The following is a 230,315-nucleotide window of genomic DNA, read 5'->3' on the forward strand; positions in this document are numbered from 1 at the left end:
GGACAGCTTTGCACTTGCCGGGGGGCTGGACTCACGAACCCCACGTTCCGGTGCAAACTAGGAGTCTGCCCCCGCTCCCGCTTCTGTGAGAGCAATAATTCCCACTGGCTTCTGAGGGGCAGGATCAAACCCCAAATAATCCAGTCGCTGCCTTTTTCTTAAACCCTTGTTTCAAAAGCGCTTTGCCCTGCTGCAGCTGGGCCCAGACCAGCTAAACACCCCCCCCAGCTGCCCCCTCATCTCCTAGAGAAACCTGGGCACATGCACCCCAGACACCAATTCCCTCTGTCCCTCCAGACGCCACTCCAGGGACCCCGCCTTGCCCGGGGCGGGGACTTGTGGGCTTTGTGGTTTGTTCCGAGTTGTCTCCGGGAACCTCGGTGGGAAAGGCTCGTGAATTTCCTGAGCGCGTTGTGTGCGAGGAAGTGAGCAGCAGCCGGGCTGAGGTCAGACGGGGATTTTGCTTCCCGAGCCGAGGCTCCTACAGTTGCCTCCGGTTCGGAGCGGCATCAGGACGCCGAGCTGCGTGCGTCAGGTGAGTCTCTGGATTCCTCTGGGCTTTGAGGGCAGGTGGAGCTGTTTGTTGCTCATGCGGTTGGGGTGAAGCAGCCCTGACATTCGCTGCCTTTCACGCCCTCTTCTGCGCCCGGGAGAGGGATGGGTAACTCACCCTCCTGCCATCAGAGCCGCTGTCAACCCTCGAGCGCAGTGGTGGAGTTGCCAGGGGGCGGTGACCAGTGAGAGATCCCCCCCCCACACACCCCCGCTGAATGTCTAGGTAAAGAATCTAGGTTACCAGCTGTTTGGATCTGGCACTGACCGAAAACAGCTGCGATCTCATGGCTGCGGGCTGGGTCCTCAGCTCAGTGCCAGGCAGGACAAAATTCCCCCAGCCACTTGCCCTCCTAACTGGGGTAGGAAGCTCACGGTCTAGTGGCCAGGGCATGGGACGGGGTCTTGGGAAGATCTAGGTTCAATTCCTAGCTCCACTACAGACCCCTTCTGTGTCCCTTCACTTACCCAGTGCTCGGGCCCCTGATCTGTAACCCTACCTGCTCAAATCCCTGATGGAGGGGGAGATATGTGGGTTCACCACGGGGGTAAGTGCCTTGGCAGAGCTTGGGCTGGGCGGCAGGGCTGTCCAGGAGCGAAGGGGCTGTGGAGGCTGAACAAGAGAACAGAACGGCTGGCCCGGGAGCTGCTGTCCACACGGGACCTGCGTAGCAGCAAGACAGGATTGTCCACCAGAGCCCCTAGCTCTGAATTCACTCCGCCAAACCACAGAGCTCTGGGGCCAGGGGGGAACATTAATGCTAAGCCCTAGCTCTTATCTAGCACGTCCCAGCAGTAGAGCTCAAAGCTCAGTGGTCACTGTCATCACCCCTAGTGTACAGATGGGGAAACTGAGGCACAGAGTGGGGCTGTGACTTGCCCAAGGTCAGGGTCAGAGCTAGGAATGGAACTCAGGTCTCCCCGGGCCAGTGCTCTAACCAGTAGGTCAGGCTGCCTCCAAGCATGGTTTCGCCATGAGAAGACGGTGTCAGCCAAAAAAATCCCCTTTTCTGTCCCTGCCTCGCTGGGCTGCCAGTAAAACAAGCCAACCACCCCGTGGCTGCCCTGGTGTGTCCTGAGCCTGGCCCCTAGCAGAGAGCGGCGGGGTTTTCATACGTCTGCCAAACAGCAGCATTCACGGCAGGGGCACCTCTCAGCCACAGAGCCCCAACCACTCACCCAGCCTGGGAAACCCCAGCTGAGACACCTGCCCTGCACTCCTGACTCTACCCCCAGCTTGGTTTCTACCCCCGGTAGTTTCCCCCCAGCCCAACCTGTCTCTCTTCTTTCCCAGGAGACGCTGCAGGGCCCTCGGGTGGGGGAATGCCCAGCTGGGCCGAGGGGCTTGCTGCAGGACACACCTGCTTCACCCTGGGGGAGGCCTGTTGGGGACCCACTCTGCCAGCAAAGCAGCTGTCACTGAGCATGGGGCTTGCACAAATTAAGCAGCTTCCTGTGGAGGCGCTGGGGCCTGACCCCAATGGGAGAAACAGCAGGCTGTCCTGTTTATTGCGCTCAGTGTCACACGTCTGATTACCTGCCCTGTGGGCGGGTGGCGTATGTGTGCATTTGGTGCAAGGAGCTCCTGGCCCTCAGAGACTGCGTCCGGGCTTTGGAGGCCAGGGTGGCGGAACTGCAGGAGCTAAGGGAGGCAGAGAGGTATGTTGATGAGGCTTTCCGGGTCCCTGTAGATTTGTCCCACTTCCGGTCGGACAGCCCCAGCGCTGTTCAAGAGGATGAAAGGCTCAGGGAAGGGGAGCAGTCAACGGGAGCAGAGGGAAACCTTCCCATAGTTGGGACCCTACTTCCAGTTGATGTTGGGGGTCTCCTCTCGCACTGAGGTTACCTCTCCGGGGGAGGGAACTCCAGTCATTAGGAAAAGGCAGGGGTTAGTAATGGGAGATTCAATCATTAGAAACGTAGATAGCTGGGTTTGCGATGACCGGGAGAACCGTATGGTGACTTGCCTGCCTGGTGCGAAGGTTGCGGGTCTCTCAAGGCGCCTGGATAGACTAATGTGTAGTGCTGGGGAGGAGCCGGTGGTCGTGGTACATGTAGGTACCAATGACATAGGGAAGGGTAGGAGAGATGTCCTGGAGGCCAAATTTAGGCTGCTAGGAAAGAGACTGAAATCCAGGACATCTCTGGTGGCATTCTCAGAAATGCTTCCAGTTCCACGCGCAGGACCAGGTAGGAAGGCAGAGCTTCAGAGTCTCAATGCGTGGATGAGTCGATGGTGTAGAGAAGAGGGGTTTCAATTTATTAGGAACTGGGGAAACTTTTGGGATGGGGGGAGCCTATACGGGAAGGATGGGCTCCACCTAAACCAAAGGGGATCCAGACTGCTGGCACTTAACATTAAAAAGGTCGCAGAGCAATTTTTAAACTAGGAGATGGAGGAAAGTCGATTGCTGCAGAGGAGCACGTGGATCAGTCAGAGACGTCTCTTAGAGGAGAAGGGGGGGAGGGATAGCTCAGTGGTTTGAGCATTGGCCTGTTAAACCCAGGGTTGTGAGTTCAATCCTTGAGGGAGCCATTTGGGGATTTAGTTGGGGATTGGTCCTGATTTAGTTGGGGATTGGTCCTGCTTTGAGCAGGGGGTTGGACTAGATGACCTCCAGAGGTCCCTTCCAACCCTGAGATTCTATGAGAGTCTATTGATAGATTCTCTAGGTTTTGGTCAGGAGGATGGAAGAGGATAAAGTAGGGGCCAGATCGGATGAGAAACATTCACATTAAAAAAAAAAGAATCTGACACATCGGAAAAGGGCAGACAAACAGTGACAAGTTTTTAAAGTGCTTGTACACAAATGGTAGAAGTCTAAATAATAAGATGGGTGAACTAGAGTGCCTCGTGTTAAAGGAGGATATTGGCATCACAGAAATCTGGTGGAGTGAGGACAATCAATGGGACACAATCATTCCGGGGTACAAAATATATCAGAAGGACAGAACAGGTTGTGCGGGGGCACGGGGGGGGGAGGAGAGTGGCACTATATGCGAAAGAAAATGTAGAATCAAATGAAGTAAAAATCTTAAATGAATCCACATGTTCCATAGAATCTCTATGGATAGTAATTCCATGCTCTAATAAGAATATAACAGTGAGCTCTATTATCGACCACCTGACCAGGACAGTGATAGTGACAATGAAATGCTAAGGCAAATTAGAGAGGCTATCAAAATAAAGAACTCAATAATAGTGGGGGATTTCAATTATCCCGATATCGACTGGGTATATGTGACCTCAGACAAAATGCAGAGACAAAATGTCTCGACACTTTAAATGACTGCTTCTTGGAGCAGCTGGTACAGGAACCCACAAGGGGAGAGGCATGGGAGAGTGGAGCGCAGGATCTGGTCCAAGAGGTAACTAGAACAGAACCGCTTGGAAATAATGACATTTCACATCCCTGTGGTGGGAAGAACACCTCAATAGCCCAACGCTGTGGCATTTAATTTCGGAACTATGCAAAAATGAGGGGGTTAGTTAAACAGAAATGAAAAGGGACAGTGACTAAAGTGAAATCCCTGCAAGCTGCATGGACACTTTTCAAAGACACCATAATAAAGGCCCAACTTCAATGTATACCCCATATTAAAAAACACAGTAAAAGAACTAAAAAAGAGCCACCGTGGCTTAACAACCGCGTAAAAGAAGCCGTGAGAGAGAAAAAGGCATCTTTTAAAAAGTGGAAGTCAAATCCTAGTGAGGTAAATAGAAAGGAGCATAAACACTGCCAAATTCAGTGTAAAAATGTAATAAGAAAAGCCAAAAAGGAGTTTGAAGAACGGCTAGCCAAAAACTCAAAAGGTAATAACAAAATGTTTTTTAAGTGCATCAGAAGTAGGAAGCCTGCTAAACAACCAGTGGGGCCCCTGGATGATGGAGATACAAAAGGAGCACTTAAAGACGACAAAGTCATTGCGGAGAAACTAAATGAATTCTTTGCTTCAGTCTTCACGGCTGAGGATGTTAGGGAGATTCCCAAACCTGAGCCGGCTTTTGTAGGTGACAAATCTGAGTATTTGTCACAGATGGAAGTGTCACTAGAGGAGGTTTTGGAATTAATTGATAAACTTAACAGTAACAAGTCACCAGGACCAGATGGCATTCACCCAAGAGTTCTGAAAGAACTCAAATGTGAAATTGAGGAACTACTAACTATGATTTGTCACCTGTCCTTTAAATCAGCTTCTGTACCCAATGACTGGAAGATAGCTCATGTAATGCCGATATTTAAAAAGGGCTCTAGAGGTGATCCCAGCAATTACAGACCGGTAAGTCTAACGTCAGTACCGGGGAAATTAGTTGAAATAATAGTAAAGAATAAAATTGTCAGACACATAGAAGAACATAAATTGTTGGGCAAAAGTCAACATGGTTTCTGTAAAGGGAAATCGTGTTTTATTAAACTATTAGAGTTCTTTGAAGGGATCAACAAACATGTGGACAAGGGGGATCTAGTGGACATAGTGTACTTAGATTTCCAGAAAGCCTTTGACAAGGTCCCTCACCAAAGGGAAGGAGTACTTGTGGCACCTTAGAGACTAACAAATTTATTAGAGCATAAGCTTTCGTGGACTACAGCCCACTTCTTTGGATGCATCCAGAGTGGAAGAATCCATCCGAAGAAGTGGGCTGTAGTACACGAAAGCTTATGCTCTAATAAATTTGTTAGTCTCTAAGGTGCCACAAGTACTCCTGTTCTTTTTGCGGATACAGACTAACACGGCTGCTACTCTGAAACCTCACCAAAGGCTTTTACATAAATTAAGTTGTCATGGGATAAGAGGGAAGATCCTTTCATGGACTGAGAACTGATTAAAAGACAGGGAACAAAGGGTAGGAATAAATGGTAAATTTTTCAGAATGGAGAGGGGTAACTAGTGGTGTTCCCAAGGGTCAGTCCTAGGACCAATCCTATTCAACTTATTCATAAATAATCTGGAGAAAGGGGTAAACAGTGAGGTGGCAAAGTTTGCAGACGGTACTAAACTGCTCAAAATAGTTAAGAAAAAAGCAAACTGTGAAGAACTTCAAAAAGATCTCACAAAACGAAGTGATTGGACAACAAAATGACAAATGAAATTTAATGTGGATAAATGTAAAGTAATGCATATTGAAAAAAATAACCCCAACTATACATACAATATGATGGGGGCTAATTTAGCTACAACTAATCAGGAAAGAGATCTTGGAGTCATCGTGGATAGTTCTCTGAAGACGTCCGCGCAGTGTGCAGCGGCCGTCAAAAAAGCTAACAGAATGTTAGGAATAATTAAAAAAGGGATAGAGATAAGATGGAGAATATCTTATTGCCCTTAAATATGAATCCACGGTACACTCACATCTTGAATACTGCGTACAGATGTGGTCTCCTCATCTCAAAAAAGATATACTGGCATTAGAAAAGGTTCAGAGAAATGATTAGGGGTTTGGAACAGGTCCCATATGAGGAGAGATTAAAGAGGCTAGGACTCTTCAGCTTGGAAAAGAGGAGACTAAGGGAGGATATGATAGAGGTCTATAAAATCATGAGTGGTGTGGAGAAAGTAAATAAGGAAACGTTATTTACTTGTTCCCATAATACAAGAACTAGGCGCCACCAAATGAAATTAATGGGCAGCAGGTTTAAAACAAATAAAAGGAAGTTCTTCACACAGTGCACAGTGAACTTGTGGAACTTCTTGCCTGAGGAGGTTGTGAAGGCTAGGACTATAACAGGGTTTAAAAGAGAACTGGATCAATTCATGGAGGTTAAGTCCATCAATGGTTATTAGCCAGGATGGGTAAGGAAGGGTGTCCCTAGACTCTGTTTGTCAGAGGGTGGGGATGGATGGCAGGAGAGAGATCACTTGATCATTACCTGTTAGATTCACTCCCTCTGGGGCACTGGGCACTGTTGGTAGACAGGATACTGGCCTGGATGGACCTTTGGTCTGACCCAGTACGGCCGTTCTTATGTTCTTATGGAAGCTGGGTGGGATGGCCCTGGGGATGGATTCCCTCCCCTGGAGCACAACCGCCAGCACATGCCATTTGCTCTTCCAGGCGCCAGGCGCAGGATTCGAGATGGGGCCTCAGCCCCAGCATCAGATCTGCTGCGCTTGGCTGGCAGGGTGCTTTTCCTCACCACAGGATTGTTGTTTAGCCGTACGCCGGTAGCAAGCAGAAGGCCCAACCCAGAGAGACACCCAGTGAGAGAGAGGGGCCCTGCCCCGAGGAGTTCACAGCCTAAATAGACAAAGGGGAAGGGGAAACTGAGGAATGGAAGGGGGAAGGGACTTGCCCAGTTGCTGGGCATAGAATCTGGGTCCCAGGCCCTTTATTCTAACCACTGGACAATGCTGCCTTCGTGCAGCCCGAACCTCCTCCATAAATGATATCAATCTCTTGCCCCAACCCCCCAGGATCGAGCACCTCTCGAGAAGGCGTTGCCTGTTTCCAGCCACACCCACTTTCAGACCCTGATCTTGCTCCGCTCCTGACGGCTTTTTCTCCAGGTGCCCATGCTGCCGACCGGCGCCCGCTGGGAAATGAAGTGGATGGTGATCGTCGCCTTGGTCCTGCCGGCCTGGTCCTCCCCCTGCAGCAGCACGGCTGGGCGCGATGGAGAGGAGGGTACGAGAAGGAAGGGCTGTTTCCCAGTGGCCCCAGCCCCTTGGCGGTGGGGTTTGCTCCGTGGCGCCAGGAGACGCCGAGCAGATGGTCCCTTGCACTCCGATGCGCCATCTCGCCCAGTAGCCTGACTCGGACCCCAGCCAATGATGCATGCAGCAGAGGGTGGTACTTAGGGTGACCAGACAGCAAGTGTGGAAAATCGGGACGGGGGTGGGGGGTAATAGGAGCCCATATAAGAAAAAGACCCAAAAATCGGGCCTGTCCCTATAAAATCAGGGGATCTGGTCACCCTAGTGGTACTAGATCATTGGGTGGGGGGATTTCTCCTGACCCCGGCTGGTGATCGGCTTGTGCCTGATGTGGGCGGGTGGGCAACCCCTGCAGGTTAATCCTAGCAAGGGGATAACATCCCGCGTGGAGCTGATGCTGGGCACGTTAGGTTAACAATGAGCAGGGCGGGGAGGAGGGAAGGCTGCCTCCTTCGGAGGGGTCACATTGCTTTGCAAGCTGGTGAGTCGCGGCCTCATGTAGCCAGGATTACCCCGGGCAGAACCACCTGCCTTGGGAACTTCCCCATGCTGGGAATGTCCCACTCCTGGGCCAGTCATTTCCTATGAGGTCAGTGGCAGAATCAAGAAGAGAACCCAGGAGTCCTGGCTCCCTAGTTTGGTGTCCTGGCCCCGGGGTCACGGTTTTCAAAAGCTGCTGAGGGAGTTTGGCCAGTTAACCTAGCGGCAAAAAGCAGGACAAGACCCGGTGGCTGGGAGCAGAAGCCAGCTACATTCTAATGAGAACTAGGACCCCATCTGGAACAGGGAGGGGGATTAACCAACGGGACGCGCTCCGGAGGGAAGTGGTGGATTCTGCATCTCTAGATGCCTTCAGATCAACTCTGGCGGCCTGTCTGGAACAGACGCTTTGTCCAAACAAATACCGGGCTCACGCTGGGGGTAATTGGGTTAAATTCTCCGACCTGTGATACCCAGCAGATCAGACCAGACGATCTCCTGCTCCCTTCTGAATTCCCCTAAATGGTAATGGGATTTGAGCACCTCACTAACCCCCACCCTAAAGCAGCACCCACTGCCTGCCTGAGCGCTGGGTACCATGCCGGGCACCCTGTGACAGCTCCCCGTTGCGTTGTAGGCCTCTGCCACGTCCAGCATGGTGCGCTCGGCACTGACCTGCTTCTACACTGCGACGCTCCCGGCGGGAGGGTGGAATGGAGAGTGAATGGCACCAAGGTGGCCGCTTCCGAGGCCACAGCGGGAGGAGACAAGGACCAGCTCTTGTTGCAGAACGCCAGCCCGGCCCAGGAGGGGGAATACAGCTGCCACCACCCCGGCACTGGGAAGACCCTGCGCAGGATTCGGCTGCGGGTGGGCTGTGAGTGCGTTGTTCCTTTCTGTGTGTGTGTGTGTGTGGGTGTCTCTCATTCTGCCCCTGCACCCACAGCTGCTGTGTCACAGACTGTCAGGAGTGGGGGATCGAACCTGGGACCTCAGGCTCTCAATGCAGATGCCTCTGCTGCCTGAGCTAAAAGAGCCGCTTCTGTTAGCGAAGGCTGGGGCAGGCTGATCAGTGGGGTCCCCCCAGGGACAGAGCGCCAGGCTGAGTGGGGTGGGTGACGTGTGCTGCTCCAGGGTTGCGCTGCCCTGGATGTAGTCCGGCTTCCCCTGCAATGTCTGGGTGACTGTCTGTCCCTCCCCCTCCTGCAGCGCCCCCTGAGAAGCCTGCCGTTGAGTGCTGGGCTGTCAGTTACCCCCAGACCGTCGACTGTACTTGGAAGCTGGCGTCTGAACCGCGCCTGGAGACTTATTTCATCACCACGTACAGGTAAAATCCTCCAGGGGCCAGCTGGGGACAAGGGGGAGAGGGAGGGAGAAAGGACCTGACCTCTAGGTGGTCCCCAAGTTTAGTCCCCAGGTGCAATCAGCCGACTCTTGGGGCATCACTCGTCTGCTGGGTGAGAGGCGAGCCCAGCCTCCCAGCTCGCCCTGGTAAGCCGTGGTAGCACAAAGCCCACGGGGTATGTGACCCTCTATGAGCACCAGGAGCCCATTGGACAGACAGCTGCATCCTCCCCTACCGCAGGCATGGCATGGGGGCCAAGGAGAACGAGTGTGTCCAACCGGGGGCCGGGGCCAGCAGCTGCTCCATCAGCGACATCCAGATGTTTTCCATCACCCCCTACGTGCTGAACGTGACGGCCGTGAACCCGCTGGGCGCGACGATGAACCTCTTCCCCTTCATCGTGGAGCAGATCAGTAAGAGTTCACAGCCCCTCGGGATAGGCCGCCATGGGGAGGGGAGGGCAGGGATCCCCGGGGGCTGGGGGACAGGGGCTCCAGGGTATAAGGGTGCGTGGCACCACGCTTAGAGCAGGGCACTGGGGGCAGGACTCCTGGGTTCTATTCTCAGAGCTACCAGTGATTTGCTGCACGACCTTGAGCACGTCACTTAACCTCCCTTGGTTAGAGCAGCGGGAGTGGGAGTCAGGACTCCTGGGTTCTATGCCACCTCCACGGTGGGGCTTTCCCTGCACTTGGTGACCGGGATAATGGGGCTGGGGAGGCGGGTTACCTAGTGGAGTGTGGGGCACCAGAGAAGATATTTCAGTCAATCTGACCATCGCGTTTCAGATACCAGCGGGACTGGCTGGATTGGGGATGGAGACTGGGAATCTCAAAGGAAACCTGCGGGACAGACCCATCCCCCCTTAGGCTCCATGGGGTATCCCAGCCAAAACGGGCCGGGTCCTTGCTGGGTCACGCAGCTCACCTGGGATGGAAAGTCCCCCGGGTCTGCTGGCAGCTTGGAGGCCTTTGTGCAATGAGCCGGTGGGTCTCAGCCCATTGTGCAATGGGCAGGCGCCACTTCCCAAAGCTCAGCACCGCAGGCCCATGCTGAGAAGTGTTCCCTCTAGCTCTGGGGTGAGACTCTCTAGTGGGCAGCTGTGCCTGGGAAACCGCCCCTGCCCCTGCCATACGGTGCCACGACAGAGCCAGTGCTGGATGGCTGGACCTTACCATGAGGACGTTGGGATCTCATGGGCCCCAGCAGGACCCCTGGTGGGTATCAAAGAGCACAGCCCTGGGACACTCATCGTGCTGGGCTCCCCAGCTGGCGCTGCTGAGCAAAGCAACAAGACTGCACCCGCCGCTGGTGCGGAAGGACTCGGGCTGCCAGATGGACATGGACTTGGGGTGATTGTTCTGTGTGTTTTGTTAGTCCGGCCAGATCCCCCGGAAGACCTGAAGGTCTCCCCCATCCCTGGGGAGCGCAAGAAGCTGCTCCTGGAGTGGCAGCCGCCCAGTTCCTGGCCCTTCCCGCAGTACTTCCCACTCAAGTACCTCATCCGCTACGCGAGGGAGGGAGCCAACAGCAACCGAACGGTGAGTGCCCACGATGCCCCGGCGCTCTCGGCTCCAGCAGTTCGCGCGTTGCTGTCGGTTCACTTTGCTTCGCGGACAGCGTTGAGGGCAGCCCGTGCACTCAACCCACTGGAGAAGGCCCCGTTTGCCCTCCCAGGCCCGACAGTCCAGGTGGGACCCGTCTGGGTCAAGGCCGTTATCTGCTTTGGCATAGAAATGGCGCCAATCACGTCCTGCCCGCTGCCCACACCGGGACTGCAGGGTCTGAGCGAGGGCAGAGAGTCGCTGCTTTGCTTTTCTGAGCGTGCTGAAGAGCCGCAGAGCTGATTAATGGGGAGGTGGGGGGATCCCCATCCCCTCAATTCTCTATCCCTTGGCTCTGTTCCTCCTGGGGGCAGATTCTTACACGTTCTTCTGAAGCAGCGGGCGCTGCCCACTGTCTGAGGCGGGAGGCTGGGCTAGTTGGGCCCCGGATCTGATCCACTCAGGGAATTCCTCTGGTGCTCTAAGCTGCTCCTCCTCCTCCGTCTTTCTGCGCAGCGTCTCGTACAGCGCTGAGCACGGTGCCGCCTCTTCTGTACCTTAGCTTTGCCCAAGCTCACGGGGCGAGTCCAAGGCAGAGCCTGGTATAGAAGCTCTGTTTCCTGCCTCCCAGTCTGCTAGGCAACCTCCCCTTGCGTGTGGCCCTGCAGGGTTCCCGCGGGGCATGTTCCCGGCCTAACCCCACCTCCGCCGCATGTGTTGCCCCCCAGATCGGGCCGTACGAGCAGACCTCCTTCATCCTGACTGGGATCCGCCCCAGAGCCGTTTACCACGTGCAAGTGGCAGCCAAGGACTTCACGGACTACGGCAACTACAGCACCTGGAGCCCGCTGGTATCTGGCACCCCCTGGATGCAGCCGTGAGCGGGGTTGTCTGGTGCGGCCAGAAGCTCTCGCACCTGCCTCCCAGCGGGGTCAAGATTTGACTTGCTTTCGCCTTCACCTTCCACTCAGGTGGCTGTAATTCACCTGACAGAAAATCCAGGAGCTGGGTTGGGATGGGAGAGGGTCCCTATGCTGAGATTCTCCTTTCTGCTGCTGGGCTCTCAAAACCCCTCTGTCCTTCTCCTCGCCCCCAGTCCGCCGTGGGTAACAGCGCCCACTTCTTGCCAACCTGGCTGCTGGGGCTTTGTTGTTGTTGCTGCCCCGTGTAACCCACTGCGGGATTCAACCTGCTGTGGGCCTCAGACGCTGGGGACGAGTTTCCTTGGAGCAGAGGAAGTATGTGCCCCACTGGTAAGCGTGTGGGACGAGGCCCCCTCTGGGCCGGTTCACCGAGGACATGAGTCTGGTGCAGTCCCATCTCCGGAGCAGCGTTTCTGCTTTCAGCTCGGGAGGTCCCCAAGGTGGCTGTGTGTGTCAGTGAACCCTCCCAACTCAGACCATGGTTCCCAAGAGAGACGGGGCTACATTCCAGCCCAAATCCTGCTCTTTGGACAAAGCATGGTTCAGCTACTGAGTCAAAGCCAAGCTGGCAGCAGGAGGTGCCACTCCTTCCCCGGGCCCCTCCCTCAAGGCTGGCAGTGGCCAGTTCACTTCAAACGCCCCTTTTGTCCTCTTCCTGAGCCTAGTTTCCCTCCCGCGCCGGCAGACCCTCTTCCCAGTGCCCAGTGTCTTCTGGTTTCCTGCCCCTTCTCCGGCCAGTTCCCTTCCTGTCATCCTCTCCCATGATGGATGCCCTCCTCTCCCTGTATCCCTGTCCTCGGTGCCAGACCCACCATCCTACTCCTAAAGAGGAGACAGCACGGGAGGCCCTGTGGACCAAATCATGGTGTTGTGCCACCAGCTTCTCATCTCCCATCTGTCAGTGCCTTGGAACTGTGCAAGTATTATCTGGCTTTGCAGCGAATTTATAATGAGCAGCAGCTGACCTTGTAACCGATTGACATGTGTGTGATGTCACAGGGATAGGAGTATCCCATGTCCACAGGCATAGCTTATATGTCTGGTTTTCCTATCGATAAGGCATCTTGTAATCAGGTTAAACATATTTAGAATAACCAAAATACTCAAAGAAAATATGCATTTTTTAGCCAAAGAAGTCAGAACGCTCGGGCATTCTCTCCGAGAACGTGCTCTTCAATGCAGAATGTGTACTGTAGAGAAATCAAAAAGCGAATGGATAAAAGAAATAAATGGCAATTATATTAAGCGATGGTCTGGCTGATGTACCTTTCGGCTTCGGGGATTTAGGTTTATCACATTTCTATTCATCATCTATTTTATTAGATTTTTGCCAAGAGACAGAGGCTGTTCAAACAAAGAAGAGAAAAATATCTTACTTTTAAATAGCATCTTTCGTTGCAAAGTGTCCACTCCTTAAAATGTTTTACAATCTAAGCCCCTAACCCTGCAAAGACTTACACACCTACTTAGTAAGACACCAGTGGGGCTACTCGTGCGTATAAAGGTAAGTCCATGATCCTGCCAACGCTTTTGCTACTGAGCATAGGATTGCTTAGTATCATGAATGATCCTATGAAGTACATTCGTCACATTAGACAGCGCTGTGCCTGGCAGGGAATGTCTGCAGAATCAGGCCTTAAAATACTCAACTTGAGGATTGCTGAATGCAGCCACCTCTGGGGTGGAGCCTGGTGGTTGTTTGACACAAGAGTATAGGATAGGGAGAAGTAAGACTACCATATCCATTTGAAACTACAGCTTAGTGTGAGGGCAGCGTTTTGGCCTGTTGCTCTAGTATATTTTATAAGGACTTTCTTATGTCCTAGTAAGATTAAATTTGATTTTTAAATCTAAATTGGACGTTTGCACTAACAGATGTGTGTCAGTTCAAACGGGAATTAATTCAGGGATGCCCTATTGCCTGTGTTATACGTAGGTTTGGCAGCATTCGGTTTTTATTTTGTTATGATTTGGATGGATAATATTACTGCTTATTTTTAAGCATTTTTTCCCAGTTTTTATCTATTTAAATTTTCACGGTTATGGGAAACACTAGACTTTGAGATTCAAAAAGTTAAAGCTTTATAACCATGAGGAGCACAAATTGTCAACATAACATGTAAATATACAAAGTAAATATCCTTACTATGGTTGCCAACTTTCCGATTGCAGAAAACCAAACACCCCGCCCCACCCCCTGCCCCGCCCCTTCTCCGAGGACCCACCCCTGCTCACTCCATCCCCCCTCCCTCTGTTGCTCATTCTTCTCCACCCTCGCTCATTTTCAGCAGGCTGGGCAGGGGGTTGGGGTGCAGAAGGGGGTGAGGGGTGAGGGCTCTGGTCTGGTGGCGCTCATCTCGGGCAGCTCCTGGGCAGTGGGGCTAAGGCAGGCTCCCTGCTGACCTTGGCCCTGCACCTCTCCTGGAAGCGACCAGAACATCCCTGCGGCCCCTGGGGCGGGGGGTGTGCTCCACGCTGTCCATGCCCTCAGCCACACACACCCTGTAGCTCCCATTGGCCACAGTTCCTGGTCAATGGGAGCTGCGGATTCGGTGCTGGGGGCAGCACACAGAGACCCCCTGACCTCCCCCCAGGGGCCGCAGGGCCATGCCGGCTGCTTTCAGGAGTGGCGCGGGGCCAGGGCAGGCAGGGAGCCTGCCTTAGCCCCACTGCACCACCAGACAGTTAGTGGCCTAAAATCTCCCGGTTTGGCTTCAGTAGCCTCCAGGAGAAAGAGCCCGATTCCGGGAGACTCCTGGCGAAACCGGGAGGCTTGGCAACCCTTCCCGCTAATGGCGGAGGAGCGTGTGTATGAAACTCGAGCGTTGCTGGAGCATGCTCTTTCCAGGGGCAGCGAGAGCTCTGGCGGTGTTTCTGGGCCCTCTTGCCCCTGCGGTGCCGAATGCGAGACCCGCGTGGCATTGCACTATAAACCCTGCACGTCCCCGTGCAATGGGCAAACTCAGGAGTGGGCGGCTTGCTGCCTGGTTTCTCTGTACACTACACTGGGAGAGCAACCCCTAGGCCCGGCCGATGCACTGAACCCCACAGAGCCTCTAATGCTGATCTAGCCCTGTAGCTGCCAAGGCAAGGCTCCTCCCGGAACCTTTCTCGTCTGGGCTTTACGCCTAGACGGGCCTCTTTAGCTGCAGCACCCGAGCCAGTGGGCGGGGTTTGAGCGTGATGGGCGGCAGGACGAGCCAATAGACAACAAGAGTGCTCGGCGTCACCTTATTTCAGGCCAATGGGAGGGGCGGGCGCTGGCTCCACGAAGTGCCCGTGGCGCTGCGGTGGGCGGAGAGTTAGCGCGGGGCGGACTCGGGCTGGGCACAGGCAGGGGGCAAAATGTCGGAGAGGAAGGTTTTGAATGTGAGTAGGGGGCAGCCTGCGGCGCGGCGCGGAGACGGGGGGAGGGGCCCTGGAGACGGGCCCCGTAGCGGGGGAGGGGAGGAGGGGGAGAGCTGGGGGCCCCATAGTGGGGGAGGGGACCGGGAAACCGGGAGGGGAGGAGGGAGGAGGGGGAGAGCTGGGGGCCCAGTAGCGGGGGAGGGGGAGAGCTGGGGCCCATAGTGGGGGAGGGGACCAGGGGCCCCATAGCAGGGGAGGGAAGGGGACCCGGAGACCGGTAGAGGGGGAGGGGAGGAGGGGGAGAGCTGGGGGCCCAGTAGTGGGGGAGGGGACCGGGAAACCGGTAGGGGAGGAGGGAGGAGGGAGAGAGCTGGGGGCCCCATAGTGGGGGAGGGGACCGGGGCCCCGTAGCGGGGGAGGGGAGGAGGGGGAGAGCTGGGGGCCCCATAGTGGGGGAGGGGACCGGGGCCCCGTAGCGGGGGAGGGGACAGGGGCATCGGTAGTGGGGGAGGGAGGAGGGGGAGAGCTGGGGGCCCAGTAGCGGGGGAGGGGGAGAGGTGGCAGCTATGTCTGTTCTGCTGAGAGGCCTTATAAGCTTTGGGTGTCGGTAGCCTCTGATGTGAGTGTGGGGAGCCCTGACATTGAGGCCCTGCTCCGATCCTCGGTGGATCCCAAAGTGCTGGCGCAATGGGTGATGCCCTCTTCCCTCACCCCCCATTTCACACCCTCACCCCCCAGCCTCCCTGCTGATCCCTTTCTGCTTTGTTCTTGTAGAAATACTACCCGCCGGACTTCGATCCGTCTAAAATCCCGAAGCTCAAGCTCCCAAAGGACCGGCAGTATGTTGTGCGGTTGATGGCCCCGTTCAACATGAGGTGAGAAAGGTGGTGCTGGCAGTACGTGTACCGGAGAACCTATGGGCACGCTGTTCCGTCACAAGAGTTTGGCAGGTTTCATAGGATATCCCTCCCCTTGGTTCTTTACTGTGTTTCCGTCGAGCTGACCATGGGATGGAGGGTGAATCTAGCTATTTGCTGAACGTACTGACTGGATTTTGGTAATGAGGAGTGATTGTGAGACTTGGGCTGGTTTTTTTTTTTTTTTTTTTTTTTTTTTTTGAGCAAGTTAATGTGTGCACCACAATATTTACAACGGACGTGTAGCTATGAACTAAATAGCAGAATCCTCTCTAGAATGGCTTAATCTAGACACTCCCAAACTACTATGTATGCACGTATCACCTGATGCTTAAATGCCAGGGCTGACCAAATGTTCCCCTGCTGTATTCATAAGGGGCTTTCAGGCAGGCCTGAGGACAGCATGACCAGGCTCAACTCCACCCAGTCTTTTGCTTGTGGTGGACACACCTGCTTCTTTAGATTCAGCCTCTACTGTTGCTGTGAAAACCTCATAGAAACCAGGGGGGTGGAAAGAATGGTGTAATGGCTGTGACTCTGGCGACCTGGGTTCAATTCCTGCCTTGGCTACAGACTTGTGGTGTGAGCTTGGGCAAGTTACCCAATCAACCCTATGCCTAAATGCCCTGTGTTTGTTTTTTAACTAATGGGGGACGATATCTGTCCACTAATAATTATATAATAATATCCATTAATGATGGTGAGGTCCTCGGATTCTACAGTGACGAAGGCCATATAAGTACCTAAATGTGCAGAGTGTGCAGGTGAACGCCCCACTCTGGAGCAGTATGTCAGAGGGAGGCAACTGTCAATCGGCAGAAGTGACACTGATCAAAGATTAAATGGGAAAAATAGCAATGTAGGTAATGTCTTTCTATTCTGGTCATCTTAGAGGTTGTGTATAACAATAGGTACCAAATGTTCAGATGGGAATGTGATTCTCAAATGACCATGCCCATTAAAACTAGGCTCCGCCCCTTTGTATGTCAGTTAGACTTCTGTCTTTCTCTAGGCTTTTATTACATTGTGGACCTAATTCACGTTCTCTTTGCTTCATGTAGGTGCAAGACTTGTGGTGAGTACATCTATAAAGGCAAGAAGTTTAATGCCCGCAAAGAGACTGTTCAGAATGAAATGTACCTGGGGCTTCCCATCTTTCGCTTCTACATCAAGTGCACCCGCTGCCTGGCAGAAATCACATTCAAGGTGAAGATTTTGAGAGTTCTGTAGCTGGGCTCTGTCAGCCTGGTGTAGATCAGGGCAGTGAGTGTCAGGAGATCTCCATTCCAGTCGTAGACGGTTCCCAACAAATGCTACTAGTTTAAGATAACCAGAGGTCAAATTTTGCATCCTAACTACTTCATCTGTATTCCCTTTTTAACAAACAGTAAAGTGTCTCATCTCCAGTCTGAGTAGGGCACTATTGCGGCTCAAATGTCTGAGTACCATGGGTGTTTCTAGGGCATAAATAATCATTCTTTTGGCAGGTGATGTGAATAAAACAAGGTTGAAGTGCTTTGTGTAGTTTTATGTGATGCTTTGAAAATCATACTGGCTGTTCATTACCAGCACTGAATAGATTGACAATGACTGGAGCAATAGCAGCCATTGGCATGTTCACAATAATTCCCTTGCATTGCCCCTGTCTTCCTCAGACGGATCCTGAGAACACAGACTACACCATGGAACATGGCGCCACTCGGAACTTCCAAGCTGAGAAGCTGTTGGAGGAAGAGGAGAAGAGGGTGCAGAAGGAAAGAGAGGAGGAAGAGCTGAACAATCCCATGAAGGTATTTGAATGCGCCCCCTAAGTCCTAAATATTGGACTGAGATTTGCAGGCCTCAGGCCACTTGTGCTTCAGTGCACTGAAGGAGGCTACTGCCCCAGTTCTGCAACTTTGGAACTGGCCTAGGCAGAGATGGTAACGGAGGTCCCTGCTGGTAGTAGGTTCTGTCTTTTACTGGAATGAGTAAAGAGAGTTTACCACAATCTTTAATTGTACTTCTTAAGATCTGAAAACGAGGCTCCCTGTACTCATGCTATTGCACGTCTAGTACACATGCTAAACTCTGTCACTTAGGTACTGTGGCAGCAGGCACCTTAGAATTGCCATACTAGTAATGGAAGCTAATGGGATTGTTTAGTCTGCAGAACAGAAGAATAAGGGGGGATTTGACAGCTGCTTTCAACTACCTCAAAGGGGGTTCCAAAGAGGATGGAGCTCGGCTGTTTTCAGTGGTACCAGATGACAGAACAAGGAGTATTGGACTCAAGTTGCAGTGGAGAAGGTTTGGGTTGGATATTAGGAAAAACTTTCTCACTAGGAGGGTGGTGAAGCACTGGAATGGGTTCCCTAGGGAGGTGGTGGAATCTCCTCCCTTAGAGGTTTTTAAGGTCAGGCTTGACAAAGCCCTGGCTGGGATGATTTAGTTGGGGATTGGTCCTGCTTTGAGCAGGGGGTTGGACTAGATGACCTTCTGAGGTCCCTTCCAACCTGATAATCTATAATTCTATAATACAGTTCCTGAGTTGTCGGTGTGGCTTACCCAGTACTTCAAGGGCTTTCCCGCTTTCCCCGCTAGGTTTTGGAGAACCGGACGAAGGACTCCAAGCTGGAGATGGAGGTTCTGGAGAACCTGCAAGAGCTGAAGGAGCTGAACCAGCGTCAGGCAAATGTGGACTTTGAATCCATGCTGAAGCAGTATAAGGATTATGAGGAAGAGCGGAAACGAAGGGAGCTAGAGGAGGATGAGACGGAGATGAAGTGAGTCAGCTGGAAACGTTGCACATGTTTGAGTTCTGGTCACGCCTGGATATGTGACACTTTCCAGGCTGTCCCCTGTAGGCTGGGCAGTCGTCTTAACACCCTCCACAGTATTTTAATGGGAGGGACAGTGCCAGAGATCCAAAGGAGGGTAACGCTTGCGATCTGAGGTGGTGGGATTTGTGCATGGTAGGGCTGTAGTGTGGATTGGGATGTGAGGAGATCTAGTAGGATGGCTGATGTCCGACCTATCTAGACATACAGGTAAAGGACACACATGAGGGGTGGTGGCCCTAATACTGAAAGAGGTAAGGGAAATATAAGTGACCTGTTCCTCCACGGGGAGGTGTTTGCATGCCAAAAATCACGGTCCCAGTTGGCATTTTCGGCAAAGAGATCAGAGACTGAGCTGGCCTCTGAGACTGAACTCTCCTTGAGAGGAGGCCTCTTCCAGGGTGTAGGGCTAGAGTACCTTTGTGTCAGGGTGTGGGGAGAACCCCTACCACAGTGTCTATGATATTATTCTGGGGCTAAATGAAAGACCTTTCAGCAGCACTGAACTGCACCTAAAAAGGAGACTTGGAGTGCTGCGCGGATTCCAGGCCTGCCAAGCTGTAACAGCTAACACTGGGAAGGGAAGATGCTGTCTGGCAGCATTGTGGAGCTGTTGAATTCTGGCAGAGTGCCTGTCCCAGCTCAGTTGTAACATATCAGAACTACAGTGTGTGCAGGACAACAGCTGCTCTCTGCAGGTCTCATGAAGGTGGATGGTTTTTATTGAGTCGTAGACTCCAAGGCCAAAAGTCCATGGAGATCATCTAGGGCTTGTCTTCACTACCAGGGTAAATTGACCTAAGTTATGCTACACCAGCTACGTGAATAACGCTCTCCAGTCGACTTCCCTTATGCTTCTGGAAGAGCTGGGGTCCACCGGAGAGCAGTCTTCCATCAATTTTAGTGGGTCTTCACTAGACGTGCTAAATCGACCCCTGCTGCATCGATTGCAGCAGCAATCTCCCCATAGAGAAGACCATCCCCTAGTCCAGGGGTGGGCAAACTTTTTGGCCTGAAGGCCACGTCTGGGTGGGGAAATTGCATGCAGGGCCATGGAATCTGGGGCTGGGGCAGGGGGTTGGGGTGCAGGAGGGAGTACAGTGTGCAGGAAGGGGCTCAGGGTAAGGGGTTGGGGTGCAGGAGGGGTGTTGGGTGCAGCATGGGTCTCAAGGCTGGGCTGCAGGGATGTGGTGCTAGCCACTTCCAGGAGCGGCGCGGGGCCAGGGCAGGCAGGGAGCCTGCCTTGGCCCCACTGTGCCACGATGGCAATCGCACAGGCCGGATCCAAGGTCCTGACGGGCCGTAGTTTGCTCACCTCTGTCCTAGTCTGACCTCCTGCATAATATCGGCCAGAGAACTGCCCCAGAATAGTTCCTGGAGCAGATGTTTTAGAAAAATCATCCAGTTTTGATTTAAAAGTTACCAGTGATGGAGAATCCACCACTGACCCTTGGTAAATAGTTCCAATGGTTAATTATTCTCTCAATTAAAAATTTAACACCTTACTTCCAGTCTGAATTTTAGTTTCAAGTTCCAGCCCTTAGATTGTGTTCTACCTTCGTCTGCTAGATTGAAGAGCCTATTATCAAATATTTGTTGCCCATCTGGGCAAATACAGACTGTAATCAAGTCACTCTGTTACACCTCTCTGGGGGATTCCTTTGATTTGCAGAGCTATGCTGGAACAAGCCCAGAGCAGGCGATTCCTGGAAGACTCTGACTCTGATGAGGAAGCTACCCAAGTGCCCTCAAGATCAGGACCGAAAACGAAACCTACCGACATCTTGCAGGAGGTAAATCCTGGGGGGTAGGGGCTTTTCCAGCAGCATGGCTCTCCGAGATGGGAGATTTTTCCACAAGGGGACAAACTAAAACCCAGCAAACCACACCTCCATGAGAAGTCCCCTGTTTTGGAGACTTTGAGGCACAATTGCCTCTTTTTTCATGCCTAGTTTAGAAAATGTGGCTCATTGTATATTAAACTGAAAGAAAGAAATGAGAGGTTTTGGTCGAAGTAAACTTCAGCCTGTATCAACCAACAGAGGGGCTCATCTCCATGGGGGTGAGCTGCTGCTAAGAGCCCCCACCCCTACTGTCATGCCTGATGATGGTTCAGTGGTCAGCACTTTGCTGCCGGCTTTGCTCCCTGTTCTCCATTTGTACTTGAAAGGATTGTAATGGTTTAATCCTAAATCACATCAATGCAAGTGGTGGAAGATGCCAGTTGGACAGCCCTGAAGACTGAAGCCCTGTGTTTATACACAGCAGGGCACTCCCCTGCGTGATCTCAGCCTATTGCTCTGAGGCGGAGGGAGCTCAATCCTTGGTATAATCTCCACAGAGGATCCAGCAAACAGGCCAGTTAGCGCCAATTGCAGATGTCGCTTTTTGATGTCAATCCCTGTCCACTGAGACCGTCAAACCGTGCAGGCTGCTGAAAGCTTTCAGGTGACTCCCAAGCCAGGCTGGAGTTGAACTGTGAAATGTTCCCTGTCCCAGTACTAGTCCTGAGCCATCTAGTCACTAGTGTGTCGAACCCAGTGGTTGGTCCAGCAGCCAACACGTGAGGTCACAGAAGCTGGATACTGGAAAGTCCTGGTGCACACATCTGGATCACCCCTCTGCCAACGGACAACTATGCCCGCTGACCAGTGTCTCTTCCAGGCTTGCGGTGGATGCCCCAAGCAACGGGGCATCAGCCCTTGGGGAGGCTCTTCCACAGCCTTCTCGATCGCTGTGACAGCAAGCTGTCCCTGGTACTCAGCCTGAATCTTCCTGTGCTTATTTCGTCGTTCTGCACCTAACAATGCTCTATCCCATCCTAGCCAAACCCTTTCTTCACACCCTTTAGCTATCCAGAGAGGGGCTTTCTCCTTGCTGCTCTGTGACATGATACCTCTGTGTGTGCAGCTCCAAACCACCCTTGATTTTGATGATGATGTATAGTATTTTGCATAGTCTTTCTTCCCCCGCTAGCTGCTCCAAGGACCGAGAACGTTAATATCTGTGCTCCCTTCTGTAGGATACTGAGCCCCAGAGTAAGAAGCTAAAGACTGAAAGCTGGGAGAGGAGTGTGGGCAAACTGAACAGCAAGTCCCAGCTGGCAGGCCTGGTCACTGTGAAGAAACAGACCCCGGGCTCCACCACAGCTAACGGTGTGGGGAAGCAAACTACACAACAAAGCTCAGGTAACTTTGGTTCAGTCTCACCTGCATGGCAATGTAGGATCTGATTAGCCACTTAACTCCAGGCCACCAAGGTGGTCTCTAACAGGATGGTGACATCAAGCAGTTTAATCTCGTGTGTCTGTGTTGTCTTCGATGATATGTTGCAGTGTAGTAATTCATGACCCAATAGAACTTTGTCAGAATGGCATCAAGTCTGGCGTTGGGATTTCCAGTAGGGCCAATGCCCAGTGTTTCAGAGAGGAAGCCGTCTCCTCTCTCCTGCCTCCCATATAGTGCATTATGGGGAAGTAAAATTCCTTCCTGACCACTCTGGCAAAGAGTCTGTGCCCTGAAGCATGAGAGCCGATTGCCAGTGTCTCAACTTCTATATTAATATTTTGGTGCTCGGATACAATGATGGTGCCAGTCTGTAGAAGTACCATGGTAAAAATATTGATATTATTGCTCATAAAATTATTGAGCTCCTCTGTTTGTTCTGTGTCTGTACAACGCCTAACCCAAAGGAGTCCTGGCCCATAGCTCGGGCTCCTACGCGCTACAGTAATACAGACGGTAATGCGAGACCAGGCATGGGGTTTGAATTTACTGTGCTGTTCCAAAACATTCAGTGAGGTTGGGGCCGTTGGCACAGCTGTTTGCTACAGTAACATGAACAGCCTGCAGCTGATCAGAAGCCATCTTCCGTCTTCATTTTAAGTTGGTTAAATCTGCTTTTCCTGTACAGGGAGGTTGTTGTACGCTGTGATACTTGGAAAAAGACCAGGAGTACTTGTGGCACCTTAGAGACTAACAAATTTATTTTGTGGGCTACACCCACTTCTTCGGATGCATATGATATTTGGGTTATGCTATTCTGCCTTCCCCAAACTCCCCTGCACTCTCAGTTTAACACAACATTCTTTCCTTCCTGTCCTAAACCGTTGCGTGGGATTGCTTTGTTCTGTTGAACAGCGGCTGTGTTCCATCGCAGAGGTGGCTGCATTTTGATGGCGGGCGAAATGATCCCAGCCCTCTGGGTAGTTTATGTAAGATTACGTTGGCTGCTGATCCAAACCTGGTGTTTCATGAATGGCCCAGTTGAATGATGTTTTCTCTGTGATCCACACACCAGTCCCTCCGCCCCCCTTTCTGGCTTGAGAGCTTGTACACAAAAGACAGTTTCACACACTGGAGGCCACCTCACAGACAGCATCGGTGTTAGACTGAGGCCTGGTCCCCACTAAGCCCCCACTTCGGACTAAGGTACGCAAATTCAGCTACGTTAATAACGTAGCTGAATTCGAAGTACCTTAGTCCGAACTTACCGCGGGTCCAGACACGGCAGGCAGGCTCCCCCGTCGACTCCGCGTACTCCTCTCGGCGAGCTGGAGTACCGGCGTCGATGGCGAGCACTTCTGGGATCGATTTTATTGCGTCTTAACCAGACGCGATAAATCGATCCCAGAACATCGATTGCCTGCCGCCGGACCCTCCGGTAAGTGAAGAGTACCCTAAGGGTTGACTCACCTCACCCTCTTCTAATTAGGTGGAAGCCTCCTATGCTTAAGTATCTCAGACGCTTCCATTCTCTTATGTCACCACCAGGGGGCAGGAGGCGAGCCTCCATAGAAATGCGACCGTCTCAACGTCAAACCTTTTAATCCTCATTGAGATTCAGGGAGGGTGCCAAGGAAACTGTTTTACTCCATGTCCTAATGCCTGGGGTTGCGGTGGGTGCCCAGAACATGGCAGTGCCCATCCAGGCAGCAGCAGGAGTGCTCCAACTCCTGGTTTCCTCAGGCGTCCATAAGGTGCAGCTCTCTGTTCTCCAGGCGTGGGTGTGGGGTGTGAATGATTGAACCTGCTCTGTTTGGCTTCTAGATGCTGCAAGTTGGAGCTCCTCACTACCTGCTGTGACCCAGCCCCCATCAGCAGCGCAGGGCTCTTCCCTCAGCCTGTTGGGGGCGTATTCAGACAGCGAAGACAGTACCAGTGACTGAGTCGGTGGGTCTCTGCTGAGAGCTCTCACTCCACTTCCTTACCCTGCTGGAGTAGAGCGAGGCCAGGGGTTGGCAATAGGGCAGAGTTTCCTCTCTTCACCCCACCACCAGGCAGCTGCTGTCCTAACAACCAAATCCTGCCAGAGAGCTGGCGTCCTTGTGCATAGAAGATCCCAGTGGGATTCCCAGGCCGTCTGCACACATGGCCAGTCATGTGTAATCGGAGCTGCTCTCCCTTCCTGGAAACCCTTAATGTACCGTCATGTTGCAGCATTCCTTCAAACTGGGATACAGGAGTACTGCTTCCAATGCAACCAGATTGCCTGCAGGCATCTCTTCCCATTAAACATCCATCAATCTGGGCTCCTGTCAGCCTGTCGTGAGTGATGGTGGCACCAGCAAACCAGAGCTGTCCAGGGGAAAAATCTCTATTAGATGAGACACGCTTCCTCTTTCCAGCCTCTTCGGAGAAAGGTTCCCGACCATGTGTTTGGGGAGATTGGGGAGTAGAAAGTGGCGATAGCGGGAGCAGAGCCCCAAAGCATGTCGGAAGGGGCTGAGAGCAGGTCACCTACTGCGGCTGGAATCCATCATGCTGTCTATCGAAAGCTTTGTCATCAGCAGCTAAGTGGAGGGTAATGAAGTGTGTGGTTCTATATACCAGCATCTCCCTCACCGCGCAGCAGTCTCCTGGAATTCCTGTAAAGCCCAGTCTGTCTCCAGGCCCCTCTGTTAACTCTTCCCGTGTCTGAATTCTTGGCATGGGGCTGCGATTTAACGTGTAACTTGTTTTGCTCTTTTCTTGTGTCCTCCTCAACATGGCTACATTTAGCCTGTGCTAAAGTGAGAGGCAGCGCTAATGCCTCTTGTTTTCCGTGAGGATCATGGAATTTTTAACACAGTTGTTTAACTTCAGATGTAATAAAGGATTCTGAAGAGCATTTCTCCCTTCCCCTGTCATTCTTTATAAAGGGGTCTTCAGATGGCGTTGCCTAGTGGTTAGGGTAGGAGATTGGGAGTCAGGACTCCTGGGTTCCCTTGCTGGCTCAGCCTGTGACCTTTTTAGTTGAGAAGCAGGAGTCACTAAATCACCTGCCCAAGAGGTCTACAGGAATATGTTGCGGGTGGATTAATTAATTAATAGACTCGCTGGAGTCAGGGATGGAAAAGATTTAAAGTCCTGGATCAAATCTGTGCCCACAGAATACGCAGGGCATTCAGCTGAGTTCAGCAACCGTGTGCTCGCTTCATGCTATTGTGTCCTTAGCTCATAGACTTTAAGATCATAAGGGACCATCCTGGTCATCTAGACTGATCTCCTGCCCATCACAGGCCACTGAACTTCACCCCCTCCTGCTCCTATAATAGACCCCTAATGTCTGGCTAAGTTACTGAAGTCCTCACATCACGATGTAAAGACTTCACGTTACAGAGAATCCACCATTTATACTAGTTTAAACCTGCAAGTGACCCATGCCCCCGATGCTGCAGAGGAAGGTGAACCCCCCACCCGAGTCCTAAAGCCCCTTAAGGCCTCTCAGCAAAGTCAGGGAAAAAAACCCAAACCTCCCTGTGGTCTCTGTCCCCGCTCCAAGTCCTTCTCTAGATCTGTGTAATGTACTTTCCCTGGGTTCTCCAGTTTCCCATGACATGCTGTGCTCCTTGCTTTGAGTATTAGTGGGGGGTTTCTAGACCTCTCTCCCTGCCCCATTCTGTCTCCCTGTGGCCTTCTAACTGGGCAAGTCACACAAGACCAGATCAAACAACTGGCCGATACTCAGGCAATAACTTCTTTGTCTCAAGTCATTCCAAACGCCGGCCTGGGCCCCCACACCCAGCAGGGCAGTCCTGGCTCCATCCGCTTTTTACCCGAACGCTCAGGAGCAGATAGTGGAGAGTGACCACAAGGGGCAAATGCAGCCTTGAGTGTCCCCCCTTGTCACTGGAGGGAGGGTGAAGCTGCCCAGCTCCTGCCAAGAGCGCTGGGAGGATGCAAGTGTGAGCGTCTGCCAGAGGCTTTGATTGAGGGGTGGGCCGAGCCAGAGACTGCCCTTGCGAAGGCTGGAAGCCCTGCTCCAGGGGACAGTCACAGCAGGGCCTTGTCTGATCACTGTCAGGCTTAAGGAGGGGCGAGCTGTGCACTGGAGCAGTGCTCTGAATTCCTGCCAGGCTTACAAAGGTTAAACCAACAACCGCAGGGAGAGGAATCAAGTGCTGTGCTGTCATCTAGTGCTGCTGATTGGTCTCGCTCTCCCCTGCCTCCTTTCTGGGAGTGGGGGCTGGCCGGGGAAGGGGGCTGGCCTCCTTGAAAACAGAGCCAAGCTGCTCCTGCCGTGGTGCGGTCGGGGGTGCACCCAGCCAGGCCCCAGAAAGGAGCCGGCAGCCAGGAGATGCTCACTCCACTGAGAGACATTAATGGGCTTCAGAACTCTCGTAATCAGATTAGTCTAAAAAGGGTGAGCAAATGCCCCTGGGGGAGCGGAGGAAGGTGCAGACAGCCTTGCTGCCGTAGCAGTGCAAGTCTGCGTCCGCCAGACCGGCTGGCTCCATGCGCGGAGCAGCCCTGCGGCTCTGGTTTACCCACGGCGATCAGTGGCATTACTTTCTCATTGGAATCCCGTTTCTCCTGGGCCTCGGTCGCTTTTCCTTTGTGATGACAACGGGGAGGACTGGCAGGAGGCACGTGCCACGTTGCCGCTGCTGGAGGAGCACCGTGGCCTTTGGCAGGGACGGCTTGCTGTCGGCAGAATGACACCAGCATTTCTGTGATCGGGTCCCACTCGGCGGCCGGTTAGAACTGGGCTGTGGCATTGAGCGCACGTGGCAACAGCTGCCGGGTGACACTTGGAAAAGATTGGGGTAACCTCTCATTTCCCATGTGCCAGGCTCCTCCCCCTCCCGCCCCACATCCCAGGGCTAGCCCCTGCAACTCACCTTTATTTGTATCACAACAGCACCTAGAGGCCCCAAGCCCGATCAGGGTCCCATTGTGCCTGGTGCTGTATGTACCCCTACAGCAGGGCTGTCCCTGTCCCAAAGAGTGGGGGAGAAGGCTGCTATTGCCTCTTTCACAGGTGGGAGGGTAGCCCAGGGCTCACACAACTTTCTTCCTGAGGTTACCCAGGCAGTGTGCAGCAAAAGGGGGGTTGAACCCAGTTCTCCAGAGTCCCATGGTGATACCTTCTCCGCAAGCCCATCCATCTTGCTGCCATGCACTAGAGAGAGACGGGTCCTCATTTCTTCAGCTTCTAGTGTAACCTGCATGCTCCATGTCCCTGCCTGGAGTTGAGAGACTTCAGTTCATTCCAGGTAAACAGAAGAGCCTGCTAGCCCCGTTTTCAATGGGGCACCTCGGAGCCCTCCCCTCCAATGAGCCTGCCTGTCTGCCTGCTACGGATCTTTGCCTTCAGTGAATCTTTCCCACGTGCCTTCACCGCTCCTTGCTCCGCAGGGTCATCTGCTCTGCCATGGCCACTTACACACACACCCCCCCCATCTGATCACATGATCCTAGGGGGCTTTCCATTCCCGGCCTGGTGCAGGTAGGGTGACCAGATGTCCCGATTTTATAGGGACAGTCCCCATTTTGGGGTCTTTTTCTTATATAGGCTCCTATTACCCCCCCCACCCCCTGTCCCGATTTTTCACATTTGCTGTCTGGTCACCCTAGGTCCGGGGTATGATCCATCTCTGCCTCATTGCCTCCCCAATTGTTCCATTCTTCACCCTCTGTCCTCCTTGATCGTTATCATCCTCTTCAGGCAGCGCTTGTCAAACCTTATCGGAGCTGGCTTCCGTCAGGCTTGCGTTTCCCCGGCTCTCCCAGCTGTCGGGAGAGTCTCCCAGCCGTTTGACAAGAGGGAGACAGTGGCAAAGATGGCAGGGAGTATGGCTTGTGGTAAGGTACGGGCCTGGGAGCAGGGGGTTCTATCCCTGGCTCTGCCACTGGCTGTAGGCAAGCCGCTTGCCCTCCTTGTGCCTCAATTTCCCTGTCTGTTAAAGGCCTCTCTGACCTGCCAGGCAGAGTGCTTGTGACGCTTGGCTCATGTGTGTTCGTAGAGAACGTTGGATGGAAGGTGCTAGGGAAAAGAAACAGCATTAGGTGACTGTAACAAGTGTTTATTGGAACAAATGGGAGACCCAGTGCAAGTTATTTATGGCCATCCTCAAAGGGACTGAAATCAATGGAAGGTAGGAGCCTTAAATATCTTTGAGGATCTGGACCTTTGGCCTTTTCTGCACCATGCCACGGTGCAGGCTAGAGGGGTATGAACTGTAGAGTGCTCGAACTGCCGCTGCTGCCGCGAACTAACCGGTACCTACTGCCCGTGAACATAGAGCTGTTTGAAACAGTACTGCATCCACGTGAGCGAGATCCCTTTTAGTTCGCGCCAGCAGGGTCTATGCAGGGCTCTTAGGGCGCGTGCAATACATTCGAGCGCCCCTCAGTTCACACCGCCGTAGTCTGCCATGCGGCACTGCACCGGCTAGCCCTTAAAGTTGCAATTTAGGGCTTGATTCTGCAGCGTAGTAACGTCGGTCACCCGATGCCTCCCTGTCACGCAGTCATTGGAGGGCGGTTCTGGGCAGACTGGATTTACACAACGGCAGGGCAAGGAGCGGTTAAAGGATTTTGTTCAGCCCTTGGCCAGTGCAGGGTCGGTCCAGCTCCTGTAGTCTCAGGGTTCTGGCTGGTAATGTGGAGGATGGCCCTTTAACCGGGTTCCTGGAGGTCATTGGCCCACGACTCTTGGTGCCTGCACGTTAGGCAGGGACTCACCCTACATGCTCATGATGGTCTCTTCTGGCCTTCAAATCTATGCAGTGAAATGTGGCGTTTGCCCTGCCTAGGGATCGCTTTATAGAGATACAAACCGAGCCCCCGTGGTTACTATCCACATGCACGACATGCAAGTGAGCAGCACGGAGTGTTCTCGCTGCCTGGATCTGCAAAGCGGGGTCACAACTCCCCTCTACCCCCCTCCCCAACCTGCAGAGCTGCCATTCATTGCCATGGGAGGCGGGCGTGCAGCAGGACCAGCGTTCCCACTGTTCATGAAGAGTCTCTGGCTGAGCTGATCCTGTGTCCGTGTTCGTGGCATCTCTCTTTCCCCCCGTCCCCCCGAGGCACTCTTCATTACTGCTGTGCCTGGGGGAACCTTGCTCCATCCGATTTCCTTCCCAGCCCCACTCAGCCTCCACCAGGTTAGCAGCTCCCACTGGCTTAGTGCGCCATGTAATAAACCCATCTGGAGGCTTTTGATTTTGCCAGCACAATCACATTACTCCTGTTAAAAATGGCTCGGCCTGGGGTAATAAATTGGAGGTGTCAGAGCTGTTTGCTTCTTCATCTCCTTTCATTATCCAGAGCAGCGATTGATCTCCGCTGTTGCTGTCCTCCAGCGGCACTGGGGGAAGCAAATGGGACGTGCGAGTACCGATGATGCTTTTGGGGGCAGGGGGCAGTTTGCAGGGGGGACAGTTGGGTCTGTTTGGGGGGGCAGACAGGGGAACTGTCCCACTCTTCCTCTTTGGGGGAGCATTTTCACAGCATTCTAGCAATCGGAGAGAGATGAAAGATCCCTATTAGGCTGTGTCTGATCCAGCCCTCGCTGCAGCCGGGTTCTTCCCTTGAGTGCGATCTCCGGCACTTTGTCCAGCTTAGAATGACTCAATCGATGCGGCATCCGCTGTATCCTTGGCGAGACCATTCCACCGTCTCCATTTTCCTCCCCACCCCCACGGCGGTGATGGAGTTCTATTGGGGTGTTTCACCTAATAAGGGCTGGGGGAGAATTCACCATCGTGGTGAGGTCAGTTCCAGGCCAGACTCTTTCCAGATCCTGCCCGGTACCCCAGCCGAGGGGCAGCGTGTGCCAGACTCAACCAGTTCATCCCTCAGGGAGTTCACTTCTCTTTCTTCGCGAAGGATCCCAAGGCAGATGCGGGCTGAAACACCAGTTGATTTTTCACCACTTAGGCCCTGCTTAAACGGTCCAGCGTAGGTGGCGTGTCTAGCTGGATTTCCAGGCGCTGGTCCTGGATTTTCAGCCTATTCTTGCCAGATTCTGAGTTTCAAAGCCCCGTGCTTCAGCAGCCCCGCTGCTTTCGGGGTGTGTTTGCAGCTTGTGTAGACATACCACGCTAGCTCGGGTATTGAAGCAGTGAAGCCATGACAGCACGCACTTCAACGGAGACACTACAAGCCCCCCTGGGTCGTTACAGGGTTAGCCTGGTGCCAAACAGGGGTGAGCCCCAGGTGTGCCATTAGCAGCTTTGCCTGCCTGCACCGTAGTGGGGTTTGCAGTGGTTGGCTGGCCTACGGGGGTGAGCCGAAGCTCCCTGAACTCAATGTCTGTCTGGCTAGTGACTTGCCCAGATGTGGGATCAGGCCCCCTTTTATTCCCAGTTCAAGGCACCCAGCCCTAATTAATGAGCAGGATTTCACTAATTAACCCTCATTTAAAAACGGCAAACGGGGACCTATTTCAGCATGGATTTAACGCACCCAGATTAGTTTGGGCGCGTGCGCTCGCTTGGGGGAACGAGCCAGAAGAAATGTTAACCCCCTGCATTTAAAGGAGACAAAAGGCTAAATCAGATTTTTCCTCTCGATTCTTCTGTTACTAGAACAATTACCATTCCTGGCACATGAATTATAATTAGCAGCCTCTTCAAACATTAATACTTCAGATGCAGGGTATTTATATAGGGCTCTGGTATTTATATTTGATGAGATCTGTCAACAACTGTTCTGCTAGCCAGAATATTTTTCAGCCGAGCACATTAAACAGGACAATTAACTGGCTCTTACGCTTATTCCCCCTAGAAACACATTTAGGCTACTTCTCAATTGCTGATTGGGGAGCGGCGCGGGGAGGGAGGTGGGGGAAGGATTCTTTGTTCTGAAACAGAGGAATAGATTAGTGTCCCAGGAGGTGGCAAAGAACGGTACCGTTTTTATGAATACCAAGTACAAAAAGCTACATTGAGGTCAGGACTACAATGTACCAAAGGCAGAACATTCAAAGGGAAGCAGCGGCAGAGTTCAGGGCTCAGGTTGAAAGGATGTAGTCTCTGCTTTAAAGGAAAAACAATGAGACTGTGCCCTTTTTGGCCGCTTGATGATGAATGAAGAAGACTTGAAAGATTTCATTTCCTTCTCCAAAAAAAAGAAAAAATGAGGGGCCTTTTTAACCTTAGAAAAAGCAGAAAGATTAAATCTGGTCTTCCCTGTTTTTTTGCTGGGTGTCTCCTTGAAAGACAAGAGAACTGGAAAGAGAAGGGTCTCAGCCCTTAACTGAAGAGGGGAAGAATCTTTAAAGACAGCTTTTCTCCTGAGTGTTTGTCAGACCTTTGCGTTAAATCAATGTGAACAAAAACAAACGAACCCAGATCTTTCAATAGTCTGACTAAAAAAAACCCTCCCTCCATGGCTCAAGTTTCACTTCCTTGGTTGCTATGTGGTGATGTAATCCTGCTAGTTTTCCAGTTGTCCATAAAGTCCTCCAGGAAAAACAGTAGACAAGATTTGACTGTATAGTGTTGGTAAAAAATAAATTATAATATCCTATCTCTTAGAACTGGAAGGGACCTTGAAAGGTCATTGAATTGAGTCCAGCCCCCTGCCTTCACTAGCAGGACCAAGTACTGATTTTGCCCCAAACCCTAAGTGGCCTCCTCAAGGATTGAACTCACAACCCTGGGTTTAGCAGGCCAATGCTCAAACCACTGAGCTATCCCTCTCCCCCAGTTGTTATACCTCATAAAGAAACAAAGCAACCACAGAGCACTAACAACCAGTGGGAGTTAGGCACCTAAATAACTTTGAGGAACTAGCAATAGGGCCCTGCTCCTGCTCTGGGCAGATGGACCCTTGTTTCCATACAGAGCTGTCTTGCATTGGGCAGGTACTTCAGGACCATGGCTGCAGGAGCCGTGCCTACCTGACATGCAGCACATTGAATGCTAGTAACTCTTGAGGGGTCTTGTGCGCTTGCCCTCTTAACCTCAAAGGACACCAGGTAAGGCCCCCTGCCAATCCTGCAAGTAGATCTATGTCCGTCGAAACCCACTGGTATCAGTCCGGCACGGAAGAACTCGCAGGCCTGAGCCTTAATTAGGAGCAGAGCTAATTGAGAAATGAGGTGGTGTTTCAAATGTCCAATCGTCCAGCTTTCTTCAATGTTTTCCAACCAGCTCAAAGTAAGAGCCTGTTGTTATGTTTCAGAACATACAAATAGAGAAGTGAGATGAAAACATAAAATAGTCTCGCTGGAAGGTTGCAACGTAGCACTGCTTTGTTTCGTAGAATTCAGAATGATAAAAGCAGAGAGAGACAAAACAGGCTGCTCCCAGAGGTACAACTCACCGCACCTTGTTACTCTAGGCTCCCTGGCTGCAAACTGACTGCTGTGTTCATGCTTTCCTACAGAGGCTCCTGCCTGCAGGACCAAGAAACCCCTGAGCATTTAAATTGATAGCTCTCCCATGTTAAAAGTTTTCCATACACCACACCTGTGAGCCCAGTTTTCCAGGGCTTGCAGCATACAGACACACACACATCCATGTAGCCCCAAGGATATTTTTAAAGCTATATAAGTTCTTGTGAATGTATTTTTATTACAGTAGCACCTAGGAGTCCCAGCTGAGGGTGTGTCTACACTCCAACTGAACTGCAATTGGGGGAGGGGATTGAGCTTGGGTAGGCAAACCCGCATTAGCTTTTGTCTAGCTGGCGTGGCTGAAAACAGCAGTGAGGACAGCATCAGCTGTACGAATTCCCTCCCGCTCCGGGCTATGTATGTGTTTGCATTGCGAGCCTGGCCCACCGTGCCTTCACTGCTATTCGTAGCCTTGGTAACTAGATTAAAGCTAATTTGGGTATGCCTGTGTGGCACACCTTCCATTGCAGCGTAGGCCTGCTCTGAGATCATGGCCTCATTGTGCTTGGAGCTGTACAGAGACGTAGCGAGAGACAGTCCCTGCCCAAGAGACTAACTAGCAGAAGGGTAAATGACTTGCCCAAGAACGCACAGCAGGTCAGTGGCAGGATTAGAACCCAGCATGCCTAGCTCCCCAGTGCTCCAGCCACCCAGCCTCGATTTCCCCCTGCTGCTGTGACTGAGACACATCCAGTAAGAAAATTGAAGGGGGCCCCCCGGTGAAATTTGGCTTGCAGGGTAGTTCATCTGCCCACCCAGAATAACCCTGGCCAGTCAGAGCTGCAGATGTTTGTCCCCTCCCCACCCACCCGGGAGCAAACAGCTGCCACTTTAACAGACTCCATCTAATCCGTGCAGCCAGCCTCATTGTTGTGTTTGTTTTTCCTTCATTCCTATCGGCTCAATTTCTCTCTCTCTCCACCTCCAGCTGCCCTCGCCTTTAATTCCCCCCTCCCTCCACTTTCCCTCTCTCCCCATCTCTCTCTTCTTTATTAACAGCCACCTTCTCTCCGGCGAGCAGAGCCCCTTCGCAATTTCACACCTCAGCTTGGGCTGGGCGCCGTGGAGCAGCCGGCCTGTCTAGCCGGAGACAACCAGGGGAGAGGGGCTGGAGAAGGCTAAAAAAAGGAAGAGATTTAAACCTCCCCTCTGTGCATACCCCCAACTTTCTTTTGCCTGCTCAATTTCAGCTTCTGTGACCCCTCCCTCCCTTTTCCCTGGTCAGTTTCACTAGGCTCTGGGGGGAATTGAATCGATTGATGCTTCCCAAGGCGATGCTCCCTAAGCATCAGGGATCTGGAGAAGGGGCATTTTCCCTCCTTCCCCCCTTTTCCTGTTGCAGAGGATGACACTTCTTTAGGCGCCGGGCATGAGGGGTGCTAGGTATCTGGCTAGGGTGACCAGATGTCCCGATTTTATAGGAACAGTCCCGATATTTGGGTTTTTTTCCTATATAGGCTCCTATTACCCCCCATCCCGATTTTTCACACTTGCTGTCTGGTCACCCTATATCTGGCCCTCCAGCTGCTGCCTCGTTTCTTCCTGAAGGTCTCTGTAACCTTTGCAAACTAGAGGGAGCTGTGCATGCGAAAACCTTAGGGCCAGGAGGAGGAGGCGAAAAACCCTTTGACGTATCAGGAGCAACGATTGCAAAGAGGCTTCCAGACCTTCTAGCCACCGATTTTTTTTTTTTATCTCCCGCCTTTCCCCAAATCATCCCCAACAACTGCATCCAAACTATGACGGGCTTCCTGAAGCTGCAGCTCCTTCCATCCTTCCTCCCCAAAGTAGCCCGCAGGTCCCTGAAACCAGAGAAGAACTGATGGATGCAAAAGGCTGAAAAGTCTCTTCCCACTCCCGCCCCCTTTTCTTTGTGCAGTTGCCTTGCAAAAAGCTACTGGTGGTGGTTGGAGATCACGGTTGCGGTTGTGTTGTGTTTGCAGCTGCTTTCCTGGATCCTGTACAGGAGATGAGCTCTCAAGGAAAGCATCATAACAACCCTCTCAAAATCTAACAAAGAAGAAGAAAGCTGTCACTGGACTCTTCCAAGCTAGACTTTTGCTAAAGTTTTCCAGTCCTGCTTTTGTGAATGTCTCTTAAGAGGGAGGAGGTTTGATTATTATTATTTTTTTTGTAAGATCCCTGTTTATTTGGGCTTTGGAATAAATCACTGTCTTTCCTCCCCCACCAGAAATAAAAACTGAATGATGGATGTGTGCCAATATGTACTGGAGGTGGTGTTGTTTTTCCAGGAATTGCGTGTATGAGGGTTTGACACTTCAGCAGCCTTAACTGTAAACCAAGGAAGTTTCTGGTGGTGATGGGAAATAAATATATACACAGCTTCGTATCTGACAAGAAAATGTAGCTGGAATGCGATTCCGTTCCCCGGATCTCTTAAAGGATTCTAACTGGATAGACAAAGACTTAAAAGAACCGCTGGTTATATATTTATGTATTTAAGAGGAACTTTGTAAAGGCAGTTTTTAAATGGACATTAATGTGCCTGGCTGGTGTTTGAACAGATGAGGTGTTCATTGTCTAGGGTTGTTTGGGGTTTTTTTTTTTAAATGTTTCTTTCCAGACCATAGGAAATTGTCTTTGCGGGATGCTCTATTGTTGCTTAGATCTGATCGTTCCATAATGAACTGGTAAATTTCTTCTCTCTCTTTCTTTCCCCTTTAAAAGCGCTAATGCTTTGTAAATGCTCGGTATTGCAAATCCGTTTTAGGGATTAAAACCGATCTCTTAGAAAGACACTCTGAAGCTTTCATTCGAGACAGGTTTTTGGCTGCGTGTGTCTATTTTTTGAAGCTTAGTGCAGGGGAGATGACATTTTTTTTAAAAAAGACTTTTTCTCCCCTCAATTTTCCATTGCATTTGAACTGGTAATAGATTGTGGAAACCTTCCGTGATCCAACCCCCACACACAGATCTGGTTTGATGTAAGTATTTTATTTCATAGGGTCTATAGGATCTCCAGACAGGAGTGTGTTGCTTTTCGTTTGGCGTTAAACACCTTTGAAACCCTCTTCTTTTAAAGGGAGAGAGGACATTTCATTTCCAACTCCTGGAGAAGCTCGCTCTGGGATAAGACATCAGTCTGAGACATAAACATTGGCGACCTCTCGATGCGCAGGGTCTCCTGAAAGGAAGATGAATGACGCCCAATTTGGATTATAAATCATGGGGACCCACTAAGGCTTATCTGATGGCAGCTTGAGAATTCTTCCCAACCCACTTGTTCTGCCCAGAGAGGTCGAGGTTTTGTTGTCAGGCTGGAACAAATGGCCAAGTGGCTGAAAGATTACTTGAGTTTTGGGAGCAGGAGGTCTCCTCCACAGCCCCCCACGCCCGACTACACGGAGAGTGAGATTTTAAAGGCTTACAGAGCGCAGAAGAGCATGGATTTTGAGGATCCCTATGAAGACAGCGACAATAAGCTGGAGCCGGAGCCTGGGGGGTCGGGCTCCCCAAATACAGCAGCTGCTGGTGGCTGTGCGGAAGGGAAATACACCTCCCCAAAACACAGGCTTATCAAAGTGGAGTCCAAAGCTCTGTTGGCGACGGCTGCTGAGGAACTCAAAGGCGGGCAAGAGCAGGTAAGTGCTAGGAGCAATGGGATTTACTAAGCAGGTGTCCTTCAGGGGTCTGATCACACTCAGGCCTGGCCCTCTCGGCCTGCGGTCACATCAGATCTCTCAGGCTAAGCAGGGATGGGTCAGGTTGCTGCTTGGCTGGGGATTTCCGAGGTGCTGCATGCAGTGGGATGGGTGATTCAGTAACTGGTGCTCTTTGCTCTGAGTCAGTGCTGTTCTGGCCGTGGTAGGGTGCACCGTGCAGCGGATGATGATCTTGAATGCTTAGTGTAAGAGCTGGCATATTCGGTTCGGCCCGGCAGCCTAGCTAGTGGCCCACTCTGGTGAGGACACTGGGCTTCCCTGAATTCACCCTGATGTTGCAGTTAGATTCAGCATTGTTCACTTCCCGTCCTACAGTGCTTTGCGGTGAGCTATTATGACGAAACAGCTGCTGGTTGCGCCCCAGAGGTGGCTGCATTTTGGCGGTGTGTGAAATTACTCCCCAGGGGAAAGATTGCTGAGTATTGTGGGATATACCCATGAACTGGAGAAAGGAAGGAGGGAGGGGAGGAGAGGGCCACAGCCTGGGAGCGTCTATCATGGGGCTCGATGGGCAGTGAAAGATTTCAAGCGGCGGCCACGCTTTTCGGTTTGTTTCACCTTCTGGCAAGAAACGTGCAATAAATGATCCTTCCTGACAGCATCAGGGAAAGAGCCGACTTGCTGGTTTCGTTGCTCCGGAGAGGAGGACTGGGGCCCAGGAGATCTGGAGTTGATTCCCAGCTCTGCCACCAATGCCCAGTGGGACCTTGTGCAAGTCCCTTCCCCTCTTTCAGGTCACGGTTTTCCATCTGTAACACGGGGCTAAACCGAAACGCCTTCCTTTGCCGCACCCTGGGTCTGTCTCGTCTGGTTAGACTGTACACTTTTCAGGGCTCGCTGCGCGTAGGTGCCATGAGGCCTGGTCTCATCTGGGGCGTCTCGGTCCTCCTGGAATCCCGGTCATTATTAATGCTATATAACACTTTCCCAGTGGCATTTTCTGTATTGTTCCTCTGACAGTCACTGAGCCTCATCTCTCCAGCCCAGCTCCATCCATGCTAGTCCTCCGGAGTTGCCCGTGCAGAGAGCATGCTGAGCGGCATGGGGGGACGAGGGGGGAAGTTTTGGAGCATTGCTCAGGGTATACCTGGGGTTGTCCAGCAATCACTCCTCCGTGGCCCATTCTGGGCATGTCAGTGGGGCCGGAACAGCGATAGGCTACGTCTGTAACGGGCCTGGATCATGCAGGTCGTGCCCATGCGGGGACCCCTCTGCTCCATCCACTAGACTCTGGACGCATCCTTTCCATTATCCGTTGAACTGTGGGCTCTAATGTTACATGAAGGAGATGGGGGACGCTGTGGGTACGTCTACCCTGCAGCCAGGAGGTGCGGCGGCGGGACATGTAGCGTACCCCAGTGAGCATAGCAGTGAAACCGCGGCAGCACGGGCAGAGGCCCAGGTTAGCTGGTCGAGCACATTCCGAAGGACCTGGGTGAGCTTGTACCCAGGATTCTATATTTAGCGAGCGAGTGTGGACAAAACCAGCTTGCGTATGTCTCGTGATTGCTGGGTAGACATAGGGCACAGAGCGGGGATTCCAGTGGGTGGCGCAGAGGAGTGGGGAGGCAGGACTCCTGGGTTCTCAACAGGCTGGGAGTGCTGCCAAAGGAGAGATCAGCGCTGACCCCTCTGTCCGGGTCACAGATGGCGGGGATGGATGTGCAGAGCCCTCGGCCAGTAGGATGGGCTGGGGGATTGTCAGCACATCAGTGAGCTCATGAAGGAGCGTGTGAAATCCAGACCGAAGCGCGAGGCGGTTGGCAGGCTCAGCTCCATGCGACTGTTGCTGGGATCACAGGTTCCCGCCCTCCTTAACACCCCTGCTCTCAGCCTTGTTAGCAGTGACGTGAGGCAGGCAGAGGTGCCGATGGCCCAGAGGGATTTTTCACACCTCTCTCCACATGCACCCTCTGCATTCCCACCGCCTGCGTTTGGCAGTGGCAGCGCGTTCCGGTAGCCCCATCCGAGCCTGCCCAGCGATCACTAATGAACCCCGCTGTGGGAGAGGTCAGTGCTGCTCTCCCCAGGGGGAAGTGAGGCCCAGGGAGAGGGGACGTGACAGCAGCAGAACTGGGATTAGAACCCACGCCTCCCCACTCCTTCGCTCTGCCCACTCGCCCTAATTACAGCACCTGCCATAAATTCCTAGCTTCAGCCTCAGCCTTTGATGGTTAAGTCATTGGCGACGATAAGTGGGCGACATTTAATACCGGGAGCGACTGTGCTTCGGGGGCCAAGCTCCAGCCACCCCGTGCCAGAGGCCAGAGGATTTCTGAGCGAGATCAGGTGGAGGGGTGAGCTGGGAGGTCGCTGTACCTGGCTTATGGATTCAGGCCATCAACAACAGACTACCAGCTCACCTAACCCACACCCGGATCCTCCCCGTGACCCTGTAACGCGGCTCTTCGGCAGGAGGGCTTGAGGGCCACTGCGGGTTATGTCACAAGCCGTTAGGACGGTGAGCGACTCTACGGGCAGAAATAACCTAGATCTGACCTTGACTGCATGAGATTCCAACCAGCCTGGGTAACAAGCCGCTTTATGAGCATGCGGTGCCCAGGGCAAGGGGGCCCTGATCTCGGTTGGGATCGCCAGGCGGTACTGGAATAATATGTTTACATGATAGTTCCTTGGTAAGCCTGACACCCCCTAAGGCGGGTACATCGTGGCCCCCCCACTTTGCTGATGGAGACGCGGACGCTGTCTGTGCTGCAGCTGGGGGGGGTGATTGCACCATGTGTGGACATACCTGAGCTAGATTTGATCTAGTTAGCATGTACAGCCCCCCCTGAAGCTCGCGCTGCCAGTTCCTTTGCTGTTGGTGTCTGACCTGGCTAGATCCAAGCTAGCTCTGGCCTGTCCCGGCCTGCTGTGGTCACACTCCCCGCCTGCAGTGCGGACCTACCCTGAGACTTGCCCACAAGCGGGGCCTGAGCTAGGACGAGGAGCCAGGGGTCATAAGTCCCTGTACTTTGATCACTAGACCACGTCTTCCTCTCCTTTACACCAGCATTGACTCTGGAGTGACTCTGATTACTGCTGATTTACGCCAGAGTACATGAAAGAGGACGTCAGGCCCCGTGTTCTTACCGTGATAATATCCAGCATATTTCTGCTCCTCCCCCCCCCCCAAGCTATTCCTTGACCTTGTCTATAGTGTCCTTGGGGCTGTTTGGATTCCCTTTTGAACTGGGCCACGTGTTCCTCTCTGCTACCGGTCACCTTGAGTTCAGAGACAGTCCCTGCTGGATGCTGGCCTTTGCTGGCCATACTTCTCACTGGGGGAGTTGTTTTTCTTTAACTCTATCAGTTAAGTTGTTGCATACACACACTTTACAGTCAGGCAGCACCTTCCATCCCAAAGCATGTTACATATCCAGGAAACACTCACTCAGCACTAAAATGCAGCCACCTCTGGGGTGGAACGCAGCAACTGTTTTAACAGCGCACAGCAACACTGCCCCGGGAGCACTCATCCACTGCTGAAATGCAGCCACCTCTCAGGTGAACGGTGACAGCTGTTTAACAGTGCCTCTGCATAGGGCTCACTCACCCAGCACTGAAATGCAGCCATCTCTGGGCTGGAACATGGCAGCTCTAAGAGCACACAGCAACACAGGGCAGGAGGTGAAAAAGAAACCAAACAGTCATTTCCCCATCTGGAATTTGACCAGGACACGGGGGCTAATGCCTTGCCCCTGGCAGAGAGCTCCCTAGGGTTTGTAATGAGCGCAGGTGCTCACTAGGTTTGTGTGAGCTGAAACACGGCTCCTCAGTGCCCCATGGGCAGTGCTGACCCAGTAGGAAGTGCATGCACCTGTCCTGGTACCCCTGCCTCTTTTCCCACCCAGGCCTCATGCTGCTGGTGTGAGGAGATCAGCAGGAGGTGCTGTGATCGTTCAGGCTCGTGCCCTTTCCTCACAGTAGCTGCAGGTGCCAGTTCTCCTGCATCCGAAATTCCCAGCCCAGCCGCCATTTACTCTGTCTCCCCTGATGAGCAGCGGTATCAGCTTCTGCCTGCGCCCTGCGAAGGGGCAGGTGCCCCCGTGCCAATCGGACGGCTCCCCCATCTCTGATCCCCGGCTGCCAGGCCCTGTCCCCCTGCTCGCTGCCCCCGACAGCGTGTTAGACGCGCTCAAACAGCCCGCGGAGGAAATGTTTTGAGAGCTGCAGGCAAATGAGACAGGCGCGAGGAAATTGCCTCTTGAAGCAATTACCCTATTTCTCCCCTTTTGTGTCTGTGAATTGAGCGCTAGGGAATGAGGGGGATTGACAGCGCTGCGGGCCGATGTTTTCTTTATCCACAGAACGGGTGCATTCTGGGCTGGCACAGGACAAGACATGCATGGCTACACACACACTCACTCACACACACAAATTCACACACACTCAAACACACACTCACTCTCACACGCACGCACACACACTCACGCACACACATACTCACGCGCACACACACACACATATTCACACACACAAACACACACTCATGCACGCGCACACACACTCACGCGCGCACACACACATACACATAGTCACACACACACACACTCAAACACACACTCACACATGCGCGCACACACTCACCCACACACACACACTCACCCACACACACACACGCGCACACACATTCACCCACACACACACTCAAACACACTCTCACACACACACGCACATGCGCACACACTCTCACGCACACACACACACACACTCATGCACACACTCACACGCACACTCACGCTCACACACATGCATATTCACACACACACTCACCCCACACACACATTCACACACACACACACTCAAACACACTCACACACACTCTCACGCGCACACTCACACACGCTCACACACGTGCATATTCACACACTCACATTCACACACACACACACACACACTCAAACACGCTCACTCGCACACACACTCACACACACACACACACTCACACACTCTCACACACACACTCACACACACTCTCTCTCTCTCTCTGTCCAGTCTGCATGCCCATACCCTGTGACCTGGCGGAGCGGGGAGAGCGGCTCCATCCTGCTGGGGCTGGCAGCGACGGCAGTGCTAAATGCGTTCTGCCCGCTCTGAGCTCACCCTGAGACCAAATAACGCCCTGCACTGAGCAGCCACCGGAAGGCAGCTTCTCCCAGGCCTCCCTGCCCCAGCCTGGATTCAGACCTGAACCCCAGAGGTGAAAGGCTCCAAAGCCACATGGCCACGCAGTCCCGCTGATTTCTTTGCTCTCCATCGCCTCTCCGCCCAGGGCGTAGCCCTTCCCGTCTCACACTTGAGCCCGCTTGCTGCCTCTCTGCCTTCAGAGACGGGGGATCGGCTGTGACAAAGCTTAGGCCAGATCTTCAGTGGTATTTAGGAGCCTAACTCCCAGTGGGCGGATCTGGGTCTTAGCAGGGCTGGTGCAATGCGTCGCCTAGGGTGCCAAGTGGTTGGGGGCGCCAAAAAGCGGTGCCCTGGCTCGGCAGGGAGGAGCCGCCTTCCGGAGGCACCGGAGAGCCAGAGTGTCGGCTTGCGGGGGCGGCGAGCCCCAGCCGTGGAGGAGCCGGCGCGGCGCAGGGGGGCAGCAGCCCTGCAAAGGCGGTGGTGCCGCTAGTGGGGTGCAGCCGCGCCCCCCGCCCTTCCTGCCCAGGCTGCAGCGCGGCACCCCCCCCCCGGGGGCTCCTGCAGGCTGCAGCAGATGCATGCGGGCACCGGCCCCCATGCGCCCCCCCCGGCTTCCCCGTCACCGCACTCAGGCTTCGCGGCTCCCGGGCATGTGAGCTGCCACCACCGGGGCGCGGGGCCCTGAGCCTGCTCCGGGAGGGGGAGCGGTGGCAAGGGCGGGCACTGGGCCACACCCTGAGCAGGCTTCTGTCCCCCTGCCTCGCACCGGCTCCTCCACAGCTGGGGCTCACCACCGCCACAAGCCGATGCTCTGACTCTCCGGTGCCTCCGGAAGGCGGCTCCTCCCTGCCGAGCTGCTGCGGTGGCCCAAGCCCGGCAAAGCCAGTGAGTGGACTCGGGGTGGGGGCCGCTGGGGTGGGGTGGGGAGGGCTCGCGGGGGGGGAGGGCTATGCACCCTCCAGGGGAGTTCAGGGGGCGGGGAGGGGGGAACCTGGTCTGGGGAGCAGCCCCTGGGTACGGCTGGCCCCTGGGGTCTATAAAGGCTTGTTGGGATTTACCCCTCAATGAACCGATGTGCGGGGGGGTGCGGGGGGTGCATGGTGGAAGTTTCACCCCGGGGCGCAAAATATCCTTGCACCGGCCCTGGGCCTTAGTGCCTTCCTTCTCCATCACACTCTGCAGAGATCCCCCAACAAACCCACGGGAAGCACGTGAAAGGCAGGCAGGTGTCACAAGCCCCGTGTCACCGATGGGGAAACTGAGGCAGGGGCTTGCCCGAGATCACGCAGAGAGTTGGTGTCAAAGCAGGAAGTAGGACTCAGCGCGTTCCAGGCTCACATCTCTTCTCCTTCTCTCTGCACTGTTCACCTGGCCTCTGATGAGATGAGCTTGCTGGTGGCCTCGGGTTCGGGCTGCTCCCTGGCTCTGACTGGCTTCCTAGCTTAACTCCCATGTCCATAGGGAAATCGTAGAACGGTAGGGCTGGAAGTGACCTCGGGAGGTCACCGAGTCCAGCCCCCTGCACTGAGGCAGAACCTAATAACCCTGTTCGTTAAAACCCCAAATGACGGGGAGTCTACAACCTCCCTTGGCAGCCTGGTCCAGAGCTTCACTCCCCTGAGAGTTAGAAAGTTTTCCCTAACATCTCCCTGGCTGCAGATTAAGCCCATTGCTTCTTGTCCTCCCTTCCATGGACACGGAGAACAATTGGTCACCGTAGTCTTTATAACAACCCTTCGCATACTTGGAGACTGTTCTCAGATCCCCCCCTCAGGCTTCTTTGCTCAGTTTTAACCTTTCCTCATCCGGATGGACACAGTGAAGTCTGTGTGCTGGGGGAGAGGGACTCCTGCTGGTCAGTGCCCCGGGCTGGTTCCCCCGGGCCACTCCTGCAGCTGGGGCGTTTGGGTGCCGCTGGGCCTGGCCCTGCCCTTTCTGCGCTGAGCGTAGCCTCCTGCCCGCAGGGCGATGGCGACAGCGAGTACTCCGACCCCTTCGATGCCCGCCGGGAGCAGCCAGGGGACGCCGAGGAGACGGTGCCGGAGAACAACGGCTACATGGAGCCCTACGATGCCCAACGGGTGGTGGCAGGTGAGAGACACCAGGGCACGAGCAGTCTCCAGGGGGCTCTGTGCTGCATGGTGCTGGGCACGGAGGTTCCCAGCTGCGACTGAGCCCGGGGGCTGGGGCAGGGCCTCTCGCTCTCACTGGGGGACCTGTGCCCAAGGGGCAGGACAAGGCTGTTATCAACTCCGCTGCCTGGCTAGCTAGCCCCTCGGGTGAGTGGGGGGCACCCAGTGTACCCCCATGCCCATGGGCACCAGGCACCCAATATCCCCCCATGCCTGTGGGCACCTGGCACCCAATATCCCCCCATGCCTGTGGGCACCTGGCACCCAATCTCCCCCCATGCCCATGGGCACCAGGCACCCAATCTCCCCCCATGCCTGTGGGCACCTGGCACCCAATATCCCCCCATGCCTTTAGGCACCTGGCACCCAATGTACCCCCAGGCATGTGGACACCTGGCACCCAATCTCCCCCCATGGTCATGGGCACCTGGCACCCAATCTCCCCCCAGGCATGTGGGAATATGGCACCCAACATCCCCCCATGCACATGGGCACCAGGCACCCAGTGTTCCCCCACCCCCCATGCATCTGCGGACCTGCTGCCTGGCACCCAATCCCACCATGTATATGAGCATCTACTGCCACCCTCCCTACCCCCTCGTCTGCACATGGCCTCCTGCTCTCTGCCCTCAATGCCCTGGCACACGTCTATACACGGGCTCCTTGGCCCTGCCCAACTAATCCCCTTTCGCTGGACTCCCAGATCTCCAGGGCAAAGGCGACTGGGAGGGCCGGTGGGGGAAGCAGTGCCAGCAGGGGCTGCAGCTTTACGACACCCCCTATGAAGAGCAGGAGCGAGACCCCGAGGGCGGCCCAGCCAGCCCGGCCCGCGAGAGCCGCCTGCCCCAAGACGACGAGCGGCCGGCCGACGAGTACGATCAGCCCTGGGAGTGGAAGAAAGACCACATCTCCCGGGCCTTCGCAGGTGAGCCCCGCCCCGTTCCGCTGAGCGGGCAACGCCCCAGGGAAGGGCCGATCTCTGTGGGGAGGGGAGCAGGGAGCCACGGGGCTCTGCTGGAGCCCTGAAATCCCCCCTGCTCTGCCTGAGCGTTAAACACCCCAGAGCTCTTTCCAGTAGGGTCGGGCTGCAATCCCCCTGACCCCCATGGGGCTGTGTGCCCAGCTGATCCCCCGGGTGGGTTGCGTGTCACTGGGGTTGCAGGCCCATGGTGCTTCGGGATCCTCTAGGGTGAAAGGTGCCATCGGGATGTCATTTTTAACAAGGGCCAGGCATGGGAAGCGGCCCTGATGGTGCCAGAAAAGGGAGGGAGTGCCAAGGGGACCCTGCACAACCCCCCGATCCCGGCCTGGCGCCCCGGCCTCCTGCCCTGCCCCGGCGCAGCAGCGGGAGATGGCGTCGGAGGGAAAGGATGTGGCATTACTAATGGCACCTTAAAGGCCCATCAGGCCAGGGGCTCTAGTCCAGTCCCAGACAGGCGCCGTGGGGTTACAGACTAGGGTTACCATACGTCCGGATTTTCCCGGACATGTCCGGCTTTTGGGGGCTCAAATCCCCGTCCGGGGGGAAATCCCCAAAAGCCGGGCATGTCCGGGAAAATCGGGAGGGCTGGGTGGTGCTCGGCCAGGGCCGGCGGTGCGGGGCCGGTGCGGGGCCGGGGGCATGGTGCCGGGCCGGGAACTAGGGGTGCAGTGCCAGGCGCGGGGCCGGACGGGGAGCCGGGGGCGCGGTGCCGGGCCGGGGTCCGGGCTGGGAGCCGGTCAGCCGGGCCGGCGGGGAGCCGGTCAGCCGGGCCGGCGGGGAGCCGGGCCCGCGGGGAGCCGGGCCGGCGGGGAGCAGGTCAGCCGGGCCCACGGGAGCCAGGCCGGCGGGGAGCCGGTCAGCCGGGCCCGCGGGGAGCCGGGCCGGCGGGGAGCCGGGGAGCCGGGCCCGCGGGGAGCCGGGCCCGCGGGGAGCCGGGCCGGCGGGGAGCAGGTCAGCCGGGCCCGCGGGAGCCAGGCCGGCGGGGAGCCGGTCAGCCGGGCCCGCGGGGAGCCGGGCCGGCGGGGAGCCGGGGAGCCGGGCCCGCGGGGAGCCCGGCCGGCGGGGAGCCGGGCCGGCGGGGAGCAGGTCAGCCGGGCCCGCGGGGAGCCGGGCCGGCGGGGAGCAGGTCAGCCGGGCCGGCGGGGAGCAGGTCAGCCGGGCCTGCGGGGAGCCGGGCCGGCGGGGAGCAGGTCAGCCGGGCCCGCGGGGAGCCCGGGGGTGCGCCGGGCCGCCGGGGGCCGGCAGTGCTGGGCGGGCTGGGGGTGGTCGGCCGGGGCCGGCACCCCAGGGCCCGAGCCGACCCAGGCTGGAGCCGCCGGGGGGCCAGCCTGGGCCGCGCCTCCTCCCCCCCACACCCACCTTACCTGCTTCAGGCTTCCCGCGAATCAAATGTTCGCGGGAAGCAGGGGAGGGGGCGGAGACTTTTGGGAGGGGGCGGGGTTGGGGCGGGGGTATGGGCGGGGCTGGGGCGGGGCCGTGGGCCGTGGAGTGTCCTCCATTTGGAGGCACAGAATATGGTAACCCTATTACAGACCCCTGCTGCAAAGAGGCCACAGGCCTGAGCCTCTGACGTCTTCCCATTGGCTTCAGTGACCCAGTGAGCAAAGTAATGTAACTGGGCGATGGGGTGCAGGGTTCCCCTGAGGCTGAGGGGTGCTGGGATCAGGCACAGAGAGTGGATTCAGAGCTCCGGCGTCTGACGTTGTTTGCTTGGGTTCTGAACGAGCAGGGTTCTGGGCGCTTAGCGTCCCCCAGCTCGATGGATGCGTGGGCAGACGGGCACCGGGGGACGCGGGCTGAAGCTAAGAGGAATCTGACTCAGGAAGGGTTGGGCCTGACTGAGGCTCTGCCCAGCAGGCTGGGTACGGGGCAGGGGTGGCATTTGTGGGGCAGGAGTTCACCCTCCTTTGGCCCTGGACCAATGATACTGGCTAGAGACGGGAGCAGTGTCCTCCAGGTACCCAGGTGTGGGGCCTGGCTACTGACGTCAGCGGGGGCCAAGGCTGCTGCCGGGCTGAAGAGAGCGGAGGGTGGAGCCGGCATAGGGGCCTCGGAGCTCAGCTGAGCTTGGGGCGGAGACCGCGGCCCGACCAAGAGCAGCCTGCCACCTCTCCCTCCCCGTGTAACGCATTTTTCCCCCCACCCAAGCAGTGCAGTTCGAGAACCCCGACTGGGAGCGCCCCTCCTCCCTGAACAAAGAGCGCCGTCGGCCGCCGAAGCACCTGACGGCAGGCCCCAAGCACGGCCGACCGCAGAGCCCGGAGCGCAGCCCCCCCGTGGCCGAGCGCGTGGACCCCTCGCTGCCACTGGAGAAGCAGATGTAAGTCTCAGGGATGGGCACCAGCGTCCTTTAGATCCACGGTTCCCTGCCTGCTCCGGTGCCCTGATGGCAGGCCACACAGGGCGGGAGCTGAAGGTGTACCACCCCCCAAGCCAGCCACGCTGGGTGCAACTGTGGCCAGAGCTCTGAGCCCATAATACATTCGTCCCAAGGTGCACTGGGGCAAGGCGTGTGTACGGGTCATTGGTCAGAACACAGCGCTGAGCTCGGGAGTTTTGAGTCACTAGCACCGTCACATGCCACGGAAACTGTCACAGGAGGAAGGAATTCCCGGAGGAATTCTGGGAGTTTGACCTCTCTCCTCCCAGAGGATGGTTTGCAATCGCCCCACAATGCACCACAGATCGGAGCACTGCTGGGCATTCTGGGATATGTGCCCAGAAAGCACTGCTGCTACCACACCTGAACATAGGGCCAGGGTCAGGTATTTAAGTCTTTCCAGAGGGCCCCGTGCGGACAGGCCTGGCTTGCGTGCCCTGCAACCCAGGCTCCACCGCCAGTCACTTTGTGTCTTGGGTGGTCATTCACACCAGGGCAAAGGTTGTGGTAGCGTGTTGCTCCCACTCTCCACTGGTGTAAAAGACATGAGGTCCAGGGGGATGGAGAAGAAGCTTTATGGGTGGGACGGGGACAGGGGGTCGTGCTCTTGCCAAGATAACATGGACCTTGCCTGCAGCGTGGCCAACCCCAAGCATTCAGAGTTCCTGAGTCAGGCCCCCAAAAATCATGAGATGGCCTTGAACAATCCTGGGATTAAAAACATGGAGGTTCTTTCAATTTACCTTCTTGGTTCTGAGCTTTCAGGGTGCTCTTGGGTTGCATTTTCAGGCTTTTCTCTGCAACTAGAAGAGCCAGAAGCCCACTTAATCTTTGAAAGAAAAGCTGAGATTCTCCTGCATTCACGTGACTCCGGTAGCTGGGGATTTGAGAAAAGGCAGGCAATTAAACGAAGGTTTGTGAGGAGGGAGGTTCTGGAGCAGCCTCCCAATAGGAGGAGAAGGGGAAACCAACCTAGCTAGTTTGAAGATGGAGCTTGCTAGGTTTATGGCCGGGATGATACGATGGGGTTGCCTGGGATAGCAGGGACTGGCCCCAAGACGTCTAGCCCTGTGTTCTACGTTCCTAAAAGCAGCAGGTATCGCGAGGCTGATGGTGAAATTGTGAGCACTGGCAGCTCTGTGTCTGCCGCTGTGTGACCCTCTCCCTTTCCCCCCGCCCCAGGTGGTACCACGGCTCCATCAGCAGAGCGGACGCCGAGACCCTGCTGACTCTGTGCAAAGAAGGCAGCTACCTGGTGCGGAACAGCGAAACCAGCCACCATGACTACTCCCTGTCGCTCAGGTGAGACGCCCGCTTTCTCTCTACCCCCCAGCCTCTGCGGAGAACTGCTGTGCTGGCCGGGGATTGTCTGCAGGGGGGTACTCGCGCACTGCAGCTCTATGACCCAGCCACCTGGAGTTTCCCAGGTGGGCGGTCATTAATTAAACTGGCACCCCCACCAGGGGGAGCTGTTAGCCCTGTTGCACAGATGGGGAAACCGAGATACAGAGCGGGGAAGGTCTGGTCCCCAGTGGTGAGATAGTGGCAGAGTTGGGTAGAGAACCCAGGAGGTCTGACTCCCAGGAGGGTTAGGTGCAAGTCGGTAGCTAACTCCCATAAACTCCTTTGAAAGTCCCAGGCTAGACCACACTACAAGGTCCAAGCATAGATCCCAGGAGTCCTGATTCCCACTCCCCTGCTCTAACCACTAGACTCCCTCTTTCTCTCCCTCTCACTTCCCAGGGCTCCCATGACACCTCTCTCTGGAGGTTGGAGTGAGAGCTCATGCCCACGGTACATGCGTGGGAGAGAAAGCAGCTCACTGAATCCCTGGGTAGTGCAGGGAGCGGGTGTGCCATGGCCTGCGCCCTGTTGGCGTTGTGGTGGGGAGGGGAGCGTGGGGGGGTGGGAGTAGGAGAAGCTGGTTGCCTCTCGCCCTGCAGGCCTGGGAGGAGATGGAGGTGGGGGCTGCAGAAACTGACCTCAGAGGAGAGCACTTCACTTCTTTCAGGCGCTGGTGCATTGCAGGCCGCGGGGGGCTGGTGGGGGTGGGCGGACGCTGTGATCACTACATTCCTGCCTCACTCCCTGGCACCGGGAGCCTGTGTTGGGGCATCTCGACTCCTGCAGCCAAGGAGTTGATGTGGGTGAAGGACGGGGGCATTGAGGGGTGAAAACATGGCGTCGTCAGTCACTATCCCAGGGGCCAGAGCCCACCTAGGAGTGGCACATTTCTGCTCTCCGGCCCTATAGAGCCAGCCCTAGTGGTGCCCTATGGACGCTACCTTCTCCTGGAGGCTTTGGTTTGTTTTAAACCTGCTGCCTGTTGATTTCGTTGGGTGACCCCTGGTTCTTGTGTTATGTGAAGCAGCAAATATTCACACTTATTCACACCTATAACACTTATTCACACCTAGTCATTTTCTCCACACCATTCGTGATCTTACAGACCTCTATCACAGGGGGTCTCAACCTTTGTCTTGCTGCAGCCCCCCTCGACATGCTCTAAAAACGCCAGGGCTCAGCGGGCATAGGGGCGAACTCGGGGCTCCGGGCCGGGGGGGACCCTTGGGCATAGACATACTTTTACGTCTATTTGGGGGGGCAAGGGCTGGCGGGGCTCGAGCCAGCTCCGCACAGTGGGGTCCAGGGAGGGAATGTCACCTCCACCCCCTGACTCACTCAGGAGGCCAACCAGCCTGTCTGGGTTGTGGGGAACACAACCAAAACATATAACTCAAAGGGGGGACTCAGTTCAAAAGTTTGAAAACCGCTAAGGCTGCAGGGAGAGGTGTAGCTAGGGGCTGTGTGTGGACAGGGGGTAGCTCAGGGTGCAGGCACTGGGTAGCTAGGTGCTGTGTGCAGGTAGGGGGTAGCTCAGGGCACAGGCAGGGAGTAGCTAGGGGCTGAGTACGGGACGGGGGGCTCCCAGTGCGGCTTCCAGGTTCAGCAGGGGGGGCGCTGGGGCTCCCGGCTTCAGCCCCCCCTCGGTCCCGGCTTTGGAGGTTTGGGGGGGGGGCGCCACCTTCAGCGCCGCACTGTTCCCGGCTTTGGGGCGGGGGGCGGGCTGCTGCCTTCAGCCCCGCGCTGCTCCTGGCTTCAGTGCTGGGGCTCGGGGCACCAGGGTTCAGCCGCGGAAAGGGCTCGCGGACCCCCAGTTGAGAACCGCTGCTCTGTCATATCCCCCCTTCGTGGTCTCTTTTCCAAGCTGAACACTGCCAGTCTTTTTCATCTCTCCTCCTACAGGAGCTGTTCCATCCCCCCTCATAGTTTCTGTTGCCCATCTCTGGACCTTTTCCCATTCCAATATCGCTTTTTTGAGATGGGGCGACCACATCTGCACGCAGTATTCGACGAGTGGATGTACCATAAATTTATTATCGATCCCTTTCCTAATGGTCCAAAGATTCTGTTTGCTTTTTTGACTGCACCTGCCCGTTGAGCAGATGTTTTCAGAGAACTATCCACAGTGACACCAAGGTCGCGTTCTTGCTGGGCAACCGCTAATTTAGACCCTGTTGTTTTGTATGACTAGTTGGGATGACGTTTGCCAAAGTGCATTACTTTGCATTTAGCACCATTGCATTTCATCTGCCACTGTGTTGCTCCGTCACCCGGTTTTGTGAGATCCCTTTGTAGCTCTTCGCAGTCTGCTTTGGCCTTAACTACCTTGAGTCATTTTGTATCATCTGCAAATTTGCCACCTCACTGTTCACCCCTGTTTCCAGATCATTGATGGATAAGTGGAACAGCCCGGGGCCCAGTACAGACCCCGGGGGACGCCACTGTTTATCGCTTTCCCTTCTGAAAACTGACCATTTGTTCCTACCCTTTGTTTCCTGCCTTTAAACCAGTTACTGATCCATGAGAGGACCTCCCCTCTTACCCCATGTCTGCTTAAGGATGGGCGAGTGGGTTTGTGCAGGAGGACCAGAGTCCAGACTCTCGTTCCCAGCTCCTGGGTGAATGTGTGGTCTGCTGGGTTAGCGTAGGGGAGGGCTGGACCCCAGAGTCCCCCCTTGTCCTGGGACAAGGCTCCTGTTCCTAGCTCCAGGAGGGGAGTGGGGCCCAGTGGTCAGAGCAAGGGACTGGGAATCAGCATCCTGTATGCTTAGGCCCTTACACTTTCCTCCTGAGGCGGGTAAGTTTTTAAGTCATCCCTGGAGAGCCTTGGATGGGGGAGGGGCAAGAGGCCCGGTCTCCTCTCCCCAGGATCCTCCAGGCCCTTCCCCAGCACACGGGCGCAATCCCCCCGACAAGTAGCTCCCCGTGAACTCTCGGCCTGGAACATCTGCTGCTTATTAGCGGCCGGCAGGCACATCAAAGGGCCGGGCCGGCGGGCGCTTTGTCGGCTGTCTGTGCACAGAGTGAGCCGCGCGGCCTGGGGAGCAGCCGGCATGAATATTTCATCAGGTTAATCGCAGCAGCGTGCTCTGATCCCCGGCAGGAGCCCAGGGCCCCGCTCCCCCCGCCGCGCACTTTGAAATATTTCTCCCCGCACAGGGCTGGGGCTGGGGTGGGGCTGGGCCTGGCTCCAGATAGCAGAGCAGCCGCTTTCCTGGCTGGCTTGGATCACGCAACCTGCCAGGGTGGTCAGGGATTCCACAGCCAGCAACACTCCTGCACTGGGATCCGCTGGCCTGGAGATACGCGGTACCCTGCTCCGATCCCCAGACAGCGAGGCCAGGCGTCACTCCCAGGGTCTGTTGCTGGGGCTGGTTTGCTGGGACGGTGAGCGAGTGGCTTCCCCTTCTCTGGGGCCTCAGATTCCACCACTGAGCAGTGAGGAGGAAGCTAGTGTGGCGGATCCCATGGCCAGCAGTGATGGCACGGCTGTCGCCATGCTGAGTACCATGGCTACTTGGCAGCAGCTGGGCTAGAACTCAGAGCCTCCTGCTCCAAAAACCACCGGCTGTTGCTGCTTCAGATAAGGGAGAATCCCCAGCAACCACTAGCAGTATAGGCCCTATGACACACAGCCGAGCAGCTCTGCTTTGCATGACCATATCTCCCTCTAGTGGCTGGCCGCGGCAAAGACAAGCGCTCAGGGCCAATGGGGTTGCTCCTATGCGAGGGGATGCTAATGCTCTTTCCCCTTTGCTTCCATCCCAGGAGCACCCAGGGCTTCATGCACATGAAGTTCACCAGGACCAGGGAGAACAAGTACGTGCTGGGCCAGAACAGCGCCCCCTTCGAGAGCATCCCCGAGGTCATCCACTACTACACGGTGCGGGAGCTGCCCGTCAAAGGGGCCGAGCAACTCTCGCTGCTGTACCCCGTCGCTGTGCAGACCCTCTGACCCGGGGGGCGCTTGCTGACCACGAGGAAGGGCTGGTCCGGCCCCAGCCCAGCCCCCAGGGGCGACTGGGGCTGCATGCTGCGTGCCCGGTCGTTTCAGCACGGGGGACTCCTGCTCCGAAGCAGCAAGTCGCTCTGGCCGCAATGCTGCATCCGACGCCCTCCAACCCCTGCGTCCTGCTCTCGGGGGGTGGCCTTTGTCCTGGAAGGTCCCACACAGGGACGGGGTTAGCCTGGGGCATCCCTTCTAGCCCCATCTGGGAGCTCCTGCTTCGGGGTTGTTTGTCGGGGAGATTGTCGGGGAGATTCCCTTTCCCTTCCGCCCCCAACTTGGTCTCTCCTACTCCGGGATGCTGCTGGCCCCAAGGGCCTGCTGTGTCCTGCCCCATAACATCTCTGCCCTGCTCTGGGGGGCTCTGAGAGACACTCCCAAGTTACTTCCCCCCCCCACCTCCAGGCAGGTTTGATCCCAGGGTTCCCCCTTCCTTTGTGCAGCCCTGGGGGCTGCCACTATGGGAGGGAGGTTTCTAGCATGTCCCCCACCGTCCTGCCCTGGGAGGGACACGCCCGCCACCCCTGGGAAGGCTATGAGCACAATAACATGTAGACACGGTAGGTTCATGTAACTGCCCTCCGGTATCCTACCCCCAGTGTCATCTTGCCTGAGCCAGCTCCCCCCACACACAACCTCCCCGGCCCCCTGAGCCGGGTGGGCCCCCTCCCCCGCCATTCCCCTGGCGTGTGTGCGCGGGGCCGTCGTGCCGTGTGTGCTCTGTGTTGCTCTGTTCGTGCTGCCTTGGCAGATAGGGGTCCATTAAACGCCGTAGTCCAGACTCGGCCCTCGCCCGTCCGTCTGTCTCAGGGGTCCCCACGGGGCCCCAGGGCTCTGCATTACCCACCAGGGGACGAGGGGTGAGAGCAGATCTGGTCCCAGGGCTAGAGGGTCTCCTGGCCACCTGTAGGCGAGGGGCTGCCTCCGAGATCCGAGCCCAGAGAGCGAAAGCCCCATTTGCACCTAACTGCCTTAGGTGCCCTGGGGAGCTGGGCTCAGTTTGGAGGGGGGGAGTTTCCCCTCCCCAGACCCCATTGTTGGGTCACCCCGCCCCCTCGATCCAGTGGACACAGCTCTTCTTAGAGAGCAGGGGGTCAGCCCGAGGGGGCCTCCCAGCCTCATTTCCCCCAAAGACGGCTCCCCTGCTGGGCTGCTGTGTCTCCTCCCTCCGGCCCGGGTCCGGTAGCTGGGAGAGTTTCCTGGCCTCGTGCGAGCTAAATTAGCACCTGCAGCCGCAAGGCCACCTCCTGGGACATGGCCACCCCCACACAGGACGGGAGGGGGGCAGCTCTCCCCCTTCTCAGCTCCTTCAGCACCTGTCTCCTTCCTGCTCTTGGCCCATTCAGCCCTGGGCCTCTGCCCGCAAGCGCCAGTTAATGCCCATTTCTGACCTGGGCTGGTCCCCCCAGCTCTCCAAGCAGCCCTCCATGGGGAACGGCCAACCTCAGCTGGAGTGGGGCTGGGGGCTAGTGGGGAAGATGGCTGCTGCCTGTTTTAGCCTTACCTCACTCCCAGCCCCCCGGCTCACTCCCCTCAGCCACTGGAGGGGTTAGAGCCCTCGCTGGGCCAGGGCAACAGACCGGGCCCAGCACCTCATTAGCTGGGCAGTGGGGCCATGATCTGAGGTGGGGGCGGGTGGGCAGAAATGGGCCCAGCCCCCTCAGAGCAGGCGGTGTCAGGGCCGAGGCGATACACAGCTCAGGGAGATGTGAGGTTTTAGCTGGTGGAGAGACCCCCGCACGGAGGGCTCTGCGGCAGCCATGCCTGATGGAGCAGGGCTGGGGGAAGCCTCCGGGACACAGACAGAGAGAGACGCCGAGGGCTCTGCTCTGCCAGCGGGTCCTCCCTGGCCCTTCCCACCGCGCCAGTCGGGGTGACTGCACCTTGCAGACCCTCACCAATCGCTGGGTCTGGGAAGCCCCCTTCTCCCCCACCTGGACACAGGCACCCACCCACCGTCGGGCCAGTGCACGGTGCTGTATGAGCGGGTGACAGGCTGACTCCAGGACACGCACACACACGGCTACGGATGCATCAGCTTGGGCACGGCGGTGCCACTGGGCTCTGGTTTTTCATACTGGCTGTCTGGTCGCCCTAACACTGGCTAACATGGGATGCATGTAAGTCCCTCCGCCCAGCTCTGGGGTGAACCCCGCCCGCCAGCTCATACCCCAGGGGACTGGCCCCTGCCCTGCCCTGCAGCCGTGTGCCCGGCGGGGGTCACGTTCTGCTTTGAATCCAGCGCTGCACATGGCGGGGGGATTTCTGATTAATTCATAGACCCTTTTGGCATCCAAAGAGGGGGTGCGACCAGCGCCCCTCCCATCAGCAGTGGAGAGGGGACAAGCTCTTGCCTCCCCTTTTCTTAGTGTCTGACTGTCTGTCTGTCTCCCTGTCCATCCGCCTGCCTCTGCCTGTTTCTCATTTCCCATCCTCGTCAGTCCCAGCCCCTCAGCCCGGCTCCATCCCAGCCCCGGCTCCTGGAGGACCCCTGTCTCCATAGAAACGGGGGCAGCCTGCCAATCGCAGCTCCTGTCACTTCAAGGTGAAAGATGCCTGGCGCAGAACAATGTCACCCGGCGGCTGTGAGCCGAAAGCGTCTGGTTTCTGTCCATGCTTACGCCCCCCCCCCAAAGGGCACCACTGGGGAGCGCAGAATACGCTGGCACGTTCCGGTACCGGAGCTGCTCCTGGACACCTCTCATGTCCCCCAAACTGAACCAGGCCCCAGCGCCCGCGCTGCCCAGCCAACCAGCCTCCAGCCCGGCTTGGCACACAGCCGGGCACAGGGGGCCGTGCCCCCAACGGAGGCACCAGCAGCCTCGGTCAACCCGTGCCAGGCACACAAAACCCTCTTCCCGAGCCGACAGCGGGGCAGGGATAGGCAGGCCCCCGCCCAGCACCCTGGGCTGCCCTGCTGAGAGCTTTGGCTCGTCTTAGTAACGTTGTTCTGGACCAAAGAGCGTCTAATTTAAGAAGCCTGGGCTGGGGGGGGGCGAGAGAGTAGGGGTGGGGGGGCATCAGAGCATTATGGGTGGGAGGGTGGCTGTGCCGAAGGATGAGACGTAGCCCTGGGAGGCAAGACACCTGGGCTCTATTCCCATCTTGCCCCCGCTGAATCACCCTGTGGGCCATGGCGGTCTGTCTCTGCCTCAGTTTCCCTGCTGGTAGCATGGGCTGCTGACGAGTCAGAGCTAAGGGTAGAAAGCACTCGAGGCTGGAGCGGGTTGATGTTTATTTCATGAAGAAAAAATGGCTTTGGGCCCAACCCTGACATTCTGAACCAGAAATCGACACCGTTTAAAAACCGTTGTCGTTATGAAAATGGCCTGGCCAGCAAAACAAAAAAATGTTTATTTCTAGCTGGCTACAAATGTCATATTGTCATAGTTTTGGTTCACGTCCCTCCCTGTCTCGCCCAAACCAGCACGGTCCCGTGGGTGGGCTCTGGGCTAGGGCGTGGGTTCTCGGCCTTGTTCTTCGGCAATCCCTTAGCCTGCCTGGGCTGTGGTCCCCCAGCTGTAAAACGGGAATCTTCCCTGCCTGACAGGGGCCGAGGTTGTGAGACGCTCAGGCCCAGAGCCCAAAGGGTTTGAAATCAATGGACGTTAGGACTCTAAATACTTGGAAGCGCTGTGTCTCAGATACTCTAGTGCTGGTAGCTGGAGACGTATCTACCACAGCTACCCAGGCATCCCGAGATAACAACTCCTAAGGGCCGTTTGTTTCCTTTTCACACACAAAAAAGGAACATTTCTGGGAGAAAAATATCTTTTGAACCCACCCCTTCGCCCCCTGAGAAAACGGGGGTTTCTTTTGAATGCTTGCAACGGAGAGGGCCCAGAGCAGCGTAGAGAGATGCTGTCAGTGCACCAGAGACAAGCATCCACACGGGGCGAGGGGGGGTCAGCGCAGGAGCCCACCGCACCAGGGCTGGGGGTGGAGGGGTGCGGAGCTTGATTCCCTGCAGTGTAGAGTGTTTCCCATCACCACGGATTGCCGACTCAGCGGTTCCTGCCCTGAGCGTTTACAGAACTAAAGCAGGCCGGGAAGGTGGCGGAGAGGCCGAGACACACTGGGGGGCAGGGCCGGATTAACCTTTTGTGGGCCTGGCGCCAAACAGATTTGTGGGCCCCCATGGAGGCAATGGAGCATGGTGCAGAGAGGTCAGTCCTCAGAGCAAGGGGCCAGCCAGAGTCAATGGGGCATGGCATGGCAGGGGCGGCCCCACTCCCCCCAGCCCAGTGCAAGGGCACTATTTACAAACTGGCAGTTGCCAGATGCACAGTGGCCCACCCAGCCCTGTGCTGCCAGCGTGCCCCTTCCCCTCGGGGGTGGGCCCATGCCATGCCACACACACCCCCAGCCCCAACCAACAACTCCCCTAGGCCAGAGCCCCGCCAGACCCACTATGCCCAGTGCTCCCCCAGACTGCCCCCACAAATGCATAGCACCCTGCCCAAAACCACCCCTGTCCACAGCCCCACCACAACTGCACAGCACCCAACGCAGAACCCCCATTCCCTAGTGCGCCAACACACAGATCTTCCCCGCCTCCTCCCAGCCCAACACCCCGCCCCGCCCCCCCCAGAGACCCACTCCCCCACGCCTGCTGGGAGGCGACTGTGTCTGCCGGGCTGAGCCACTCCAGCCCCTCAGGACTGGCACGACCAGCCAGGCCAGGGCCTGCCCAGCCAGGATCCCTCAAGACGGTATTTGCCTGGAGGGGCCCAGCCAAGCCCTCCCCCCCCCCGTCCCCGTCCCCGGCTGAGACTGGCCAAGCTTCTGTAGCAGTCCCAGGCAGTTCAGCTCTACGGAGACAGGCAGAGCCCCACGGGTGGTGGGAAGCAGAGACTGCCCAGAGCCAGAGGTGCACCGGGGTCCAGCCAGGGGGCGGAGAGGAGACCTCGGCCAGCTGGCGGGGAGGCCGAGAGGAGTAAGTGGGGGTGGGTGGGGGGTGAAAGCCAGTGGGCTGGTGGGGTCTTGGGGTGCAGTGCAAGCGGCATGGGGGGAGTGGGGGTAGGATCCTGGTGCATTCAGGGTCGGGAGATGGAAGAGGAAGAAGGCAAAGGGGGAGGGGGGTCGATACTCACACTGCAGCTGTCTCCCCTGCCTGCCATCCTATCTGCAGGATGCCCTGCAGGGTGTGTCCGGGGTGTCTCAGCGGAGGCTGTCCCAGGTGTGTGTGGCAGGGGGCGGGCAGACCACCTGGGCGCTGTGGTTTGATCTCAGCCGGGCTTCTGCAAGGGTTTGGAATTGATCGTGCCAATCTCGGCTGCCCCTCACCAGAGCACCTCTCCTTACACGAGACTGGGTGTCCCTGCAGCCCGCGATGGGGCAGTGGTGTCCTGGCGCTCCAGAGCTGGCAGCCTGCAAGGCTGGGCACACGGGAGTCTGGGTCCAAGACTCTGGGATCCAGACTGCGCCGTGGTTCTGTGACTCTGGGATCAGGGCTGTGGGTGGGTGCCAGGCCTGTGGCGTCGCAGCTCTGGGGTCCGCACAGCGGCATCATGCGTCCAGGACCCAGGCCACAGGCCCACGGGTCTGGCTCCGTATCTCGGGGTCCAGCGCACCGTACCCCACAGAGGGGAGACTCTGAAGTGATCTCACCCCAGTTTTGTTTGAGCTGGCACCGCCTGCAGCCCCCCACATTCCCCAGGGAGGGCAAGTTGCTGCCCTTGCAGATGGGGGGCCCCTGCTTTCAGCAGCAGGCCCCAGAGGGCCCATCCCCTTGCCCTTGGAGTGACAGGTCAGAGGGGTCAGTTAAGGCCAGTTTGGGGGCAACAAATGGAATCAGGTCAGCCTCCCTGTTCTCAGCTGCCCCCCCCTTGTGATTGCAATGCAGCCAGACACCCCCCACCCCGCCAGGCCCTGTTCCCCTTTATTACCTCCACCGAGCCCCGCAATGCCCCTCGCCCAGTCCGTAGACCCCGCTGGGGGAGCCGTTTGTCGGCTAATTGGAGCTGAAAGGCAGTCAGCAGGCATCAGCGTGAGCGCTGGGTATTTTTAGTAAGTGCCCCACTTGTGGGGCTGTGGGAGCCCTGCCGGCTGATTCATTATTAAGCCGACATGCTCTGGCACTTCCCGGGGCTGAATTATTGATGGCGCTCAGGGCCTCGGCTGTCTGTAACCATTAGCTGTCCCTGGCTAGGGGACACGGCTCTGGCCTCTGCTTCCCCGGCCTTCCTTTCCTCCACGCCCTTGCTCCATCATCCCCTCTCCCTGAGTACGTCTCTCCCCAGGATCTCAAAGCGCCCAGAACTAGGAGGATTCTGGCTTTGCACACGAGTTGCTTTGGTGTGACCCGCCTTGGTTTAGAGAAGGGGAAAGTGAGGCACGCAGAGGTCAACTGATTTGCCCAAGGTCGCCTGGCTGAGCAGGGAACAGAACCCAGGAGTCCTGATTCCCATGCACCCCCTCGAGGGTGAGGACAGAACCTCACCTCCCAGTGGGATCCGGGGTCAGCGGTGTCTGGCTTGACACAATGAGCTAGAGACCGTCCCTGAGCTGTGAAGGCCAAGCAGCCATGCAGGAGAGGCGCTCACGGCTGGAGCTCATGCTCGCACCAGCCCGCGGCGCTGGGACTAGAACTTGCCACCTTCCCAGCTGGAAACCCAGGCCTCCCGCTTTGCGCGCAAGGAGACGCTCCCTTGGCGCCTAGCAGGAGTAGTAGGGCCCTTATCCTTGCTGTGGTCTGTGCTGCCACTAGGGGTGAAATAAATATTTGCCCAAAGCTCGCATGGGCAGAAAGGAGTTGGAAGAGCAGCCGCCGGGCTCTGCCAAGCCGGGCCCAGGATAATTAGCTGGAGGCTGACAGCTGGCACAGGGGTACGAGGGGGTCTGGGGGGCAAGGCCTGGAATGCAGCAGCCCGGGGCAGATCCCCATCGGCCCCAATTCACAGCAGTTCATTAGCTGGATGCACATGGGGGTGGCAATCTCATGTGTAACCTGCTTGGGGGGGGGGGAAGAGTCTCCCTTCTCCACCCCCCCACCCAACACACACCCCCTGTCCCCGGTGCCCTACCACGCGCCAGCTGCCATGAGGGGCTGTGCCCGGGGATGCCAGCTGGGCCCTGATCGGTAACAAAGAGACGCAGCCCCTTCGCAGAGGAGAAATTACAGGAGCTTTTTCCGTTGCACAAAAGGATTCTCCCCGTCTCCCCCCCGGGGATTAAAGCCGCTAACGAGCAGCTGGTCTAATCAAAGTTGTCAGGGAGGGAGCCGGAGCAGCAGAATGAAAAACTACCCAGCTCCTGCTATTGATCGCCGTTCCGAGGCGCTGGGGCAGGGGCCGCCAGGCGGCAGGACACTGACTCTTGGAGGGGTTCGATGTGAGGGGGGGGTGCCCCTTCCCCCCACTTGGGACTAGTGTCGAGCCTGCTCCTGCAAGGGAGTGGAGGGGATTCTGGGACCATTGTATCTGGGGCAGCTGTTGGATAGCTGGGTCCTGTTCTGTCCCCCGCCCCCCCCCCCCCCCCCAACGCCGGATTTCCCCCTCCCCAGCTGCCAGGCTCTGTGCACGCCGCCGGCCCCATCTCCCCAGTGCTGGTTGCTAGGCTGGGGTGCCTGCCTGGCTAAGATGCTTGATCTTGCTGGGGGGGCGAGTTGACTCCATCCGCGCCAGTGGAGTTCCTGCTCCCCCCACGGGCATGACGGGGTCCCGTGGAGTGAGCCCTGCCGTCCTCCAGGATCTGCGCTTAGGGAGCAGCGGGCAGCCTGGGACTGGCCCCGCGGGAGCAAAGAGGCAGCTCCACCCTCTGCGCTGGTTTATGGTCTAGGGCCCAGAATGCGTCCAAAGGCCACTGGGCTCGGCTCCCTGCTCTGGGGTTGTGCCCTGGGGTGCAGCGCTGCTCAGGTTTGGCCCAGTTCCCCTCCATCTGAGAGGGGTCCGGCCGGAACTGACGCCAGGAGGGTGCTGGTGGTGTCACTTTCTGTAGGTAACGTACCCTCCAGCCAGTTTCCACCCTGTCCTGCCCCCGATGTGCCCCTCACCCAGAGCTGGGCAACACCCCCTCATCCTGGACCCCAACTTTTCTTCCATTGCATCCCCAGGACCCCAAATGCCCCCACCCCTTCACTTTCTCCCCTCTCAGCTGTGTGTTTTGGGGGAACTATCTTGCTGCCCCTCCCATTGACCCCTCCACCCCCATATCCTTCCCCTAGCCTCTGCACTGCATATGCACACCCATCTGCCCCCCAATTCTTTCCCCAGTCCCCCCAAACTCCCAAATCCTTCCTCGCTACACCCCCAAGCCCCCGATCTCCCCACTTCACCTCCAAGCCCCCAAATCCCCTGACCCTTTACCCTCTGCCCCCATAGGCCATGTGAGGGGGCGGTGTTTTGGGGGGCTTGTCTTGGTCAGCCAATTGCCGGGGTGGGTTCCCCAGTTGCTCATATCTGGCCCAAGTATCTGGAACCTTAGCTCCGAGCAGCTCCCTCTGGACCCCTGTGGGGGAGGCATCGGGTCTGGGGGTGTCTTGGGGGGGTCTCTGGGTTGCCCCCCGAGACCATCTGTGTTTAAAAATGAGTCCTGAGCCCCGAAAGGTTGCAAACCCCGAGCAAGAGGGGTGGAAGTCAGGACTCCTGGGTTCCATTTGCAGCTCCGTGGCTTCAACCAAATCACTCTGGCCTAAAGTGGCCACTGATTTGGGGTGCTTGTGTGTGGCTGCCCGGCCCGTGGACGCCTGGGGCTCTGGTCTCCAGAGGTGCCGAACTCCCCCCAGGCTCCACGCCGTCGTCGGGCCCAGCAGATCGCCCCGAGATCCACATGTGGCTCTTTGCGACAGCCGTTCCGCGCAGCTGGAACCCTGACCTGGGCGCTGCCCTGGGAAATACGCCGGCTGGACCAGCCCTGCGCTGGGCCTCCCCCATCAGCGCTGCTCTGAAAGAGACAACCCGGCGACAGGCCTGGCAGTGCGGGGAGCGACCCGGTGTGTGACGAAGGCCGGTTATCAGCGGCGACTGGCTCAGGAGTCTGGGAGAGCGGTGTGGCGTCCGATAGCGGCCCAGACCTGCCGGCTGCGCTGTCTCGCCTAGCTTCATCTGGGCCACTCATTCCGCTGCCGCTTCCCCCCAGCTCCCTGTCGCACAAACCTGTAATGAAGTTTCCCAATTAATTACTGCCATTAGGAATCCAATTAGTGTCTCCGAACCGCTGGCAGGCAGGGAGAGCCGGGGGAGGGGGAGCTTGGCACAGTGCAGAAAACCGGTGTGAAATTCTTGCCGGTGCTCGTCCCCTGCCTGCACCCCGGCACGGCACCTGCAATCTAGGCAGCACCTAGAGGAGAAGGGGGGCGGGGGAGAACTTATCTGGGTGGCTCATGTGGGGCAGATCACACGGCACAGGCCTGTTTGTCTGAGCGAGGCTGCGGCCGCATGCCCTGTGCGCACCTGGCACGCAGCATCTGCAATCAGGGCCTCGCCCAGCCCCCTCTCAGCAGATCCATGCAGCCTACGATCACACCTGACAGCCAGACAAAGGCAGCCCCCCTCCTCCAGGCTCGCACACACAAGTCTGGGCGCCCCCACGTGCATACGCTGCACTCAGTCGCAGCTAAATTACAGCCGTGTGTGCACCCAAGATTCAGTCGCACCTAGAATCACCTCCCGTGTGCACACGTAACAGCCGTTCACACCTGGACTCACGCCCATGTATGCAAGCGACATTCATTCGCAGCCAAAATCGCACCTGCCCGTACATACACTAGGCATTCCCAGCTCAAATCACACCCCTGTGGACACACCCAACTTGTTCACACCCAGGATCGCACCTAGAGGTCCGCAGTCCAGCCACGCCCTCCGGGCCCCCACATGCATCCATCCAACAACCCCCACCGTACCCCGAAACTCCTCTCCAGCCACGGCGGCAGCTGCTCTGTGTCCCCGCTCCCTCCCTGTGCCATTAGCAGGCGCAGCGCCCAGCCCCCATTGATCAGCCCGGTTTGAAAAATGAGCCGCAAAGTGCTCTGCTAATCAAGATAAATCAGGTCTGTGGGCTCCCGCTGCCTGGCCCAGGACTGGGAATGCAGCACGTGGCAGGGACCAGCACCCTGGGAGCTCCAGGGAGCTCCCCACCCACCTCACACACCGGCGGGCCTTGGGCCGCGAGTTAGTGTTACAGGCTTTCCTTGGAAATTCAGCATCGTCAGGGCCAGAGCCTGCCCTCGCGTGGACTGGGCCGTCCCTGCCAGATCAGGGGTGAGTGACTGAGAGCACAAGGTAGCCCAGTGCCTCTGTCAGTCATCACACACACACACACACACGCACACACTCTGCATCATGCACACACAGGGACATTCCTACCTAGGGACACACACAGCGCATCTGCCCACAGTCAACCTGAGGTGTATACACACACACACACTCACAAACACACTGCGTCATGCACACACAAGCACATTCCTACCTAGGGACACACACAGCGCACCCACCTCTGAGCACCTGCCCACAGTCAACCTGAGGTGTATACACACACACACACACACACACACACACACACAGGGACATTCCTACCTAGGGACACACACAGCGCACCCACTCCTGAGCACCTGCCCACAGTCAACCTGAGATGTATACACACACACACACACAAACTCCTGCACACATGCACCTACCCAGGCACACACCTTTACACACACACACTCTTTTGCATAAACACAGAAGCTCAGCTCTCCCCACACATGCACAGGTGCCTACCCTGAACGCAGGCATTGTGACGAACTGGGCCTGTTCTCACTGTGGTCTGTGAATGCTGACAGGGGAGTGTGACTAGGATGGTCTGCATTGCAGGATGGGATCTGCCCGAGGGCGCATACCTGAGTGTGTAACATGAGAACCCAGGAAGGGGTTGAAGGCGAGGCTACTCCTTAGCCCGGGAAACTGAACAAAGGCTGTGGGAGGGGTCGCTAAAGCAGAGTGCTGGAAGCAGGCTGGAAGCAGGGTGGAAGGAGGCTGGAGAGATGGCTGGGAGGCAGAGATGGCTCTGACCCCCCAAAGGGGGGTGGGCTGGCATGCCCTGGGACCCCAAGCTGGACCTAACTGAGGGGGGCCCTGTTGTCTGTGCCTGCAAAACCTGTCTTGGACTGTATTCCTATCATCCAAATAAACCTTCTGCTTTACTGGCTGGCTGAGAGTCATGGTGAATCGCAGGAAGTCGGGGGTGCAGGGCCCTGAGTCCCCCAATACTCCGTGACAACTGGTGGCAGCGGTGGGATCTACTGCACCCCGTGGACGGCGCTTCCTGCAGTAAGTGACTGGGGAGCAGTAAAACGAAGGGGGATTGACGGGGACCAGGCCGGCTGAAGAGTGGGAGAGAGACGGTTATTACCCCTGGGAGTGTGTGACCAGCGAGAAGGACTTTTGCAGTAACAGGGTCCCCCGGGGGGATCGCAGCGAGTGGTCCCAGGGGCGGAGGAGTCTGCAGCTCGACCCTGGCAGAGAGGCGGTGACCTCGAGAAGAGCTGGCACACTAGGGGTCCCCCTGGGAACTGTGGGGAGCTGTGAGCACACAGGCCGGTGAGTGGCCAGCAGGAAGATGTATGCCAAGCGGCTTAAGAGCGACCTGGTAGAGCTGTGCAAGCAGAGGCGGCTGCGCATTGGGAGGTTCACTAAAGAACAGCTCATTGCCCAGCTGGAGGCGGAAGATCGCGCGAATGAACTGATCCCTGTGTCTCAGGGAAGCAGCCTGGCAAATGCAGCGCAGGCACCAGTGTCTGTCCCAGCTGGGAGTGGTCAGCCGGCTGCTGAGGGCTTCCCGAGACCCCTCCTTCCTATGCCTAGGGGAAGGGTGGGGAGGAGCCCAGCAAATACCGAAGGCACCGTGACCCCCCCGGCCAGCAGGGGGTCCCCCCGGTGAAGCCCGCCGGCCAGCAGAGGATCCTCCCGGCGACGTTCGGCATCCGGGGAGCGGAATTGGCTGGAATGGGAGAAAGAGCTAAAACTGAGGGAGCTGGAGGATCGTGAACAACAGAGACAGCATGAAGAGAGACAGCGTCAGCATGAACGGGAGGAGAAAGAGAGACAGCATCAGCGTGAAGAGAGACAGAGACAGCATGAACGGGAGGAGAATGAGAGACAGAGACAGCATGAAGAGAGACAGAGACAGGAGAATGAGAGACAGCGTCAGCATGACCTGGAACTGGCGAGATTGAAGGGCAGCGAACCCCCGGCTGCGGTGAGTGAGGGGGGACCCAGGACTGCACGGAGCTTTGATAAGTGCATCATGGCCCCATACAAGGAGGGGGAGGACATGGATGACTTCCTGGAGGCCTTTGAGACGGCCTGCGAGCTGCACCGGGTGGAGCCCGCGGACAGACTCCGGGTCCTTACCCCCTTACTGGACCCCAAATCCGTGGCATTGTACCGCCAACTGGAAGAGGCAGAGAAAGGGGACTACGAACTATTCAAAAAGGCCCTGCTACGAGAGTTTGGGCTGACTCCTGAGATGTACCGGGAAAGGTTCCGGAGTCAAGATAAAACCCCTGAGATCTCATATCTGCAACTAGCCGCCCGCATGGAAAGATACGCCAGCAAGTGGGCTGGTGGGGCCCAGACGAAGGAGGACCTGATTAAACTGCTGGTACTGGAGCAACTGTATGAGCGGTGCCCATCCGACCTGAGGCTGTGGTTGGTGGACAGAAAGCCAGAGAACCCGCGACACGCCGGGCAGCTGGCTGATGAGTTTGTAAAGAGCCGGTCAGGGGGTGGCAGGGAGGAGTCCCAAAGGAGCAATCCCACCACAACGCAGAGAGAGAGTCACCATGGGACCTCCCCGTGGGAAAATACAGTAAAACCCCATCAGAGGGGAACATCCGGCATCAGGACCATCCGACCCACTCAAGGGGACCCATGGGACATGGGCTGCTACCACTGTGGCCAAAAGGGCCACATACGGGCCCAGTGCCCCAGGCTCAGGGACAGACTGAGCAGGCCGAACCCACAGAGGGTTGACTGGGTAGAGACCCAGCCCGGCGAGAGGCAGCATTCCCAGGGAAGGGGGGCTGGCAGAGTACCACCTGCTAAGGAGGGAGGAGAGCCCCAGGCCAGCTTCTCTGGGGGGCCAGATGCTCCGGATTCAAAGTTCTCCGTTTACAGGGTTGGCGCGGGGCTGTCCCTGCGGAGCGAGTGCCTTGTTCCCCTGGAGGTGGATGGGAAGGAAGTTTATGGTTACTGGGACACGGGCGCAGAGGTGACACTGGCCCGGCCCGAGGTGGTGGCCCCAGATCGGGTGGTGCCCAACACCTTCCTGACCCTGACCGGGGTGGGCGGGACCCCATTCAAGGTTCCCGTAGCGAGGGTACACCTGAAATGGGGGGCCACCAAGGACGTGGGAGTGCACCACCATTTGCCCACTGAGGTGTTGATGGGGGGGGACCTAGAGGACTGGCCCAGCAGCCCCCAGACCGCCTTAGTTGTGACCCGCGGTCAGAGCCGGCGAGGGGCACTGCGCCCTGGCCTTGGGGGGGGTGCCTTGCCTGAGGCGCGGGGCCCTAACCTGGTGGGGAGGGAACGCCCAGGGACACGGCTCAGGGAGGCTGCAGCTTCGGACCCAGCGGGCGAGAAAGAGCAGGTGGCCATCCCCGTCCCAACTGCTGAGTTCCAGGCCGAGTTGCAGAGAGATCCCTCCTTGCGGAAGATAAGGGACCTGGCCGACCTCAATGCGGTACAGACCATGGGACGAGGTGGCCGGAAAGGATTCCTGTGGGAGAAGGGGTTCCTGTACCGAGAATGGGCTCCCCCAGGGAAAATGGAGTCAGGGGGGATCAGGAGGCAGCTGGTGGTACCCCAGAAGTATCGCCGCCAGCTGCTGTGCCGGGCCCATGACATTCCCCTCTCAGGGCACCAGGGAACCTGGCGTACCCAGCAGAGGCTGCTACGGAGCTTTTACTGGCCTGGGGTCTTTGCTACTGTCCGACAGTACTGCGGATCCTGTGACCCCTGTCAGAGGGGGAGGAAGGCCTGGGACAAGGGGAAAACAGCTTTAGGACCCTTGCCCAGCATAGAGGAGCCTTTTCGGAGGGTGGCCAAGGTAAAAAGGGCGGCTCTAAACCAAGAGAGCCCAAAACACAGACCTCCAGACTGGAGCGCTGGGAGAAGACCACAGCCCAGTTGGAGCCCCAGAGGTATGGGGGTGGGAAAAGGGCGCAGGCCGCATAAACCTTCCCACATGCGAACTGCGAGTGCCATCAAGCACCCCCAACCTAAGGGGGAGCGTGAAACTGGAGGGGCCTGGTGTAATTCTCACCAAGGAATGGGAGGGATGCGGGGGCATCCATGGGAACGGGGGTAGGTTCGAACTTCCCCGGGTCACTGGCTAAAGTGACCCTGCTCAGTTCGGTCTCGAAGGGGGGAGAGATGTGACGAACTGGGCCTGTTCTCACTGTGGTCTGTGAATGCTGACAGGGGAGTGTGACTAGGATGGTCTGCATTGCAGGATGGGATCTGCCCGAGGGCGCATACCTGAGTGTGTAACATGAGAACCCAGGAAGGGGTTGAAGGGGAGGCGACTCCTTAGCCCGGGAAACTGAACAAAGGCTGTGGGAGGGGTCACTAAAGCAGAGGGCTGGAAGCAGGCTGGAAGCAGGGTGGAAGGAGGCTGGAGAGATGGCTGGGAGGCAGAGATGGCTCTGACCCCCAAAGGGGGGTGGGCTGGCATGCCCTGGGACCCCAAGCTGGACCTAACTGAGGGGGGCCCTGTTGTCTGTGCCTGCAAGACCTGTCTTGGACTGTATTCCTATCATCCAAATAAACCTTCTGCTTTACTGGCTGGCTGAGAGTCATGGTGAATCGCAGGAAGTCGGGGGTGCAGGGCCCTGAGTCCCCCAATACTCCGTGACAGGCATAGACACACTTTTGTGCGTGCACACACATACACACACACACTCCTGTACTGGTGAGCGGAGGAGCAGAAGCCAGGTGGTGGGGCAGGAGGGAGAAGTGAAAAAGAGAACCCAGCACAAGTTCCTTTGTTAGTGGGAGGGAGGAGAGGGGGACACATACAGGGGTGCATGTGTGCACTATATAGGGGGTAATATACAGGGGTGTGCATGTGGCATACGGGGGGTGCATGTGTGCACTATATAGGGGTGACATACAGGGGTGTGCATGTGGCATACGGGGGTGCCTATGTGCACTATATAGGGGGTGACATACAGGGGTGTGCGTGTGGCATACGGGGGTGCATGTGCGATCACACGTGCACTATAGGGCCTGCGGGGGGCTGTGTCTTGGGGGGGTCAATGAGTAACTCAGCCAAACCACAGGGAGGCTGGCCCCAGCCCTGCTGCGCTGCAGCCGGTGCCCCAGTGCGCCATGGCTGCTGCTGGGCCCGGTTGGACACGTTGGTGACGACACTGCTCAGGCTCTAATGGGCAAGGCCGGGGGCACAGACGGCCACAGCCGACCGCTGTGGCCAGCAGCTCAGCCCCTCCCTGCACTCAGCAAGGCCGGCACCGGGGGTGGGGGGCGGGATTCAGAGGCAGGCTTAGCATGGCATTACCCAGAATGCTGTGCCCACGGCCCGCGGGGCTGGTGGTGGCGCTCAGGGGGCAGACTGGGAGGCTGCTGGGGGCTCAGTGTGGTTAGTGACACGCTGCTTTCTGGAGCCCCTTTCACCAAGGGCTCGCCAGCCTCCTGACCGCTCAAGGTAGGCCCTGCAGTAAAATGGGGAAACTGAGGCACAGAGAGGGGTATTGGCTTGCCCACGGCCACACTGTACAGAGACGGGCCTAGAACCCAGCAGTCCTGAATCGCAGTCCCCTGCTCTAAGCGCTAACAGCACCCACTCCCCGAATACGTGAGTCTGGGATGCTCCCCCCTCCACTCCCCTGTGCACATCCAAAGAGACTCACACATACACACGCTCCAAGACTGGAGTCTCGATGTCTCTCCAGACGTGCCTCATCACAGCACGCTCCCTGGCTAAGATTTCCCGTGTCTTACATTGCACTTGTCATCAGCAGGTCTCAAGGCGCTCCAAGTCTTTGACCCTCTGTAGCTCCCGCCCCCCACCCCATTGTGCAGCTGCCGACCCAGACACGGGGGGGCAATCACCCCAGAACAGCCTAGCTCATCTCCGATCCCCTCTGCACGGAGTCCACCCGCTCAGGGGCTGGGGCCCGGGCTGCGGAAGGGAAACGGAGCCCTGCAGTCCCCCAGCTCCCTCTTCTACCAGCAGTGCATGGAGCTGGGGGGCTTGCGAGGCACCGAGGGGTGCAGGGGTGACTGGGCCAGGCCAAGAAGCTAGGACTGACCCGGCTGGGCTGACAGCGTCCCGGGGATCACGCCCTCGTCCCCTGGAGAAGAGGAAGAAAGGAAGATCAGAGAGGAGGGAGGAGAAGAGAAGGAGAAAGAGAGAGAGCCAGGGGCTGAGCGCAGCCCTGCCCAGCAGGGAATCTCACACCACAGCTGCCACCCAGGCGAGATGCGGTGCTGGCGGTGGTCTGTGGGCTCAGAGCGCCCTCCCCGGACAAAGCCAGGCACTGCACCATCAGCACCCATGTGATGGAGCTGCCAGGGTCTGTGGCCAGAGACCCATCAGGGCCAAGGCAAAGGGCACCGCACTCCAGCCCAGAGCCTGTCCCTGGACTGCTTGTCTTAGCTATTGGCGTCTGTGCCAGAGCCAGGCGGGGCAGGGGATCCCCAAGGGACGGGCTATGGAGAGCAACCGGAGTGATTCAGGAGAGAATCAGGTCCAGCTTACATCCTGGGGGCACGGCTAGCCACCCGGTCGCCTGGGCCGAGGCCCTGGGGACGCTGCTAGCCACCCAGCCACCTGGGGCAAGGTCCGGGGGCGCTGCTAGCCACCCAGCCGCCGGGACGCTGCTAGCCACCCAGCCGCCTGGGCCGAGGCCCTGGGGACGCTGCTAGCCACCCGGCCACCTGGGCTAAGGCCTTGGGGACGCTGCTAGCCACCCGGCCACCTGGGCCGAGGCCCTGGGGACGCTGCTAGACACCCAGCCGCCAGGGCTGAGGCCCTGGGGACGCTGCTAGACACCTGGCCACCTGGGCTAGGGCCCTGGGGACGCTGCTGGCCACCCAGCCGCCTGGGCCGAGGCCCTGGGGGATGCTGCTAGACACCCGGCCACCTGGGCTGAGGATGGCGGGGGATGGAGCCTGGAGATGACAAGACGGGGGAGCAGGGATCGCCAGGCCCCGGCACCACGCAGTCATGAGCTGGAATACGTGGCCCGCCCCAGCCTCGTCTGCACTGGGCATGTAGTCAGGAGTGCAAATCCCCCATACAGACGTGACTTCCACGGCCCGGATGCAACCTGCCCCCCGAGGCGCCCCTGGGCCATCGGGGACCTACGGCACATTGACAGCGCGGGGGCAGCGTGAAAGAAATGGATCGTGACAGTTCAGAGCTCAAGGGCTGAGGCTCTCGTGCCATCGTCGGCTTCCGCCTTGCATGCTGTTACGCCTCGATTGCAGCCACGTGCCCCAGGATCCTGCCCCGGCGCGGTGTTTAGGCCCCGCTGGCCAGATGAAAACCAGGCAGGTTAAGACTCAGCCGTTGCTGGACTGATGGTCCAAGACTCTGTTCGGGGTAAGAATCCCTCGCAGAATAAATCCCAGTCTTGCAGCCAGCCACTGTAGAGAGAGACTCAACTCCCCCCGACCCCTCTGTCTCCAAGCTTAGCTGCCCTCATCAATTTTAAGACCACGAGGAACCATGGTGCCCATCTAGTCGGACATCCTATGTAACACGGCCTTTAGATCTCATCCCACGACTCCTGCATCCGGAGGGCAAATGGGGTCGTGCCCCTTTATAAAGCCTGCACGTGTTTTATTTTAATGTGGTTTTGTGGGTTTGAGCTTGTTTGTGCCTTACAAATGTTAAGTCTGGTCTTCCCTTGTCTTGTTGGAGGACTCCTGGGAAGAGCTGGAGATGCGTATTCAAGGCTTTCTCTGCCTGTCATTGAACAGATGGGACATTTACTCGAACACGGAGAGCTTTCCACCCACCTATTCGTTAGGCATTTGAGTAAAATACGTTAACAAAAATCAAACAAAACCCAAAGACTTTTGATCAGGCTGGGGGTGTGGGGGGGGAATCACTTCTTCCCTCATTGAGTCAAATTTCACTTCACTGGTATCTATGCTTCTCTCCGCCTCCTTTTTCTACAGAGAGACTCCCAGGAAACAAGGAAGGACAAAATTCAATAAGCAAGAAACAGGGGAAAAAATAGCTCTTTAAATAAACCTGTCAGGTAGAGCTGGGCAAAATTTTTTAAACAAATCGTTTATTTACCACAACAGTTCACGACCACCTGAAATTTTCTTCAACTTTTTGATTTGCTGAAAAATTATGGAAAATGTTGTCATCATTTTGATCTGATTTTCCCCCAAAAAATTACCAGTGAACTGAAAAATCCGTTAGTCACCCAGCTCAACTCTCAGGTCCTCTTTATTCATAGATTCTAGGACTGGAAGGGACCTCGAGAGGCCATCGAGTCCAGTCCCCTGCCCTCATGGCAGGACCAAATACTGTCTAGACCATCCCTGATAGACATTTATCTAACGTGCTCTTAAATATCTCAGAAGAGGCAGAAAAGAGCCTTAAACCCAATCCCCACCTTCTAAAACCATACACAGCTTTGCTTGTTTGATCAACACACCTGCTTTTATTTTAACAATACAAAGGTCAGACGCACACTCGAAAAGGCCATCAAAACCGGCCGCATCTGAGCAAGTGTGCAGAGAGTTCAAGACATGACAGATGCCAAAGGACAGTGTTGCATTCGGACAGCTTTTCTTTAGAGTCCATTTTACAGAATCCACGGAGATGAAAAAAATATAAATAATATAGACAATAATTATAATAGTAATAAAAAACCATTGCATTTACAAAAGCATCTTTCATCCAAGGATCTCAAAGTGCTTTAGAAAAGTGGGTAGGAATTATGCCCACATCACAGAGAGGGAAACTGAGGCACAAACAGGGATGGTGATGTCTCTGATTTCACAGTGAGTTAGTGGCAGAGCCAGGATTCCAAGCCAAGTCCTCTGCTCTAACCACTAGACACGGTTGCCTTGCTACGTGCTTATTACATACAGTGTGTGACGGATATTGCAACTGCATGCACGGTCTTTGGAGACCATATTGTGTCACAAGAATGATTAAGGTGAATCACTTAGATTATAAACACCTCCGGAGTCTACTTAACACGCCCCCAACCCCAGGCTGGAACAGACTGATTCAAACTGTTTTTTTCAGACATCAGCAAACAAAGAAAGGGCCTTTGGCATAACGAGGCTGGGTTTAAACTGCCTCAGGGCGTCTTTCTGAGCCAGCCAGCGGATGGGAGCGTCTGGCCCCAACCCTTCCAGAAAGACCTTGGCCTACCAGGGCCCCATAAGACTGATAGGTGACGGCTTAGCGTGTGCCTAGCAACTTGTCTTTCCAGGTTTACTCTGTAATGGTGTGGCCTTAAGAATGAAGGTGCTTGTTCAGAGCTGGCTGGTAACTTATAACTGCTGGCCACCCTGTTTATAGCCCTCGGGGAGAAAGCAAAGCCCAAGTGCTGGCCTGCAGGCAGACCGGCTCGCTGGGATATCGCAGTGTACAGCAGGGAGCGGTGCAGACTGAAAATCCCCATCAGGCGGGGGAGAGACGCCCAAAAGAGGCGACCGCTAGGAGCTGGAAACCTTAAATGGGGGCCCTCCAGGGAGCACCGAGAGGGAATAAAGGTGCAGTTACCCCGAAACTGCGACGCCGTTTACACGTGAACAGTCCGGAGAAGAGTTTGCTACATTTTCTTCATCGGTCGCCATGGACAAGTCATCTGGCAGCCTGTCCGCCTAGACATTGTAATCCCAGCCAGTCCGGTGGGCATCCCGGCTAGTCCCCGTCTCGACAGGGCTCCCCTACCAAGCCACAGGGCTGAATGAGAAGCAGCACACGGGCCCTCCGGCAGCCCAGCTGGGCAACGCCAGCAGGTGGCTGTTGAATCATGACTGGTGCAGAGAAAGTAAAGAAGGACGTGTTATTTACTCCCTCTCCTAACACAAGAACTAGGGGCCACCAAATGAAATGAATAGGCAGCAGGCTTAACACAAACGAACGGAAGTATTTCTTCACCCAACGCACAGTCGACCTGGGGAACTCCTTGCCAGAGGATGTTGTGAAGGCCAAGACTGTAACAGGGTTCAAAAAAGAACTAGATAAATTCATGGAGGATAGGTCCATCAATGGATTTTAGCCAGAGTGGGCAGGGATGGTGTCCCTAACCTCTGTTTGCCAGAAGCTGGAAATGGGCGACAGGGGATGAATCACTTGATGATTACCTGTTCTGTTCATTCCTTCTGGGGCACCTGGCTTTGGCCACTGTCGGAAGACAGGACACTGGGCTGGATGGACCTTTGGGCTGACCCTGTCTGGCCGATCTTACGTTCTTATGAAGTACCAAATGTCGGTAGGATGCAGGGCCGGTGCTGAGAGCCACCGGGCACCGCTGCGGAGACCTTCCCCTGGCGTCTGGCACCTCACTCGCGAAAGGGCACAGACAGACACGGTCCTGGCCCTGTTCACGTTGCCATTGACTTCCATAGAGGCAGGATTGCACCCCGGGGCCCAGATTTCCTCCTGGCCAGTAGGGTTTTTCCTCCATTTCAGGGTGACTCCCATGGAATAGCCCGGAGGTCATGGGGGAAAAGGCCCTGGGCTCCCTTAATGGAGGAGTGGTAGGATTTTTAGGCTCCAAGGCCTTAAATCCCATTGAAACCAAGTGAGGGGGAGGTTAAGCACCTGAATGTCGTTGAGAAGAGGATTCAGATTCGACGCTGTCCCCATCCTGGCCTCTCTCCCCACTCTGCACTTGCCTCTTCCCCCCGGCCATAGCAAACAAACCAAACACTCTCCTCTTTGCGATTCCTCCCTCTCGGCACCCCAGTGCCTCCCAATCCCCCCACTTCGGTCTCTCTGATCATAAGCAGAGCAGGGCAGGGACCCTCTTCATGCTGCGCCGTGCGCAGCCCCGAGCACATGGGCGGCACTTAACCCCAGTGAGAGGCAGCCCCGGGGTCCATGTGGAGAGGGGCAGGGTTAGAACCGTAGAAGCAGAGTGAGCAGGGCTCTGATCGGGGGCATCCGAGCGCTGCGTGGATCTTCATGGCCTTTCCGTTGCCCTCTGCTTGAAGGAGGAGGCCTTTTTGGAAGCTTTCGTGGGGCCAAGGCTCCGTTCTGCAACTGGAGGCTTCCAGTTGTGCCCCCTTCTCTGGAACTCCTGGATGTAGAGGCTGCCTGGCTTCGTCTCGCTCCTGGCTTGGCCGTCGTCTTTCTTTCCCTCTTGCTTTTTGCGGAACAGAACGTTCACGTAGATTGCCTGCCCTGGATTTCAAACAGAGGTTATGCCGGAAAGCGTTAATGGCTGCCGTCAAGCACGGACGGTCACAGACCTGGTCAAAGCCTCTGAGTGTGCTAAGCATACTTCTTTCAGCCTAAGAGGAAGGAGCAAGTAAGCCCTTTTGTGGCGTGAGATAGCTGGAGATAGTGGGAGACAACAGAAGCCACCGCCCAAGGCAATCGACCACATGGCAACACCTGTGCGGAGCTAAGCCGTGTGGCCTGAGGGGTTTCCCTTGGACTGGTTGCAAACGCATGAACGAGGGGATTGCTTGGCAAGCTGTGGATGTGAGCAAGGCAGAAAACCAGCAGATATCAAGAGAAGTCGTTGTGAGCATGGCGCTGAGAGGGTGAGAGAGAGCTCCATGGGGTACAGGAAATGAAAAAGGGCCCTGTGTCTGGATGAGACAGCGTGTGTGTGTCGGGGGGGGAGGGGGTTCAAGAAGCAGAATGGAATCCGTACAAGATACCCAGGGCTAACGGCTTCCCCTGTTGGTAAATACCCGCTGCGGCCTTTAATAACCAGGAGAGGTCAGGCGGGACGTCACCTCTAGCAGCGCTGCGCCCCCTGGTGTCACACTGGGATACTGCCTTGTGGGAGAGCTGCATCCCCTCAGCCATCAGCACCCTCTTGGAAATCTGCCGTCCCAGTGCAGACCCCAGCTCACCCCTGCTTGGTTTGCACCAGCGGAGCAACTCAGAGAAGTGGGGATGCAGGGAGCTTGTAGCTAGCAAGTGCTAGGGGCCAGCGCAGCAGCTTCCCAGCTGGTGAACTGAAACTCCCCTGCCGTGCCATGGGTAAGGGGCGATTTTAACCACACGCCCTCTTGTATGAAGACACGGCTTCTATCAAAGTCCCCGCCGTCTGCAGCCGCTGGAGGGCAGCACTGCTCAGCCAGCCCCCCTTGGTATAGGAAGAACAGCTGGGATCTCTGCCCAGGTGACTCCCACAGGCAGGGGGTCGCTCATTGAGGTGGCTCATGGGGTCACAGATCCCAGGGGGATCCTTGCCACCCCCGGCTGGCGGTCTCTCAGCCAGCTAGCCACTGCGAAGGGCAGGGTCCCTGCTCCATCCCTGGGGACGTGGGCTGCAGCGGGAGTCCCCGGGGGCTCTCTTACCTGCATCTCTGCGCCTGCGTTTGTAGCAGCAGATCACGGCAGGCAGCAGCAGCAGCGCGATAACGGCCAGCGCCCCAGCCAGACCCAGCCACAACACTAGATCTGAAACAGCGGGACAGAGCCGTCAGCCTCTCCGGGTGCCCCACCCTGTCCCGTCCGCAGCACCCTCCACCTGGAGACAGGCAGCCCCGTCCGAGGGGAAGCGCTGGCCTGGCCTGGTGCTGCGACTCACCCCGGAGTCTCTGCTCCAGGTTCCTTGCTGGGGCACCGTGTCCTGTGACGATGCCATACCTCGCTGCCATGGGGAATGCCCGGGGCTGGGCCAGGCCTGGACAGTGGGGGCTAGGTGGGGGCCTCGTGGCTTTGGAGGCCAAAAGTGATGTTCCAGAATCAATTTCAAGGGCTTATTAGCCACAGTCAGGGCCTGGCCCAGGTGCTCTGACCCTGGGTCCAAGTGTAGCAAGGAGAGATCTGGAGGCCGCAGGAGAGGTTTGGGTGGGTGCGACCCAGGTCTCCCGGAAGGGCAAAGTTGGGGGAGGTCTGGATGGGCATGACCCCTGGGAACCACGCGGGTGTAATCCTGCGGGTTTAATGCCTCTCACCTCTGCTGTGATTCCTCAGCCAACCTCCTCCTTCTGCTGCTGCTGTCGAGAGAAATAAACACCGGTCACTGGGCGACTTCCCCAGCCCCCTTGCTCTGCGTCCTGGACCAGGTTTCACTGCGCTCCTGAAGACGGCCCTATTTCATTCGTGATCCCTGGCAATCACGGATCCCGCCACACGAGGCTCCCCTCCCCCCCACCCCGCCCCGCCCTTTGGATCTGAATTTGCTTTCTCTGCCCGGCGCACGGTTCTGCACACCTCTCGGGTGTGCCATTCGCACGCCACAAACACGCGACATCTGTGAAGTGTGAAAGGCCGTGGCGGCCGGACTCCACGTCTACAGCAGTTGTGTTACGACTTTCATTCGCCTGGCTTTTACATCATGAGGGCTGGTTGGCAAAGACATTCGCAGGCATCCCATAATACTTGAGTGTTTATATCGCTCCAGCAAATTTTTCTTAAACAAATAGGTCTACTCCGGCTTCTCCAAATGGCCGCTATTGATAACAGCCCATGATTGCTTTTCCGTGATTTTCCATGTCTTGTCCGCAACTCGGCCTCAATTATTTGAAGACCCTCCCACCTTACTCCTGACCCACGCCCAGGCCTCCTAGACGCCACGGTGATGGGCACGTGAGTTAGATTAGCCAGGCTGGCTTCGGAGGGGAACGCGCCACGACATCAGATATTTCCGTGGCAACAAAGTGATGCGAGAAAGAAATTCATCGCAACCCGTGAGGTTACCTCCTTTACCGTGGCGAATGCCATGCCAGCAGCATTTTCCAATGCCGCGCACTGCGAGAGCCCAGCCTGGGCAGGGTCGAGGCTGAGCGTGGGGCACTGCCCACACAGACTCTATGGCCTGGCTTCCCCTCCCGCCCCCAGGGGATGCTGAGAGGGCTGGGCAGCTGGGGACCGAGCGAGCCAGCTGCAGGGAGCTCATTGGGGACCACCCAGCAATTAGCACACAGGCCATCTGTGTTCCTCGCTCACTGGCCAGAGGGTGCCCTGCTGGGGAATTCTGTCTGCAGGGTTCCAGCCAGCCCTGAACTGGGAGCCGCTCCCAGCAAGGTCTCAATTGGGTGCAGTGGGGGGCGCTCGGGGGGTGGCCATATGGGATCTGCAGGAGACACGCAGGCAGACACAGTCTGCAGTGTGCATAAAGCCACAAGGCAGAGAAGAGGGTGCTCCCGGGGAGGAGGCTGGAAGAAGACAGGGTGCCGAGCCCACGGGGGAGAGGGGTCCACAGGGGGCAGGCGGGGCCCAGGGCCCATAAGGTGGGCATGCAGCCTGCCGTGGGGAGGAGAGAGGCAGCCGAGGGGGCTGCAGGATGCAGGGCCCCGGGCAGGTTGCGCTGTGGTTTCGGCAGCTCGCGCCGTGGGTGGCACATGAGAACGGAAGCGCAGCCCTGATGGGAAGTGAGAAACCCAACATCCGACCGGGGAGGGGGATGGAGAGACCCCCACCCAGCACCTGCTGCGGGGTGCAGCCGGGGGGAGGGGAGGGGCTCTCCCAGTAAGTGGAGCTGTAGAGAACAGGCCCCCCTCTTCTCCTAGGGAGCAGGCAGTGCTCTCAGATGCTGGAGCCAGATCACCCATCTAAGGGCAGATCCTGTCTGGTGCTGATCCCTGGAGCAGGCTCAGGCCCACTGGCCCCACTGGGAGTGAGTTGCAGGTCCCCCGGCCCACCCTGGCAGCGCCCCTGCTCCCTACCTGAGGTATTCAGCATCGTCCCATTGCCCGTGGCATCCAGATACACCGGGATCTCCACAGTGGCTTTGCACACGTACCACCCCACATCATCTTCACTGATGTTGTCCATCCTCAGGGTGAAGTTAGGGGGGTGCCAGGTGAAGCTGAGGCGGGCGTCATCGCAGGCCCCCATGCTCCTGCAGCAGTTGGAGACGCTGGTGTTGTTCAGCAAGACCTGGCAGAAAGCCCTCGGGGCGCTGTCCCTCTGCCACTCCACACGGAGCCGCTTCCAGCGCTGGGCAGCGTCGATCTGGCAGGACAGCTCCACCAAGCCCCCCAGCGGGGCCAGGATCTGGGCAGGATCTTGCCTCACTTGCAGGGTCTCTGCTTCCTTGCTGGCGGCAAGAAGAAAGGCTGAGGGGAAGAAGAGACAGGAGATAGAAACTCCACCAAGGGCAGCCGCATAGAGACACTCCCACCGTGGATCTCAAAGCACCTCCCAAAGATGGCTTTTACTGCCCTCATTTCACAGATAGGGAAGCCCAGGTACAGAGACAGGCAGTGACTTACATAAGCAGACACAGTTGGTATCGAACCCAGGAGTTCTGACTCCCAGGCTCCCCCAACTACACTCACTCCTAAAACCAGGGGTAGTCCTGACCCTTCGCCTCCTGCTCTAACCACCAGATGACACGGCCTTTGGACCAAACTCCTTCTCTCAAAGGCACCAGATCTGAGATCCCACGTACAGCCTTGGGGACCCCATCAGAACAGCTCTGAGCCTGACTGACCTCCAGACCAGCCATCCTGGGTCACAGATCCCAGGTCCCCTTCCTTGTCAGAACATCCTTCCCCTGAAGAACAGGCGCTGCCGGTGCGTCTGCCCAGGCACCAGTGGTTTGAAAGCTCGATCCTGTCTCCGCAGCTCAAACCAGCGCCTGCGTTTCTCTCGCCCAGAAGCAGAGCGGGGACGACTTTCGGGCTCGGCTGGGTGCGTTACGCTAGCCCTCGGCAGGCATCGCTGAGGGCTGAATCCAGCCCTGGATTGGCTGCTTAGCCCAGAGTTTGGGTTAGTTAGAAATGAATTTGTTGAGAGGGGAGGGTTAAATTATATTAAACCCAAAATGGGGACCGGAGGTTCTGGAAAAAAAAACCTGGGTGCTCCTGCCCTTGTGGGGGAGGCTGAGAAAGGCCCCGATCCTGCAAAGACAGTGTTCACACCCTACTTTTCATTCAGTGTTTTTGCTGCACCAGGCACAACAGGGTCCTAGTCTATGGCTCCGAGGATACACATCATAACGATTCTAATTAACTCTCTGCATGAGAGCAGCCCCCCGGGACTATTCTAATACATAGTCCCTGGATGACTGATCAGGGCCACAGCGTGCGGCCCCAATCCTGTGATTGACAACGCTTGGGCATTGATTCCAGCCAGGTGCTGCTCCAGCACCACATCATTCACAGGATCGTAAAATATCAGGGTTAGAAGGGACCTCAGGAGGTCATCGAGTCCAACCCCCTGCTCAAAGCAGGACCAATCCCCAGACAGATTTTTTTACCCCAGTTTCCTAAATGGCTCCCTCAAGGATTGAGCTCACAACGCTGGGTTTAGCAGGCCAATGCTCAAACCACTGAGCTAGCCCTCCCCACATGGGGCAGGCAGGCAGGCAGGCAGGTAGGTAGGTCAGTTGGTCACGAGTACAATTCTCACGGCACATTTTCGATCTCATAGGTTGGGAGGGGGCAAAGAAGTGGACGGGGAAAATATTGGAAATGCTTTTTCCCCCCTGAATCGAGGACAAAAGGGCAGAAATGTTCCCAAATTGCCCCCCAAAAAAGTGTCAGAAACTCCCTCTAATTTTCAGAAGGTGCCAAAATGTCGGAATTTCCCCAGCAGTTTCATGTGGAAACCCAAGGAAGGTGAATGCTCCCCCACCTTGGGTCCATCCTGCCTAACTCGTGAGCTCCTTGGGACAGGACCTGTCTAATCCCCTGGGTTTGTTCACCCCAGCACAGTGGGCCCCGAGCTCGGCTGGCCCCTAGGCCCCGCCGTAATAGACATAATGAATAATAACATGCTGGCTGCACCGAAGGCATGGAACAAGCAGGGGAGATTGGAGTATTGGACGGCCCCGAGATTTCACCAGCCCGATGGAAGTTTAGCCCTATCGGTTTTGCGCGAGTCCTAGAACAAATGGGAGGGGGGGGGTGTCTTTTAGGACACCTCCAAAGTACCCAGCTTCAATTAACAGAGGGAGGGAAGGGACAAGACCCCCTCCCTCTTCCGGGGGGAGTTCACTCCGCCAGCTGGAGAATCGTGGGGGCGATGGATTGTAGCCGGAACAAAGGGGCCACAACAGGAGGCGGTGGGACAAAGGTTGCTATGCAGGCCGGGGGAGGGGCGGGAGATAGGGGTGCAGTAAATTATCCCCAGGGAGAAGCCGAGACAAAACGGCTGCTGCTGGGGACGGAAAGGGGGGAGGCTGCTGCAGCAGAGCCCCCCCACCCCCCCCGCCGGCCCCCTGCATCCTCTGATGGAGTGTGGGGAGGAGGGGGAATACACGCCTCTCTCCCTTGCCTATCTCCCAGCCTTCCCTTCGCTCTGCAGCCCTACAGGAGGTGCGGAGAGAGGATTGGGGTCCGGTGTGATAGGGCCCCGATTGTATGAGGCTAGAGAGTACCCAGACCTGGTTAGAGAGCGCCTAGATGATACCACTGCCCGACGGGTACCAAGCCAAGCTGTGGTGAATCGCTGCCTCCTGCCTCCCTGGAGCTTGGCCAATGAGGCTGGAGCATCCCCGAATCTCACCTGGCAGGCAAGGCCTGGAGCTGGCCTGGCCCCCAGAGCACATGGGGATTTGGGATCCAGCTGGCTGGGTGGGTTGGAAATCTCTGAAAAACGGGCCCTGTGTGCTCCCCAAAATCATGCAACGCTTAGCCCTGAATGCCAGGGGCTTTGATCGCGCCGTGCACTCACCTGCTAAGAGCAACAGGCGGAGACGCTCCCCCAGCCTGCACATTGCAGCTTGGGGGAGGCTGGCTCCGCTCAGCCGGCTCTCCGGGGGTCTCCAGCACCGGTTGCTAAGTCTCTGACTGACCCTCCGGCTGAGATCTAGACAGTGCATCTTCTAACCTCCGTCCCCACCTCTCTGCGCTGTTCAGAGACTGAGCTTCCTGCCACAGCACCAGCATGACCTACTCAGCAGGGGAGCGAAGAGTCAGAGCGTCTCCAGCAGCCCCCTGAGCTCTAGTAATGACAGCCTGGAGCTCAGGGCACTTTAATGGGTTCAGGTGGCTAGAATCCCCTTTTTACAGCTAGGGAAACCGAGGCACAGAGAAGCAACCAACTCAAGGTCACCCAGTGACTTGACTCCCAGCCCAGTGCTCTGACCAAGAACAGCCAGACTGGGTCAGACCAATGGTCCATCCAGCCCCAGATCCTGTCTTCTGACAATGGCCAATGCCAGGTGCTTCAGAGGCAATGAATAGAACAGGGCAATTTATCAAGTGAGCCATCTTCTGTCAGCCAGAGGTTTAGGGACACCCAGAGCATGGAGTTGCATTACTGACCATCTCGGCTCATAGCCATTGATGGACCTGTCCTCCATGAACTTATCCAATTCATTTTTGAACTCAGTTACAGTTTTGGCCTTCACAACATCCCCTGGCAATGAGTTCCACAGGTTGACTGTGCGGTGGGTGAAGAAGTTCTTCCTTCTGTTCATTGTAAACCTGCTGCCCATTCATTGAATGACCCCTGGTTCCCGTGTTATGTGAAGGGATAAATAACACTGCCTTATTCCACACCCTTCATAGACCTCAATCATATCCTCCCCCCTTCCCACACTTTTTAATCTCTCCTATGAAAGCTGTTCCATACCCCCAATCATTTTTGGTGCTCATATCTCTGTACTTTCCCCCCCCAATTTATCTTCTTTGAGATGAGGCACCAGAACTGCAGGCAGTATTCAAGGTGTGGGCGTACCATGGATTCATATAGTGGCACTATGATATCTACCCCTTTCCTAATGGTTTTCTAATATTCTGTTAGCTTTTTTTATTTATAATAATATATGGAGATATACCTATGTCATAGACCTGGAAGAGATGTCCTCGAGTCCAGCCCCCTGCCTTCACTAGCAGGACCAAGTACTAATTTTTGCCCCCAATCCCTAGAATGGCCCCCCTCAAGGATTAAACTCACAACCCTCAGTTTAGCAGGCCAATGCTCAAACCACTGAGCGATCCCACCTCCATTTCTGCTGCATGTTGATCACCAGACCACCCTCTGCCCCAGAGCTGGAACAGAACCCAGGAGTCCTGGCTGGGGTGACCAGATGTCCCGATTTGATAGGGACAGTCCCGATTTTTGGAGGTCTTTTTCTTATATAGGCTCCTATTACCCCCCACCCCCATCCCGATTTTTCACATTTGCTGTCTGGGCACCCTAGTCCTGCTCCTAGTCCCATGCCTGAACCAGGCAGCCAATCTCCTTTTCTCCTCACCCTACCCCACAGCCTCGAGTCTGGGGAGGAGGCGAGGTCAGCGATCATTGGGATTTCAGCACTCCTATTCCCCTGACCCCCCAAAGTCCCTACCGCACCCCTTGCTGGAGTAAGCTGGGACTGGAGTAGCTAATGTTCCTAAACTGAGCCCTATACCAACTGCCACTGGCAACGTTGCCCACACAGCCAGTGCGCCATCCCATTCCCTGGAGCCCCCATGCTGGGAGAGGCTGGGACTGGAAAAGCCACAAGTTCCCTGGGTTCCCCTTATAGCTAACGCTCTCACAACATCCCCCTAGAGTGTCCCCTGCTGGGAGAGGCAGGCATTGGAGGGCCCCGAGTTTCCCCACCAGCTGACTTTTCTAGGTTTACTCTCAGCAGGGAGGCGAAGTCTGGGAGCAGCCCTCCCCACAAGCGAGCGATGGGCCCATGGTGAGTGCACGTTCTTCAGAGAAGAAAGCGAGAAACTGAAACACCCCCACATCCCGCCATGAGCATCAGCCCTCGCGCTCCCGCTCACAGGCGCAGCCTTTGAGGCAGACCACAGGACGTGGTCTCATTTAGCGACATGTGGGTCAGTGACCAAAGAGAGCTTAGAACTAGAGCATCTGGAAATGACGTCTTAGCTGTGCAGTGAGCACCCACACGCTGCTACACAGGGTCAGCGGAGGCAATCACGCCTCTGCATTGACTCACACTGCCCCTGCTAAGCGACAGCCAGGCTGTTGCACCAGATCATGTCCACCCTGCACAGGGGCAGATACAGCCATGCACAGAATTACCCCCCTGCTCAGTCACTCCCGCCCTATGGGTACAGTCACTGAATCACCCCCACTAGGTATACAGCAGTGGTTCTCAAACTTTTGTACTGGTGATCCCTTTCACACAGCAAGCCTCTTAGTGCGACCCTCCCCCCCTTATAAATTAAAAACACTTTTTTATATATTTAACACCATTATAATGCTGGAGGCAAAGCAGGGTTTAGGGTGGAGGCTGACAGCTCGCGACCCCCCATATAATAACCTGGCGACCCCCTGAGGGGTCCCCACCCCCAGTTTGAGAACCCCTGGTATACAGAATCCCCCGCCCCTTGCACACAGCTAGTTTCGCTGCTACCAGCCTGGCAACACACAGTGATGCAGTGGGGCGGACACCACACACCCTGTGATAGCCGGCCTGATGCACATGGGCCCCACCCTGCAGAATACCCAGCCGGCGAGGGACAGGCTGCAAAAGTAACACCCATGCTGCACAGATCACACCCACCAGGCACACCGAACCACAGGCCCGGACACCACCACCCTCAAGAGCGTGGGCGCCGTCCTTTGCTCGTCCCGCTAACGTGGGCAGGTGCTAGCCATCTCCCTGCACCCGCCACCGCCAGCAAATTCTAGCCCCCACCTCCCTGCACCCCCAGGAACCTCCCCACCCCGCTGCAGCGCCATCAGCTCAGACAGCCGAAGCAGGGCTGCCCCTGAGGGCTCCTGCCTTCCCCTCCTTGCAGGGGTCAGAGCTGGGGGCAGCCTCTCTAGGCAGGACCAGAGCCTGGGCTGTTCTGTGCATCCCCCACCCCCCCTTCTCGGGCAGGGACTACACTTCCCAGCATGCCCGTGCACCTGCGCACTGAGGGGGGCAGTGCAAGTTCCCAGGCTGGGGGCATTGGCGGCTGCTTTCCCACCAGCTTTGTGGATGCCGGAGGGGAAGGGCCGGGCCGTCCAGCCCCCGGGCAAAGAGCCCTCGAGCCCCCGGGCGGCCGCTCTCTCCATGCCCCTGCACCCATCGCCCAGGGCCGAGCTGGGCACGGAGCTCTGAAGATGGGGGACCAGAAGGTGAGGCGGGGGGGGGGGATGCAGGCTTGGGAGAGCCGGCGCCAGGTGATGCTGCAGCATCTGTCCCCAGGGCTCGGAGATGCAGCATCTCCTCCCCCGGGCCGGCCGGGCCCAGGGCTGCAGGGAGCCGAGCGGAGATGGGCTCTGGCTGGCTGGGCCCCCACTCCCCCCTGCAGCCCTGTTCCAGCCCCGGGCTTTGCAGGGTCTGGTCTCTGCACGGGGAGGGGGGGAGCAGGAACCTGGAGAGGCGCGGGGGGGCTGTGGCTCCAGAGGGAGGGGCCTGGACTTGGCATGGGGGGAGGGGGGGTAATTCAGAGACTGTGCAACAAAGGAAGGGATGTAACATCCCTCCGCAGCTTCCTCCCTCCGGGGAGATGGGGTTGGGGAAATCCCCCCCTCGTCCCTGCACAGTGGGGTTCAGAAATGAAAACAAATGTGGCTGGACAGAACTACAGACACCCCCCCCCCCCCAGCCTATTCCCACAGCTGGACAGAACTACAGGCACACTCCCCTCCCCCTCCTCCCCGCAGTCTATTCCCACAGCTGGACAGAACTATAGGCACACACACACAGCTGGATGGAACTACAGACACCCCCCCACACACACAGAACTGTATGGAACTACAGACCCCCCCCCCCACACACACACAGCTGGATAGAACTACAGACATCCTCCCCACACACACACAGCTGGATGGAACTACAGACATCCTCACACACACACACAGAGCTGGATGGAACTACAGACCCCCCCCCACACACACACAGAGCTGGATGGAACTACAGACCCCCCCCACACACACACAGAGCTGGATGGAACTACAGATCCCCCCCCCCACACACACACACAGCTGGATGGAACTACAGACCCCCCCCACACACACACAGAGCTGGATGGAACTACAGACCCCCCCCCCACACACACACACCTGGATGGAACTACAGACCTCCTCCACACACACACAGCTGGATGGAACTACAGACCCCCCCCACACACACACACAGAGCTGGACAGAACTACAGACCCTCCTGGCGTATTCCCCCAGCCCCTGGCAGGACAGAACTCCAGACTCTCCCCTCCCCCAGCCCATTCTTCCCAGCCTTCCAGGTCGTCCTGCTGTAATGGCAGCAGATCTAGCTTCCCCAAATCTCCTACTGGCTCCAGTGGGGGGTTCCCAGTGTGCAAGGAGCTTCTTTGGTGCTGAAAGTATTCCCCCAGAGAGGAAAGACAGGCTAAGCTCTGCTCCCGACTCGGCCCACGACCCTGGGACTGGATCGACATAGACGGGTGAGAGTCTGCCCGTGTGGATCCACTTGTACCGCGGGGCCTGCCGGGGTGACCTTGGCCTGCTCTGCAGAGGTGCTGAGTCCCCTGGACGGCAGCTGGAGTTGTGGTGCCTCGTACTTCTGAAAACACCCACCCTCTGTGTGCCTCGGTTTCTCCATCTGTTATGGGGGAGTGTGTGATTCTCACACTCCTCCTAGGGTGGGGGCACATTTGAGATCCACCAGTGGAAGGTACTGGGAAAATGCCAGTGCCCATTATTAGTTAGTAACACAGAGCCCCAGTGAAGGGGAGGCAGTTCCGTTCGTCTGGTGATAGTGGTGGGTTTTCAATCATGAAAGAGGCCCTGCTCTGTACAGGCACATCCCAGCCCGAGACGGTATTTTGATTATTTGCATTAGAGTGACAGCCCCACAGTGCCAAGTCTGGCACAGACACCTACTGAGACACAGTACCTGCCCCAAGGTCCTTACAGTCAAAATAGACAAGACACACTGGATGGGGAAGGGAAACTGAGGCACGGGGACGGGACTTGCCCAAGGTCACCCAGTAGGCCAGCAGCTGAGCTGGGAATGGCGCTGGGTGCCCTGTCCATAAGACCTCACAGCCGATAGCCTGCGGGAAATAAATGCATTTGCCAGTCTGATGGTAACTAATAAAATGTAATGTCTGTGTATAAGCAGAGTAGGGCAGGGTCATACCTGGGATGAGAGCTGTGGGAGGAGAGAGACTAGGAGTCCAGACTCCTGGTTCCATTCCTGGCCCCTCTATTGAGTTCCCATGTAACCTTAGGCAAGTAAAGGTACCCATCCGTGCCTCAGTTTCCCCAGCTGTTTATAGTATAATGTTACTCCCCGAAAGTGCTGTCAGCCTAGGCACCTCACGTCTGGGGCGTATGTTGAGATGCTTGCACGGAAGGTACGAGGGGCAGCGTGGCACAGTGTGATGTGTTTGTGTCCCTGTCCCAGGCGAGGGGCCCCCCGTGGAGATCTGAGCTGGGCCCTGAGGGAGGGTGAATTGCCCCCGGCTCAGGAGCAGGGGTGGGGGCGGGAGCCCAGGGGTGCCGCTGATGGCAGGCGTTGGTGTTTTGGCCCAGGACGCCCTACGGAAGATCATCACCACGCTGGCCGTGAAGAACGAGGAGATCCAGAACTTCATCTATGCCCTCAAGCAGATGCTTCAGAACGTGGAGGTAATGGGGGGTCTCTCCTGGCTCTGCAGGGCTCCCCCTGCCCCAACCCCTGCTCTGTGGGGGTTGGCATCACAGCACCCCGCCAGCCTCCTGCATGACACTTCCTCCCATCATCTCCCTTGCATTGTGTTGGCATGACAGGGCCTCTCCCCCACCAACCCCCCAGCATTGGCATGACAGGGCCCCTCCCCCTCCAGCCCCCCAGCGTTGGCATGACAGGGCCCCTCCCCCTCCAGCCCCCCAGCGTTGGCATGACAGGGCCCCTCCCCCTCCAGCCCCCCAGCGTTGGCATGACAGGGCCCCTCCCCCTCCAACCCCCCAGTGTTGGCATGACAGGGCCCCTCCCCCCACTAATCTCCCAGCATTGGCATGACAGTGCCCCTCCCCCCCAGCATTGGCATGGCAGCGCCCCCTGTCACACCCATGCCCCCCACCCCCACACTAGCGCTGGCCTGGTGTTTCCTTGGGGATGGAATTCGCTGCTCGAAACGAGCCACTTTTACGAGCATCGTGACGGGCGAAGCCGAGGGGCCCGTCCTGAGTCATCCGGCTGGGGTGGGGGCCGGCTGGGGAGGCCGGGGCCGGGAAGGGGGTAGCTCAGCAAGCCACAGCCGGGGTAGCCGTCCTGAGCTGGGGCCTGCGCTGCTCTCCCCCTGGCCCGTCTCCCCCAGGTGAACTCCACCAAGGTGCAGGAGGACCTGGAGGGGGAGTTCCAGTCCCTCTACTCCCTGCTGGACGAGCTGAAGGAAGGCATGCTCATGAAAATCAAGCAGGACCGGGCCAGCCGCACCTACGAGCTGCAGGTGAGCCACCCGTCCCCGCTCCAGCCGGGCCCCTGGCTGCCCCCTGCCCCTGCTGCCCCTCACTGGGCCAGGCTCTGTCTGTTCCGCTGCAGAACCAGCTGGCTGCCTGCACCAAGGCGCTGGAGAGCTCCGAGGAGCTGCTGGAGACGGCCAACCAGACACTGGAAGGGGCCGAGAACCACGACTTCAACCAGGTGCGCCCCCACTCCCTCCTCCCCCAGTTGGAGCCAAGGCACCCCCTGGTGGGGCGGAGGGCGAGCTGGGGGGGGGGGCGCACTAACCCCTGTGGTGTAGCAGTCAGGGGCACATTGTGGGACGCCCCCTCCTGGTGTGGGGAGCTGATCACTGGGGGAGGGGGAAGGCCAGACCCTAAGGGGGCATCCAGTCTCTGGCATCCATGATCCGGTGTCTGACACCCCCATGTCTCCCCCAGCTTCCACTGGGTCCCCATCCCAGCCACAGTTGAATGCATTTGGGCTGCTGGTGTAGGTTCTCCAGGCCGTGCCACGCTCTCTGCAGTGGACATGGGGCTCGGCCTGGTGCAGACTGTACCAGCAGCCCAGCCGTGTTCAGCCACATAGTGCCCAGGCTATGGGAAAAGTGAGGGGTGCAGCTGAGCATGGGGGGGCCAGGGCAGAGGGTTATTAAATCCATGCCATGCATTGCACTGCGGGGAGCACCAGGGTGGGTCCATGGTGCAGGATTGTCCCGCTACAGTCCTCCTGGGGCAACGGTCGAGATTTCAGGCTCCTTATCTATTCCTGTCCTGGACCCTGGCTCTGCCCCCTTCTCTGTTTTCCCTTAATACCACGAGCATTGTCACACTGGATCTTATACCGATGACCTCACCAGTCTGGCCCCACCAGTGGATGCTTCAGACGAAGACCCCTCCTCCTTCCCACCCCGTAATGCCCTGGATTCTGCAATGTCACCCTATGGGGAGCAGACACCTTCCTGACCCCCGCAACCCAGAAGCATGAAGGTCGCTATACCTTGTAACAGTGGAGGCTGCGCTTATTCCTGGGAATTCCTACTGCTTTCTTGAATTTTACTAAGCTATTTGCCTCTGTAATCTCCAGCGGCAGTGAGGTCCGCAGATTAACTCTGCGTTGGATTATATGATGATGTAGACTGGGATCACCCCATCCTGGGTGAGAAGGGAACTGCAGCTCCTGTGAAGGTAACTTAGGCCAGCCTCTACAGAGAAACAGGCCAGACTGGAGTCCTGGGATGTAGCTTAAAACAGAGAGAGAACTGCTGATTTCAGGAAGATTTTGAGGTGATACTTAGTAGTAGAGCAGGAACCAAGCGTCGGGATTCTGAGTTTCTAGCCCTGGCTCTGGGATAGTGTTACCTAGTGGGTAGAGCAGAGGACCCAGGTTCTACTCCTGGCTCTGGGATGGGAATGTTGTCTAGTGGCTAGATGAAGGTGGTTGGGAGTCAGGACTCCTGGGTTCTCTTTCTGTCTCTGCCGCTGACTTGCTCACCTGGGGAAAGCCACTTTCCTGCTCCGTGCCTCAGTTTCCCCCACTAAAATGCTGACCTCACAACTTTGTGCATTTGTGTCCCTGACGGGTTCTGAGTCCTTCCGCTAGGGAGCGCTACAGCAGCACAGAGAACGGTGATGATTATTTATAACGCACCTGGCTGCCCTGGCTGACTCTCTCCTCCTCTTTTTTTTTGTTCCCTCTTTTCTCTCTCTCTTTTCCTCTCTGCTTCGAAGGCTGCCAAGCAGATCAAGGATAGGTACGGTACCCGCCGCCCCCGTCTCTCACCCCGCCCCCATGCCATCGCCCGCTCCTCACCGCTCGGAGTGCTGTGCCTTCTTACTAACATAGCGTAGGCTAGCCTGGTAGCACCGTCCTCTCCCTGCTGCCCTGAGCCCTGGGAGTGAGCCCCCAAGGCTGGAGAGGAGAAGGGGGCAGGAGGTCCGGTCACAGAAGACTGAAGATGACCCCAGCATTCCTGGCGGGGGGGAGACAAGGGACAGCTTGGGTCCTGGTTCAGTATGAACATAGATGGCGGATGGTCTCTGATGAACCTGGGTGCTTCCCAGCACCCCCTAGTCTGCAGGGAATGGGGGCGGGGCTCAGCTGTGTGGGTGCATTCTGGGAAGGGGCCCTTCTGACTCTTGTCCCCCGTCCCCCCCCCAGCGTGACCATGGCCCCCGCCTTCCGGCTCTCGCTCAAGGCCAAGGTGAGCGACAACATGAGCCACCTGATGGTGGATTTCACCCAGGAGCGCCACATGCTGCAGTCCCTGAAATTCCTCCCAGGTAAATGGGGTGGGGTGGGGGGTGGGAGCCTCGCGGCCTCACCTGGGGTTGGTGCAGCCCCCCTGGGCTGTCGTGGGTGCCAGAGGGTTTCCCGCAGCCCCGCCAGGCCGTGCTGGGAAGATGTGGGGGTTTGGGAGTGGGGGGGGTTGGGGTTGGGGAAGGGCCGGGCCGGGCCAGGCCGTGGCTGGCAGGACGTGGGGGGTTAGGAGGGGCCAGGCCAGATCATGGCTGGTGGGAGGTGATGGGGTTTGGGAGGGGCCAGGCTGAGCCGTGGCTGATGGGGAGTGATGGGGTTTGGGAGGGGCCAGGTTGGGCCATGGCTGGTGGGGTTTGGGAGGGAACACAAGGACCGTGGCTACCATCCCTTTGCTCTCACCCTCTCGTCTAGTTCCCAGCGCCCCGGAGATCGACATGGCCGAGTCACTGGTGGCCGATAACTGCGTGACACTGGTCTGGAGGATGCCCGACGAGGACAGCAAGATCGACCACTACGTCCTGGAGTACCGCAAGACCAACTTCGAGGGGCCCCCGCGGGTGAAGGAGGACCAGCCCTGGATGGTGATCGAGGGCATCAAGCAGACCGAGTACACCCTAACTGGTGAGGGGAATGGGGGCGCCTACTCACTGCATCCCCAAAGGGGGGGCTTACAGAGAATGGGATAAGAGCACTGGCTGTGGGGGGAGCTCTGGCTACTCCAGTCCCGGCCTCACCCAGCAGGAGGCGCTGTAGGGAAGGGGGCAGGAGCAGGCTGTGGGAGAAGATCCCAGCGACTCGGGTTCTAGCCTGTCCTAGTAGGAAGTGCTGGAGGGTGCCGGGAGGAGGGCTGGCTGTGGGGGGCCCTGCTGAGCACTGGCATGGGCCCCCTGCTCCCATCTAACCCTGGCGACTCCCCTCAGGCCTCAAGTTCGACATGAAGTACATGAATTTCCGCGTCAAGGCCTGTAACAAGGCTGTGGCGGGCGAGTTCTCCGAGCCGGTCACCTTGGAAACCAGAGGTGCGTTGGGGGAGGGAAGGAAGGGGCATGGAATTAGGGGGTACAGCCTGCATCAGTGACACCCCCTGCCACTCCCATCCCACTCTCTTGGGCGGAGGCGGACCCCACTGGACACCCCCCAACACCCCCACACCTGCCTGCGAGTGACACCCATGTGGCTGGGGGCATGGGGGAGGCTGGGTGTGCCCTGCAGAGCCCTGACACCACGGGGCTCCCAGCCCATAGGGCAGCCTTTGCCTTGCCCCTCTGTCCTCCCCCAGTCAGGGTAAAGCACCCAGCGTGGGGATCCAGGGATCCTCAACAGCACCTGAGAATCGCCCCCATCCTCCCCTCCCCATCCCCCATCTGGGACACCTCACTGACCTCGGTGATCCCATGCATGGGTAGTGAGTCCCCCTTGAGATGGGGTATGAAGCTGGGGGAGGGGGCTGGAGAGAAGGTGGGGTTATGGGGGGGCTCGTCCCTGGGGTGGTGGGGAGGGGAGTTCTCCACAAGTTGGGGATGAGGTTGGGAGGCAAGGAGCTGGTGGAGTTCAAGGGGATGTGGGAGGGGCTCCTGCCTGGGGTGGGGTGAGATGGGGTGATGGGAGCAGGGTGATGGGAGCAGGGCTCCCTGTGATGGGGGTGGGATGCTGGGGAGGGGGCTCCGCCCAGGACAAGTGGGCTCGGTTCAGGTCTGACCGTGCCCCGGGCTCCCTCCCCAGCGTTCATGTTCCGCTTGGACGCCAGCACCTGTCACCAGAACCTGAAGGTGGAGGAGCTGAGCGTGGAGTGGGACACCATGGGGGGCAAGGTGCAGGACATCAAGGCCCGGGAGAAGGACGGGAAGGGCAGGACGGCGTCCCCGGTGAACTCCCCCGCCAGGTAAAGCCCCGGCCCTCTGCAGCACACGCTCACACCCTGCAGCACGGAGGGGACAGAGAAGCTGAGACTAGCCGGAGGCTCGGGAACAGACACGTCCTGTCCCAAAGGCCTCAGCCCCCAGGCCCTGGGTCAAACCCAGCCATACAGCCAGGGGAAAGGGGTACAGGCCCAGTCATGGACCAGTCCCCCAGGGCAGATCCAAGGGGGTCATGGAGGAAGCCAGGGAGCAGGATCCACCCTCTAAGCCGTTCTCACGGGACAGGACCTGGGAAGCTGGATGGAGCCAGGGGGTTGGGCCCTGGCCTGTCATTGAGAGATGGCAGAGTGAGGGCAAAGGCCAGGAAGGATCCTCAGGGTGAGGGCAAGGGGACCCTGTCCCTGGGGCAGGAAGCGGGGCTGCAGCTTGTCTACCTGTCCCGCCTTGTGTAGGTGCCTGCAGTCTCCGAAGAGGATGCCCTCAGCCCGTGGGGGCAGGGACCGCTTCACAGCCGAGTCCTACACAGTGCTGGGTAAGGGGGCAGGGAGTCTGTGTGTGCGGGCGTGGGGCAGGTTACACCGTCATTGGGGGTGTGTGTGGGGGGGAACAATGTCGCCTGCTGGCGAGTGGGGCCCCTGGGGGGCCCGTGAAACTCAGTCGTGTGTGCCAGGCGCTGGAATCCTGATCCGCTTGAAAACCAGACTGTGTGCTGGGGGGCGATTGGGGGGCGGGGTAAGGGGGCAGAGCAGCCAGGTGCTGGAATCCTGATTGATTTAAAACCAGACTGTGTGCTGGAGGGTGATCGGGGGGTAAGGGGGCGGGGCAGCCTGGGATCCCCGTGGCCCCTGCTCCCTCCACCCATACATGTGTGGATGGGGGGGCGCTGAGATCTCCGTGGCCCCCCCGACCCCCATCCCTCCGCAGGCGACACGCTGATTGACGGGGGAGACCACTACTGGGAGGTGAGGTACGACCGGGACAGCAAGGCCTTCGGCATGGGCGTGGCCTACAGGACCCTGGGCAAGTTCGACCAGCTGGGCAAGACCTCGTCCTCCTGGTGCGTCCACCTCAACAACTGGCTGCAGGTCAGCTTCACCGCCAAGCATAACAACAAGGCCAAGGTCCTGGACGTGCCCGTGCCCGACTGCATCGGCGTCTACTGCAACTTCCACGAAGGTGACGCCGTGTGTGTGTGTCTGTTTGTCCTCTGCCCCATGCTGGGGAGGGAGAGCCCTGGTTGCATGGGTCTCTCCGTCAATGGCCCCAGAAACCATGGGCCTCTTTCCACCCCAGCCAAGGCAGTGGCAGCGCAGGGCAAACTCCCCACCTCTCCCAGTGAGCCCCAGCCCTGTCCCCACAGAGTTCTGTCCCCGCTGCCCAAACTGCCCGAGAGCCCCTGCTTGTCTGGGCTGCCACCAGCCGGGAGCTGCGCCAGGGCGCTGCCAGCCTCGGTCGATTCCAGCTGGTGACCTGGGGCTGGGCTGCCCGGCGGGTTCCTGGCAGCGGCGTGGGCGGGTGCGAAGAGCAGCTTGCACGGCTGCTGCCTCTAGCCCCGCTGGGGCTCGGTGTCTGCGTTTGGGCTTTGCCCGGATGTGGCTGCGTCGGGGTAGAAATTCCCAGAACTGGGCAGCTCCTCTAGGCCTAAGCTTCCCCACGCGATCGGACGCTGACGCCCTTCCCAGGCCGCTGGGGCTGGAATGGCAGCCTGGGAAGGGGGTTGCAGTTTCTCAGGCTGGGCTGGGTCAGACACGAGGGCTGAAGGGGAGGCCAGGGGTGAGAAATCCCCCCGTCCCTCCACTGTACACGTTTGCTGGGCTACTCAGCCCTCCTCACTCTTCCTGTGTCTGCCCACAGGTTTCCTGTCCTTCTACAACGCTCGAACCAAGCAGCTGCTCCATACGTTCAAGGCCAAATTCACCCAGCCCGTGCTTCCTGCCTTCATGGTAAGGGGCTGTTCACAGGGTGGGGGTGGAGGACACTGTGGCTTGGGGCTCTGGAGAGGAAGCTGGGGTCCAGACGCTCTCCCCGCCCTGGTCAGGAAGGGTTACTGCATGAGCCCAACCCTTGGGGTGGTAGTGGGGGTGGGAAAGGAGGAGGGTGGACCCCACTCCAGCCCCTCCCCCAGGAGGGCTCACTTTGCCTTGTTTCTGTCTCGTTTTCTGGGCCGGGGTCAGACCCAGCGCCCAGCAAAGCCCTCAGATGCTAGAGACGAGATTCAGATGGCCCAGCTGCCTCTGCTGGGACACTGCTGTGGGGGGAAGCTCGCAGCACCCGAAGGCCCAGCTGTCTTAGAATAGGCATAGCTCACCAGACAGTCTGCTAGCTTGGTGGCTATCAAACCGTGGTTTGCCGGCGGACAGCGAATGAGAGGGGAGGTTTCTACGGGCCAGTCTCTGACTGGTAATAATAATTAGTTTGATGGAGTGCTTTCCTTTAGACCATCTCCATGCGCTTCACAGTCTTTAACGTATGCGAGGTGGACTGGGCTTCAGGAGACCTGCGTTCAAGTCCTGGCTCTGCCCCTGGGTGGACTCTGGGCAAATCACTTTGCTGTTGCGGGCCTCGGTTTGCCTATCTGTAGAATCATAGAATCATAGAATATCAGAGTTGGAAGGGACCTCAAGAGGTCATCTAGTCCAACCCCCTGCTCAAAGCAGGACCAATTCCCAGCTAAATCATCCCAGCCAGGGCTTTGTCAAGCCGGGCCTTAAAAACCTCCAAGGAAGGAGACTCCACCACCTCCCTAGGTAACGCATTCCAGTGTTTCACCACCCTCCTAGTGAAATAGTTTTTCCTGATATCCAACCTGGACCTCCCCCACTGCAACTTGAGACCATTGCTCCTTGTTCTGTCATCTGCCACCACTGAGAACAGCCGAGCTCCATCCTCTTTGGAACCCCCCTTCAGGTAGTTGAAGGCTGCTATCAAATCCCCCCTCATTCTTCTCTTCTGGAGACTAAACAATCCCAGTTCCCTCAGCCTCTCCTCATAAGTCATGTGCTCCAGACCCCTAATCATTTTTGTTGCCCTCCGCTGGACTCTTTCCAATTTTTCCACATCCTTCTTGTAGTGTGGGGACCAAAACTGGACACAGTATTCCAGATGAGGCCTCACCAATGTCGAATAAAGGGGAACGATCACGTTCCTCGATCTGCTGGCAATGCCCCTACTTATACAGCCCAAAATGCCGTTAGCCTTCTTGGCAACAAGAGCACACTGTTGACTCATATCCAGCTTCTCGTCCACTGTGACCCCTAGGTCCTTTTCAGCAGAACTGCTACCTAGCCATTCGGTCCCTAGTCTGTAGCAGTGCATGGGATTCTTCCGTCCTAAGTGCAGGACTCTGCACTTGTCCTTGTTGAACCTCATCAGGTTTTTTTCTGCCCAATCCTCTAATTTGTCTAGGTCCCTCTGTATCCGATCCCTACCCTCTAGTGTATCTACCACGCCTCCTAGTTTAGTGTCATCTGCAAACTTGCTGAGAGTGCAGTCCACACCATCCTCCAGATCATTAATAAAGATATTAAACAAAACCGGCCCCAGGACCGACCCTTGGGGCACTCCACTTGAAACCGGCTGCCAACTAGACATGGAGCCATTGATCACTACCCGTTGAGCCCGACGATCTAGCCAGCTTTCTATCCACCTTACAGTCCATTCATCCAGCCCATACTTCTTTAACTTGGTGGCAAGAATACTGTGGGAGACAGTATCAAAAGCTTTGCTAAAGTCAAGAAATAACACATCCACTGCTTTCCCCTCATCCACAGAGCCAGTTATCTCATCATAGAAGGCAATTAGGTTAGTCAGGCACGACTTCCCCTTCGTGAATCCATGCTGACTGTTCCTGATCACTTTCCTCTCCTCTAAATGTTTCATAATTGATTCCTTGAGGACCTGCTCCATGATTTTTCCAGGGACTGAGGTGAGGCTGACTGGCCTGTAGTTCCCCGGATCCTCCTTATTCCCTTTTTTAAAGATGGGCACTACATTAGCCTTTTTCCAGTCATCTGGGACCTCCCCCGATCGCCATGAGTTTTCAAAAATAATGGCTAATGGCTCTGCAATCTCACCCGCCAACTCCTTTAGCACCCTCGGATGCAGCGCATCCGGCCCCATGGACTTGTGCACGTCCAGTTTTTCTAAATAGTCCCGAACCACTTCTTTCTCCACAGAGGGTTGGCCACCTTCTCCCCATGCTGTACTGCCCAGTGCAGCAATCTGGGAGCTGACCTTGTGCGTGAAGACAGAGGCAAAAAAATCATTGAGTACATTAGCTTTTTCCACATCCTCGGTCACTAGGTTGCCTCCCTCATTCAGTAAGGGGCCCACACTTTCCTTGATTTTCTTCTTGTTGCTAACATACCTGAAGAAACCCTTCTTGTTACTCTTAACATCTCTTGCTAACTGCAACTCCAAGTGTGATTTGGCCTTCCTGATTTCACTCCTGCACGCCTGAGCAATATTTTTATACTCCTCCCTGGTCATTTGTCCAATCTTCCACTCCTTATAAGCCTCTTTTTTGCGTTTAAGATCAGCAAGGATTTCACTGTTTAGCCAAGCTGGTCGCCTGCCATATTTACTATTCTTTCTACACATCGGGATGGTTTGTTCCTGCAACCTCAATAAGGATTCTTTAAAATACAGCCAGCTCTCCTGGACCCCTTTGCCCTTCATGTTATTCTCCCAGGGGATCCTGCCCATCTGTTCCCTGAGGGAGTCAAAGTCTGCTTTTCTGAAGTCCAGGGTCCGTATTCTGCTGCTCTCCTTTCTTCCTTGTGTCAGGATCCTGAACTCGACCATCTCATGGTCACTGCCTCCCAGGTTCCCATCCACTTTTGCTTCCCCTACTAGTTCTTCCCTGTTTGTGAGCAGCAGGTCAAGAAAAGCTTTGCCCCTAGTTGGTTCCTCCAGCACTTGCACCAGGAAATTGTCCCCTACACTTTCCAAAAATTTCCTGGATTGCCTGTGCACCGCTGTATTGCTCTCCCAGCAGATATCAGAGTGATTAAAGTCTCCCATGAGAACCAGGGCCTGTGATCTAGCAACTTCTGCTAGTTGCCAGAAGAAAGCCTCGTCCACCTCGTCCCCCTGGTCTGGTGGTCTATAGCAGACTCCAACCACGACATCACCCTTGTTGCTCACACTTCTCAACTTTATCCAGAGACTCTCAGGTTTTTCTGCAGTAACATAGGGATAATCTTGCTTTGCCTCCCAGGGACAGGTGGGAGGTAAAAGCCATGGCCGGGAGCGAGGCACTCAGAGCGAGATACATACCTGGCTGCTTGACGCCTGCAGCCCCCCTTTCCTCTGGCTGTGGCACTCCCGCCCTCCACGCCTGCTGGGGACGGCGCCCTCTGCAGGCAGCTGCAGTAACTGCCTCCTTGTCTTCCCTAGGTTTGGTGCGGCAGCTTCCACGTCTATTCTGGACTGCAGGTCCCCAGCGCTGTCAAATGCCTCCAGAAGCGAAACAGCGCCACCAGCAGCTCCAACGCCAGCCTGACTTAGACGCACGTGGCCCCCTGGCGCGGTGGGACCGGGCCACCTCCTGGCTCCCTGGACCCAGGGAAAGACGCACTGTGGCCTGTTGAGTTTTCTTTCCTCCCAGTTCCTGGAAGGCTGCTCGAGGCGGAGAGGCTGATGCTGCAGTGACTCGAACGCTCTGAATGTACCGAGACTTACCTACCTACGATTGTAAACCTCCCTCCCCGTCCCAGAGCATCCCTTCCCGCCTCCTCACACTTGCCTTTAAGAGACAGGGGCACGTCCACGAGCCAGCCTCATGCCGGGCACGTGACCGCCTTTAACCGCACCCCGGTCTCAAGTCCAGGGGATGGGGCCTCCTCCGGCTGAAAGCGTTGGGTGGGTTTTGTTTTTTTTGGTCCTGGCAGTCGTAAAACCCGACGCTTAAAGGTGGTACAGGGAACGTGGGCACTCGTCTGCTTTTAGAGCCCGTTAGCCTCTCGGATGACAAAAGCTGCTTCTGGCCTTAATAATAAACCTAGCGCTAGGCATAGCCGTCCCCTCTGCTGTCTGGTGTCAGCTTGTGCTCGGGCGAGCCAGTGGCGGTCAGGGGCCAGGCACGGGGAAGGGACAACGGCGTCTTTGCCCCTTGCTGTTCCCGCCACGAGGCACTGTTAAAATCTGGCGCTGGGCTGCCCACATCATGCGGCTGCCTCACGTTTGGGGGCGGGGGAAGGGGGGCAGCCCCCAGCCGAATCACTGGGTTCTCCTGAAATTCCCAGCGTGGGTCATTGCCATCCGCGGCACTGCTCACCAGCCAGGACCCTGCCCCCCAAGCAGCTAGCCCCCAGCAAGGACGGGGGAAAGGCCTGATGCTTGGGCAGGGGCTGACTGCTGAAGGAGGTTTTATATCTAACCCCTCTGCATCACCCCCTGTAACGGAGAAGAGCTCAAAGCAACACCCCCACCCTGCTTGGCCTGGAATGCAGGGCAGTAGCTTCCCACGAAGGGGTAACAGCCTCTCTCTGCGTTAGCCACAGTCCCGCCCCAGCTGCGGTCAGTGGAATAACGTTTTTCACGCTCTTCCATTTCATGACCGTGGACGACTGGCGCAGGGATGGGTAGCTGGGGGGTTGGTGGCTGGCTGGGGTCGGCTCAGCTCCCAACCCAGGGATCCTTTGGGGCAAAGTTTCAGCGGGGGCAGGCGGCGCAGGAGAGGGGGCAGAGGGTTTCCAGGCTGGGCGCCGTCCCGCTCTGGTGTGTGTAACCCCTGCAAGGGATCTGCAGCCGTTAGGGCCCGGAAAAGCCCTTTCAGTGCAAAACCCAGCCCCGCAGCCCCTCCGAGCTGAGTCCCACAGCACGGCCAAGCTGGAGGCCTTCCCGGGGCTCCAGGCTGGAACTGCACAAGGGCCCCCCTGGCTGCATGCCAGTATTGACACAGGGCGGTGCCAGCCGGTCATGACCCCCTGGCACCCTGGTAAACAGACAGGCCAGCTCAGGGGTGGAGCAAGTCAGTGTGGACCAGCAGCGGGCAGAAGGGCAATAGTGAATTCAGCCTGGGGCTACAGCCACACTTACCGTCCTGGGCAATACCTTGGCCCCACAGGAGTGAAGGCGCTTCCAAAATGATAATGCATGGAAAATAAACCCTTTTGTGTATGGCCGCAGGGCCGAGTAGCCCCCCCCGCTGAAACCCACTAGTTAATCCGAATTACTGTTCCGGTACAGCGAGCTGTGAGAATGCAATCCGGCCCTTTGTGACTCAGACAAAGGGCTGGGCCCGTTGGCCATGGGCGCACTGCTTTGGAAATAAACAAGCTCGTCCTTTACGATGCAGCCGGAGCCTGCTGGCCTGGGACAGCTTTAGCACGCTGCATGACAGTGCAGACACGCCCCCCGCGCAGCTGTCATGGCTAGCAGAGGGAACAGCATCTAACTGCCAATTCCAGCTGCCCTTTGCCCTCTCGCCCTGCAGAGGGCTGGTCTCTCCCACAGACGCTACCAGCCAGGGAGGGTAAGCGCTTGGTACTGCTGTGTATCAACCCTTGACCGCTGCAGCCACCGGCAGGGGCTTGGGGAACCTCCACTGCAGGGTGGCGGAGATGGCCTCCAAGGGGCAGGATGGTGCAAGGGGAACCCACTAAAGGATGTTTTATCCACTAAACCCCTAATGCCACCTAGTGAAAAACACACATCAAGGAGAAGAGATCAAAGCAACTCCCATGGCTGGTTTGCATTGTCCCTTTGGAATCCAGCAGGGTAAACCCACCGCCCCCATAGTTAACACCCCCCCCCTGTCCATCCTTTCACAGCGACAGTCAAATCCTACCATGCCTAAAGCACCTTCGCAGTTAGCTCTTGCGTTAGTTAAGTCCCAGTGTAGATTCTGGCTTTGGACCCAAAGGGGGAAACCCAAAAATTCTCAAGCGGGCCCCGCGCTGTTGGGTACCCAGCCTGAGGCAGCCGGCACCTGCTGTTTAAAAGGGCTGACTTCCACAGGGAGTCTTAGACCCTCTGAAAACCAAGCCCAAGCTGTCTCAAGTCGGGCACCCCAAAATCACGAGCGACTCACCCAAGGCCACGGAGCATGGCAGTGGCAGAGTCAGGCCTCAAAGCCAGGAGTCTTGACGCCTACCCTCCTGCTCTAGCCTCTGCACCCAATCCCCTCTCCCCAGCCGATGTGACCGCTACTGCAGGAAACTGGGGCTAGCACCGCTTAGCACCGGCGAGTCGAGGGAAAACAGTCGCTTTTATTAGCAATGTATGCAAAGTGGGTAACAATCACACAGTACAAATCCCTTCCAAAGCACAGAGCTCCCTCCAGCCGGAGAGCCAACGAGCCCGTCCTCAGCTGGCGTAGAGCAGCACAGCACCGCCGCTTTCAAGGCACTACAAGTGCAACATACAGGATGGAGAGGGACGGGCCGTGTGTCACCAGGTCTAGCATCATGGCGCACCATGGCACGTGCCAAAGACAAGCGGCCCAGCTCACTGCTTGAAAAAGTCCGGTGCACAGGCCAGGCCAGACTCCCTGGGCCCCTTCTTGCAGGGGTTAGCAGGACGGGAAGGGAGGCAGCCTGCTCAGATCAGAGATTGGCAGGGGGTTCAGGGATAGGCCCTTGCCTGGGAGAGGGAATGATTCATGGCTGAGGCTTTAAAGGGAATTTGACATTTGGAAGAATACTGATTCACCCTGAGAGGAACGAAGGAGCTTTTCCCCCCAAAGGGAATTAGGAAAATTAGGGATCTAAATTAGCTGTTACTGCTCAAAAGAGAGATCTTGGAGCCATTGTGAATCATTGTCTGAAAACATCTGGTCAATGTGCAGCGGCAGTCAAAAAAGCTAAACAGGGTTAGGAACCATTAGGAAAGGGATCGATAAGAAGACAGAAAATCTCATAATATCACCATATAAATCCATGATACGGACACATCTTGAATACTGCCTGCAGTTCTGGTTGCCCCATTTCAAAAACGATATATTGGAATTTTGAAAAGAGAGAGAGGGGCAATAAAAATGACTAGGAGGATGGAACAGCTTCCCTAGGAAGAGAGGTTGAAGAGACGGACTTTTCAGCTTGGAAAAGAGACGACTAAGGAGGGATATGATAGAAGGAAGTGTTATTTACCCCTTCACATAATACAAGAACCAGGGGTCACCCAGTGAAATTAATAGGCAGCTGGTTTGAAGCAAACAAAAAGGAAATATTTCTTCACACAATGCACCGTCAACCTGTGGAACTCGTCGCCAGGGGATGTGGTGGAGGCCAAAAGTATAACTGGGTTCAAAAAGGAATTAGATCCATTCATGGAGGGTAGGTCCATCACCAGCAATTAGCCAAGATGGTCGGGGCGTAACCCCATGCTCTGGGTGCCTGTAGCCTCTGACTGGCAGAAGCTGGGACTGGATCACTCACTAACTGCCCTGTTCGGTTCATTCCCTCCGAAGCATCGGGCACTGGCCGCTGGTGGAAGACAGGGTCCTGGGCTGGATGGACCATTGGGCTGACCCAGGCTGGCTGTTCTGATTGATCAGTGTGGACGCGGGGGAGGGACTGAGCAGCTCCCTGGAGTCCTGGGGCGTGTTGGCAGGGGCCACAAGACCTTCCCACGCATCACCCTGCCAGCACCCCCAGTTCCAAACAGGAGCTCCCTGCTGTACCAGCCCTGGGCCCCGCTCCCAGCTCGGCCAGTGCCCTCAGCTGCAGCCGCCCCTCCCCCCGGTCCAGCCAAGGGGCTTCCCTGAGGCACACCTGTCAATGCACCCCACTTCAGGACTGCCCTGGGCTCCCCCTACATACAGCTTTGCTGATGCCTCCCCAAACCCAACCTGCAGCCCCCCTGGGATACCCCCTGGCCAGCTGCCCCATAATTCTAGCTTGCAGCCCCCCTGGCATGCCAGCCACAGGTGTGCCACTCCTGCCCCCCAGCTCTGCCTTTGGTTTACCCTGCACTGTGAAACACCCCTAAGCAAACTGGGCATAGGAAGGCATCACCCATCTCCCCCGCCGCCCGTGCCTTTTAACCCTGAACCGCAGCATGCAAAGGGCCTGGCCTAGGCCCATGAGTCTGAGCGCAGCACACAACCCCTGGCGCTTCCTCCCTGAGTTGGGGGCGGGATTAGCCCCTCGCCCACAGCCCTCCTGGCACAGTGGGAATCACATGGCTATTAAAAGTGCTCTGGCATTGCCCCCAGCGACCCCCTTGCTCTGCTCTGCAGCAGGGCCAAGCACAGCTGCCGGGGTCTGGATTAGCTTCCTCTCTGGTGGCGAGGGCACCCAGCCGTGCCCAGATCCGCCCATGGGGCATCTTTCCCTCCCTTTGGCACTTGCTGCTTGTCCAGGCACGTGGCACCCACATCCTACCAGGCTAAGGGGCAGCCACTCTGAGCCATGGAAGGGGGACAGCCAGGGCCCATGCGAGGTGGCAGCCTTGTCCCTAGAAAAATCACTGTGAAGGGCCCAGAGCTAAAGCTATCTCGGGGGGGGGGCTGCAGTTGGGCAGAGGGTGCTGGGAGCCCTACAAACTCCTGTCTCACAGTGCTGGGAAAGGGCCAGAAAAGCAGGGGCGGGCCCTGGGTACGTGATCAACGCTGCACAAGAGCCGGGAGAGGTTGGGGGCCATGGTTTGGTTCCCCGAGAGGATTGGAACCCTGTGTCCCCAGCAGAAGCCTCCTCGCCCGCCAGGCCATCCGCGCAGGGCAGCAGGTCAGTTCTCAAGGTTGGCTCTTCGCTCCTGTAGCTTCCGCGCGAGCTCCTCTGAGATGTCTATGGGGAGAGAGAAGGTGGGTACAGAACCCCTCCGGAGCTGGGACTAGAACCCAGGCATCCTGACTTGCCGTCATCAGCTCTAGCCACGAGACACCACCACCTACCAAAGCTGGGACCACAACCCAGGAGTCCTGGCTCCTAGACCCCTGCTCCGGCCACACAGTAACCAGCAGTGCTACACTCAACTGAAAGCCACGGGCAATGGGCCACAGGCAGCCCCGCCTCTTGTGCCAGGGGGCCCACTTACCTCCGCCCCACGACGTGGCCTGGCGGGAGGAGCTGCTACCATGTTTCCGTAGGTTGAGGGTGCTGCTGGGGCTTCTGGTAAACTGGCCTTTAGTGGCTGGGTATAGAGAGTGCAGAGCTGGTCATCAGAGCATGGGAGCCCACGTCCTCGCCTCCTGCCCCACCCCGCTCCACCTCCCAGGCCGGAGATCCTTCCCAGGACTCGGCACAGAGGGTAGCCTGGGATCTGCTTGCATGGGTAGCCCTTGGGGAATCCTGCAGTGCATTGTGGGGGATGGGAGGGGGCGGCGAACCTGGGCGCTACGCCTGATGCCCTGGGCAAGTCACGTCCCTTTTTTGTGTCTCAGTTTCCCCCCCTCTGTACCACGTGGCTGGTGATACCGAGGGTCTGTGTTTGTGGAGATCTACAGACAGGAAGTGCCGGAGGAGCACTCGGGGTTATTACCCACACTGCTGGAGGGAAGGTCTCACTTCAGACAGCTGTACGGGGCTCCTGGATGCCGGGGTCCCAACCCAACAGGGGCAAGTGAAAGTACCCTAGGGACTCGGGACAGCTCCCCCTTTATCTCCATCCCCCCACCCCCATCGGCTCCAGGCCCGCCCTCTACCGCGCCCTGCTCCCCACTGGCCTGGCCAAGAGGCAGAGGGAGATGGTGGCAGAATGGGCTTTGCAATGGGGTTGCTTAGTCCCCGAGGTGCGATGGCCAGCCCCAGAGGCAGCCCTGTGGGGCATTCTCTGCTCCTGCATGAGCCAGTGGGGCTGGGGGAGGGGGCAAGTCGAGCAGCTCCCAGGGCCTGAGCAGAGCCAGGTCAGGCCCCAAGCGACTGTGGGACAAACTGGGTTTATTCTGTTGGAACCTGCACCCCTCGCTGCCCCAGGGGCGTCCTCAGCGGCCGGCCGAGGGCTCGGGCACGAGCTCTGGCAAACTGACGGGAAAGGGGGGCGGTTAGAGCACAGAGGGTGGGGGGTGGAGAGCAGAGAGCCCTAGGGGGCCGGGGGCGGGCACCGAATCAGCTGGCAATGGCTGTACCTGGCTTGCCTGGCTCGCCGGTTGGTATAGGCAGCGCCTTGGTCTGGCCGCCCCCTCCCCAGATCACCTTCACGGCGCCCTCTGTGGTTGAAAACAAAAGGGAAGACGCTCGGTCCCCTGGCTCCTCCCAGCACATCCCCCCACCCTAACCCCCTAGAGCTTGTCCCTGCAGCCGGATGGGGAACCCACATCCGCCCCGGAGAGAGAGGCCAAGGAACACCCGGATCCAAGTCACTTCTGAGCACTCGGAGCGTTTGGAGCTGGAGTCAAACTGAGCCACCCAGGGCTATCCCTGAAAGCTGGGCTACGGGGTCAGCATCCTTGACCGGATGGGGGCCACCCAACTGGCTCCTCACCCTCATCTGCCCATCCCAACCCAGCCACCCGCCCTCCCTGTGCTGTGACATCCACCCAACTCCCAGTCCAGCAACCCATTCCAGTGGGAGTCGGGCAGCTAAAGACCTTGGAGGCTCTGGGGCTGGGCAGCTAGGATGCGGTTTCCAGCAGTCCTGGGTCACGTAGCATCGCGGCTCCCGTCCAGTCCCCAGCCAGGCTGCCACGTGTCGCCTCCTCCCGCAGGAGGCTGGGGAGGGGTCCAGAGGACCAGAACCCGGCTCAGCTGCAACCCGCCCTGAGCTGCATTGACACACTCTGAACCCTGGGGGATTGAGCCCCCCGCCCAGAGAAGACCCAGTTGGCAGCCCCCCCAGAATCGCTGATTGGCCCAGGCACGTGAGTTCAGCATGGAGGAAATTCCAGCCAGCAGCACCCAGCCTGTCGCTGCCACCACCAACCCCGCTCTCATTCCCTGCTTCCGGCTCCGACTCGGATTCCTGGCTTTCCCCCGGCTCCGCCCTGACGCCTGGTTTCCAGCTCCGTTCCCTAGCCTGACTCCCGCACCAACCACCCGGCCCTGTTTCTGCTCCAACCACTAGGCCTGACTCCTGGTCCTACCCGCTAGGCCAACTCACCCACGCCCTGGTTGTGCCAGCCCTTGCTGGTCCTTTCACCTCTCCCCTCATGTCCCTCCTCCCTTTTCACTGGGATTCCTCCCCCTTCGCCAATCACTGTCAGAGAGCGGCTCCTTCTCCTACACTAGCCGCCCGGGGACCAGTCTCCCAAGGTAGGTGTTGGGAGCACTAGACATGACCCATCCCACCTTGGCAGCCATGGGGGATGGACTGGAGGGTCCAAGAGCCTTTTGTCCCTGACCTGTGGGAGGCCACTTGGGACTCCAGGCAGAGCAGTGGATCTGACAGCCCCCTGCATCCCCAGTGGGACTGGCTCCATTCACCCTCCTCTGGGCTCCCAGGGCTGCTGTAACTCCCAGTTGTGTCGCTGGTCTGGGGCGGCAGATTCTGCATGTGGCCAGAGCATTTCCCTGCCCCTAGGGCAGCCATGGGGAAAAGGGGAGTGCAAAGCCCAGGTGTGTGGGGTGTGGAGGGGGACAGGGCCTGTAGCAATGTAGCCTCTTGTGGTGACACAGCATCTCCATTCTAAAAGGTCTCGCACAATCGCCCGTTTACTCACGGCTGGCTGGCTTCGGCTTTGTTCCCGTGATGGCTGCCACATCTGGAAAACACAATAGCATGAGAGAAGGGAAGGGAAGGGGGCACCTGAGCTGTGATCACAGACTGGGGTTTCCCCCGGAGACTTTTCTCCAGTACAAGGTCCCATTCCCGCTCCCCAGCGCCAGCCTGTCTCTCCTCGGGAGGGATCGTCTCCTTCCACGCGGCACCCGAGATTCCTCTGAATAACCGCACCAGACTCAGCGATGAGGCCGGTGTTATTTTATTCACCTGCCAGCAGGGGGAGCGCGATTTTACCCAGCTGTGCCAGCATAAGGATAGGAGCCAATCTCCCCAGATTTGGGGGCCCCGAGGCAGGGCAGACTCCAGCTCACCTTCGTCATTCACGTAGGCCTGTTCTTCATCCTCCTCCCTCTTCTCAAACACCGGGGTAGGGACAGGGGGCTTCGCCTGATGGTTTTTTCTGAAGTTGGGCGGAAGCATTGCATCCACTTTGGCACCGGCAGAAGAACCAGACAGGCAGAAGGTTAGGCAAGGGGCACTGGCACACCGGGGGGAAATACAGATCCTAAAATACAGGGCTCTGGGTGAGCCGCCCAGGCCAGGTCGGCGCACTCTGACTCAGCCTGTGGGGGGGAGGGGGCAGATTGTGGGGGATGCAATAGTGTGGGATGGGCACAGCGGACATGTCAAATGCAACATCCAAATGGTGCCAATAGACATCAGGGCACTGCTGTGGGGGGAAGCTTGCAGCGCTGGAGTCCCAGCTGGGAGGGGCGGGGCACTGCTGGGGGGGGAAGCTCGCAGCGCTGGAGTCCCAGCTGGCAGGGGCGGGGCACTGCTGTGGGGGGAAGCTCGCAGCTGCCCTGTGCCAGCTGGGAGGGGCGGGGCACTGCTGTGGGGGGAAGCTCGCAGCGCTGGAGTCCCAGCTGGCAGGGGCGGGGCACTGCTGTGGGGGGAAGCTCGCAGCTGCCCTGTGCCAGCTCTCCAGAGCTTTGTTGGGGCCGGGCCGTGGGAGGCGTGTGGGGCCCAGCATGCAGATTCTTCACAACCCAACAGCCCCGAGCCCTGGAGGAACAAGCCAGGTCCCCTGAGCTGCAGCCAGGAGCAGGCGCCTGGAGCAGGCTGGGCACATTCACCTCTGGGGGGCTTTGGGCAGGGGGGCATGGATGCTTCCCAGACGCTCTCTCCGTTCTCCTTATCGGTCTCCACATACTCTGCAAAACACACCAGAAAGAGAGGGGTCTGAGAGCTGGGGGGCTGGCCGGGTACGGGGGGGCTGGCCATGGGGGAGCATGGGGTTGGTGGGGAATGCTGGGTAGCCCTGTAAGGGCTGGGGGGGGGAGAAGGGACTGAGTGAAGAGGTGGCTGGGGGGGGGGGGGATATCCCCAGCGCTGGGAGGGGGACCCAGTGTCGGGGGGCAGCTCTGGGAAGGAAGGGGGCTGGCTGGGGAGGGCTACCTGGGCTTGGAAACAGGCAGCCAAGGGGACCGGACCCACCCTTTCAGCTGGACATGCAGCGCAGCACACGCCCGGCCCCGGCCCAGGCACGGAACCATGTCCATACACCCTCCAGGCACCAGCACTTCACACACCCACCCCCCCAGCAATCATGTCCTCCCCGCTCCCCACCCCATGTGCCCTCTCCCCCCCCCCCCGAGTCCAGGCACTCTCTCCCAGACACACACTGCCAATGCATGTGCCCCCCTGGGCCCACCCTGCCCAGCCCCCTTCACCCAGGCCCCCTTTCCCACCCACACTTAGCCGTCCAATGTACACGTATCCTCCCCCATGTGCACCCTTCCCCCCCACACACTCAGGTGCCCCTCCCCTCTAAGTATCTGCCACACCCCCATACTGGTGCCCGGCTCACCCACCCGTGCAAATCCAGCCCCCGTGCCCAGAATTCGCACCTGGAGCCCTCGAGGGGGGGAAACCCACCTAACTTCTCCGCGTAGTCCTCATCCAGGCTCAAAGGCACCAGGGTCTTCTTGGTGTTGTAGACGAAGTACTCCACCACGTCGGCCAGGGAGGGGCAGCGGTGCTGGGGAAGAGATCCTGTCAGCCTCACCTCTTGGCCACCCTCAGGCCCCTGACACTGAGAGGCTGCTCAGGGCTCCTGCTCCCAGCCTGCGGGTGGCGCTCCCGGCCTGCAGGGCTCTCGGCTCCTAGCTGACACCCCCAGTCACTGCTGGGAGGAGGCAAAGGCCCCAGAAGAGCCCGTGAGCCCCCGCCTCAGAGAGAACCTGGCCCGTTGGAGCGGGTCACACATCCAAGCCAGAACGCCGCCTCTGCCGGTGACAAGCGCAAGCCCACCATAATGCACTTACCTGTGCAATATCCCCAGGGGGAGATATTCCTGCCTGACCCCCAGCTGGCAGTCAGCCTGTGCCCTGCAGCATGAGGGTTGCCAGCCCCTGGTACTGTTATCCTAGCTGGTGTAACGGTCGAGGTTATTCTTAGTTCTACACCTGTGGCTTTGGGGGGGATCTTGACGAGCCATTTGCCACATCATTGGTTCATGAAATAGGGATGAATGGGGGAGCACAGCTGGGCACTGCTGCCCGGAACTGTTTAGCTGTGTGTGCATGTGTGTGTCCTAGGCCCTATAGAGCTTATGGTGATTCTCCTGTAGCATCAGTGATCAAGGCCTGGCTTCTATGCCTGCGCTTCCGGGAGCCATTTGATCCCCCTGGGGCCCAGACCAGGTCCCGGTCCCTGCATAAGGTGGGGACACAGAACTGGCCCTCTCACCGGCTGCTCGACGTCGATGACATATTGCTGTCCCATGCGGTTCACTCTGTAGTGCTTCACAACCGGGGTGCTGCAAGAGAAAGGCGGGGGGATTGCACAACCCAACCCTCACACCACTTGTGATCACAGCCCGTGTGCACGGGGATTCCCCCCTCAACATTAGTGCCAGGATTCACACTCCCAGCCCCATGTGCACTGGGGTCACCCCCTCTCTCTCACACACACACACACAGAAACACTAGTGCCAGGATTCACACTCCCAGCCTGTGCACACTGGGGTCACCCCCTCACACACACTAGTGACAGGATTCACACTCCCAGCCTGTGCACACTGGGGTCACCCCCTCACACACACTAGTGACAGGATTCACACTCCCAGCCTGTGCACACTGGGGTCACCCCCTCACACACACTAGTGACAGGATTCACACTCCCAGCCCCATGTGCACTACGGTCACACACACCCCCCACACCACACACACAAACACTAGTGCCAGGAGTCACACTCCCAGCCCCATGTGCACCCCCGCGTACACTAGTATCAGGCCTGCCCCCTTCCAGCCCCCGACCGCCCCCCGCCTCCTCACCTGTTCAGCATCTGACGCGTGGTCACCGAGATGCTCTTCCCGTCGCCCCCCGGCCGCAGCAGCATGTTGCCGCAGTCCGGGTTCCTCTCCAGCAGGACCTGGGCCTCTGTCCTGGAGACCTTGAAATAGCAGCTGGGAAAGGCAGGAGAAAGGACAGGACCCAGTTAACGCGCCAGCCCCTCCCGGCATGACCTGGGACTCAAACCCCCCCAGAGCCGCTGGCCCGTGGCCTCTGGGCTATTGCAGCTCTGAGCCCAAGCCAGCCAAGCCCCTTGCTGCTCAATTCCCCACCGTGGGCTGGCGCTAGCATGGGCAGCTCAGGTAACGCGGCCGGGCGGCTCTCCTGCCCCGGGCACAGACAGAGGGCAGGAGAGAACTGAACAACGAGGCCGTCGGATGGCACGGGCCGGGGCAGGGGGCTCGCTGCCGGGGGAAGCGCCAGGGGCTGGCCACTTGCAAGGCAGGATGGGGGCACACCAGACAGGCTGGACTGGTGGCCTGGCCCGACACGGGAGGGGGACGCCAGACAGGCAGGCTGGCACGACATGGCCGGATGCCAGATAAGCCGGACTACTGAGCGGTGCCAGTACAGCAGCTCCTCTGCGCCCCACCAGGCAGCGACCCGCCCGCGGCACCTGCCCACCACAGCCCTGGGTTCTCCCTCCGGCCCAGGCCCCGCTCACTCCGGCATCTGTTCCTCCAACAACTCATAGTCGAGAGAGCTCGCGGTGCAGCGCTGGCTCAGCTGGGCTTGTCGCTCCTGCTCCTTGGAGAGGGCTTCGGACATCATGTAGATGTGGCCGGGCAGCAACGTGAGGTTGGAGGGGACTTTCATCTGCAGGGACAGGGACGATACACAGTCTCCCCCGGCGACGTGCTGCGACCACAGCCTACAGACCAGACCGGGGCTTCCACCAACTCCTCCCTCTCGGGACCTCAGCGCTGCTCCCATCCCTGGCCCGGGGGGCCTCACGCCGGCCCTCTGTGCGGCCCACGAATCAGCCAGCAGGGGGTGCCAGCGCGGCTCCCACCTTCCTTCCCCTATCAGTCCCGCCGCAGCTCCAGAGCCCCGGACTCTGACCAGCAGGGGGCAGGCTCCCCGCGAAGGGCCTCCAGGGGCTGAATGCGACATGGGACGAGGGGGCTGGGAACCGCTGGGAGGGGAGCCCAGGGTGGGCTCAGAGCACCCGAGGGAAACCTGCCCTGACAGGGCTGTTGAGAAACACGGACTCAAGGCTGGACAAGGGCTCTAGGTCCCTCAAGGACGAGCTCTCGCCGCGCGGGATACCTGGGGGTGAGAGACGGAGGGCAGGGCTGTGTCCTGCGCGCGCAGGGTTGGGGGGAGGCGGGCACAGGTGAGTATCTAGGGCGGGCAGGGGCTGAGTGTGGGGAGGGCAGGAAGGACAGGAGCGAGCGTGGGGGGGGGCATACACGGGGTGAGCAACGGTGTGTGTAGGCTGGAGGCGTGGGGTGGGGTGGGTTGTGCGGGGCAGGGGTGAGCACCTGGGGGTACAAAGGCTGGGTCAGGCAGAGGGGGCCCGAGGGGAGGGGGGGTGAAGGGGGCGGATTTATCAGCCGGGTGCGTTACCTCCACCACGGTGAGGATGAAACCCTTCCACATCTCCCGAGCCTCCAGGCTCTCGGCCTGCAAGAGAAACGCACGTTACTGGGGTAAAACCCAGAGCGTGGGGGCGGGAGGAGGGAGGCAGAGGCAGAGGCCACGCAGGGCGAACGTACCTTTAACTTCACTTCCTGCCCCCTCAGCTTCAGGTTGAGCCCCATCCCGTCGTCGCTGGCCCTGGGGCCGCTCTGGAGGTAGCTGTCGCTCAGGGACACGAAGGTGTCCAGGTCGATCTTCTCCACGTACTGCGGAGGGCCAAGCACAGATCAGTGCGGGGGGAGGGGGGTCGGCCAGCCCCACTCTTGCAACCCAAAGCAGGGCCCTAGGTGCCCGCTAGGGAGCCCTGGCTGGCTGGCTTCCCCCCACCGCTTCTCCGGGATGGGGGTGTGTGAACACTTCTGGGTTGCTGGTTCAAATCCAGCCCTGCTCAGAAGCACGGCTGACAGGAGTCGGCTGGGTCTCTGTGGGCTGGTGCCCACGTCACCAAACCTGCCCCTGCCGTGGGCACCAATTGGCTCCCCAGCCACCAGGCCCATGGCCGCACAGGCTAAGCGAGCCGCTCGCCCTTAACGGCGGCTCTAGGGAACGGCCGTCCCCATGGGGGGGGAGAGGGGGAGAAGAGAGAGGGGATTCTTTCCCAGGTCAGAGGGATCGAGGCCCTCGCCACCCAGACAGCATGGCAGACCCCCAGCAAGCCGAGCCTCCCCAGGAGGGACGTCCCCCAGCCCGGGCTGGAGGCCACCAGGAGAGTTGAGATAAGAGGGCCTGATCCACAGAGGCGCTGAGCTCCCAGTGGCTGGGCACGTGAGGAGACAGAGCCCCCCTGAGGCTTTCCCAGGTTGGGCCGGGGAGTGCGCACAGCGGCTCCCCCGTGGGGCAGCTCCTGCATACCTGCACGTCTCGGCTGGCATTGTAGAAAAACAGCGTGAGTCCCCGCAGGCCTGTCCAGTACTTCTTATACCCCTGCAGGGACAGAGCAAAGGGGCATTGGAGGCTGGGACCGGAGGGGGCCAGCCAAGGGGAGGGTCTCCAGGGCAGTCGCCCAGGTGAGTGGCACAAACGCACCCGGCCTCCACAGTGAGGGAGGCAATAACGGCCTATTGAGCATGTGCTGTGCAAGTACCTGCCCCCCAACAATGCCCCAGCCCTGTGCTGAACCTGGCACGGCCAGGAACCAGCAGTGGAATGTTCCCGGGATCATAGGCGCCGATTCTGTGGGTGCTCCGGGGCTGGAGCACCCACGGGGGAAAATTGGTGGGTGCGGAGCACCCACTGGCAGCTCCCTGCCCCAGCTCACCTCTGCTCCGCCTCTGCCTCCTAGCCTCCCTCCCAGCGCTTGCAGCCGCAAAACAGCTGTTTTGTGCAGCACGCCTGGGCGGGAGGGAAGGGGGAGGAGGAGGATCGCAGCACGCTTGGGGAAGAGGCGGGGACGGGGATTATTTGGGGAGGGGTCCAATAGGGGCAGGGAGGGGGCGGAGCTAGGACAGGGTCAGGGGGGCGAGAGCACCCACCGGTGCCAACAAAAGTTGGCACCTGTGCCCGGGGTGTTATGTAGGGGGGATGGCGAATCAGTGCCCACCCCCTCTCCCTGCAGGCTGGTTCCATCTCTGCATGGTGGACCCTGCCCTGCCGGGGCAGCATCCCCGCGCCCGCCACGCCGGGGCAGAGGATTGGTCTCTGAGGGGGCTGCTTTGGCTTCCCTCAGCGGCTGAATGATGCGTTGTCGTGTGTTTTCTCCAGCCGCACGGGAGCCCCGGAACAGGGGCAGCCTGGTGGGGTCCCGTTGCCGCCACTGGGGGCGGAGCTAGGAGAAAGGGCCGATTCTCGGTGCAGGCTGATGCTGGCCTGGCCTGATGCGGCAGCCCCCCGCCCCAAGTCGGGATCAGCTGCCAAAGGCCCGTGGGGGAGAGCAGAGCCCAGACACAGGTCGGGAGGGCTCAGGAATCAAAGGCTCCGTTGTTCGCTGTTTGCCATCAACAGCAAAGTGTTGTGATCCAAAATAAAGGTTGTGCTGCCTCTTCCCCCGCTGCCCGCCCCCCCAACAGCTCTGCACTGGCCCCAGGCCAGCCGGGCTCCAAGGCGCCAAATTCACCCGTGGCAGTGGGCACGCTGAGGGCACGCACACGCCAAGATTCTGTCCCCTCGGGCCGTCAGAGTCACAGAAGGGTGCCGACATCTCACGCTCACCAGGGAGAGCAGCCCCACACGTAGGTGGGTACATGTCAAGGCCATGTGTACATCACATGTCAGCATCACATGAGTGCAGACATGTCACGGTCACACGAACCAAGGATGTCACACTCACATGTGGCTAAGCACAACTTCCACTTAAACCCGGGACTTCAATTCCCATTGTGTACAACAGCTAGAGGACAGGCCTGGGAGTCAGGAAATCTGGGTTTTGAACCTGGCTTTGCCACTGACCCACTGGGTGACCTTGGGCAAGTCGGATCGCTGCTCTGTGCCTCAGTTTCCCCATCTCTAATATGGAGCTAATGCTCCTCACCCACCTTTGTAAACCACCCTGAGATGTAGGGCTGGAAAGGACACGAGCAGTGTATAGTTCGAAGGTTATTCCTACGGGACACGTATAGGGTCAGTGCCCATCCCCATACTAATGGGACAATGCCGCTCTTCACAGCTCAGTCCCACACTCTGGGGGCCCAGAATTCTCCAGGCTTCTCAAGAGACCCCAGATCGTCTCAGCCATCCCGAGAGGAGGACACTGCCTGCTGAGATGTCCTTATCCAATGCCAGCAAGCTGGTGAAAGACACCATCCGGGGCAAACAGCCTAGCGTTGTGTCTGTCTCCTGACTGGAGGGGCGCCTCCCTTCCCATTCGGTTTATGGCGTGAATGTGATAACATCTGATCTGCATGCCAGAAACAGCTGCCCTCAGCAATCCAGGCGGCAGGAATGTTTAGGGGCCATAAATGCAACCAGGTTAATGAATGCAGCCCAGGCAAATGAGTTTAAACGTCCACGTATGTTTCAGTGGCGGATTGTCTGCAGTGTCCGGAAAGAGAATTGCCACCTCTCGGGCTGTCAGGTTGGCACCAAGGGCCTGATCCAGGGCCTGGCTACGTCAATCAGCGTCTCTAGGATCAGGCTTATACTTCATCCAACGACCATCAAAAAGAATGGCCCAGGCAAACCACGTGGTCGAAAGCGACAGGGAGCTCAGCTTTGGCAAGAGGAGGGTCTGCGATGGAACAGATGCCGGAGAGCACGGGGAGCCTTCACCAGGCAGACTAGACAAAGGCCTTCCACAGAACTGGAGGAAGTATCACCTGTCCACCACCCCACCCCACCCCCCGCCACTGGGCCCTGCGCTCCCTTGTGCGCACGTACTCCACGATTTCCCAGCCACGGCCGCTTGGATTACCCCAACACTGGGGCTAGGCTGCGGTGTCTAAGAGCCGGTCTTGGTGAGAAAGTCGCACTGGTTTAACTCAAAGGGTGAATTTAAACCGGGGCCAGGGGCTGCGTGGACGCCCCGAGTTCCGGCTAAACCAAGCAGATTTCGGTTTAGCGAAAGTCGATTAGAAACGGGCTTGAGCTAAACTGAAATAAGTGGGTTCATACTACCCAGTGCACTGGTTTAAATCCACACCTTAGATGAAAGCAGTGCAACTTTCTTGTCTAGACAAGCCCTTAGAAACAGGCTTAAGCCGGAAAAATCCAATCAGGATTTCAAGGACCCCAAAGCCTGAGGTTGTGCCTTAGCCTGTTAGGAAAATAGGGGCTGCCGGTAACATCTGGCTTTGCAAGTTTGCATTTGGCTTCTGCCCGTCTATCCTCTACACCTGAAAGTTAATTCCGATTAAGGTAGGAAGTGGATTTAAAGGGCAATCGTTACGCCGGAACAACAGCGCGCCTAGGCAAGCCTGATCCAGCCATGGCTGGCGTTTCTAGGAGGCCTGTCCCCATGGCACCTGTGCACCCAGGGCTTCGGGGGGAGGCACCTGGCAGATGGCCTTTTAAAGAGGGCTGACTTGGCTGCAAAGTTCAGCCCTGGCTCGTGGTTTAGAGTCCTGGAGAGCCTGGCCCTGGGCTTTGGGATCGGGGCCACTTCTCTCTATCTTCTTTCACCCCGAGCTGGCTCCCTGCCCGGATCGCTCCGTGCCAGGGCGCTGGGGTGGCAGAGCGTGCCAGGGCCCCGGGCGGGGGGAGACAACACCAGATGTTTCAAGGCCATGGCTCAGCCCCTGGCAATTCAGAGCCTGACCCTGCCCAAGCCCCGACCGACCCCAGCCGGGGGGGGGGCCCTACCTTGTCCTGGGGCCCCTTCTTCTCCAGGAAGCCCTCGTAGTAGTGGGGGGGCAGGCTGTGCTTGGGCTTGGCGCCCCGCAGCGCCGGGGGCAGCAGGGCCATTCCCCCCGGCTGGGGCCCGGGCCCGGGCCGGGCAGAGGGCGCAGGGGAGGCTCCCGCACGGAGCCCGGAGTCCCGGAGCAGGAAGCGCAGGAGAAAAATAAACCAGGCGTCGTGGGGGTTTTGCAGCCCGGGCCGGGCCCTCCCATGCGCGCACCTGATTGGGCCGCCCGGCTCCCTGCAGGTGAACGGGCCGGGGAGCGCCGGCAAGTCCCCGCCTCGGCCCTGGGAGCGGGCGCCGCGCCGCGCCCCTGCCCGGGGCTATTACAGGGGGGGCACACTGCTCCCCCGGCCTGGGAAAGCAGAGCCCCCCCATTGCTCCCCCTCCCCCTGGGAAAGCAGATTTCCCCCCACTTCTCCCCTACCCCCTGGCCTGGGAAAGCAGAGCCCCCCCCACTGCTCCCCCTCCCCCTGGGAAAGCAGATTTCCCCTCACTGCTCCCCCTCCCCTTGGCGTGGGAAAGCAGAGACCCCCACTTCTCCCCCCGGCCTGGGAAAGCAGAGGCCCCCCCACTGCTCCCCCTCCCTCTGGCCTGGGAAAGCAGAGCCCTGCCCCCCGCTCCCCCCGGCCTGGGAAAGCAGATTTCCACTCCCCACTGCTCCCCCTGGCCTGGGAGAGCAGAGCCCCTCACTGCCCCTCCACCTCCCCTTGGCCTGGGAAAGCAGAACCCCCCCCCCACACACACACTTCTCCCCCACCTCCCCTTGGCCTGGGAAAGCAGAACCCCCCACACACACACACTTCTCCCTCACCTCCCCTTGGCCTGGGAAAGCAGAACCCCCCCCACACACACACACTTCTCCCCCACCTCCCCTTGGCCTGGGAAAGCAGAACCCCACACAGCTCCCTCGTCCTCCTGGAACTGGTTTGGCCCGAGACTCCCCTCCTTCCGTCTGCTTGAACCAGCTGCCCAGCACCACTACCCGCTGCTCTGTGCACCACGCCGGGCACGCGGGAATCCGGCCCCCTGAACCAATGTCCCCCCACACACAAACCTGGGGAGCTGGAGTCAGGCCACCCCCCACCAGGGAGGTGATTTGCTTTGATCTGGTGATCTCCGTTTTCATGCAAGATCCGCCAAGCCGGCATTGGACTGAGCAGGGTTATTATTTGTCCTGTGGCCGCGTAGAGCCCTCCCCACACAAACCCAGAACAGAGAGAGCCCCTGCCCCACAGAGCTTCCAGTTTCAGCATAAGATCGGAGCCAACAGGTGGACACAGACAGAGCACAAGGGAGCAGCGAGACAATACTGAGCGCAGGCCGGTTACATTAGAACCAGTAGCTGCTGCTTCCACCCGAACGGAGCCGGCAGCCACACGCTCAAGGATCTGCCTGCGGTTTCGGAGGGAGGGCGGATGGCCGCTAAACCCAGCCTCTCTCCTGCACTGAGCAAGGGCCCGTTTCAACAGGGGGTCACGCTGTGGTCGGCTGGTACGGTTCCTGTTCCCGACCACTGCCTGGGCCTGGAGGTTGCAGTTTGTCTGTAGGGCCTGGTTCCTGTCCGGGTCGGTTTCACAGCTGCTATGCTGAACAAGGGGGCAACGGTCATGTTAAGGTCCCATTCACGGGACAGGACCCCAACCCACAAATAAAGGGGGCTGGGGGAGGGAGAGAGCAGCAGTATAGTCCCCCCTCCCCGAAGCTATAATGCTAGGGGAGGAGGAGAGGAGCTGACCCCAACAGTCAGGAGGCTGGTGGGACGGGCGGAGAGAGCGGGATGCTTCCTCCCAGCTAGAAAGTGCAGCCGGAGGGGTGCTGAGAGCTTCCCAGGTACCCACCCGTAGTAGCCCGAGGCTGATGTGATGGCATCACTTAGATAGTGCCCTGCTGGGTGCCGTGAGATTCCCTGAACGGAGTCTAGGACTCACACAGCCCCTGCTCCCTGGCCTGCAGATGGAGATTTGAGGACGCTCCCTGGACTCCTGCCACTTCCCATCAACCTGGCCCCATGCCACAGAGCCTGCACTTCCCCTCCTGCAGCCTCTGCCTCTTGCCCAGAAGCTGCCAGCTCCCCCCAGCACTAGAGCCAGTGGCTCCCTAAGACAGGCCGTTGCGTCTCGCCCCCGCCTCCACCCCCACCCCAACCCTGCTCAGAGCAGAGCGCGGGTTAAAAGGCCAGCGGCCTGTCCCCACCAGAGCCCCACTGGCGCAATGGGGAGAGATTTTAGGGGGGAATCTCAGCATAAGCCAAGCCCATGGGCCAGCTCCCACGGAGTTAACAGCGCAGGCTGGAACCCTAAAGAAGTAACTAAGCAACTAAAGGAAATCCCCGGAAAAACACGGGCAAAACTCTTCTCAACCTGGCAGCAGAATGAGGAACTTGGCAGAGCTGAAAACAGGAATCGTTGATTCCCCAACCATGAGAAGGTCAAAATTCAGATCCAGCCTGGAGCTATGGGGTTAAGGGCTGAGCTTCCCAGAAGGAGAGGCTGGTCGGGGCATTGTGCCGCTCCTGTTATGCTCAGGCCCTGGGACAGACCCCATAAAGCGATCTCTTGCAAGCACCAAGTGATGACCGAACACCACGCTCCCCAGTAAACACCAGGAGAACCCCAGTTCATAATAATGATCATAAATAGGCCAGGAAGGATTAGATTGTTTCATTTGTAATTAACTCTTACACATATTCACTTTCATTTCCAACTCTTTGTATATCTTATGAACTCCAATTTCAAGTTAGTCACTAGGAAAGATCGTTTCTTTTTTTTAAAAGCCTCAGACCCTATTCATTATTTTCTCAGAAGAAAGGTCAGATTGGGGCTGTAAGGACCGCAAAAGGGGAGAGCCAGAAATAGAATCAAATACGATCATTGCATTTCCAATTAGTTTCTCAAATGACTGACAGAGCCGAAACTGGCAACCAAGCGGGGCATTTGACATCTGAAAATTGTACACAGCCTAGGCCCAATCCTGCCGTCAGATCCAGGCAGATGCAAGGGTCTGCCTGGCAAAATTCAGTTGTAGGATCAGATCCCATATGAGTCTAACTTTGCATCTTGCAAGTTTGTTTCCAGTGGCTTTTGGCTGCAAAAAGAAAAAGAGGATAATGGACTATTAGTGCGTCCAATCAAACCCTTCCGGCCTTAACTCCATATATCGACCCCTGGAATTCCTCCCAAACCCTTAAGGAAAACAAATCTTAGCAGAAAAATGGTTTAAAGGGTACTGGACTTAAGGAACCAAAAGATGAAGGCTGAAGTCAATGGGAGTGTTATCAATTTATCCTGCTTGTAGTACCCACGGGGCTTCAGCCTGTTTGATGTTCCCTCTCTGCTAGGCGCTGTACAAACATATAATAAGTCTCTGCCCCAAAGCATTTGCAATAAAATCTGGATCTAATCCAAGATTAGTTAATTCACGAGTCTCCTGCTTTTATTGGTTGTGTCCCTTGCCCCACATTTCATGCACCAATGGGGTCAAAAATTGATTGGCTGCATAATTGGCCTGGACCACTGGTCAGAGCTTCTTGCACTTCTTGGAACTGACTCTGGTGTGTGCCAGTTAGATGAATCGGTTCAGAGATTAGAACGATTAGAACTACAGAGGGGGCAATGTCCACTTCAAAATCAACCTTGTGTATCTAATCACCTGTTTGTTACCTCCTGCTGTGACCAGCAACTGCCAGAGATCGGCATGGCCTGCAAGAGATTAAAGGAGAAAAATGGTTTCTTGTCTGTTTTCCTCTAGCTTTGTGCTTTTGACAGGACGCTGCCTTCAGCCAGTGTCGCTGCCTGCCCTGTGGTCTGTGTGGGTCTTTCACACAGACACAGGGGAGAGGAAAAAAATTAAAACCACAAGAAAACTGGCAGCTGCAGACTCCTGTTATGAAACTGAATCCATTTCAAGGTGGCGCTGGCCCTTTAAGGCCCAGTCTTGGGTGGCTGGCTCCTGGAGAGTGAATAGTCTGTATTATCTGTGGCTGGGGTTGGATTTTGCCCCCTTGAGCCCTGCGTGCACCTGACAGGAAGACAGCGCGTCTGGGTCCTGTTTGTTGCTAGAGAAATATTGATTTAATATCTTCTGCCCTGCTGAGTGACAATGCCCAAGCCACGAGGAGCAGGCGCCCTCTGGTGGCAGAATGGCGGTATCACGCCTTTCCACCGCAGCCCCACAGCACAGGGTTAGCGACTGATGGGGCCGCCCCTGGCTTATGCATCGAGGTTACAAATAAATACAGCCCCTTTCACCTTCAGAGGTTAATTTATCCTCACAGCGCGCTGGGGGGAGGAGGGGTTAATATTCTCCCCCCGCCCTGATGTACAAATGGGGGAAACTGAGGCACAGAGTGAGCAAGCCAGAGTCAGGGACAGGGCTGGGAACAGACCCCAGGACCCTGGAAATAGTAACTGCTGGACAAATGAGTTGATTCTAAATGAATAAGGGAGGGGAGTGAGGTCTAATGGTTACAGCAGGGGGGGGAGTGGGAGTCAGGACTCCTGGGTTCTATTCCCAGCTCTGGAGGGGAGGGTGAGTTAGTGGTGAGAGCAGGGCAAATGGGAGCTAGGGACCTGCAGCTGATTGGATCCGGTGTTTGCAAAGTGGGGGGCTCCATGCACCCCCCACCTCCACCACCCAGGAGCTCCAGGCACCTCCCACCACACCCAATCTCCCCCCACGGGCTCTATGCACCCCCCACCTCCACCACCCAGGAGCTCCGTACACCCCCCACCACACCCAATCTCCACCCCAGGGGCTCCATGCACCCCCCACCTCCACCACCCAGGAGCTCCGTACACCCCCCACCACACCCAATCTCCACCCCAGGGGCTCCATGCACCCCCCACCTCCACCACCCAGGAGCTCCGTACACCCCCCACCACACCCAATCTCCCCCCACGGGCTCCATGTATCCCCCCACTACTCCCGTCTCCACCCCAGGGGCTCCATGCACCCCCCACTACCCCCGCCTCCACCCCAGGGGCTCCATGCACCCTCCATTCTCGGCCCGGGGCCCCTCCCCGGCGGGGCTCCCCGGGGCTGGGTGTCCCCGGCCGGCTGGGGAGCGGGAGGCGGAGACAAGCGGGGCCGCATCATCACGTGCTGGGAAGCAGCGGCCGCCGGAGCCCCAGTGTCTGATTCATCCTGCGCCGAGGGGAGGAACAACAGGAACCGGGGCTGAGCGGAGCCATGGCAGGTACCGGCCCGGGGGGCCCGATCTCCCCGCCTGCTCCCCGCACGCGGCAGGGCCCTGTCCCCTACAGCCCCCCCCCCTATCTGGGCTGGGTCCCCCCCAGCTGCCGGGCCCCTTCCCTCGCAACCTGCCCTCGCTGCAGAGCCCCGCACGCGGCCGCCCCCCAGTCCTTCCCCTGCATCCCTCGAGCTGCCCCTCCCCTCTGCCTGCCCCCTCCCCCCCAGTCCTTCCCCTGCATCCCTCGAGCTGCCCCCTCCTCCCCCCAGTCCTTCCCCTGCATCCCTCGAGCTGCCCCCTCCCCTCTGCCTGCCCCCCTCCTCCCCCCCAGTCCTTCCCCTGCATCCCTCGAGCTGCCCCCTCCCCTCTGCCTGCCCCCCTCCTCCCCCCCAGTTCTTCCCCTGCATCCTTCTGCCTGCCCCCCTCCTCCCCCCAGTCCTTCCCCTGCATCCCTCGAGCTGCCCCCTCCCCTCTGCCTGCCCCCCTCCTCCCCCCAGTCTTTCCCCTGCATCCCTCGAGCTGCCCCCTCCCCTCTGCCTGCCCCCCTCCTCCCCCCAGTCCTTCCCCTGCATCCCTCGAGCTGCCCCCTCCTCCCCCCAGTCCTTCCCCTGCATCCCTCGAGCTGCCCCCTCCTCCCCCCAGTCCTTCCCCTGCATCCCTCGAGCTGCCCCCTCCTCCCCCCAGTCCTTCCCCTGCATCCCTCGAGCTGCCCCCTCCCCTCTGCCTGCCCTCCTCCTCCCCCCCAGTCCTTCCCCTGCATCCCTCGAGCTGCCCCCTCCCCTCTGCCTGCCCTCCTCCTCCCCCCAGTCCTTCCCCTGCATCCCTCGAGCTGCCCCTCCCCTCTGCCTGCCCCCTCCTCCCCGCAGTCCTTCCCCTGCATCCCTCGAGCTGCTGGTCCCTTTCCAAGGTCCTGTTCCTGCTTGGAAAGATCCCCTGGCTTCATCCACCTGCCCCGGGTGTCCCCTTGCTCCATCGGGGGGGGGGAGTGGTAGGGCCGGGGAGTTGTGCCCCCCCCCATCTGACACAGACACGTCGCTGTTCATCTGTTCCTGGGAGAGGCTGGCCTGGACCGGCCCTTCCTGAGCCACGGGGGTTCGTGGCCCCAAGTGCGGCAATGGAGCCCCCAGCCCCACGGGGGGGGGTGCACAGAGCCCCCAGCCCAGGGGGGGGACTTGGATCTCCCAGCCCCAGAAATCACCACTTCTGTTTGGGAGGGGGGCAGCCACCTGCTCAGCAAGATAAGTGAGTGTTACATGAACACCCCCCCCACACACACACACACACACACACTCATTCCAGCCCCATGTGCCTCATGGCAAGGGAGCTATAGAATAATGGGGACCCCCCCCGCCCCCCGTCAGAGATTAGGTCAGTGGCCTCTTCCCCCCCCTCCCCTCCCCATGTGGAACAGGGCTGGGAGTTAAGGGCCAGCTCAGATTGTTACAAAGCTTTTCTCCTGCTCTGGCCAAAGTTGCACCATGCGGGGGGGGCAGCATGGGCCATCAGCGGGGACTAGTGACAGGTTTGTCCCTGTGGCTTTACGGCTCCTCTGGGCCGCAGCTGCCAGATGGCCGGGGGGGAGACGCAGGCGCTGGGCGAGAGCAGGGACGGGCACAGAGCGCAGCAGGCCGAATTGACACAGTCCTCCCCGGGCCGCCCCCCTGGGGCCTGTCACCTGATGTGCTGGGAATCTGCCCCATTGCTGTGGGGAGGCAGCAGGGGGCGCTGCCTCCCATCCCCTTGCGCTGCAGTCCCGGGAGCAGCTTCTGTCCCTTCCCTGCGGCAGCACCCCCCACTGGTAACCTGTTGTAGCTCGGGTGGCTCTAGCCAGGGTCAGAGCTCCACCCGCCTGGAGCCTAGGCAAATGGTCAACTATTGACTGTGGCCTCTCTGAGAGGCTGGAGCCCCCGGGCTAGTGAAGAAGGCGGGCGATCAGAGCCGGCAATGGGCACCGAATGCTGACCCGAGCAGATGTTGCCCCCTTTGCCCAGCTTGCGAATTGTCCGTGAAATTCTCCCGTTTGTTCTGTCTTGAAGATTCTTCGTGGATCTCCCCCTCCCAGGCCGAGCACGCGCCCGATAGCCCCCATTCATGCCCTGTGGGATTAGCCGGGTCACATGGTAGCGTTGCTGGTCCTTGATTGGGCGGTTTAGGTGACTGTCTGGAAATTTTATTCTCGAATGGGCCGTTTAGAATTTGGTCTTGGTGAATATTCAGGCTCCAAACTGGCTTTTGGAGGGATGGGCCCTGGGGACGCTCCGGCACTTGGCGGTCCTCGTGTGTGACCGGGAGAGGGACCGAAGGCGACTGCTTCAGAACTCACCTTCGAATTCAAACCAGGATTCTCCGGCAGTTTGAGCTGGGCTCTAAGAGGGAGGCTGGGCTGTTGGGACAGGCAAACCCAGCTGGCAAGCGGTTCACGCAAAGGGCTCTGCGCAGCCGTGAGCTGGGATGGTTTCTGTGCCGATCCCCGCTTTGCGTGAGTCGTACGACCAGGACCCACCTGGCGGGCAGGGCCCCGCCCACCCACGCACGCACACCTGCTGTCTGTGCTCGGGCATCTCTGGCTGGGAGCCAGGTGCCACGTAGCCAACTCCCTGGGGGGTGGGGGGAGGATTCTCCCTAGCTAACCCACACAACACACCTGCCAGCCATTCAGAAAAGCAGGTGGTCGGTGCCTTTGGCTGGTGGGTCATCCGGCTCCGGCTCGTCCCCCAGGGGTCCGAGCAGGGACACTTTGGCAGGGTGTGGGAGGGTGACAAGGGTCCAATCGGCATAACTAGGACTCTGGGCTATGGGGTGGCGGAGAGTGCCTGGTAGTCCGAACAGCGGCTACCTGGCTTTCAATCTCCTTGGGCTAGAAGCACCCAGAGAACTAAACGATAGGGGGCCAGCTCCTCGGGGAGGAAGATCAGCAGCGCTCCACCCAGGTCAGGGGAGGGTAGGAGCTAGCGTCAAGCACTGGGCTGGGTCCTAGAAACCTGGGTTCAATTCCTGGCCCCGCCCACACACTCCTTGAGCGAGTCACTTAAGGTGGCACTAAACTAGCCTGTTGATTTTATGATAAAGATAATAATGATCATCCCTAGCTCCTCTATGGACCTTTCCACCTGTTGACCTTAAAAGCAATTTACAAAGGAGGGCAGCAGCGTGATCCCTATTGTACAGATGGGGAAACTAAGGCACAGGGGGGGCAGTGACTTGCCCAGGGTCCCCCAGCAGGCGTTTGCAGAGCCAGGGGGCTGCCTAACCCCCTCCTCCTCTTTTTTGGGACTTTATAGTGAAGAGCAATTTGGGGGGCCACATTTTCAAAGGTGACAAGGGATTTTGGGGCTCCGATTTGAGACCCTTCAGAAGGGGCTGATTTCCAGGAGGTGCTGCGTGCCCACCCCTCAGCCCCCTGTAAGGGTCCTGCAGATGGGTGTGCAAAATCACTAGTCCCCGCTGAAAATTTAGGCCTTAAAATTTTCTTTTTTAGTTTTAAAAATCGCCCAGGTTGTTAAGATCTCGGGTAAAGCCATTCTATGTTTGGGGGTTTTAACAGTGACCCTTTAATAGACTCATTGGTTCATTCTCATGAGCTATTAATTATACTGATCCTGCACCATTCCATACCCCACCTAGCTGAGGGTCTCAAAGCACTTTGCAAGCTTGAGTGAGTTCAGGCTTCCCAGCCCCTTGTTAAGTAGATCAGCATTATCATCCTCAGTTTAGAGGGGGAAACTGAGGCACAGGACGGGGAAGCGGCTCATCCGACATCACACAGGTGGTGAACTCTGGAGTGAGACTAGGGCTCTGTGGCCCTCAGGTCCTTGCTCTAACCACTAGCTATGACACTTAGAGATGGGGTTTCAGTGGACAGATCTCACTCCTTTCTCAGAGCCAGGAAGAAAACTCAGGAGTCCTGATTCCCAGTCCCCTGCCCTAACCACTAGACATCACTCCCCTCCGAAGCAGGAAATAGAACTCACGACTCCTGACTCCTCGTCCCCTGCTGTGGCTCATAGACCATGCTCTTTTCTGGAGCTGGGGATGGAACCCAGGAATCCTGACTCCCACTTCCCCAGGTCAGGCTGTGGTGTTTGTTTCCCAGCTCTGGATGCCGATTCCCCCGGAGCGGAGGAGTGTCTGGAAGAGGACGAGGAGGAGCTGGAGACGAGCATGGAAGACCCTGAGAACGAAAGTGCCGGGAAACCGGCCCCAGGGGGGCGCAGCTGCATCCTCACCCGGCGCGGCATCACGCTGCGGGTGCTGCTGAAGGATGGCCTGATCGAGCCGGGGGAGGGCGTGCTCTCCATCTACTACCTGGTGAGGGCAGAGTGCACTGGGCTGGTGCTCCTTCACTGCTGGTGTGGGCCTGGTGCTCCCCGGGGGGACTGGGGGTGCCCACGGCTCCAGAACAGCCTCTTTAATGGTGACTGAGATGCTGGAGCCCAGCCTGCAGCCATAGGGCCGAGCAGAGGTGGACTAGCCCCAAACAGGAGGGGCTCTCTGATCTTCCTCCTGCGTCTCAGACAGACTCCTCCTTGCCTCGCCATCCTGTTCCCCGCCCCCTCGACTCCAGCTTCTTCCCCACGTGCGGGCTCCTGGTTCCCCACCACTGCACTGAGCCCCCTTCGCGCCCCACAGGCCTGGGTCTTGCCTGGATCTGCTTCAGGGGCCAGAGCGGATTTTGTGGGGCTGGTGAATTCGGCCTGGGAGCCATTTGCTCCTGTACCAAGCCCAGTGAGTGGCGGGGAGGGGAGCGCCTGCTGCTCGCCGAGTCGTGTCTGAGAGTCAATGGACAGCAGGGCTCTTGGGTAGGTGTCTGTACACCCTCTCGAGGGGCAAAGCTCGGGGCACCTCTGATGACAGGTGAATCCCCTCCCCACCCTCACTGGGCCTTCCCCAGCGGGTTCCTCCCTGTGCCGTTGTGTTAACGGAGCCTGCTGCTTCCCTCCTGCTCTCCCAGGGGAAGAAGTTCCTAGGGGACTTGCTGCCCGACGGGAAGATCACCTGGCAGGAGACGGGGCAGGTGTTCAATTCGCCCAGCGCCTGGGCCACATACTGCAAGAAGCTGGTGAACCCGGCGAAGAAATCGGGCTGCGGCTGGGCCTCGGTGAGGTACAAGGGGCAGAAACTGGACCAGTGCAAGGCGGCCTGGCTGAAGAAGCACCAGCCCAATGCCCCCGCGGCCGAGGAGGTGAGCCGGGCGCCCCCCTCCATTGTTTGTCTCCAGAGCCCTGGGGGAGCTTAATCAGCAGGAACGCCTCTGTGGGGCTGTTATACCCCATTGCTGCAAAGAGGGGCACTCACCCCTAAGCTTTTCAAGTGTTGTTGTAGCTGGGTTGGCCCCAGGATATTCGAGACGAGGTGTGTGTGGGGGGTAACATCTGTTGTTGGACCAGCTCCTTACGGCGAAAGAGATGCGCTTCCGCGTTTACACAGCGCCAGACCTGGGGAAGAGCGCGGTGTGGCTGGAAAGCTGGTCTCCTTCACCCACAGAAGTTGGGCCAATAAAAGATGTGACCTCCCCCCACCTTGTCTCTCTAGGTTTTTAAAGGGGCCTCGGCACGGCCGTGTTCAGCGTCACGACACCTAACGGAGTTCATAGCTATAGGAACCTACCTGGGGAACGAGTATTTACTAAGGGGCTCTTCAGTCTAGCTGAGAAAGGGCTGACCCAGAGCCTGGCTGGGAGCTGAAGCTAGACACGTTCAGACTGGAAATAAGGGGTCAGTTTTTGCCAGGGAGGGCGATTAACCCGGGGAAGGATTTTCGCGAGAGCAGCTGAGCTCTGAACCCCAGCAGAGCAGGAGGGAGGCTGGGAGTCTCCCGGCTGGACCTTATTCACCCGAGATGGGCCCGAGACTGGCAGGCATTCAGCTGGGATCAGACCCCATGTGGGTGCTGGGGGAAGTTGCTTCTTGGTGTCATTGTGCCAGCAGAGGGTGCCCATGAGGCTCTGCCCCTGCAAAATGTCCGTTTGCAGGGGGCAGAGAGCTGAATCCTGGGGGGGTCTGGGATGGGCGGTGACAGGGGCGCCTGTTTGTCCTGCCACGTCCCCTCCTCTCTCCCTCCCGGCCCTGCAGAGTTTGGTGAGCGAAGGGGAGGAGGAGGAACTGGCCGAGGAGGACGAGGACGAGGCCAGGGAAGGTAAAATCACCACCTCGGAGCCTGGGCTTGGCAAGAAACTGGAGGAGAAAATCAGGAAGCATCAAAGCAAGAACCTGGTGGAGCCACACAACACTGGTACCACTGGGTTAAAGGCTCCCTGCTGGGGGTCGGGGGGGCTGGAATCTGGTCTGCTCCGATCCATGGCAGGAGTGTAAAGGGCGGGATTTGGACTGACCAGGGTAATTCTTAGACCTCGCATCTCGCGTCTCCCTTTCCCCGCTTCCTCTGCCCATCTAGCACCGCCGTCCCTGCCTCGGCACCGGGTGCGAGAGCCTTCCCCTCCGCAGCCCCTGCCGCCTCGCTGCAAAACACAGGCGGTTTTAACACGGCGTTGGTGAGCTCCGAGTCTAGCAGAGAGGAGGTTTTACGCGCTGTCACTGGTCCAGGCCAACCCCAGGCCCCTCTCGCTGGGGTTGGCCTCCACCAGCTACACGGAGGTGAAGAACGACGGAGCCTTGTCTCCATGAGGATTTTCGGGCCTGTCTGCACTGCAGTCGGGAGGTCTGATTGCGGCCTGTGTAGACCTACCTGAGCTAGTGTTGATGCAGTTAGCTTGAATAACAGCAGCAGTGAAGGCCTGGCAGCGGCACGGGCTAGCCCCGCCCGCCTAGACCCTGGTTACATACTGGAGTGGCCCCTGCGCTATTGTTACTTGAGCTAGCTTGCATCTAGCGAACGCCAAGCGAGTGGAGTACATCTACACGCCCCTCCCGCTTGCGGTGTAGACATACCCTTAGCTCCAGTTAGCTAACTCAGCGGATAAACACCCCTGTTCTTTTGCAGCGAAGACGTAGCCATAGATTCTCCATTGCCCTGCGCCTCCTAGGGGCCCCATCTTCCTGCCAGCAGCATTATCGACACACGCTGGCAAAGGGCGGGAATGCTGCATGCCAGCCTTGGGGTGCAGCTCCCACAGCTCGGTGCAATGCTGAGGCTGTCGCCAGACTTTGGATCCGGCGGCCAGGGGGTTTGGTTTGAGGGTCGCTGCCAGCTCCACTTTGGCCCCGAGTTCACAGCAGGTTGAGTTGACACCGTCTCGATGAGATTTCGGTTCTAAAGGAACCAGTTGATGAGACTTCTCCGGCAGCGTTTGCGGGCTCCAAGGTTACAGCCCTGCCTCTGTGCCACAAGTGAAACTGACCAGAAACACAAATGAAATTGACACCTCTGTGTTTGTCCTCTACCAGGGGTGGGCAAACTTTTTGGCCCGAGGGCCACAGCCACATGTGGGAATAGAAATTGTATGGCAGGCCATGACTGCTCAGAAAATTGGGGTTAGGGTGTGGGAGTAGGTGAGGGCTCTGGCTGGGGGTGCGGGCTCTGGGGTGGGGCCAGAAATGAGGAGTTCAGGGTGCAGGAGGGGGCTCTGGGCTAGGGTGTGGGGGAGGGCTCCAGCTGAGGGTGTGGGCTCTGGGTGGGGCTGGGGATGAGGAGTTTGGGGTGCAGGAGGGTGCTCTGGGCTGGGACCGAGGGGTTCAGAGGGCAGGAGGGGGATTAGGGCAGGGGCGTGGGGAGAGGCTCGGGTGCAGGCTCCAGGTGGCGCTTACTTCAAGCTGCTCCCGGAAGCAGCAGCATGTCCCCGCTCTGGCTCCCGTCCGCAGGCACCGCCCCTGCAGCTCCCATTGGCTGCGGTTCCCAGCCAATGGGAGCTGCGGGGGCGGTGCTTGGGGTGGGGGCAGCGTGCAAAGCGGAACCCCCTGGCTGCCCCTACGTGTAGGAGCCAGAGCGGGGCCAGGCTGCTGCTTCCGGGAGCTCCGTGGAGCAGTCCCCGATCCTGCGCACCGGCTGGAGTGCCAGAGCGGGGCAAGTCCCAGACCCCGCTCCCCAGCGGGAGCTCAAGGACTGACTTAAAACGGCTGGCGGGCCGGATCCAGCCCATGGGCCGTAGTTTGCTCACCCCTGCTCTAGGCAAAGAGAACCGCAGAAGTTAAACAATCAGCACCAATAACGTGGATTTTTAAAGCTTCTTCAGGAGCGTAGGAATTGCTATCCTGGGTCGGACTAGTGACTCCAACAAGTCCGGTGTCCTGCCTCTTCTTCAACTGAATTGTTTTTTATGGCAGTGTTTCAGGACTAGCCAAGACCAGGGCCCCACTGCGCTCGGCACTGCACAGATACAGAGCAGCAGACAGCCCCTGCCTTGGACAGCTTACAGTGTAAACAGGCAGAGCAGACAAAGGGTAGGGGGGGTAGGGAAACACCTAGCACGGTGGTCCATGATTGGGGCACCTAGGCACTACCGCAATACAAATCATAAATAACACCACACAAGCAGAGTGAACGTGCTGGCAGCAAATGGGACAGTGGCAGCACCAGATGCTTCAGAGGAAGAGATGAGGAATGCTGCAAAGGGCAGTTACAAGAGAACCTGCCCTTAGGGGAGGTTTCTTCCTGACCCCAGACAGGCAGTGGTTTGCTTATGCCCTGAAGCATGAAAGTTATATACAATTTTATCCTGTCTAATGGGCTGTTTGTCCTGTTGTAGTGATCTCAGGTGGTCACATAGAGGAGGAAATGGGTTATTTGTTGTTAATAATAATCCCTAGTTCTTATCTATCATTATTCATCAGTCAATCTCAAAGCACTTTAAAAAAATCATCATGATTCCCATGGAGAAACTGAGGCACAGAGCAGGGACGTGACATGTCCAAGGTCATGCACAGGCTAGTGGCAGAACCAGAATCAAACCCCAGGTCCCCGGAGTCCCAGTCCACTGCTCTGTCTACTAGGCCACACTGCCTCCCTGGTTTGATTTTTAACCTGACAGCGTCCCCTTCAGCTGGAGATCAGCAAATCAGGACGGCAGATGTAAACGAACGGTTAATTCTGGCTGGAGATTTGCACAGGAAGTGAGATGAATCCCTGGGAACTTGTCTCCACCAGTGTTCTCTCCCTGCCTTCCCTTCCCTGGGTGTGTCCTAAAGGGACCAGGGTGCGAATCGGGCCGAGTGGGGACCGGTCTTTTTGTCTTTGCAGATAACGGACCCCATGGGAAGAGACTGGAGAGCAAGATCCGCACTCCCGTCCGTTACTGCACGCTGGGAAGCCGGGACTCTGCCAGGTAGCGCCCCACTGCAGCTCCCTTCCCAGCGTCCTCTGCCCAGCTGTTGGCAAAGTTCTCTAGTCGTTCTGTCAATGCCAACACGCCTCTCCCATCCTGACCTGCAGCGCCCCCTGCTGCTCCGCTCCTAAAGCTCTGCCCTTCCATGGTAGCGCCCCCTGCTATTCTACTTCTGAGGCCGCTGCGCAGGTCAGCGGCATCCCTCCGTCCTGTCCCGCAGCACCTCTGCTAGTCCAGTCCTGGGCTTGCCCCCCAGCACACAGCTCTGTCAATGCTCCCTGGGAGCAGGACAGGACAATCTACCCGAATCCAACCTAGTCTCCACCTGTCGCTCCCCTGACAATTCAGCTCCAGCATCGTCCTCTTCTCCCTGTGTGTCCCGGTGAGCCCAGCCCCGGGGAAAGAGCCTGACTCCCCCACAGGACAAAAGGCTACTCCCCTGCCCCCAACTCTCCTGGTCCTCGGCCCAGCGTGCTGGGGTTCAGAAGAGGCAAACCCCGGAGGGTGTCAGGTCAGCGCAGGCTGGGATTTGGGGATGCATGTTGGAGAACGGGGCTCCTCTGTTCCAGGAACCCGCACACCCTGGTGGAAGTGACCTCCTTCGCAGCAATCAACAAGTTCCAGCCATTCAACGTGGCCATCTCCAGTAACGTGCTGCTGCTGCTGGTACGTACCAGCCCCCCCTTTGCCCCCCATCCCTGGAACGCTCTCTCCAGCGTGGACCTGGTAGGCTAGGCCAGGCTCACGCAATTGCCTGTATCCCTGTGTCTGGTGGCACCCACAGCCAGCGGGCCGAGAGGGGCACCACCAGCTGATGGAAAATCCCATTGGCCTCTGCCTAGAGCATCCTTGCCGTTGCCCAGGGTGGAACAGCTGCCGCACACAGTCCGATCACTAACTGTAGTAGGGGCAGTTTAAGGGAGGAGACGGATGATGGGTGAATAATGGGCCCCAACGAAGGATTTGCTGGTTGCCAGGAGAAATGTGGCAAAAAAATCCGAGCTGTTGTGGTGAAGGCAGACAGCCACGTGCCGTGCCTGTGACCGAGAGACCTCGCAGGCTGGGAACTTGGTCAGACTACAGAAAATGATCTCCTCACAAAAGGAGTGGCCAGCCTTTGTGAACCCCATCTCCTGCAGGCCACATCAACTTGTAGTGGCCTGAGAGTCCTTCAGGATCAAAGCAAGACCCTGGGGCTGCACCATGTTGTATTAATATTGCCTCGGCCGGACGGGCAGCTCCCAAGGAACGGGTGTGTGTGTGTGTGGGGGGGGGGGGGGAAATCACAGATCCGCCTGGCACAAGGAGACATGTTAAACCGAGGGTTTGACACCCGCAGACTCAGGGCTGGGGTGTCACCCAGACACCTCCTGGTGAAAGCTCGCAGGGAAGGGGTGTGCAGTGCCTTTGGATGCAGGGTGGTGGGAACCGAGGGGAGGGGTACGGGGCGATGGGAGGGGTGTGGGGGAGAGGGTTGCAGAGGGGTGGGGCGGGTGGGAACTGCCCTTGTTTTAAACTCTCCCCTGTTCCCTCTTTAGGACTTTCACAGCCACCTAACGAGGAGCGAGGTGGTTGGCTACCTGGGAGGCAGGTGGGACACCAGCAGCCAGGGTAGGTACAGGCCGAGATTTGGAGTTCATTTCACTGGGGCTGTCATGGCCGCGCCAGGCCCTTCCTAGGCTGCCTCGGGCCTGAGGTGCCAGGCCCCCGTCTGAGCCCGGGGTTCAGCCCCCAGCGGCTCCCAGGCTGGGGGCGTTAGCTCTAACCAGCTTTTCTCGGCGGGGTGGAGTCCATGACCAGCTGGGCCGAGCTGACGCCTGGCGTTTCTTGCAGTGCTGACGGTGCTGCGAGCGTTCCCCTGCCGGACGCGCCTTGGAGACACCGAATCGGCAGCCACCGTCGAGGAGGAGGTAACGGACGGGGGGGGGGGGGGCATTAGCTGGCCGCGACCTGCGCCATCTCCCTGAGAAAGCCACTGGGCTCACAATCCGACCCCATTGTCCCCTGGCTGCATGGCATCCCCGCCCCTCACCCACAGACCTGCCCTGCAGCGCTGGGGTGTTCTCCGGGCTCGAGGGAGGGCTCTGAGGAGCACGGTGATCCCAGACGACCGCTAATGCCTCCTCCTTCTTCTCTGTGCCCGTGCCTCAGATCTGCCAGAACCTCTTCATGCGGGGGCTGGCGCTGGTGGGCTGGTACCACAGCCACCCCTTCAGCCACGCCCTCCCCTCGCTGCAGGACATCGACGCCCAGATGGATTACCAGCTTAAGCTGCAGGGGAGCAACAACCGCTTCCAGCCCTGCCTGGCTCTCATCTGCGGTAAGGGCCGGCTGGGCGGGGGAGCCGGGTGTGGGGCCTGGGACCCCGTCCTTCAGCACAACCAGCTGGGGACCCAGCTCCCCGCCCTGGGGCCCCATCCGGCAGCTTGATTCTGGAGCCCCGTGGTGCAGGGCGGCGGGATGGGGGCTGGACTGCAGTCCGATGCCGCGCGGTCTCATTCAAACCACCTCCCGGCGCTCCGGGGAGCTGCAGTTCGGGCCCTGGGCAGGCAGGCTGGGCTGCGGAGGTTTGTAACCCTGCCCTCAGTCCAACCCCTGGCGCTCTCTCCCCACAGCACCATACTATCACGGCAACCAAGGTGTGGAGTCCAAAATCTCGCCCTTCTGGGTCATGCCACCTCCGGAGGTGAGTTCCACACGGCGCCAGGGCCAGGCCTGGAGCCTCCGTCCCTGCTCCCACTGGCTCTCTGGGCCATGCAGCCTGCTGCCGGCTCTCCGCGGGGGTTCCCGGCAACGGCAGACATAGCCCTCTGCTGGTTCCCATGGCGCAGGGGTGTTCACAGAAGGAGCAGACCCTGGGCTGCTGGGGGCTACTGGATCGGGGCCCCTGCTGGGGCGTGGGGCAGGGCCCAGTCTCTCCAGCCGGAGAAGCGGTCGGACCCCTCTCTGCCCTGGATAAATATCCTGGGCCCTCAGGGAGCTGTGGCCAGGAAAAGGCCTTTTCCTGACACTTGGGCCGTGACGCCGCCAATCCCGCGTGTGCCTCGGCCCCAAACTGGCCCTTGGCTGAGGCTGGGCTGAGTTCACGCTGGCGCACCAGCCGGGCCTGGGAAGCTCCCAGCTCGTCCTGCAGAACCCAAGGCCGTGCCCGGCTGGAAACCACTTTGCCTCCTTTCCTCTTGCAGCAAAGGCCCAACGATTACGGCATCCCCATGGAAGTGGAGGTCACCTACGTGCAGGACGGGTTTCTCACCAATGACGTCCTCCATGAGATGGTGAGATCCCTACTTGGGGGGAGGGGAACCCGAGCAGGGGCTGCGTGGAAGACTCTCCCCCCCCTCACACACACACACCTGGGAGTATCTAGCAGTCCTAGGCTGGTCTCAGTAACTTCGTGCTACGTGTGTAGAGCACCTCTCCCCCGTAGGACCTTCATGTCTCCTTCCCCATCATACCAGTTGGTTCTGTTGCTTCGCCTGCCTGTGAGATGCAGCCACCCCAGGGTTGAGAGCTGCCTCGGATGGTGAACGAAGCCTCATCTCCACAGACGGGCGGGCGTGGGGAGGGTGGCTCAGGAAAAGGGCTCTGGGGTGACACACACATACCCATGTCTGTTGTCTTTAGCCAGACGAAGCAGCTCCACCAGGCTCTCCCCCGCCCCCATACCTCCAGCGAGTCCTCTCAAACCTTTGGTTCAGAGCCCTTTCAGAGAGCGAAAAATCTCTCGGCTTGGAGCAGGGCGAAACACGCAGACCAAGAGCCTGTATGGAGGTCTGGGGTGTAGCCAGCCTGGGCCCCAGCCCAAACCAACTCCCCTCTCCTGTTAGCAGTAAGGAAGAGCTGGAGAGGGGGATAAGCAGAGACCACCACTAGAACCAGCTGGTCAGAGGCCTAACGTCCCTCCAAGTCTCTCTAGATTCCAAACCTAGGTCTTGACCAATCCACCAACGTTCCTTCTACATGGGACAAGAAAGCTCAGGGTTTCTTGGAGCCGACAGGCCAATCCTCTCCCCTCACAGCTCTTCCCCCACTGCTGCAAAACCGCAGGGCACAGGTCCCACTTTCGGTGGGACTTGAGCAATTGTTTGGCTTCTGCTGACTCCCCTTTCCCTTTGCGGCTCCAGATGCTGCTGGTTGAGTTTTACAAAGGGGCGCCAGACCTGGTGAAGTTTCAAGATATCTGGAGCCAGGAGAAGACTTACTTAGATAAGCTAAAGGTGAGAAAATGGGGTTGAAATGGGAGAAAAGTCATCCCATCATACGCCACCTGCAGAGAAGATGGTGGAGAGGACATTCAGGTGGCTTTTTCTGCCATGTTTTCTAGGCTTGCTCTGAGCTAGGTGAGGTGTTTTTACCACCTCTCCATTAGCACTTCCATGGGTGGGGAAGGTTGGATCAGTTTTCTTCATTGTAGCCGAACTCTCTGTGACTCGCACTGAAGTTTCAGTGCAGCTCAGTACAGCTCCTGCAATGTGGATGGAGCACGTGGGGGGGGGGGTCTAATACCTTATACCAGCCCCACTTCTGCAGTCCTTACTCAAGCAAAGTCACTGGAGAACAGGTCTAGTGGCCGGGGGCAGATAACTGAGCTGGCTTGTCCATGGTGAAGATCCGCTGCATTGGGTAGAACTCTCTTCCCTTCCCTTTTAGGAGACCAGGTGTTTGTCCTATGGGGATGGGTTACAGCTGCACGGAGTGGGTAGTTCTGTACAGCTAGGCCCCTCCCTGAGATGGAAGATAGAATCGCAGGGTTGGAAGGGACCTCAGGAGGTCATCTACTCCAACCCCCTGCTCAAAGCAGGACCAATCCCCAACTAAATCATCCCAGCCAGGGCTTTCTCAAGCCTGGCCGTAGAAACCTCTAAGGATGGAGATTCCACCACCTCCCTAGGGAACCCATTCCAGTGCTTCACCACCCTCCTAGTGAAAAAGTTTTTCCTAATATCCAACCTAAACCTCTCCCACTGCAACTTGAGACCATTGCTCCTTGTTCTGTCATCTGCTACCACTGAGAACAGTCTAGATCCATCCTCTTTGGAACCCCCTTTCAGGTAGTTGAAAGCAGCTATCAAATCCCCCCTCACTCTTCTCTTCTGCAGACTAAACGAAGCTGTTTCCGTTTCAGGGCTCCCTCGCCTCCAGGACTCCCAAAGATCAGGGCTTCGCCCACGTCCTGGAACAGATCTACAGCCTCCTCAAGCACAGCAGCTGAGGCAAGGCCGGAGTTACAATGAACTCATACCCAGGTGCCTTTACACCAGGTGGGGCTCAGCCAGGCCGCCCCGGGCTTGGGGACATGAGTCTGAGCCCAGTGCGGAGTGGGCTTATTAATCCGTGGTAGCAGGGATGATGGAGCTACAAGCCTCGAGCAGCTGTTACACAGCAATGAAGGCCTGCGAGTTCGAGCCATCAGGCAGACGGGATCAGCGCTGGAGCTCGGGGGCGTTTGCCGCTGGGGGCTACGTGGACCGCCTAGGCGAGCGCTACTCCTGTAATACGACTTTGTGGTGTAGCCTGTAGGTCCGAACGAGCGGGGACAGTGGCGGCCTCTCTCCGGGTGTAAGTTATTTGTGGACGGGGTAGTTCTGATTAAAAAAAAGTTGCTGACCTGTGTTGTGAGACAGCAGCTCCAGGCCTGTGGCTTAGAAGGGAACCACGCCCCACCCGTGAAAAGGGAGAAATGGGCTTGGGGAACCCCGCTCTGTATCTGTTGGAGATGTGGGCGTAGAACACGCATACTGGGATTGAGCGATGATAAATCCCACACCCCCCCTTCCGGGGGAAAAGGAGCAGCCGGCGTCAAAGCCAAGAGACTTGACTGCTCGTTCCTGGAACAAGCCCTCCCAGGAGGTTTTAAAGGCACAGCCTGCTGCTAGAGAGACTTCCCATCCCCACGAGAGGTTCTCTTCAATAGAAGAGTGAAGTCAGTGCTGGAAGCAGCCGCCTTGGCGAGCCACAGGTGCCAAGGGCAAGCTTTCTCTCCCCCACCGCCCCTAAGGTCAGCCTGGCTGGGCCACTCACTCTGTGGCTCCTTTGGGGTATCTTCACCCCAGGGACCGAGCGATGCCAGCCACAACAGGAAATGGTGACACACACGAACTCGCGAGCAGGTAACGTGGTGGTTAGCCAAGGGGAGGGTCTATTTCCAGCTTGCTACTTCCACCGCGGTAGGGGAGGGAGCCCCCGCCCGACCCCCGCAAGAGAAGGCCCACGCTTTAGAAAGAAAACATTTAATACTTTTATTTAGAGATTACAAGTCAAGCGGTGTGGGTTTTCCCCCCTAAAACCAGGAGGAACCATAACAGAAGTTCTATTAAATTGTCCCAACTAAAAGACTTATTTCAATCCAACTGAATGTTCGCTGGACCATACCAAAGACACGAATTGGCCAGGCCACGGGTTTCAAAGGAGAAAGTTAGAAGCTACGACCTCAAAAAATACTGACCAGCTCTTATGGAAGGTCCGCCATAACAGATATGGGGGATCTGAGTCTGCCCAGCAGCTCCAAACCTGAGGCTGGTCCCTGCTCCTGTTGGCTTAGTGGAAGCAGGATTGGGCCCTTGAAGGCTACCCGCTGCACAAACAGGGAGCCTGGGCGGCTGTATGAGCCAGCTCTGAATAAAGCGCCTGCAAGTCTTGGCCTCTGCTGGGAGTTGGGCGAGCGACACTATTGACGAGAGTAATAAACGTACATCGACATGCATGGTTAAAAAAGTTAAAAAGGTTCTGTTTGTATATGTAACAGGACACCGAATCCGGCTAGCAAAAAAGGTAGAGGAAATCACGGCCTCATGAGACGATTACATAGCGACAGGCCCAAACCCCCCACCTGCCAGCAGAGATTTGTTTGCGATTAAAAAAAATACAGACACTGAAGCAAGGCTGGGGCTGGTGTCAGAAGAGCCAAAGGGCCAGTGTTGCAGTTGGGTTGGGCCGGGCCTTGCTAAGGGCAGGCCAGCACCAAGCCCTGGTTTGAGGGTGATGTGGTGGGCTGTGGGCACAAATGCCTTGGCTGCAACGGTGGCACTGCGGGAGCACCCGTCACCAGCTTCAGTCCCTTGTGCTTCAGCAAAGGTGGGGCTAAGGAAAGCGGGGTGGGTACGTTCTGCAAGATGTGGCTTTAGACGTCCCCCCCCCTGCGGGTTGCCCTTGGAAGCAGCATCTCCCTTGTGCTGCGGTTCAGAGAAAGTGCAGTAAACCTCAGAGCAGCTCCACGGGGGAGAGGGGTTCTCTCTAGGCAGAGCTTCGAGCCCATCTATGCTGGACGCAGCTGGGAGAAGTGGGGCAGCTACAGGAGCCACCGATGCCCCTCAGGGGTTGCGCTTTGTCCCATTGCCAGCAACAGGATGGGTGCTGAGATGGAAGCATATTTACATACTGAGGGGCAGAAGAGAGTTCCCTTGTGATTCCACCTAAACAGACAATGCCAGGCCCCGGTAGATACCACCTCACAGTCTGCCTAAATACCAGGTTCCCCCGCCAAGCGGCTGCTTCTCGCCACCTGCTCAGGGAACGGATCATCACCCCTGCTGGAACACAGCTGCTGGGCATCAGGCAGGAGAGAAGTATTGCAAGGACCGGTCCTAATAAAGGGCATGAAAAGAGGAGCGCCCGCGGCTTCCCCCTGGACCTCCTTTCCGGGAAATAAAACAACAGGCCCTGAGTTAGAAGGTCTAGGAACACACCAAGGCCTTCTCCCATCGCACCAAGCCAAGCAGCTCCTAAGGGTCCAAAGAGCCGGGGGTGAAGGGAGCTGGGGAAGGCACATAAAGATTAGACTAGATCAAGCCAGGCCGTTTCACCTTGGCCTCAGCCTTACCGGGATTTCTAGAGCTTTCCCGGGATGGGAAAAACACTTGAACATAGAGCAGGAGGGGAAGCGAAGGGCAAGTTGGTTTGTGCCAGTGCACTATGGCTACGTAACTGCCTTCCCATGACCTCTCTCATCTACTGGCAATAGGGCCTTAGTCATCATTGGACTATGGCATTATCCCACACCCAACACCATACAAGAGCTGCTGCTACAGTCCTTCCGGGCCAAACCAGCCTCTTCCAAGGGGAGGCAGCAGAACCACTTCATCTCTCCCAGTTCAAACCGCTCTTCTGTGGTCAGAGGTGGAATCTCAAGGCCAATAGCCATGGAACAGCGCAGAGGCCAGAGACACTGTGGGCTGACCCTGGCCTTGGAGGAGGTACACAACCCAACCCAAAGCTGAGTGCACAGAAAGCAAGAGGTGGAAGCGAGGGGTGACAACAAGGGGGATATTTAGTGTTTTCAAGCTGCTTCGTAGTGTTACTCAAATACAATCCCTCAGCTAAGCCCTGTCCTTATACAGGAGCAAGATGGGGGAGCGGGAGAGGCCCACAAAGGCAGCAGAACACGAAGTAGCCATGCTTCTGCCTCCCTCAGCAGCATAGAGAAATTTGATCCATCATGGCCCCGGTAGCACCCAACTTCAGTGTTAGGATAGGTGTGAACTGTGGGCAAACAGGAAGGACGGGTCAGTGTCTGACCTTCACCCCTCACCGATGTGCCCTTCTCCTACAAGGAGAGCGAGGGGGCTGGTAGTGTTCAGGAGAAGCCAACCCCACCCAAGCGAAGCTGCGTAAGGTATTTTTCTTGCCGTTGGGTGTCTAGAACCCCTCCTAGAACAGGCTGCGTGTCCGTTTCTCTCCCCCTCCCAACACACACGGGTGGTTCTCACTGGATTGCCCAGTGCTCAGCCCTGCATGGGCCCCCTCGCGCTTGCCCACGGGTAGGACACCCGGTGCACCCACGTTCACAGGCTCTCCAGCGTGGCTGACCCGCTTCACCTGCTTTCCCCAAAAAAGACAATGACAACCGAGGAGATGCTCGACTTGGCTTATTGTACAAAGTGGGAGGAGCCTGGTGGGGTTGAAAGTACCTAGTTCAAGGCCCAGAAGGAAGAACTTGAATGGGGCTGCCCAGCCCTTGGGGGTTGTTCCCCGCTGCTACCCTTACACCGCTCCAGCGCTTGGGCAGAGTGAACACCAGCCTGTTCTCACAGCCCCGCCCCGCAGAAGAAGCCTAGTGTTGAGTTACAAAATGGAATGCAGGAGAAGAGCAGGGCTCGCCCCGCCATGAGTTTGTATCTGGTGGGGGAGGAGTGTGTGTGTGTGGGGGGAAAGATGCAGTTTCACTGAGGTAGCGGGACCAGCACTTCCACGTAGTTGAGCGGGAAGAACCCAGACTGGCCGTTGATCATGCCCTCATACCAGTTTTCGTCAATCTGATTGGTCAGCGTGATGATGTCACCCTCCCTAAAGCCCAGCTCGCCGTCGTTTTCGGGTTCAAAGTCATAGAGCGCCTTGCAGCAGGGCTGGTCCAGGTGAGCTGCAAAGAGAGGCAGAGCCGAGGTGAGCCCAGCCCACGGACCAAGACAGCTCAGACAAATCTGGCCTCACCGGTCAGCCTCACCCCCTGGGACTCCCTTACCCCAGAGCAATCTGGTCACCACTGAGCACCTTTGCCGGGTTTCCTAGTCACTGCAGCACTGAACAGTTGGGCAGAAGTTAGATCTAAGAGCCATACTCGGCTCCCACCTCCCTGCCAGGACCGACTGTTCCCTCCTGCACATTTTGAGTTATAAGCATGCCAAGCAATGGGCTCCTGCCCTCCCCCTGGTGGCTATCCCACAGCATAGCCCAGGTTTTCCTTTTCCTCCTACTATCCCATGCACCACGCTAAGTTACTTCTCCCTCCTTGAAGGGAGTTAACACCAAGCTGTAGCCTCACCAACCTCCCTTAGCCTGTCTGCTTCTCTGCCTTCCCGATCTATCCCTTCTTAGTCAGTCCCTCCAGCCCCCCTTGCTGCTCTGCTCTCCACTAGCTCCAGTTAGTCAATGAAGACGGTTAAACTCCAGCCAGAATGATCCCCGCTGGGAAAGGGAGAGAAGAAGTGAGGCAGTTTTCCTTCAAGTCAGAAGTGAGAGTGTTACTACTTTAATGATCACCGTGGGGAAACCAACGGTCAGTGAATCTGTTAGTTGGTGACTGGGTTAGACTCAATACTGGATGGTAACGGAGAGAATATGGAGCCTGTGGGCCAGATTGCCAGGATGGACTAGTGATTTTGGGTGCCTCTATTGTTCAGTGCTTACCTGGAAACACCATCAAGGGGCCTGATTTGCAGAAAGTGCCAAGCACTTGGCTCTCTGAAAATCAGGCTCCTTTAAAGGTATGTCAAGTGGGGCACCCAAACAGCACTAGTGACTCTTCAAATCTTGGCGTGTGAAGCCAGATCATGGAGCAGCTTCTGCAATAAACTCGCCCCCTCCCCTTCTCCCACAGAAGAATTTTCCACCCCTAATTTTAAGGTGAACTTTAGTGCCCTGGTGAACAGCCCTGGAGAGCACAATCCTCGGTTTAGTCAAACAGATCCAGCATGGATGACAGTAGTTAAAGTGCCCCCTCTACCCCATCTATATGCATCAACTCCAAGACAGAGGCCCTTCTCTGGGTGAGAGGGGAGTTTTTTGTCTCATCCCAGTCAGGCCTTGGTGTCTGTGCTGAGGCTACCGCCAGACAAGCAGAGGGCAGGGGAAGTTGCAGTTTCAAATACAGGTGAGATGGGTCCCCACTACCATCCTATTCAGTTCCCAGAGCCTCTTCCTCCCAACGCTTCTGCTAGAGTAAATACACATCCTAGGGCAGTTTGGGTTGGATGGACAAACCCCTCTCCTGCCCCGCAGAGGAGCAGCCTCTCCAAGGGGCTTCACATTTGTGCAGCGCTTCTTATCGGGTCTTCAAAAGCAGCAGATGGGGAGAGTGAGGCACAAGGGACTTGCCCAAGGCCACAAACTTTTCTTTGGCAGAGCTGGGAGTAGAGCCCAGATCCCCTGATTTTCAGTCATGTGCTTCAGCCACAAGCCCCTCCTTCCCCATACACAAGGAACGGGAATTTGGGGCAGTTGGCCAAACTCGCTAACATCAGGAGGAAAAACGAGAAGGCTTTCAGAATCCATGTCTCAAGCGCGTCACCTGGAGTCCAGCGTTTACCCTCGGGACCCTTTCCAGGAGCGGGCTGCGTGAGCTGCGTTGTTGTAGGGTCTCAGACTGGCCCGGGCTCCCACTGCACTACAAGGGCCCAAGTAACCCAGCAAGTGGAATCCGAGAGAGGAGAACACAACATCTCCGTTACCCCACTTCCCACTCAACACTCGGGAACTTGCAGCCGTTCAATGGATTTTCTAAACGGATGGGGTGGCCGGAGCTGCCCCAGGTAGTTGGATATTAAAAGCCAGGAACAACCCGACACAGGGAGAGGAGGCAGGAAACACCACAGGCAACAGCAGGTTTATTTTTCAGAAGAGACTTTCCAATTTCACTCTGCATTTCCCAGCTGCAAAGGTTTCCCACAGGCAAAACACAGGGGCAACACAGCTCAGCCCTACACACTGAAGCGAACAGCACGGGTCAGTACCCTGTCCTCTCCTCCCCAACACGGGGCTCTGAACTGACAACCCTCATGCAAGGCTACTCCCCATCAGCATTTCGATACTGGCCCCCTCATTTTTCCCCCCAGTATCCCAGACCACTCCTTCCAAAAGCAGAGGCACTCCCTCCCTACTCTCCTGTAGGAACTGTGCGCCCTCCCCAAACAGATCTGCTTGACTGTTCCCCTCCCCAAAGGGAAATGCAAGACCTGATCTTCTCCCTGTTCTGTCTCTTGCTCAATATCACCACTTCCTGCCTGGACCTCCCATCACCCGGGAAAGTAACTGCAGAAACCCCTCAACAGATCCACGCTGAGCTCCACACAGTTCTCCCACTTCTCCCTTATCCTACAAAACTTTCACGGCATGTCCAAGTGCTCCTTGCTTTCTAACTGGCCTCTGGCTGTGTTGGCGTGACTGCGACAGCTCCAGGAGGAGTGAAAGAAGGAGACAGCGTATTTGCTGGATGGGTCATATGTAACGGCAACTTGTTTTCAAACACGTATGCAAGATTTCCTTTATGGCCAGAAAAATTTCTATGGACAAAATGGGGTGGGCGTGCTGGCGGAGAAAGAGGGGAAAGAAAGGCCACAAAATAAATGTTTCCTTCCAATGCATCCAGGTGGGGGGGGAACTCCAGGCATTTTGTCCATAAAAATGAAATAGACGAGGGCCCAAATCTTTCCTTCGGTTACAACCCAAGTCAATTGGCTGTACAGCAGTCAGCAAGGGCAGAATTAGTTCAAAGGTTTTTAGTGGACAGACTAAAACCAGAATGAGTTATTTGGTGGACAAAGTGTTAGTGGCTCGAAATGGCAGCTTATGTGAGTGCAGGAGTGAGGAGAGAGAAAGAGAGAGAGAGGGAGGCCACACTGCATGCAGCGTGTGTGGGGGGGGAACTCACAAATACTCCTGCTGGGGGTCCGGGATGGCTTGTCGGATCGAAAAGAGGAGGAAGCTGCTTCCAAATAAAAAGAGACATGCTTAAAACCAATCTATGTAAAAAAGAATCCCTTGGTCCAGCCCAAAAGGGAGGGGTCTGTTAGTGGGGAGGGATATGGTATCCTACATCCCGAGTTAGGGAAATTACAGGGGCTGGAGTGTGCAGGGGGGAAGGACGACACATGATTTCTCCTGTCCACCACTCCGAGACCACGATTAGATTACACCACGGGTCTCGAAGTGAGGTGGGCCACTCTAGAATCAGAACAGAGAGGCAGCCAGCCAGCACTGGCTGAAAATGGTCCCACTGGCACCAGTGCCAAAGCCAAGAATAGGGAGGATGTGTGGGCCATGATAGCGAAGGGCCCCTGCTTCTAAACATTTCTGCCACCTCCTGGGCCGTCTGCGGCACAACCGGCACAGGAACATTCTCGTCTCCTCTGAGAGAATGAATCCCCTCCATTCCCAGTGCTGCTTGCTGTGACGGCGTGGACAGCACACCTGTGACATCTTTACCTGAGACTTTGGGGGTGGGGTTGCAAGAAAAGCCTCCGTTGGATTGGTCGGCGTCTCCAAAATCGTACGTCTCTCTGGGTTTAGGTTTGTACTCCCGCTTGGGGCGTGAAGAGGCCTCCTTCATTCTGAGGAGGCAACAGAGACAGGGTGAAGTTAGAGCGAAGCTTTGTCTGCGTACGGCGAGTGACTCGAGCAGCAACAGCCAACTCATCCCGCTCCCCTGGCCGTGTTTCCATGGGTCAGTGGGAACTGGCTCAGGCCCCAAATATAGTAAGGGGTCTGGCCAGAGACTGATGCCCTCACCCTGATTTCAAAGGAAATACCTCGTTCGGATCCCACCTGGTAGGATAAACTCTTCAGAGCAGGGACCGTACCGTCTCACCTAGCACACTGCGGAGGTTAATACACACAACCATCTCTCCTGTCCCATTCACACATCACCCCCTGGACAGGTGGGATGAAAGCTGAATATCCCCTACCACAGTTGTGCCCACGCAGATGGAAGTATCAGACTGTGACTATCACTAGTTCAGACTCAGATTTGTCTACATCCTACACAGATCCCGGGAGGTTCGACAACATCGCTCCCGCCACAGAAATTAACACAGGAAGCTCTGAACGTTCTTCTGGTGTCACCCACACCTCAGCCATGGCAGGTCAAGGGGTACGGCAGTAGATCAAAAACAAGGCATTAGGAATCAACCCTATAGACACCAATATCCCCAAGCACCTGATTCAGCAGTTCCACAAGGAATAAAGGGTTTGAATCACGCTGCAGAATTTCATACCGAGAAGGAAAAGGTCCCATCCCAAGAGAGATTTATTGGAAGAGATGGGGTAGAACAGGGGTTCTCAGACTTTGCACTGATGACCTCTTTCACATACCAGGCCTCTGAGTGCGACCCCCCCCTTATAAATGAAAAACACTTAATATATTTAACACCATTATAAATGCTGGAGGCAAAGCAGGGTTTGGGGTGGAGGCTGACAGCTTGCAACCCCCCCATATAATAACCTCACAATCTCCTGAGGGGTCCCGACCCCCAGTTTGAGAACCCCTGGGGTAGAAGAAGGCATCAGTCATTTTGCAGCAGGGACGAAAGTTAAACTCATGAGTCTCCATATCCCGCCCCCCACTTTTGGAGGATGCCATGTGTGGGATCACGGTCTGAGAAAGAGTGGTCCCTTCCTTCGAGAAGAGGCTACAAAGCTACCTTCTCCACCCAAGCAGATACAGCAAAGGGTTCTGAGAGGCTGAGGTTTGTGTGCAGGTCTCTTCTAACCACAAAGATTCACACAGAGTCTGTGTACCGGCTGGGGGAAGAGGGGTTATATCCTGCACAACAAGGCCTTGCAACCCCCGCAGCGTCTAGATGAGTTGCATGCAATTCAGTTCTCTCCCCTCTGCCTTGCTCCTTCCTCAGCCTCATCTGGGCAGACCAGATTGGTTGTGGAATCCAGTTCCTCAGATTTCAGAGTAGCAGCCGTGTTAGTCTGTATCCGCAAAAAGAAGAACAGGAGTACTTTTGCAGTTCCTCAGAGTGACCGGCATGAAATCTGTCAGTTGAGTCCCACAGCATGACTGACTGGTTTTCTTTTCACCATTTCCCCCCATGCAGGCGTCTGCTTTTGCCCTGGAGAAGGTTCCCCAGTTACCTCTCTCAGGCAGCGAGGGCAAATTCCCACCACTCTTGCTTTAAAGGAAATCTCCTTTCAGAGCATTGTTACTCTTTGGCCAGCAGAGGCCACTGTTGCAGTAGTTTCCAGGATACTCCCCACTCCGGCCCATATTAATTTAAACCAGAGACTACTTGGCGCGTGTCAGTTCTCATGCATGGAGGAGGAACTCAAACACAAGCTGGTAATAGATGGAGTATAAAGAACAGGAGTACTTGTGGCACCTTAGAGACTAACAAATTTATTAGAGCATAAGCTTTCGTGGACTACAGCCCACTTCTTCGGATGCATAAAGCTTATGCTCTAATGAATTTGTTAGTCTCTAAGGTGCCACAAGTACTCCTGTTCTTTTTGCGGATACAGACTAACACGGCTGCTACTCTGAAACCTGTCAGATGGAGTATAGTCACACCACTTTGCAGGATTTCTGGGGAACATGGCTAGGGGAAAATATCCTAGCAGGCAGCTCAACACAAGCCCCCAGCTCTTATCTAGCGCGTTCCAGCTGCAGATCTCCAAGTGCTTTACAAAGGAGGTCAGTATCATTACCTCCATTTTACAGATGGGGAAACTGAGGCACAGAGAGAGGGGAAACTGAGGCACGGAGAGAGGGGGGGAAGCGACTTGCCCAAGATAATGCAGTACGGTGGCAGCAGAGCCAGGAATATCCCAGGTCTCCCGAGACTTTGTCCAGGGGCTCTAACCACTAGACCACACTGCCTCCCAGTGTGGCAAAGCTACACATACTTCGTTCTTTCAGTCCCTCTTCCTGACTCAGTCCCTCCAGCAGAGAGGCCTAACAAGTATGCCTAGGACTCCAAAACACAAACACACAGGGACAGACTCTTAACACCTCGTTTGAAGAGAAAGTGCATGTGACGGGAGTGTGAATAAAGTTACATGAGGGTTAAAGGAAAAGGCTGGTAACAGCAGGCGGATTGCAGAATTAGCTCCTTGTACGAAGATCCTGATGGCTGGCTGATATTAATCCTAAAGCCTCTTGCTTCTAACAGCCAGCGTCAAGATTCCACAGCCCAGGCCAGGATGCCTCCGAGCCCCACTGCAGAATCACTTGGGGAATGCATTTCCTCCTGCTCCTCCACACCAGACACTAATCTGTATTCCATTTACAAGAGTGTGCTCCAGGGTTCCATCTAAAACATTCCAGGGGACATATGGAAGTCATATGTTTGCAGCACAGTTTACCAAGATGTATAGGGAGGACAGAGCAAGAGTTTGCTAAAAAACAAGGAATCACCGAGATCCATCATCTCGGCTTTGCGGAATTGTGCTTTATTGTAGTGGCTGTCACCACCCTGTTATTACTGTTACCCTCCTTCTCTCCATCTTTCCGCCACCTGCTTGTGTCCCTTCTTTAAACAGATCACAAGGGCTTTAGAGCAGAGACCTTGTCCAACCATGTGGGCCAGTACATAGGACAATGGGGCCCTGATCCAGATCAGGGCCTTTGGATGCTCCTGTAATAAATCAGACACGGAGCCAGACATTCAGATGGCAAGGGAAGCCAGAAGGGGCTAATTCAAAGGTATTAGCATAATGCTAGTTCATCTTCTTGACAGTGGAGGAGGTAGAGTTTACTGAGTCGAAACAGAATCAAATCAGAAATGCCAACAGCGTTCTGGCCACAACTCCTACATCCAACACCAGCGGCCTCTTAGGAACTGCAATCGTTGACATGAATACAGGATTCAGTGTGCACTCTGCCCTGCTCCCCAGCCTTCCTCCCTACCCACCCCAGCTCAAGAAGGAATCAACTTGCATCTTCCATTTCATTGTGAGCATTTATGTTTGGATCCAGAGATGGCCAAAAGCAGCAAGAAACTATTTAACCCACGGAGAATGCAGAGGTGTTTCTCAGCAGATGCCAGAAAGTACCTTTTGTAGAAAACTGATCATGCAGACACAATCCCTCACCATGAAAGTCTAAGAGATGCAGTGATAAAGCTACCCTCAAAGGCTCCTACAGCTTCTAATGCCAGGGAATAAACCGCGGAGGAAGGAGCCAGATATTTTCTGCTCCCAAGTTACAGTTTCTGCCACGCTTCTCTCCTCCTGCAGGATCCGCACCGGCCCTAGGACCCTCACCTGCGTTTGAGTTTCTCTGCAAGCTCATCCAGGATCTGCACTGCTTGTCTGTGGTAATCGACCTGGGCATCCACCAGGGCTGAGAGTTGGCTCACTTGCTCAATCTGAAAGGGTCATAAACTGCGATGAGTGGCTTTCACAGGCTACTACGGGAGACTTCTATTGCACACTGGGAAACGTGCAAAAGAAATTTACATGCAGTGAGAAGTCTTCGAATTCGGGACCTTAAAGTTCCGTCATTCGCTAAGGCTCAGCGAGACAGCGGCTGATAGCTTGGCACCTCGGAGGACACGGGTTTAGCTGACATTTTGCATCATGACTGAACGAGCTGTGTCAGCCATGTCCTGACCAAACATGTCCAAACACACTGCCTCATTCATATAATTATCCGTCTCAGCCCCGGACTGGCATCAGCAGGGAGGGGCTACGGGGTCAGGACTGAAGGGCATTTGCAAAGCTGTTTGGGGGGGGCCCCAGAATGGAAATATCGGGGGGAGGGGGTGCAGGATCACAACAGGGGCCCATTGGCAGAGGCATGACAGGAGATTTCAGTGTCCTTTTTTATGAGCGTTAGAGCACCAGACACTCTCCCCTGCCCCCGAATAAAAGCACACAGCCCCATTGCCCCAGACGCACACACAGGAGTACGGCAGCTCAGGCAGCACTCCAGCAGTGCGCAGACGAGCGAAGGGGGCAGCGATCTCTAGGGGACACTCACGTCAGTCTCCAGAAGGTTGTGCATACTAGTCTCAGCTATTTCCTTGGACTCTTCAAATTTCTCCAGGGCCTGGCGGAGCTCCTCGTCCGGGATCTTCCCCTGACGTTTCTTCTTGTAGTCAAAGTCCAGGCGCCTCCCCTCCAGCTTCTTAAGATGATGCTTGGGAGGGAAGGGTTATGAGCGGTTAAACTAAAACCACGGGCCGGGGCACCCAAACTTTTCCCAATGAACACAGCAAAAACCCAACAACCCAGCCTCCCACCACCCAGAATAGGTCATTGCTGGCATCGCCTTCAGACAGGCTCCCCGCAGACTACAGGTCCCAGTGCGCAATGCTCCACAGGGGACGCTGGTCAGGAATGAAGAGCAGTGCGGGGGGGATGAGGAAACTACTTGAATCCAGTTCAGCAGAAGACTTATGATTGCTGTGACTAGAGTTTCTTTTTCATTGTTTGGAAACAGCCATAAAGAAGTTGGCAAGAAGGTACATTTTTCTCCCCTTCTGTTCATAAACTGGAGGGGAACCAAACTGCCGCAGTTCAGCATGGGTCTGCTGGCCATAAATCACTTTTAAAGGAGAACTATACAGCTGGCCCCTTGCCTTCGGTTTTCCGCTGGGCAATCAAGAGTCTTTAGACGCAACACTTTGGTGATAAGCCCTGGGCTTGTCACATCTCTTCTGAGACTGAAAGCAGACGGGGATCACGTCTGTCTTAATTTGTCTGTATGGCACCTAACAAGTTTATGGGTGCTCAGTAAGTCTGTTATATTGCTAGTTCGGGAGTCAGTTCATATAGGTCACATTGTAAGCGAGAACCTGTTCTCAGTAGATTTTGACTGGTTTGATACAGGTTTCAATGGTTCCCACTGCAAAACCTTGTGATGTTCAAGAGCCTTGTGTCTTGTGAATGCGAGGAAGGTGCTGGCTAGCTGTGAGCAGACCTCCTCAGTGGGGACAGCTGCTATGATAACGCATACTTGGGGGGTTGTTTCTGGGCTTCTTATGATACGTAGGTGAGCAAGAAAGAGAGACATGCAGCCCTAGATCTACGTTTCAGGATATTGGGACACTGGAACTCAAAGCTGATCAATGGCCTATAAAATGCACGCAAGGCAATGTCCCCGTGTGTCAGTCTCAGGAATCCACAATGCAAACGATTCAAGTACCTGCAGCTACACAACGCAAGTCGGGAGATCTAAAGTACATTATGAAGGCAGCTTAGAGCGTGAGTGAATAAATCTGGAAATGGTTGCAAGAAACATCCCCCGTCATGGGCTGGTTAAGGAACAGCAGCGGCGGTGGCAGGGGATGTTAAACACACCAGAAGAAAATGCTAGTGGAGCCAAAGGAAACACAGAGAAAACATGCAAAACGCTGGGTAACAAAACCAGATGCTGCGCAGTCTACTTCAGCTCCTGCAGCGATACTGGTCATTAGAGCAGGTGCTAAAAACCTGAAGAGGCCAGAGTCTGAAAGAGAAGGGGGAAAAGGAGAAAAATCTTCCAAGTTACCTGGATCTCTTTCAGGTCTTTGTCGCACAGGTTCTGGAGAGGATCGATAAAGTTCTGTTTGACTTCAATATCCAGCGAGTCTTTCACTTCAGCCAATCGTTTCATTGCTTCACCAGCATCAAGAAGTGCGTCACCTTCACGTGAGAGAAGAAAGGAAAAAGAGAGAGGGTGATAGAGAAAAAAAATGAAGAGCCAGCCAGTTAAAGCCGGATTCTGTGGCAGCTGCATGCAGAGCCGCTCTGCTGAGACACGCAGCATGCACAAGCCCCAGTCATGTATCAAACACCCACAAGTTCTCATTTGGATCAACTGGAGTAGCATGGCAGGGAGGGAGCACGACCTAGTGGTTAGAGCAGGTGGTGTGGAATTGGGACTCCTAGCTTCCATTTCCAGTTCCGAGACAGATTACGTGATCTCTGGCAACTAATTTCACTTTTCTGTGCCCCATGTTCCTCACCCGAAGGAGTGTCTATAGAAAACGGTTGGAATGCTCTGATGCAAGGTGCTACAGAAAGGGAAAATGCGATAGTGGACCCAGTTAAGTCTTAGGATTAGTCTCAGAGCATTTTGAGCCATTTTTAAAATAAAATTTCCCCAGATGTCAGCAGCAACCCAAGATATTTTATAGGATCTTTAATTTTGGGTGTAAATTGAACCTAACAAGTAATAGGTCTGAGTTAACTATCTAAGCATGAATGAAAAAATGAAGAAAAATATGTTTGCACAAAACCCTTCTATTTTCAATTTTTCCTATGGCCCTTCCCCTGCCAGGGAGTCCAAAGTCTGACAAGCTAATAATGTAAGATGAACAGAAATGCTTCTGTGATTTATTTTTTTAAATTCCAACGGAAACAATTAACTAATAAGTATCTCCTGCAGTGTTTGCAACCCAAGCATTTCAGCACCGGGCTAGGGCAAGAGAATGTGAAAGTGAAATTTACGATAAAGTGAATCTATTTTCACTGCCCCAGCAAAAACAAAAATGTGCAAAAAGTCAATTTTTAAAAAGTCATTTCAGTGTTAATAACCCAAGATACCACAACACAGGGAAGGCTGCGTTATTAAAACATACACTTTTAAACCTGATGGTGTCCCTATAAAGGAGAAGCTGTTTAAGATAGCCATGTTTTGTAGGGTCCTCTTAAAACTTACTTCCCCCTACTACTTTTCAGATCCTGTATTGCAGCAATGTCTCCTCCAGCCAAGGAGAAAGCTAGCCAGGGAATCACTGGAGTACAGCCACTCCCCCCAAAAACCTAACTGTTTAATCTTCCAGATCAGGGAACGTTCCGCCCCACATTATGATGTGATCACACAGCTGTAAGCTGTCCTGAATCCAGCCACATGGGAAAGCTGCAATGTTTTGGTGAATTAATACTGCTGTCATCAAATGGCTTCATTCTCCGCCCCCACATCCCCACAAGTCACACTTGGTTTGCTTCACGGGAATGAGGCAGTACCACAGGGGAAAATTTTTGGCTGTGGCCCCCTCAGAGTCCAGTTGCAGTTAAAATTGCATTGTAGGGATCTTGATCTCTTCCCTTGCTACTTTCCATGTCAAATTTGCTCAGTTTGAGTCGGAAGGTGGTTTCTCCTAGATTCAGAGTTCTCCCGGAGGTTTTAAAAACCAAAGATGGTTTAGCAGACGAGGCAGTTACCTGGGACTTCAAAGTTCTAGTCCCTGCTCTGCCAGACTCCCTGCCTGACCTTGGGCAAGTCAGTTAAAGGCTCTGTGCCCCTCTTGTAAAACGGGGCTAGTGCTTATAGGGGTGTGGAGAGGATTGTGACTGAATGCAAGGCACTCCTTGCAATGGTGGGAGCTGCAGAAGTGGCTACAGTGAGTTATATCGGTGCTATTAATGCTCATTTCTGACACATCCAGCGCACCGGGGAGCCCCAGAAATACAGACTTGGTCTGATCCTGCACGGTACTGAGCACTTCCCAGGAGGTGTTGGGAGCAGAGGGTGCTCACTGTTTCCTAGAAGGTGCTCAACTCCGTGCAAGGTCAGGGCCAAACCTCAGATCATCCGTAGAACTGTCGGCTGTGAGACAGTCTAGACTCCAGCTCACTTTTCTGTAGATGCATCCGCTCCACAGCGCTGACCAAGGGCTTGTCTGGGTCGCTAGAGGCAGCGGCTAGGACTTTAAAAGACACTTGAAAAGCAGATTAAAGTAGCAGAAAGATGGCTGGGGGCTGGGTTAAGGGTCCAACAAGGCATATCAGGAGCTCAGTTTGCATACACCACTTCTTTAAGAGGAGCTTTTGCCATCCCCTAATCCCACTCCTGACGCCAGGGAAATGTCATTTCCCTATCTGCATATTAGGAAAGGTCAGTTTCCCTTTTTTCTCCACTTGACTCATGTGACCAGGTCAGTGATTTACAGTAAGATTTAAGGAAACCCAGTAACAGGAATTTACTTCCTATCAGCCCACTTAGGGGCTGGCCGGCCCAACGGGACACTTCAGGGAGCACTTACCGAAATTGGATTCGTCGCCCAACTCCTTCCCATACCGGATCATACTCTCCCCCAGGAGCCCTTCCGACTGCGGATAGCCGGGGTTTTTCACCTGCCCTCGGATCTTCGACATCGTGTTGAGCATCGTTAGCTTGGCTCTGGAAGCTGGCACAAAGAGACAGCCCCATCTGTGTTTGCAATTAGTGGACTTGCCAGCAAGCAGTAACTGTTTGCCAGCTTTTTTTTTTTTTTTTTTTTAAAGTTACTCCACTGGCCAAGAAAGCTTATTGTCTTAGTCTCCCAGAAATATCGCTGGCTCTAAAAACTGGCCCCTTCCAAGATAGCAAACAGAAAACAGTTCAGAGCTCACCAACAAGGTCTAAAGAGAAGTTCTCCGGCTCTCCTGCAGTTCTAGTTAAACCCTAGTGTGCTGGACTCAATGAGACTGACTGGACTCTAGCAGGAAGACAGTCAGGCTCCAGGAATGAGCGTGACATAGTCGCCTCCCACCTCACAGGAGACAACTCCATTCCTAAACACCCCAGCGTCAGTAGCCCGTCTGCTGCATCTCGAACCCAAAGGACATGGGTGACTATTTGACAGTCAATCTGTTGGGCTCAGAGAAAACGTCACAAGGACGTAGGCTTCCCTTGAATGAGTGGAGGGTGGATGGGGGCATAATTGCCAAGCGCCGGCTGTAACAGTCTAGAGATGTTACACAAGGTGGCATCAAAATTTAAATTCAGGTCCACACGGGCCCCAAAGCCTGAATGAGCTCAGGGCAGGGGAGGACATGGCTGTCACAGAAGCCGGGTCAGCATATTTCCAGTAGAGGGCAGCAATGCTTATAACCCAGTAGCCCGCTGGGAAGGGGCCACCCCAAAGCCAGCTAGGCTGGCGTTTCTGAGCTTTCCCCACTCTCTACATGACAACGGCCTCTCTCCCCTCATGCAATGGGAGAAGCACCTGAAGGATGCTGGCAGAGCAGAGCTGGCTGTGGGCGCTTACCTGGGTTGGGTTGCAGGTATTCTGTAGTTCTGGTTAATACTTCTGTGACTGCCTTGCTGGTAACGTCCACTTTCTGCAGGGAGAAGATGACCCAACAGCAGTGCAATCCAGTCAGTACCCGCCTTGGAAACGTGCGGAGAGGCACACAGAGCCATCTGTTACCCTACTCACCTTTTCCATTTCTTTGAAGTCATCATCAAGCTTGGTCCCTTCAGCTCCACCAACCTTCTCGCTGACCAGCTGTAGAGACACAAGGGAGGGACGTGTCAGTCATGCTAGGAGGCATTCTGTTACAGCTCTGACTGTGCCCTTCCACTCTAGAAGGGCGCAGACCCCAAAAGCACCCAACTGGACAAGGTTTAGGGTGCTGTAACCCTTACAGGTCTGATCCTGCACCCCTTATACGCACTGAACCTCAGTGGCAGTTAGTGGCCCGAGTCCCTTACAGCTGCCTGATGCTAAACACCACAAAGAGATGCGGTTCTTCGAAGCTGCAAACGCTGGTGGTTAGAGTCAGTGCTTCCATGAGAATCTCATGGGTTTCTTTTCTTTTCTTTTTTGGTTGAGCTTGTATGCAAAGTGATAGCTTTCGAACACTCCCTGAAAGTCAGAATTGATTGGCTGCAATGTTCCTGGCACTGGTCACGACCCCATTGATTTTGGGAAACACGCAGAATCCCTACCATCCGGTTAGCTGAGCCACACCTTCAAACCCCAATGGTCTTTAGATTAAGGGACTGGTTGGTGGCATCTGTTAACACCTTCCAGTTAATACCTCTAATTCATCTCCGCCCCTTCGCCCAACAGAATTTAACCTGTCAACAATGCAAATACCTGATCTCCCTGACAGAAGAGAAACAATCAGGGTGGGGGAAGGAAGTAATGGGGCACAGGATTCTGGAGCCAAGGGAAGAGAAGCACATAAACTCCTAGCATACGTGTGCAGAGTTCCAGGCATGGTGGGAGAATGAGGGCCACACAGAGCCCCTGAAATAGAAGGGAGCTCATGGGGTTAGAATGGAGGGATGCACGGAGCACATTGTGTGTGCAAGGAGGTTGGCCTAAATGAACAGCGTTGCCACCGAAGTCCCTTCCAGTCCTAGAATCTATGAATGCTGCTTCAAGGTTCTATCACAGGGCGCAGGGCAGAACCTCAAGAAAGACAGCTTCTACCATGCCAGCAGCATCTTCAAAACTGCAGCCACACAGGAAAGTTTAGTCGTTCAGATCACCCGACAAATTGCACGTTCCTAGCCTTGAAGAAGCCACAATGCAGCTTCGGAAATTACAACAATCAACTGTTTCAAGTCAGCTGTCTGGGAAGGGCGGGTGCAAGATTTAATCAAGTTTTGTTTAAATATTAAGCAGGATACAATGCTGCTTCCACCTCGCTTTGGAACATCGGTGTTCCTGATTACAGCAACGAGGAACCTCAGCAGCAGACAGACCATAAGGAGAAGTACAGAAGGATTCTCTCCTGGTGGTTAGGTCTAGGCTGCAGTTTATCCCTTCTCATGTTCTTTAGATGCCAAACCTTAAAGGGTGTAGGACATTTCACGTTGCACCTGCAAAGGAGTGACATACACAGAAGAGCTACAACTGTGCAGTTGCTTGCACAGCCTAGGACAGAGTATTTTAACAGTATTATTTTGTGACAGCGAAATCTGTGCGAATGGTCACCCAATAGCAGTAAAATTCCAGTCCCTCTATATTAAGCAGCACAGTATGGTAACAGGAGGTTGCATAACAGAAAAAAAATATAGTAGCCCTTTGATGGCCTCTAACAGGTTTCGCTTTAATAAATATTTAGAGCCGTGTAAGCACAAAGAGGCACTGCACAAGCACAGACGCTCCTTGGGGCAGGATCCGCTGAGATGCACAGTACACAAAGAAATATTATAATATAAAGCGTCACGGGTGATCAGAGATTTTGGAGCTTCAAAAACAAGAGAGTTTTCAAAGGACCTGCAAACAAAGGGGAGAGGGTGAGGAATTGAGCATGTTTCTAACGTAAAGGGGTCTGGGAAGGTTTGCGGTTTTTAAAAAACTTCTCTTTTGCATTTCTTATGTAAAAAAGAAAAAAAGCAAATTTCCACAGGCTCCCCAGTAAACTAGGAAGGCAACACCATTAGGAGCGAAGCCTGATTGAGAGGGAAGTGGGTTTGATTCAGATGATAAAAATAAACAGCTTTTTAAATGAACACTCATGTAAAACTTAAACACTGGGGGAAGGGGACTAAGATAGGATCTTTCCTCAATGCAGGGCACTGGGAGCGCTCCCAATCCATGTTGCCGATCTCCAGCGAGTCCTCCAGCAAAATAAGGGGAAGACCAGACCTTGTATGCTTGTTTTTCTAGGCCTTCTTTACACATCAGAAAGCAGAGAAAAAAAGTGCACAACCCCGTTAACCTCCCTTTGAGGCGCCAGTTCTGTAAAGTGCTATGTTCACGGAGGGTTCCATCATGTGTCAGATTTGCAATTAAAATGAAAAACCTTCTGCAGTCAGGTTAAAAAGGGCCCGTGCTTGTGTTCTGTTCTTTCACTTCCTCAGAGGGGAAAAAATAATCCCCTGTGAAGGTCTCCCTAGCATATTTTTGCCTTAGAAGACACAAATAATATTTTGTGCTTCTATTGGTCTTTCATTCAAGACTCTCAGAGAGTTCTTAACAAGCTGCACAGCCCTGTTTCGAGGTAGGCATTATCCCCATCTTACAGGTGGGAAACTGAGGCACAGAGGAGTACATAAACTAAAGACTACACAGCAAATCAGAATAACTGAGCATAGAACAGAGGCCTCTTGATAGAGCCCTACTCTAATCCCTAGACCACAATCCCTTACCATTAATTGGGGGGGGTTCACCAACAAGCATTGCTGTAGGAAGTTTAAAAAAACAAAAACCAAACCAACCCTAGTTTCTAAGCAAAGGACACCAAGATCTGTAAGAAGCTAAAGCAAAACTTAAATCTATTTATCAAGGTGTCTGCAGAGCCCATGGTGGATGAAAAGGCGAGATGTTTGAGTAAAAGAGAAAGCTCCCGTTTGCTTCTCGAGAGTAGGGTGACCAGATGCCCTGATTTTATAGGGGCAGTTCCAATATTCAGGGCTTTGTCTTATATAGGTGCTTATTCTTCTCCCTCCCTCCTCTCCCCCGCCACACACACACACACGCTCTCCATGTCCTGATTTTTCACACTTGCCATCTGCTCACCCTAGTCCAGACAGAAAGACCTTGCAAAAAATATATATTTAATCCACCTAAAATAACATTCTTCCCTGCAGTCCAAAGAGAAGGAACATTTTCCTCCCAATGCCATTCTGATGCTATGAGCTGATGGCAGTGGAAAACTCTGAGGAGACAATACACATTGCTTAAGTGGCAAAGGGAGTCAAGCGATTTCTATATTCAGTGATTCTCAAACTATGGGGCAGCCTCCCAAGGGAGGCCCAGGAGTGCGTCAAGGGAGACGCAAGCTGTGATCGGTCTGTCTGGTTTTTGTTTTTAAAAAGCTCTGGCTGTCAGCCCCAGGTGTCTGGGGGTCCTGCAGAAGGACCATGCACACCCATGAGGCAGAGAAAGGGAACAGCTGGAGCCCCGCCACCCGGGCTGGGGTTCTCCTCCTCTCCGCCCCTAATCCCTCACCGGGAGGCAGTGGGGCTCTAGCTGTCAGCCCCAGGGCAGCAGAAGCAGCGCAGAAATAGGTGGCAATGGGGAACTAAGTCTGCTGTGAAAAGGGATATTGGCGAATATCACTTTTCACATTGCCACCCTTACTTCTGAGCTGTGCTGGCACGGTGCCGCCTTCAGAGCTGGGCACCCAGCCAGCAGCTGCTGCTCTCCACTCTGCCTTCAGACACAAAAAAGGGGGCCCGATCAAATAATTTTGAGAACCACTGCTTTAGGTGATTTAGCAGTGCTAGGCTCCAGAGGGAATTGTGCCCTGGGGTGCTTAGCAAAAAGAGATGGGGGCTGTCCTGCAAGACTTGTAGGAGGAATGATTGTAACAGTAGGGGGGAAAAGGGACCTTCAGAGTTCCAAAGAACCCCCAGACCTCAGAACCAGGGCTAGCAAGAAGGAGAAAGGAAACTGGATACTGCAGTTCAAATGGTTCTTAGCATCAGCTTGCAGGAGTATAGATCAGGAACCTGGGTACTAAAGGTTTGAGATCAGAGGACAACCAGGAACAACAACAGCAAAGTACTAGAAGCAAGAGATGCATTGCCTCCTTTCCTTGATATTTACAATTTTGGAAGTGTCACCAGGCCATTCATAGCTGCAGAGGGCGGCACAGATCTCTCCAGGGAAGAAATGCTTGGAGAGCAAACAGCACCTCAGGACCAAAAGGATACAGTGCTGATCAACGGCAGCAGGATAAATCCTTACAAGGCCAAAAATACAACAGTTCAGTGAAGCTGACAAACCAGAGAACTGCACTTGGGCCTGGCTTCAGTAAGTGGAAGCTTGGTTCTTTTTTGAGGAAGAGAAGCTGTGGTTCAGAAGAAGGCTGCAAACACTAGTCAGACAAGAGTTGCTGTAGTTAACCCCCAGACATTCCAAATTCTGGGGGAGTGGCTCGTGCTTCTGCTGTCCAGTCCACCCAGCATGACTCTCAACTGGAAATGACACTTGTCAGGTGAGATTCCTGTGTACCTGTAAATCATGTTGGTCCAGATCACGAAGGGAAATCTCACCAGACTGTCCAGCCTCTATTCTGAGCAATTGTCATCTAATGCAATCAAGCTTTTCCCTATTTACTTTGCTTCCACACTCAGAGAAAAGCCAAAAATAGTTAGTGAAGATGATGGAAGCAACATGCCTGGGATATTGACGGGTGGTGAGAACATACACCTAGGAAGGGGCTCTGACCAAGCCCCTCATGCTCCAAACAGAGCCAAGTCATTTACCTGAAAAACATTCTACCTGCCACCAACCCAGACCGGGGTGTCTGTACGGAGGTGTCCTCCCTGATCTACTTGCTTGACTTTTGCTGCCTTTTGAGGGGGGCTTTTTGCACAACCACAGCTCAGAACCCCAGCACACACTTCCACAGGGCAACTACTAAACTAGGAAGAAAGCTGAAGACATTCCTTACTAGCGAGACTAAAGGTTTCTCTCCAAAGCAGGGATAACAAGAATCTCTGCCTTCCATTTCCCCACCACAATGGGCAACCTAGGATGGGTCTCTGGACTGGCGGAACCAAGATGCACATTTCCAGCAGCCAGGTTGCCTTTCCTGCGCCTCTCACACTCGCCAAATCGGAACGGATAAGACAATTGTACTGCAATCATTACAGCCAAACAGCCCTCATACGAAACCCGTAACACTGCCCAGGCAGGCTGCACCTGTACAATTAGAAACCTCTCCTTTATTATTATATTATTTACTGCATTTGAGAAGGGTGTGACTAGCTCTCTGCAATTCCATTCCCGAGTCTCTTCCCTACCCATCCACCCGCTCAGACTTTCTGCCCAAGGAGCTGCATAGCCCCGGTGAGGTAAGCTCCTATTGTATTCAGGAAGGCACTGCATGCCATATAAAATACACCCTTCACCACAGTGATTCTGGAGGTTTTAAAAGCCTCCAAGAACACAGAGAGCTTTCCTCACTCACAGATTAAATTAATCCTCCTTTTAACATTCAAGAAATCCTACTGGTGTACCTGCCAGGTGGGAAGAATGAGACAGAGGCTGCCTCCCTGGTGACTCTAATTAAACTGGGAGGCTTCCTTAAGGGAGGGATGATTGTAAAGAGCTACTCCTTCCCAAGGAAGGAAACAAGTCAGGCTGCATGCCGGGAAGCGAGCCACTAATTCCCGTCCCCCCAAATCAAGCTGCGATAGACTCAAGAAAACCAGCTTCTGAATCTGCACCAGCCTTAACTCAGAGTCTAACCTGAAACCAAATTTATAAGCACCACATTGTCTTTCCAGTCAGGCTACCTGGAGGGACTCTGCAAAGTCTAGCAAGGAAAAGGTTTCTCCCACCTCGGAAGTGACAGGGAGAAGGGTAACACAATCTTGGCCAGAGTTTTGTCTCTTTGCTTGTGGGGGAGACCGAGAAAAGTATCCACACATGATCCCTTTATACTCTGGTTTGGCTGAGCTGAACTGCAAGGATGGTGGTCACTGATGCTTGGAGGCATCTACCTCAGATCAACCAATGTCTGATACGGAATAGACATGACTGCAATCCCTGTTGAGAAATAGAAGTCAAAGATGCAACAGGGAACTACTGAGTCTCTTAAGATACTGACCAAAGATGTAGTGTAGGTTGGCTCCCGTCTATCCTCTATGCCAGTGGTTCTCAACCCATTTACCACTGTGGGCCGCACCTGGGCCTCAGGTTGAGAATCACAGTGCTCCTCCCGACTCCTCCCCACAGACCCCTATGCCCAGCGTCTCCCGCCCAGAGACCCCTCCACGAAGTGGGGCCAGGAGTGGAGCCCTGGGCGGGGGGGCCCAGCAGCAGGGACCTCGGACCCCACTGTGCAGGGCCCAGCAGCAACCCCGCCACAAAGTGGGGCCGGGTGTCAGGGCAGCAGCCCGGACCCTGACCCTGGGGCAGGCTGGCAGCCCTGACGCCGACCCTGCCACCCGGCACCAGCTGGGCCGGCAGCCCCAGCCCTTGCCACGTGGGGCTGGCCCATGACCCTGACCCCACCATGCCCTGCCCGGCAGCCCAGACCCCGTGGCGCTGAACAGTCAGGCAGCCGGTAACCCGGACCTGCGCAGCCCACATCCGTATGCTAACTGGGCCACATGCGGCCCACGGGTTGAGAACTGCTGCTCTATGCAGTATGGGAGATAGGCCACACGAAATGCAGTACCCAAGACTTTAGACCTTCTCTGATGCGCAGAGATCTAGCTGTCCCAAATGGATCCCTCGAGGGCTGGCTGAACAGCTTACAATCTGTTCACATTTTCTGCCCTTCCTATTTTCTTCATATAATTTTGAAATGGAATAACGACAGCAAAATACGAGGTCATAGACTGAGATTCTGAGCAGCAGAGAGAGAAGCCAACGGAGGTCAGAAGGTCCTGAAATTCCCCATTCTTTGTCAGTTGCTGGAACCTGATAGACACCATCATGAGGCAAGTGAACCCTTCAGGCTGGGAAGAGGTACATTCAAGAGAGCAGACGCAGAAATCATCAGCATTGCTCAGGTCAGCAGACGGGAAAGAGGAGTGAGCAGGACTGTAAAATTCACACTCATTGGTTGCTTTTCTATACCCCATCCCAGCAGGGCTGGAAGATCTACTAAAATATGCCCCTGCTCCCAGGTCCCTGAAGCAAGTGCTGTAATATTAGAGAGCGCAAGATCAAGGTAGGGCAGGAACCCAAACCCAAACCCCTCATCTGCTGCCGGGCCTTCTCGTAGCAGCCGAGGTGGAATGTTTTTTACAGCAAGTATTGACACAAGGCGATAAAGTTGCATGCCCTGAACCAGCACAAGATAGGTGATTTCCCTGAAGGGCGGTGAAACTCACAAAAGAAGGGCAAATCAAAAGACAGGAAGAAAGAGACCCAGGCACGCTCAATTATAAAAGATGGGGAATAAACCTCACACTGCGTATCCTTTTAGATAAAGATTTAACAATGAAAAATATGCCCAAGATAGCTACAAACTTCAATTACAAATAACAGGTGGGTGTAGTGTAACACTACAGGGTGTAGTGTAACACCCTGTCTAGCTCCTCCAGCTCCCCACCACCAGAGGGGTTGTTCAAAACCTGTTTTCACCTCTGGCCCCTAGGAATCAGAGACGGAAGAGACTCGTTTGGTCACATCTAGTCCATCCCCTGCCAATGATGGGCTGTTCCCGGCAGTATGTTTCCTATAGCTTTGTCCAGCCTTCTTTTAAACACACTAAGTCATGGATCTGCCACTACCTTCTTTGTGGAGCAGGGTGGGAATCAGAACAGTCAAGGTCTTCTCCTGCCATTTAAAAGGAACGGAAGGGAAGTGCGTGGGGGAAGATGTTCAGAAGTGGCCAGTCTACATCTTACACTGATTACTGCAATAGGATCTTGGAGTAAGTCAAAGGAGTAAGAGGGGAGTGGGTATGCAGGTCTGGGTTAAACAATCATAGGAACATCTCCAAATATATCTATGTGAGGTAAGATATTTTAAAGAGTTCAGATCAAACACAACCCACCACTCACTCACCCACCAGTCTATGCCACTGCTAGTCAAGTGGAGGGCAACCAACTTGTAAGAGAAAGGATCAAAACGGAAATACTTTGTACGTTGTGCTGCATACATCCAATAATTACCCACTGGAGGAATGAGGAAGCTTGTTAACTCTATAAAGCAGATGATGACACTTTGTCCTGCCCACTAGTGCCATGACAGTTTCTATAAACAAAAACAATGTTTTGAAACACTCACACTCACACTCCAAAATTCCCTGGATTATATTTAGTCCGTGTCTCTGCTGCACCTGCTGTGCTCTCATTATCACCCAATCACACTGCAGTGACTAGAAAGGTGTGTTAGGGCACATTCCACAGCCTGACACGTGTGTTCTCCCAAGACATGGTCAAATACAGCCAGCAGCAGCAAACATTCCAGGAGATCATAGTACTAGTTCGAGAGTACATTCCCCAAAAGTGGAGGCTATCGTCACCCCTCAGACAGCAACTGGATTTTTCTTACAGGACTAGGTCATTAGTAAGAGCATCCAAGTACCGGCTGCCGCCAGAGCAGGGGTCGGCAACCTTTCAGAAGTGGTGTGCCGAGTCTTCATTTATTCACTTTAATTTAAGGTTTCGAGTGCCAATAGAACATTTTAACGTTTTTAAAAGGTCTCTTTCTATAAGTCTATAATATATAACTAAACTATTGCTGTATGTAAAATAAACAAGGTTTTAAAAATGTTTAAGAAGCTTCATTTAAAATTAAGTTAAAATGCAGAGCCCCCCGGACCAGTGGCCAGAACCCGGGCAGTGCGAGTGCCACTGAAAATCAGCTTGCATGCCGCCTTCGACACGCGTGCCATAGGTTGCCTACCCCTGCACCAGACGAAGGATGCCAGAGCAGACGGACTAAAGACTTACAAACGGTTGCTCGAGTGTGATTTTTATATTAAGTGATTGGCCGAAATTTTCAAAACTGCTTAGTGATTTTGGGGGTGTCTTTTTGGTACCTAACTTGAGACATTGTAAAGGGGCCAGTCTCACAACGGGCTGTGCACCTGCTATCTGAAATTAGAGGCCTTTAGACGTGTGTAAGGTTTTCTGGGTGCCCAACGTGAGACACCCAAAAAAAAAAAAATCACTAGTCCGTTCTGAAATTTAGGCCATTCTGATCAGCCTGCTACTGTACAACTCTTCCATATAGTTTTATATATTTGATTCTTCTGATGTTTTGCTCCTTCTAAACTATTAATGGCAGTGATTTCACACTTTTCTAATTGAAAATTAATTTAAGATGTTATGGACCATCACTCTGCCTTCTCGCCGTCCCCACCCCCCTCAGAAAGCCCCCTCCAAGAATTATTTCTTTTGCTGGGACAAACACATGCAACCACTGAATTCAAAACAACGTCCCCACTATAATGGAAACGTACCCTTCTGGATCCTGGCCTATCAACGCCTTCCTGGTCCCTACAGCAGCCTTCTGTGAATACTGATTCCCCACAGGAAAGTTTAAAAAAAAAAAAAAATAGCCCCACACCACCACCCCTAACCGGCTCTCGCCCAATAGAAAGGGAGGAAGTGCTGTGGGAAAAGCCAGCCCACAACATGCTACAATGTTCTGAGTCCAAGTTCAATATGCTTAGAACAACAGGAAAGCCCGGTAGAGAGAGACACAGCGAGTGGTTAAGAAAAGAAATTCTCCTCTAACACACACGCTTTTCTGTAGGCTGTTCATATGAATGCTCAAGAAAGCCACCCGTACTAGTGTAGTTCAGCAGGGGAAAACTCTTTAGAGCCAAGCGCAATTCAGCTCATCTTCACTGGCAGCCGCACCATCGTTATTTTCAACAATGGCAGACTGGACAGTTTCAAGTTTCACTGATCCAAGTTAACAATTTACTCTGGTGCAACAAGTAGATTTGGAGTCATTCACAACCACAGTCTTAATGTACCCTTTATTATGGTATCGCACAGCTGGAGCATTGGCGCTCGCCCCACCGGGTTACCGACTGACCTTGCAGTGCATGCGCCGACAGGGCCCTGCAAGACTCATTCGGAGTCAATTACACACTGCAGCACCGGCGTGGCTCTTGGAAAACGTGTGTGTTCCCCAGGGGCGGCTCTATGTATTTTGCCGCCCCAAGCACGGCAGTCAGGCGGCTTTCAGCGGCGCGCCTGCAGGAAGTCCGCTGGTAACGTGGATTCGGCGGCATGCCTGCGGGAGGTCCGCCGGTCCCGCGCCTTTGGCGTACCTGCTGCCGAATTGCCGCCGAAACCGCGGGACCGGCAGAGCTCCCGCAGGCATGCCGCCGAAGGCAGCCTGACTGCCGTCCTCATGGCGACCGGCAGGCCGCCCCCCGCGGCTTGCCGCCCCAGACATGCGCTTGGTGCGCTGGTGTCTGGAGCCGCCCCTGGTGTTCCCAGACTTGCAAAGTTTCTGCCTCTTTAGTCTTTGTGCAGTGGAACCATGGATTGCAAGGCTCCTCGCTAAACAAGCTGAGGGGCAGCGTCCCGTGTAAGTACGTGGTGATCACCTTATCGGTGTTTACACAGAGAGCAAGTCGGATATTGAAATTCCATGGCCTTGTCTTGGCACAGACAGTCTTGTGAAAGATCAGTTGCCACCTTCCAACCTGGTGCAGTCTCTGGAAATAAAGCAAGAATCAAAAGGCATTCATCTAGGGGAGTCTAAATCCACCAGAACGTTAGGTTGTGTGCATAGCTGAAGATGCAGAGAAGCTTGAAAAATGTAAGTGACACTTTATACCTTGGGGGAGGGCCCTGTAACCCCCATATTCATCATACATATATAGCTGCGATACTGTATCATGGGAAAGAACAATGGCTTTCAGCAGATCATAACCAATCTCAGTGGTTCTCAAACTTTTTTTTTTCCCCCCAATTTTTTGAAAGTTGCTGAGGGTCTCGATGGATCCTCTTAATAATAATAAACTTTTTTTGTTCTACAAATAAAAGCACACAACTCATGTTTTAATATCAGTAGTCATACCTTTCTAACGCAATGGATGTGCCCTCTCTCCCCTCCTGTGACAGCCCCCAAGCTGGGGCTGGGAAGGGGGGGGGGGGTCTCTCTCCCTCTCTCCCCCACCACAGCAGCCCCCGAGCTGGGGCTGGGAAGGAGGGGGGGGGGGGGTCTCCCTGGCAGCCGCAGCCCTGGAGCTGGGAAAAGTCACCTCTTTCTCTGGCCGCCACAGCCCTGCACATCCCAAATTCCTCCCACCCCCTCTTCTCACCCTACTGCCTCCTCCCACCTACCCCCTATTCCCCCCCCCCAGGACACCACCTCACCTTACATGTGCGTCTTCTCCAGGGTCCAGGCACCTAATTAGTGGAGCCACACCTGCACATCTCCACTAATTAGGTGGGTGTCCCTTCATTCTCTTGTGTGCGGCTGCTGAGGCGTGCAGCTTAGAGGGAACTATCCATGGACCACCTGAATGGAGCTCGCGGACCGCAGTTTGAGAACCTCGGACCTATCTAAATATGTATCTTATTAGTGCATATGAAGTTATGTGTATGGTTGTCACTAAAATATGCTGTGAGTTGGGGTATCGCCCAGATATTAGATCCCCGGAGACAACAACAAGGGAGGTAATCAATGCCGGGGCGGGTGTGGAACAACCATCAACAGCCATTGACCAGCAAGGGAGTTGTAATTCAGTGACTCACTTGGACAAGGCCACACCAGGGGAATTGCTCAACCTTGCCTGGTGACTCAGTGGTCACCAGATATGCCTGGACTTATGTTCTGCCCAGTCTATAGATCAAGAATTTCGATTGCATGCTTATCTTTTATTTTGGTAACTACTCTGACTTCTCGCCTCTCTTTTGTAATCAATAAACTTCTTCTAGTGTTTATCCTTACCAGTGAGTTTGACTGAAGTGTTTGGTAAATCTGCTCAGGTTACGAAGGCTGGTGTATGTCCACGTTCCATTGATGAAGTGGTGAACCAATTAATAAACTTGCACTGCTCAAGAACGGGTCTTGAGCAGTGCAAGACAGTGTATCTGGTGGTTCGGGGCTGGGGGGATTTGGTTGATGCCTTTCTCTGTGTGATTCGTGAGTGGCTCTGGGATTCAGGCTATCTACCCGGGTGTGGGCTCTGCATGTGTTTGTACTGAGTGGTAAAAGCATCTGGAGGGGTTTATTGCTTGCCACCAGTAAGGCATTGTGAGAGACAACCCAGAATGGTGAGTAAAGGGGGTGCAGTGATCCCCCAGTCCCAGGCTGCAACCCGGGGATCTCGTCACAGTAAGTCACCAAGAGAACACAGAACTGAAGGAAGTTAGTGGGGGACACGGAGTGAATTGGTCTGATGAAAGATCAGCATCTGTATGACAACATTTCTACCAATCATGGAAAAGGCGCACAAAGTTATGAGCATTATTGGTGCACAATAAGAGATGAGTAACTACTACAGAGCTTATGAGTAAGTGGAGAGGAAAGAAGAAAAAGATAAGTTTTAGTGAGGAATTGTCCATGGGATCCCCAGTGCTTGGGGGCTTTGCACAGCTACAGCATCTTAGACCCGTCTGCAATTCAGAGATCAAACAATTGATTTGTATAGCAGTAATGCCTAGAGGCGTCATTATGCTGGCCATTGTACACAGACCTCATAAGAAAGTGCTCTTGCCCAGAAGAGCTTTCAATCTAAACAGACAAATGGTTGAAGGAGAAATGCCTTGCCTATGATCACACAACAGGCTGGTGGTAAAGCTAAAACCAAGAGCCTGTGTCTCCTGGTGCCCGGTTTATGACAAACACTAAATCAGGGTTCCCAACTTGTACCACCAGTGGTCCACATACCACATGAGCTTGATGGTCAACCCAGTCACTTCACAACAATTTTTTGAAGAGGGGGTATGTAAACCAGTAAAATGTGGGGGTCGCTCTGCCTCTCAGACCTCACTTCAGAAGGAAGGGAACAATAAGAGGAATTGAGGAGATTCATAATAGTGCTAGAAAATCTAGCCTGATCGCCCCACAGCATATTTGCAGCTTATTCATTACATCATTCCTGTTACTATCTTATTTAACCTGCCATTGAGTATCTATGGACCCTGCAACTTCACCATTTACCTGGGTTGTCTATTCTCTGCCAAACTGCTCATATTAGGAATTCTGCCCTATCATCTAGCCTCAACTTTTCTTTCCTTAGCTTCATGCAATTGCTTTTTACACTGCCTTCGTCTGAGAGTAGGAATAATTCCATTCATTTATATCTATCTGAGCACTGGTAATGTTCTTGTGCAAACTCACGTGGAGACTAATATCAGTACCTTTGGACAAATGCGTTACGGAACCATGTCTAGAAATAATAAATACTCTATTCCACACACTCCCTTCGCATTTCAAACATATCTGTGGCAGTTCTTAATGCCTCTCCTAACACTGGTTCCCCAGAACTAGTGCTCTGGTTTACAGGGAGAGGAGCAAAGCAGACGTCAAGGAAGGGGTTCATCGATGGATGTTAAAGTTACAGAAGAAATGTCTTAAAGAGGGAAAGACTGGGTCCTGGTCTACACCTAAAAATAAGATTGACCTAGCTACAACATTGTGGAAAATTCTGCATCCTCTGCAATGTAGTTAGGTTGACCTAACCCCCACTGTAGATGCAGCTGCATCGATGGAAGAACTCTGTTGACCTAGCTACTACCTCTTGGAGAGGGGGATTAACTACACTGATGGAAAAAAAAACCCTTTGTTGCTCTAGGAAGTGTTTACACCTCAGTGCTGCTGTAGTGTGGACATACCCCTAATGAAGTTGTCCAATCATAAAGGAACTTACCAATGGAGGAGCGGTCAGTCTGCTAAAAGGACTTTCATGATAGGTAGGACAAAACTACAGAATCACCTACAAGAGAAACTGAATCCCAGCCAATTCATCTCCACCCAGCTGATGGGCTCAAAGCGATCAAAACAGGATTCCTCACTATGAACGAAGGCCTGGTTTACACTAGAGAGTTAGGTGGACGTATGCCGCCTTGCATCGACCTAACTATGGAAGCGTCGACACTAAAATTTCGCTCCCGCTGACATAACTGCCCCGCTACACCAACTTAATAACTCCACTTCCACGAGAGGCCGTCAATGTTGATGTAGTTAGGTCGACGGAGTGTGGATGTAGACACTGCACTGCTTACATCAACTGTTACTGGCTTTCAGAAGCTGTCCCACAATGCCCCCACACTGGCAGTACAAGGATGCGCACCATCGACACAAGGAGCAAAGCGTAGACACGTACAAGCGATGTAATTACCGTGGTGGCTGTATGCCGACATCAGTTAGGTCGACTTAATTTTGTAGTGGCAACATGCTCTAAGACATGCAGCTAGTTAAACAGCAGCCATCAGGGCACGTACTTGTAGTGAAGCTAAAAGCTGGGTAGGAGGCTACGGCCCTGCCATTGCAGCTTTCCCATTTTGTCAGAGGGTTAATCATTTACTGTTTCAAACACAGTCAAACTATGAAAGCCGGGTTTTGACCCCTTCTTATGTAGCTGATATCCCCCTAGGAGAGAACTGCCAAAGGCCTTGCTTCTGCACAGATGTGGCATTCAGCAAAAGTGATCTGAACTGATTAATTATGGATACGATATTATATTACAGAAATAAATAGCCACTCGGTTATAAAATCCACTGAACAAATCAGAAGACCTATCCCTGCCTCTCCCAAAACACACAATCCTTTTCCTGCTCACTGGCTACCACGCTACGCACAAGAAGCCTTTCCAAGAATGTTTCATGCTTCTCAACGTATCAATGTTTTCCAAGCTACCCTTTCAACAAGAGAAAAACGGTCCCCTCTTTTTAGGAAAGGAAAAAAAATAACCTGACAATTTGGCCTTGTCTTGGCTAAAGTCTAGTTAGGAATAAGTGTACTTGTACTGTGTTAGGGGAAAAGTGCAACTGTGCTTTAAAAATTGACTCATACCGGAGGAAAAAATAATTTCAACATCCATTTTCATTTCAAGTCTCTACCCAGATTTTCTCTTGACATGTTAAGCCTCAGTTAGCAACAAGGATTTGCACGATACATTTTTTCCTATTTATCATTTCCCATGTTTTCCATATAGTACGAGACAGCCCTTGACTCAAATTTCTTATCTAATGTATAAAAATTAGGGCTGTCGAGTGATTAAAAAAAGTAATTGCGATTAATCACGCTGTTAAACAATAGAATACCATTTATTTTTAATATTTTTGGATGTTTTCTACCTTTTCAAAATATATTAATTTAAATTACAACACAGAATACGAAGTGTACGTGCTCACTTTATATATATTTTTATTACAAATATCTGCACTGTAAAAAACAAAAATTGTACTGCAACTCACCTCATACAAGTACTGTAGTGCAATCTCTTTATCATGAAAGTTGAACTTACAAATGTAGAATTACATACCAAAAAACTGCATTCAAAAATAAAAACAAAACAAACAATGTAAAACTTTAGAGCAGGGGTCGGCCACGTTTGGCATGCGGCTCGCAAGGGTAAGCACCCTAGCGGGCTGGGCCAGTTTATTTACCTGCTGACGCAGCAGGTTCGGCCGATCGCAGCCCCCACTCGCCGCGGTTTGCCGTCCTGGGCCAATGGGGGCGGTAGGAAGCGGCGCGGGCCGAGGGATGTGCTGGCTGCGGCTTCCCGCCATCCCCATTGGCCCGGGATGGCAAACCATGGCGAGTGGGGGCTGCGATCAGCCAAATCTGCCGCGTCAGCAGGTAACTAAACTGGCCCGGCCCGCTAGGGTGCTTACCCTTGCGAGCCGTGTGCCAAACGTTGCCGACCCCTGCTTTAGAGCCTACAAGGCTACTCAGTTCTACTTCTTGGTCAGCCAATCACTCAGACAAACAAGATTGTCTCCTGCAAATTGTAACCAATGCTGCCTGCTTCTTGTTTACAATGAACAGGCGTTCACATGACACTGTTGTAGCCGGCGTTGCAAGATATTTACAGGACAGATGCGCTAAAGATTCATATGTCCCTTCATGCTTCAACCACCATTCCAGAGGACATGCTTCCATGCTGGTGATGGGCTCTGCTTGATAACAGTCCAAAGAGGTGCAGACTGATGCACCATCATTTTCATTATCTGAGTCAGATGCCACCAGCAGAAGGTTGATTTTCTTTTTTGGTGGTTTGGGTTCTGTAGTTTCCACATCAGAGTGTTGCTCGCTTAAGACTTCTAAAAGCATGCTCCACACCTCGCCCCTCTAACATTTTGGATGGCATTTCAGATTCTTAAACCTTGGGTCGTGTGCTGTAGCTATTTTTAGAAATCTCACATCAGTGCCTTCTTTGCATTTTGTCAAAACTGCTGTGAAAGTGTTCTTAAAACGAACATGTGCTGGGTCATCATCCGAGACTGCTATAACAACATGAAATATATGCAGAATGTGGGTAAAACAGAGCAAGAGACATACAATTTTCCCCCCAAGGAGTACAGTCACAAATTTAATTGATGCTTTTTTTTTTTTTTAAACAAGCATCAGCAGCATGGAAGCATGTCCTCTGGAATGGTGGCCAAAGCGTGAAGGGGCATGTGAATGTTTAGCGCATCTGGCATGTAAATACAACGCTGGCTACAAAAGTGCCATGCAAATGCCTGTTCTCACTTTCAGATGACATTGTAAATAAGAAGCAGGCAGCAGTATCTCCCGTCAATGTAAACAAACTTGTTTGTCTTAGTGATTGGCAGAATAAGAAGGAGGACTGAGTGGACTTGTCGGCTCTAAAGTTTTACACGGTTTTGTTTTAGAGTGCAGTTATGTAACCAACAAAGTTATACTTTCACGATAAAGAGATTGCACTTCAGTACTTGTATGAGGTGAATTGAAAAATACTATTTGTTTTATCACTTTTACAGTGCATATATTTAATAAAAAAATATAAATTGAGCACTATGCACTTTGTATTCTGTATTGTAATTGAAATCAGTATTGAAAACGTAGAAAAACATCCAAAAATATTTAATAAATTTCAATTGGTATTCTATTGTTATAAATGTGATTAATTGCAATTAATTTTTGAGTAAATCACGTGAGTTAACCGATTAATTGATAGTCCCAATAAAAATTATTGGTGAAGATAAGTGCATAAGAAAAGAGAAGCAACAGGTTCTCACTACTCACCCAACGACCTGAAATACTGCATTCAGTTCTGGACATCAACAGAAAAAACAGTGGGGAGAGCTCATGGAAGAGCAAAAAAAGATACGACAAACAAGGACTCTTCCTTCGCTAGTTTCTACTCTTGCAGGAGTATTCAAACATGCAGTTGTATCAGGGTATGGCATGTTGTGTCACACCTCTAGTCTTCACAGCAGGACGTCCTTAGACTCATCCCAATGTTGTTTTGCCTAGGTAAAGCTCATCTTTGCTAATCAAGATAACTTTGTTAACATTTTCATAATGGTTTAAATGCCGACAAATGCTGCAGCTGCTCGGTAGATCATTTTTATTCTTAAGGGGACACGATCAAGATTTTAAATGTACGATCAAATGCAGTTCACTTGCCTTGCTTGCTACAGTCACAGGTACATTCAAAATCCTGAGTCCAACTGCTACTTAAATGTAACTATGCCCTGCAGGCACAAACAGGAGTCATCCCTTAGCATTTTACTTTTCTTTGATGCACAGAGGAGTTTTAAAAGTGAGAATAATCCCAATATCTAGTTCTCCAGGTTTGTGCCAGACCCATCTCTCATAAATCCCCAAGAACACATGCGCACAGATGTGTGTCTGGGACAAAAGAGATTGTGGGTGTTTTGTTTTTAAATGTTTCTCCCGCATAGCAGTTTCAATGTGCTTAAGATCAGAAACCTGTTTATGTGGTGAAAAAGGCACCTTCTTACTCAAGAGATCTGCTCTGTGGGTGTATATTCAGAATGACATCAGCACATACTGATAAAGGTTACTACTTTTTTAAGTACTGCTAGCCCTAGAGTCAACAGAACTTTGGAGAATGAGCTAGACTCTATTCTGACTTCATCAATTGAATGCATAATACGTTTTCATTGCTGGGGATGATGCCTGAGCTAGCAAGAAGCCCGCTTGATATTCAGATCCTAGCATGAATTTTGAAGGGTTGTCATAGTTAGAAAAAGCACCTTTAAAACTTGTTAATGGCGCAAACTTGACCTTGTAGCCACTGAACAATAAGACTGCATCGTGGGGGGGTCCATGTTTAAGTCACTTTTCAGAACAGCACGCTAAATATTAATGACACGGTCAGGTATTATCATCTGGTAGTTAGTATGCAATAAGAGGATTCTGAAATACCCAGTGGCTGCAAGTGACAAGGTTTATTAATAAGATATCAGCAGCAAAGCTAATTAAACAAGACACACAATAAAAGGCCTTCTTTGGAAGAGACAGTGGCATGGTTCTTAATGACATTCTTGATTGTCACGCAGTAGTATTACTGCAACGGGGTTGGATCCCAGTAGCCCAGATGTCTCATAACAGACTGAATCAACGTGGGCCTTGCTACATCTGGCTGCTGAGTTCCAAACCCGTGCATATCAGCCTCAGAGGTAGAGAACCTGTGTGCGCCCTCACTCTCTCTGGCAGGATGGTTACCATTTCTACAACCTGAGACACAATGATCAGTTCACACAATACTGAGATAAACACACACCGTTACTGGACTGGATCCAGGAACAATTTGTTTATTCTCTCTCTAGCTTAGGGATCCGCCACTGCTCAGTCCCTGCCCTCTGAGCGCATCCATTTCCTGTCAACAGCAATCTGTTTCTGAAAGTGATGGGGTTGCAGTTTAACAGGATGGGAGAAGGAAATCAGACAGGGAGAAAAGATGCTTTTCTAACCACAAAGGGAGGCCATGACAGGGTCAAAACCTGAAGAAGTTACAGGCATGTCACACACAAGCCTGTCGAGAGAGAAGCTGGAGGTGCCCTACAGGGAATTTTAGGCTTTCCAAGACCCTACATCCTTCTCTATCTGTCACAACTCAGCACAGATCTAACTCACCCCTTCCCAGCTGATGCAGCCTGACTCATGATTTTGAGACAGGATTTCTGCATGTGCAGTGAGAAATGCGATTTGGCAGATAGCAGCCATGGGGGATAATATATTCAATTACCCACATTCGCAGGGTAAAGGTGGAGTCACTCGTCATCTGTTAGGCTCAGATCCCAGGACTTGCCTATGGCCGCACGTTAATGATTTACAGCAGATAGCAGGACAGACCACGTCACAGCTACAGCAAGAAAGGCTGCTTGTGAAACAGCTCAGCAGTGCCCCAAAGAACCACTGAACTTCTGCACAAGCAAACCTCAGCGGATGCCGTTAACCCTGGGGCTCATCAACTGCAGGCTGGTTTGGTTGCGGTTCTTTGCTAAGCATTTGGAAGCCTATTTGGGACAGGTAAGGAACCAGTAGAAGTGTCTGTGAGAGGCAGCAACACACTTCAGCCAGTTGGGCTGCAGCAGATTCTCACCCGGATGGGCACCCTCTCCTGTCCCGTTTCACAGCAAATCCCCAATGATAGTTTCCTGGAGGCACAGATACTACTGTTATGGAAACTCCACGTATCTGAGGAGTGCACTCTTTTCATCTGTGCATGGCACTTCATGGGCCCCTACCACAGAACCTCTGCGGAGTAGTGCAGGATACATGGCCTCATGAAAGGAGTAAGATCACTGGAAAAGCTGGGGAGGGTGTTTGTTAAGGAGCAGACTCCCCCCCCCGCCCCACAAAACATGCCTGCAATATGGCTACAGCCCAGAACTCAAAGCCCCACATCTCTGCTACTTTGACCCCAGAGTGGAATTGATGGGGAACCTTTTCCATTGGACGAACATGCACTTTCCCCCAAAAGAGCCTGCAGAAAAGGCAAGCTGGTGAAAGCCACAATTGTGCCTTGAATCTATCCAAGTGTTACAGCGATTCCTCAGAGAGGGTTACCTAGTTGGCGCCAACCACTGCAGGAAGGCAGAAGACCTTCTGTGATGAGGTTGGTAGCTCCTCCAGAATTGCTACCTGTTTGATGGAGGTGCAATGGGGCAGCAAGCTCACACAAAGGCATTAATGTATGCAGAATAAGGGCAAGAAACGAGGACGTGCTATAGAAAAGAATCCGTTTTCACAACCCAGCCTGCCTGATCTCATCCTTATTTTGCTCCTTCCCTGGGGGGAAGTGTTGGTGGGGAGAGATGGGAGGAAGTATTTCCTTTCTTTGCATTCAGGAACCTATCCCCCAGCACCTTCCTGTTTCCTGACACTTTCGATAGTTCACTGACACTCACCCACGACCTACTGATCTTTTATAAAACAAGGACAGTTCTCAACTTTAACACATTTATATAGCTACAAATAGGGGAGAGTGGCGTGGCCCTGTCAGTGAAATGAGAACAGGACTAGGACCAGAACTCCTAAGTTTTATGCTTGGATCTGCCACTCCGGCTTTGAACAAGCTGTGTATCCTTCCTGTGTTCTGGATTCACTCATCTGTAGGGCCCGACCAAATTCGCGGCCGTGAAAAATGCATCACAGACCATGAAATCTGGCCTTCCCCCTGAAATCTGGCTACTGTAGGGGGCCGCAGTACTGCCACCCTTACTTCTGCACTGCCTTCCGAGATGGGCGGCTGTTGGCGGGGCACCCAGCTCTGAAGGCAGCACCGCCACCACCAGCAGCGTGGAACTAAGGATGGCAATACCGCAACTCTCCTACAATGGGCGGAGGGATAGCTTGAGCATTGGCCTGCTAAACCCAGGGTTGTGAGTTCAATCCTTGAGGCGGCCACTTAGGGATCTGGAGCAAAACCAGTACTTGGTTCTGCTCATGAAGGCAGAAGGCTGGACTTCATGACCTTTCAGTTCTAGGAGATAGGTATATCTCCATATATTTTAATAGCCTTGCGACCCTTCCCTTTTGGATCAGGAACCCCCAGTTACAACACACTGAAATTTCTGATTTAAATATCCGAAACCATCAAATGCAAGATTTTTTAAATCCTATGACCATACAATTTACCCAAAATGGACCATGAATTTGGTAGATCCCTACTCATCTGTAAAATGGGGATAATACTTTCCTCACTCATAGATGAGGGTGTTGAACTGAGCTGTGGGTACTGAGCTCGTACTTCTCTCAACTGCCACTTTTAGGATCAAGAAATCTACCAGGCCTTTACGGTTTCAAAGGAAACCTTTAAAACGTGAAGGGATTGCAACCAACACAGCAGCATCGGCCTGAGTTTGCAGACAGGCTGAAACCATAGCTCAGAGAGGTAGGGTTGTCAATGCTGATCTATGATAACAGAAACAGTGTTATTTTAACTATTTCATTGCTGACAAAGGATGCAAGAAAGGAGAGGGCCAATTGTATGGGCAATAATATTAAGATATACCGTGAGCAATGTCTCTTTTTAGGTGGCTGCAATGGCAAATGTTTGTATAAGTATTATTACCTAGGACAGACTGGTAAATTCACTGCCAGCCAAGTTCACTGTAGAAGAAATGGGTGTAACAGAACTGAACGCTTCTGTGCTTCCCAACTCTCCCACCTCCACAGATGCACACAGCTCAGCAAACACATCAATCATTTAAACAGTGATCTCCAGCGATAGCAACTGGCACCTCACAGGAGCTCTGTGCCTCTCTGTGTCGGACTAGGATGACCGACTGAAGTATAACGAAGACTGATTAGCTGAATAGGAGAGTCCCTCTCTACGTCCTCTCAACAACATACTGGGTTCCATGCTGTGTAATACATGATTGTCATGCTATACATGGGACACAACACTGTCCCATGCTTAAACAAGTCAGGTTTTCCCCAGGCTCCGTCCCCCAGGAGCACATTAATGCTGAAAGCCAGACCTGGAGGACTGCAGGGGATTCCTGTCCGGGTTAATATTAATAGAACATGTGCCCCATGAGTCATGTTCATTGCTGCCAGCATAATACAATGTTTAACTTCATCAATTCAAGCTCTCCACCCCTTTGGATGGGACAACTGGGGCCCAATCCTGCCTGATGCTGAGCACTGCTGATTCTGATGGGACTTGGGGAGTTCAGTGCACCACAAATTTGGGCCCTTATTCTGCTTTCAGTCTTGATCGTCAGAACATATAAACTCACGCGGCTCTACTGAGGTCAGCGTGGACCCCGGGTTGCCTTGAAGCGACTTCTCCCAAGAACCGTTTGGAAGTTAAAATTGAAGTATTTGAACCAATGGTTTCAAAATTGGAAACTAACACGACAGGAAAGTCCACAAATGGTTCCAAGGGCAGCTAAGTTAGAACTAAGTGTTGTTTCTAAAAACCCTTCTGCTGCGATGATTACAGAGAACGCCTTTTCCATGCCAGGTCGGACATAATGGAATGTTATATCCGAAATAAGCACATAGGAGAAAGAGTATACTCTCATTCAGTGGCTTTCTAACCTTGCCATTTAAATCATCTTCCTGTTGCAAATCCTAGTCTGCTTCGCAAAGTATTTTCATGTTTCCAATTTAGACCTTACATTGATTTTTGCTCAGAGCCATTTACTCTAGAGTGAATCTGACACTGAAAATGAACAGTTTGAAAATATCTGTTGAATCTGACGCTCTCTTCAAGTCATTCCTGACTATATTGTAATTCCTTTTCCCAGGCTAGTATCATAACTGACCATGTTGCCAATTTATATTGTTTTTTAAATCCACATTTTATATACATTTGTTTCAGGGTGGTTTAGTTTTGCTAGATTTTGTTTGCAACTAGAATACTTTGTGTATGACAATTTTTTAAAATTCATCTCTTGTGAGACCACTCACTCCACACTTCAAGTCCTAGAGGACAGGCTTCCAGATCACAACACTGCCAACTAGTCCACTCACCCACCTAACTTAATGATTTGATGAATGGAAAATCACTTTCATTATGCACTTATTTCGTGCAAATATGCCTGCTTAGCATCAACTGGCAATTTCCCACTGAAACATTAACAAGACAAGTCACCAAAGACCCCTCACGGTCAACGTTTGCAGGAAGTGAAAGTGGCCTTTCAATAGAAAACGCAATTTTTAAACCAATGGTATCTTAACGTTTTCCAGTCTCATTGGGGGTGGGATTGTACATGCTCCAGTGACACAAAACACCAAGACAGGCACCCCAGTTTTATTTTAGCATTGCACAGCTGGGAAAAAGAAGCCGCATGTTTGGCGACTCTTTTTGGGTTGACGAAGGTCCCAGATCTCTTACAAAATCCTGATGAACTAAAGAAGGATTGAGGCAAAATGATGTTCCCATTAAGCAACCTTGGCTATCTCCTTATTGGCAGTCTCAGCAAAAGGGCCAGATACTGAGCGAGCCGTAGAGACTGAATCCTCTTCTCACTCCCTGGACTCCATCCTGCAGAACAAGACTAAAGCACACCGGCAGGAGGTACCACGCTGGTCATTTGCCCTGTGCTGCATGGTCTCTGGAGAGCCTTCAACACACCAGAGCATCTGAAAAATGTGTGTCTCTCTGAAAATTATTACACAAGCTCAGGCCTGTCAAGAGAAATTTGGGGCCCAGATATATCACGTTTGCTGGGGCCCTACCTCCTCCCATTTCATTTTATTTACACAGATGTTTCTCCCCATCACTCCCCAAGCTCAGGGCCCCAGTACAGTCCCCCTGCCCCTCTGATCTTCAGCCCTGGTTAAGTTTAAACTCAATGTGCCCGATTCTCAGTTACTTGGTTCCTGCATTTGGTGGCTTTAAGACACCTTTATGCTTCTGGGGTGAAGTCCTGGCCACATTCAAGTCAACAGGAGTTTTGCCAATGATCCGTTCTTCAGAGCCCTGCCTGGCACCCATAGCAGAGTTCTGGCAGCCTCTGGGATGCTCTCACTTACATTGGTTCATCACAGCTTGCCCTAGGCATGCTGGGGTTTTGAGCAAAGATAACACAAAGTCCTATGCCACGTCTACATAGCCAGGGAGGCCCCCCTATGGCCCCAGAGCAGCACTTACGTCCACTTTAATGCCCCTGTGTACTGCCAGAGTGATCTAAAGAGACCGTAAGGTAACGGCGAGCTGTTTTGGTTTGTTGTTTAATGTAAAGGTTATCCTGCATATTGCATGGCTAACAACCGGTCTCCCTTCTCTAAGAGGATCATATGTTGTGCAGCTAGTCCTGAAGTGACGCATGTTTCACCCGCAGACATTCCAGAGGAACCCACCACCTGGCTTCTGTATGCAGAAAGAAGGAAGTGAGCAGAAAGACAAATATTACTCTGACAGAAGTGCTAAAGGACAATGTAAGGAAGTGACTTGCTACAGCTCTGCAGATTTATTTTTAATAAATCTTATAAAGTAGCAACTTCAAGAAAAAATGAAGATGCAAGTGTAAAGCCACAAGAGGAAGAACATGCCCCAGGTATATAGATCAAGGAAATGCCGGCCCAGCCTGCGTGAGAATGGGAGAAATTCTATCCACCCCCGTCAGCTGCATTCTCTCCCCCAGCCACAAAACTGTCCTTGTACCGCATGCCTGGGACCAGACCTCATCTCGCAGGCATTTCAGTGCATACCACCACATTGCTGAGTTGGTGTTGTCAAATTAAGTGGAAGGAACTTCTTGGGACTCATTAGCAACTGGCTGGAGAGGGTGCACGCATGCAAATTGATCCTAGAGCTCGCTTGACTCTTCCAGCTAGAAGAACTATCATCAGGTTACAGAGAATTGTTCTGGCTCTTGGACTGCGCTGAAAGAAAAACTCTTGCTATCAAAGGAAGAGATCATGAAAGCAGTCACCAGCCACACGAAAGAGCACTTGTATATGAGAGAGAGAGAGAGAGAGAGAGCGGAGTTACTGACACCTGCCACTTTTCAGGATTGCCAATATCTGCCATAGGGTTGTGGGACTGTTAGACCTACCTACTGCTCCCCGCCTTCCCTTGGGTGATGGCTTTTGCGTTTCATACATGGGGGAAGAGATTGCTGGGCTCTGCATTTCAGACCAGGAAAGGGGGAGTAGTAACCCCCTCTCCTCCCCAAATCCTGCTGCGGGAAGAGGCTATGTCTTTATTTCACAAATCAAGCAGCACTGCTTTCTTACTAAGATAGCTCACTGGTTTGAGCATTGGCCTGCTTAAACCCAGGGTTGTGAGTTCAATCCTTGAGGGGGCCATTTAGGGCTGTGGGGCAAAAATCTGTCTGGGGATTGGTCCTGCTTTGAGCAGGGGGTTGGACTAGACCTCCTGAGGTCCCTTCCAACCCTGACATTCTATGATTCTATCTTTTGATTCAACTGTTAGCTGTTGCAACAAGGACCTCTGTGACGTTTGGAATCCAGAAGCTCCCATGGATGGGATGGGCAAGAAGCACTGCTCTAGCCCATCCCAATGACTGGTTCGTGGACCAGCGCCAGTCCCTGAGATCCCCCTGGCAGTTTAGGAAGGCAGTAAGCCTGTCCCTGGTATCAAAAAGGTTGAGAACCACTGGGCTAGAGGATAGAGAAGCAAGGTCCAGTGGCACTAGAAAAAATCATCCATTATTTGCTGAGCCAGTTTATAAAGGCGGCCAGGTTCAGCAAGGTTTGTGGGGTCAGCTTGATCAAGGCCAAAGCATGTCAGACCTGTTTAAGAAAGACATTTTGGTCTAGTCTCCAGCCTGTTTTAGAAATACGAAGACTCAGTCCAGGTAGATGTTAAGTGTTTGTTAGGCTGAGTCCATTATAAAAGCGACGTCAGCTGACAGACCTCTTGTTGTGTAGATGGGCCCACAGAAGGGTCCCAATGCAGTAGTGAGGAGCTAGAAAAAGGCCCCCAGTATATCAGCCCTGGCAGGATTGAGCATGTGCAAGGTCACAGCTTCAGTCAGTGCAGGCGTCACGTTTAAACAGAAGTTTACAGCCCTGCCCACACTATGACTGAAATCAAGAAAGAAGCAAACAGCTATTGCTAGCAAGATCTAGTACTGTTACCCCCAGACAGCGGGGATGAGGAGTTTCCCCTAACTGAATCAAGCCTGCTATCTCCGCCACGGCCAGGTCTACAAAAGGAAATTTTAATGAAAACATAAATAAATAAAAATACGAGCCCTCACGTTCACCTGAATCAGCTTTAGCAGAAATGGGAGCTTTAGTATAGACAAGACTGGTAGTTTACATCACTTTGTACTACTGTGTTAGGCCTTGTCCACACTAGAAAGTTGTACTGCTTTAACAATACCACCTTCCATCCCACAATTCAGTGCTGTCGGTATAAAGGTGATTATACCAGTTCAGCTATCATCATACGGGAAGGGGGATACCTGTATCGCTATAAGAAGATAATGTCTAGTTCCTATGCAGTAGATCTCAAAGTAACTTACAAAAGGTCGTCACACTAGCCTTATACCATTTTACATGTGGGGCAGAGGGTAGTGAAATGATTTACCCATGGTCACCCAGTAGGCCAGTGACAGAGCTGGGAATAAAACCCAGGTCTTCTAAGGCCCATTCTAGCCACTAGGCCACCTAGCTCAGTGGATTGAGCATTGGCCTGCTAAACCCAGGGTTGTGAGCTCAATCCTTGAAGGGGCCATTTAGGGATCTGGGGCAAAAATCTGTCTGGGCTTTGGGCAGGGGGTTGGACTAGATGACCTCCTGAGATCCCTTCCAACCCTGATAGTCTATGAACGTACTGCATCCATCCTAGGGCCTGTACCGGTATAACCATACCAAAAAAAAAAAAAAAAAAAAAAAAAAAAAAGGCAGGGGAGGGAGAAATCACACCCCATCTGACATAATCATACCAGTACAATTTTCAAGGCCTCAGTTAAACCTGCTATGTGGGACAGGTCTGAATTAATTTAAGATCAACAAGGATTAGATATTTATAAGGATATCAAGAGTTATCCTAATTAATGACACCAGAAGTTTTGGAATGGATATTAAACTTCATGCTTCACAGTTTAAGCCAATCTCTGTTAGAGAGCAGGATGAGACCTATACAGGAGGTGGATTATACCCCATCTGCCTACTGCAGGGCTCTTACACCTCCCTGTGAAACATCTGGTACCCAGCCACTGTCAGAGACAGGATACTGGCCTAGGAAGACCTGAGGAATTGCCAGACTGGATCAGAGCCATGACTGACACAAAGAGCGCAACAATGATTTTCCCAAGCTTGCTCCCAAATCAAGATGCTGAAACTCAAAACCAAACAGAAATCTCAAGGCTGTTTCTTCTTCTCGCTCTAGGGAGAAATTGGCATCTTTTTTAAAAGAGGGACATTTAACTATGAAGCAGCAGGACTTGTTCTGCATGCACACAGGATAACTATTCACCACCTGCAACACTTTGCCAGAACGGGTTGTTTTGGATTGGGTTTGGGGGTTTTTTGCTACAAACTCCATTGCTTTCTGCTGCGGGGGAGCCTGGCAGCTTCACCCAAGAAGAGTGCAAATCACTGACATAAAAGCCAAAGGCCTCTCTAAGGAACACAATGGGGCAGGATCAAGTCCTCTTCATGGCCATCAGCACCGCCTTGCTCAGCTGGAGGAGGACTTGGCAGCGTGTCCTCGGTCATTGGGAGGGAGAGGATCCCCCCACTCACTGGCACAACAATGCAGTTTTTTTGAAGGGAGAGAGGATTGCTAGATTCCTTTGTAAGCTTAAATTCTTCATACATCTTGCCCTGTTTAACAGCAGAAATGGAATTAAATACAGCTCTTTAAGAAAGCCACTGCCAAATCCACATGTGTGGAAGATCCAAATCCTCCATGAGAGCCAAAAATAACTAATCAGCCTGTGGCGTCTTCTATTCTCGCCCCTTCACCCCAGGAGCACAGCAGAAGTGGGTGGGATACTGTGAGTGCGTGCACGTGGGCGAGACAGGGGAAACAGAATGGGTGTGATTGGTCCCTACCCCTCAGAGAAAGACTCTGTAGCTTTAGCCATTGTCAAAGCAACTCAAACACCTGAGAGCAGTTACCCATGTCCGTCCTCAAAAAGAGAAGTGCAGGACAGATTCCTTTCCTCCCACCTCACTGTGAAACATACAATTCACTTCTGCAACCATGCCGTGAACATTGGCAGCAAGCCTCCAATTAAACTAGGTTTTGCCAGAATTAGATCAGTTTCCAAATCTTGGCAGCAGCAGCAGGGAGATGTGAAAAAGGACTCCAGATGCAATTGTGCATACTCCTTATCTCCTGGTTTTTAAAATGCCCTTGCACACAGTCTAAATATTCAAATAAAGCGAAAAGAGAGGGACAGGTCACCAACAAGTTTCTGCACTGTGGCTATTGCTCACTTCAATTCTGTGAGGCTTTAACATTCGCACAAGTGCACAGAACCTGGGATCAGTGCTTGTATTATAAAATGAACTGAAAATATTAGAAACAAAAAAACCACCACCAACCAAAGAGAAGTGGGAATTCAATTCAATTTTAGATACGTCCCACCCGAAGAAAGCTTTCATCACATGTTCCAGAGTGATGCAGTTAGTCTTGAGAAACACATTGCTTTTGACTCAGACACGAACTTTCACTGCTTAAAACACCACAGTGATCTATGACAGTGAAATCCTCCAACAAGCGATTCCCAGCCGACCTTTCCCCTTGGACTATCTTAAAGCACATGATCCAAGAGTTTGTTTTAAGTAGTCAGGAGGAGTGAAGTCTTCAGCAATCTAGTCCTTTGTTTTTCCTTTTAAGCAAAGTTCTTTTTCATAAAGGTAACCAAGAAAGGAGGCAAAACCACTTAGCAAACATACTTGGATTAAGCTGCGCTTCACTGGAACTGTTTGTTTACACTTTGTGCCTGGAAAATATAATGAGTCTATTGGTAGAGAAGCACACAGTGTTCAACTGTCATTTTAAATGGGGGAGAACAGATACTGTTTAGGGATATCTGAGGGGTGCTCTTCCCAAAGAAAATTTTGTTGATACTTGGCGCATTCCAGTGATGAGCTAAAAAAAATAAAAAAATTAAAAAAGGGTTCACTTCAGAAGCATTAATAAGTCCTCTCTGACTGGGTTGGTTAGCAGAAGCCAAAGAGGACAAGGGAGAACTAGTGTGTGAATTCCCTGAGAAGCAGGAAAGTTATCCCAAGCCTCACTTTCGTTTATTTGGAGAATTTTGGATCCCATCACTGATTTGTGGGTAGGATCCCTTTGTAATGAAAGCCTGAACACACAATTTTTGAACTCAGTACCATGGTTTTTACCTGTCCTATCGAGAGAGTTTTTAAATAACTATTTGGCTAATCAGTCATTAAAAATTTGCACATTGGACAGGTTTTCTCCCAGAATTTTAAGGTTGCCATTTCCTGTAAAACACACACCCACCCCGAAAACCCAGATTTCATCACATTCACATACCACAAAATCTTTTCCAGTTCCCGATGCCAGCTATCATCAAGGAAGAGGGAACTTCCTGAGTTTATGCTGCAGCTGTACCTGGGGTCTAGTAAAGGGCAGCAACAAGGGCTTGTTATTCCTAGTTACAACCCCACCTTCTGGTCCAGAATTTCACTCCACTTGGTACCTTTCACAGTCTTCCCAACTTCCTCCAACTTTTTTTTTCTTCCCATCTTTTCAGATACGTGACTTATTTTTTTTAATTTGTAACTCAATGTTCAGAGAACTGCAGCACATCTTGTAGTTAGGCCATTTAGAGTTCTCTGTTCCAATAACCTCAAGATGTATTTGTGCCCGCTGACCAGAGAACTACTGCAATTCACTCACAATAAACTGCCCATTACAAAACAAGTTCAAGACATAAGAAAATTCTCACTCGCTACTTGCAGTGCACCTTTCAAAGGTGCACTTATAGCAATGAAATATACAGAAGCACTACTACACACACACATACACACACCTCTCCGCTTACTGGCCCAAGTGGAAGACTCATTTCATTTCCACTAAGCAACACATGGCATATTTGAGTTTTAGAAGTGTTTATATATGGGAGGAATTAAGATGACACTTCAGGTGACAGGACAGTTTCCTGATCACCTTCCTGAGTTCAGAATAAACAAGTAGTCATGGTGATGGTATTAAAGTCTAAAGAGCACAGAGTAGCCTAAGAAATAGATAACGTTGGCATCTTATTGTTTCACTTGTGGATTTGACATGCAATTTAAAGAGGACCTATATGCCACATCCAATACTTGGCAGGAAAAGAACTACACACATACACATTTAGGAAGATGGAGTATTTCTCTTTGCTGAGGGGGGGAAACCCAAGAATACCAATACCGTAGAATGTGGCAGTGGACAGCTCTTATTCACCATTCCTCCCCCTTCAAAACAAGGAAATACTTCAGCATTCCTGCCACAAATCGGGTCACAAAAACAACTGCATCCTTATTTCCACACACAGATCTCGGCTACAATTTCACAACAATAGGATCAAGTCACTAATTTGATTGAGCTCATCTTTTTTAAACCAAAAACATTTAACTTCTGAATTAGACTTCTGCATCCCATGGTGATTGATTCCACCCCTTCTCTACACTTCCAGAACAAATTCGTTTCCAGTGAAGAGACCAGACAGATGGAAGCCAAGAGGAATGGTGGCTATAAAGCAAGTAGGAATTGAGGGGGAAGAAAAAATGGATGCAAGAATAATAAGCAGCCATCTGTTTTACCTGCTGCCTCCCTGTGCACATCTTTGTTTATATCAGAGAGAACATTACAGTGAGCCTGCATCCTTTTCACCAAAATGCAAAACAAATCTCATTAACAAAAGGTAACTCAGTATGCACTAGAAAGGCACAATCTGTTGTGAGTAAAGGTGGAGACACTCAGCACAGGCACACTTAAGACATTAACCTAGATATTTTCCTGGAAGATGAAGCCGTATATAGTCAGTTGGCAGTGCCACAGCCAACCTGAAGCTTTTAATTCAGAAATATCTCCCGTTGCTGTCACAACCCCTCCTCCGCAGCTGCAATTTCGAGCTATCTCCCTTTCCACTTCAGCCCATTCTCGCCAGCCTCAAAAATAAACTGAGGTAAAACAATGCAGTGTCAAACCATTCCGAGACTGGGTCAACCCTCAAGAAGGGTCTATTTTCAGGTAGGGATCAGCACTGGTACTGGACACATATACATGGACAACAGCAGAGAAATCTGAACGGGGGCAAATGGTGATGCCAGGAATTAAAGGGCACCATGTTAGCTGAACCCTGAAGCTCCAGAATCCGTGTGAGTGCAAGTGTCCGAAGGTGCAATGGGGGAAGACTTTCTGAGGGTACAACTGTAAGGGATCTGTGGAGGAGGCCATGTAGGCATGCAAGTGTCTGATAACAGAGGCAACACCTCTGAGTGTCAATATGAGTCTGGCAACACAGGTCCCTGAGGCTCCGTGCACAAGACTTCCCAAACTTAGCCAACGTTGCCACAACTGGGGACATGCAAGAGAGGTGAGGGCAGCCTCTCTTGGGGGGAGGGATAGCTCAGTGGTTCAATCCTTGAGGGGGCCATTTAGGGATCGGGGGGGAAAAATTGGTCCTGCTAGTGAAGGTGATGACCTTTCAAGGCCCCTTCCAGTTCTATGAGATAGGTATATCTCCATATATTATTAATTATTATTATTATAATAACCTGCTGTAGATGTGAGCGCGAGGGGTGTCAGTCTCTGGGTCTCTCACCTGGCTCGCTTTGTAGAACTGCTTCTTCAGCCCAGCCACAGACATGCTGCCTCCTCTCCCAGCCTCGGGGGGACCCAGGCACTGCTCAGCCCTGCACCGACCGGCACCCAAGACACACGGACAGCCTGAGACTCAGGACAGACAGACCGACAGACAGACCAGAGCCTGACACAGAGACAGACAGACCCGAGCCTGGACAGGGCGAGCCCGAGACCCAGGACAGACAGACAGACCCGAGCCTGAGACCCTGGACAGACCGACCGACCGACGGACGGACAGACAGCGCCTGACACAGGGACAGCCTGAGACTCAGGACAGACAGACAGACAGCGCCTGACACAGGGGCGGGCGGATGCCCCAGCAGCCCTGGCGGAGCTCCACGGACAGACAGACAGACGGACACAGCCCGGCTCCCCGCGCGGCGGCGCCTCCTCCTCCCGCTCCTCTCCGGAAGTTACATGGCACCCCGCCGCACACTTCCGCCTTTGGCCAGGCCGGAAGCGGGCCAGCCCCGCGGAAGGACACACGCCCCTTGGCTAGAGCGTCAAGCCAGGAATCACTCCGCCCCCTGCCGGCCCGGGGGAGCGAGATCCGCCCTTTGGATAAGCCACTACCATAGATATGCGCGTGTGAGAGAACGTCCCTACCGCAGCACCATAGAAAGTGAGGCCGCGGCTAGAGAGTCACCCTGCAGGCGACGTGCTGCTCCAACGCCCCCTGCAGGCAGGAGCACCATAGAGCGCGTGAGACCCACAAACAAACGCAGGCCAGGCTGGGACAGCAGGTGCACTGCGTACTTGTGATTAATAGCTATATCACTATTATTATCACTATTGAGCAACAGCATTATTATAATTTCCATTGCTAATAGCTCTACTTTTGATCACTGTTATCACCACCACTTATCACAATTATCGTTTTCACTATGACCAAGTACGATGGCTGTTATTTTCACTACTGTCACACTTCCAATGGTTTTATCACCGTTCATTTTCTCGTCACCATTACTGCAATTATTTACTATTAACTCTCAAGACAGAAGCATTATTAATTATTCTTATTTATCATTTATATAGTGCCAACACTGCCCTAAGCACATTATAGATGGTATGAAGTCACAGTCCTTGAACAGAAGACATTTCACTCTCAGAGCTCAGTCCTGTCAAAACATAGCTTCCCCACCATCCTGCAAAGACTTATGGAGTTGCTTAACTTTATGCACTGTGAGTAGGCCCACTGACTTCATAGTCATAGCCATTCATTGGACTAGTCACATTAGTCAAGTTAAGCACGTGTATAAGTGTTTCTAGGATTGCAACTACTTAAAGTGATCAATTGTACCAGCACAATCCCATTATTCCATATGATTTCTTGGTGTCCCAGGAAATTCTTTTGGAACACCTGATACGTTCCGGTTTTTCATTTCAGAAATCGGAAGCTTAGGTTTGTTCAAGACTTGTTATACCGGGTAGAATTAGTTCTAACATCAAATCCAGTCCAGAATCAGAAACAAACAGTCCAATAGAGTGTAATTAACAGTGTTTGGAGTGAAAAATCCAAGCTAGTCTTTTGATTGCAATGAATGTTTATGATACATGTTCAGTGTTTCACAATAAATGCATTCTTAACTCTGAATTCCTGGAAAAAAAATCCTCCACTCCAAGACATATGCCCACTGTTGAAAAAGAAGCTAGCAACAATGATTGCAACAGTTTCTTAAGTGCATGTTTGTCTTATTGGAATATTTCGCAACCCTAAGAAAAGTTGCCACAAAATTGTGCCTATTAGGCACGACCACTTTTTCACCCCAAACTCTGTTTCTTCTCCGTAGAGATGTGTTCCTACAACTCTACCTGTTCTATAACTGGAGAAACAAATATGAAAAGGTTTCTCCTGTGCCCTTTTTCATGTGTTTGGCTGTTGGGGGGTGGGGGCTTTGTTTTTTGTTTGTTTGTTTGTTTTCTATGAATTTTTTAAATTTACTTTGGTGTAAATCTGAGAATAAATCCATTGACTGCAGTGGAATTATTCCAGATTTACACCAATGTCATGGAAAACAGAATTTGACCTCGTAGCTTGTGCTTTGTCTGGGTTTAATATGACTGCCTGAAATCATAAATTGGCCAAGATTCAGCCACTGACACCTCACTTCTCATGCATCCGAAGAAGTGAGGTTTTTACTCACGAAAGCTTATGCCCAAATAAATCTGTTAGTCTTTAAGGTGCCACCAGACTCCTTGTTGTTTTTGTAGATACAGACTAACACGGCTACCTCCTGATACTTGACACCTCACTACTTTCTGCTCCAAATATACAATTCACTTTCAACATAGCTTTCCCCTTAAGCAATACATGGCAGATAGACCACCACAGCATTCCATCTGCAGCTATGTTACTACTTCACCTGCATCCTTAACTGCTCACTAACAATACTAGCTTTTGATACATCAACCCTGAAGCACCAGAGACAGCGTATCATACATCATGGGACTAGAAAGGACCATGAGAGGTCTTCTAGTCCAGTCCCCTGCACTCAAGGCACGACCAAGCATTAACTAGACCATCCCTGACAGGTGTCTGTCCAATCTACTCTTAAAAATCTCCAATGAGGGAGATTCCGCCGTCTCCCTAAGCAATTTATTCCAGTGCTTAACTATCCTGACAGGAAGTTTTGTGCAAGTGTCTCAGAGTGAGGACAGGGACACCCCTCTGAGTGTAAAAGCCTGGGCACATGTGTCCTATTTCTGTGCATGAGACTTTCCATACGTGGTCAACATGTGCAAAGCTTGTCACACCAAGGAAATGTAACCGAACTGGAATGAGACCGGGCATGCAAGTAGTGTATGCAGTGACTGAGAGAGAGTCTGTAATCTGCTTCTTCTGCCCAGTCGCAAAGAGGCTTCCACCTCTCCCAGCCTCTGGAGCCCAGCACGGATAGGCCAGAGCCACGGAGACACAAGAATAGACAGAGCAGCCTGCGAGACACAGGGACAGACAGATGGACACACCAAATCGAGAGTCAGACACAAGGCGACGGACAGATGGACCCCCAAGTTGCCTGGGGCGGAGCTTCCTAGACAGACAGACACCAATCACTCCCAAATGTTACAGACCTAATACAAAATCCCGGCCTCCACCAGCACAGCCGGGCAGCGTTCCATGCGTCTGCCCTGTCATCTTCTCACTCCAGAAGTTTCTGGCATTGGGATTAGGCCTCCTCAGAGGTCTGGGGCTTCTGGGATGCCTAATGTGAATTGAGCCAACCTGACAGGGTGCACTGTGAGGCCTCTGAGGACCCCTGGTGGGCACAAGGCTGTGGACAACACAGGGCCCTGCCAGACACCGTTCCCACTAGAGCCAGCCCTCGCCCTGTATGCCCTAATGGTTTTACCTCTATGGCAGAGCAAAAACATGGGCTGGGCCCCTTAGGTTTTCCTCATATGGGGCCACCTGCCATGAGCAAGGAGGGACTGTGGCGCCCCACTTCACACTTATGGCTATTGGATCTCTGAGTTTTCTACCACCTCCAGTGCATTGGGGCTGAGGCCTCTGCAGTAGGGGGGAAGACTCTGTCGCCAGCACCCCAACATGTTGGGTGAAAACAGAGGTGATGTGGATCCAAGCCGCAGTTCTGACTGGATTCCTGCTTTAAGTGCAAAATTCATGTCACTTTGTAACTTTGTCAGACTTCTGGTTTTGGCAGAAATTTCGCAAATAAATAAATAAAATAATCAGCCTGAGGCAGATACCCAGTATGGAAAATTTCAGCAGAAATGGTTAAAGTTTGGTAAACGTATAAGCAAAACAACAAGGTCTTATCATGGGAAGTGTGCAGCAAATTTAATAGGCTTGCCCGCCAAACAGCTCTGCCTATAATATCAAAAATGGCCAATTTTCAAATATTTATTTTTTTAAAAATAGATAATTTTTCAAAGAATAAACATCCTAGAAAGTCTGTTTCTACCCATACTACTGCTATTCAAACACTGAGGCAAAGCCAGAAATTACACAAACTCCTGATTCAAATCCCAATCTCCATGGAACCTCAACTGTGAGTTACTGGTGATGTCTCCATGAAGTATTTTTCCTACTTGGCTCTCTGAGTGCAGGCTTCAGGATTCTCAGAAGTCCCATTAACAGGGATCTTTGCTTTCCCTTTGCATTGGTGCATGTTTAAAAGCATGCACTGCTTGTTAGTGGGCACTAAAGGGCAGACTGCCTTTGGATCACAATCAGTCCTTACCTGGGAATTGAAGTCACTCGCTCTGCTCTTCAAAACCTTCCCAAACTCAAAGGAGTTCAAAATAAGCTCTACATTGTTGTGAGTTCTTTATATTGTCTTGAATGCACTTTTCTTTGTGATTCTTGCTGCGTCTGCGTTATGCTAGAATTTTGGCTAAACTCTTTGTATGAATTCTTAAACAAATACTCATTAAAGGCTGGCTAGATGCCTTGATCATTTGTATCTGACTCTGGTTCACCACTTTTTGATAATATGAGGCCTATAGGGCAACACAGAGCAGCCTGCATCAGCAGAACTGACCTGAGAAATCAATACTTCTTTCCTATGGGCAATAAACATATGGTATGACAAGTCCTTTTCAGTGACTTCCAGATAAAGGAGTATGTGAATAATTAGTAACACTCAGAATTAAATAATTAGTAAAATTTGCCCCAGTGTGAGAGCAATTCAGTAATTTCACATTCACACATATAGAGTTACACACACCAGCCATTGCATGTTTTCCCCACACTAAATCATGTGTGTACATGCACGCTCACTTACATTGCAGAGCCCCTCTACATAACTGCTCAGGAACCTGGAGATGGTGCCACAGGATTTTTTGGGTTTGTGCCAGTAGAAAACCAAACCGCCTTATGTTCTTCCCTGTCCCTGTGCTCATATACTGGCAGGGAGCGCTATCCAGTAAATTAAAGAAGGGGCTAGGAGTCAGGACTACTGGACAGAGCTGTCAGAAACTCAGCAGGTTTAGGTCACATTTCACCAGCCTCTTTGTTTTGGTTCATATGGATACACACGGAATGACCAAATTATTCTATTGTGCCAGTGTAAACCTGGGATCAATTAATTGATTTAATTGGATCATTCAAGATTTACACCAGCATGACTGAAAGCAGAATTTGGCTTTATGACTCCTGCTTTCAGAGGCAGATTACAGTTTGATGGGGCCCTGCGCCAGAGCAAGTGGGGGTAGAGTGACCAGATATCCCGATTTTATAGGGACAGATATCCCTGATTTTTGGGTCATTTTCTTATATAGGCTCCTCTATCCTGATTTTTCACATTTGCTATCTGGTCACCCTAAGTGGGGGTCCCTCCTCCCTCCCTCCAGTGCTCCTGCCGGGGAGCTGGGTCAGCGCATGGAGGTTTGCCTCACTTCGTCCACCTGGCACTCCTGCTGGGGAGCAGGGTCAGGGTACGGGGGGCTTCCCCTGCTCCCCAGCAGAAGTACACAAGAGTGCACATTTTTCAGGGGGCCCCCAATTGGCCGGGGCCACTGGGCATGGGCCCTGTTGTCCCAGTGGCTAATCTGCCACTGCCTGCTTTGAATAAATCCACTGCACACCCAGGCAGAGCAGGGCCGATTGTTCACTTGGGTATTCCACTCAGGCAGGGCAGTGGTCCTTGCACACTCAGGATCATAGGTGATTGCACACTCACTCACTGCATGCTAGGGGTCACCCATTAGGGAGCAGACCCTCTTGCACACTCAGGGGAAGCAGGGCTGCTTGCACACTCAGAGTCATGGCACTGGGGGGGTCACATTCAGGGGGAGCAGGGCCCCTGGCAAGGGCCCACGCAGGGGAAGCAGGACCTCACGCAGAGTCGGTCACACTCTGCCTAGGGCCCATTGCATAAGAGGCGAGCGGCAGAGCCCCACCTGCACAGCACGAGACCCTCACCTGTCCAACCCCCCAGCCGTAACCCAGCCGTGGGTGCTCCAGCCAATCATTAGCCGGGCATGGCATGGTGGCAGCTGTTTGCACCAATGGGCGCGCAGTCTCCTCCAGCCAATAGGCGGCAGCCCCGGACCTCCTCCTCCCGCTGGAGCCGGCTGCGGGGGCGGCTTCTCGCGAGGCTTCGCGGGGGCGAGGTCACATGGGGCCCTCTGGGCCTATCAGCGTGCCGAAGCGTGGAGCCGCCGAGGCTCCCGCCAAATACGAGCGGGAGAAGCTGGCGCGCCCCGGTCCTTGCGGCCGCCGGGGGAGGAGCCAGGGCCGCGCTCCGCGGCCGGGATATGGCAGGTACGGGCCGGGCGGAGGGGGAGCGGGGCTGTGGCGGGGGACGGAGCCCGGGCCGGGCGGAGGGGAGCGGGGCTGTGGCGGGGGACGGAGCCCGGGCCGGGCGGAGGGGAGCGGGGCTGTGGCGGGGGACGGAGCCCGGGCCGGGCGGAGGGGAGCGGGGCTGTGGCGGGGGACGGAGCCCGGGCCGGGCGGAGGGGGAGCGGGGCTGTGGCGGGGGACGGAGCCCGGGGTTCTGTTCCCGGCTCTGGGGCTTGGGCCCGCTCCCGTACATCGGGGGCGAGACCACCACGGCAAAGCGCCCGGAGACCCTGGGGTGCGAGGGGCGCGATGCGCCCCCCCATGGCGCAGCCTAGCTGTTGGGGGGCCGTACGTGGAGCTACTAGCCCTGGCTGGAAGAGGGAGGCGGTGGTTCCCATCTGAGGGGCTACCGGCCCTGATCAAGGGTAGTCCACTGGCCCCTTTGCCAGAGTCGGGCTGCTCCACCTGGCCCCTCTCACGCCCCTTTCCCACAATTTGGGGAGAAGGTTGAATTGCCAATTGTTGATCAGTCAGCAGGGTCTGGCCCTGTAAAACCGCCACTCTCCAATAGTCCTCCTTTGGATGCTGGCCTGGTTGCCCTTCTCCACTTGCGATTAGGACAAGGAGATCTTATTCCTCTATCCCGCAGAAAATGCTTCTCTCTCATGATGCAGCTGGTGATCGACCGACATCATCACGCGAATATTTCCTGAATCTGTAAGAAATGTGAGCGAAACGTAAATGTGTGTTTGTTTTCTACTTGCAGCCATGGAGTGCAGAGACAAACCAGTTATTCCCACAAGGAAACTAGTGCAAGGTAACTTTCGGGAAGAGGGGTGGAGACTTGTTCCTGACCCAACTTGCTTTCTAAAATAGTCTACATCAAATGTTGCATAGACTTGTTAAACCAATCCTGTTCAGTATATGTAGTAACTTCACTTTTGAGCCGATAAAGGATTTCCTTGCACTTTTAAGAACCCATTAACTTTCGTTTAATTTGTTTAGTTTCTCCCCCTGCTGATTTGTATGATTTTACTAAAGTAATGAAATCTTACTATTTCAGCACGGTTGCCTTTCAAGCGTTTGAATCCTGTACCAAAGGAGAAATATGACACAGGCATGGAAGTCAAGAAAGCAAAGAGCTCACAAGATGTTGTTGGTCAAAATAAAGATTCCAATCTAGATACATCACCTGCATCCTTGGACAATATGGAGAATGACTGCCAGTTGGATTCTGAAATGCAATTCACTCCCAAACTTGTTAACGGAAAGGGTCCGTTAGATAACTTTGTACAGAAAAACATGAAAAATAACATGAGAGAAACTGTACTCATATTTGACTTGACAGAGGACTCTAACCACACACTAAGTGATGGCCTAGACCACAGTAAATTAAATTCAGAAGCATCTTCATCTGTAGAGACAACTAATGGTATGATAAAAGATACAAACCAGTCGACTCCATTAAAGCCTGTTCAGAATGCCCAAGTGGATGTTTCAATGGATACCAATCCATCTTATGAAGCTACTGCAAATAAGTATGAAGACTCAATAGATGTAACTAAATCCTGTTCTGAATTATCAAATACACAGTATAATAATTTGGAGAATGAGAGTGAACTCAAGGGTGTTATATTTGAGGGGAAGATGCCTGTAGTAGTTCTGGAGGATATTATGACTGTGAGATCTCCCCGTGTTGTGTCTTTGGAAGGAAGTATGACCTCAGAAAGTGAGACAATGGAATCTTCTCCTGAAGGAGACTCTATACTTACTAATTCCTCATTAAGCTCCCCCTCTTCTACCAGCTCACCTGAGGCACAGAACAGGAGTGATACTAGTCCTTTAGCTGCTTCAATACCTGTTCAGAAGGTTGGTTTTTTGTTTTTAAATGTTTGTTTCATTTGCATGTAGCTAGCATAGTCTCCCACCACAAAATCTATCCTAGGATTTTTTGTAATCCCTTTGTTCTGCCATTTCAAGATGTTAAAGGTCATGGAAAGAGTTCTGAAAAGTATTGTAAGTTGATATACTTTTGCAAAAAGCTCATCACTCATATAGTGAACAAGATTCTCGAATGTTGACTCTTTTAAGGCAGAGAGCTGGATTCTTAGCTATTTCTAAAATGAGTAGTTAAAATAATGTGCATAATCAGTGCATCTTGAGCTGTATATTTTAATGTTATCACAGGTATATTTACGTAACTTAGTCATGAAGCCCTGTGACTTTACACCTGGGTATAATATGTGGGTAAACAGCAGAGTTCAAAGATAATTGTCTATGTAGGACATTTTAAAATCTTACCTTTTATGAAGTTGTCGGAATTGTAAGTCCTCCTATATATACAAGATTGAGTTTTAGGTTGTGGAAGAAGCTGTTCAAGTGTGCAAAATACTGCTTTTTTTTTTAAGTAATATTTATGTAAAATTCCTTGAAGGATAGAAAATGCTCAAACTGCAAGCCTTATTTCAGAAGAATATAGCTACAAATCCATGTGCTGTGTGGGGGTGGGAAGAGGGCAACTCAGATTACTTTTCTGCATCTCTTAAAACTAGTGTGCAAATCTTGTGCTGTCAGCCATCTTGTTAAAATATACACCATCTGATCACGTGCAGTAATCCATTGCTTGACTTTTTTTCCTAAAGCATTAGTTCAAAACTATTTGAGGCACCTGGTGCTGACTGACCAACAGCATCAAGAGTGGAATATAATAGTAAATACACATCTACACTAATTAAGCTTCACGGTAGCTTCGTGTGTGTTAATTTTATGCACTCATTGAATTAGTTTCAACTCAGACTTCTGTTCTAGTGATTGTTAGAACCTTTACAGCACCATGATTTTTGGCAGTGCACTGAGAGGGTAGCTTGGGTTTTTGAAACTGCAATCTGCGCGAATAGTGCTCAAACAATTAATCAAATGGTTTGAATAAAGTGGAGAGGTGAATAGGCTTTTCTGGAATCTATCAACTGAGATGTAAAGTGGGAGTTTCTCTTGCATGAAACACAAAGACCTGATGCTTAATATTGTTGAACCAGAGCAGACCTTGTAACTATGCTTTGGGCACTGCCATCTCCTTCAGTGCAAAAGTATGGTAGACTGTCTGGTCTGTGTATTTGTTTAGTTCTAGCTACCACTTAATTTTGTAATTGTTTTTCTAATAAAGAGGTTCAGGGCTAGGGTGTGGGTACTGCTCTATGAAGAAAGATTGTGAGCAAAATGTGTAGCTTGGCCAAGTGATTTGAGGGAGTGGGGAGGAGGAGGGACACACATGCAACAGAAAGGTCTAAACACTGAGAATGGAGAGAAATTATTTAGGGGGATACAAAGGAGTAATAGGATACAATTAAATGGCTCATAGTCTAATACCAGAAACTTACTGATGAATTAGACTGTGGAATAGCTTCCCAAGTGAGATAGTAGAAGCTCAATTACTGGGGATATCATAACTGGATTGGAAAAAACACTAAAGTGTACTTCAGAGTACTATTATGCATTGGCTGGGGTTTGGACTTCATGAATGTTACATCTCTTCCCTTTCTAATTTCTGTTACATCAGTGGCTTGTGTTTTAGCTAGAAAAAAACAGTTATTGAGTTAAGTTACAAGTAGGTTTGGCAGAATTAAATTTTATTTTATTTTTTATAATTTTGATATCAGTTTTTGTTAAGAACTTTTTTTTTATCCATTTACATTTTCACAGTTGTGGGAAATTATGGGAGGATCTGACTAGTTAATGACAATAGACTTTAAGGTTCAAAAAGTTAAAACTTTATAACCATTAAAACACAAATTGGCAATGTTATATGTCAAAATATACAATGTAAATATCCTTAAATTTCAGAGGTAGTCAATAGGTGGACTGCGGGCCAAATCTGGACCACCAGATACTTTTTGAACAGATCCTGAAATCTTCTTTTTTTTAAACTTTCTCTGGAATCTGGACCTTAATTATACATTGACCAAGAAATTTAGACCCTGATAGTCTAATTTTTATCTCCTAATTTCTCAAGCAGCATTTCTTTCTTTGCCTAACTGTAAATTTTGATTATAAATGAAAATATTTTGTGTACAGTGAAATTGATGCTTACCGATTAAAATGTAATCCTTCCAAGCCTAGTTAAACTTATGATCTTGATCCCTGAATTGACAATATGCTCTTATCTAGTACTATGAACTTGTCTGATACCATACTTGTAACAAACATGAAGGGTAAATGTGCTTCGCTTTTGGCATAATATGGTGATAAACCACTGTTTTTAAACTAAAGCTCCACTTGGAAATCTTGCCACAAAACTGCCAGTGTAATGAAATAAAGGATTTTCGGAGGGGGGTAACCTGCATTCCACAAACTTCAAAATAAGGTAAAATGTCATATCCTTGGTATTTTAATTGAATGGAGCTTTTGCCAAAAATGGGGAAAACAGCACATACTACAGTGTCTGTTCTGTGTGTCCTGGTATTGGCTTCTTTACAAAGTTGCATTAAATGTGTTTAAAAAAAAATGTAAATATGGCTTTACCGACCCAAAGGACCTTATGGCAAGGACTGCATCCTTTCTTATACAAGGCTGAGTGCAGGACTATTGCTTGGTTATACTGCATAAGCATACATCTTTCAGAATAGGAAACTGGGTATTGAATGAGTAAAACATTGTACTACCTGATCTGTATTGAGAAGCCTAGAAAAGGAGAGAATAGAGGGATTTAGCAAAGCTAAGTAAACTACATAAAATACTACAGACAAACTTAATCCATTTAATCATCATGTGAATTACATTGTTTGGTATTCCACAGTTGCCTATACAGAAATTTATACATGTCTAAAACAAGCATAGATGTATTGTTTGGTGGAAGGGTAAGAACAAGAGGGGCCTTTCTTCTCTCTGACAACTTCTTGTCTCATGGTTGTTAAGGACACTCCTTTTATTTGGGTAATGAGGGTCCAAAATCCTGGCACAAATCAGTGGCATACTAGAGTAAAATATTGGCAGTAAGTAGGATCTAACTTTGCTACAGCTTTGGCTCCCCTTGTTATGTTTTAGTGATTTATAGTGGCTTTGTGATTGACTTCTGCTCTTTTATATGTACAAAAATAAAAACCTATTTTGGTTTTTTAAATATACCATGGTGAGGGTACATTAGAGAAGAATATACTAATGCTAAAGTATGCAGAGTAGTAATATAGCATAAGCTTCAGTTTGCAATAAATTCTTATAAATACATGCTTGGTAAATCAGTCTGGCTAGGAATGAAAAGAGCTGAAACCTGCTTCCTAATCTGTAGGAATATTTAACCTATCAAACATGCTGTTGGAGGTCTAAAATTACAGCAAGTTTTGGTTGAGCTCTTCTGGAGAAAGTGCTCTAGGAATTGAGGTACTGAGAATGATGTAGACAGTATGAATCTAAAAACATCTGTACCTTCTAATTTCAGGTGCATCAGAAATTCCTCAAAGGCTCTGCTGAGAAGGAGAAGCTGAGATCGCAAAGAGTAAGGCATTTTCACTGACCTAGAAAGTTTACCTGCTGTGCTTTTTGCGTTGAATAGTAAGCAAAGCCTTTTGCGTTTCCTTTTGGTCCACTTTAACACCTCTCTTCCTGCTTCTCCAGTTCTTCTAACTAAGGAATGTGGAATCTTTATGCATGCAGTTAAAAGTTCTTGGCTTGTCCTGAAATTGCCTAATGCATGAGTAGTAGCTTTGCTTATCTCCTGTGTGATATGCACTATAATATGAATTAAAGAAAAACATAGGTATGTTTCCCACTGACTTCAGAAATGCTGAGAAGGATTCTTTATTTTCCTCAAACTTTTTAACTGACTATATAGATACTCTCGTCATGCATTTCTGCCAAACGGCTTGGAAATCCTGAAGAACCTTTGCTCTAGGGCCGCCTCCTTCAACATTCTTCTTTTCTTGACAGCTACAAATATGATGTTCAGTTTCCATTTTAAAAAAAAAACAATCTGACCGTGGCCTGCTTGCCTGTGTGATTTGCTGGGTGAGCTGGCAGGTACTGCTCCAGGCAGCATTTCTGAGCTGTATCCTATATCCATTAGAAAGCTGCTGGTCAGCTACTCCCTTGTCGTGTTATGGTGCTATCCTGTAATATCACTTCCATACCACTCGTTCCTGTAATGAAGTGCTAATCTAAAGCCCCTGATTAAATAGACTTTTATGCATAATCTGCAACAAATATTTACTTTGTTGCATGCTGGAACTAGACTGGCATTTTGCCAGAAGCTACTAAAACAAGCATCACGTATAAGCACCTATCATGTTCTCTCAGTAACTTGGTTACAAGATCTAATGATGGCCTGTCCCTGTTTCATATAAGCTACATTAACATTGTAGTTTAGATGGAGTTTGGGACAGACTTAGAAATCTTGGCTTTTTATATGCAACATACCTTTGTGCCAACAATCTGTTGTACTCTCGCATTCCATATATACATACTCCTACTTTCAGACATTTGATTGGGCTGAGTGAAAGCCTCTCTAGTGCACCGCTCCTGCTGTTTATTTATATATAAAGGTTTGCTGTTATCTAGACAACTTACAAAGCCACGTCGGCCAATAAATCTTCAGAGGATTGGGTCTTTCTAGCAGTCAATGAAGTGCTTATGAACACATTCTTTATAGGATTGCTGCCACAGACATACTTTTGTATCAGTTTGTCAGACTTCTGTTGCAGATATCTGTGCAGCACAAGCTTTGCTTGGGAAATACAGGCATCTGCTGGAGGCCTGAAATGTGAACTCCGTAGACAGAAGCTAGAAACTGACAGTATGGGGCATTTGGATGTCTAAGTACAGATTTCCTTAGCTCCCAGATATAGCATGTGCATGTAGTGCCATCAAAACAGGGGCTATCTTGGGATCTATCGCTGTACTAAACATAACACAACCTCAGAATATTTCAGTAGATGCTGCAACTGAGAAAAACAGCTCAGGCTTGCCTCAGGATATTCTAATGTAAGTTCTAACATCACTTATGTTTGCCTTCCCTACTCCTCCCATAATACGACTTAGATCAGTGGTCCCCACTTTTTTCATCTGGCAAGCGCCAGATGACAAGCCACGGGGGACTGTGGCGGCAGACAAGCATCCGCCAAAATGCCGCTGAAAATCAGCGGCATTTCGGCGGCGGCACCTCTGGATGACGCTGCTTCTCGGCGGCATTTCGGCGGATGCTCGTCCGCCGGTCAGTACGCAGGCGCACTTAGATGTTGGGGTCCCCTGACTTAAATTATCATAGCAACCCAAGGTGTCAAATTACCTTAAATGAACTGATGAACCAGTAAAAATGTCTCCTTGCTTTTAGAATTATATAGGAAATAAAATATCTGCATAATTGCAAATAGTGGTGGTCATCATGTTTTTAGGAAGTAAAGTGGGTCTCCTTCAGAAACTCCATCTGGATATGAAAGTGATTTCTAATTGGGTTTTCACATTAGGAATCTCTAACAGTAGGTAGCCATAAATGAAAATAAGAGCATGAAAATGCAGTACCTAATAGGATATGTATTTCCCCAAATATCTTTTAAAAACTACCATAATCAAATCTAGAAAAGTCTTGTATACTTAAATTTCCATAAACAAATATGTATTCTCAGACTTAATAATTAAACCATACAACAAAATAGAACACAAACTTCCTTCAGTATGCAGAACATGATTAAAACACTGTACAACTGACAGGCCCATTGCGGAGGAGAGAGGGAGCCAAACCCATTAATCAACAGGTGTTTGAGGACCAGCTTCACAGAATGGTTTAGCTTGCCCAGGCAACTAATGACAGTACGTAAATCCTCTAACTGTCTTACTCCTCGCTGGTAACCTGAAACAAAACCAGGCCACAGGCTAAACACTCAGTGCAAGAACTTACACCAGTAACCCAACAGCACAAACAGTTGTGCTAATCTATTCTTTTGATACATAGCTGCATAATATGCATGACAGGGACATTTATTGAACTGTTTGTTTGGCAACTAGGATCAAGAACGTGCAGATAAGCTGCAGAAGTTGCAAGCAGAAAAGGAGGAAAAAGGGAGGCTGAAAGAAGAGGCAAAAGCCGCAAAAGAGCGGGCCAAGGAAGAGGCAAAGAAGAAGAAGGAGGAAGAGAAAGAACTGAAAGAGAAGGAAAGGAGAGAGAAAAAGGAAAAAGATGAAAAGGAAAAGGCTGAGAAGTTACGAGTGAAGGAGGAAAAACGCAAGGAGAGACAGGAAGCTTTAGAGTAAGTGATTTGTGTCCGTAACTTGTATTGTCCTAGAGTTGTACTGGTTTAAAGGTGCTTGTAGAAATAAGCTATCAACGTTAAGGGGTTGCGCTGATTTAACTATCTGTTTCTAAATAGTTTTAGTACCAGTTTTAACTATGTGGACCTGCCCTTAGTCTTAAGAATTTTCTACTTGAATGCAGATGATAAACTGAGCTCCTACTTTGAAATGGCTGAAAAGTGGTTTCGTGCTTCACCTGAGGTTTTTCCTCTTCATGTCATGGCTGGGGAACGTCTCTTTTTTTTTAAAAAGTGTTTTTATGTTAACCACAAATCCCTCTTCTGGATGTTGGAGTGAGTTGAAAATGGATAACTAGTAATGTAGACATGGTTGAACATATAAACTTCCAGTGCAGAAGACATGAATAGGCTTTTGTTCCACATTCTTGCTGGTTTTGATCAAATGAATGGACTGCCCTTTTGTTCCATTTGTACAATGGGTCTTGGTCCATGACTGGAGCTCCTAGGCTCTACCACAATACGAATAATAAATACTGTCACCTTAATGACTTGTGTGGTAACTCCTTAAATTAACTTTATATTTTAAAGGGCAAAACTTGAAGAGAAAAGGAAGAAAGAGGAGGAGAAACGGTTAAAAGAGGAGGAAAAGGTAAAAATGTCTTGCTTTATTTTGGAGTCTTGCTGTCCCTCTGATGCTTTCTATCTAGGTTCTTGTACTGGAATTGGAGACTGCTAGTGTCCTTGATTGCCCTGACACCCACATTTCCCTTGCTAGATCATCCAGAACATGGCTTCTAATATCCCCCTATCCCCCTCTTTGAATCTCTCCATTTGCTCTCCCTTCTTCGTTGCATCAAATTTAAACTTCTTGTGTTCTTATTCAAAGTGCTATGTATTCAATCTAGTCTTATTGCACTACTCCACCAGTGATGCCTTGGTGCACCTCTATCCATTGCTCCCATCAGTGCTGTGGCCTTTGTTCATACTTGTCCATCTCCACCTTCCTCTCCCCCCAAAATATAAAAGCTTTCTCTGTTCTGGTTTGTCAAGCTGCTGCCCTGTCCATAAATCCTTGTGGAACTTGCCTCTTTCGACAATGCTCACAAATCATGCTGCAGCATGGAGTTGTTGGCCTTCTCGTTCTTGTTTGTGAAGGAGTATCTGGGCCAGTATGGAAATTCTGACCTTTCAGGACTCTGGGCTACAAATGGGGAACAGTGGCAATATGGAAATCCTTTCAAAAGTCACTGGGGGGCAACTCACGTACTTGCTCAGAGGATATTGTGATGGGCTTTTGACAGATCTTCAATCCAAAGCTCTCATAACCCATCCTCTGAGCAGGATAACAGTACAAGCCCTCCACCAAAGCACCATTCTTCCCACTCAAATTCTGACACAGGCACTCAAGTGATGAATTTAAAGCAGGAGAAAAGAGAACTGGAGCAACCCCTTATCCGAACACCTAGCCTCTTTAGCCTGCCCACTTGTTCTGTTGTGTTCAGTTATAGGATTCCAACACAGGACAAGGCAATAGTAGTACATTCATTTGTTATTGATCACTATTGGTGTCCAAATTTGTACTAGGTGTTTCACAGAAAGCAACAACCTTTGTTAATGTTTCATTGTATTACAGGAGCTGAGCAAAAAGACCAAACCCCTCACTCCATACCTCATCCTGGACTTTAGTGAGCTAAAGAGTGTAACCCCTGTTAAAGACTGGGCCATATTAATGTTCATTTAACAAGTTGATAACATGTATTTCAACCCTCTAATTCCAGCGCATTAATGCACAGAAGGCAGAAATCACCAGGTTCTTTCAGAAACCAAAGACTCCACAAGCCCCCAAGGTCAGTTATTGCTAATCATTTTCTTTATTTCTCGGCTTCATTTACTATCTTCTGAACCAACACACTCGTTCCGTTAATGACATGCATCCACACCTTTTTCTTTTCAAGTGAACAAACTTGAGGACTGACTTCTAATTTATTTTAAAAAGTGATGGCTGTGCATCTGTGGTTAGACAATTGAAAACTTTGTGGCTGATGCTGTGAGGGACAGAATTGTAATCTCTTATGGTAGAGATCATACTTCTTGCCAGTTATACTGAAAATCCATGACTCGTTTAATAGTTGTTCCAGGAATGATTACAAGACTTTAATTCTCCTCAAGGGGATCTGCTGAACTCACAAATAATAATTATGTGAGCCGGAGTAGTCAGTAGGCAGACCGCAGGCTAACTACTGACCACCTGATGCTTTTGAACAGACCCCAAAATGTTTTTATTTATTATCATTATTGTTTTTAATTATTTTCTTTGGAGTCTGGACCTTGACTGTGCCTTGGCCAAGAAAGTTGGACCTTGACAAAAAATAGACTACCCCTGATCCTAGCATCTCTTGAAATATCAAGACTTTAGATTTAACTCAAATGGGCTAGTGCTGCTGTTTTTCAGATGCTGATGGATTCAGACTTTAACATTTCTAAACGTACTTTTAATTTCAGACCCTTGCTGGCTCCTGTGGGAAATTTGCTCCCTTTGAAATTAAAGAGAACATGGTCCTGGCTCCACTCTGTCGTGTTGCCTTTGATCAGGACCTCTCAGATCAGTTAGATCAGCTCCTACAAGCACAGAATAATGACATTTCTTTCTTGGAAGAACTAAAGTGCCGCAAGCCACATAAATCTGGACCTACCATTGTCTGTTACCGCAGTGCTGACATAGTCAACAGGTTAGTCTGGGGCTTGGGGTTGCTGTTCACTTACATACCAACTGTGAAAACAGTGTTGGAAAATGGTTTGCACCAACAGCAGTGATCACACCAAAAAGTGGACTTTTTCTTTTAAAATAGTCCTGTATGAGCTTCGTCACCACAGGAAGCAATGTATTGTGATGCAGATTTCCTTGATTCCATACACAAGCTCACAAATCCTTCTCCGCAGGGAGTCTTGCACTTGAACAGTGTCCAGTGCAGAAAGGGAGCGTTCCGTTTGCTTCATCTAGGGTTTTGTCTACATTGGCACTTTCATCAAAACTTTTGTTGCTCAGGGGTATGAAAAAACACCCCCTTGAACGACAAACGTTTTAATGACAAAGCGAAGCTACCAGCCCTCGTTGGAGGTGGTTTTATTTTGTCACCGGAAAGCTCTCTCCCGGCGATAAAGAATGGCTACACTGCAAACCTTACAACGGCGCAGCTGCAGTGGCACAGCCACCATGTTGTAAGGTTCGCTGTGCAGACATAGCCTAAATAACATGGCTTTAACAAATAGGTGCCGTCAGATAGTTAAACCAGAGCTGCTATCACACACAGGTTGGTGTCGTTATTTAGGGAGGGACCCTGGCCAGGATAGAAGCTTTGTCCTTACAAGCAGACGGTGGCGAAGTGTCATTAATTCAAACACTCTAGAATTGTTTGAGACTGCTGAACTGAAGAGGGTCTCTCAGGCCTTTAAGTGATGTCTGTGGCTTCTCTCTGAGCAGCAGTGGAGTGTGAAACCACTGAGGGCTGTGTTTGTTTCAACAGTGATGTGGTGATAGTGGATAGCTGCAAAATGGACAATGTTCCCGAAAGGAAGAAGTTTGGCAGGATGAAACTCCTACAGTTTTCTGAGAATCATCGACCTGCATACTGGGGCACATGGAATAAGAAAACCACTGTCATTCATCCCAGGAATCCCTGGTCAAAGGACAGTGTAAGCATTTCACAATCAGCATGGTCTTACCCATGCCTTACTGATTGCTCTCTTTCAATTCTGAAGCAGACCTTGTCTCCAAATACCCATGCGTTCTTCTCTTGCATTTCACAGACCAGTTGTCATTTATTCCCTCTTGCTGCTGTTTGAATTGTTGCATGAACTCTTGCATTGCTCTCTGAGTTCACTGACTGAGTGGTGACGTGGACATTTCTCATTACAGAAACTGCTCGACTATGAGATAGATAGTGATGAAGAGTGGGAAGAGGAAGAACCAGGAGAATCTCTCTCTCACAGTGAAGGGGTGAGGATTTCCTGCGCTAGCCAGCCTTAAAGTTATGGAGATGATTCAAAAGAAACATAGCTGTCATAGTGGACTGAAGCTTTGTTGTTGTTAGTTTCAAACCAGACAAATGACGCTCTTTTCTGAGATTGTTCACGTCTGGATTCTTGCTGCTTGTTGAAACTCTTGCTAGGTGATTTATAAAGTGCAGTTTCTAGTAAAGTTAACTTTATCTTCAGGATGATGAGGAGGAGGGAGGAGAAGATGAAGATGATGATGATGGCTTTTTTGTACCCCATGGGTACCTATCGGAGGATGAAGGAGTGACAGAAGTAAGTGAACTGAGTGACCATGGGCCTCAATTTCCTTGTTTCCCAAATGTACTGTGTAATACGTTGCATACCTTTCAGGAGGGCACTGCTGGGTTGGCTCAAATGTCTAAAGGTTTGGGCGCTGTTCTCATTGGTGCAAACTGCATGCTTTGCTAGTTGGTAGAGGAGAGGCAGCCTGCTCTGAATAGGACGGGTCTGCTTATCTGTTTAACAAATAAATGAAATGTATACTTCAGCCTTTAATACTAGCACACTCTACAGTCAGTTAGCATATCGGTGTCTTTGCGCTTCCAGATAGGTATATACTGCAGCATTTTGATCCAAGCAGGGGAGAACAACATTGGACAGAGGCAGTTTTATTCACTTACAACCTGTTGTTACAAAGAGGGATGTATCAGAGTTTAATATGTTGTATGGCCATATGAAAATCCAAGAAAACTCTTCTATGGTGAGTGGAGTAGAGGAAGGTTGAGCTAGGAGAAGGAGCTACCAATAGCATATAATGATTTCTCCCACCTCTCTAATAGCACATTTGTATAGTGAGTGGTAGTTAGAGGAGCATTTGAAATACCTGTAACACTGTAGTGAAAGACCATGCTGATCGTAAGCTTCTGCCCAGGATGAAAAGGGTGAGTTAGAAATTCCACCAGACCAAAGGATGACACACTTTGCTGTATGGGCAACGTAAAACCGAATGCGAGGATGTTCTCTCCTCAGCGTGAAAACCCACAGCTAGGAATACTCCAGCCAGAAGAGAGGAAATAAGCAGCTCATAATGGTCTCTTCAGTGCTTTAGCCGGTTGGTCTCAGGGAAAATGTGTAACATCCCAGGAAAGCTTCTACAACAGGGTGACCCTACACTTGGAAGCTTTACTTCTAAACAGCTTATAAAGAGACATTCATCAGGAATGGGCTGAAATCCCATCCTTGAGAGTAAGGATGCCAGGGCTTCCCATCTAGTGTTTGATTTTGAGATATAGGTATACCTATATACACTCTCTTTTAGAAGAGTTGCAATTTTGAAAACTTTGTTTTTCAATGGATATGGGACTCAGGAAACCAGTGTTCTAGTCTCAGCTCTGCCCCTGGCCTACTGTGTAACTTTGATTTACATCTCCTCCCTATGCCTCAGTTCTCCATCTGTAAATGGGGATATTTCCTGTCTATGTGATTCATGGATGACAAGCTCTGTGACAGCTAAATATTTAGTGAATCACCACCTGACCATCAGAGATTGATAATGGGGGGGTTTCTGGCACTTTTACTGTCAAGCTGTGACAATAACTATTTCTCAGCATTGTATGGGTCTATTAATTTGGTAGCTTTCCTCCCGAAGTATTTCCTTCAAACATTGTACCTCATACTTCTGATTTATCATGGCTCTGAACACACCATGAAGCAGAAGTGAGGGAATTTCAGTTTTTCTGGAATTAGTGAGTCAGAGGCTTTTCTTGACTTTCAGGAGCATGATCCAGAGAATCAAAAAGTTCGTCAGAAGCTGAAAGCAAAGGAGTGGGATGAACTGATAGCCAAGGGGAAGAGGTTCCATGTTCTTCAGGCAGTGAAGATTGGCTGTATCTGGGAAACAGAAGAAAGCAAAAGCAGTGCCCATGCAGACCTAAAGGTGCTTCAGCAGTTTGCAGTTTGTATTCTGGATTCATCTGTTGCCGAGGAAGAGCAGATGCAGAAAACGAGCAAAAAAAGGACAAAAGACCAGCAAAGTAAGACTGGGAAGGGCCAAACCTTTGTGATTTCGCCTAGCCGTAAATCAGATGTCGCCTGTGAGGAAACCCCTCACGTATCCAATCTGTTTGTTTAAAATTCAAAATAATGAATAGTGTTAAATGACTAGTGTGAAGTCTGAAATATTTGCACGTGAACTTGGTGGAAACTTTTCCATGCTGGGTAGTTCTAACTATGTTCCATCTGAAATCTGTTGCTTGCTTTAAACGCTGGAGCCTTTTGCTGAAAAAAAGATTAGAAAATAAGACCATTTTGAGTTCAATTATATCCCTATATACTATTAATTGACAATTAATGCTAAAGAGGCAGAACTAGTTAACAGAAAGGATGCTAATACCATGAAAACAGAGGGAGGGCTAGAGCAGGAGATGGAGTTGGATCTGTGGGTTCTATCCCCAATTGATACTGATTTGAGTTTAACAATATTTTTTCCTCTCTGTAAAATGGTGGGTATAATACCATACTGGGCAGTTGCGCTGCTTGTATTCCAAAATCCCTTTAAGCAAAGTGCTCTCCCCATGTACTCTGAGTGACCACAACCCTTGTGTGTGGGTTTTTTGGTAACAATTGCTTAGTTTAGATCAGTGAGTCAATGATTTATCCTGAGCTCTAGGCATATATACCAGCTTGCCTTCAAAAACATACATGCAATCGTCTTTCTCTCTCCAGTCCTGGGACAACTGCTTCCGCTGCTCCATGGGAATGTCAATGGAAGTAAAGTGATCATCCATGAATTCCAGGAGTGTTGCCGCCAAGGACTGTTCAGTGAAACGGCCCTTGCCCCAGATATTGGTGATGCTAGTCCTACAAGTCCCAACACTTCCCGCCCGCAGACTCCAGTCAACGAGGACTCTGCTATCCCTTCCAAAGCCAGACTAAAGCGAATTATTTCAGAGAACTCTGTGTATGAGAAGAGACCTGAATATAGGATGTGTTGGTATGTCCACTCAGAGGTGCTGAAAAGCTTTGACCAAGAGCACCTTCCTGTTCCTTGTCAGTGGAACTACATCACACCAGTCCTTTCTGCAGCCAAGGAGGACAATAGCAGCGTACCAGGAGTGACAGTGATACAAACCACTCCAGTTTCAGTAAAGAGGAAGTCCACAGGAAGCATGTCTATCACCAAGTTCATGAAAAAACCTAGGGATGCAGAACAGGTGAGTTCCTTTAAGAACATTCTAACTTTATGTAACTCAGAAGAGGATGAGAACTATTAACATAAAATAGTGATGATCTAACTAGGCAAGCCTGGATCTCCTTATAGATGGCAAAATGCTAGTTTTGCAGAGGGGAATATTGTCATGAATTTCATTGCAATGAATCCCTTGTGGGCTGGGGTGGCAAGAGAGCGGAAGCTGATACATATTCAAATTAATGTAAGATGCTTCTTTGGAGTTCTAGTTTTCAAGTTGAATAGGAAGTTTAATTTAAAATATTGGCAACTTTTCGGTCCCTCCACTTTCCCCTATGTGGGTAATGATCACCTCCAAACCACAAATGTTTTCTGAACACCTAGCTAAACCTGCTTATACTGCAGATCTCATCTTATATGCATGCGAAACAGTACATTCTATCGCTGTCAGATATCCTCCTTGCTGCCTAGCCTTGACTCACTACTCTCACCTCTTGCTCTCTGTTGCTTGTATGTATTGAACATAAGCTGTAAGTACCTGTGGACTAAATCCTTAACTGTTGCTTGTAAGGCCTCATAGCACTGTAGATCGGCAAAATATACACACCAAGGTAACTGTCAAGACAATCTAGTAAGCTTAGAAAGTCCTAGAGTACAACATGAGGCAAAACTGAATGCTTATAATGTGCTCTCGTTTTAGGCTACATGTTTCCTTCTGCTCTCTTCCCTGCTTCTCAGTGTAATTGCAGATTTTAATAAGAATTTCAGCTGTTACATTGCTCTTAAATTTCCCTTTCAAGATGCATGGGTCCTAAACATGCCTCTCAACACGTGGCGTACCTCATCTCGTGTAGTAAATGCCACCATAGCAACTATGTGGGTGAAACTAGACAATCACTATGCTCTCGAATAAACTCTCATAGGAAAATGATAAAAGACAAATACCGTATCACCTGTGGGTGAACACTTTTCACAAAGCGATCACTATAGCTGACCTCTCAGTCCTCAAAGGAAACCCGCACAACACTTTCAACAGACAAGCCTCGAAGCTTAAATTAATAAATGTACTAGATACTAAAAATCATGGACTGAAAAGACACTGGATGTATGGCTGCTTATAATAATCTATAACCCATTAAGAGCCCCCTTTCCTTTCCTTCCTGTGACTGGAGGGGTATTAATGGGCCACTTCACCCTGAATGGTCCCTTGAAATGTGATAACTACTTAGGCTAAACAATCTGTTCCATCTTGTATTTAGCTGTGACACTTTGTCAGTTTCTCAGACCTGAAGAAGAGCTCTGTGTAATATCCTAGGACCAACAGGACTACACCAACGCTGCATACTTTTATTAGTTATTTCAAGAGATGTCTATTTGTAAGTCCAGTTAAAAGCTAGAAAAGGTTGTGTTCGTTAAAGCCACAATCAGGGCTTTAACTTCTGTGTATCTTAATTATCTTCCCAGCTCCCAGAGTGTCTGCTCTGAGTCTGGGGCAATAAAGAGGGAGTTAAAGGTTGTTTTCCAATTCAGTGCTGTCAGGGGCTTGCCTATGCACAGAATGGAACAGAGGTAGAGCTTTGCTCAGCAGACTGCATGCATTTCTTGTCCCTTTATCTGCAAGCTTGGGGAGAGAAGCTGTGACTGAAGCTCCTTCCTCTACTTACTACCATCTTACTCTTAGCATGTTGGGCCTTTTTCTCTTCTCCCTCATGTGAAGCTGCTGAGTAACACCATTTTGGAGGCTTGCACTGAAGCTGTTCCTGCCCCCAGAGTTCCATCTGGCTATTGACTGGCCTACACACTGAGTAAGACAGAACCTAAAACCTCTGCTTGGTATTCACTCAAGCAGTTAACTATGGGCCATGATCCTCCTGCAAGAGGAAGGGAAGAAGGGGGAGACTGAGGGTACTGGTAAACAGTATTATTCTACAGACCCTCTAAAGCTCTGGATGCTGCTAAAGGCAACTTCTTAAAGTAGAACTCCATACTCGGGACACCGTGCAGTTTGGACCGAGGTGCAGAAAGCTTTCAGAAAGGATATTTGCATTAGTGCCTTCAAGTCAACTGCTGCTCTGTCTTATTGTTCCTCCCCTCAAATAGGGTGGGTGCTTGTGGGAAAAATCAAAATCAGATTGTTTGGATCCATGCAGCCATGTCTCAGTGAAAATACCTTTCAGTAAGCTGTCTTCTTTTCCCTCTTCTTACCTAGTCATCCTTCTGCTATCATGATATTCCATCATGCTTTCTGGATCTGTCTTCCAAATTCTGGTGCTCTTAAGTTGAACTCTTTAAGTTGAAGAGCAAGAGAAAGTCACTACTATAACTGAGAACCAGTGCACATGTGAACAAACTGAATCTTGATTAATGCATAGCTTTAAATTAAAACATGAAGGATATTCTCAAATCTAGGTTTTTCTCTCTAAATCCAGGAAAAATAATAGAAGCAATTCACTGTGGAGTAAGCACAACATCCCTCAGTTCCTTTAATTCCACTCTTGTGCTCCCTTTGGCTCAAAAGCAGCAGTCACCACTGTTCTCATTACTGTTCTATAAAAAAGGAAAAATGAGTTCCTTTTTAAACACTGAAAAACAAATCCTGAAGGGGAAATTTTGGTAGGAAAATTATTATTTTCATATAATTTTATGATTCCCTATTGAAAGTAAGAAGAAACTTTTAAAATGTTTTAATTTAAAAATGAAAGTGAAACTTCCCTTTCAGAACAAAGCCTGAGATCATGTTTCAGCTCAGGGTGAACAGTTTGTACCTTCCTTACACACAAGACAATGAATAATAGCCCCTATGTTTTAGAAAGCAGTTTTTTGATACAGCAACTTGTGTAGCAGGAAATCTGAGAGTAATATAAATGCTGACTTTTGACAAGGGGCCCAGGCTGTGTGTGAAGTCAGATTAGTTCATCCCTGGGGAACACTAAGTCCAGGTTTGTTCAGGATATCCTGAAAGCACTGTAAGAAATGCTCACTATAGAAAGACTTGAAATCCTTTCTGTGCTGCCTAATCCACTGGAGAACTTGTTCTGATCGTTTTGCATGTTAAACAGTCACTGGCAGACTTAGTCGCTACTACCTCTGGTGCAGCTTTTTGATTTCTTTAAAGGCTGAAGTGGTGGAAATGGATGGGTTCCAGGCCGACACTGAAGAAGAGGAGGAAGATGACTGCATGATTGTGGACATACACCCAGGGAAAGGTGAGAAATGATCTCTGACAAATGGCTTTTGACAGATTGGCTCCCAGGAGCCACCCAGTGAAATACTGCTTAACAGGCTAGTAAATTCAGCAGCATGTGAACAGGCCATGCAGCTAACACCATTGCTATTCTTCCTACCATTATTCCCACCTGGGCTAGTTCATTTTGCATAACACCTACTATTGACACCTCCTCTGTTAGTGCTGCTGTCACCCTCCCCAGTCCACATTTGCTCTTCGCTCCCAGATGCCAAGTTGTCCTAACCTTGGCTGAGGGTTTTGCTGCCTGCTCTTCTATAACACTTCCCCACACCACTTAATAGGTCCCAGACCAGCAGACCTTACTAGTGCTCCATCAGTCTCCCTCCTCTAACCACTCCTGCCATTTCAGAGACAAGGGGCGTGAGGTAATATCTTGTATTGGACCAACTTCTGTTGAGGAAAGAAGCTTTCGAGCTACCCAGGGCTGTTGTCTGAAGAAGAGTTCTGTGTCGTTCGAAAGTTTCTTTTTCCTCAACAGAAGTTGGTCCAATAAAAGATATTCCTCACCCACCTTGTGTCTCTAAGATCCTGCGATCAACATTGCTACAATACTACTGCGAATTTCCCATTCCAGTCGGTACTAAGCTGGACCTCCTCTTTCCTGCCCTGCTCAGTGCTTTGATCAATCATCTGGATTATAATCACTCCTCGTGCCAGGAGGAAAAAGTGACCTCTGCACCCCCCCCCCCCCCCCCCCCCAAAAAAAAAAAAAAAGTCAGGGTTGGGTGAGGATATGACAAGAACAGTCTGGAAACACTTTGCACTTATGCAAATTGCTTGAGAGTTGTTTTTGGCTGCTAGGCTAATTATCACTGATTTATACTGGTAGATAAAACACACTGTTCTCCCCTTCTTTGGGAGAAGTAATCTTCAACAGAACAAATGAAACCCTGACAATACACCGCCTGCACAAGGTGCTATGCTTGCTGAGAATTGTGAGTGCCTGGCCTTCTGCATGTTCAGAAGTGCAAACGGTTAACACAAGAATCTCTCTAAGGTTGTGTAGGCTTTTGCTGCAGGACCCTTACCGACCTGGTTTTGCAAAGCATTACACGTACACCCTCTTTGTGGTGGTTCTCCTCATGAAAATGCGGCTAGGTAATAAGCAAGGCTCCTGTTTGGCAGATGAGGAATCCCATCCTTGCCGCAGAATTCTGCTCCAGAATCTAAGTCATCATTTATATGCTGCTTTTTTTTAGATCTTGTTGTGAAAAGGACCTTAAGAGTATGAGTCAAGGCAATATTTACAGCCTTGACATAGTAGCTGAGGGGGTGGAACTGCTTCTTTCCTCTCACTGGGGTTTTACCTGAACCCTGAAGTTAATTTCATTAAGTATTTCTCTGTGGGTCAGTTAGTACAAAACAATACTACAGCTGTCCCTTACATGGTTGTCAGAGCCTTCAGTTCCCCTAATGACTTCTGCAATGGAGCTCATCTTTGTAAGACTGTCTCTGCAGAGCCCCAGTGTAGAAGTTACCTGGCGCAGATGTGGGGTGAACAATGTTCCTTGATTCTACATTCCATAGACGGAGGGTATTAAAATGTCCCACCCCTTTGAAAAAACAAGGAGTCCTTGTGGCACCTTAGAGACTAACAGATGTATTTGGGCACAAGCTTTCATGGGCTAGAACCCACTTCATCAGATGCATGGAGTGGAAAATACAGTAGCAGGTATACATACATAGTACATGAAAAAGATGGGAGTTGCCTTACCAAGTGGGGGGTCAGTCTAATGAGACAATTCAATTAGCAGTAGAATACCAAGAGAGGAAAAATCACTTTTGTAGTGGTAATGAGGGTGGCCCATTTCAAACAGTTGACAAGGTGTGAGTTACAGTAGGGGGAAATTAATAGGGTAAAATTACATTTTGTAATGACCCATCCACGCCATCTTTATTCAGGCCTAATTTGATGGTGTCCAGTTTGCAGATTAATTCCAGTTTTGCAGTTTCATGTGGGAGGCTGTTTCTGAAGTTTTTTTGTTGAAGAATTGCCACTTAAGTCTGTTACTGAGTGACCAGTGAGGTTGAAGTGTTCTCCTACTGGTTTTTGAATCTTGTAATTCCTGATGTCAGATTTGTTTCCATTTATTCTTTCGCGTAGAGACTGTCCGGTTTGGCCAATGTACAGGCAGAGGGACATTGCTGGCACGTGATGGCATATATCACATGGGTAGATGTGCAGGTGAATGAGCCCCTGATGGTGTGGCTGATGTGGTTAGGTCCTATGATTGTGTCCTTTGTATTTTCCACTCCGTGTATCTGATGAAGTGGGTTCTAGCCCATGAAAGCTTATGCCCAAATAAATTGGTTAGTCTCTAAAGTGCCACACGGACTCCTCGTTGTTTTTGCTGATTCAGACTAACACAGCTACCAGTCTGAAACCTCCCACCCCTTTGAGTCATCTCTGTTCTCTACCAGCTGGAACTGTCATGGTACCATCCTCCCCTTTTTTCTGTTGCTTAATAGTATTTTTAAATATTAGGTACATTAAGATAAAATTGTGTGCATTATTTGAAATGCACAGCGAGATTCTTTGCAGTCCCAAAAAAGCAGAGCAACTTAAAGGCTCTAACCTCTTGTGCTGAGAAATAGGGCTCTTTCTGTTCAGGGTTTCCTCTAAGGACTTCTCTAAACACAAACTTGAACTGGTTTGACAGTGATTTTTTTTAAGTAGTAAATAAATCAGTGCAAAAGACTGGATGACCATTTTTGGTGTAAACAGAATTTATTTTGGCTAAGTTTGATTTAACTGTAAAGGACAATCTAAAATCAGCCACTGAAAAGTGTCTACACGGGCTTGTACCAGTAATGCATACTTTGAGTAGACAACCCCGAAGACTTGAGGTATGTCTACACTACCCACTGGATCAGCGGGCAGCGATTGATCCAGCGGGGGGGGGGAGAGATGTCGATTGATCACGTCTAGTCTGGACATGATAAATTAACCCCCGAGCGCGCTCCCATCGAGCGCTCGGGGGTTAATTTATCCTCCACCACGGCAAGTCGCTCTTAGTACATCGACTTCAGCTACGTTATTCACATAGCTGAAGTTGTGTAACTTAGATTGATCTCTCTCCCTCCCCAAGTGTAGACCAGGCCTCAGACAGAGGCTCTAACACTAACTACACTTTTCAATGAGGATATATTGCAAGTGCTGAGTTGCACTGTATTAGTTGTGAAAGTGTAAAACATTTTTCTACTTCAGATTCTACATCTGCAATTCCTGAAACTGCTTCAGAATCAGATGGTGCAATGGAGATTGTCCCTATGCAGAAGGCTATTGCAGTTGGCCCATCGAACGCAGTTTGATCCTTAATACCTACTAACCCCCTCTGTATGTATGTAGAATTTTTAGGATTTTAAACTTGTGTATCTTTGTACAAGATACTTGAAAGTATTCCATATTTCTTGTAAAGAGAAGACAGCACTTTGGTCTAAAGCAGAACAGATGAAAGCTTGAAAATTTTAGTTTTAATATTTTTAGCTAAAAATATTGCATATTAATCTGTCTTTAATAAAGCATTATTGAAATTGATATTTTGTATGAAAGTATCTAACTTGTGCTCGCTAAGCAAAGTTAGCTGTGTGATCTTGCAAATGTAAGCTTAAGACTTGCCTATGGGCATTACAGTCTGTTCATAATTCTGTATAGCATGGCTTTTGGGGCATAAATGGTGACGTGTACAATTATATTTGAATTTATGCTACCATTATTTTGTCCTGTTTCTGGTCTGCCTTTCATCACCAGGGATGACTGTTCTGTGGGGGGAGGAAGAGCATGTATGTGAGGTGATATAGGCCAGCGTTTCTCAATGACTGGTTCATGGGCTGGCACGGGTCCCTGAGATCTCCCTGACACTAGGAAGGCAGCAAGTTGGCCCCTGGCATCAAAAAGGTTGACATACTGGAATAGGATGAAACCAACTGAATCCAGGTGAAGAGTTGAAGTGTCTGACATACAGATTTGTTTTAAAACCCTGATTATCTATATAATTAGGCTTGGCAGAATTTGATTTTATCATTTTTGTTTATTTTTAAGCTTTATTAGTTTAAAACTTCAGTTGTGCAAAATTGTGGGAAATTATGGGGAACAGAATTATTTAATGACACAGATTCAAAACGTTAAAGCTTGAATGGTTAAAACACACATTGTCAACATGTCAAAATATACAAAGTAAATGTCCTTAAACTGTTAACTAAAGTTCTCAATTAAGTTTTTCTTAGGAATAGAAATATTTTCTTTGGTTTGTGTATAATGACATTGTTTACTGAGCAAATCCTTCCAAGCCTATACATAATCAGTGATATGCATTTTTTTGCATATACAACTTCAGTGGGAGCTTATCTAAATTGATCTAAATTTTCAGGCTCTATGCATCTCATGATCTGCTTGCCATTTGAAAGCCAGTGCTATAATATGTTGACTCTAGGTAGGCAGGTAAATGTATACTCTGAATCTCCAGAGCATATGAGGGATGATTTGACAGATTTTTTTTGCTTGATTTCTGCCAGACTACATACTTGTCATTGACTACACAGTTTCATAGATTTTTTTTTCTAATGGCTAAAAAGGACCATTAGATCCTCCCAGTCTAAACTCCTCCAAAACAGACTCTAGAATTTCTTCCAATAATTCCTGCGTTGATTCCTAGTAACTGTAACTACAGCAGGTGTGTAAAAGACACTTGAGTAATGGAGAATGTTAAGTGTATTTTATTTTCAGTTTCAATTTGTCTACTAGATTAGCCCTTCTAGCACTGGTTATCTTTGCCCTGTGTATATATATTTACAGACTGATCAAATTGCCTCTTTCATAAAGAACCAACTCTTACTGGAAAGCATGGTCCAGCATTCAGATAATCTTGTAGCTCTTTTCTGATTAGACTTCCACTTCCACTACCTGTTTCCTGGGGGGGGGAGAATATCCTGTTGCCATCAGCTATACCCCTGTGATGGCTTCTAGTTACATTTTAAAAAGTTAGCTTTCTCGAGACCTCACGGTAGCCTTCCTCTAGGTCATCCCTATGCAGGGTATGATCTTGAACTCAAGGGCCAGCCTCATCTCTATCCACTTAAGACTCACTTCTGCCTAGTGGATCAGTTAACTTGTACCCTCTCACTGAAGGTTAAAGTGAGAGGGGGAAGAGAGACCTTACATTGTTTTTCCTTTTTTTTACCATTTTACTCTTAACTCTGCAGTTGGGTTGGGACTATCACACTCTAGTGGAGGGAAAGTGAACCCTTTAAGAAACATACTGCAACTAAGGACACAGAGTTATATCTATATTAAGGAAAAAGCATATAAAATGTGCACACCTCTTCTTACAGCCATGGCCACTGACATCACTACCACTGTGTCAAGTTTTTCTGAAGAAGAACTTAAGCATGAAATTGTCAGTACTAGCTAAATGACTAAGCTCTTCAACTCTACCCCATCTGTATGTTTAGGCCTCACCATTTTTTAATAAGCTTAGTGAAATTAATTTAGTACTCATGTCTCACTCAGCTTATGCTGGAAGCACCACTTAAGCTGCAGGTTAAATCCTATTTCCCTCCTGCAGTTTGGGTTAGAACTTAGTCCTATGCTAGGAGCATGCAAATTCCCTTGGTCTGTGTGTATAATTTAGGAAAGTAGCAGACTTTTTTTTTCCCCTCTTCTCTAACTTGTAGGGAGAGGGCATGGAACAGGCTGTACCCAATGCTACTTCTGCAATATATTTCCCCACTTACAGCAGTATGATCAAGCTTTCTCCTAAAATAGAGGCTTTAAGTTAGAGGTGCATTCTTTGCTTTCCAGTTGGTAGTGGGGTAGACCCCCTCTGTTCAGTTGTATTGTGGCAGTTCTTCTAGGCCACCATGGGCAGCTTTGCCTCCATTTCTCCATGCCAAGTTCACTAGCTTGTGTTAAATTCCTCACCTGACCTCTACTTCAAGCTGCAACTGAAGGCAGCAGTGCAGGAAGACACATAGCAGTAGCCTGATATTAGATCTTAGATTTTACATAGACATACAGGCTTGGCATCCTCCCTCCCCCTCACTTAGAAATCAAGCCTGGAAACTTTCCCTCCACCCTACAGGCACTATAAGCAAGGCTACATTTTAGTCAAGAGGGTTTTTTTTTGTTTGTTTTTTTGGGGGGGGGGGGGGGGCAGACTGGTAGTTGCTCCCTATCTGACACCAGTGCCCTGCAGCTCCTAGGCAGGGGCTCTGCTGATCACATTGGCTGGGAACCACTGCCAATGGGCACTGCAGGGGCAGGGCCTACAGGCAGCATGGAGACCCCTCCACCACTTAGGAGCTGCAGGGCCATGTTAGTGGGAGCCAGGAAGCCCAAGCCCCCTCCTACACTTCTGGCTCCAGGGCTGCAGGTGGGCAGCCCCTGAACCAGCACCAGTGATAAACTTGCAGCCTTAACTATCGGGCAAGTTAACTCAATAACCTGACTCAAGGAAACGGCATTTCCAAATATTCCATTTAATCACGCTAACACTAACTTGTTGCAGTTGACATAATTAGTGTTTTAAACAAGTCTCATTCAGCGACAATTTCTGTACAATAGAAGCATAAGGAAAAGTGTAACACTAGCCCTGGCCACCATCAAAACTCAATACTGGGAGAATCTTGCAGCCCTCCTCTTTGCTACAGTTCAAGATGGTGGATTTTTATTTTCTATAGCCGAGCTAGAAAAGAGATTAAACATACAGAGTAACCAAAAGAACTTAGTGTAAAAAGTTATAAAAGCAGCACATTTAAAGATTTCTCTGGGCAAGACTGTCTTCAGACTTTAAATCTGTTTAAACAGTCCTCATGTCTCATTATATAGCCACTCCTCTCTGAACTGGAGGTGATAATGCATTGTGCATTACCATACTGAAATCTGGCCTCCTCGTGCTCTAGCTAAAACTGAAGTCTTCCCTTAAGTTTGTGACAAACAACAGTTAAGGCAGCTTCCATTTTCATGCTTGAGTGCAGGGGTAGGAGGCAACAGCACATAATAGAACCAACCGCACTGAATCCAATCCTGTTTATTTCATGACAATATCTGGACAGCAGAAAGGAGTTCTGGTTTCAAGGGGCTTCCTTTCTGCTCTTCTCCTGAAGCTTTTATGTCTGCCATGACAGCTGCATCCCATGCAAATGTCAGGAGAGCAGACGGCACCTAGGACAAGCAGAAAATGTGCTGGATGTTAACAGTAACTACATTGAAGCTGGTCACTGAGTATTTTATGCGTCTAACTCATTGAAAATGGTCTTCCAGGTGTACGAGAGTTGGAATGTTAGTTCTGGAAGAACTTTGGCAGGCACAAAGACAGGATGTACCGCTCAGACTGGTGCAGAGTTCCTAGCTTTCCCTCACCTCGTGGTATGGGGTGGTACATCTAGGGACCAGGCTGAAGTTTAACTGCACTGAGCTGAAGCCAAAGATGTTCAGTATCACAAGACATTAGACCACCATGGGGACCAGAATGATCACAATCCCATTTCCTTTCACTGAACAGGTTTGTATCTGCTGTAAATGGCTTCAACTAGATCACTTTACTCACCAGCCCACACTCATTGAATGCCACGTTCTCTTCAGTCAGTTTAAGACCTCCAGGTGCAACTAGCTCAAAGGGCATCCAATCATCCTTCAGTGCTTCTCTCACAAACCTGTAGAGCACAGAGACTGGCTCCCGGGCATAGAATGTCCCTATCGTGAAAAAAACAAGAGTGTTAAGGTCACATTTTTCCACTTATCAAGATATTAAAGCTGGTTTATAGGCAGACTCCCATGTGCCTGTTCTCACCAAGACCCTTAGTTGCATATTTGGATAACTTTAAGCTAGTTCAGTAGGGAAGGAACCAAGTTTGATGTGATTTATTCAACAGAAACAATTCATAGAAACATGTTGGTCATATATCTTAGAATATCAGGATTGGAAGGGACCTCAGGAGGTCATCTAGTCCAACCGTCTGCTTAAAGCAGGACCAATCCCCAGACAGATTTTTGCCCCAGATCCCTCAATAGCCCCTTCAAGGATTGAACTCACAACTCTGGGTTTAGCAGACCAATGCTCAAACCACTGAGCTATCCCCCAAGAGTAGCACAGCAGGGCCAGCAAATTAATAAAATACCATTGCACCTCTAACCTAAAAATAAAATCCACTGGAAAGCTTAGTCTAGGAGCCTCACTGCAAGATTCCCAAGCGTCTCCTATTGCGGAATGCAACTGGTGTTCCTCAGGCTGCAGGGCCACTTTCAGCCTGTTACCCACAACGGGGGCAACGCACCCATTACCGTTTTAATGAACCGCTCAGTGGAATCAGCCAGGACATTGCTCGTTTACCCTCAGCAGTATGGACACTCTTGTACAGCTTTAGTGTGAATCAAGGCATGAGGCTGACCAAGGATGTCCCAGATCTTTATACACACCATTGGTTTAGATGGCAAGAGTGATGGATGCTTGAGAGAGAAATTTCCACAGAAGCTGCAAAAATATAGTTACCCCATTGTCTCCATCCCACCCAGTGGCTAGAAGAGTCCCAGCTGGTTGAGTTATTCTATCCCCGTGTGGCCAGGTTTATGATTGTTGCTCTCACGCTACAAAGCTGAATTTCCAGAAGTTCTCTGGGGCGTGTATGTGAGAGTAAGTTGCAAGATGCAGCCACCCTTTACCTTGCAGAATGTATCCATCGGGAAAACGGACTCGTAGCAGCGTGTAGTTATATTTCCGCATTTCCCTTTGTTCTTCTCTCTCCCGCATAGCCTTTGTCCTCAGCATAGACGCCTTCTCCACTGCTTCCGTCCTTTATAGACCAGACAGTTTTAACATGAAATAAAGCGAGGGGAGGGAGTGGTGAGATTTTCCTAAATCAGAGCAACGCACTGCATCGGCATGGTCAGCCCATCCTCCTCCCCCTGTCCCCAGTTATGCAGCTCCCTCCTTTTACAGGCAGCGCTTAGTGCTACAGGTGACTCACCGGAGCCGCTGTTCCCGTTTTAGCTCCTCTGCCGTGAGGTTGTAGAAGTCATGGGGCAGCTCAAACTGGGCAGCTTGCGGGGAGGGTTTGAATACGCAGAGCTGGCGATCCAACTGGGCCTTCACCGGCTCAGAGCTCAACAGCTGCTCCTTATAGTCCTTGAGGTCCTCCAGCTTAGTCAACACCTCCTCCTTCAGCACATAGTACTCTTCTGTGGTCTCTACAAACACACGCACTGGGCTTAAGGGCCTTGTTTTCCCTTCAATCCCAATTCTACTCCCCACCACGCCTGGGGAGCGTATCCACTGCTACCTGGGACCTAATGGAAAGCAGTCCTGAGAGCAAATCACCCGGAGGCAACAGGCAAGCTGCGGGTTTGGTGGGGTGGGTAGAACAGTGATGTTACAACATACAGCAGACTTTACAGCACTGCTCTCAACCTTTCCGGACAACTGTCCCCCTTTCAGGAGTCTGATTTGTCTCGCGTACCCCCAAGTTCCACCTCACTTCAAAACTACTTGCTTACAAAATCAGACATAAAAAATACAAACATGTCACAGCACAGTAGTACTGAAAAATGGCTGACTCTCTCATTTTTACCATATAGTTATAAAATAAAGCAACTGGAATATAAATATTATACTTACATTTCAGTGTATAGTATACAGAGCAGTATAAAGTCATTGTCTGCATGAAATTTTCATTTGAACTGACTTCACTAGTGCTTTTTATACAGCCTGTTGTAAAACTAGGCAAATATGTAGATGAGTTGACGTACCCACACGTATGTGTACCCTGGTTGAGAACCAAAGCGGCCTCCCAGAGACACACTGCTACTCCTCACAAGTAGCTGACCCCCGTCTCAAGTCTAATACAGTTCGATTTCTTGCCTTGTCCTGGAACAGGCAGCATTTCCTTCTCAAACCCAATGGCCTGGAAAAACTCGTGTGTCCCTTCTAGACAGTTTATCCTTTCCTAGAAGATAAGGAGAGGGTTAGATTTAATCAGCTACAGAGTGGGAATTCCTTCATATGGCAACTGCCAGCATCTGAACCTCACCTGAAACACTTTATTCTGCAGTTTGATTTTCCGGTACTTCTCCTCCTCTGGATGGAGATGGATATTATCCAGATATCTGCAGAAGATAGGATCATCACACACTTCATTCACAACAGGCATGGATGCTCGGATCACTGGTGAATCTTGGGTCCCATTTGGTGCCAAGATCAAAGTTTGAAAACACGTTACTTGGGTCCAAAGAAATCTCCAAGTGTCTCCTCTCCACTAGCACTTCCATCCTTCCCAGGCTTCTTTACACCAAGAGAAATCTATTTCGGAACACTCCTCCAAGATACCCCACTACTTTACTACTGGGTCACATGCATTGCACTAATTGCCTCGACCACCTTTCTCCAGATAGACGTCTTTAGGAATCCCCATTGGGCACAACTAAGAAACACAAAAGCCCTGTGACTATGACGAGATGGCTGGAGACTACTGGATTCATTTGCATTCCAGCATCCAGACCGCCCTTCGTGCACACTGCTATGCCGCTGCCAGTTTGAAACAAGCTGCAGTTGGTGTGTCCCCCTCTATAGTCTGCTTTGCAGCCAAAGCCTCACTCTTGGAGGCTAACCTGGCATCAGAGAGCCTCACATTTCACTCAGAGGGTACCTGGTTCTAGGAGTGCAGGGACCACCTTTATGATCTAGTTAATTTCCCCACTCACAAGTTTTGTTTCCTGGACTGCACACTTTGTACAGTCTAACAGACTTCACCATTAGGAAATATTTCCAAATCTTCACTGTCAGTTTTCCTTTGGGCATCACCCAGAGCACAAGAAAACCCCCTCTCCATTAACCTGCTGGGAAAGGGGCAATTGCTTTCACCCGCGCCTTCTCGTCTGGAGAGGTGACAAATTTCATGCATCTGTGAGCTGGGCACTGCACAAGGCATTCAGACCACTTACTTGGCAATGGTCTCAACTGCAAGTTTCACTTTCTCTCGGTCCCTGTTGAAGGTCTGAATCTCCATGATCGAGGCAGCCACCGGGTCACTAGAGAAATGCTGAGGGAGAAGGACAGGAGCCAGTCACAGAAGAGTCAGCTGACTGTCAATGCCAATTTCAGAACCAGGGGGGCAGACTGAACAGAGCTCTGGAGACTAGTGCGCCTACCAAACTCAGAGGAAGGAGTCAGGGCAGGCATTTGTCAACAACTATCCACATCTGGATTTACAGTGCTGGAAGAGACGGAAGCTTTGGGGGAGAAAGTGGAGACAGCAGAGGGCTGTAATTGTGTGTGTTGGTGGTAGACGAGAGAGCATGTTGTTCTGCATAAAGTACCAAGCCCAGGGATGCCTGAGAGCCCCCCCAGAGGGCATTTCCAGTGGGTTACACTGCACTTGGGGACCATGCCGAGGATTTAGTAAGATGGAAGGCAGGAAATGGTGAAAAGTCTGGTTGGCTGAGGACCTCACTTACCAAGAGGATGGCCTCTTTTATGTGTGCTTCCTTCTGGTCTTTCCTTACGGTGGCCCCAGTTAGTGGGCAAATGAAATAGACCCCTGACACTGACAGTCCAGCTGTTTCTTCCTCAACCGCAGACACAGAACCCTGAAGAAACAGCGGAAATCAAACGTTGGCTCAAAGGGGGAGAATGTTTGATGCCCATCTCCCTCATGCACAGCTTTCTTGCTAGTGCAACTCAGGGAACATATGAGACCGGCATCTCCTCTCTGAATATCTCAGCACGCCTCATGGACTGGCTGGATTATTCAGCAGCACTGAGCAATGCTACCCAAAGCTTGAATAAGATCCCTTCTAATATAATGGAAGGTACCTTCCAAGAAGCTCCCCGAAGGCATTCTGAAGAGATACCAGTAACAACCCCTCCACGTAAGAGCAGAGGAACGCTACCACTCAAGTCACCCGAGGTTTGCAAAGCACTTGTAACTAAAAGGGTAAAGGCTTGGCAGCCGTGAAGTGAGTCAGAGAAGTGATTCCCAGCATTGGAGTTCAGGAGCTGTCAGCGCTTCTGTTACACCCCTCGTCTCTAGCTATGTTAAAAAGACTCAGCTGTAGGAGCTACGACTTTTATTTTCATCATGTGGCTTTGAGTGCAATACCACAACAGAGAGCCAGATTCCAATATCCTTGCTCACACCAAGGCAGCACTTTAATCCAGGCGTAGTCCTGCTGATTTCAACGGACTGAGGTACTACCCATTATGGGTATGCAAATTTGGCCCACGAACTAACTCTCCTACACACAGAGAAACTCGCAGGCTCAGCCCAGAGAAGTTTCGGACAAGGAGTTTTTAAAAAGAAAGGTGTAAAAAGCGGGTCTCAAAATGGGAGGTCTCCTGCATCAAGTGCAAAATCACTACTCGGACTCCACAGCAACTGTTCTTCAATCCGAGTTTGTCTTGCTCACTCCCCACCAAATCAGCAGATTTCAGAAGAGATGCCATAGTACGAACTAAAGGATTTTTAAGCTCTCCGAACCATAAGCAGCTATTTCTCTCCTCATTTCAAAAGTCAGCCTGAAATCCACAGTCCCACAGCACAGGGGCTGGTATCCCCTTCTCTAGGAAGCTTGAGCATCTCCTAACTCAGGGATTCTCAATTGCCCAGAGATCATATGCCCTGGAATAGCAGCATCTCCTCATACCGTGTGATCCGTGGAGAGTCCTCTCTCACTTGCTGCTGCTTCAGCCATAAGCTCCTTTTTCACTACGAGACACAAATCCAGGTTACAGCGTCAGACGTGGCACAACCCGATGAACTATACAGAACTGGGGCAGGGAAGCAGCAGTTTGGATTTACAATCCTGAATCAGGCAGTTGGTTCATCTCGTTTGGTACCTTGCCTCTGGCAGTGGGTCAGAACACGATGCTTCAGAAGAATGCAACCCCCCCACTTCCAAGAGTGCACCTAGCTAGTCGTGCAAAACTGGCCGTGGGGGTGTGAAATTACGGGAGATAGGCTCCTCAACCCCCTAGGCTGACAGACAGAAATGCCATTGAGATGAGTGTAGGCTTTGCAGGGCCAATAAATAGACTGGTGAAAATACTCCCTGTAAATAGGCACTTTGTGGACTGACAAATATGCCTGTCATGCACCTGGGCAAGAAATGGGTATTGGCTGTTCTTACCCTGACTCTTGATGGCATCTTGGGATGAAGGGAGCCAAGGCTTGGGCTTCTGCTCCAGCCGGGCCAAGGCTGCAGCTGCTGCCATCTGGGCCTCATCTGTGGGCCCCTGGCGAGACTTTGGGGGGGCCGCTTTTGGCTTTTCTTTGGGGGCCCTTTCCCTGGTGGATAAAAGAAAGGCACAAATTAATGAACAGCCCTAGCAGGAGAGCCAGCACCCTAGAAGAGGTCGGCTGAAAGCAGATAAACCAGTGATCAGGGTGAGATTATAGTTACGTTCGCCTCAGTTAAAGGAGCACGTTAGGATTTGTATATTTCCCCTTACCTTAGGCACTCAAACTACAGAGTATTAAAATTGGAAGGTTTATAAAAATCCAGTTTATTTTTTCCAGCTGATGTTTACTTAGTGAAACTGCCTCTATTTGCCAGACTGATCATTTCATATTCTGGCTATCATGCTGTAGCATTGGCTTATTGTATTTGGGTTGCAGACCCAACAGGAGACAGTTTAAGTTCAAGCAACTCTTCCTTAAGAGTTAATACATTATATTTAATGCAACTTAAAGATCTGGGATCTGAATTTCAGAGTCATAAGCACCCACAACTCCAACTGACGGGGAGCTGCAGGTGCTCAGGGCCTCTGAAAATCAGGCTATGAAATGGTAGGTTAACTCTGATGGTGTCCTTTAAGTACACCGTGGGCTAGTCTACACTGGGAATTTACATCAGCACAGCTCTCTCTCTCCGGGATGTGAAAAACCCACACTCCTGAGAGATGCAGCTACGCTAACCTTACCCACGGTATACAGCATGCTAAGTCAGTGGAAGAATTCTTCCATCAACCTAGCTACTGCCTCTTGGGGAGGTGGATTAACTACAGCAAAGGGAGAACCTTCCATCGGTGTAATTAGTGTCTACACTGGAGCACTACTGCAGTGCAGTGCAACTGTCCCACTGTAACGTTCAAGAAAGAGATCTTGAGTCACTGTGGATAGTTCTCTGAAAACATCCACTCGTTGTGCAGCAACAGTCAAAAAAGCGAACAGAGTGTTGGGAGTCATTAAGAAAGGGATAGATAAGACAGAAAATATCATATTGCCTGTATATAAATCCATGGTACGCCCACATCTTGAATACGCCGTGCAGATGTGGTTGCCCCAGCTCAAAAAAGATATATTGGAATTGGAAAAGGTTCAGAAAAGGGCAACAAAAATGAATGGGGTATGGAACGGCTACCATATGAGGAGAGATTAATAAGACTGGGACTTTTCAGCTTGGAAAAGAGACGACTAAGGGGGGGATATGATAGAGGTTTATAAAATCATGACCGGTGTGGAGGAAGTAAATAAGGAAGTGTTATTTACTCCTTCTCATAACACAAGAACTAGGGATCACCAAATGGAATTAATAGGCAGCAGGTTTAAAACAAATAAAAGGAAGTATTTCTTCACACAGCGCACAGTCAACCTGTGAAACTCCTTGCTAGAGGATGTTGTGAAGGTCAAGACTAACAGGGTTCAAAAAAGAACTAGATAAGTTCCTGGAGGATAGGTCCATCAATGGCTATTGGCCAGGATGGACAGGGATGGTGTCCCTAGCCTCTGTTTGCCAGAAGCTAGGAATGGGCGATGGGATGGTTGATTTTACCTGTTCTGTTCATTCCCTCTGGGGCACCTGGCACTGGCTACTGTCGGAAGTCAGGATACTGGGCTAGTTGGACCATTGGTCTGACCCAGTATGGCCGTTCTTATATAGACAAGCCCTAAGCCCTTTGTTAAAGGTGATTTGCAGAGAGGCGAAAGAGGGGAAGGGGTACTATGCTTTTGTTACATAGAAAAGAAGCTCTTCAAGGTGATGGAGGTGAGGTTTAAAAAGACTTTTACATCAGAATTTCAGGTCTTGTTTACCCTGAAGACTATGGACACCAAAGGAACCCAATTGCTAGAAAATGAGATTTTTTTTCATACTTAAATTATTAACCCTTATTTCACCCCAACACTTGAGAGAAGAGCTCTTTGTCAAGCATTCAAACCTTAGTTGCTTTAATAAGTATTCATAAACATGTCAGAGTCATCTAAGACATCCTTCATCAAAACCAAGGAAGACAGAAGACAAGCAGGATTTAATAAAAAAAATGATTCAGGCCTTCGTAAGGCACCTTCCCCTTTATAGAAGATGGACCCATTTTTCCCAAGATACTCCTCCCTCCCCCCAAAAAACATGGGGAGAGAGTTGCTGTGTATCAAAGGCTTGTAGACAATATGCAATGCAGGAAAGCCCTGAAGACTGCACCCACTACAAAGCATGGATAAATGGAGAATGTTTGTTGCTAGCAGGAAATAGAATTTAACACTTTCTGCTGCTCTGCTAAACTTCCACCCTCACCCGTGTTTAATCCCAAACAGCACTACTCTGGGCAGCTCCAAGAACAGGCTTGAACTGGAAGCAACTGCAGATGTTCAACAGTGACATAACAGCTTTATAAGGTCACAAAGGAACCCGATCCCCTTGCTAGGTAGCATTGCAATTCAGCTGCTATGGGGCATTTGTCAAGCCTACATGGCCCAAGTTTTCAGCAGTAAATAATACTGGACTAGTTCTCCCTGATGGACATGGGAAATTGGATTTAATCTATGATTTTACAACTAGAAATCCCTTGCAACTTTTAAGAAAGATTGTTATTGAAAGGTTCTGTTATTAAACTAACTTATTAGTAAGGTTCCTTCAGGATTTAGGATGGAACTGGGGAGTGAGTGAGTGAGCGAGCGTGAGAGAGAGAGAGAGAGAGCGCAGTGCAGCAGGGCTGAGATCAAGTATGTGAAAGTCATCTGGAAACTAAATAAATAGTGTAGCTGTGACTAAGTCAGATCACTGAGAAGTTAGATTCCAGTCTAGTGGCATTTTCACCATCACTGATCTGTGTATTGGCCTAACGTTTTAAACCTGCTTCAAAACATTTACTGATCCTGAAAAATATGTCAGCTAGTCCATCCATGCTGTTTGCAGCCCAGACAGATCTTGGGCCAGCAAGCCTACACATTGCTTCATTCTGATTGTACCCTTGCTTTCTGCAGGCAAAGGGCTTGTATTCCAAGACAATTGTACCAGACCCTGTCTCCTGAAGCACTGGAGTTTGGGATTCTCAGCATTTATATGATATAAAGCAATCACTTTTGTCTTTGATTGTTCTCAAGATACTAGACCTTGCAAGACTGTCAATGGTCTATTCACCACACACTGGTCTGCGAGCGGATACTTGCCTCATTCGACCAGGGTGATTTTAGTTCCCAGTATGGTTATTCCACATGCACCCAGCTGGCATATTTCATAAACAGCTGAAGTACAATGATATGCAGGAAAGTGACTAACCATAACATGGTGAGGTTCTGTACTTGTCTCAACTGCCTCTAGATCAATCCTGCTCCTTTACAAGCCAAATGATTTTTCTATCATCATCATCATCATCACCATCACCACTGCCGCAAACTTAACTTGGGATCTGAAAATCAGCACCAAGAATAGCAATAGTGTGGTCAGGACTTGAACGAATGTGTTCCCTGAAGCCGCACTGGGTCCAGTCAGTTCTTTCTTTGCTGTACAAGCTCCTGCCGGGCTAACAGGAGTAAGAGCCTGTTTGTGTCAGAAGAGTCAGCAGCTCTGACTCAGACACATGGGAAACAGGTAAACAAAAGCACTTCTTTTGAGCGATAGTAATTTTTTTTCCCACCTGTTGGAATTGTCTTTTAGATTCTAAAGCCAAAAGTCCCACAAGGAAGATAAAAGTTGCTCCTCTGGTAAAGTGTCCTGCATCCCACTGCGAGTCCCCACCCCACCCCCCCCAAACCTACATGTGGTCTGGCCCGCAGCACCCAGCTCTGGGGCTCTAATACTATTCCCAGAGCTTGGCACCTTTTGGAGGAGTAGAGCAAAAGGGGACCATGGCAGCTCTTGCTGCATCAGAAACGGAGCTCCATCGCTTCTCACGCAGGAATGGATTAGCGACAGCGGGTCTGTTCTCCAGGAGGTGAGTAGCATCACGGACCCCAGGAGGAGACGGAGTCCAGGACTGGCTACACCAATGGCATTTGGCTTTCAACGCATCACCCTGACCAACTCGCACCACACTAACTGCTCCCCCCACCACCCCCAGTCTCCCCATTTCTCCCTCCAGACACCTCCAGTCCCCTAATTCCTTCCTTCCCCCCCGCCACCCCCCATTCCTCCCCCCCCCAGCCACCCCCAGTCCTTCCTCCCCCAGTCTCCCCATTTCTCCCCCCAGACACCTCCAGTCCCCTAATTCCTTCCTTCCCCCCCCGCCACCCCCCATTCCTCCCCCCCAGCCACCCCCAGTCATCTCCAGTCCTTCCTCCCCCCGCAACCCCCCATTTCTCCCCCCAGCCACCTCCAATCCCCCATTCCTTCCTTCCTCCCCGCACCACCACCCCCAGCCCTCCCCTTCCTTCCTCCCTCCCTCCCCCCCATTCCTCCCCCCGCCGCCGCCGCCTCCAGTCCCTCCCCGGTACCTGGGCGGCTCCGCCAGCTTCTGGCCCGGCCCCGCTGTTTTGAATTTAATATCCGCTTTGATGTCTTGGAAGAATTTCCGCATAGCGGCGGCGCCGGCCGGGGGGGGTGCGGGGGGGGGGGGCGGAGAGACGCTGGCGGCTCCCGGGTACCAAAATACCTGCGGAGCCACCTTCCCCTCCGCCACCGGAAACAGGAAGTCCCGCCTCGCGCTCCCGGCACGTGACTTACCGAGCAGCCATCGGCACTCCGAAGGGGGGGGAAGCTGCGGGGGCGGGGCCTGCGCCCGTCTGTCACCTCGCGCCGCCAGTGTGACGCGACCCGGCAAGGGCGCTCTAGGCCTCCCTTCGCCTCTCTATGGTGCGAGAGGTCCGCCAAGCGCTGGCGGCGGGGCCGGCCTCTCCTTACCCTAGTCCTGGGCCCTGCGCGGCCCTTCCCTAACTCCCCCACACCGCCCCCCCCCGTCCCTGCCCCTCCCCACACACCCCCACACCGCCCCCCGTCCCTGCCCCTCCCCACACACCCCCACACCGCCCCCCGTCCCTGCCCCTCCCCACACACCACCACACCGCCCCCCGTCCCTGCCCCTCCCCACACACCCCCACACCGCCCCCCGTCCCTGCCCCTCCCCACACACCCCCACACCGCCCCCCGTCCCCCACAACATCCCCCGCCCCTCCCCACACACCCCCACACCGCCCCTCCCCCACACCGCCCCCGTCCCTGCCCCTCCCCCACACACCCCCACACCGCCCCCCGTCCCTCCCCCACACCACCCCATTCCCCTCCCCACACACCCCCACACCGCCCCCCGTCCCTGCCCGTCCCCACACACCCCCACACCGCCCCCCCGTCCCTGCCCCTCCCCACACACCCCCACACCGCCCCCGTCCCTGCCCCTCCCCACACACCCCCACACCGCCCCCCCGTCCATGCCCCTCCCCACACACCCCCACACCGCCCCCCGTCCCTGCCCCTCCCCACACACCCCCACACCGCCCCCCCGTCCCTGCCCCTCCCCACACACACCCACACCGCCCCCCGTCCCTGCCCCTCCCCACACACCCCCACACCGCCCCCCGTCCCCCACAACATCCCCCGCCCCTCCCCACACACCCCCACACCGCCCCTCCCCCACACCGCCCCCGTCCCTGCCCCTCCCCCACACACCCCCACACCGCCCCCCGTCCCTCCCCCACACCACCCCATTCCCCTCCCCACACACCCCCACACCGCCGCCCGTCCCCACACACCCCCACACCGCCCCCCGTCCCTGCCCCTCCCCACACACCCCCACACCGCCCCCCCGTCCCTGCCCCTCCCCACACACCCCCACACCGCCCCCCCGTCCCTGCCCCTCCCCACACACCCCCACACCGCCCCCCGTCCCTGCCCCTCCCCACACACCCCCACACCGCCCCCCGTCCCCCACAACATCCCCCGCCCCTCCCCACACACCCCCACACCGCCCCTCCCCCACACCGCCCCCGTCCCTGCCCCTCCCCCACACACCCCCACACCGCCCCCCGTCCCTCCCCCACACCACCCCATTCCCCTCCCCACACACCCCCACACCGCCCCCCGTCCCTGCCCCTCCCCACACACCCCCACACCGCCCCCCGTCCCTGCCCCACACCACCCCCTGCCCCTCCCCACACACCCCCACACCGCCCCCGTCCCTGCCCCTCCCCCACACACCCCCACACCGCCCCCCGTCCCTCCCCCACACCACCCCATTCCCCTCCCCACACACCCCCACACCGCCCCCCGTCCCTGCCCCTCCCCACACACCCCCACACCGCCCCCCCGTCCCTGCCCCTCCCCACACACCCCCACACCGCCCCCCCGTCCCTGCCCCTCCCCACACACCCCCACACCGCCCCCCCGTCCCTGCCCCTCCCCACACACCCCCACACCGCCCCCCGTCCCTGCCCCTCCCCACACACCCCCACACCGCCCCCCGTCCCCCACAACATCCCCCGCCCCTCCCCACACACCCCCACACCGCCCCTCCCCCACACCGCCCCCGTCCCTGCCCCTCCCCCACACACCCCCACACCGCCCCCCGTCCCTCCCCCACACCACCCCATTCCCCTCCCCACACACCCCCACACCGCCCCCCGTCCCTGCCCCTCCCCACACACCCCCACACCGCCCCCCGTCCCTGCCCCACACCACCCCCTGCCCCTCCCCACACACCCCCACACCGCCCCCCGTCCCTGCCCACACACCCCCACACCGCCCCCCGTCCCTGCCCGTCCCCACACACCCCCACACCGCCCCCGTCCCTGCCCCTCCCCACACACCCCCACACCGCCCCCCCGTCCCTGCCCCTCCCCACACACCCCCACACCGCCCCCCCGTCCCTGCCCCTCCCCACACACCCCCACACCGCCCCCCCCGTCCCTGCCCCTCCCCACACACCCCCACACCGCCCCCCGTCCCTGCCCCTCCCCACACACCCCCACACCGCCCCCCGTCCCCCACAACATCCCCCGCCCCTCCCCACACACCCCCACACCGCCCCTCCCCCACACCGCCCCCGTCCCTGCCCCTCCCCCACACACCCCCACACCGCCCCCCGTCCCTCCCCCACACCACCCAATTCCCCTCCCCACACACCCCCACACCGCCCCCCGTCCCTGCCCCTCCCCACACACCCCCACACCGCCCCCCGTCCCTGCCCCACACCACCCCCTGCCCCTCCCCACACACCCCCACACCGCCCCCCCGTCCCTGCCCCTCCCCACACACCCCCACACCGCCCCCCCGTCCCTGCCCCTCCCCACACACCCCCACACCGCCCCCCGTCCCTGCCCCTCCCCACACACCCCCACACCGCCCCCCGTCCCCCACAACATCCCCCGCCCCTCCCCACACACCCCCACACCGCCCCTCCCCCACACCGCCCCCGTCCCTGCCCCTCCCCCACACACCCCCACACCGCCCCCCATCCCTCCCCCACACCACCCCATTCCCCTCCCACACACCCCCACACCGCCCCCCGTCCCTGCCCCTCCCCACACACCCCCACACCGCCCCCCGTCCCTGCCCCACACCACCCCCTGCCCCTCCCCACACACCCCCACACCGCCCCCCGTCCCTGCCCCTCCCCCACACCATCCCCCGTCCCTGCCCACACACCCCCACAGCGCCCCCCCGTCCCTGCCCCTCCCCACACACCCCCACACCGCCCCCCGTCCCTGCCCGTCCCCCACAACATCCCCCGCCCCTCCCCACACACCCCCACACCGCCCCCCGTCCCTGCCCCACACCACCCCCTGCCCCTCCCCACACACCCCCACACCGCCCCCGTCCCTGCCCCTCCCCCACACACCACCACACCGCCCCCCGTCCCTCCCCCACACCACCCCCTGCCCCTCCCCACACACCCCCACACCGCCCCCGTCCCTGCCCGTCCCCACACACCCCCACACCGCCCCCCGTCCCTGCCCCTCCCCCACACCATCCCCCGTCCCTCCCCACACACCCCCACACCGCCCCCCGTCCCTCCCGCACACCCCCACACACCCCCACACCGCCCCCCGTCCCTCCCACACACCACCCCCTGCCCCTCTCCACACACCCCCACACCGCCCCCCGTCCCTGCCCCTCCCCCACACCATCCCCCGTCCCTCCCCACACACCCCCACACCGCCCCCGTCCCTGCCCCTCCCCACACACCGCCCCCCGTCCCTCCCCACACACCCCCACACCGCCCCCTGTCCCTGCCCCTCCCCCACACCGCCCCCCGTCCCTCCCCACACACCCCCACACCGCCCCCCGTCCCTGCCCCTCCCCCACACCGCCCCCGTCCCTCCCCACACACCCCCACACCGCCCCCCGTCCCTGCCCCTCCCCCACACACCCCCACACCGCCCCCCCGTCCCTGCCCACACACCCCCACACCGCCCCCGTCCCTGCCCCTCCCCCACACCATCCCCCGTCCCTGCCCACACACCCCCACACCGCCCCCCGTCCCTGCTCCTCCCCCACACCATCCCCCGTCCCTCCCCACACACCCCCACACCGCCCCCCGTCCCTGCCCCTCCCCCACACCGCCCCCCGTCCCTCCCCCCACACACCCACACCGCCCCCCGTCCCTGCTCCTCCCCCACACCATCCCCCGTCCCTCCCCACACACCCCCACACCGCCCCCCGTCCCTGCCCCCTCCCCCACACCGCCCCCGTCCCTCCCCACACACACCCACACCGCCCCCCCCGTCCCTGCTCCTCCCCCACACCGCCCCCCCCCGTCCCTGCTCCTCCCCCACACCATATTCTATTCTATTCTACTCTACACAGGTTCATAATTCCCCATCATCATGTCAGTATTTGAATGCCTTCCAGTCATGCATTAAGCAACATGATTAACATCTGTCATATGAGATTCTTTCTTTCACTCATCCTCTCCCCAGGGGAAGAATTGCTATGTAAATATTTTTTAAATAAAGGGTGTGGATATTTTCATTGTGTAACTCCATGCTCCTCACTGGGCCATCCAGCTAGTTTAGACAAGTTGTCACTAAGGCCATGTCTACACCTACAAGCTTACAGCGGCACGGCTATACCAATACAGCCGTGCCGCTGTCAGAGAGCTCGTGTAGATGGGAGAGAGCTCTCACCTCAACATCATAAAACCAACTCAACGAGCAGCGGTCGCTCTGTCTCCCACCAACATAGCGCTGTGCACACGGGCGCTTATGCCAGCAAAACGCATGTCACTCAGGACAGTGTTTTTTTCACACCTCTGAGTCACAAAAGTTTTGCCGACATAACTGCTAGTTTAGACGTGGCCTTAGTGATACACACGCATGCTTCTTTTTGTTGACACCACATGTCAACTTTCAATAGCTTTCATATGGTTGCTGAACTCGGCTTGCTGTTTCTAAGAGTTTCACATAGCAATTGCACCAGTTTAACTAAAATGAGTTTTAACATCAATTTACTTAAATTAGTGCAAACTCCTGTGTGGATTCTCTTGAAGCCACTTAATCTTGACCTGTATCAATTTAGCTTAAATCGATTTGGAATCAACATTAGCTAAAGCAGTAGGTTTAAAATTTTTGCACTGGTTTAACTAAATAGGGGTCACCAAATGAAATTAATAGGCAGCAGGTTTAAAACAAATAAAAGGAAGTTCTTCTTCACACAGCGCACAGTCAACTTGTGGAACTCCTTGCCTGAGGAGGTTGTGAAGGCTAGGACTATAACACCCTCTGGGGCACCTGGCATTGGCCACTGTTGGTAGACAGGATACTGGGCTAGATGGACCTTTGGTCTGACCCAGTACGGCCATTCTTATGTTCTAATAGATTTCAAAATATACCTTTAAATAAACCAGTGCACCTTTGTGTGTAGACCATGCCCAATTCTGTTCAGTGCTATCTGTTCCTTTCTTGGCATTATGCAATGAAGGACAGATTTACAAAGATATGTTCTATTGTACTTTGGAATTAAAGGGATACAATCAAGTATAAAATATATGGGACTAGATTCTACTCTTGATTACAGTAGTTTATACTTCACTGGCTTCAGCCGAGTTACTCTGGGTTTACATCAGTATAACTGTGCAGAATCTGGCCCCATATATTAAAGAAGGAAATTCCCTTACCAGCATTTTAACCCCGTTACCTGGGGTTATTAAAACCAGAAAAGACAAATTCACTCTTAGTTACACTGTTGCAACTTCCTTTTGAAAGCCATGTTGTCACTAAGGACAGATCTACATTACAGACCTAGATCAGTATAATTACATTGCTCGGGGATATGAACAAGCCTAACCCCCTATGTAGACAATGCTATGTTGGCAGGAGAGCTTCTTCTGCAGACATGGCTACCACCTCTCTGGGCGGTGGAATAACTACGCGGCCGGAAGAAGCTCTCCTGTTGGCGTAGGACCATCTTCACTACAGTGCTACAGTGGTGTGGTTGCACTGTAGTGCTGTATATGAAGACAAGTCCTGAAAGCCAGAATCTGGCCTAATTAATATTAAAACGCTAGTTTACAAATGCTTTTTGCACTTTACTCTGCTTGGGCTTGGAA

General features: G+C 53.4%; 9 protein-coding genes and 1 long non-coding RNA gene across 15 annotated transcripts; 6 read left to right on the forward strand and 4 right to left on the reverse strand.

The window, feature by feature from the left end:
* The first annotated feature begins 439 nt into the window (after positions 1-439).
* On the forward strand, positions 440-12,727 carry EBI3 (Epstein-Barr virus induced 3). The gene is made up of 7 exons (XM_054013582.1): positions 440-535; positions 7,060-7,177; positions 8,324-8,563; positions 8,896-9,013; positions 9,272-9,444; positions 10,409-10,572; positions 11,304-12,727. Exons 2-7 carry the CDS (start codon positions 7,066-7,068, stop codon positions 11,454-11,456), a joined length of 960 nt encoding a protein of 319 aa, XP_053869557.1. The 5' UTR covers positions 440-535; positions 7,060-7,065; the 3' UTR covers positions 11,457-12,727.
* Positions 12,728-14,793: 2,066 nt separating this feature from the next.
* YJU2 (YJU2 splicing factor homolog) lies at positions 14,794-24,690 on the forward strand. The gene is made up of 8 exons (XM_054013749.1): positions 14,794-14,867; positions 15,621-15,721; positions 16,825-16,969; positions 17,419-17,553; positions 18,347-18,528; positions 20,255-20,375; positions 21,605-21,770; positions 23,631-24,690. Exons 1-8 carry the CDS (start codon positions 14,844-14,846, stop codon positions 23,747-23,749), a joined length of 993 nt encoding a protein of 330 aa, XP_053869724.1. The 5' UTR covers positions 14,794-14,843; the 3' UTR covers positions 23,750-24,690.
* A 2,294-nt stretch (positions 24,691-26,984) lies between these two features.
* Positions 26,985-51,921, forward strand: SHD (Src homology 2 domain containing transforming protein D). Of its 2 annotated transcripts, XM_054013715.1 has the most exons (8): positions 26,985-27,058; positions 33,742-35,138; positions 35,237-35,795; positions 42,971-43,097; positions 43,842-44,063; positions 46,272-46,440; positions 47,683-47,802; positions 51,613-51,921. In XM_054013715.1, the coding sequence occupies exons 3-8, from the start codon at positions 35,481-35,483 to the stop codon at positions 51,797-51,799; spliced, it is 1,140 nt and encodes a 379-aa protein (XP_053869690.1). In that variant the 5' UTR covers positions 26,985-27,058; positions 33,742-35,138; positions 35,237-35,480; the 3' UTR covers positions 51,800-51,921. The 2 variants fall into 2 exon arrangements, with proteins under 2 accessions (XP_053869690.1, XP_053869689.1); XM_054013714.1 differs by lacking the exon at positions 26,985-27,058 and having other exon boundaries at positions 33,401-35,138.
* A 30,905-nt stretch (positions 51,922-82,826) lies between these two features.
* Positions 82,827-96,356, forward strand: FSD1 (fibronectin type III and SPRY domain containing 1). Its single transcript, XM_054013947.1, has 13 exons — positions 82,827-82,942; positions 85,325-85,420; positions 86,092-86,223; positions 86,316-86,417; positions 87,947-87,969; positions 88,377-88,498; positions 88,887-89,096; positions 89,396-89,494; positions 90,198-90,357; positions 90,787-90,866; positions 91,259-91,510; positions 92,189-92,277; positions 95,732-96,356. Exons 1-13 carry the CDS (start codon positions 82,928-82,930, stop codon positions 95,840-95,842), a joined length of 1,491 nt encoding a protein of 496 aa, XP_053869922.1. The 5' UTR covers positions 82,827-82,927; the 3' UTR covers positions 95,843-96,356.
* Positions 96,357-98,527: 2,171 nt separating this feature from the next.
* STAP2 (signal transducing adaptor family member 2) lies at positions 98,528-113,312 on the reverse strand. Its single transcript, XM_054013463.1, has 14 exons — positions 113,108-113,312; positions 109,727-109,798; positions 108,952-109,080; positions 108,803-108,859; positions 107,898-108,049; positions 107,215-107,346; positions 106,628-106,697; positions 105,815-105,917; positions 105,013-105,090; positions 104,248-104,364; positions 103,875-103,916; positions 102,345-102,425; positions 101,315-101,410; positions 98,528-101,064 (listed from the first exon to the last, which is right to left on the reverse strand). The coding sequence occupies exons 1-14, from the start codon at positions 113,207-113,209 to the stop codon at positions 101,006-101,008; spliced, it is 1,290 nt and encodes a 429-aa protein (XP_053869438.1). The 5' UTR covers positions 113,210-113,312; the 3' UTR covers positions 98,528-101,005.
* Positions 113,313-115,817: 2,505 nt separating this feature from the next.
* On the reverse strand, positions 115,818-120,789 carry LOC128828572 (uncharacterized). The gene is made up of 3 exons (XR_008443208.1): positions 120,659-120,789; positions 116,796-116,845; positions 115,818-116,231 (listed from the first exon to the last, which is right to left on the reverse strand). It is a non-coding gene; the product is annotated as an uncharacterized LOC128828572 (long non-coding RNA).
* MPND (MPN domain containing) lies at positions 118,253-133,163 on the forward strand. Of its 2 annotated transcripts, none has more exons than XM_054013312.1 (13): positions 118,253-118,341; positions 122,429-122,643; positions 123,287-123,517; positions 124,407-124,566; positions 127,468-127,552; positions 128,122-128,218; positions 129,091-129,163; positions 129,386-129,462; positions 129,704-129,872; positions 130,168-130,238; positions 130,738-130,827; positions 131,677-131,769; positions 132,678-133,163. In XM_054013312.1, the coding sequence occupies exons 1-13, from the start codon at positions 118,335-118,337 to the stop codon at positions 132,762-132,764; spliced, it is 1,455 nt and encodes a 484-aa protein (XP_053869287.1). In that variant the 5' UTR covers positions 118,253-118,334; the 3' UTR covers positions 132,765-133,163. The 2 variants fall into 2 exon arrangements, with proteins under 2 accessions (XP_053869287.1, XP_053869288.1); XM_054013313.1 differs by having other exon boundaries at positions 124,407-124,470.
* Positions 133,164-133,777: 614 nt separating this feature from the next.
* Positions 133,778-182,151, reverse strand: SH3GL1 (SH3 domain containing GRB2 like 1, endophilin A2). 3 transcript variants are annotated; one of them, XM_054013314.1, is made up of 10 exons: positions 181,686-182,151; positions 150,118-150,186; positions 149,947-150,019; positions 148,960-149,103; positions 146,481-146,614; positions 144,969-145,127; positions 144,251-144,354; positions 140,468-140,592; positions 139,914-139,967; positions 133,778-136,907 (listed from the first exon to the last, which is right to left on the reverse strand). In XM_054013314.1, exons 1-10 carry the CDS (start codon positions 181,728-181,730, stop codon positions 136,711-136,713), a joined length of 1,104 nt encoding a protein of 367 aa, XP_053869289.1. In that variant the 5' UTR covers positions 181,731-182,151; the 3' UTR covers positions 133,778-136,710. The 3 variants fall into 3 exon arrangements, with proteins under 3 accessions (XP_053869289.1, XP_053869291.1, XP_053869290.1); XM_054013316.1 differs by lacking the exon at positions 181,686-182,151 and adding an exon at positions 181,639-181,659; XM_054013315.1 differs by lacking the exon at positions 139,914-139,967 and having other exon boundaries at positions 181,686-182,150.
* Positions 182,152-187,202: 5,051 nt separating this feature from the next.
* CHAF1A (chromatin assembly factor 1 subunit A) lies at positions 187,203-211,219 on the forward strand. Of its 2 annotated transcripts, XM_054013378.1 has the most exons (15): positions 187,203-187,952; positions 188,737-188,787; positions 189,034-189,839; positions 193,402-193,458; positions 195,960-196,201; positions 196,793-196,853; positions 197,983-198,051; positions 198,707-198,933; positions 199,729-199,897; positions 200,121-200,201; positions 200,420-200,512; positions 201,975-202,233; positions 202,925-203,412; positions 206,503-206,593; positions 209,843-211,219. In XM_054013378.1, the coding sequence occupies exons 1-15, from the start codon at positions 187,670-187,672 to the stop codon at positions 209,944-209,946; spliced, it is 3,081 nt and encodes a 1,026-aa protein (XP_053869353.1). In that variant the 5' UTR covers positions 187,203-187,669; the 3' UTR covers positions 209,947-211,219. The 2 variants fall into 2 exon arrangements, with proteins under 2 accessions (XP_053869353.1, XP_053869354.1); XM_054013379.1 differs by lacking the exons at positions 187,203-187,952; positions 188,737-188,787 and adding an exon at positions 188,436-188,696.
* A 1,876-nt stretch (positions 211,220-213,095) lies between these two features.
* On the reverse strand, positions 213,096-224,371 carry UBXN6 (UBX domain protein 6). The gene is made up of 11 exons (XM_054013380.1): positions 224,272-224,371; positions 219,752-219,909; positions 219,269-219,330; positions 218,081-218,212; positions 217,568-217,665; positions 216,658-216,733; positions 216,489-216,573; positions 215,599-215,818; positions 215,294-215,424; positions 214,182-214,327; positions 213,096-213,796 (listed from the first exon to the last, which is right to left on the reverse strand). The coding sequence occupies exons 1-11, from the start codon at positions 224,352-224,354 to the stop codon at positions 213,668-213,670; spliced, it is 1,320 nt and encodes a 439-aa protein (XP_053869355.1). The 5' UTR covers positions 224,355-224,371; the 3' UTR covers positions 213,096-213,667.
* Between the last annotated feature and the right edge of the window lie 5,944 nt (positions 224,372-230,315).

The sequence above is a fragment of the Malaclemys terrapin genome, chromosome 24 (genome assembly GCF_027887155.1).
Source record: "Malaclemys terrapin pileata isolate rMalTer1 chromosome 24, rMalTer1.hap1, whole genome shotgun sequence".
NCBI classification, from domain to species: Eukaryota; Metazoa; Chordata; order Testudines; family Emydidae; genus Malaclemys; species Malaclemys terrapin.

Coding starts and splice junctions, on each gene's coding strand:
- EBI3 (XM_054013582.1), top strand. CDS start 7,066: ATGCTGCCGACCGGCGCCCGCTGGGAAATGAAGTGGATGGTGATCGTC. Junction 8,564..8,895: donor GATTCGGCTGCGGGTGGGCT/GTGAGTGCGTTG, acceptor CCCCTCCTGCAG/CGCCCCCTGAGAAGCCTGCC. Junction 10,573..11,303: donor GAGCCAACAGCAACCGAACG/GTGAGTGCCCAC, acceptor GTTGCCCCCCAG/ATCGGGCCGTACGAGCAGAC.
- YJU2 (XM_054013749.1), top strand. CDS start 14,844: ATGTCGGAGAGGAAGGTTTTGAAT. Junction 16,970..17,418: donor TGGCAGAAATCACATTCAAG/GTGAAGATTTTG, acceptor TGTCTTCCTCAG/ACGGATCCTGAGAACACAGA. Junction 20,376..21,604: donor CTACCGACATCTTGCAGGAG/GTAAATCCTGGG, acceptor TCCCTTCTGTAG/GATACTGAGCCCCAGAGTAA.
- SHD (XM_054013715.1), top strand. CDS start 35,481: ATGGCCAAGTGGCTGAAAGATTACTTGAGTTTTGGGAGCAGGAGGTCT. Junction 46,441..47,682: donor CTGCCACTGGAGAAGCAGAT/GTAAGTCTCAGG, acceptor CCCCCGCCCCAG/GTGGTACCACGGCTCCATCA. Junction 47,803..51,612: donor GACTACTCCCTGTCGCTCAG/GTGAGACGCCCG, acceptor CTTCCATCCCAG/GAGCACCCAGGGCTTCATGC.
- FSD1 (XM_054013947.1), top strand. Junction 85,421..86,091: donor AGATGCTTCAGAACGTGGAG/GTAATGGGGGGT, acceptor CGTCTCCCCCAG/GTGAACTCCACCAAGGTGCA. Junction 87,970..88,376: donor GCCAAGCAGATCAAGGATAG/GTACGGTACCCG, acceptor TCCCCCCCCCAG/CGTGACCATGGCCCCCGCCT.
- STAP2 (XM_054013463.1), bottom strand. CDS start 113,209: ATGGCCCTGCTGCCCCCGGCGCTGCGGGGCGCCAAGCCCAAGCACAGC. Junction 109,081..109,726: donor ATGCCAGCCGAGACGTGCAG/GTATGCAGGAGC, acceptor GGCCCTCCGCAG/TACGTGGAGAAGATCGACCT. Junction 108,860..108,951: donor GGCAGGAAGTGAAGTTAAAG/GTACGTTCGCCC, acceptor TTTCTCTTGCAG/GCCGAGAGCCTGGAGGCTCG.
- MPND (XM_054013312.1), top strand. Junction 129,873..130,167: donor CTGCCTGGCTCTCATCTGCG/GTAAGGGCCGGC, acceptor CTCTCCCCACAG/CACCATACTATCACGGCAAC. Junction 130,239..130,737: donor GGGTCATGCCACCTCCGGAG/GTGAGTTCCACA, acceptor TTCCTCTTGCAG/CAAAGGCCCAACGATTACGG.
- SH3GL1 (XM_054013314.1), bottom strand. CDS start 181,730: ATGTCTGTGGCTGGGCTGAAGAAGCAGTTCTACAAAGCGAGCCAG. Junction 144,355..144,968: donor ACAACCTTCTGGAGACTGAC/GTGAGTGTCCCC, acceptor TGACCCTTTCAG/ATTGAGCAAGTGAGCCAACT. Junction 139,968..140,467: donor CCCCACCCCCAAAGTCTCAG/GTAAAGATGTCA, acceptor ATTTGGAAGCAG/CTTCCTCCTCTTTTCGATCC.
- CHAF1A (XM_054013378.1), top strand. CDS start 187,670: ATGGCATGGTGGCAGCTGTTTGCACCAATGGGCGCGCAGTCTCCTCCA. Junction 187,953..188,736: donor CCGCGGCCGGGATATGGCAG/GTACGGGCCGGG, acceptor TTCTACTTGCAG/CCATGGAGTGCAGAGACAAA. Junction 189,840..193,401: donor CTTCAATACCTGTTCAGAAG/GTTGGTTTTTTG, acceptor TTCTAATTTCAG/GTGCATCAGAAATTCCTCAA.
- UBXN6 (XM_054013380.1), bottom strand. CDS start 224,354: ATGCGGAAATTCTTCCAAGACATCAAAGCGGATATTAAATTCAAAACA. Junction 219,331..219,751: donor AGATGCCATCAAGAGTCAGG/GTAAGAACAGCC, acceptor TGTGTCTCGTAG/TGAAAAAGGAGCTTATGGCT. Junction 215,819..216,488: donor GCTGCCTGTTCCAGGACAAG/GCAAGAAATCGA, acceptor GTGTGTTTGTAG/AGACCACAGAAGAGTACTAT.